We start from the raw sequence: 288,358 nt of genomic DNA on the forward strand, positions 1-288,358 counted from the left end.
GTCATTTCATTGTATAAAACCCAAATTTTGATAAACAATAATTACAAAGATGTTAGAATTATTGGAATTCCACTTTTCATAGAAGGCTCAATGCAGCAGAAACCTCACAGCGTTACGAAAACAGACGATGACCACAGTGTAAAAACTATCTTGAGAAAAATCCTGTTTGTTTTGAATATAGTTGCTAACAGAATGCTCCCATCTCTGTTAAATATATAAACAAGTATTTATTTGTTTTACTTTAGAAGGGTATTCTGTCTCCTGAGTAACTTTGCTTAATGTTTTCCCTTTAAAATAAGTTTAATATATTTTTTCTTAAACTTAAATGCTTCTTTAAATACATGGGCCTGTATTCTACTTCTGATATTATTAATTATTATTTGTCTGGCAGTAGTGCCTCAGAGTTCTAGTCAGGAACCCATTGTGTGAGGCGCTGTACAAACACAGAACAAAAAGATGGTCCCTGCCTCAAAACCCTGGGTTTTTAAAAAATAGGAGCTTAAAGATAGGCCCCTGGATCTAATATTTAGACAGTTGCCTGATTCTTAAATGTGCTATAATCAGTACATGGCAGCTACAGCTCTTTAGAAGGGAACTGTGCCTACTTTTTGTAGCATTTTTAAAAAACTTGTGCTATACTACCATGAAGTTTACATTCTCCAGTACAGTGTTGGATCATATTAAAGAAGTTCTGAATTAAAATCACAAATGAGTTTGATTCCCCATAGTTCAAATTCCAGGGTATTACTAATTAAGAGGTCTCTTGGTTTTTGGTACTCTTTCTCTCCCTCTATGTGTGAAACTTGCAAGCTGCTAATTGTGTTAGTACATTCTAAGACAGAGTCTGTTCTCAAAGCAATTCACAAGAGAGAGAGACTCAAAGCAATACTCTAACAACAGAAACAGCACCCAGAGACTCCCCGCCCTTTTGTTGTATTAACAATTGTGATTAAAATAGAGATAGAGGATGCTTGGTGTGGATAATAACTGAATGATCAGGGAGGTGCCAGCCTAAGAATCCAGTGTCCATCGGCTGAAGAAGGCGTCAAGTGGAAATAACCAGACGACCCCCCCCGGAAGGCAGACTGGAATCCACCCAACAGCCTCAAGAATGGGAGAACCAAAGAACAAGATAACATCTTGGAGCTGTCAGGAATGTGCTATGTGCTGATTGATTCAGCAACAGCATGATGAAGCAATTCCCATAGACTGGCATAGGAAGAAATTCCTATAAAAATAGACTCTAAAAAGTGAGAACTTTGGGGTCTGATTCTGCAAACCAACTTCCAGGAGCATCAGATGAGCATCTGACAAGGCCCTGCTCCCTCCTCATGTCCAGGCCACCTGGCCAGTGGCTTGGCATGAGCAACTCTAAGGCTGGTAACTATGATAACAACCTTGCAGAACCTGTGTGTATGTGTGTGTGTGTGTGTTTGTATGAATGAATGTGTGAATAAATATGAGATGGAATGGAATGTTATAGCTATAACTAACTGCTTACTATGATTCTTTCTGTATTCACAATAAATGTGGTATTTTGCCTTTTTCCCTTTAATAAGATCCTGCTGGTTTTTATTTTATTGGTACAACAACAGCTCAACAGGACCGAAAGACTTTGCCCTCTGTATTTTCCCTATCTCTACTAATAGCTTTTAAGTCATAGAACCTGGTACTCAAACTGAGATATACCTTACTCTGCATTGACTATAATGGGAATACTTATAGAATAAAATACTACACAGCTTGAGTAAGGTTGGCAGAATTTAACCCATAGGATCTAGGACTATAGCAGTGAGACTGTTGACATGCCGTGAGATGACAGCTACATACAATTCACCATTTACACTTTTCAAAATATTTTGAAGTGTATTTATGGCTCACAAGGGTGTTGAATAGCCGTATGTTACAGCTCTGTTCAGGATCACTGGCCATAATCCCTGATGTAGCTAATGATGAGAGTCTCTAATGCCAACCAGGGCACATGTAAGCCCAGCCACTTTTCAAAAAGTTTGGTATCCTCAGAGAGTTTAGCTTCCCTCTTCTTGGTGTATTATAACTGCCTAGGTTTGTGCTTATGCATGGCAGGCTGCTGAAGAAGTGGCGAGATCTCACATCAGGGACTCAGCATATTTATTCCTAGTGACTAACAGCATATAGAGGAGGAAGGTGCCATAGCGTGGGAATGAATGACACATGTAGTAAGGGAAGCAACAAAAGAAATGGAGCTGGGTCTCCAATGACCAGGAGTTGCAGACTATTGGTACAATGTAAACATGGTTTGAGTTGAGTATTTCTATCTTGTTGTGTAATGACACATCTACTGCAAATGCACATTTCCTCCACCACCCACACTAGTAAAAATGCTTAAATAGACCTTCCCTAGTGGTTTAATTGCATCATCATGAGGTGCAATTGAGTTGGAATCCAGAGCTTAGTATCTCACTTCCAGGTAGGGTGACCAGATGTCCCAGTTTTATAGGGGTGAAAACAACTGAGTGAAGCAGCAGCTAAGAGCTCAAAGCCAATAACTTCATTTCTCAAACTACTGGAAAACACACCTTACCCAACAAACAATGCTACAGATAGTGAAAACTCCTCAACTGCAACAGGTGATATTTCAATGCCAATACCTGAACATGAGAACATTAGTCAAGAAGGAGATGTGACAACAGTAACAGATGCAGCAGAAGATCCTGTGTACAATCAAGAAACTCAACAGCAACAGGAAGATGTAGCTCTTCCGCAGCAAGAGCAATTAATGAGTACTACAGGTTTGACTGTGACTGACATTGGAATTATGGACAAGAGCAACGCTGCACAAATGCAATCTTTTCTTCAACTTAGTTGTTTCAAAATTCCAAGTAACATTCCACAAGATGCTGATAATCATGCTTTCCCTACTTGTCTGCTGACAAAAACTCTTCCAAATGGTGAGACCTGCACAAAAGACTGGTTATGCTGGAGTCTGGAAAAACAATCTCTGTACTGTGCACCCTGCTTCATTTTGAACTAAAGTGCTGCAAATGCATCAGTTCTCTCTCATCAATCAGGATGAAGCATCAGCTATGGGACAAGAGCATTTGGATGGGCTCACTATGCTTAATATCAACTGTGACATTGCATGAAAGCTAGATTTTTCCTCAATAATTAGTGTATTTGCACAGAGAAAGGCTAGAAAAGCATTTGTTACATAAAAAAGGTATTCATATTATGTCTCACTCTTTTTTTTGGTGCCTTATTTTGTTTCCATGTGTCATCATTTTTTATTTTTATTATGTCTAGGGGCCTCAAAAGCTGGAAGTGGCCTGGGCCTCTCTGGACCTCTGAGAGGGCCTGAACACACTAAATGTAATCTATATGACAATTCCACATGGAATTCCCAGTGGTTTCTGCAGAAAACTAAAGCACAATGGGCCAAATTCATTCCTGTTATAATGCCACAGAAGTCAGAAGAGTTATGCCAGGGAAACATTTGTCCTACTGTATTCCCTGTGAGATCTCTCTTGTAGGAGAGGAGGAGGTGGAGATATTTCATGCTGTAGCACTGAGCCACTGGGGTCTCTATCGCTTATTCTCCAGAGCTCTGTGGTGGATTGGGGGCCTTTTGAAACCTCTGCTGACGGTGTCCTTTGGGGCAGACAGTAGTGCACACTGACACACACACAGTACAAATACTGAAGAGTTCTGTCTCCTGTGCTGGGTGCATGGAGGCATGAGTATAAACAGGCATACGCCAAATATGCTTTTTAATGTCATGATGCCCAGCCTGAATAGCTTCTAGTCTATGCATGATGACTGTTTTTCCTCCATGGGCAGTCATACGTACACTGTAGACTTGATTCTTGGTTGAGGTTTCTAGACATTGCTGTAATATAATACTAACACCACCACAGGAAAATAGAGACTACAAAATGCCTCAAAATCCAAGGATTTTTGACTGACTGGCAGGTACTGAGTATGAGACCTGAATACAATTCAGAATACAAAAGGAATACAATTCAGAAATAGTTTTAAAAAGAACCAGGGTAAATCTGGGGGCTCATTTGGGCACTGAAGTTCTTCTTTCAGACAGTCCAATATCTGTATGAGACACCGTGCCCTTATATGTTTTTAAAAGGCAACTGTAGGTTGCCTCCAGTATTCCTAGCAGATTCCCTGACAATTGTCTTGGTTCAGTTCTGAGTGATAGAGTTCTGCAGGCTGTTGGAGCAGAGAAGGAAATACAGACCCAGAGGAGGAGAGAGAATTTATTTTTGCTAGAGTTACCTCTAGCAAGGCAACACTGACAACAAAAAATTGCATTTCTGAAAACTGAATTTTGTTGACTTACTAGAGCGGTCACTGATTTATCCCACAAAAAGGAAGGATGAGCCATCAGAGGACTATATTTTTATTTCAAGTTTGTAATGGCACAAAGACTGGCCTGGATGCTGGGCTGTCTGTGGCGGCATTTCTTCATCAGGGTGCAGGTGTCCAATTTTCAAATATGCTAGTTGAAGTTATGGCTTTAGATACAGCTTACCTGGATTTATTGATATCCGAGGGCTTTTTATGCCTCCAATAATTTTGTCTAAATATATTATCTTGAGGGTTTACATTTATTATTATTTTATAGCACCTACCAGTGTGACTAGGCAGTGCACAAGAGACAAGTACGACTGGCCTCACTCAGCTCCCTTTGCACTACAGGAGATTAAAAGTTTCCATTTCTCCCCAGAGAGCAAAGATCTGGTGTAGCCACTAGGACATGGGGGTGGAGGGAATGCAGCGTAGCTGGAGCATAGTGGACTCCAGCAATTCCCTTGGTGGCCATTGCCAACTAATGTAGTTTAGGGCAGCAGCTCATGGTGGCTCTAATATATGGCTGGGATAGCACAGGTTAAAGTCATAATAGGTTCCCAAACTCTCAACCTGAGTGAATCTTGACACAGAAGAGAATCTGGGATTATAGCAAAATTTATGCATTCTAATGGCATGTTTGTTATTTATACCTCACACGCAAAGCCAATTTTTCACCCATAGTGGTTTATGTTTGCACATTGCTTTAACCATGTATATTTCCGGGACAGGGAGCAGGATTTGCTCCTATGTATATTTTCCTCCCTTTTTGCCTTATTTTACTATGGACCAAAGGAAAAATCTGGTGTTTGAATCTGGGTGTATTGGACCATTATTCTCTTTTATCTGCCTTTTGTATGGACTGAGAATATTAGAACAGGAGGGGGTGAAACTTGCATGGATTATGTTCACAGTCTCTCTGGAGACTGCATGATGCAGGAAACAGAAAAAGACTAGTAACATTTTAAAGGGTTACTATCTAAATTACAATTTCCCCAAGGTCTCCATTAGTAGCTACTGTAAGAGAGCCCATAAGTAAATTTCCATCTCTGATTTCACTTTAAAAAAAAAAGTTGATGGCTGACTATAACTCTCAAGTGAAGTAATGTCCAACAAACAAATTGCTTTTGCTTAAAATAATATTGAAACATACTAGAACATGAGCTGTAAGAGACATTAATGAGATTATCAGGAAGGCCTCCTGCAATTTAATTGGTAAGCAATGTTGTATTAGAAAAGTTGTTTTTGCATATTTCATATTTCCCATTTGATTCACTGGGCCAAGCCCAAATGAGATGCAATGAAGTGTGGCACATGAAATGACACACTTTGCCTGAAGATGTGCTAAATTACTGCCCGTCATGTGAAGACTCACTCCATAGGAATTCTGGAACCTGGAGATGGCCAATAACCCAGACACTGCAAGTGCAGAACAAATTTAAACTAATTAAATTTCAGTTCTTCGAAGCAGTTTAACTGAAGTTCACTGGCTTTTATCCAGAGTAACGACTGCCCTTTATAAAGTTCTTTGGCTGGAAGTATAGGGACAATGTCTCCGACTCTGATGTATCCCATTACCTTGTGTAATCAAGCGTGACTCGCTTTCCAAATACATTCACAAAGCATTGAACATTCAAAAAGATGTGAAGCACTGAAATAAATTGTTTTCAATCAGTTCCATGCATCTTTCTTTACTCTGCAACATAGAAACATGAGCCAAGGTATCAGTTATAGACAGTGGCCTATCCAACTATTTCTTTCAACAGTCAGGAATTATTGTCTCATGTGATTACACAAGGTAGTTTACAAGTACACAAGCAGGTTATCATCATTCCTGTTATTATGAAAAATTATATAGTGTCAGAAATTCACACAGGATTTAACAAATAAAGGGCTACATTGTGCCTGCTAAACACAGCCTGTTGTATGTACAGCCACCCTACAGACATTCTGCTGGTTAAGCTAAAGGTCTAGGGCATTATTTGGTGCACCCCTTCAAGAACTGCAGCAAACTTTCCTCCCTGGCATAGCTGACCAATACCTACTTGCTGCCTACTTTGTCCTCCTTTGCACTGAATAACTCCCAGAAGGGATAGCAGCTCAGTTACCGTCTTGCACAGCCTCAAGTGAAGTTAGCATTGTCATCTCCAAGATGCAGAAAAACTGGCCATTGAGTACTCCCCGCAACAAACATAAATGGTCCTAGTGCTGATTATAGTTAATTATTACTAAAATGTTTTAGAGAACACTCTTACAAAAACACACCACACACACCAAACACAACACAACATCCAATGTGTGTATTTTTATGTTATTTTATCATTTGACTTATATTAACCTAACACCTAACTCAAAGTTACAGTCTGGACTCTGGTATGATCACTCTGCTTAACTATTTCAAGTGAATAAAACACAACACAGCACCTTAAATCTTTTAACTGCCAAGACAGAAGAAAACTGGCCAGGCTGGTTAAAACCTGGCCAGATGGCAACCCTAAGTCCAGTTGCCGAGATTCTGGGCAACTCTGATATAGTTTGCACAGATGGCATGGGAGAGTCCGACTTCCCCTCTCCTTCCACCACATGGCCAAAATTTACAACATGGTAAGACATGTTCTCTGCCCCTGAATTGCTAGCTGCCAAGATCAGAGCGCATTCAGCCATCAGATAAGTATAGAAGGGAGGGTGTGGCATTTTTATCCCAATATGAAAGCATGGTTTTAGCAATTTCCATGTGTGTTTTTGAAGGGCAAACTAAATAGCAAATGGCCCTTTTCCTGTAATGGGTATTCATTTTTTATGACCTAAGTACACATGCAGGCATATTAAACACAAAAAACTGCATAAAAATAGCATTTAGGCTGAGAAACAAGCCAATAATAGCCAGCAAATTCCTTGTTAGAGATGACAGCAATCTTCACCCAGGTTATCCTTAGAAAATGAAGGAAATATTCTACTGTAATGGCCCATATCATTTTAGTGTTACTCTTTTGGTCCATTACTGTAGTGTAAAAGTTGCCACAGCTATGGTTGCTACAGCACAACAGATGTACAATAGAAATCAATAATTGATGTGAGGTCAAAAAGTCTAATGCCATACTGAAAGGTAAAGGAAGTGAGAATTAAACCAAAGAGTTAAAAAAACCCACAGATATCTTGGGGCAGATGTTCAGCTGATGTAAACTGGAGTTGCATCAGTGGAACAAAGCCTATTTCCAGTCTGCAAACTGGAAAGATGTTCGTATATAAAGCAGTTAAGATGGCTTATAGAATGTACCCATCCAAAAATTACCCATGTAGCTTGTACCCATCCAAAACCCACAAAAATTAGTATTGTGATTTAGGGAAAAACATTTTTAGATAACATTGTCTAGCTTGCTTTGTACTAACACTCGGTCTGCGTTGTGCAACCTCCCTGACCTCAATGCTACAGGGGAAGGGCCCAATCCTGCCAGGTGCTGAGCACCTGAACCAGTTGGAATCATGAGTTTTGATGGGGGTGAGCAGCTTACAGGACTGGTCCCTAATGGAGGATCAGCAGTCATTCTAAACTCTACCAAGCAATGGAGTCTGCATTATTTAATTCACTAACATAGACAATCACAAGCATTTCAGGAAATGCAGAAATAATCTTTTATCTAAGGAACAGTCAGGATGAAGTGTACAAGGAGGCCTTTCTTCAGTGTGGAGGACTCACATAGCTAAAGGGATGTTAAGGTTGCAGAGCTGAAAAGCTATTTATTTGTGTGTCTCTTAGATACTCATGATCTTTCTTTCTTAGACACTTAACTTCACATAAAATAGATGAATCATAGAACTTTCATGTAAAACATATGGATTATAGGCCTGTCTTACACAAGAAAGTTAGGCTGACATAAGTCGCCTGACATTGACCTAGTTGTGTATGTGTCTACATTCAAATTTGTCTCCGACTGAGGTAAGTGCCCAGTAATCCCGCCTTCTTAAATGGCATTGCGCCATGGTTGACTTACTGCAGTAGACGCAGTACAAGTGTAGATACAGTGTGACCTGTGTTGACCCTAACAGTCCTCCAGCATCTATCTCACAATGCTCAATACTGACTGCTCTGGTCACAGTTGTGAACTCCAGTGCCCAGGGGCCACAGAGAACAGAAGCCAGGGCCCCTTTAAAAACCCCATCTATTCTTGAAATGTCTTTTCCCGATTGCCCAGCTTGGTGAGCACACTTAGCAGCCCTCCCTCATCATGTGCAACTGCCCAGCTGACCACACTAGCTACATGCTCCAGACAGGCTTCTGCCTGCTGTAGACAGGAGAGATTGGATCTCCTGGGCCTCTGGGGAGGAGAGTCTGTGCATGCACAGCTATGGAGCACTCATAGAAATGTGGACATCTATGAGCAGATTTCATGGGGGATGCAGGTGAAGGGGTACACCAGGGATCAGCAGCAGTGTCGTGTTAAAGTGAAGAAACTGCGGCAGGCATACCAGCAGGTCAGGGAGGCCAACAGTTGATCTGGTGCCGAGCTGCAGAGCTTTCACTTTTACAACAAGCTGCTTGCCATTCTTGGTGGAGATCCCACCGGAACACTGAAGAGCACCATGGATACCTCTGAGGAGCCCAAGAAAGGGATCCCTGGTAATGAATAGTGAGGAGGAGGAAGAAGAGGAGGAGGACGAGAGACGTAACACCAGGGTTCCAGTTATGCCACAAGCCAGGATCTGTTTGAGACACCAAAGCAGTCTAGTCAGGCACAGCAGCTGAGCACAGGTGAGTCTGATGCAGGGGAGGGAACCTCAGGTAAGTGTGTGAATGCACCTCCCATTACTGTGTTTAAATGGGAAGATGGATCCTGACACCAATGTAGCAGGACATAGGTATCAACTTTCCATTAATGTACTCACACTAGAAGAGGTAGCAGTACAACAAACAGAGGAAGAGTTGTTATCTGCTTTTCATTCCCCTGTAAAGTTAGCCAGACATGGAAGAGGGGGCATGGGGAGCAATTCGTTTTTGTACACAGGGTACCCTTTGAATCCTCCTTAGATCTCTCAGTCAAACTTTCATGGAGGTACTCTGCAATCCTCTCCCAAAGGTTTCTAGGGATGGCTGCCTTATTTCTTCTGCTGCCGTAGGACACTTTCCCACACTATTCAATGATAGCTTCAGCAGGCACCATTGCATAAGCTGGCTGGTGGCATATGGGTCCTGCCGGCTTCAGGATGTCAGCAGCAGCTGTGCTTTCTGTGCCTTTGTTATCCTCAGGAGTGAGACATCAGTCAAAATCACCACTGTCTAAGGAAAATAGTGCCATTGCCCTGAACTCACACCTATGAACATAGGGACTGAAATTGTATTGTTTCATGCAACCAAACAATTCCCTCCTCATTCCCACCTTCCCCACACAACTGCTGGGCCATGCTCACCATGGCTGGGGCTGGAGAGCAGTGCTATGCACAGATGCTCCAAGGCTGAAGTGTTAACAAGCACATCTTGTTTAAAACGTTAGGGGAGCAAGGGAAGAGAGTTCTGAAACTTAACTTCCACTTTCTGTTGTGACTAGATACACAATGGTACAAATCTGTGTGGTTTAATTTGTAGATGCTGCTGTTGCAACCTTGAGAGGCCTCCCTCAACACCCAGCCATGATAAGGAGGAGAATGAAAAGGAGATGGGAGGATGTGTTCAGTGAGATCCTACAAGCCAGTGCTGCATTGGACTGTGGACAGAGGGCCTGGAGGGTTTACATCCCAGACACTATGGAGCAGGAAAGAGCAGACAGGAGAAAGGCCCAGAAGACTGAGGAGGAAAAGAGTGGGAGATGCACCAGCACATAATGAGGCTTCTCTGGCAGCAAACACAGTTGCTGCAGACTCTTGACCTACAGGTTCAACAAGCAGAAGTTGGCCTCCCTTTGCAATCAGTGTAGAGCTCCATTTCAGCACCCCCCCGATACACCTCCCATCATTCCACGTGACAACAGAGGCTGCATCCTTACCCCTGCCACTCCATGCTGGCGGACTGTAAGGACAACCACAGCTTCATGTACACTGATCCATGAGAGCCGTGGTTGCTGTATGTATAGCCAACTTGAACTGAAATGGACTTGAATACACTTTCCTCGTGTTGTGTTCTGTTAATTTATTTCAGAACTTGTCATTGTGTTTGTTTATTAAGTGCACATTGGGGGTTTTTTGTACTGGCTTTGGAACACAATAAAAATCTATTTTCTGGAAAATAATTCATCTTTATTACTTCATCACACATGCTTCAACATGCCTAGCACGACTAACAGCACCCATTACTTGTTATTGTACAGGGTGGAAGAACTCATAGGATCAGTGACATACACAGTGTAATAATTATAAATATACCGCATGCACCACAAAATTAACAGGTGCATTAACAGAGAGTGTAATATTCATAAATGTACCCTAAGCTGCACACAACTTCTAACACCCCCAGAACTTCGGGGCCACACAAAGCACAATCCATCACAACATATTACTGTGGCTGACTGTTAAGGTGCTCTTTTGAGGCCTCCCTCAGCTGCATAGCTCCTCATTTAACTCTTCTAAGGGCCCTGGTGTCTGGCTGTTCAAACTCAGTAGATGGCTGCTCCATCTCGGCCCTCTACCCTGATGGCAACTTTGCCTCACAACTATTATGCAGGACATAGCAGGCAGTTATAACCACTGGGATATTTTTCTCACTGAGATCCAAACTTGTGAGTATACATCACCAATGCCCCTTCAATCTACCAAAAGCACATTCAACTGTCATTCTGGTGATCTCGTAGTTGAATCTTTCCTTGGTGCTGTCAATGTGGCCAGTGTACAGCCTCGTAAGCCAGGGGAGTAAGGGATAGACTGGGTCCACAGGATCACTACTGGAATTTCAGCATAGCCAGTGGTAATCTACTGGTCAGGAAAAAATGTCCCTGCTTGCAGCTTTCTGAACAGTCCTGAGTTCTTAAAGATGCAAGCGTCATACACCATCCCTGACCAGACTGCATTGATGTAGGTGAAGTGACCCCACTGATCCACCAATGCTTGCATAGCCATAGAAAAGTCACTCTTTCTGTTGATGTACTCTGAGGCAAGGTGGGCTGGTGCCAAAACAGAGATAGGTGTGCTGTCTATCACCCTGCCACAGTTCAGGAACCCCATTCCTGCACATCCATCCACTATGTCCTGCTGTCAGGCTCCACAAGTCTTGGAGTGGGTTCGTGGGGGTCTGGGAGTCATCACACTCCAATCCTCCATCCTAAAGCTCAAAGCCAGTCGCTGGGACCAGGGTACATGAAGCACAACTGAGGCACAAACCCCATCCCCAACACCCTGATTGGGAGAGATCCAAGGCTCCTGACTGGGCTGCAGCCCCTATTTAAGCAAAGGAGGAAACAGGCAGTTGTCCATAAAATTAGACTTCATTCTACCATGGACTGCTAGCTCCTGCCTTCCGATCCTGACCTCCTGGTATCTTCACATAGCCTGACCCTTGTAACTGCCTCCTGGTTCCTGTCCTTCAGTTTCATCACCTGATCCTGACCTCCCGCTATCCTGACTCGGCCTGACTCTTGATAACTGACTATTGATCCCTGCTGTCTGGTTTGTCTCTTGATTCTGGTTTCTGGGCACTCCAACCTGGCCTGATTCCTGGCCCAGGCACCTCAACCCACACCTTACACTAACCCCTAGGCCAGATATAAGGAGATTGAACACGTCCACACCCATTTCCAAAAATGTCTTTTTTCTTCTGGTGTCTCCTCTCAGTATCAGGGTGCAGATATTCCTAGGAATGAGCAATCAGGTCCAGGAATCTTGGCCCAGATCTTCATCTGGTGTACCCTGACCTAGAATTTAACTCAAGCCACCCTACCCGATGCAAGTTAACATGTTCCCCAAGATAATCTTTGAGATCTCTTAAAATCCATGGCTGGCAGAGCAGCTCAGCGCCAGCTAATCAGCCTGAAGAGAGGATTAAACTAAATTTTTCCCATCTTCAGTGAAACCAGTTTTTCCAGATTATTGTTCTTGGACAGTAAAGTTCCCTTTTTCACTTGGCAACTGTGTTACCATAGCTTGAAATGTTGTTTCAACCTTTTTGGAAAGCACTCTTTAATTTATATTGTTCTACCTCAAATAAAATTTAAAAAGTGGAAATCAGAACAAAACTTTTAAATTCTAGCAAAACAAAACATTAAGAGCTTATTGAAACAAAATCTGTTGACTAACCCCAAATTAATTTATTTTTCAGAATTTCATTTTGTAGGAAATTTCTATTTTTTCCCTTCCATTTTAGAACAGAAAATAATTCAAAGTTGTTGAAATTCTTGAAAAAGAAAAAAATCCAGTTCCTGTCCAGCTCTACTCGTCCCCTCCGTCCCCAAGGGTGGTGCAGTTCATGCACCCCCATGTTTGTGGAGCTCAAGGAGAGGACCGGGTTTTCCTGAGGCACAAATGCTCCCTGAACTCCACATAGGACAATGTAGCTTTGCACACCCCTTTACTCAGGGCTGTATTTAGTCTAGCCCTAAATGCTCATGTTTTGTAAATATATTAGATTCTTTTGTTCAAAGATATCAGAGTGCTCTGAAACACAAAGTTGTATCTCCACTTTACAGACAGGAAACTAAAGAACAAAAAACCTGCTGAAAGTCACAATGAATCTGGGGCAGTAAGTAAGTGCAGGATTCCCATAATAGATTTCCAAGTTATTTCCAATACTGTCATGCCCATGGGCTTCTGCTCTTATTTTCAAGTGCAATTATAGGATGGGTGAATCTGGCACCAGCTTTCTCAATCCAGCATTCTCTGAAGGTCATTAATAGCATTAAGTAGAGAAACACCTACTGCAAAAAAGTGGTCACAGCAGCAAAAGTGTAAATGGCAACAAAACCGTTACTCTTTAAACCCCCAGAAGATTTGTTATTCAGTTCTAGAGTAGTTTGAAAAGATTCAGTAAAACTCAAAGGGAACATAGGAATGAGACCAGAAAATCTTTTTTTGGGGTAATTATTGCAGTCTTTTATTATTATTATTTCCAAGCCATTTGGCATTACTGTAGCAGAAACTATAACTGAACCATCAAAGATACTCCCGATAGACCAAGTATCTTGAGTTATATCAAGAACATTTTATTCCAGAATTTATCTGAATCCCAGGATGGCACATAGCTTTACACTTCTCTCACTATATAAGGGTCTGTATTCGAAAAAGCAAAACAAAGTGTGAAGTATCCTATTACTATTGCATTGACATTAAGGTCATCACAGAGAAAACTGAGGACAAAAAGGAAGAGAGACTGTAAAAAGCAAGCAACATTGAAGAGCTAGAAAAATCATCACATAGTCCATCCAGGTCCACCCTGTACAACAGAGCTTGGCAGGAAACAGTTTTCCTGACCTGCAATAATTTTTGCAATAATGACAAATTTTTCCCCTTCTGATTGGGACAAAATTTTTTAAAAAATGGATTGTGTCAATCAAAACATTGCATTTCAATGTCAACCTTTTATTTTTATATTTTTACTTTCTTCTTCTTTGTTCTTAGTAATTAACTTAAATTTTTAAACAAAGTTGTTTTAACCCAACAAACAGAAATTTTTCATTTTAAGAATGTCAGAATGTTTAATTGAAAGATTCCTGACCACCTCCACTATACAATACCATTTTAATTCTAACTGTTCACTTTGTACAGAAACAGCTAGCGGCTGTGCCCTGTAAGAAACCCAGGCAGCCTCAAAAATAATGTCCAGTTCCTCCTTGAAATGAGTATCAGAGACATAACAAATACTTAAAATGGACAATTCAGGCAAAGTCCACCTTACCTGATATTCTAGATACACATCAGCTTTTCTTAAGAAGCAATGTTGCAGAGGGAGCGGTCAAGGTGCAAGGACAGGCTAAAGAAATTTTCAAGAAAGGCAGTGAAATATTGGTCCCACGATGTACTGTGATCATGACTCCTATAATGCACTGCATAGGGTACACCATGGTGCACCATAGGAATTGTAGTCCAGCAAGGGAGTCTGGCCCAGAAAGGAGAATGAGAAAGGAGAGAGGTACCCAAAATATAATTTCCACAGACACTGCAGCAGCTCAGCTGCACATAGCCTAAAGTCAAATTGACATGAAATGAAATGTTTCAGTACAGTTAGACAGTCCAGAATGTTTCAATTCAGCTCCACTTTATCAAAAATGAAATATTACATTTTGATTTTCCTGATGGAAAATTTTAAAAAAAAAGAACACCAAAATTTTCAAGCAGAAAATAGATTTCACAGAAACAACATTTTGCGATGGAAAAAACATTTCAATAAATCATTCCCAACTAGCTCTGGTAAATGTCCAGACAAACAGTCTTCCAATATGACTTAAAACAATAGATCAAACCATGCAAAAAGGTACTTGGAAAAAATCACTTTGGTCAGAGTTGTTTAATTGTCCCAACAACCCACATTCATCTAAAGTGAAGTAGGTGGAGCTAAGCCTGTTAACACCAGCTAAAGATCTGGCACCAATTTTTTTAAACCTAGTAACCTGTCTTTTGAAACATACCCCAGTAGGAGGGAGGAGTGGTTGGACATTGCAAGGCAGATTAACCAACTCCTCACCATGTAGACATTATACATAGGCTTGCCAATTCCGGTTGGATATATTCCTGGATGTTTCATCACATGTCATGATATTAAATAGAGGTTAATCTTTAATTCCTGGAGACTCTGCAACCCTAGTTATACACCATATGTCATAAATATAAAGGGAAGGGGACACCTTTAAATCCCTCCTGGCCAGAGGAAAAACCCTTTCACCTGTAAAGGGTTAAGAAGCTAAGACAACCTTGCTGGCACCTGACCACAATGACCAATGAGGAGACAAGATACTTTCAAAGCTTGAGGGCAGGGGAAACAAAGGGTTCTCTCTGTCTGTGTGTCTTTTGCCGGGACCAGAGCAGGAATGCAGGTCAGAACTCCTGTAAAGGGTTAATAAGCAATCTAGTTAGATATGCATTAGATTCTGTTTTGTTTAATGGCTGATAAAATAAGTTGTGCTGAATGGAATGTATATTCCTGTTTTTGTATCTTTTTGTAACTTAAGGTTTTGCCTAGAGGGATTCTCTATGTTTTGAATCTGATTACCCTGTAAGATATTTACCATTCTGATTTTACAGAGGTGATCCTTTTACTTTTTCTTCAATTAAAATTCTTCTTTTAAGAACCTGATTGCTTTTTCCTTGTTCTTAAGATCCAAGGGTTTAAGTCTGTGTTCACCGATGCAAATTGGTGAGGATTTTTATCAAGCCTTCCCCAGGAAAGGGGATGCAGGATTTGGGGGGATTTTGCGGGGAAAGACATTTCCAAGGGGGCTCTTTCCCTGTTATATATTTGTTAGACACTTGGTGGTGGCAGCAATAAAGTACAAGGGGCAAAAGGTAAAATAGTTTGTACCTTGGGGAAGTTTTAACCTAAGCTGGTAAAAATAAGCTTAGGGGGGTTTTCATGCAGGTCCTCACATCTGTACCCTAGAGTTCAGAGTGGGGAAGGAAGCTTGACACCATACAATACACATCACAGGCCTATCCAGACTTCAGAGATTTCAAAAACTGTTCCCTCATACCTGACAGTAGAGTCTCGGCACACATTTTAACCCCTTACCATTCACACTCACCTCGCTACTGGAAATTGCTGGCAGAAGACAACATGAGTATTATATCATATATATCTTCCAAATTTGGCAATGTAAATAAAGGTGCAGACTTCTCATAGTCTTTAGTTAAATAGGTTAATTCAGAAGTATACATGAAAGTTTCCTAACTTTCCCAGCTGAACCTACAAGGTATGTTTTATTGATAGCAACTGAGGTGTAGGGTGTGTGTGTGTGTGTGTGTGTTTGTGCATGTGTACAAGCACATCAGAGCTTAGGATCAGTTCCCAAACTTTCATCAGTCTTGGTGGAACTTTGGTGCTGTTCCCAAATTCTAACAAATCACTCATGAATAGCTCCAAAGTGAAATGATCTATCCTGTCCAAACCCACACTTTGCACTAGATCTCACCAAGGCCTCTTGACTAAAACAAACTTGAAATCTAGGCCATGTCATTTTTTAAGCTCTGATGTGACAAAAAAGCATTAGATGAATTTGCAAAAAGCCAATCACACCTCTTTTTTCTAAGACACCTATCTCAGAAACAACATGTCTGAGTCCCCCCAAAAATTCCATAAAAATTCTCCTCTGACCAAAGACCAGTCAAAATTTCAAACAGAAAGGACATGTTGCAAGGAATTTAGAGAGGATGCCAAAACTGAGCTTAGAATGGAAAGCTGTTTGTAAGTTTAAGTGGTTTCTACCTCTACAATAAACAGCTCAGCCTCAAGCTTGGGGTGTATTCTGCTCAGGTTGCGGTTATCTCGCCAGACAGAGAGCACCCCAGGCAATCCTTATAACATGACACATTGGGGATTTGCATTTGAAGAAGATGCAACAATTCAGTATTTTGTGGCATGTCAGAAAAGAGGAGTAATTGGCAAAGCACAGTGTTGGAGCATGTGTGATGTCTAATCAGAGTAATCAGATCTCCTGTTCATGAGCACTATAAAATACTCAAAAAATGAAGTCAAGAAAGAGAAAATGATAAATGTTCAGGAAGTTATATGTGCACTTAAAACGACACTAACTCAAGTGATGTGGATAAGAATAATTCAATTGATGATACAAACCTCCCCTGCCCCACCTTTAGATCTGTAGAGTTCCTTTCAGTTAGCTCATTCTGTTCACAAACAGTGTAACACCCACATGGAAAGGCTGGCTTTCATCCCTGAATTCAGATATGTTCTCATTACAGGCATTCTTCTTCCACAATCTCTAGCCACTCCCATGCCTTCTTTGATGCTAAAAGCCCAAAACATCCCATAACCAGATGCCAAAACCTTCAGCTTCCCTCAGACAACTTGTATAGTATGGTTCTGCATTGTCACTGTATACCTGTGGCATGCTGAAAATGGTAGGGCAGAATAAACTAAATGGAATTTAATATCAACATAAGTAACACAAAGGAAAGTGTATTATTCATTTTCATATTTAAGTGAGCACAACACACCATTTTTTAACGTAAATGAAGCTGCTGCAGATTTTCCAACTTTTTGCATTACTAGCAGCCCAGCCACAGAAATTAGGCCCAGCATCCCATGGAGTACATAGGGCCTTGGTTAGGGTGGCTTATTCTATGTGGTTTACAAGGACAGAAAATGCGTGTGATTGCACAAAACCTGAGATTTTGAGGCAGAGGGTCCTCTCGCTGTTTAATTTGTGTAATTCTGCTTCACTAAGAAGGACAAGATTTGTTGAGTATGAACAGGGGGAGCACATCCCGTTCATGCCATATAGCCCAGCTCTACAAGTTTCGTGGCATAGAGGGTTCTTGGGGGAGAAGGAGCGGTATAAACTGTTGTGGGCCTGGGTAGAGTGAGGGCCAGTGAATGCAGAACTACACAGATTCGCTGGCAGTACCCCACCACCACCATCCACACACGGACACAAAGCTGCAGAGGGTACTCTAGCATTCCTTCCCTTCCTGCCTGGCAGTTGTCTTGATGCTCAAGCCATGTACTTGACCTGGGCATGCACAGAGAATATGTTCCCAACTGCTGCAGGGTGTAGATGGGTATAATAGCCCTTAAGAATTTGTTGACCTCTTGTTTAACTTTCGTGTACAAATCATTTGTTTTAATCAAAAGAATCATTATGGAAATGTATAGCTCATCAGGTCATGAAGGGTAGGAATAGTTAGAAACATTTCCATACTTCACTTCCTTCCCACTCTTCTGAAGGAGCTTCAACTATGTAAAAACACTGGAACCACCAGGACTCATGTTTATGAATATCCTTCTCTAGAATCGACCTTTGCTCTAAAAACCAAGATTTATTCCCTGAAACCCTCCCTTGAAGCTAAGCCATTCTGAAAACAAAATGAAAATATGTTGAAAGTATAAACTGGGCCAGATCCTTGGCAGGTGTAAATCCGCATAGCTTTATTAACTTTATTGATTTTTATCTGCTGAGGGTCTGGACCAGCAGGACCAATTTGCTTTTCTGCAGTGTCACAAAAACTTCCTGAAAAGAATATGTTTTGAATGATTATACCAACAGCCTTGCTGATGCAAGCCCTTTTTCAGAGAAATCTCCCACGATTGTTTGGCTCTCAGTTCAGCAACCTTATTATTATTATGGCAGTGCCTGATGGCTTCAACCAGAGTTGGGGCCTCACTGAGCTAAGCACAGCACAATCTCAAAAGCAAACAAAAGTACCTGCCCTGAAGAACTGACACACTACGACAAGCTGTAACAAACGAGTGTAACAATCATTGTGAAGAAATAAGAATATGAGTTAACTTTGTCCAGATTTGTTCCCAGCATAATGGCTTCAAGTTCCTTAATTCTTTTTAAGGAAGAGATATAAACAAATATAACATCTCTGTTGGCCATCTTCCTCTCCAGCATCAGTTGGCAGCTTCCCATAAGCTTCATAGAAGAAGTGGGACTTGAGGAGGGATTTGAAGGAGAACACAATAGCTTTGTGAACCAGTGTGTGGAGGGATGAAAGAAAGCAGATACAGATATCAGCAATATCTATCTATCTAAGATTTTCTATAGTGCTCATCACTGCAATACCAAAGCACTTATGCAGTAATGCAGACAAGCACCAGGTCCTGTTCCCACTGACAGCAATGGCAAAACACCTTTTAACTTAATGGTAAGAACAGGCCCACATTGTAGTCAATAAAAAACATGTCAAGTTTTGTTTTTGACAGGCTTCTACACTTTCATTAAAGAACAAAACAAAAAACAAAATAAAAAAGTACATATTTGCCTTCTCTGAAAAGGGATTTTAATCCTAGTTTCCTTTATTCTGAGAATGCAGTTTCTTTTCATTTCTCAATTGATGCTTCATGTTATATAGGAGCAGGATGTATAATTGCTTTTCAGATTAACCCAATAAAACTCATTTGAGCATGGTGAGTAAACTAGGACACAAACTAGAGGTGACAGAAGATGTTAATAAAGTTTCTGAATTGAAAAAGCATTATTTTTTAAAAATTACAGGAGACTGGGTTTATAAAAGAATGGCATTTACTGTTATCCCCACTCACAAAGATGCTCACATTAAAGCACGACATTAAAGGGTACTGATACCTATTTGTACTTCTCCACTGAGAATACTTCAAAGATGAATTTGAAAATTAATGTTGCAGTCTATGACATTCTGGGATGCAATCCAGACCAGTGAGGGTCTGTGTCACCCCTGCTCTGCAACTTTGGGTTCCTTATACCTGGGCTGCTCACAAGCAGCCTTTCAGCGTGCAAGTCACATCCTGAGTGTCTGTGTATAGCTGCAGCTTGCCAGTACACTCCAGTCATACTCTGACTTCCACCAACCTGGGTTACCACATGCAGGGTGACCCCAACACACAGAGAGTTCTGGATTCCCTCCCTCTCCCCAAAAAAGTGGGGAGTACTTTTCTTTTCAGTACTGTCCAGGCCTCTCCCATATAGTAAAAATGTATGTACTCTGGTAACACAAAGTACTTAGTCTTTACCACATTCTCAAATATCATTTATAAAAAAATTGACATTATTCCATTTGTTTCAATTTAAGTTCTTTGTGTCCAAACCAAAGTGAGAGAGATAGAATGTGTGAGAGTGGGTGTCAGGCTGAATGAGGGAGAGGGAGGTTGTTTAATTAAAAATTATTTGTACTCTGACATCTTTGGTTCTGAACCTCCTCCCATTAGAACCAATGGTAAAACTCAGTTTGATTTCAGCCTTATGGAAAGGAAGAGACCTATAGAATTTAGTAGTGAATCTCTTTTCTATAGGGTTTGTGAACCATAAGGATAGTTATAAAAAACTATAGAAAAGATATTGTCTATTAAATTCTGTAGATTTTCCACAATAATTTCAATAAAAACCTATATAAATCTTGATTAAAGTCAATGGAAAGATTCTTTTTGATATCTATAGGCTTTAGATCATGCCTAAATATCTCTGTGCCCTGGAAACATGACCGGGGTCTTTGTGAGAATAGCTGATATCAGAAACATTTAGCTTAATTTTTGGAAGCAAATTAATATCATATTTCATAACTCATTACTTTTGCTTTTTCCCATAGCAATTTTTATCAGAGTCAAGTCCATCGAGCCTTTCTTCAAGGCTTAGACATGGGAGTATCTGCAAACTCTTTAAAATCTTTTGAATAACAAAATGGAATTCATAACACAGCTGAATTGGTGATGTATAGACAAATTCAGGTTTTGTAGATCATCATTTTAAGAAGTTTAACAATTTCCAGTAACCTTAGGGGGTCATATTTGATCTATTTTGAAACTAGTGATAGGAGAATGTCAGTCTGAAGGTTTCATTAAGTTGGGGATACTCTTCAAAAAGCGCCGCTTCTTAACTTATTCAAGCCTTGTGAGGTCTTCCCTCTTCCATTTCTTCTCCCACTTCTTTCCCTTACTTTAATACATCCAGATCCTTCTCTACCATATACACATCACCGTTAACAGCTCAATATTTCCCACCACAGATTTACTACAGTTCTTTACAATTCTAAGTGTAGTTATCTTGGATATCACTGTGTGTGAACTGCTGGCCAATGCTGATACATTTTAGTGGAGATCATGGTAGATGAGAAAGAGATACTGTGAAAGGTATCCTTCAATTATTAATTATGTGAGTAACAGAAAAGAAAATTATTTATAGATGCATTCACTGGTCCTTTCAAGTTAGTATGAAGTAAACTTTCCTATTCACAGTGCATAAGGCATCAAAGGGCCACATTATCAGCGGTGACTATTAATACTGAGTGTTGCTATTTTTGGATGCTCTACCTGAGATACTTTGGCCTGCAATTCAGAGGTATTGAGCACCTTTAGCTTCTATGAACATCAGGTGGAGTTGTGGATGCTCAGTACTTCTATAAAGCAGGCTTTTGGTCACGTCAAAATGGAGGCACCTAACTTAGTTGAAAAACACCAAAGTGGTGTATGTATCCTTGTAAATCCTTCATCATGGATGAGTCATTCATTCATTTTGAACTGGCACAGCACATTAGCATGTCCTAGTATAGTGGTTTTCAAACTTTAGCAACCTGAGAAGCCCCATTTTGATTTAAAATTTTTCGTGAACCCCCAAGCTGGCTTCTAATTTTCCCCAGGGTGCTCAACCCCTGCTCAGCTCCAGGCCCCACCCCCACTCCACCCCTTCTCCCAAGGCCCCACCCCACCTCTTGCCACCCCTGCTCCATCCCTGCCCCTCCTCTTCTCTGCCTCTTTCCACCCCCTCCCCCAAGCACGCCCCGTCCCATCTCCCCCACCCAGTGCCTTCTGCACACCACTGAACAACTGTTCCACGACGTACAGGAGGCACTGGGAGGGAGGGGGAGGAGTTGATCAGCGGGGCCGGTGGCACCGGACATGACTCACTGACTCCCTGGAGTACCCAGTTTGAGAATCGCTGTCCTAGTATATAAAGCCGCTGAACGGACCACTCTTAGAATTCAATGCAAAGTTATTTTGTCTACTTCATTTTCCCTCAATTGTTTTTTGCAAGCATCCACACCACATGCACTGATTCACATAGACACACTAATGTAAACAAACTATTTCTCCTTTAGGCTGGGAAGGAAGAAAGGATATTTTTATTACTACACTGATGGGGGAGCCACATATATACATGGAGAAAGAATAACAGTATCAAATGTAAAGGATTGGGCTTTTCCAAATTTCTCAGCTCCCACTCAAGTCAATGATAGAACTTCCACTGACTTGGAGGCAAGCAGAATAAGACTAACGATGAATGTTTTTAACAGTCGCATCCAAAGACAATTTAAAATAATTCCAGTTGGGAGCTGAATGTAATGATATACAAACAATACTGCTACTGCATTTTTTCCTTCTGAAAAGGGGACACACTAAATTAGTCACAGGGTATTTAAATACTAGAGTAAAATGCTAAGGGACTGTTTTAGTGCTTCTTGAGAATCCCAAAGCAAACTGCTCAGGCTGGAGAATCTGGCTCATTATTTTAGTTGTTGTTTACCGAACGTGTGAAATACAATTGATTTATTTTTGTACAGAATAACCTTCAAACCAAGGCAGATAACAAGGGAAGGGCTTCAAGCTTGTTAAACAGATGCTTTGACTTTCAGGACATGAGATCATTTTCTTGCAGTGGTGAATGGAGCTACCTTAAGTTGGTGTAGAAAGGTGCCATCCCAGGGCACATCCTTTTGTCCTGGGGTGACCCAGCAGACACCCTGCCTCAAGTTTCCCTCTGAATTCCCAGAATAATCCAGTCACAGCCAACATCCTTGAAACAATCTCCCCTATCTCTTGGAATCTAATTTAGTAAATATAATTCATTTCCCAAAAAGGCTTTTTTCTGTTCACCTCTCAGATTCACCTCCTTCTTGGGACTGTATTTCCAGTCCTGTAGATTCTCCACCTCAGCTTCAGGGGTTTCATAGCCCTCATTCTTGGGGCAGTGAGCTTTTCTGAGGTCTTCCCACTTAGCAGCTTCTCTAGCATCTATCCACTTGTCTGGTCTTTGAGCCTCATTTTGAGTTACCTGCCCAGTCAATGAATCAGTCTCTTGACCTTTCCCAGGTGGGTTTAATAATTCCTAACAGCTGTCTGCACTGGCTGGGAGAGACGGCAGTCTTGCCCCACCTGTTCTACCAGGCTTCTGGGGCCAAGTCTTTAATGAAACAATGGTTGAGGATGTCTCTATACCATCTCTCTCACAAGGACCATCTTTTTTTCCTCCCAATGACTGGTTCATTTGCTTCCCTATTTTTTTCTGACAGTTCTCCCCTGTAGACTCCCATAGGACTCAGTCTTGTCTACTCTATATTCAATATATATGTCAGACCTTATGGAGGCACTCATGAACCCATGTTCTTCAAAACAAGCCATACGCCAGTGACATCCAACTCTATATTATGTCAGATGTGCACAATACAGCTACACCAATGTCTCTAATGGGCATGGAAGTGACTCTGCTCCATACAGGATGTACTTGTCACTTTGAAGGATTGGGGCCTTGGGGCCTAATCCTTCAAAGAGCTATGCACATGCTTAGCTCTAGGCACTCTGAGTAGCTACATTAATTTCAATGGGACTAATCACAGCATGCAAAATTATGAATGTGCTTTAGTCTTTGCAGGATCATGGACTAAATTAATACTCATGAATAGATGTTGAATTCAAACTAAGGAACTTAATTTACAGAACTGCAAAACAAACACTAAATATCCTCACACAAATGCTGTGAAAATGGACATAATGTGCAATTGCTTTTAAATTGAGATACCAAATGGAGACATTTAGATTATAAAAAGCACTAAGAAATTCACTCTTGTGTCAAGGACTAGCACAATGCATCACTTAAGCCTATTTTGAATTTCACTCTAGCTGAAGATGAAAGCATGAATAAAAATGAAACTAGTGGAGACACTCAGAGGAATACAGATCAACAAAGAGAGATAATACACCGTCCGGGGACCTTTGTAAAGGTTACAGTCTGTATCTGTTCACAGTTCATAACACCAGAGATTCATGTGTACGCTCTTTAGAAGTGTAGTGCCAAAGAAACAATAGACTCATAGACTATAAAGTCAGAAGGGACCATTGTGATCATCTAGTCTGACCTCCTGCACATTGCAGGCCACAGAATCTCACCTACTTCTGAAATAGACTCCTAACCGCTGGCTGAGTTACTGAAGTCCTCAAATCATGAGTTTTAAATTCCAGAGAATTCACCAGTTGTACACACTGTGCCCACTGCTTGAACAACACTCTGAATGACTGATATTCCCAACACTCAAAAAATTCCAGGGGGCTAAACTGAGGAAGACACAGAAGAAGAAGAAGAGAGAGAGAGAAGCTAGACTAAGATCTCTAAATGTACCAGAAAGGAAGAGGTCTACACATTTCAAATAGCCAAGAATAAACAAACTCTTGTAATACAGCACAAAAAGCATGATCAATGGCAAGACAGTTCTCTCTGGCAATTTGCCCACACTCAGATGAAAGCAAATATTGCATCAATCTCACCACTTATGGAAGGATGATATCATGGATAAGGCACAGGGCTGGGATTCAGGAGACATGAGTCCATTCGTTGGCTCTGCCACAGACTTTGTGTAACAATTACAATCTCTCTGTGGCTCAGTTCCTCATCTATAAAAAAAGGATAACACTTCCATTGTCTGTCTTGTGTATCTAGACAGTAAGGAATTTTGGTTCAGGGACTACCTATGTGTTTGAACAGCACCTGGAACCATGGGGATCCAACCTCAATTGTAGCCTATTGTTGATATCATATATGACCGTTGTCACAAGGGGGCCAGGCTGAGATTGTTCAATTAAGGAAAACTGCAAAGAATGGGGCAGACAATCCCCCAAACTGGTGGCTATTCTAATACTTAGATTCACCAAGCCAGCAGCAAAACAGCTTCTACAATACCTTACTGGTTATCCAGAAGCCAGAAATACAGTTCCCTTAAAACATCCCAGCCTTGAGCTCCCGCCCAGACAGCCAAGTCAAATATGATGAGGATTACTGAAAATCTTGTTCATTATATGAAAAGTTCTACCAATCCCAAAAGATCAGACACATTACTTACCAGGTTAATGAATCTCTCAGATCTTACCCAAAAACACGCTACAGCCAATTTTTATCAACTAAACTAAGATTTATTTAAAAAGAAAAGAGATAGAGAAAGTATTAGTTAAAAGATCATTATACATACAGATATGAATAAAGTTCTTAGGTCAATTTCATAGCAGAGATGGTGAGCTTTAGAGTTGCAAAGAGTCCTTTCCAGAATCAGTTCATAAGGTCATAGTCCAATGTCAGGGAGATCCAGAATGGAACTGGAGACCTAAGTCTTGCAACTCAAACTACTCCAATGAAGCTTAAGCAGATCTGAGATACAGAATCTGGGCCCCAAAATTCTTTTTATAGATTCATGACAGGCTATTGACAGTAGGTGTTCCTTGGGTGAAACACTGTGTCTTTGAAATAAAAACCTTCTTTTTCCTAAGCACCACTGGTAATTAGCTGCATGTATTAGCATAAGGCAACTGCCCATCTCCCACCATTTACAGGTAGTTTACTGTGAACTTCAAAGAGAAATCAAGACAGTGATATTACTATAATCACAGTTCATCTCAATGTTTTGATCTCTGAATTAACAGAATACAGCAACAGAATACAGGAACCGTTTGGTTACATCATCAACCTCTAGCAATATATGTGTAAACACACAAAAACACAATTATCTACTAATATGTCTCTAAAATCTGGGTCAATTAGCCTGCTAGTTGTGTAACCCTTTCTAGCCCTGTGTCAGACCAAAAACCAAATAATGAAATATATGGGAAATCTGCAGAATGCAATCCAATTTCCAACTAATGCACTGATCCTGAGGGGTACTGAGTTCCAGCAGCTCTGACTGAAAATCAGTAGACTAAATCCAGCTGTGCTCACTAAGCATCCTTAAGACCAGTTTGAGCTGTGCATCACAGGCTCAGGATTTGGCTCAATGGGAGTTGCACAGCACCTCTTAGGAACAAATCCAGTTGCATTATGTACTTGTGCTATGAAAAAATGAATGTTATGGGCTGGATCTCACTGGTTCTCACTCTGCTTCTACTACCTTGCCCCCAATTCTCCTGACACAGGATCTGAACACTGAGTACTGGCTTCGGTGTGTGAATGCTTATTTGGAACTTAGCACATAGGCTGAAAAGTCTAGTGTTTGCCTGTGAGCTCATAATGCACCTTGTGTTTTAACAACTGTCTGCAATCGTTTGATGCAGCACAGCAATCGAGTGACCCCTCAGGTAAGGCCAGATACACACCAGAAAGAAATGGATTTTGAAAAGCAGCTTTTGAGCCATAAGGGCATTTATATTGTCTGTTTAATCTCAGGGAAATGAGAACAACAGCTGTGGAAAAACAAAATATACAGCGAGTCTCTACTGGGATGGAGATGCTGCAGGACTGGTTGTAGCTACACTAACACCTTTGATGAAAAGGCTGAACTAATGAATGGTTTCCAGTGAAACACTGATTATTAGAGACAGTGATGAAGAAAACCCACATTTCCTTAATCCATTATAAATGAATGAGAACTGAGACCTAATCAATCAGTGGCTGAAGGTTATAGCACAATGAGCCAGATTCTAAGCCTGATGTGTATGTACTGCACATGCATCTGAAGGCTGAGTTTTTCTGGGTTTGTGGCAGATTTAATGACAAACTGGGGCTCTCTTTCCTGATTTATGTCAGTTCATTAAATCTGCAAGGGTAGCCGTGCCTGTACCAGAACATCAGTTGTCACAGTAAATAATAACCATAGCATTTAGAACAACTGACAGATATGATTTGTAGCTTAGTAGTAGTAGTAGTAAAGTATATTCTGCATACTATGTTTTTTCTCTAACATTCTCCCCTTTTTTGCTTTGTGAATAGTCTTGCATAAACTGATGGATTCTTCCTCCAGTTTTCCTCTCCAGATATGAAGTTATTATAACCTGAGCATTGTACATGTTATATTTAAGGCTGCATAAGCATTTCCATTCTAAGCCCCTTGTTTCAGACACTGATAACTTTCCAGACCATTTACCATATTCTAGGCCTGTTTTCTGTTCAAAGTTGAATCTTTGGGGATGTTTGAGTAAAAACACTTTTGAGTATTAGGAAAATATTTTCCCCTCTATAAAAAACATTTTGTCTCAGTCAGCAGTTCTAGAGCTGAAGTGGCTGGGGGCAGAAAGCTGATGTTAAGGAGAGAAGTCATTCTCTCTGAGAAGAAATGCCTTTGAGATTTCTGGTGAAAACTGGCCTTAATTTGGCCTAGTTTTACGTACTGAGAAATCAAATCTTGCACTTGTGCAATAATTATTTATACTGCAGTAGCACGTAGCAGGGGTGCCATTTCAGTTTAGGGTAGGGAGCGACTTCCAGCAGGGGTTCAGGAGCCATTTAGACCCCTGGAAGCTCTTGTAAAAATCAGTCTACTTCAGGGGCATTTGTATTGATTATTTCCTATATTTTTAATAACTATTCATATAGATTTACTACAGCAAAATTCCCAACAGAGGACAAACAGGCAACTTTTAAACCTAATCGATTGGCACCTGTGGCATGCAAACCCAGCACCAATTAAAACCTATTTTTCAAGTGTAAAAAGCAATAAAGTTCAGAACACTCAGGAGACAAATATAGCAAAATATTATTGATCCCATAGCCTTGATGTATCAGTCCTTTAGCCTTGACACAAGTAGCAGTGCAGTCACACAGTACGATATATTGCTACTATTTTTAGTAGAGAAAATTTAATAATTTACTTTAAAAAATAAAATCTACTTTTCCTCGTATACGTAAACTCCCATTATCAAGCCTGAATGATATTTACTGCAGTCTCTGGTGTGGTTCCTCATTGTTTCAAATTGAAAAATAAGTCTAAGTGGTTTCATGGCTTTCCTCTTTCTAATTTATAACATTAACTTTGTTCAATACGCTATTAACTCATCTTCTGATGTGGTCTCGTTATGTTTTTTTATAAATGAAAGTTTTAGTAGCCAGTTAATCGTGCAATGTTCAAGCAGTAGGCTGCAAATACAGTCCATATTAGATTTACACAGAATTTTCTCAAGAGGAAGTTTTGAACCAGTTGTATTTCTATTTTCTAAAACAAAAAGCAAAAAATATCACTTTCAACTGACCAACACAATTCTCCATCCAATATCTCACCTTTGATCAACCTTACAGTCTGGGAATCCTTACCTTGCCAGAGCCTGTTGGAAATCTGCAGCTTGCCTAAGCCTAACTACACGACCCTTACCGTGGCAATACGTGCTTGGGCAGACATGGTGCTTTTATTTGAATGCACTGAATTTTTCCTACTGCAGAAATATTAACCAGCAATTTAAACATTCAAAGCAATTAATTAATGCTTTATTACACTCTTAGAACACATTATGAATAACACAATGAAAAACAGAGCTGGGTAAGGTGTTTTAATTAGGGAAGTCTGACTTGGAAATTCTAGATGAATGAAGAGGACCCCCTTGGTTCACCTGCAAAGCTGCCACTAACATAATCAGTACAACAGTTATTTTTTCCTTTGCCAAGCAGGTAAGTCAATCTTATTTCTGTCTCCTACTATCAAATACCAAAGATAAACATTTTTATTCAATACGGGACATTAGGAATCATAACTAGATATAAACACTGATAATAAACTTTGAGATCCTCATCTATGAAGCCTTTATCACTCTATTAGCTAAACTTCTGTAGTTGATTTTGTCACCAATGAGTTGAGTAAAATAATTTGCCAGTGATACATATAGTTTTAAAAGTTCTATTTTTGACTTATGAGGAGGGCGGTGATGGAAAATCCCATGCCAGCAACTCTCAGTTATACATCATGGGCACTATCTGGAGGAAGTGCTTGGTAAACTAGAGGTCACAATCCTTTTCCTGCTGCTAATAGGCAGAAGCTTGATGTAGTAACTAAGGCTATTAGTATTTAAGAATTGCCCAGGCATGAAGGCCTTTTTAAGAGAGAGTGGAAGCTAAAAGAATAAAAATCCAAGGTCTAACTGCTAGATTTCTTCAATAGTCTGAGGAACCTCAGAGTTGCTGCAGCCTTCAGCAAGCGTATACATGAATGCACTGAATGCATCCAATGAACTGAGCTGTAGCTCACGAAAGCTTATGCTCAGTTAAATTGGTTAGTCTCTAAGGTGCCACAAGTACTCCTTTTCTTACCGCTGGTGCAGTTTCCCTTTCTTTCCCATTCTGTGAATTTAAAATCATATTGCATTAATATCAAACACTGATATTATATGCTGTGCAGATACGGTAATGAAATGGGGAACCTGATGTAATCTAACATTATCATTAAAATGTGTATTAAATGGAAGTCAGATGTGAGTGATAAGCTGTGGGAAAAATATTGTAATGTTTAATGACAGGGTTTACCTCATGAGGAATCCTGTTAGGCAAGAAAGGGGTTGTGTTCACACTGATTTAGTTTAAGTGAAGAAGCAAGTTAATGTTTGCAATCAAGCAGCTTATGCTATCAAGTTAGTGAAATACATCTGTGCTGGAAGAGGCAGTAAATACAGGGAACTAAAACCAAATAGTGTATGTATAAGGACACTTGAACACCATGTGGAATAATCAGAAATATAACTGTTTGATTAATAATCCATAGGCTCAGCTCAGCAATACCTACCAAGGTCCCACCATTGTTGTTAAAACATGGAGAAGAGAAATGGAAGATTTATACAGCTGTTCTGGCCTGCTGGAGAACAGTTCTTGAAGTGAACTGTTAAAACAACTTTAAAGAGCAACAAAGAATGTGGAGAGACTTTGTATAAATTATATGAACTTTAAACTGGACACAGCTTAGGACAGAAAGGACTGAGAAGGGACCTGATAACAGTCTTCAAATATGTTAAGGGTTGTTGCTAAAACAATGGTGATTAATTGTTCTCCATGTCAACCGAAGATAGGACAAGAAGTAATCATATTAATCTGCAGCCAGGGAAATTTATGTTAGATATTCGGAAAAACTTCTAACTACAAGGATCATTAAGCACTGAAAAAGGTTACCAAGGGAGGCTATGTGTGGACTAGATGACCTCTCACAGTCCCTTCCTACTTTTCTACGATTTTTTGATCATCTAGTTTGACCTCCTGCACAGCATACGCCATAGAATTTCACCTAGAAATTTGCAAAGGCAAATACCATTAGAACCAGTAATAAGCTTACCATTAAGAAAGGGGGAAAAGGGGAAAGCTGAAATATATCTATTGTAGACTTATTCTGCCTAGTTGGGTGTTTTAGGCCAAATTCTACTCACATCCAGTCAGTGGAGATAATTAGTATAATGACAGGCCCTTTCTGTTCGCTTGGATAACATTTTTTTCCTCCTTTCAACAAATTTTGTAAAGAAAGAAGAAATGTCAAATGTATAATTTTATTTGATGTTTGAATACTGGGGGTTTGAGGCTGAATTAAAATGTTACTTATCACAGAATGGCTCTAACAGTTCCAATTGCACAGTATTTCCATTTAATCTCCCCCCCTCCTCCAGCCCCAACCTCACTTCAACAGGGGGCCAAAAGAGCTTTCTCATCTCTCCTGAGCTTCTCTCTCTGGCCCTGGCAGCAGAACATGATAAGCACAAGCTACAGTGTGCCTCCATAATTTGTTTGCAAATGAAAGATAATCATAAAGAGATAAGCATAGATCATGCACATTAAAGAAAATTACACTGCGGTAATAAGAGGTTTATGTGAGAAATATTGAAGTAGCAAAGCTCAAACTCCTGTTTGCTGTGAACTGATGGGAATAGACTATTACAAATCCATTAGCACATTTTAATCTTGCACTAAGGCAGCAGGCACCTGATGCTGCTGAAGTCAATGGAAGCCTTTGCAGTGTGTGAAGGGGTGTTGGATCAGGTCCTAGTTTATCTTTCAAGTCTGTAACAGCTTCATTAGCATGAAGGGAGTAAGGGTTTAAGAAAAGACCACCCCTGAGTATTTTAACTTCTAGAAAGTTACTTTATCTGCATTATGTTCTGTTCCCAGGTTGGGATATGACATTCTAAAAGAGACATTGGACCAGATCTGGGAACTGTAAGAAAAATGATGGCTGGCCAATTAAGGGCCCTTTAAAATGCTACTTTCCTGACAGTATGCTATCTTTCAAGGTTTGAAGAGAACATGTTACAGCTCAGAAAAGCAAATAGCACAAAAAGAGTCTTGGCTATTTGAACACATGGCTGCTTGCCATGTCAGGGGAGCTCAGGAAGACTGTGTTCCTGAGTGAGCATAGTCACTGACTTCCAAATTCAAAAGCAGGAACAGGGCTACATATACAGAGGAGGGGGCCACCAACTACATGTTAAAAACATAGACAACAAAACCCCACCAGTGCCTGATTTAAGTAGGCTGACACAACAGATGTGCCAAACCTGCGGGAAAAAATGCAGAAATTGGGCTTGTTTTTGGCTTAATCAGCTTGTGAGTTGCTTGTTGGCTAGTTTTTGACTTGCAGCTTGTTGCTTGTTTGGCTTGAAGCTTATTGTAGCTTGTTGCTTCTTTTTTTTTTTTTTTTCAATCGGCTCCCAGCAAGCAGGGACAAGGGGGGGCAAGCAGGGGAGAGCAGGGCCTGCCCACAACATTTTGGTACCTGAGGTGGGGAGCTCAAATGACGCCCCCATGCTCCCTCACTTGGGCCAAAACTTTGAAAGGTCTCAGTTATGCCTTCTTCCTGTTCTAATCCTCTCATGGTACTGCTCTGCTACCTACCCCACTATAGGAGAATTAACAACTTAAAATGCCTTGTTCAAAAATTTTAAGTAACACTTAACTTTCAAACGCCTGGACAGCAAATGTAACTTTTCTTGTCTGCATAGTAAACACTGGCATTTTTATCTGTTTGAATAATCAAAGTGGTGCTCTCTGTGCCTTCTTGATTGCAAAGATTTGAACTGCTTCCTGAAGGTTCAGTCTGGGTCAGCTCATGCTCTATTGAGATGGTTGCAAGGCCGACCAGTCTCTCCTGTGTCATTGTGGAGCGTAGATATGTTTTTATTAAATTCAGCTTGGAGAAGCTGCATTCTGCACTGGCTACTGTTACAGGAAGTGTTAGAAGTATGCGCAGAGCAACAAAAACATTTGGAAAGACGGTGGTCATCTTGTTTGTGCACATATATTCCAGAACAGCCTTTGGAGTTGATCCTGCTGAAATGTAGATTGAAAAGGCTTTCAGTTCATCACCTAAATCACTCACATCAATATTGTGCATGTCATCATGTGTCAACACTGTCTCTAGTGCCCTGCATTGCTGGTGTTAGGTCTTCTTCAGGTATAGTGAGGAGTTTTGAAATATCCCAAATATACTGCTGTGTTCCTAGAGCTGCATAAAACGTTCTTCAACTGACTATATTGTACAATCTAGCACCTGGTTAAAGAATTCAACTTTGAATTGTTGTTTGGGGTCTCTTATGGGATTATCCCATGCCTCATAATCAAAATGCGTCTTCTTCGGTGACTCTTGTATTCTTGAATGGGTGGGAAAATAGCTTCAGTGTGAAGGTCCTCTGACAACTTCTGTGCACTCTTCAGAATGTTTTGAAATCCCTCATCTGACTGGTAAGACTGTAGGTATGACTTTGCTTTGTCCAGTTGTTCCATTGCTCCAGATATATCAAGGTCAACACGTTGGAGTCTCTTGCTTACAACATTTATTTCAAACAGTATGTCATGCCACAACACTAAGCCACACAGCAATGTGAAGTTATGTATGTTTCTGGTGATTCCAGTTCCCTCTGCCACTGTTCTCCCATGAACAGTTCCTGTCATAGCATTATCCTCCATAATGGCAACTGTGGCATCATCTATCTTCCCAATTTGGTGTTGGGTAGGCTTTATCGCCTCCACTTGACTTTCCCATCGTGTGGCACTCAGTGGTTTCAGTGTCAAAGAGGATGTTCCCAGATGTTGCTTCAAAATTTGCCATCGATGAGTTGATGCAGAGAAAAATACATAGATGCTTTGAATTACATTAAAAAATTCAGCAGCCTCACTAGAAGCTGTTGTTGCATCACTGACCACCAAGTTCAATGAATGAGAACTGCAGGGGACAAAAAAAGCTCAAGGGTTTATCTAAACTCATGAGCGGTGTGGAGAAAGTGAATAAGGAAAAGTTATTTACTTGTTCCCCTAATATAAGAACTAGGGGCCACCAAATGAACTTAATGGGTAGCAGGTTTAAAACAAATAAAAGGAAGTTCTTCTTTACTCAACGCATAGTCAACCTGTGGAACTCCTTGCCTGAGGAGGTTGTAAAGGCTAGGACTATAACAGGGTTTAAAAGAAAACTGGATAAATTCATGGAGGTTAAGTCCATTAATGGCTATTAGCCAGGATGGGTAAGGAATGGTGTTCCTAGCCTCTGTATGTCAGAGGGTGGAGATGGATGTCAGGAGAGAGATCACAAGATCATTACCTGTTAAGTTCACTCCCTCTGGGGCACCTGGCATTGGCCACTGTCGGTAGACAGGATACTGGGCTGGATGGACCTATGGTCTGACCCAGCATAGCCATTCTTATGTTCTTATGTTAACGCTCAGATCCGTGTCTGCACTCCTCTGTTCTTTCCTCTCATGTTGGCACCATTATTGTAGCCCTGACCTCTCATGTCAGCTATCGCAATTCCCGTATCTTCCAGCTTTTCAAGAGGCACATTTGTCATACCAGCTTCTGTAGTATCATCAATGTCAATACATTCTAGAAAACGCTCTCTGACAGTCACCATTGCAGGGACATTTTCACTAGGTTCTGTTGTTGTTACAAAATGCACCATTGAAGTCATTTGTTCAGTATGGCTGATGTCAGGTGTGCAGTCCAGAATAACAGAGTAATATCTTGCTGACTTCAGATCTGCCACAATCTTCTGTTTGACTTTTGTTGCCAGTAACTGTATGATCTCATTTTGAATTGTTTTTCCAAGGTAGCAGTGTGTGTACATTTCTTGGGTGGTGACTTTTCTTAGATGCTCCTGGAGTACAGCATTAAACTCAGCCATCGGCTCCACAATTTTAAGGAAGTTTCCAGTGCTTGGCACATACAGCTGATCTGAAGTGCTACGCAGTGCTAGGTTTTGGGTAGTAAGCATTCTCACAATGGCAATGAGCCTTTTCAGAACATTTTGCCAGTAAAGAGACTCTGATGCAATCTTCTCTTGATGCTGATCATCTATGGTGACCTTTAACTTTAGTCTCATCTCAAGCTCTTTCCACCTATGGAATGCTCTCTGGTGATTTGCTGCCTTCTCATGGCATGCCAGATTTTTCCAGTCCTTTGTTCCTGTAGAACCCAATGTGGCTGGAACATTAGACTGGAAGAGTTTGCAGCAAAAACAGGATGCAGCATTCTGGGTTTTTGAGTACATAAGCCATGGCCTCTCCACTTTGTCACCATTGGGGATTTCATGCCAGTAATGTGTTGGATGGAAACTTCTATTTTCATTGTCTTTGGGGAACATGAAGTTTTTCACTTGCTGGGGCCCATGCAGTACAAGGAAGTCCCTCAGGCTACTGCTCAAGTGGGTTCACAGTCCTGGATCATCTCGACTTAAGGAACTAAAATCAGCAGCAGCTGTTTCTTGCGCCTCCACCACACTCTTCTCTGAGCTACACTTTTCTTCAGGAATGTGCACGGTTACAGCCATTTGAGATGGAGATATGGATGCTGCAGTAGCTGCCAGGCCACCTGCACTCTGACTAACTGGAAAATCAGGCATCTCCTGACCACTCACATTCTCACTGGGGCCAGGAGGCTCAGTGTGAACATTTGTGTCTATGTATCTCAGGACAGCTCCTTCCTGCTTAGATAGAAAAGCTTCCTTTGCTTTCTTTCTTTTTCTGAATGCTGCCCCAGAGGGGTGTTTTCTTCCTTCACTCATGACTGCTGTTCTGTGACAGCTATAGTGGGTCTCAACACTCAGTTGAAGGGGACAAATAAGCAGGCTGGTAACGGGGCCTGAGTGAGGGAAGGTATCAGCGTCTTAAAAGCCTAAGTGGCTCCCACTACTTCAGTTGACTGCCTGTTCTCCTCAAGTGGGTCCAGGGAAGCAGCAGGAAACAGGAAGCTCCCTGAGAAGCTGATGTTAATCGTTAATCACTCCAGGCTCCTGGGGGTGCTAGAGAGGTACATAAGAGGCTCCTCCTCCTTTCTCTCCCTGCAGCTCCTGCTGCTTTCTGTTATTCCCTCTCACCTTTTCTCCTGCCTGCCTGTCTCTTGTGCCCTCCTTCCTCCAGCAGAGCACTCCATCATCTGTGTGCGTCTAGAGCAGAGAGAATACATATGCACCAGCAGCAGACACAATTTTCTACACTCTGGGTCCTAGTGGCACCTCCTGCCCCCCTCAGTCTGGCACCTGAGGCGGTTGCCTCAGTTTGCCTCATGGTAAGGCCAGCCCTGGGGCAGAGAGTCAGAGAGTTGGGGTTCTTAGGGATTGGCTTGCTTTGGCCTGGTTTTGAAATGGGATTAGCTTGATTTTTGGTTTTATTGTGAATGTCAGCAACTGTGCAACACAGGCAGCAAGCAGACTGCTACAACCTAGCTACTTTTTTAGAGCCATGCTTTCAGGCATGACAGCTCCTTGCTGACACTTTGGAGACGTGTGGATTACAGGCATTATCTGTATGGAAAAGTAGACGCACTGGTCAAGATTTTCATTAATGACTTGGATAACGGAGTGGAGAATATGCTTAAAAATTTGCAGAGGACACCAAACTGGGAGGGATTGCAAGTGTTTTGGAGAACAGGATTAGAATTCAAAATGACCTTAATAAAGTAGAGAATTGGTCTGAAATCAATAAGATATTTAAACAATGTGTGCATTGACTTGTACATTCTGGTAGTTTGTCTTATCCAAAGTCAATTTAGAGGAGGAAAACACACTATATCACAGTTTTTTCTTGTACCCTGTTCAATTTTCCTTGCTGAAACCACATTTCATCAATCGTGTGCTTGGAAATGTGCCTGGATTATATTTCTATAAAGTTAAACAGACATATCTGTTCTATACTCATTGAGCAGTATTTGTTTCCCTATAGTAGCACATCCTATTATAGCTACAGTACCAGTGTCTAATGCTTGAATTGGGAATGTAATACATTGAAAAACACATACGCACACTTTTACTATATATGTCTTTGGAATACTTTAAGAGTGGGATGTTAAAGAATTCTCATCTGGAAGGAAGCCTCATTTTTCAATTCTTATGTTGCAAGGAGGCATTATGCTTTTTTACATTCCTTAACATATTAAAAATATAACAGTATTTAAGAGAAACATTAGAATGGTTGTCACCATGACATGGCCTCTTCATCAAGAATGTAAAGGCATCATTAAGATTTTTAAAGCTATTGATTATCCTATTATGTTCCAGATTGCAGAATACAAGACAATTTTTTTTAAAACAGGAAAGTTGATGAATATACAATAAATTGCAGAAAGAGTTGTTACCTGATGAAAAATGAATTGGGGGGTGGGGCTGGGGAGGGGAGGGACGACACTTTATTTATGAATTCAGGGTGAATTTGGAAATAGCTTAGGCTAAAAACAGAAACTCTAAAAAATAATTGGAAATGTTAAAGTATTTTGAAGAGACACTTAGTTTTGAATAAACAATCAGAACATTTTATCTGACCCAAATAATAGTTTAAGTCTTCTGTTTCAGTGAAAACCTTCCTCCGCACCCAAACAATTCAGTTTTGGTTCAAAAAGAACTGAATTTTTGTTTTGTTTTGAAATCAATTATTTGCTCAGCTCTAGTTCCTATGAATCTTACACATAAAGCCTCAGAAAACATTTACATCATTATGGATGGGAGAATCAAACAAAATAAGAAGCTGAACAAATTATAGTCTGCACTATGAATGGATCTGAATTTTTACGAGGTGCATAAATAATGTATGAACATTAAAGTTATGTTTTATTTATATCTGCCTCTGAACTTCCTGGTTTTGGCTCAGACCAAAAGCACATGTAAACCTAGAATAGCACAAGAGGACTTAAAAAAATAAAAGTATTTTCTGGCCTAAACAGAAGCAAGAATTACCTAAACTCTGACAAGATAAATTGTTTTTCTGAAAGATTCCAGCCCTGTTTTTTAAATTGAGTATACTTTGGAAGAAGTTCAGATGAATGCCAAGAGGTGAAATTCTGTCCCCATTAAAGTCAATGGGAGTTTTGCCACTGATTTTAATGGAACCAGGATTTCACCTTAAAGGTCTGATCCAAAGACCACTGAAGTTAATGGAAAAATTCCCATTGACTTCAGTTGAGCTACACTAATTCACAACAACAGAAAATCTGTCTCCCAACATGTATACAGGCTCCCCAAAATCTACACTGACGCTAGTCCAAATGCCCTATGGATGCTGTAGGTGGCTTCAAAGCGTGGCGATGTCAGAGGCATGTGCTGAAGTTTCTAGTCAACATCTGAAACTGTGACTGTAAGTTGTTAAGATTTGCTCTGACACTGTGTCTACTGAGGTGGGCATTTTATTCATGCTCAGATATTTATGCTTTCTTGAAAATACCTTTAAGGTTTTTGTTTTTTAGAAAATCTATTCTATGTGAGATGATAACACTGTCACAAGGCTAACAGCACAATTTGCTGAGGACTTAATCCTGAGGGGTGCTAAGCACCCATTGTTCCATTTGGCTTCAATGGGGCTTGGGGTTAGTCACCATTCCTCAGAATCAAACTACAATTACAAACTATAATTTTCCTCCATGTGTAAATTACATTTAATTGCTATGATATTATTTATATTTGGTAGCATCTAGTACAGTGGTTTTCAAACGTTTTTCTGGGGACCCAGTTGAAAATTGTTGATGCCCGTGACCCAGTGGAGCTGGGGATGAGGGGTTTGGCATGTGGGAAGGGCTCAGGGCTAGGGCAGAGGGTTGGGATGTGGGGGTGAGTGCTTCGGGGTGGGGTCAGGAGGGGGTCAGGGCTTTCGGCTGGAGGTGCAGGCTCTGGAGGGGGGCCAGGGATGAGGTGTTTGGGGTACAGGAAGGGGTTCTAGGTTTGGGGCAGGCTCAGGGCTGGGGCAGGGGATTGGGGTATGGGGGTGGGGTGCGGACTTACCTCTGGCAGCTCCCAGTCAGTGGCACAGCCAGGGTGCAGAGGCAGAAGCAGTCAGCAGCAGGTCCGGCTCCTAGGTGGAGGCGCGCAAGTGACTGCATGCAATTCTCGCCCACAGGCAGCGGTGCCGCCCTCTGCCCCCTTGAGTGTGGAGCCGGTGCTCAGGGCAGGGGCAGCGCGCAAAGCCCCATGGCCCCCCTGCCTAGAAGCCGGACCTGCTGCTGGCCACTTCTGGGGCACAGTGCGGTGTCGAAACAGGTAGGCACTAGTCTGCCTTACCTGGGCAGCACCACCGAGGGGACTTCTAACATCCTGGTCGGCGGGGCTGACCAGAGCGACCCAGTCCCTGACTTGCTGCGACCCAGTACTGGGTCACGACCTGAAGTTTGAAAAACGCTGATCCCAGTTATGGATCAGGGCCCTATTGTGCAAACATAATGAAAACATAGCCCCTGTCACATGACCAGGATGTGGGAGGTCATGCCTAGTGGTTGGAGCCAGAGTCAGTAGTCAGGAATTGGAGCCCAAGGTCAGAGATGGAGTCCAAGGCCAAATGCCAGAGCTGAGAGTCAGAACTGGGTTACCTGGAGTGAGAAAAGGCAGGAGCATGGCTGGGAACAAGCAGGCACAGAAATGATTGTAGCTGTGGGCAAATGCTTGGAGTTTAAGAGCTGGTCTGTTGACTTTTCAAACCAATCAGGCAGTGTACCCGATCACACAGTCTACTACAGCCCAGCTGCATTCCTTAGGTTGTCCGGAGACTGACTGTGCTGCATGCCTTGATTTCTGACAGGACCTACCTATTGAGGGATCCCCGCCATGGATGTCGGGGCCTGGTTTCTCGTAGTACTTCCAGTGGAAGTCTCACATTAGGTCTGAAGCTTGAATGTTCTCTCTCTGTTCCCAAGACTGCTTGTCTGAATCATGGCCTTCCCAGTTCACCAGATACCAGAGCATTCCCCAACTCACTGAGAGTCTAGTATTTGGTAGACAAAGTACTCCTCATGTCTGCTGAATGTTATATGTGCGGTGGTGCGTTACAGTGGTGTGGGTATGGGTTCTTGGTGTAGGGCTTTAAAGGAAAGATGTAAAAGATGGGGTGGCTCTTCAAGGAGTCTAGCAGCTGTAATTGGAAAGCCACTGGGTTTATCTGTTCTATAATCTTGAAGGGGCCACATGCCATTGTAGCTTGAATGGAATGATCGTTGAACACCACATCATTGATTGTATTTGATCAGGACCTAATCACCATCATTTCAGTGTGATTAGTAACCTATTGAAATTTGTCCTGTGCAAGACCTTAGAGAAGCTTTCTATGGGAAATTAATTCTCAATTCCAGAAGCAATGGAATTCTCCAACCCAATGCAGAAATCGACTGTACAGCAGTGAAATATATTCATAAATCCCAAGGCCAAAAGAGACCATTGAGATCATCCAATCTGATCTCCTGTATAACACCAGCCATAGAACTTCCTCAAAGTAATTTCTAGAGCAAATCTTTTAGAAAAAACTTCCAACCTTGACTTAAAAATTTCCAGTGATGGAAAATCCAGCACAAATCTTGGAAAATTGTTCCAATGGTTAATTATTCTCATTGTTAAAAATTTACACTTTATTTCTGGTCTGAATTTGTCTATATAGAAATCTTAGAAAACATTGCTGATGTTAATGCAGCTTTGTCATATGTGTGTGTACTCTAGAGCAGTGGTTCTCAAAGCTGGTCTGTCGCTTGTTCAGGGAAAGCCCCTGGCGCACTGGACCGGTTTGTTTACCTGCCGTGTCTGCAGGTTCAGCTGATCGCGGCTCCCACTGGCCACGGTTCACCGCTCCAGGCCAATGGGGGCTGCGGGAAGGGTGGCCAGCATGTCCCTTGGCCTGCGCCGCTTCCCGCAGCCCCCATGGGCCTGGAGCAGCAAACCACGGCCAGTGGGAGCTGCAATCGGCCGAACGTGTGGAAGCGGCAGACAAACAAACCGGTCCAGCTTGCCAGGGGCTTTCCCTGAACAAGCGGTGGACCGGCTTTGAGAATCACCGCTCTAGAGGGAGAGAATCTTAGATATAATCATGAAAAATAAGAAATAGGACAACAAAATAGATATCAGAATCTCTTAATAATCCAGGATTGCTGACTATCTTAACAACAAAGAAACATAGGTGAAATAATGTCCTATAGTAGAACTGTGGCTTCACATATGTAAATCAAAAATGAATTGCTAATTAACAAAAATATTTTCTAATTTTTCTGGCACTCTGCTAATTGGAGGGGACCAGCAAAGAAGTATGAGTGATGAGTGTTCAGATAATATATTTGATTCTGTTTTGGATAGCTGTATTATTCTGAGTATGCCTCAAAAATGTGTTTTGATCCATTATTTACTATATGGATGACTAAACTGAGAGAAATACAAGCTTGTATAAAACATGTCTGACTAGTCTGATAGTCTAAGGCAGTGGTTCCCAAACTTATTCCACCGCTTGTGCAGGGAAAGCCCCTGGCAGGCCGGACTGGTTTGTTTACCTGCTGTGTCCACAGGTTCGGCCGATCACAGCTCCCAGGGGCCACGGTTTGCTGCTCCAGGCCAATGGGAGCTGCTGGAAGTGGCGACCAGTACGTCCCTCAGCCCGCGCCGCTTCCAGCAGCTCCCATTGGCCTGAAGCCGCGATTGGCCGAACCTGCGGACGCGGCAGGTAAACAAACCGGCCCGGCCCACCAGGGGCTTTCCCTGCACAAGCGGCAGAACAAGTTTGGGAACCACTGGTCTAAGGGCTTGATCAAAACCCCATTGAACTCAGTAGACAGAGTTCCTTGACTTTAATGGGGTTTGGATCAGGAATTAAATGCAACAGTCTTAATCAACAGACATCTCCTGCTCAACCATCCATTGGGAACAGTTCATTTGTTATTAAAAGTCACTTTCATTGTATAATCACTTTGGGAAATAAACAATGCAATATTATTTTATTTGAATTCCAGGGTCAAAACTTAATTTGTTTTCAATTTACATTCAACTGTCCAGGGAAAACTGATTTAATCTTATTTCATTTTCTTTTCCACACTTGACAAGGTCAGAAAGTCATTCTTTAGCTGCCAGCTATTAGTTGACAATAAAATGGCCTTCTGCCTTTTTATGTATCTGGTTTTATCTTGAATAATATGAATAGTATCAGTTTCTCTTTTAGAGAAATCATGGCCAAATATTTAGGCAGCTTCAACTGGGAATCTATCTTTGGGCTTGACTATCCCTCTAGATATCTCTTTGTCCTATGATATGAGCATCCAGGGGACAGACTCAATTGGTCTTTACCATGAAGTGCCCTACAAATGTCATACCATATGACAAACACCCATTAATTCAAAAAATGTTAGAAAATGGGTGTGTTAGTTTCAGGATAATCACACCTGTATCCCTTTCCTCTATGGTCCACTCCAGGAGTGTCCAATCAGGTCTCAGGTCTCCAGCCATCACCTGTCTCCGGGCAGCAACCCTTGTTCCACTCCCTTCTCACTTGAAGGCTGCACTGCTCCCTGTCATACACCGTGATATCCCCAGCAAGTCAGTCTATCTAAAGGCCAGTGCCTGTGCATTGCTTTCTCGCTGGGGGTGATGAACAATATATTTCCAGCAGTTACAAGTTACCACACAGCTGTTCCTAAGCACATTTATTCTTAAGGTAAAAGCATCACAGAGGAAACATTTAAAAACAAACAAACAGAAGTCCTATAGACATGCTAAAGATTATCAGAGGTCACCCATCAGTCTTCTGGGGCTGTAAAAGGCCAAAGTCTTCCAACCCTTGCACAAGGGTTCCCCCTTTCCCCTTTGAACAGAAGGTCCTGTTCCATCTATTGGATCAGAAAGAAGGCTCTGAGTTAGTTTAAACCCAGCAATTTTTTGTATAAAAAAAGCCCTATCTTTGTCTGTTGGTCTCTGGAAATCCCAGTTTGAACTAGTATATGCAAGCATCTCTCTGTGGAGATGTTTACAACCTAACAGATTCACTTTCATCTCTCCCCTCCCCTCCACACACACAGTTTTTGATTCTTGAATGCACTGTGGTATCTCCCCACTGGAGTTGCAGGAAATCCCAGGCCCACAGTAATACATAAACCATTCATAATCTTAATACAATATGGTCCCCAAAGATATTGCATGCAGTTGATCCAACACCAACACCAACAAAAAAAGTGATCTGGAATGGAGGATTATGAGACGTGGGGTAACAAGAATAATAAGACCTGGTATAGGTAGGAAACCTTTCTAAAGCAAAGCATAGATTCTGGCTGCAACACCAGTTTTGGGCTAAAGAACAATTTGCAAGATTTCCCTGATATAAACCAGATGTCTTTTCATGAATTAATCTGAATACACATTCTGTGAGTTCTCCTATTGCCTGAAAGAGCAAAGGATTTCTGCTTAGCTCTCCCCTCCAAATCTATACACTATAGAGTAGCTATCCACAGCACACCACTATCTTTAAAGTGGTAGGCTGAGAAAAATGGAAGAATACCAATTATCTGCTTTGAGTATACCAAGAAAACATTTTTTTGTACATACAGTTTAAGAAACATTATTTGGGAAAAAAGCCCTAATGTAATGAAAGAAAAGCCTACTTAAAACTGACTTTCTTAGGTCTTGCTGCTTTCTTTCTCCTGTTCTTATTCATTCCACACACAGTCTATGTAGATAAATTAGATGAGATCTGATCTTTTATGAATGCTGCAAGAAGGGGATATGCAATTTTTAACAGCTTGTTTGCTATATTAGGAAACCTACTACCTTTATTATGTAGTGTTGCAAGATTTTCTGTCAGTCACAGTCCATAGTCTAATAGTCTTTTAACCCTTTATTTCTACCTCATTTGACTAACTACAAAGTGTAACCCTTAATACTTGTACACCCCCAAAGCAGGGTTTCTAAAAGGGACAGTAGAAATGAGCTGTTCAGGATTTGGTTTGGATATGCACCTAAAAATGTAGATACTTTGCTGAGGGTTACCTGAGTATATCAAACTGCATTGGATGAGAAACTGGGCAGGAATTCTTGCAGTTGTGAGATACTTTAATACTTGCAACCCCAGGCTGTTCTGCTGGTCCAGGATTGTCAGATTCCAAGGTGTTCTGGCCATGCCCTTTGGGCTCCCATCATGTTCCATATGCTTTGGGGGTATTCAAGGGAAATCCCCCAGATCTCTGGATAGGATACTGTGGTGCTTCCCAGGTGTACACAGAGCTGTGGGAACCTCGCTACCACCTGCTTTTTGCATAAGGAAACCTTGTCTGTGCCTGCCGTGGGTCAGCTCCCCAACTCCACCTCTGATGGGCAACGCAAGCATTCCCCTCTAGGCCTTACAGGCCCGGGGTCCTCCTACAGGTTAGTGACTTCAAGCCTCTGAGCATCTCCCTGGTGTGTCCAGCTCGTTCCACTGATTTGCTGCTTCCAAAGAAACAGTACAGCCCAGCTTACCTGGATATTAGGAAAAACTTTTTCACTAAGAGGGTGGTGAAACACTGGAATGCGTTACCTAGGGAGGTGGTAGAATCTCCTTCCTTAGAGGTTTTTAAGATCAGGCTTGACAAAGCCCTGGCTGGGATGATTTAACTGGGAATTGGTCCTGCTTCGAGCAGGGGGTTGGACTAGATGACCTTCTGGGGTCCCTTCCAACCCTGATATTCTATGATTCTATGACCAGTTCCACACCTCAGATCACCACTCCACCCAACTCACAGCGCTTAGATCTGATTTCACTATAAACAAATCTACATTTATTTAACACAGGAAAGAGATTCAGAGTAGTAGCAGATAGAAACATTGAAAACAAATGGCTACATAGCAATTAAAATCATAACACACATTTTAGAAAAAAGACTTAATTCACAAGATACTCTCATGTCTAGTAGAGGACTGCTAACCCCCAAACCTTGCAGTGCTTTCCAGCCATGCTAACTATGACCTTCCTTTCATGAGACATGCATGCTGTCAGTTTGCTTCCTAGGTGAAGGATTCAGTCTCTCTCTTTGCACTTGGAGATGTATGACCAATCCTTTGTCTTTAGTCATTAGCATGGCACCCCCTGGTGGTTTGTTTCTTCCTGTGGATTTCATGAACTCTCAGTTTGCACCTGGTTTAGTATGCAAATAGGCATATAGGGTGAGGCATACGATACACAATTCCCAGAGGGCCAGACAGGGAGATAGGTGTCAGTTACATCCTGCCTGAAAGGAATATCTCTGACATATTGCTCATCTGACTATCTGCAAATCTCCTGGTGACTTGCCTTAACTCTAAGACCTTACAAGATCACAATTTTCAGTATAGATACATAACTCCTTAAATATTATCTGTAGAGACATTTTTGCAAAATGACCAATGGGTGACTGGGTCTTCATAAAAACCTCAGATGCCACCCTTTGGTGAACCATTATGCAGATAGCTGGCCAAGGGTATCCCTGTACAGACCTATGTGCTCCCTGCGCTCTCTGTCAGTTTGAACCAAGAGGTCCCTGGGTCACACACATTTTTTGTGATGCAGAACTGAGCAAGAAGGGGCTGAAGACGTGGGCCAGAAGATATAGCAACTGCACAGTCATAAACGTCACATTGTCACCTCCCTAGGAAGATACATGGTCCTGTTAGGTTACTAGATCTATTTTTATTTTTTTAATATAAAAATAAGCAAAAAACCCTATTACATTTCAGAAAAAATAACCAAATAAAAATAAAACTTCAATTAAAAATAGAGAGGCCTGCACATAATTACACCAAATATAATACTGACCACTTAGATTTATAAGTGTAATCAAGGAAGATTGATTATTGCATTGACAAAATACAACAGATAGTGAAGATGAAATCCTGGTCCTGTTGAAGTCAATGGGAGTTTTTACCCTGAGTTTTTGTAAATATTTATTTGTAAAAAATGAGAGTTTTTGAAAGTCCTTTTTAATTAATAGGGAGAAAGATCAAACATAAACCTGCTAGGTGTTACATCAGAGTACAGTGAATGTTACTTTTTCATCATTTATTTCAGGTCTTAAAGATATTAAGGGCGATTAGTTCTTCCATCTCAAACAAGACAGGTATGTAAGCACCTGTTTTATGATTCATCATGGGACATTATTGCACTCAGCTGGGTCCTAAAACTTTCTGTTCAGTTGTTGGACCACTATAGCCTGGCGGAATACTAGAGCCATCTTCTCTCTGCAGCCATCAGCATGAGGGGAGGAAGCGGTCTGGGGATCCAGAGCATCATTCTCACAGACCACTCTGGTTTACAAACGAAATGGCAGGAAAGGAGACTAGGGTTCTGGCGGAGCAAGAGCTGTGACATTTTGTGGAGGTGGGTATATAAAGGTGGGGAAGGTGTAAGAAGCCTCCACCTTGCATCCCCATTTGAGCCCAAGAGTTGTGCAAGATTACCTGTACTAATGCTGCTAGTCAACCCAAAACCAGAAGGGAGGAGGCCAGGCCCTTTTCTCTGCACTGGCAAGTAGTCAGTTGGTGGCAGAGGAAAATGCAAGCTGTATCCCTTTAAGCAGTGGTGCAATGGCCATGCAGCCCTTTGTTCCCTGGAGAGCTCTGGGAGATGATGTGTTCCCCGGTACATAAGGTAGGCTCCAGCCACAATTAATAATGCTTCAGCAGTTGTGATCCCATCCCCTGAAACATGCTATAGCTCAAGCACAAAGCTAAGAATCAATCAATAACACATTACCAGAAAATTTAAAAAAACAGAAGAGGAAAATACAAAGAATGCAGAAAAATAGCTTTCCCTATCAAGAGTTGCTACGCCTCCATGATTTCAGAGATTGTTGAGACATGTATCCTTTGGATACACAACGGAATTTTTATATTATAAGGAAACATTTTATGTTTAGAGATAGGGAAATATTTTAGTGAAATAGTGTGAACTTTAAAAAAGTATAAATGACTGTTTCTTTTTTTTTAAATAAATGACTACTTTTAGTTATTTTTCTGAAAAAAATTATTAGGATAAAAGCCAAAATGAAATAAAATAGAAACAAGCCAGTGACTAAACTAGAACAACATTTCAAAATCAATTAATTTAATTTCTTGACTGTACTGGAATTTCCCAAGAGATTTGTTTTAATCAAATAAGAAATCACTGAGGAAGTAACTAGGGAACAAATGAATATTAGATACCAAGATAAGTACTTTAGAACTATGATAGAGAGAACAGTGGCTTGGTAAAGGCTGACGTAAGCACTGATCTAGCAAAACATTAAAGCAAGTGCTTAATTTTAAGCATGCAAATAGTCCCATTCACGTCTCACCTAAGTGCTTTGCTGAATCAGGACCCGTGTGTCACTTGTGCATACACAAGAGTGTGCCTCTTACAGGAGGGAACTTATTTTTGAAGGAAAATCTGGAAAACAGGAAAAGGAATCTGGAGAACAGGAAAAGTTGGTCAGGGCTATTATTATAGTATCTTGAACACTGGAAAAAAATTGTGTTCACAAGTATTTGCCTTTTGAATGATTGTTTTGTTTGACCATGTTCAAACTCATTATTTGTTGTAGATGAGTACACATGCAAATGGGTTTTGTTCATATAAATGCTTGGGAAACAGATGTGCTTGGTACACATATCTGTAATCATATACCTACAAAGGTATTCATTGTTAAAAAAAAAATAAGAACATAAGAACGGCCATACTGGATCAGACCAAAGGTCCATCTTTCCCAGTATCCTGTCTTCCGACAGTGGCCAATGCCAGGTGCCCCAGAGGGAATGGACAGAACAGGTAATCATCAAGTGATCCATCCCCTGTCGCCCATTCCCAGCTTCTGGCAAACAGAGGCTAGGGACACCATCCCTGTCCATCCTGGCTAATAGCCACTAATGGACCTTATCCTCCATGAATGTATCTAGTTCCTTTTTGAACCCTGTTATAGTCTTGGCCTTCACAACATCCTCTGGCAAAGAGTTCCACAGGTTGACTGTGCGTTGTGTGAAGAAATACTTCGTTTTGTTTATTTTAAACCTGCTGTTTATTAATTTTATTTGGTGACCCCTAGTTCATGTGTTATGAGAAGGAGTAAATAACACTTCCTTATTTACTTTCTTCATACCAGTCATGATTTTATAGACCTCTATCATATCCTGCCCCGTCGTCTCTTTTCCAAGCTGAAAAGTCCCAGTCTTATTAATCTCTCCTCATACAGAAGCCATTCCATACCCCGAGTAATTTTTGTTGCCCTTTTCTGAATCTTTTCCAATTCCAGTATATCTTTTTTGAGATGGGGTGACCACATCTGCATGTAGTATTCAAGATGTGGTTGTACCACTGATTTATATAGAGGCAATAAAGAGAATGCACTACTTGTTACATACTAATCACTATTAGGCAATCATTATTTATTTTAAGAGTTTCAGCCATCTACTCAGGAAGTAGAAGAACACCACGTGGTTAGAGTGACCAATAACCCATCATGTGAAACAAAAAGTGAATTTTCAAACTGAACACTTCATGAACAACACACAGGGTTATCATTACGTGTCTGAAACTAGTTAGCAAACACTGATGTATAAAGAACATTTGCAGAAACCAAGACTGATTTGTGAACAGAAAATAAAAAAGGATTAAACTCACTGGATTATCCATGTCAAATTAATAATTCAACCAGGCCTCAATTTTCCTGTATTTAGAGATTTTAAATATAAGTTATATTATCGCAACCCTAAACAGTTTCTTGGGAGCCAATCATGGAGAACTCCTGATTTGTGTTTTTAACTTGCAGTGCTGAAGTCTGGATAGTTTGTCTGGGACCCGAGGAGCAAGAGAAACTGGCTATTCCCTGAACTGGGAGATAGCATGGCTTCTACCTGAAAGCATAATAAAGAGAAAAAGGGAAATAGGTTACAAGTGAGATGAGGAAAGCAAGTTTGACAACGGGGAAGAATTATAAGTGGGGAACAAATACTGGGACAGATTCTCAACTGGTGTAAATAGAGCTCCATTGAGGATCTGACCTATTAACATTAAGGATTTGACTGTGCATTGATTTTATTTATATTGATATTATAATTAATTCAATATTAATATTGACTGTTGTGGTTTTGAAGATGAAGATAGAGAAGGCAATTAAATGTATATCTAACAGTGCTCCAGGGGGAGCATCTAATCTTGGGGGGGGGGGGGCGGTGTGTGCAGGGAACTGATAACAGAACACCCAAGCATAGCTTTTATTCAGGACCTTACTGGTAGAAAGTAGTCCTTACAAGCTTCATGCACTAGTTATTTTTTGCAAGTGTAGAAAAAAGGAACTTCAGGTATACAGAAAAGAAATTGGTCTGCTGGATAGATCTGTTTAAGTTAGTTACAAATGCGGCGATAAATACAGGTGATCTTTTACTTTTCAGTTGATAACTCATTTACATGTGCCCTCTTCACTGACTTTGGACCTTCTCCTGCATACGCTTATGCACAAGGATATTTACTTGCACCATTGAAACCAACGAAACTACGTTCATGAGTAATATTATTGACATGCACAGGAGGTTGTAAGATACATCCATGAAGTACTGAAAGGAGGCTCTGAGTTGGTAGGTTGGTCAGTGCACCAGGAAGCAGAACTCACCAAAAAGGGGCAAACTTCATTAGTAACTAGGGTCAGTCTCCCACTGTAGTAGCACTTTAACAGCACTCCTACTCTGTGAGAATTGTGACTGGCCATGGAGCCATAACAGCACAGAGGAGGACATAGGAAGCAAAGGCCAGATTTTTCAAGAACTCAGAGGCAGACGAGCACCTGGTGGGATTTACAAACCCACGTCAGAGGGCTAAGTTCCTAACTCCCATAGAAATTAGGTACCTAGCCCTCTTTAGCCACTTGTATAAATCCCACAATGAGCCCGTCTGAATCTTTAGGCCCTTAAATATCTTTGAAAATCTGCCCATTAGCCCCTACTTTCTAGCTGTAACACTCTGGAATCTATTCCCACCTCATAATTAGAATAGGAGATGTCTGTGGTAACAGTTGGTAAGCTGCTGTCTTACTGTGTTAAGTCAATACAATAAGCGAAACACTATCAGCCAAATCCTCAGCTTGTGTAAATTGCATATCGACTTAAATTAAACTGTTGATTTACACCTGCTGAGGGTCTAGCCCTAGCTCTGCAAACAGCAGTCAAAACAAAACTCCTTTCTTCGTCTTTGGTGGTCATGCCCCTGAACCACTCTGTTTTAGTACTGGATGCATGATATTATCATGAGAATTATGGGCATTTCCTTTCAATTTACTTCAAAATTTCTTCTGGGCTCCTTTCTAAACTTTCTGGTGCTGAATTACTACAAATTAGTCTGTAGACATATTATCCAGCACCCTAAAATGTAATTGTCAAGGCATGAAAACAAAAGCAGAGAATCAGAGTGGATGAATATTCCCATGATGAAAAAATTTCTCACAATTAAATGATGAATACTGATGCCAGGAGTCCTATCACCTTTCCCATCAGCAGAGGACCAAAGCAGGTGCTATCTCTGCAGCAGCATCCTCTCTGGGACACCGTGGTGTGTGGAGCCTAAAATGTTGAGGCTCTTGGGTACCACAAAGATGGATGTGAGAGTGGGATGGAGGCAAGGAGCAGCTGATCTCTCTCCTAAGGCACTTAAATTGATGGCACTTAAATTGGCACTTGGCACTTAAATTGATGCTTCTAGAAGCATCAGTTTGGGCTCCAGATAGCCCTGAGATGCTGCAGGAGTGGTAGGGTCTATAAGAACAGTGCAGAGGAGCTGGCCTTCTGTGGGACAGTATCTGCAGCGCTGGGAAATCACTCTTTCCTCCTTCCACCACCCGCAGAACCCTTCTCTTGGAGGGGGATATATGAGCAAGTTTCCTGGACCCTCTGTGTCTCTCCTGCCCAGAGTTCTGAAGAAGGGTACAATATGGCCCCCAGACTGCACTGCTACCTACTCACCTTTACAGCATATTTATGTCTATGAAATCCAAAGATTAGATCTCCCAACAAACTATGCTAAATCAGCCTTTGCTTAGTCAAATTTGTTGATTTCTTCACTATATGCAGCGTATTTATTCTTTCCTACCTTGTCTGTTTCAGAGTAACAGCCGTGTTAGTCTGTCTTCGCAAAAAGAAAATGAGTACTAGTGGCACCTTAGAGAGTAACCAATTTATTTGAGCATAAGCTTTTGTGAGCTACAGCTCACTTCATCGGATGCATTCAGTGGAAAATACAGTGGGGAGATTTTATAGATTTTACAGAGAACATGAAACACAATGAAAAATTAATTCAAACCAGAGAGTTGCATTTCTGAAGTCTGAGTGCATTTAAAGAACGCTACATAAAATATAAACAAAACTAAACAGAGAACATTTTTAAACATGCATTTTGGAGATCCCATTTCAACTTATTTCTAGTACTTTATAGATTTTTAAGGCAGTACCAATTTTTACATTCAGCTGATTGGCAGCATAATCTCTGTTTATGACATGACTTCAAGTCACAAATGAACTAAAATATAGTTTGAAACACTTAAGTTATTAATAGCCAGAGAGTGGCAGAGCTTCTGGTTTAGACTTAACAAGAATGATGACAAAGGGAACTAAAAAGTTTTTAAGAACACTTTACAGGGCAAAAGGACATCCAGATTCATCAATTTTTCAAATTCAATATTTGAGTTTCTGCAGTTAAGTGTGTGAAATTGCTTCCCTTGTGCAGCTCCAACCAGACATTATCCCTCTAAGTAAAATATGTAACACTATACAAAGCAGCATGATCTGATGATCTCAAATCCATTACAGCATACATATTTTCAGAAAAACAAATTAGGAAGAGGATGGGCATAGACTGAATTGTGCTTCATAAAAATGTTTTCAGAAAAATTTCCCCTCTGTTCATCCTGACCTACTTATGATCCTCTGCAACAAAGTTCCGGAACTCCAATATCCAGGGATAGAACATGGCATCTTGGCAAAACATACCCACTGAAATGAACAGCTGCAAACAGCTTCACATAGATATTTCTTATCTGTGAAGATGAAAGCCTGAAGAATATGTAGGGATAGAGAGGTTATCAGAGGATAGTTCCAGCACTGTCAGCAATGCTTGTTTTGGCTATATGCTAAATTTTCACTCTGAACAACTATTTTGAACAAACCTGTTTTGTGCTACAGGACCCAGTGTTAACTTAGGCAGGAGCCTTTCTGGATGTTAGTTGTACACTGTTTAGGCCTCAGTTAGGTTGGAAATCTGCAATAAATGACATATGACCAATCGAGTGTACTCTCTTCTCAGATGCCAAGTGGTAAGATTTTCCCTGTCCCTTCTGTGTGTACGCAGACAGGCTGGGAAGGTGTAAGGAGGTTGTCCCACAGAGGGTAACAAGGAGGCAGAGTCATAGCCAACCTGCCCACCCCCAGCTCCAGTTCTACCTGCATCCCAGATGACGGTGCATGCATAAAGGAACTCAGGGAAAAGACTGTGCCTCACTCCTTTCCTAAGCTCCCCCTGGGCAATACAACCCAGGGCAGGTGCTAAATGCTGCTATCAGGCAAGGAAGAAAGCACTGATTGAATTAATGATGGTCACTTAACAAAACTGCCCTTTTGGTTGTCACAGGATCATCATCCAGAGCCACATACTGCCCTAGATTTGCAAGTAGAACTTCCATGCAGAGTCCTTTGAGAGGAGAGGTGGCAGATAGGAGTGCTTGCCTTTTGCTTTATTTTCAACATGTCAAGGCAGTTCCTGGGGTTGGGTAGCTTTCTGGGAACCGTGTATTGGTGTGGGGGCTGAGATTTGGGAAAGAGAGGATTTCCTACATGTTGTTTGTGACAGCCTCTGTTCCAGGACTGGTGTATTCATGTTACATTTAGCACATATCCAGACGCCACATTCCTGATTTCTCTTTCTCTGGGAAGCTGACCTGCATGGCCACAGAAATCTGCTATTGCTTGGCAGAAGAAGGGGCAATAGTATTCCAGTAAAAGGGCAGAAGTTGCAGGTCATGCAAAGCTACCAACACAGCTTTGGCGGTGGGAACTTTCACAGTATCTGCCCACGCTGTCCTTTTTGCTAAGCAAACAATCAAAAATAAGGATACCAATGAATAACAGCTCTGACATAAGTGGGGTGGGGAAATCAGTTACATATTCACTTGATCTTATTCTCTTGATGTGAAATTTGTCAACAAAAAACTTGACACTGATGCTAATATGATCACTTTATTCATTCTATTTTTCATAAACCCTGGCCCATTTGAAGGAGAAGGAAAAATGTCCCATCATTTAATATCTAGTAGCAGTCTGAAAAAAATCAGATAAATTAGATTCAAAGTAATTTTACATTATCCAAGAAGATGATACATACAAAATAAAAGTTAATTATTCTGTAGGAGGAGATTTGTGAGCAGATATTTTATCTGACAACTGAAATTATCCTAAATGAAAGATGAAGAAGATTGTAGGAATAAATCATTTGACCTCAACATTTTCTGAAGACCCAATGAGGTAACTGAATCTACTGAAAGAGAGGTTAACAGAACTGAGATCACTCATTACTATCCAAGGATATATTAATTTAGTCTCTTCATCAGCACTGTGTGTATATACACATGCAGAAGTTTTCATTATACAGATGTACCATATGTGTGGAGGTGATAAACTGCAGAGCCACATGGAACACTGTGGAATGACATTCACCACTCTTAGTACAGCCTTCCCAAACTTGTGCTGATAAAGCTTGCATATTACATAACATGCATTTTATCTGTAGGTAGAAATTATACATAAACGTTACTCATATACCCTTTATGTACATCCCTTTCTCATAGATTTCAGTGCAAGTTAAATAGAAGTTGGGTGTGAAAATCTTTGTACCGTCTGGATGTCAGTGATCAATTTAGTGCTTTTATGACTCTACAGCTAGGTTGTGGAAGTTGTCATATGACTACAGTCACTTTTATTTTTTAGGTCCCCTAACAGTTGGAGTTTGCCCCATATGTTCAGGATAGCCAGAAGACAACACAGACTGGTTTTAATATCAGAACAGAAAATCCCAGTTTGGCTATACATGTTACATAAATGACATTTGGAGCAAAGTAGTTCTAGTTTTATATTATTTGATGCAAAATGTGGGGAAAAACACACAAAATTGTCCTCAAATTTCATAAAGAAGCAGTGTCCTAAAGTAACAAGATTTTTCTAAACATAATTTAGACATTTTTCCTCAGGAAATTTCAAAATCAAAAATAAAAAAATCAATTCATTTTTCTCACAGCTCTGCAGCATCTAGAGATCTTTGAACATAAGAATCCAAAAAATTGTGTACAGCTGTTGTAAGCATAGATCTTCCCATACCAATTTCTGCCAGAGAAGTAGCTCATGTGCACGTAGTTTTGTGCAAGGAAATTTCATATCGCATCGGCAGAGGCAACCCCATAGAGCTTTCATTTCCCTGCTGGGAGTGCTCAGATGCACCCCAGTCATATACACCACAGTCCTAAGAAGCTATGACCAACAGTATCAACACACAGAATACTCCAGGTGTTTGGGGATTGTTTCATATTCTCTGTGTGTATATAAAGTCTGCTGCAGTTTCCACGGTATGCATCCGATGAAGTGAGCTGTAGCTCACGAAAGCTCATGCTCAAATAAATTGGTTAGTCTCTAAGTACTCCTTTTCTTTTTGCGAATACAGACTAACACGGCTGTTACTCTGAAACCTGTCATTTTGAAATTGGTTGCTGCTTCTGCCAAGCCAGCAAGTGCTTTTAACTCTTAGTAAATTTTATCTAGAGCTGGTTGAAAAACAGGAACCTATTTTCATAAAAAAAATGTACAGCTTTTTTGTTCTGAAGCATTTGAAACAGACATTTTTCTTCTCCTCCAAGAATTAATAAAAAAACATTTTTAATCAGAATTTTTAATTTTACCAAAGAGACCTATGGATAAATGAATAGTTTCAATTTTCAATAGCATTTAAGAAGAGTTATTGGGGTGGGGGAGGGGAGTAGATGCCTCGTCCTTATTGACTTTCAATGGGATGAACACATCTGACTGCCATTGTGCCTTTGAAAATCTTCCCCAAACCCCTATCTTGCAAATAGCTCTCTTAGGAAGGCCCAGCACTGAAGTCAATGGGGCTCAATTTAAGTGGAGGGACCTGCCCATGTGGATTCCACTGCAATATCAGGCCCAAGGTCATGCAAAATATCTGTAGCAGAATGAAAATTGAATCCAGTTCTCAAGACTCAGTCCAGTGCTACAAGACCATCCTTCCTTCTAATATAGTAGTGTACTAAGTTCGTAGTATACAAGGGGCTTTAGATAGGGGTTCTATAGAAAAGGTCTCTTTATAATAAGGCTGTAGAGGAATAAGCATTTTTTCAAATTTCACAAAGAAATGAGAGATCTTCTGTCCTTTGGCTAGAGAAAAATATTTTAAAGCAGGCAAGGCTGAGAGCTTCTTAACAAGGCTTTGATGCCTAATCCCTTTAGCACCCATTAACCCTTAACCAGGAGGTGGGGCTATCCAGGGAGAACAGGGGTTTCAAAAGTCCTTGGTGACAAGAGGAGCTAGCAAACAGGAGCTTTGTGAGGGAGTTGAAACAGGGAGTCTGAGAGATGGATATCTGATTAACATTCTCTAAACTTAGGCCAATAAACACATCCCACCCCCAAAAAAACAAAACAAAAACCTGTCATAAATATAAAGGAAAGGGTAAACCCCTTTAAAATCCCTCCTGGCCAGAGGAAAAATCCTCTCACCTGTAAAGGGTTAAGAAGCTAAAGGTAACCTCCCTGGCACCTGACCAAAATGACCAATGAGGAGACAAGATACTTTCAAAAGCTGGGAGGAGGGAGAGAAACAAAGGGTCTGTGTCTGTCTGTATGCTGCTTTTGCCAGGGATAGAACAGGAATGGAGTCTTAGAACTTTAGTAAGTAATCTAGCTAGGTACGTGTTAGATTATGATTTCTTTAAATGGCTGAGAAAAGAACTGTGCTGAATAGAATGACTATTCCTGCCTGTGTACCTTTTTTGTAACTTAAGGTTTTGCCTAGAGGGATTCTCTATGTTTTGAATCTAATTACCCTGTAAGGTATCTACCATCCTGATTTTACAGAGGTGATTCCTTTACTTCTATTAAAAGTTTTCTTGTAAGAAAACTGAATGCTTTTTCATTGTTCTCAGATCTAAGGGTTTGGGTCTGTGGTCACCTATGCAAATTGGTGAGGATTTTTACCAAACCTTCCCCATGAAGTGGGGTGCAAGGGTTGGGAAGATTTTGGAGAGAAAGACGTGTCCAAACTACGTTTCCCAGTAAACCCAGTTAAAGTTTGGTGGTGGCAGTGGATCCAGGGGCAAAGGATAAAATTAATTTGTACTTTGTGGAAGTTTTAACCTAAGCTGGTGAAAGTAAGCTTAGGAGGTTTTCATGCAGGTCCCCACATCTGTACCCTAGAGTTCAGAGTGGGGAGGAACCTTGACAAAACCAAAAAAAGCTTCAGAAGTAAAAAGAATGCAGGCAGAAGGCCAGCAGCAGAATGGGGTCTATCCGATTTATTGCACTGAATGCAGGGGCAGATGGTGTATGTAGGGTGACCAGATAGCAAGGGTGAAAAATCGGGATGGGGGTTGATGGTAATAGGCACCATACAAGACAAAGCCCCAAATATTGGGACGGTCTCTATCAAAATCAGGACATCTGGTCAACCTAGGTATGTGTGCATTTGGTGCAAGAAGCTCATGGCCCTCAGAGACTGAGGATGGGCTCTGGAGACCAGAGTGGATGAGATGGAGTAGGGAGGAGGGGTTTAGGTTTATTAGGAACTGGGGAACCTTTTGGGAAAGGAGGAACCTATACAGGAAGGATGGGCTTCACCTAAACCAAAACAGAACCAGATTGCTGGCATGAAAAATTAAAAAGATTGTAGAGGAGTTTTTAAACTAAGAGCTGGGGGAAAGCCGACAGGTATGGAAGAGCACAGGGTTTGGACACAGACATCCCATATGGGAGGATCTATTAATGGAGATTCTCTATATTCTAGTAAAGAGGAGATGATTGAAGTTGATAAAATACAGGTAGGAACTGAAGAGAAACAGTCAAATGAAAAAGAGACCCATTCAAGTACATCACAATGGCAGGCAGCTAAAAAGTGTCAAATTTTATAAATGCTTGTACACAAATGCTGAAAGTCTAAAAACTAAGATGGTTGAACTGGAGTGCCTGGTATTAAATGACAATATTGATATAACAGACATCAGAGAAACTTGGTGGAACGATGCAAATCAATAGGACACAGTAATAGCAGGGTACAAAATATATAGGAAAGACAGGGTAGGTCGTGCTGGTGGGGAAATGACACTATATGTGAAAGAAAACAGAGTTAAATATAGTGAAAATCTTAAATGAACCAAACTGTACCATAGAATCTCTATGCATAGAAATTCCATGCTTGAATAATAAGAATACAGCAGTAGGAATATACTACCGACACCTGACCAGGATGGTGAAGGTGAAATGCTCCTGAGATTACAGAGACTATAAAAATAGACAACACAATAAATAATGGGGGATTTCAACTATCCCCATATTGTCTGGGTACCTGTCACATCCGGTTTAGATGCAGAGATAAAGTTTTTAGACACCATAAATGACTGTTTCTTGAAGCAGCTAGTTCTTGAACCCACCAGGAAAGAGGCAATTCTTGATTTAGTCCTAAGTGGAGCACAGGATCTGGTCCAGAAGGTGAATACAGCCAAACCACTCGGTAACGGTGATCATAATAATAATTAAATTTAACACAATTGGGGGGCAGAAGAGAACACCAAAGCAGCCTGCCAAAGTAACATTTAACTTCAGAAAGGAGAACTACACAAAAATAAGGAAGCAGGTTATACAGAAATTAAATGGTACAATCACAAGGGTGAAATGCCTGAAAGCTGTATGGAAACTTTTAAAAAATCATCATAAGAGAGACTTAAATTAACTGAATACCACAAATTAAAAAACATAGTAAGAAGACCAAAAAAGTACCATCATGGCTAAACAACAAAGTTAAAGAAGCGGTTAAAGGCAAACAGGCATCATTTAAAAATTGAAAGTCAAATCGTACTGAGGAAAATAGAAAGGAGCACAAACTCTTGCAAAGCAGGTGTAAAAGTATACTTAGGCAGGACAAAAAAGAATTTGAAGAGCAACTAGCAAAAGACTCAAAAACAGCAACAGTTTTTTAAATACCTGAGAAGCAAGAAGCCTGCCAAAAATCAGTGAGGCCACTGGATGATCAAGGTGCGAAAGGAAAACTCAAGGACAATAAGGCCATTGCAGAGAAGCTAAATGAATTATTTGCATCAGTCTTCACTGCAGAGGACTTGAGAGAGATTCTCACACCTAAATCATTCTTTTTAGGTGACAAATCTGAGGAAATATCCCAGGCTGAAGTGTGAATAAAGTTGGTTTTGGAACAAACTAATAAATTAAACAGAAATAAGTCACCAGGACCAGATGGTATTCACCCAAGAGTTATGAAGGAACTAAAAAATGAAATTGCAGAACTCCTAACCCATAACTTAACCTATCACTTAAATCAGCTTCTGTACCGGATGACTGGAAAATAGCCAATGTGATGCCAATTTTTAAAAACGGCTCCAGAGGCAATCCTGGCAATTACAGGCCATTAACTCTAACTTTGGCACCAGGCAAACTGATCGAACCTATAGAAAAGAATTATCAGACACATAGATGAACATGATTTGTTGGGGGAAAGAGTCAACAAGGCTTTTGTAAAGTTAAATCATGGCTTACTAATTTCTTAGACTTCTTTGAGGGGGTCAAACATACATGTGGACAAGGGTGATCCAGCGGATAAAATGTACTTGGACTTTCAGAAAGCCTTGACAGGGTCTCTCACTTGTCCTTTCTGAATGCCCCATGGTTTTTCCATGACGAGGGGAGGTAATTTGCATAAACAGAATGTCAAGGAAACTGAGCCCCCAAGACAGATGATGGAATCTCCAGTGAAGGGTGAATCTGGGCTATAAATACCCTCGCTGGGCACAGGAGCTACAAGAATGTCAGTTAGGAGGTTAGGGAGTAACAGCAGTGACTCAGGGGCCAGCGGGAGGCTGCAGTGCCCAAGGGCTGACAAATGAAGGAAGCAGGGAACCAGGGAACAGCCAAATGTGGTCCTTGCAGGAGCCAGGTCTCTAGGGGCTTAGGAGGCATAAATAATTAAGGGATGAGACATTTGTTAATAGCTGCAGAGGTGGAAATAAAGTGATGTGACTGAGTAATAAACATTCTGAGCTGTGACCACAGAACAGCACAATTCCTGGCTCAGAAGAATCTTTTCACTTAAGAGCAGTGAGCCAGATTCTCTTCTGGAATAAATTCATTTACTTCAATGGAGCTGTGCTAACTGAAACCTTCTGAGGCTTGGTCCCAGTGACTGTAACCAGCACTAGCAAATCAAGTCACAAATTTGCTGTGTAACATCTATATTGGCCATATTCAGCCAGGGAAATATTTCCAGATATCAGTGGGACAATATTTAGCTGCCTGGTGTTATTTTATTCATGCACCTTAGTTTCTGGCTGACAACATCTATTTGGTACTGTCAGCAGTGCCAAGTTAGAGGCACTGTGCAACACTCCACCTGCTCCAGCAGCCTTACAGCCCAAACCTGTTACCAGCATTGTTTGAGGCACTTAACCACCAATCCCCTGCCTGCTGGGGAGGTAGGAACAGATGAGTCTCCTGACCCTCCTCTATGGGATAGCAGAGAACATCTTTATCAGTGCTGGTCTTCACTGACTTGCAGGAAGTAGACTCCCACCAGTTCTGACCTCGTTAAATTTATTAATCTGCAGTATTCCAAATTAGGACTATATACTATATGCATTTTAATGATTTTTTAAACCAAACTTGCTACTTTTGGATAATTTAAGCATTATACCCAGATGAATAGAAACTTTTTCATTAATCCATGTCTTAGATAATTTTCACATAAGCCGTAATAAAAAAATTTCTTATCACTATAATGTCTGATTTGTCCATGAGAACACAATACAACTCTCCTCTTACACAGGGATGGTATCTATGATCTAACAGGTCTTCTCATCTCTGAAGTAGGAGGTCAGAGAGTAGCAAATCTATTCTAATGTTTCCAGGGAAGAATGTTGCGGCCAGTACAGATGTGATAATTATTTTGCATCTTAACCAACATAAAGCAAAACATTTTAACTCATTGGAGTCTATTATTTTTAAGAGAAACAGCAACAGTATTTCATCTCATTAAATGTGAAATAAACAGCATTATCAAGAAATAATCAGTGTTACCGAGACTTCAGGGTATTAAAATGGCTAAACCTGGATAATAGTTAAAATGAATGTCACTGGAGTTAAGAAGTTATGCACATCTTGTGAGTGATTCTCCACCGTGGAGTGGCACTACACAATGGTCTACCATACAGGTAAAGCTTGTTTGGCAGGAGATGGGGGTCAGTCCAGGAGTGCAGACTGCACTCCTTCAGAATCCAAGAATCACCACAGATCTTGTAAATTTCTGTTCCAAGTGCAAGATGCTTCTTTGATTTTGCCTTCGCTAAAGCATACATAAAACTTTAATATAAGAACTTATTTAAAAAAATAAGTCCACACAATTTTTCCTTCTGGGGAGAGGAAGAGAGATAGAATGAACCACAAGTGACAGATGCCAGGCACATTGTGTAGACCCCCAGGTTCAGCACAGCACTTAAGATTGTGCATAAGTGCATTGCTGAAACGGAATGGTTTGCTGAATCAGAGCCACAAGATGCTACTGGAAAGTGCTCAGATACACAGTGATGGGCATAGTATAAGAACCTCAACAGACCAGAATGGAATAGCTGTCAGCACCATGGAGTTCACCTGAAGACCTTTCATTCAAGATTGCAATCCTTAGAACGTGACTAACTATTTCTACAGTAGAAAAAGGCAAGGTCAACCCTGATGATAGACACTTCATAACACAGCTGTATGGCTTTGAAGAAGTTTGAAATGAAAACCATGTACTGATGATAAAGAAAGGGATTTAAGACTAAACAACCCAGCACTACAGCGACCTTAAGCTGCACAGACAGCACTGAGTCAGCACATTACCATAGGCCTCCATGATCTTGACAGGCCTGCAGGGGTCATATTTTCACATGGATGATCCGATAATGAACACTTTTCTTCTGAGTACTAAGCACAAACAAGCTTTCCTTTAACATTAGTCATGCAACGATGCAGAGTTATGAGCAATCCCATCACCAAGCACCATGCATGGTCATAAAAGCAGAGGACCTAATGGCAGCAGTAATCTGAAGGGGCAGTGTCAGAGGCATCTACACGAGCATGCTGTGTACTGTCCAAGAATCCAAGCAGCTCCAGTGCACAACACGGGTAGGATCTGCCCCTGTATGATGGCACACAGTGTAAATTGCCTATACATTCACCCCTTGCAGAGTCAGGACAGGGAATCTCTCATGATCATACAGGAAATTCACACTTAGGGAACGCCTATACTGCGAAAAAATATGTGTTCTTAATTCAGGTCAAACTACTCCCTTTAGCCTGCAATTGCTGTTTATATTGAAAATTGAATTGCACCTTGGCTAAGAATCAACACTAAGGGCCAAATCTTCAACTGATGTAAATCTGGCAGCTCCATTAAAGTCAAGTGAGCTATGCTAATTTACCCAGCTGAGGATCAGGCTCTAGAACTAGAGCCGACTGAAATCATCACAGACATCACTGGTTACAAACTTAGTCACTTTTTTGTTGTTTTCATGAACCAACCCTGATTTCAAGGAGTTGGCTATTCATAAATGCATATAAAAATAGCTTGGATGAATAGTTTCTAGGCTCTTGTTTACTCTGGCTATTTGCTATTTGGTGGTGTTTCCACTTCTGAGTGGATGACATTGTAAAAATAAGAGGAGACTAACAAATGGTAAGTAGAAAGTAATACACAGAGACACAGACATGCTCACTCTCCTGGGGTTAATTATTTCATGAATAATAATTCACGTCACAATTCATGAGATATATGAATATGTAGTAATTGTCCAATATTCAAGTACAACAAATAAGCCCAGATGGTAGACCCTGCATTTGTATTCATGAAAATACTTAAAGCTCTAGTGAATGTCAGTTCATTCTGGTTTACTTGAGGACTGGTTTTCTTGTGACTTTTGGTGAAATTTTGGTGAAACAGTGAGCTACACAGAGCTGAGCCAGAATTTGGGCCATATTCACATCTCATATACAGCATTATAAGTCCAGGGTAATGCTTTTGAATGCAGCTGGATTTACACTGCAGTAACATAGATCGAAATATGGGCCACTTTTAAAAAAAGAGTATCTTTTTTTAGCTTGTAAGTAATATTGTGCCAGCAAGTGAAATTGAGACTTCTTATACTTTCCTTTCAAACCTATTAAGATGTTTATTTCATGATTTACTAAAAATCAATCCAATGAGCCTTTGTTTGTTCCCAGTCTCTCTCTCCTCCTTTCCTCCTGCCCCAGAAGGCATGGTTGATTTGGTTGGACTGATTCCCTATAATTGAATACAATGGTTTGTTCTCCATAAACTGTGACTGCACTTTAGCACCCTGATTTTACCCAAGACAGTCTGTTTGCATTGGCTTTGAGTGAGCTCTATTGTTAATTATTCCTTTGGACCACCCAAAACTTCAAGAGGAAGCACTATTTAGAGGAACATCATCCAGATCAGAATCAGATCTTTAAAATTAATGTTGAAAACTTAGTATTTTGTACTAGCACCACCTTAAATGCTCTCAAACAGGTTTAACAACTTGCAAAGTGAGCTGATTTTACAGCAGTTTTGAAGAAAGGTTTAGTATGAATGTGAGAGGAGAATATTTTTTTAAAAAAATAAAACCTTAATATTTGAACCCTGACTGGTTCATGTGCACTAAAGCCCCAGTTCAAGAAAAGAACTTGTTCATTGTTAAGTTCTTCTCTGTCTGACAAAGGGCTTAAGATCCAATTCAAAGCCCACTAAACTCAGTTGAAGGACACATATTGATGTCAACCAGGCTTTGGATCAGGCTCTCAAATATGTTCTTAAGTCCCATTAATTTTTTCCATTAGTATTGTTCTGTTCACTGACCTCTGAGCATATTAAAATTACAGCTGAAAAATATTAATGTCATATAATGGTACTGTTAGTATTTCTGATATTTATATTACAAGACCACCTAGAACACTATCAGGTCAGGGCCCTACTGTGCCTGCATTGGACATATAGTAAAATATATCCCCTTCCAGAGAATGTATAGTCTAAAACCCCAAGCCTAAAACCATTTATCTTTGTCTAACCTTACTCATGCAGGGCCAGATTAAGGCATAAGCAGTATAGGCCTGTGGATAGGTCCCCAGCTCTCGGAGTATGAGATTACATCAGAATCTGAGTTTTCATAAAAATAAGATCATCAGTTCTTTAGTGAAATATTTGAAAAACATTTCTCATTCTGTTCAGAGTGTCAGGAATTTTGTTCCCCCCAACCTCCAACCCATTGGGGGAGGGGGGGAGAAATCAAAATTTTAAACTATTTTTTGGGTTCCCCTCTCCCTCACTTTTTTACTTTGCAAATTCCCCACTGGAAAGAAGGGAGAGAAAGTGGATTTCCATCCCACACACTTATTTACTTCTTGCCACTGAAAAAAGTTACAAAAGTAAGTGTTACTTTTTCTCACATACATACATTGCCAATAGAATGGAGGCCAAAAAAAGTTCCCCCCCATTTGGATATATGGAGCAGGAAAAGCACTATTTTCCCACCATTCCAAACTGAAAATCTCTAGAGATTTGCTAGAATTGTTTTTTGTATTTTACATTTTGTCAAAACCCAAATTTTTATGGAAGTGATGTTTCTGTGAGAAGTGGCATTATCACTAAAGTCCCATTTTTTTAACAGATCTACAGATTTTTAGCACTCTGGGAAGCAAGGAAAACAATAACCTAAGTGTGATGCATGTCTGCCCAAGCCTGCAGACTGTTTGAAGCAATAGCTCCAAGACATACAAGCTGGCCCACTTATCTTAAATCAGGAATCTACTGCCACTATTGAGAAAGGTAAGGCAATAGCATGAGTGGGGGCTGTGGGACACCCATGTGGGGTTTGCCTAGGGCATTGGTTTGCATTAATGCAGCCCCATTTATTGTGTAAAGATAAATTACATGCCCATGTGATTGCAATATTGGGGCACAGTGATCTGTATTTTCATGCACAGTGGGTAAAGTTCACTTTAGCGCACAGGACTCGCCGTACCATTTCAGTGCACAAGTAAAGCAGGGCTGAATATTTTTTTATTGTTGAAAGTCAAAATCTGATGTATTAATTCTTTTATACAAGTCATGGCAAAGCTTCCTTAAGTGTCCCCATTTTAAAAAGGCATTTAAACCTATACATTAGCCCAGGTCAAAGTGTCATCAAATAACATTTCCCCAATATGGAGTCCGAAACTCAGATTTTTTTTTTTAAACCTGAGAAAATTGTTTTTATTATTGCAGAGTTTTCTTACATAACAGCTTCACCTGCTGTAGTGTCACTGTGACTCAGCTTGGATGGGAACGTGCATTATTAATAACCCTTTTGTCACAAACTGTGTCCATTAGCAAAGTGGGCTCTGGGAATCAAAAGCCATTTATTCTGAGCAGTGTGTGACAAGCTAATCAGTTCATACGTGCTGTCTAAAGAAACCTAGCACATAAATGAACGTCAGCTGCTTCTCCCCCTTACCTGTTCTTTTGATTGTAGCCTGTATAATTGCAACAAGATCTCTTTCAATCCTTTTCTAAAGTCTCATCTACATCAACCCGAATTAACTAAAGTTGTGAATGTAAATCAGATTAGTTAAATTGCATAAAACCCCTAAATTGACACATACATTCAGAATTAGAGTAGCCTGAATTTAGTTTAGCTTAATTCATTTTAGAAATGAATTCAGGCCACTTTAATTCTGAATAAGAATGTATGCACAGAGATTTCATGTTGTTTAACTACTCTGCTTTAAATTGGTAGCATTTGTTAATTCAGTGTCCCCATCCAGACAAGCCCTATGTTTTGGACAGAAGGCTGCAGGTGAAGCCATGAACCCAGCTCTAATGTCCTGTAGCATTTTTAATTGATTCCTAATATTGTCAGAATAAGAGGAAGTTTGAAGCCTTAAAACAACCCACACTCACTCTCAAATGCCTTCCATCTTGCCTAGACATGAAAGCTGTGAAGGACTCGGGGAAAGAATTCTGTTAAGTGAGTTTGAAGTTCTTTTCAGTCCAACTGCCAGTAAATTACTTGACCCTAACTTTTAAAACATTTGCATTTGTCTTGAAAGAGAATGCACATCGATTAGTGAAGAGTGGAAATACGCTATGAAGCACCTGATCCGGTTTATGATCTGGCATTCATGTATATATCCAGTGTTCCCAATCCCATCAGCTTTGCAGTGGGTCCAGAGAGAACCAGAAGGCAACATTCTTACATTTCCCATTTACTATCTATGCTTAATTATAAAAAAAGTCTGAAATTAAGCACTACCAAAAGCCCCACCATTTACTTGCAGCATAATTTTTTGATTTTGGAGGCTCTGAAAGTAAGTTTATTTCACTGCTGTCTATCTGGTCTGATCAAACCTTCAGTAGCAGAGAAACTTCTGGTAAGTCTCAAGATCAGTAAGAGCAACAACTCATCTGTACATCATGCACCTGCCACGCAGTCATAGCATGTGCAGAAAATAAGCGGGATTCCCAGAATGGAGAACAGTAATTAAGAGTCTCAGTAAGCAACAGAATGTATCTATCATGGGATCTTCCCTGATCTTTCCGCTTGTTTTATTGGACCTCAGTGACTCATTTGATTCTGTTGACCAAGGCATCAATTTTAATTACTGGGTTAGGGTGCTGAAGATTCAGGGCTGGTCTACAATACGGAGTTAGGTTGACATAACAGATGGTGAAAGCCCAAGCATGATAAGCAGCAGTCAGAGCATACCAGTGGCCTAATCATTGTCCATCTATTGTGGGTTTTTATTTTTTAAAACTAATTCTCACTATCCTCATGTTGAAGACCCCAGGGCATGGCCACTAGTTAAGTCAAGGGGATGGAAGGCCATAAGGGTTGAGAAGATCTCCCTGCTGAAGGCCTAAGGGCTTCTTCTTAACCCCCCTTAATAGAATTCAGGCCTGGCTGGTTTGAGTAAGCTCTTCTGCTCTTAAAACAATGTTGCAGCCGCAGATAATGCCTTATAGTGTAAGGTTTGCTGACGCCAAGTTAAAGATAATAGGAGATAGTTACAAGGCCAGACAGAATGTGTTGGTTGTTTAAGTTGCTAGGAATGCTTGTTAGAGGTTGCAGGAAATAAACATTGTAGTAACCCATATAAGGAAGGCAGAGTATTTGTGTAAAGTTTTGATTGGCTAATGTGTAGTGCAGTAGCATTAAGGAATATAAAAGTGTGTGTAATGACCTGCTCTGGTGTGCAGATTTGAGATTCTATTCTCCTTGTACCTTGTTTGCAGCTGCAAATAAACTTTTCTGCTTCTCTACCCCGTTGTGATTATTGAGTGAAGCACACCGGGTAACGAACCCCTGCTGCTGTTTTGCCTTTCGGCACTGGGTGCCGGCAACACTCAGATCCTATTTCACAAATCCATTTTTGCCCCAAGAATTCAGAGGTCTGTAAACTTATTTTGTATGATCACCTCTGAAGCACTGTTCACATTCTACAATGGCTTGATGTCTGCTGAAGTCTATTCCTACCCTTTATCTTCTATCTTGACTGGAACTGAAGAGACAGTTCATCACAATTAATGTGAGGAAATAATTAATTTTTTGGTTCAGTGGCCAAACCAAACACACACATCCCAAAAAGAAAAAGAAAAAAAATCTATAAAAGTATTTGGTTCATTTCGAACTGAAACGGAATGATTTTTCCTCACCAAAATGAAAAACTGAAGTTTCATTTGAATCAATTTGAAATGTCAATTCAGAATGAAATGTTATAACAAACCCATTTGACGTTTTTGAATTTTTTTCCTCTTGTTTTATTTGGCCAAAACTATTTGCTGAATTGGACCCAAATTTGCAAATAGTTTTCATTGCCTCAAAACTGATTTTTGGGCAAATTTACTATTCACAAAACAAAACCACACCTGCCCAGCTCTAATACCAATGAACTTATTCTACAAAATGAGATTTTTTTTCCCTATTCAAACATGCCCCCTCCATGTCTGGATTAGTCTTGGTGAGCCCTTTTGCATACCCCCTCTGTAGAGGGATTCATTCAGCTTCAGCCAACCCATTCCTGCCCAGTGGCCCATCACATCTCCTGAAAGCTGCTGAGACAGCATTCTCTCAGGGTGGTAAGCTCCCACACTTCCAGCTATCTCCACCCATTGGAGCCACAACAGTCCCAATCCCTGGGGAGCCTCTGCATCCATGGAGAGTGCTGAATTTTGGCCACGTTAGGTAGCTTTGCATTTTACAAGCCTAATTCAAGAGTGTTACAGCCGGTAACTCTTTGATTACCAATTCCTCCTTCACTGTAGTACATCGGTTTTATTTTTCCTTCCTACTGATGAAATTTGCTCTTGGTATAATTGGAGGCAAAATCCACAATCCCACACACAGGGTTCTTCTGCCAACCCACTCTGTTAGCAGGAGTTAGAATTTCTGAGAGCTTCGCTATGTTCTGCTGACCTGATTCTGGCAGTTGTGGCTTGTTAACCTTACAGGGCCTAAGAGAACACTGCATTTCCATTGTAATATGCTGAGCTGCAGGGTTTCCAAGGTTTCTTATCAGACAATCAGCTCCCTGCCTCCCACTGCATGAACTTAAACATCACCAGAGCAAGTTATCCGTCCATGTCTTTGAGGACTAGATACACCTTAGTTATTCAGCTAACTTTTTAACATTTTTCATTCCAAGGTTGGTAAAGCAACAGCTAATTCATATTTTGCAACATGTTTGCAGAGGAATTAATTGAAGTTCAAGAAATTCCTGACCCTCAAATCAGTTTCTTGGGACAGATTGTTCCTATCAAGGAAGACAGCTGCCCTGTGTGCTCAATAGGACCTCAATTCACTCAGAAGACTGAAAAATCAATTCATAGGTCAGCCATTGGTGCCATCACAGGATTTAAGACCCTATTTTTGTTGTAATATACTATTTATTTTATATATAAAATACAGTATCATGAGACAAGTATATAAACCAGACTGCAGAAATCAAAGGGTCAGAAGTTCACATGTTCTTGGTTCAGTACTTCTATCACTTTATATAAATGCCTTGGGAAAAATGCAAAGTACATTCTCTAGGTATATAAATTGTAAAATGGACCTACAATTACTTTTCAGATCTTTAGAGCAAACTACTGATATACTGATTGACTTCATCTTCATAGAAAGATTCTTCCCTCACCCCCAACCTGTGAGCAAAATAGATTTGAGTAAGATAGACCATACTTAACACAGAAAAATCCATTCACAAGTAACTTCTGCAGCGTGAGATTGTATATATCTTTCTTAGCCCTAACTTTTCTCTTCATCTTCTCTAACAAAAGTCTCTTAGCACATTCAGATGTTTCTGAAGTCCAGTAAAATGAATCAGTATTAAGCTAGATCCTGCTCACCAAGTATGAAAAAAAATAGCACCTTAATACTACAACTATTGATGCATTATAAATACCAGAGGAAGAGAAATAGAAAACTGGTTACACCCAAATAGTAGTTTTTAAATCAACAAACATTATTTGTTCTGTTTGTTACTTGCTATATATTGCAAGTTTTTTGGAGCACAGACTTCTATGGTCTATCAAATTCCATGCAACAATTCGGAGAGAAACAAATTCTGTAGTGTGTATATATATACACTGCATGCTGATTTCTAATCATACCGCTACTTCCCTTTATGAAAATAATGAGCAGCATACAGAACATATATGAAAAGGAAATACTTTGTATGCAAGATATAATTAGATGACAGCACTTGCTGTTACAAGGTTTATTCTTTCGAATCTGGCTAGCAGTCTTTTGAATAAGAGCAGGAGTTACAGTTACATTAGCTAGGGTAGATTTTACAACTACTGGCAACGCTAATGGATCTGAGCATTAGCTGCCTACTGGCTATGTTCAGGGAAGACGTTTTTTCCCAGTGATATAGCATTGCAGTGTTAAGTTTCAATTAAAGAGCAGCAGGTACCAGACCCTCTGAAAATCAAGCCAAATTAAGCACTTACAATCCATATTTTAACCCCAAATTCCTAAAGTAGGTAAATCAGTATATAAATGCCTAACAACAGATTTAGGTTCCTCAGCATTGGCAGCTGACTTTGAAAACTGGGTCATTAAATGACTGTTTGGTCACCAAGGCAAAAGGCATAATTTATTAGCTGGCAAATGGTTGAACACTTAGATTGGCCATTATATTGATAAAATAAGTGTTTGGGGCTTAGTGCCATATTTAGATAATCATTTATGTAAATATTCCATATTCACGTTAGCCAGTCTCTAATAGACATACTCTAGGAAAGTAATGAGACGACAGCTGTGAAAAATCCAGAGCCAAAGATTTGGAAAACTGTTCATGTTTTTTAAAAAGCTTTTAGATATTTGTGCTGAAATTGTTTTCCATGGTTGTGAAATAAACAAATCTACATATGACTCTTGCTGCTGCCTTCCCATAGCCTGCTATTGACAAGCGGCAGTGGAAGAAGAGTTAATGCAGCTCCTGCTGTTAAGCTAAAGGACTTTGGATTGGAGCCAAGTTAGTTCTCTTTGCACCAGTAATGGTCATTGGACTGGCCTTTCACCTCTGAATACCTCCGTGCTACACTAATAGGTGCACTATGTTTACCTAAGCTAGATAGAAAGAACTGGCTTCATGTTCTAGTTTCCATTTCCAGAGAAATGAAGACTGATCGTTGTAGTTTCTCAACCTTGTCCTCTTGTACTCACGAACACCGTACATTTAGACAACATATGTGACACTCTACATTGAGGTGCACTGGTAGGACCATTTATGGAGAAGCTAACCCAGCAACTACCCATGTTATGTCTGAATAAAGATAGTGCAACTAATAGTTCCTTGTTTTCAGGAGCACTACATCCCATTGCAAGTTTACCCCAAAATGTTTAAAGCAGAATACTCAGCAAATGTTCAACCAGCTGTAAGCTAAGCACTGTGATTCCAGATGGGTTTTTACAATATAAACTATTTAAACTACAATTTACTGGCGCACTCAGCAGATTACCATTCTTGCTATCCTGGTGGATGATGCACTCGTAGTCTCTGGGTGTAAGAGGCCATGATATTTCTAGCTCTATCAGTGAGCACAATTAAAAGGAATGTTCTTCAGTACGTTAAATCAACTCCAGCCTTTGATGACAACTCTTTCTAGTCTGATGGTGAATGCTGTAGAGCACTGAGATTCTTAATCTTAACATTTCCTTCTCTTTTGTTCATCAGGTACAAAAACAGTTAATGAAGTTTTGTTCTCTTCAAGACCTTTGTAGCCTACGTTTGATTTTAATCTTCATCAACTGAGTTACATGGTATTCACTGTAAATGAAGACTGATATCTGAGACTAGTGAAGGCTGGAATTCAAAACAAGTGTCAGTGAAGAACAGTGGTTAATTTTTTTCTGTAGAATGTAGCCCATAATTATGAATAGGGGAAAAAGTCTAACAATCTGTATTAGCTGAACTGTGTCATTGAAAAATTGTAGTGACTTATTTAGTACAGTAGGAGGAGAAACTAGAAAAACACACACAAATCTCATTAGTCTCTCTCCTGTCTCCAAATCATAACCTAGTCACTGTAGGCATTTTCTCTAGTTGATGAATGTCTCTTCAATTCTTTGTAAAATGCAGAAGATATTGTCATAACAACATTTTTATAGGAAAAACTCTAGAGTGCAGACTTCAGACTATGGCAGATGACTGTCTGACAAGTTTCTGAATCTTTGAAAACAAGATTTGCTCTTCTCTTCAGTCTCTTCTCAGCCTCTTGATTAATGGTTTTAGCACGAATTAAAAAAACGTGGGGGATTAACAGTACTGTCTTGAACCAGGCATCATTTGGGTTGGTACTGAGCAACATCCCTGGCGCTGTTCTGCCAGAGTAACTCAATCTTATTAATCTTCACCCCCCACCTACCGTCCCCATAAGTATTACCTCCTGGTTCTCTCATTGCACTGAATCTTGCTATTGAAGTCATCGGCAAACCTCCAGCGTGAGCTGGACTAGACCCTGAACAGAGTGCTAGAATGTCCAATATGCACAAATGGAGGCAACAAAGAAACCGCCTAAGTAATTTGCACTTGTGCCTCAAGTCTTCATTGGGGACAGAAATTAATGCATTGTAATCCCTTCCCAGATGACAAACCAGGAGGTAGAAAATCATTAGAGTCAGTAAAACCTGGAGGAATGAGCACAGGTGGGAGGGTTTGAGTTCTAATTCCAATTCTGACACTAGGAGTACTTGTGGCACCTTAGAGATTAACCAATTTATTTGAGCATAAGCTTTTGTGAGCTACAGCTCACTTCATCGGATGCATACTGTGGAAAATACAGAAGATGTTTTTATACACACAAATCATGAAAAAATGGATGTTAATCACTACAAAAGGTTTTCTTTCCCCCCACCCCACTCTCCTGCTGGTAATAGCTTATGTAAAGTGATCACTCTCCTTACAATGTGTATGATACTCAAGGTCGGCCATTTCCAGCTCAAATCCAGGGTTTAACAAGAATGTCTGAGGAACGGGGGTGGGCGGGGTGTTAGGTTACCTTGCATAATGACTTAGCCACTCCCAGTCTCTATTCAAGCCTAAGTTAATTGTATCTAATTTGCAAATGAATTCCAATTCAGCAGTCTCTCGCTGGAGTCTGGATTTGAAGTTTTACTGTTGTAATATCGCAACTTTCATGTCTGTAATCGCGTGACCAGAGAGATTGAAGTGTTTTCCAACTGGTTTATGAATGTTATAATTCTTGACATCTGATTTGTGTCCATTTATTCTTTTACGTAGAGACTGTCCAGTTTGACCAATGTACATGGCAGAGGGGCATTGCTGGCACATGATGGCATATATCACATTGGTAGATGTGCAGGTGAACAAGCCTCTGATAGTGTGGCTGATGTTATTAGGCCCTGTGATGGTGTCCCCTGGATAGATATGTGGGCACAGTTGGCAACGGGCTTTGTTCCTGGGTTAGTGGTTCTGTTGTGTGTACCCATAGCAGTGCCACTGATTTGAAGGTATACATTGTCCCCAAATGTAAAATAGTTATAGGAAAGGATAATGTCACGACTAACCTGGTGGCTGAACTTTGTGACTTTGTCCTTACCCATAACTATTTTACATTTGGGGACAATGTATACCTTCAAATAGCGGCACTGCTATGGGTACCCACATGGCCCCACAGTATGCCAACATTTTTATGGCTGACTTAGAACAACGCTTCCTCAGCTCTTGTCACCTAACGCCCCTACTCTACTTGCGCTATATTGATGACATCTTCATCATCTGGACCCATGGAAAAGAAGCTCTTGAGGAATTCCACCATGATTTCAACAATTTCCATCCTACCATCAACCTCAGCCTGGTCCAGTCCACACAAGAGATCCACTTCCTGGACACTACAGTGCTAATAAACGATGGTCACATAAACACCACCCTATACCGGAAACCTACTGACCGCTATTCCTACCTACATGCCTCCAGCTTTCACCCTGACCACACCACACGATCCATTGTCTACAGCCAAGCTCTGCGATACAACTGCATTTGCTCCAACCCCTCAGACAAAGACAAACACCTACAAGATCTCTATCAAGCATTCTTACAAGTACAATACCCACCTGCGGAAGTGAAGAAACAGATTGATAGAGCCAGAAGAATTCCCAGAAGTCACCTACTACAGGACAGGCCTAACAAAGAAAATAACAGAATGCCACTAGCCGTCACCTTCAGCCCCCAACTAAAACCCCTCCAACGCATTATCAAGGATCTACAACCTATCCTGAAGGATGACCCAACACTCTCACAAATCTTGGGAGACAGGCCAGTCCTTGCCTACAGACAGCCCCCCAACCTCTCTCTAAGTCTCTAAGGTGCCACAAGTACTCCTTTTCTTTTTGCGAATACAGACTAACATGGCTGTTACTCTGAATTCTGACACTGTCTCACTTAAACAAATCACTTCGCTTTCTGTATCCTTCCCCCCATATATAAATGGGATAAAATGACCGACTTTAAGTCAGTGATTTGGATTAATTATTCCTTCAAGGAAAGCAAAAGATAAAGAGAATGGGGCTTCTGTTACTACATTAAACCTTTGTCCGACCTCATTTTATAACATGACAGGCATAGTATTGGAAAGTGCAGAGTCCAGTCCATTTCTCCATTTAGGGTATGTCTCCATTGCAGCCACTGGTGTGAATGGCAGCTCATGTAGATGTACCCATGCTAGCTGTACTCTAGCTAGCTCACTAAATAGAAAATAGGATGTTGTATATATTAGTGGAAATAAGTTTCATACACACTAGCAAAAACATAGAATTTGCCCCTTTAGGCTGAGTATAGTGGGTGAAATCCACTTCCAGTTCAACTCCACTGAAGCCAGTGGAGTTCATAGAATCTCAGGGTTGGAAGGGACCTCAGGAGGTCATCTAGTCCAACCCCCTGCTCAAAGCAGGACCAATCCCCAATTTTTGCCCCTGATCCCTAAATGGCCCCCTCAAGGATTGAACTCACAACCCTGGGTTTAGCAGGCCAATGCTCAAACCACTGAGCTATCTCTCCTCCCCTTTCCCCGCAAAAAAAAAATTGCACCAGGGATTCTTTTGACTTTATTAGCTGGTGTTACACAGATGAAGATTGGTCCTGTGGTTAAAATTTGATAGGGACTCAGGTCTGGGTTCAATTCCCAACTGTCACAGAACTCCTTTTTCTCCTGACAGAAGTCATTGAATCTGCTACCCTATGTAACTCAGGTCCCTTCAAAATGGGGACAATACTTCCTTTCTCCTCACCTTTGTTTTGTCTGTTTGGACTGAAAGTTCCTACTTACAAGGATCATCTTATTATGTGTACGTACAGTACCTAGCACAACAGGGCCCTGATCTCAGTGGTTGCCTCTAGGCACAACTGTAATACATATAAAATAAATAAGTAAATAAAATGAATAGTCAGAAGACTATACAACACATGGAAATGAAACTGAATGATCCCCCAGTGCCTTGATACATATTATTATAGCATATAAATATAAATTCAAATAGATACCTACTTTTTTAAAGTGAAAATCGTATCAGAGACTCCATTAATACAGAAATACCAATACTCATTACCACAGGTCTGACCCTGCATCCCTTCACAGGTGACTCCCCTGACCTTGACAGGAGTTTTCCTTGCATCAGGAATGCACAACCAGCACAATCATACTTGAGATGAAAGATGGCAGGCAGATCAAGAACATATAGCAGTGCAGCTATTGTGAATTCTCCAGCGCCTATTTAATCCAACCAATAATGGTGAAAAACGTATATTGTTCGAGTGTCATCAGTATGTTTGGCGCTGAAAAAGATAAAGAAAAACTAGTCTTTTTATGGCTGTCTTTCTGCTGTGTCTCTGAGATGCGGTAACCAGAATTAGACATTCATTGTGAGATGTACCATTGATTATTTAAGGGAATTATAACATTTTCAGTACTAGACCACTGCCTCAAAGAAGTCCCTCTGAATTTCCACCAGTTAACTGAAAGCAGATTTCAGAGTAACGGCCGTGTTAGTCTGTATTCACAAAAAGAAAAGGAGTACTTGTGGCACCTTAGAGACTAACCAATTTATTTGAGCATGAGCTTTCGTGAGCTACAGCTCACTTCATTGGATGCATACTGTGGAAACTACAGAAGACATTATATACACAGAGACCATAAAACAATACCTCCTCCCACCCCACTCTTCTGCTGGTACTGCAAGATCAAGGTGTGAATAAAAACAGGTTCTAAAGAAATGGAGACCCTCTAGTTACACCTACTGGAAGCGGTAAGAACTGGCTAGTTTGAAATTAAAAGTCAGGCAAACCCTGTTAGTACTGAAAGCCATCATGGAGTGAGAGAACATTTCACACACAACAGAAACCAGCTGAGACAGAAACAAGACAACTATGAAAGAACAGCTCTCAACAATAAAGAGGTCCTAAGGTATTGAAGCTTATCTGTGTTTTGTTTTTGGAAAAAGAACACTGATCACTCCAGATATAGTGACCATCAAAAGAAAATGAGAGGTTCAGAAAGAAATGAGAATCACGTAGAAAAGAATCTCCACTAAGCCCATTAAAAATCAATGGGACTACTCAAGAAGTAAGTGAGTGTGACATTATCTAGCAATTAGAAAAGTGACTTTATGAAAAATGATGGTGGGAGAAAGAATTACACACAACTTTATAAATATATATATTTTCTTATGAGCCTATAGTACTTGCAACTGTATTACAACATTCTTGTGATGTGCTAGATATATATTTTTTGGTTATGGGACTTTAAATGTACCTTACATCTAAGAAAGAACAGACTGGCTTATAGTTCATAAAATGCACTTTGAACAGATAATTTTTGCAATAACTAAAATTTTCCTGCAGATTTGCATATGTGTCTGTGGTAAACAGTACCTGATATTGACAGTGGAAGAAATATTTTGCACGATTTACTCAAAAATATGTTCCCCACTTAGATCATTTGTCTAAAGATGTTTGAATCAAGTAAAACAGTGTATGAAATTATAAAAACCAATAGCTTGGCGCTACATAAAACCTATTCTAAAAATTGCAAGCAGAATCCATTGATAAGGCTTCTGACCATAAACTTATAAAAAAGACAGATACGCTTTCTCTTTTAAAAGAGAAAGCATAAGTACATTTTTAATACTAGAATAAAGTGGAGAGGACCCAGCAGTAAGGTCAAAAAGTACAACAAAGATGGCTTTTTGAATTAAGAACATTTTTTTCCCCAAGAAAGCTATAACATAATTTTATTTGGATTAAAACTGACATTTGTTTTGAGCTATTCCATCCAAAAACTGGAAGATTTCAAGAAAGTATATTTAGAAAATAAAACTTTGTTTTGTTCAAAGTTGTTACATGGAAAAGTATTCTCATTTTTCAATCAGTAGTACCCAGCAGTTCTTTTATATATTTATATCTAATATAAAATGTAACAGTGAGCAAAATCTCTTAAACACTCAGGGGAATAGAAAGCACCTTTTACATAAATTATCTGCATTTCCAGAGGGGAGACAGTGTGATATATCCTCTAAAGACAGGAGCACAAAAAGTTAGGAAAAAATTGGAAAGAAAATTGAAACAAACAGAAGATGCAGGCTTGTTTTGGAAGAGTCAATAAAAGATCTATAAAGGAGAAAAGTCTGGTTGGTATTATTTTTTTTTCTGACAAAATATTCAGTGTGGCTGCAAGTCTTGTATTATGACACTACAAATATACCAGGAGGGATCCTGATCAGGAAAAGGAGGCCCAGTCCAGATCCTGTTGGGGTCAATGGACAGAGTCCCATCAATTCCAATAGGAGCTGGATCAGGTACAGAGGACACCAGTGGTTCTCAAACTAGGGCCGCCGCTTGTTCAAGGAAAGCCCCTGGCGGGACAGACTGGTTTGTTTACCTGCTGCTTCCGCAGGTTCGGCAGATTGCGGCTCCCACAGGCCGCGGTTTGCCACTCCAGGCCAATGGGGGCTGCAGGAAGGGCGTCCAGCACATCCGTCGGCCCGTGCCGCTTCCCGCAGCCCCCATTGGCCTGGAGCAGCGAACCACATCCAGTGGGAGCCCGATCGGCCGAACCTGCTGACACGGCAGGTAAACAAACCTGCCCGACCCTGCAGGGGCTTTCCCTGAAGAAGCGGCAGCCCTAGTTTTAGAACCACTTATTTAGACCATATTTAAGCCATTGTATGTGTTGTGTGTCCCTCTCTGTGCCCAATCTAGAGAAGATACAAGTCTATTACAGATCTCAACTTGAGAGCCTGGCTCTTTAGCTCAACCTATGGAGGACTCATACTTTCAGCTCCAGAAATCCAAGCTTGAATCCCGTGTCAGCCATCTTGATTGTTTCACACACACACTCACTCAATCCCCCCCGCCACCCTGGTCCATGGACTTGCCAGAGTATGCAGGAGGGGAGCCAGACACACCAATTACTAGGGATTAATAAATTCTCATTTTCTATTTTAAGGACCAATTTCCAATATAGTCTAGCATCCAGCACTACAACATTATTCCCTTCAAAAATCCCATGTGTGTGTGATGCTACATAACAGAGTTAAAATACAAATTTATAAGCTTGGCATAGATTTACACAAACATTTCTGCAAACCACAGAACACTAAATAGTTCAATCTTTCCTACAATCAACCATTCTTCTACTCCACCAGCACGCTACCTTGAGAACTCAGCCTCAATGTAGTGCACCTGGGGACTTCATTCCTTTCAGAGTCTTCACTATACATTTCATAAACATATGAAATCAACAGTACACACCTAAGAGTACATTTCCCTTACAGAACAAAGGCAGGTAATTAAGCTTGGGTGGTCAGTAAAAATTGAGAGAAGTGAAGGATAATGACAACAGGGAGCTGCCTGAACCTCTTCATTGTTCATTTCCAGACATTCTAACTGGGCAATTTTTGAAGAGTTGTTGAATTTTTATATGGCAGATGTAATATTTTGGGGTATTAGCTAGACTTCAGTGACACACACTTTCACTATTATAGCTACCATTGCAGTAGCCCTACATAGGGCCCTATTGTGCTTTGTGCCCTTAAGAATTTATAATCTAAACAGAGAAAAGGTGGGATGAAAAGTGACTTAAAATCACCAGAAGAGCCAGGAATAGAACCCAGGTCTCTTGAAATCCCAAGCCAGTGCCTCTCATCACTGGACCACACTGCCTTTCAGCCTTAATCTTTGGTGGCTGCTCACAGTTCAGCTTTCTATGAAGCAAATGCCTCTGGCATTTCATCCATCTGATCATTAAGAAATCATGCAGCTTGCTTTCTCCCCTGCCCCTCAGGACTCCTCCATCCTTCTGCCACTTCTCCCAGGAGATTAAATGTCCTGTATTACCTTGACCTGTCAATATTACATATGAAAGTTGCTGCAGGGTGATCATGTGTCTTGGAACTGGCATCTGTTGTCCAATATCCAAGCAAATGCTGATCAAGACATCTATGCAACCCAGTTTGCAAAATACAAGAAAATCTATTTCAATTTCATGATATAAATATTTCTATGCAATTTCAAACTATTAAATCAAAGTGGGGCAGAGAAGGCAGTAATGCAGGAGCCAACGCTCTTCTTCAGACATATTCAATTCCTTTAAGCTTTGCAGACATACCCTTCCCAAGCACTGCACCATACCCAGTGCGGTTCCTAAGGGTATTAATTATAAATAGCTTGCAAGAAGAGGAACTGCCAATCATGTCAATTCTTTCTATCTTAGATATTTATATGGCCCCCGTTACTACTGTGTTTAAGTGACTCATTTATCTTCACACTACCCCTGTGAGATTGGGGATAAATAGCACTGCCCTTTTACAGAAGGAGAATGAGGTACAGAGAGGCTAAGTTACTTGCCTGAGGTTACACACAAAGTTTGTGACCGAGTAGAGAAGTGAACTTGAGTCCCAGGCTAGCACCCTAACTGCTGGACCACCCTTCCTCTCTAAAATGTGACCTCTCTGAATTTGCTTCGAAATTCTGATCTCCCACAGGACAGGACTGTTATACTGCTTCTGTGCTAGGAGGCTCAGTGCAGCAACCAGGATGCTTTGAACACAAGAATTGTTGTGATTCTGCAGACACAGGACCCAGCTAAACACTGAAGTGTTCCAACAGCCACATATACTAAGCCAACCTATATTGGAATCAATGGTGGCTTCTCTGCCACAAGTGCAGACCACCCCCTAAATAAACTTTTCAAGGTTCCACTTGTGAAATTATTAGAAATGACAGCAACACTTTTTGCAGTAGGAAAGAGGTGTGTTTTGGGAACCCCTGAATAGACTATGCATCCCAACTTCTGTCTATCTCACTCATATTTTTCGTCTCCTGTGAACGGAGGCTCTATCTGTATACATGCCATGGACATTTCTGAATCTGTATGAATCGGTGTGATTTGACCCCCAAAAGGCATTTAGCAAAAGGGTTAAATGCTTCACATGCCTATCTTAATTAACAGGCACTGAATGAATCAGTAGATTTGTGGAATTACTCTTACATATGCTGTTCTTTCAAACCAACCAACCAACCAAAAGGTTCTGGATGCTAAAAGTGAGGAAAGTTTCAGAATTGTAACTTGCAAAGTAGACAAGAACCCCTTTTCCCTTTCTTCTCTCACCTGACTATTGTGTCTGCTAATGTGGGTGTGATGCATTATCTCAGTTATGTTACCTGCTGAGTAGGAGATCTAGTAAACATTTAAAACAAGACTGTTCAGCATAATATCCAAGTTCATCACCTTTGCCACTTTCATAATACCCATGGAAGGGATCTGTTCTTCCACAAGAAATGTGCTCTATATCTCTCACAATGCCCTATGGCCAAGGATTTTGATGCACTGCAGCAGCTCTGCAAGAGGGGAGACCATGTGCAGCATGTGATCTGTACCAGGGAGCCCTGCCCCCAGAGAAAAAAGGGGGTGTAAGGCACCGTGGTGGCATTTCCAAATTGAAATTTTCAGTTTTCAGTCAAACCTTTTGGTTTTCTTCCTCCACCTTCCCCCCCAATCCCATGGGGAAAAAAGTGTTTCCAACCAGTTCTACACCTTGATTCCAGTTGTTCTTGTTTCTTGCCTCTCCCCAGTGAATTTTGATAGTGAGGTCACACATCAAGGGTGGCTATCAGCAGGAGGCAGCTCTAGAGCAACAGTAGTCACTGAGGACAGAGGGTGAGAGGGAAGGGAGAAGAAAAAAGGAGGGAGAGACCTTATTTTAATTCCTGATCTAAGAGCTCAAAAACCAGAAAAGAAATTAAAAATAATGAATGATGGGTTCTTTTAAAGTCTTGTTATTTTTAAGCCAATCTTGTGATTTTTTTAAAGTTTTTTTTAGCAGGTTGAGTGGGAATGTTTGAATGCTTTTGGCTGGCAATACTGAGAGTACCAAACACCTTCCTTCCCTTTTACACTTACACAGGGACAATTGCAGTCCTTATCCTGTCCTGGGGACAGAGCCTACTCACCGATGTTGCCCTTAAAATTTGGGCTTTAAGGGGAGATTTTCAAAGAGACAAAAAGGAGTCTGCTGCCCAAAGAGGGAAATCTCGCCCTTGATTCTGGATTTCCTGTATGTATAACAGAACTAAATTGCAAAATAACAAATCTTTGGCTGACACTGCAGGGTCCAAAGAGCTTAGCCAATCTCCATATATGAGATATGGAAATGTTCTACACTGTAATTATTCCCAGTGTGGTATTTGGGACTGCTAGAATCAGAAAATTTAAAAGCACTGCAGAAAAATACACCTGATGAATATAGATAGCAACGTATTTTGGCAAAGCAATTTCCACTATGGTGTGTTCTCCCATCTGTCACAGATGAAAAAACTACATACATGGCTTGTGTTAGTCAAAGGGTTGTGTCCCTAAACCAACACATAAAAGGGTCAGTTTCACATGATGTCCCCAAGTGCTAGTTATAAGATCTATTTATAACACCCTTGCAGCCAGAGGTGAGTCCCCGACAGGTTATCTGCCATGTGATGAGTACTACACATGCTTCAGGGCCCAACAGAAGGCCATTGTTGTAATAGTATCACGTCTCATCCCAGTTTCTCTGGTGAAGGAAGGGAACATCTACCAACTAAGTGGAAAGCTGGGACTCAGAAGAGTTCATTCAAGAACTCAAGGAGACAGTACAGCAAAGAAGGCAGGACGACTGTTGCTAGGAGAAAACTGCGTCCACTCTTTAAGGGATTATCTCCAGGTCTTTACTGTTTGCTTATTTTGCTCTATGACCCTGGTTTGAATAAGCAGCCTGAGGAGCTAAGGGTCTTTATGAAGAGACTTTTATGTTGGCTCTAGAATAATTAACCAGGTCACTTCCCCAGAAAGAGGGGGGTTTACTACTTCTGTGCTATAAAGGCTTTTCTGATGTTTTTGGGGAGGACTTTGGAGCTGGTCTCAGTCCTGTTCTAGAAGACAGACTCTTATGCAAATGTTATTCTAGCAAGCACTAGCAGGTTCTTGTACTCAATAGACTGCCTCCAAATCGCTATGTTTCATCTGACAGGCGCACCAAATAACCCCTTATGAAAAGATTAACTTCCTCCACTCCAGCTGCAGCCCTTTACTCATGCTACATTCACAATGACTTCTGTGGGAATTACACGCATGGCAGGATGGCAGTCAAAAATCACAACCTGTACCCACTTCTGCCTCCCGTGAATTTAGATGTTCTATCCCACATATTAGCTAAACATAGCCCTATACTCTATGCTACCATTCTGCCATTTCTCTGGGTGTGCAGTCTAAATAAAGTATTTCCAGGAACATTAATATTGGATTATGAAATCAAAGACAGCCAAGTTTCGGACAATTTTAAGTTATCGGGATGTGGGATGAATATCTAACCTACACCACTTAATCTTCCTATCTAAACATCAGAGACTGCAGGAATATTGGGAGATCCTCAATAAATCAGCATTGTAGTCCTCTTTGTAAACAAATGTGTGGAAGATTAAATGCCATCACTCACTCTGCATCTAGCTGGTACAGAAATATGTTACAATGGAAGGATCTCACCATTGTACTTTGCAACAAATGTGCAACAGACAGCGACAATGACAGTATAAATCACACATGCCTCAGCAAAGCCAGGAATAGAAAATTGACACTTTAGCTCCAAAACCACAAGCCTCATGCACTTGAGCTAAAGGTGAGCTCCCTCAACTAACAGTCTTGATTCATCTCTTATTCTTTCAGTTGGTCATGAGATAGCACACACAATATCTGAATGCTCAACATTCAGGATTATAAATATACAGACAGTTGTCAATAATACAACAGAGAAACCAAAGCTATCATAACAAACATATAAGGTCTCTTAGATGTTAAATATTTAAACATATTGCTTACAAACGGGAATAATACACAAAGAGAAATGGTTTAATTGCCTGTTATTTTTACTCAAGTCATCATCATTTTTTGCATTTATGTTGGCTTTTTAGTTTAGTTACCTATGCAAATACATGGTTATGTGGTGCACACCTAACTCTGTGGCAGACCGAAGGGAGAAGTGGTTGCAGGTTATGATTTAGAACTCTATACTAATGTAACCCTTCTGCCCGTCAGAGTTGGCAGCAACAAGGGCCGGGTTCAGTATCTAGGGGTTCCATTCCAATAACACAACGCAAAACCGGCTCGAGCCCCCACCCAGTGACCTGGGACAAATATATACCACCTCCGCTGGTTGCCTCCAAGAGGCAATACTTCCCCTCTCGCAAGCAAAAAGCCTTTTAATAACAGAGAGAAACAATGTGGCATTATGTTGGGGAAACACCACCTACAGGATTCATAACACAACCCACGAGCAAAACCCACCCCAAGCAAATTGGGGCATGTCCTTTCCCTTTGTTTCTTGAGTCCAGCAACCCAAAATCACCCAAAGTCCCAAAATCACCCAAAGTCCCAAAAGTCCAATGACCCAAAAGTCTCTGTCCTTGGTCAGGGCAGCCCCAGAGTTCAAAAGCTTATCTGCAGAGTTTTTACCTCCCAACCTGGGTGGAGATTGGGGGGGGTGTTAAGGGGCACCTTACGTGGTCCAACACTGATGGCCCCACCTCTCCATGGAGCTCCGCTCCGCTTGCCATCCTGCAAACTGCTCTGCTCCGCCAGCCACTCCGCTTGCTGTCCCGCAAACTGCTCCGCCAGCCACTCCGCTCACCGTGCTGCAAACGGCTCTACCATATAGCTTCAGGCTCCCCCACTACTTAACACAACACTCAGTGATTTCAGCTCTTTTGTGATTTCACCTTGTAGTAGGGGAGCCACAGTGCTGGTGCACCATTAGCCCAAAGTGAATTCAGCTCAGCAGCCTATAACTCGACTCCTAATAGAATCAAAATTAGCTCTGATATTCTACAGTGGAGAGAGGAGGAAGTGCAATTAGCATGTAAGGCCCTCACCAGGGAGCCCATACCACCAGATACTAATACCCATTCCCAGCCTCTCTCAATTCACAGAGTTTTGGAACCCATGTCCCTTGCCTAGCGAGTGCTACTTAGTTGATGGCGAGTCCCTCCATCATAACAAAAGGCCAAGTACAGTTCCACTGTCCTTGATTCCCATAATCAGGGTAATAACAATTTATTCTTCCTGCCCCAATAACAGAGACACTGGGGATCCCACAGCAGCCAAAGTGACCATTTGGGCAGCTATGGCCCCATTCTAGGCGGGGTGGGTGTGCCTATGCAAATGAGATCAGCCCCTGAAGTTCTTTTCCACAATTTGCCACACCTCACCACCAGGTGTCAGGGTGGAGCTCATCCTGACTCTGCTTACACTAGTTAGGCAAAAATCCCACTGGCTTCCAATGTTTCCTCGTTGTACATCAGAACATAGGCATTAAAGGAGTAATCTTACCTTTGCTGTCCAAGATTCAATTATGGAAGACACACAACTGCAGGCCAATCCATCTGCTCACCATTTGCTTTATCACCTCTACACCAAGCTCCTTTGTTAATCTTCTGTGGTTTTCAGGGGTTCCAAATGAACAAGCGTGGCAACAAGCTATTGCCTCCATGAAGTGGAAAAAAGTGATATTAAATCTCTGAAAATTTTATCAAGTGGTCCTTAATACTGGATTTGGCACAGAGCTCAGTCAAATGGCAGAACAACCATAATCTCATTTGACACAATCCACTGTGGTAATACACAGTATTAGCCTGGGAGATGGCCACCACACCAGAACTGATGCCACTGGTGCAAGAGTCTGGGAAATGTATTTGCAGTGGGCTGGGAGAAAAGGAGGTTTGGAGGGTGTTTCCTTTTAAAACTACTGTTCAATAGTCAATATACTTGCTCTGCTCTCCCATCCTTTAGTACAACTGCAAGGAGAAGCAGATGAGAGTGCCCATCTGCCGCCACCTGCCCATACACTTCTCTTTGGCAATCTGCAACCATTGGATCACATGTGGAAGGGGCATCCTATTACCAGAAGATCCCCTTTCCCTATGAGTCAAAAGGCTCTGGGTAAATTGAAATGAAGAGAGCTAGAGGATGTCCAGAAGGGTGGCTTGGATGGAATAAGAAAGGATTGGTGGGGCAAAGGAAGGAGAGAATGTGAAAGGGGATGAGAGAAGCAAAGAGACTGACGAAAAAGCTGGGACGGAAATGGCAGAAAAAAGTCATAACATTTCTTCACCTCAAAAAACCCCCAAACACTCCTCTCTCCCACACAATATAATTTACCTGTGATAGGACTCTATATAGAGTTGCTGAGCACACCTGCTGACTCACTTGGACAGCCAGACCAAGTTGGGATTAGTAACTCCAATACTGTAATAATGGGTCCTCTAATCTAGTAATATGATTCAATAGTATTTTAAAAAAAACTTAAAAAAAACCAAAGTCACTCCCCTCTGCAAAACACTCACTGGGACAAGGAACACCTGTAACTGTAAAAGATGTCCTGTGGATATTGCAGTGCTACAGTAGTGGTAAGCTGCTGAAGAGCTGAGCCCTGCTCCATGGTTGGAATAATTTTCTGGGTGTGTCTGCTTTTCCTGCCTCAGGGAAACTGCACAACAGCAGCACCTACAGTGGGAGGAAGGATCTGCCTTTGTAATTTTTGGTTTAATTTGTGTTCACAGCTGTCATTCTGGAAATGTTGTCTCAGCCCGCACATTAATAGACCATGAGATCACATAACAATGCCATGTGACTGCAATGACAAGTACCACACCATAACTCACAGATGGGAAATTGTTGGTCCATACTCTTCAGCAAATACTTATCAATAACATATAGACCTGGGTGATTTTTTTATCAGCAAATAATAAATTTGCCAAAAAAGCATTTTAGGGGGGCACCAAAACAATTAGAGTATTTGGGTCAAAATTTGGTGAATAGTTTTAGCTGAAAAAACAGAACATATTTTTGCAGGAAGTGTCAGAAGATTTTGAAGTGCTGAATGAAATTTTTGTTTTCATTTTCATTTTGATAAGAAAAACCACGAAAATTCTGTTTGGAACACTTCTTTTTCCACCTACCCCTGATTTGTTGCTTCAGCCAATGAAGCAGAAAAAAACAATTATTCACTCAGCTCTAATAATATATTCTGAAAAATCCAGATCAGGTCATGAATGATTTGCAAAGAGAAAAAAATTCACAAAGAACATGCTTCGCAGTGAAGAATGTAACCAGCTCTAATCCACAGCAAACTTTGATGTTACTGTGACAGGTTCAGACACAGAGACCCCCTTGGGACTGTCACTTGATGTGCTGAGACTACCTCTGAACCTGTCTTCCCTGCCAACTTGGGACTTCACAACCCTGCCTTGTTGAGCCAGATACGCTAATCTGCTGCAACACAGACCCAGGGTCTGAACCACGCACCCCAAAGCTGCAGACTTAACTGAAAACAGCTGAAGAAGTGCCCCTGTCTCCAGCACCCAGACATCCAACTCCCAGTGGGATCCAAACCCCAAATAAATCCGTTTGACTCTGTATAAAGCTTAAACAGGGTAAACTCATAAATTATCTGCCCTCTATAACACTGATAGAGAGATATGCACAGCTGTTTGCCCCCCCCCCAGGTATTAATGGCTTACTCTGGGTTAATTAATAAGCAAAAGTGATTTTATTAAGTATAAAAAGTAGTTATGTTTAAGTGGTTCCAAGTACTAATAGACAGAACAAAATAAGTTAAGCAAAATAAAACAAAACACGCAAGTCTAAGCCTAATACAGTAGGAAACTGATTACAGGTAAATCTCACCCTCAGAGATGTCCCAATAAGCTTCTTTCACAGACTAGACTCCTTCCTAGTCTGGGCCCAATCCTTTTCAGACTAATGTTGTGTCTTATAGCCTGGGTCCAGCAATCACTCCCCACTCCCCGTAGTTACAGACCTTCATTCCAGTTTCTTTCAGGCATCTCTTTGGGGTGGATAGGCCATCTCTTGAGCCAGCTGAAGACAAAATGGAGAGGCTTCCAGGGCCTTTTATATTCTCTCTCTTGTGGGTAGAAACCCCTTTGTTCTTCTGTGCAAAAATCACAGCAACAAGATGGAGTTTGTAGCCACCTGGGCAAGTCACATGTCCATGAATGATTCAGCTTTTTGCAGGCCAATGCCATTGTTTACATGTTAGTTTGAATATTCCCAGGAAAGCTCAGATGTGGATTGGCGTCTCCCAAAGTCCATTGTCAGTTAAGTGTTTCTTGATTGGGCACTTACTGAGAATAGTCCTTTTTCAAGAAGCTGACCAAATGCTTCACTGAGGCTACTTAGAATCAAACACATTGAGATACAAGTACATAGCCAATATTCATAACTTCAAATACAAAAATGATACACACATACAGACAGCATAATCAGAAGCAGCAAATTACAACCTTTCCATAAACACCTTACTCGACCTCCTTTGTACAAGATTTGGTGCAACTATAGGACCTTGGTTGCAACAATGATCTATACAGTCACAGTTCATGTCATTAACGTCACAGGTTTCAGAGTAACAGCCGTGCTAGTCTGTATTCGCAAAAAGAAAAGGAGTACTTGTGGCACCTTAGAGACTAACCAATTTATTTGAGCATGAGCTTTCGTGAGCTACAGAGCTGTACAAGTACTCCTTTTCTTTTTATTAACGTCACAGTTATCTCCCACTGTTTTCATTTGTTTTAGGAAGCTCCCTGAGACCTTAATCCTACATAATCTTGTGCACATGAATAACTTTATGAAAGTGAGTAAAACCATTGTCTTCAATGGGGTTACTCATATGGGTAAAGATACCTGTGTGGGTAAAAGTTTGCTGAATCAGGGCCAGTTCTAGGGACAACCAAGCAGCCATTTTGGCAACTCTTAGCTGTTGACAGGAGCCATTTTACCATCCAGAGTACCTTGCCGCCGCGAAAAAAAGCACAGAGGTACAGTGCCCCTTTGAAATTGGCTGCTTGGTTGTCCCTAGAACTGGCCCTGATTCAGCAAACATTTACCCACACAGGTATCTTTACCCATATGAGTAACCCCATTGAAGACAATTGTACCGCTGTGCTTTTTTTCGCTGTGGGAACGTACTCTGGCTGGTAAAATGGGTCCTGTCAACAGCTAAGAGTTGCCAAAATGATATAGAAACAGCAACAGAAATAGGTGATCCTACAACAGGGACAGAAGCCTGGGGGTGGGGGCAGCAGCTCCCTTGAGTCTCTTTCAGACCCTCTTTGAGCTGTTTGCAGTGTCCTTGCCCTCAGTTCATAGCATGGGGTGGGGGGTGTTCCCTAAGTAAAACAAACGGACAGAAAAAAGGTCCTCGCCCCTCTCTTTCCCTTACGAGAGAGGGAAATCCAAGTGAAAGCAAACAAAGGCAAAAGGTGGCCTGGGGCTCAGGCAGTCTTCCAGGATTCAGTTCTTTAGACCTGGCCTATCAGCAGGACTATTGTCTTTTACTGGGATCTACCTCCAGCCCCTCCTCTTGGGGCATCCTACTTTGCAGCTGGTCCATATAACTTAAGTACCCATCAGGCCTATAACTGTCTCCCTCTCAGCTAACCTGTCTCTGTTGTCAACCATCTCGGATATGTATTAGGGGGCTTATTCCTTCACCCGCTTACTTCCCTGGTCCTTCTCGCATGAACAGAGAGCAACAATACCCGAAGTCCAAAGGTGCAAACAATTCAATGTTTATTGGGGTGAACTTCCAGCAAGCATGATTCCAGTTTCCTTCCTTAGTGTCCCTCTTCCCAGCTCTGACACCACAGAGCCTTATCTGTGTTCCTGTTCCCATTTCCTCCCTTAGCAAAACATGATTCCAATTTTCCCACCCCCATTCCCTGTTCCCATTCCCCGCTTACTTCCTGATTGACTGCAGACTATATAGTAAACCTTGAGTTCTGCTTAGCTATACCTTAACCAATCATTTTACTGAAATTTAACAAATCAATCATAACATATTGTAACATGATTATTTAACCAATTATATCCCACCACCTTAATTAGTTTACACACAGCAAAATTAATTATACAGAAGACAGAAACAATCACAGAACCAGACAGAGATTATACAGACAAACAATAGGGAAATGGGGACTACAGTGATAGAACAACAAAGAAATGAGGATTTCACATCCCAGCTATTGATAAGTGAGTTCTTTCCAGACAGGATGCTATCAAACTAAGTTTCCTTTTACATCTGGCTCAGACCACAACTGAACCCCCCCCCAAAACATTACTGTGCACCCCTCTTGGAGGGATACCCCACAGTTTGGGGACCTCTGCTCTATGGCATCAAACAAAACTATGTCTTCATTTTCAAACCCTTTATGTCATTCCCCTCCCCCACCTATTATCTATAATTTATTATTACGTTAACTTTTGAAATGATGTTAAATGTCCATCGCCCACGTGTAAACTTTTCAAAGAAGCAGTTTCTTACTTTCTCTGCAAAAGATTGCACTCACCACTGGTGTGCCCCCTTGTGGCTAGGAAGAGCATAGGAGGATCTTTGTTGTCTGGTGCACTGTGTAAACAGCAAGTCTGGCCTTGTAGCCGTCTCTCTTCCCATAACTTGGCCCTGCAGCTAGGCCACGTTTAAGAGCACCCTTCTGGCATAACAAAAATCACACAAGCAGGCCATTGCCTGTACAACAGGCTTTTGGACCAAACTCTGGCCCCATGGTCTGTGTAGCCTCTTGGCTCAGTGCTTTGAATGTCTTTATCCCCTTTTATTGGGGCATCGGACTTCATAACACCTTTTCCAGTGGCTGGGATGGGAATCCAGGCTCTCCCAGTCCTCTGGGTCCCAGACTAGGAACCCTGTGGTGACCAGGCAAGCTCTGTCTATCTGACCTGCCCCTTCTACCTTACTGGGCTTCTTCCTACTGTGGCCTTTTCCCCACAACTTCTCTAGGTTTACTCAGTGCCAGGATTCTCAGGGTCCATTACCCCTCATTCCCTCAATAAATCCCAGAGCAAAAACACAATCTTAAAACCAAGTTCTGCCCTCCTCAGACATGATCTTTTGTTCCTCAACTGAATGCCTACCAGGGCTCTCTCCCTGGAAGTCTGAGTCCTGCCCTTATATCAGGACTCACTATTGGAGCCTGCTCCACCTTAGTGGCCACTTCTAGACTCTCTTGGCCCCTTGCCAGACTTCTCTACTTATGACAAAAAGAAAAGGAGTACTTGTGACACCTTAGAGACTAACCAATTTATTTGAGCATAAGCTTTCGTGAGCTACAGCTCACTTCATATCCGATGAAGTGAGCTGTAGCTCACGAAAGCTTATGCTCAAATAAATTGGTTAGTCTTTAAGGTGCCACAAGTACTCCTTTTCTTTTTGCAAATACAGACTAACACGGCTGTTACTCTGAAACCTACTTATGACAGGAACCCAGGGCCAACTCTCCCCCTAGGCTTCACCCCCAACCCTGGTCTCCCCATTCTTTTGTCCCATAGAAGTGACTGCAGAGTTCTTCACTCTCTCCCTGCAGCCCCCTTCTGCTCTAAACTTCTCCTGTATGTAGTCTTCTCCGAGTCCCTCCACAGCTGGGCTGCATCATCAGTTAAGCATGGCCCACCCTCTAAGTACAGCCCAGTATGTTAACTGGTCTCTCGGGCTCACATTAACTCATTTCTTGCCTGTGTGGGGTATGCACACCATCACACTCCCATGCTGGCCCTCATGTTTGGGAAGAGCAACCTGTAAACATCTGCAAAGGTACCTCATCAGCCTCCTTCAAATCCATGCTTAAAATTCTCCATTGCCATGATGCCTACAAAAAAACCCTTGGCAACAGTTGGGCCTCTGATGTCCTAACACCACTGCTGATCATGTTAACCAATACTGTTTCACTGTTTCCTTTGTCTGCTCCATTGGTCTTTCTGTATCCACCTCTTTTCTCTTGTCTAACACTTAGATTGAAAGCGCTTGAGGGCAGGAATGGTGTCCTGGGGTATAAAGGGAAGGGTAACCACCATATAAAGGGAAGGGTAACACCTTTCTGTATACAGAACTATAAAATCCCTCCTGGCCAGAGGCAAAACCCTTTCACCTGTAAAGGGTTAAGAAGCTAGGATAACCTCGCTGGCACCTGACCAAAATGACCAATGAGGAGACAAGTTACTTTCAAAGCTGGAGGTGTGGGGGAAACAAAGGGTCTGTCTGTCTGTGGGATGCTTTTGCCGGGAACAGATCAGGAATGCTCTTCAGAACTCCTGTAAAAAGTTAGTAAGCAATCTAGCTAGAAATGCGTTAGATTTCCTTTTGTTCAAATGGCTGGTAAATAAGCTGTGATGAATGGAATGTATATTCCTGTTTTTGTGTCTTTTTGTAACTTAAGGTTTTGCCTAAAGGGATTCTCTATGTTTTGAATCTGATTACCCTGTAAGGTATTTACCATCCTGATTTTACAGAGGTGATTCTTTTACTTTTTCTTCAATTCAAATTCTTCTTTTAAGAACCTGATTGCTTTTTCATTGTTCTTACGATCCAAGGGTTTGGGTCTGTGTTGACCTGTGCAAATTGGTGAGGATTTTTATGAAGCCTTCCCCAGGAAAGGGGGTGTAGGGCTTGGGGGGATATTTTGGGGGGAAGATGTCTCCAAGTGGGCTCTTTCTCTGTTCTTTGTTTAACACGCTTGGTGGTGGCAGCATAGGGTTCAAGGACAAGGCAAAGTTTGAACCTTGAGGAAATTTTTAACCTAAGCTGGTAAGAATAAACTTAGGGGGTCTTTCATGCAGGTCCCCACATCTGTACCTAGAGTTCAGAGTGGGGAAGGAACCTTGACAAATGATCTTTATGTTCTGCATTTATACAGTACCGAGCACACTGGGGTCCTGGTCCATGACTAGGGTTCCTAAGTGCTACAATAATACAAGTGTTTGATAATAATTCTCTTTGGGAATGTAACACAATATTATCAGAAATAACCAGACAACCACTTCCCAACAGCTATAAAATTAACCACAGCAAAACCAATAATAATTGATCAGCAAATGTCAATTTGCATAATTCTGATGAACTACTCACATCAGTACAGTTATTTATGGGTGTAAGCCTTTGAAAGGATTGGGCCCTTGGGTAAGAAAAGGAATAATATTGAAAAATATTATTCTATAATTGTCATGGCTTAACTTTGTCTACCTCTAGTACCTACCTCTTCCCACTGTAGTGATAACTGAGAGCAGTCCAAAGGGGTTTGCTACTCCTGTGCACATGTGTTTGCAGAAAAAACATTTAGAGGTTGTTTTTCTTTTCGGGTGAGACGTAAAATAGTCCTTCTTTTACCTTACTTTTCCTTTGAATTCAAGTTACTAGGTAATCCAGTTAACTAGACATTTTGCGGCATTCATATACTTTGAAGTATCACTTAGAAAGCAATTGTACAAAAGCTCTAGTACATTGTTAAACCTATTTAAAACCACACTCTTATTGATGTAACTGGGGGCAGGTTAATGTCTGTTCTCAAGTTAATTTAAGTCCAAAACTTAACATTTTGTAAAGAAAAAAAAAAGCTGTAAAAAAATTAAACCTAAGAGCAACAGAATTGTTTCCTCTCTATTAAAAACAAAATTAAATGTTAGAAACATAAAAAAATTACCTTTGACAGTGTCCTTTCAACACCAATTGCTTGTAGATAGGAAGCTGCATGAAGTTTGCCATATTTTCATACCTTTTTAATGGTTGGAGAATACCCACTCCTATTTAAAATAAAAACAATTTCCTCAAACTTGATATAAATCATTTAGGACTGCATGCTAAGCAATAAGCATGAGCCACATACTCTCCTTTTGGATGGATCTGGATATGATGATAACTTGGATACTCATTAGCAAGCTCCTCTCTGTACTTTCAGAGATCAAAACTCATCGTGAAAACATTTGTTGTATTTGTGTCAAACAGTTCATACTTTAACTCCTGCTGATTACTAATAAGGACTAGGTCACTGATCAATCAGTTTTCTTTAGGACTTTGATTTACATATTACAAACATTTTTCCAAAGGAAAAAAATGCCTTACAGTAGTCCATGTTACAGCTACGTGCATTTTGTATTATATAGCTCTGTGACAGTGGTACATTTCAGCTGGCACTTAAATGCTAAAGACTTTCCTGGGACTTATCATTCTAGCTTCTTTTTTATTCCCCAGTTGCAATTTATAGAACTCTTTGAAAACTGGTTTGATACTGTAACGATCCAGAGTACTGTCACCTCCCCATTAAGATTTAAAAAAATAAAAGACAGCAGGTACGTATACACATACACACAATGGAAGAAGAATAAAACAGGCACCTAATTCACTCCCTCATTTTTGCGTGGTAAGTAGTCTGTTGGCCTTCTGGGTTAGGATCAGCCCCTTTCTGTGTACGTTTTCCTGACCTACATTTTATTATCAGGTAGCTGCGGTTACATTTTTTTATTTCATACTCTACACCAGGCACAAATGAGGAAGACAGAAAGAGCCAGCTCCTAACAGCCACATGGTGGAGCATTAAAGAAAGAAACAAATGCTTGCTACATTTAACTCATTGATGTTGCAGTTTTACCTAAGTAGAAACTATTATATCTTTTATATATATATATACACACACATGTAAGAGAGTGAGGGCTTTTTAGTGGGTTGTGGGTGTGTGTTGGTATGTGCATAAGAGATTTTACTCTGCTGATATTGCAATGCTTAGCCAAGCAGCTGGAGCAGATCTGGAAAGAGACCTACTGAGATGACCGTGCCTAACATCAGCCACAGTTGCAGTGGCAAGCAGCTGGAGCAGATCTGGAAGGAGACCTACTGAGATGACCGTGCCTAACATCAGCCACAGTTGCAGTGGTGTTAACAGTGTTTGGTGCAGCAACAGCAGCAACCAGAGACATGGACAAGAGCAGAATTTGAGTCCCACTGGCCACCTGATCACTGCCATCTGCCTTGGCATCATCGGGACCCTGGGCTTCCTCAATAATCTCTTGGTCCTGATACTTTTCTGCAGGAATAAAGTGCTACAGTCTCCGATTAACCTGCTGCTGATGAACATCTCTGTGAGCGACATGATGGTGTGCATCATGGGCACCCCGTTCAGCTTTGCTGCCAGCACTCAGGGACGCTGGCTCATCGGGCCAGGTGGCTGCATCTGGTATGGCTTCATCAATACTCTCTTTGGTAAGTGGCATCCTCCTGCTCTGGTGTGTGCCCAGCATGCCACCTCCCCTCCTGCATGGTTTAGAGCCTCTCCCAGGCCTGTGCACACAGGGAGGCGCTAGGGTACCTCACCATACAATTCACCCCCCACAGCCTCCCCAGCTAGAGCTCCCAGCACTGAACATGGTTTGCATAGAAAGCCCTGCACTCCTTGCCCCCTTTCAAATAGAGGTGCTGAGCTGCTGCCCACATCTAACTCCACACACCAGGTAGCAGCGAGCCCATTCACTACCTGTGCCCTGGCTCACAGCTTTCCTGTCAGACTTTATGCCCCTCACTGCAGTGTGGAAAAGGAAGTGACAGAGAGCACCAGCACAGACCTCCCCACCCAGACATGACAGGCTCACATTAGGGTGATGTGTGGGGAAGGTGTGTGTGCGGGGGGGGGGGGGAGGTGAAGGGCTGTGGGGCTATATGTGTGTGTTGGGGGTGGGGTGGGGGGAAGAGTGAAGGGCTCCATATGTCTACCGCACACACTAAGCCTGGGCTCTGACTTAGTCCGAACCCAAGTCCCGCTTCCATCCACACACAAATCAGTCTGACTTGGGTCAGCAAGCACTCGGCACCCGGGTCCCAGAACCTTGCTAAGGAGCTGAGTCCTGCTGCAACTCGGGTCCAAGCCCTGTCATGTTGTAATTTGAACACACTTCAAGCCATAGATCTGAGTGCAGTATGGACACAGTAGCACAGCTGAGAGACCCAGGTCAAGCAATTGTAAACCCAGGTTACTATGCAGTATGAGTTCTCAAGCCTTGCTTGGAAACACTGAGTCTTCAGGACCAGGTCCCACAGACCCAAGCTTTTCAATGCAGCGAAGAGATATTCTTTGTGTCTGGGGGGAGGGGGAGGAGCTGAAGGATTGTGGGTCTGTATATGTCTCTGTAAAGGATATGTGAAAGGCTGTGGGACTGTGTGTATGTGTGGTGAAGAGCTATGGGACAATATGTGTGGGGGTGAAAAGCTGTGGAACTTTACATGTGTGGTGAGGGAACTGAAAGGCTATGGGACATTTGCATGGGGCAGAACAACAGTGTGACTGCATGTGTCTTTGGAGGAGACGTGAAAAGTTGTGGGACTGAGAAAGTGTGTGAAAGGATAAAGAGCTATAGCAATTGTATACATCTTGGGGGGTGATAAAAGGTTGTGACACTATGTTTGTGTGGAGCAGTTAAAGGCTGTGGTGCTGCATGTGTTTAAGAGGGGAGGCAGTTTTGCCCACTCACAATTTTGTCATGCTTGGCATTTTCCTTAAATTTCCAGCTCCTGGAGTCATGCAAGTAAGTAAAACCCCAACTTTCACTTTTTTTAAAAAAAAACCATTATAGCCCTCATGGTTGTAGTGAAAACTTGAAAACATGATTGTTAGAGGATCAAAAAGCAAATAAACTTAAAATGTATTATATTGTTTAAACCTCATAATTTTTAGGGACCGGAAACATAATTTTCTTTAATTTTTGGGATTAACAATACTGGGATGGGGAAGGAAGAAGCTCTGTGTGTGTGTGAGAGAGAGAGAGGACTAGGAGGGTGTAAAAGAGAGAAGGCAAGAAGGAAGCAGGGGTTGTGTGAGGGGGAGAGAGAGAGGAAGGAGTGTGAAGGCACCTGAGTGGAGACTGAAGAGTGTGTGTGCAGAAACCTGAGGAGAGCACAATGGGTTGTGTGTGTGTGTGAGGAAAGGCGGAAGGAGTGTGGGGCTCTCTGTGTTAGGGGGACACTAAAGAGCTGTGTACTTGAGGGTGACAAAATGCTGTGTGAGGAGAGTCTGGGGGATGTTGGTGAAGAGTGGACTGAAGAGTGCTTTGGGGGGTTGTAAGGCTGGGCTGTCTACATAAAGGGGTTTACTGAAATGCTGTGGGTGCTGTGAGGTGGAAGTAAGGACTCTACATGTGATTGTGGGGAGGGAGCTAAAGACAATGAGATCTGAAGGGGTTAGGGGACTGAGAAATAGGAGGGATGGAAGTGTAAGACCTACAAAGTAGGAAAGGAGATTCAGGAGAGCTACATCATCTCTTCCCACAGTACTGAGGGAAACTCTCAGAGAAATCGCAGTTCATCAAACCAGGGATAAGTCAGGGCGATTGTAGGGAGAGGAGAGGAAGAGAGAAGGGTGCAGACCTGCAAAAATTAGAGGGATGAGGGGAGAGAGAGAGACCCCAGGAAAGAGGTTCCCCAAAAGGGAGGTGGATGGTGTGATAAATATGGCAATTTCCTGCAATATCCTGGATAATCCTTATTGAATTAAGTTTAAGTATCCTTTCAGTTCATTGTATTAAAATGCAAATGTTTATATATTATTGTGGGATTGTATATAATGTCCCTAGGGAGGGGACCTGACTCATGTAAACCCTGGAAAGTGTAATGAGCTTCAAAAGGACTAATTGAAACAATGTGCTTAAAGTTAAATGGGTTTTCTGGGAAATCTCTTGGGGGAGGGGTATGTGAATATAACCTCTCCAGTTACGCAGGACATCAGCCCTATGAACCTTTGCCCTGAGGAGGAGGCGGCCCGTTGTCTATGAATTACCTATTCCCAGATCAAAGACCCAAAGTCTATCAAGGAGGGACTCACAGCTTTGGAGACAAGGTCGTTATGAACATATGACCACAAACAACCCCATGGTAGGGTATAAAGAGCCCTGGTTAAAACTGGGGTGATCTCTGGTAAGCTTATTAGCATGAATGGAGGTTCTTTCATTGTTTTTAATCTGTGTTCTCTGTAATGCTTTCACCTTATGAATAACCATACTTGCTTTGAAAGAGCTGTGTGGGAACTTTACTGTGAGCAATTACATTTTTTATAGCCTCTGAGAAAGAAGGGCAAACTGGCCTGATAAGACAGAATGTCTTGCTGGGGAATTCACAGTGTAGGCAGGGAACTGTGCAGTCTGGAATCACCCTGGCCAGGAGCGAGAGACACACATGTCTCCACCCAAGACAGGTGACACCTGGGAGCCAGCAGCCTAAGAGTGGGTGTGCCCCGCATGGCGGGGGAATGCAGGTGCAGTTGCCCTAAACTGAGACAGACTTGTGCTGGGTGTCCACATACAAGCCCATCTAACCCTGGCTCTGTACTGAGGTGGCTAGCCAGAGCTGCCACCTGCACGGCAACGTCCACACTGCTATTTTTAGCGCGCTAGCTCAAGCAGAGCTAGCGCATGTCTGTCTACCCAGGCTCTGAGGCTTGCTCCCAGCTGCAGTGTAGATATACTCAAAGTCATTCCAAGCAGTGAGGCATCTGTAACTTAGACGGGCGCTTAGGGCTGTCTGTGGTATGCCACGGCTGCTTGGGGCAGTCCAAGACTGGGAGGGTGGAAAGAAAGCTTCAAGCCACCTTAGCCTGCCCCTGGGATGTGAGTTCTGTGCCGGATCACTACGGGTATGTCTACACTGCAATCTCAGGATGGGATTGCAGATCATGTGGACATACCTAATCTAGCCTTACTGTAGCTATCTTCGATGTCAGAGCAGTGGGATATACAAGCCTACCTTGGACCCTGGCTAGTTACTTGCACACCACTGCAGCTTCACTACTCTGGTACCCAAGCAAGCTGGCTTAGGTATGTCTACACATGCTGCAATTACACCCCATGACAGCATTGTAAGCATATGCCTAGAGTCAAATTAGAGAATTCCTTTGCAATCAGTAATAATTTATCTGCAGACAACTGTTAATCGGGTGCACAATCCAACCATGTTGTTATTAGAATGATGTTTGGTAACACATAATAAAGGTACCATTCAAACAAATATTTGTTTTCATGGATTTGTAATTACTGCACAAAAATTCCTGCTACATAGAAACCTGCTATATTAAGTCCTAGCTCAAGTTAAATATTCATAGCATTTAAATAAATAAAAAAATACTTGGTGAGGTTTTTATGTTCCGAGCGGGGGGAATTTTGCAACCCAATAGCAAAAAAGAGGTTATATTTAAAAGATAAAAGTGATACTATCTAATGGTGCCACTATGCTATTCTAGGAAAGGGTCAGCAAACTAACCCACAGATCTTTACATGTCTCTATGACTGACATTTGGACTAGATTGTCCCTTCCCACAAAGCAGAGCAATGGTGGCAAACAGCTCCAGGAGAATGGAGTTTTCAGGATATCATCCCTTGAGGTTGGAGGGACTAATGGGGTGCAAAGTGGGAAGGGGGATGTGGCTTCCAATCCCAGAGAATCCTGGGACTCAGCATAGAAGGGAAGGTTGAGAACCAGGGAGACAGGGAAGTTTGTGGCTCCTCTCTGCTAGCACGACTTATTCAGGCATCATCCTCCTTTGACTAAATCTCACATGGCTGTTCAGAAGCAGCTGCCAAGAGTTAGTACTGCTTCAAGCAGTATTGACCCCGAGGGGATTTCTGAACAGAAATCCATTGGCTCAGCACATATGATGCCTTACAGGCGTCTGATCCTGTCTTCCACTGCCTTCCAGCCCAGTCAGCACCCTAAAACCCAATGGAGACAATGCTCCATAGAGTGCCAACAGAATAGTTCCTAAAAGGCGTGGGGGGAAAGGGGCCACAATACATCAGAGCCATAGCTCCCTCCTCCCTGCCTTTCATCCAGAATCTACTAGATCTCACATTTTACTGTGGAAAGAATGATGTGGAGCATTGGAATTAGCTGCATACTGATGTTGCTTCATATTCTTGGAGCATGAGGCAGGTGCAGTGCACAATCTGCACAAATGCCAAGATGCGTTGAAACAGGAATCAGTTTAAATTTCCAGCCAATATGTTAGCAGCAATCCTAGACAATATTAAAGAATGGGCAATTTACTTTCTAAACATGTTCCCATTCTGACAGAGCTAAGGTATTCAATTGTTATCGATTGAAAATATCAAAAACAATCAGGACTGCTTTCTAAAGTGTGTGTGTGTGTAGAGACAGGCAGGCAATTAGAAAAAGACAAAATTATTTGCTGGCTCTTGAGCCTCTGCAGTGAAGAAGGATCTCAAAGTGCTTTACAAGCTAGATATTTATAGCATCACTGAAATACAGCCAGCACTGGTGTGGAGGGTAGAAAACAACTGGTGTTCAATATACTGCACAAAAGTGCTAGGGAGAAGGAATTTTGACCCAGTATAACTAGTGCAAATCTATAACATTACAAGAGACCCAAGGGATTTTTAGTACCCACACAGAATAGGCAGGGCTTCAATTTTTAAGGTCTTACCTGAAAGATTCTCATAAAGTAAGATCAATTTATTTACCTATGAAAGAGGAATTGTCTCTGCTGGAGTATGAACTTGTTCTTCTAGTGGGTTTCAGTACCTGAAATATGGGGCCCAATCACATTCTCATTGAAGCTAATGGCAAAATTTCCATTTGGGGAGCGAAAGCTGACCCCTGAAGCCTAGATGTCTAAGCTATCCTCCCCAACAACAGCTTGGTTGTTGTAAAGGGTGAGCCAGGTGTTGCTTACTTTCTTCTCATGACAAATTGAACTGACCCATGGCACAAGTGAGGGAAGGCAGATTTGACCCATTATCTGTAAGCTTAGCAGTCATCTTTACGGAGAGACTAGAGTGCTACCACAGATAAGGCTGCAGCTGGAAGGATGGTTTTGTGATTAAAACATTGGCTTGTGACTCAGGGAGATCTTGGTTGAATTCCTTGCTTCTCCACAGATTTCCTGTGAAACCTTCAACAAGTCATTAAGTCTCTCTCTGGCTCAGTTTCCCCTCTGTACAATTGGGATAATAGTTCCTTTGTCTGTCTAGACAATTTAGATTGTAAACTCTTTGCACCAGGCATAGTTTCTCACTGTGTGTGACAATGGGGCTCTGATCGCAGTTGGCTGAAGAACATGCAACGCCACTTTTGAATGTAGTGCGCAACTGCAGGAAAGCCGGATCTCTGTGAGAGTATGGCATTTCGCACAAAAAGTTGAACCACTTTATGCTCAGGATTTGGCACTGACAACACATATGGAATCCCTCTAGTGGCTCCAAGTCTGCCTGTAGGAAGGTCCAAGTTCCTGCCCTGTATAACAATACAGGTAATACACAGGTCTGATAGATCCTGATCTTTGTTTCAGTGCAAAGAAATTTTTGTGCCATTAAGCAAGACATGAACTTCATGCCAGAGGCAGCAAGACCTATTCATCCAAGAATGTCTGGTTTTCGGTGATCATTTGAACTCTGCATGCAGCCTAGAGAGATGAACTCATCAATACCTTTCAGAGTGTTTGACTTCACCTGCACTGAGAGTTTTGGTGGCCCAGCTCAAAGGTTCTGGACCTTGGTCTTCTGTCATGAGACATTCAACCCCATAGCGTGGGTGGTGTCTTGAAGACCTTAAAGGGCAAGGCTGAAATTCTCTGACTTCTCCACAAGCAAAGCAGTGTCACCAGTGTAGTCTTGGTTGAGGAACACCTCTTGACCAACCTTGTTTTTAATGCAGCAAGTCCTAATATCCAGTCAATAGCTCAACAGAATAGCTCCGAGGTGAGAGTGCATCCCTGTCATGCACCTGAGGTTGTGTAGAAACACGGTGAAAACCATGAACCAATGCACGCTCCCACACCAATAATGGCATAAAGATCATGCACTAGATTTAGCAGAACATCTGCACTGCCAACTCTTTTCAGTGCAAACCAAAGTGCTTACCTGTCAACCAAATCAAAATCCACTTTGATGTCAATATAAGCCATGTGAAGCTGATGGTTACATTTTAAGTGCTGCTCAGCCAGAAGCTGAAAGAGAAGGACAAAGTCTATTGTTGATCACAAAACTGTGAAACCTGATTGCTGTGGACAATGATGCCATATGTAACTCAGATATCCGTTGGATAACATGGATGTTGCCTGGAGTTGTATACGTCATGCTATGTCACATACTGCTGCTAGAACAATTGGCTTCAGACCATTGTACAAGGAATCCTGTCTTTTTGAAGAGGACTTTGATATATTAGTAAAAAAGGCAGAAGTATGCAAGGAGGGATATGCCCAAGAATGTAAATGTCTGAAAGACATTTTCCAAGCTTTGGCAAAATGTGATCAGAAGATCTACCTCAACTCTCTGGTCAACAAGCAGAGAACAGCCTAAAGTACAACCATCTGTGTCCTGCCTACAAACCATCACATGCCTGGCTGGAGTCATAAACACGTACACCCAGCCCTGTCAAAACTGATATGCTTAAAATTTTGAAGATTTTGGCCACAGGAGAATATTTTGGAAGAGTCTAAGGTGAATAAGACATGCTACTGCTATGATACAGATAGAATAAAAAAAAAAAAGAAGTAATTTACTCTGAAAATTCTTCTAATACTTTTTTTTGTCAGGTCTTAAGTTCAAAAGCAGCTTGACCTAGAAACTTCAGATTTGCTTTATTTGCATCAACATAAGAGCCCGTGATGAGATCTAGTGCTTAGGATATTTTTATTAAGGTCAGAACTTTATTAACTTTATAATCCAAGTTAATTGCTATGGATTTTTGGATGTATGAATAGTGTCAGGCCCCAAAAAGCTATATCACCAAAGCTCTGCTGAAGACTTAAATGTTTCATTTTATAACAACAACTGTGGGGTCAGATCCTCAGCTAGTGTAAATTGGCATAGCTCTGGTCAAGTCAATGGAGCTGTGCTGGTTTGAAAAATAGGGGGAGGGAATTCCAATTTTCTCCCCCCACCGCCCAGAGTTTTCTTGCCTGAAGCTCTCTTAGCCACGGCAACCAAAGCTCCCAATTCTGGATCATGTTGTAATAGGTACTGTGCACCTGTTAAGAGGTGATTAAAGCCCCCAACATTTTATCACCAGGCAGCTAGTGGAGATCCAGTGCATAATAAAGATGATACATGAGTAACTTATTTTAAATTGTCTTCTCTGAGGAAACTACTCTGCGTTTGAGTGTGGTGAGACCTATCTACTCAAGTGAAATATGGAATTCTTAAATGCTTTCTGTGGTTAAAAAAAAGGGTGCCTGAAGAATCATGAGATACTGGTAAAGTTCAAAACAAAAACTAAGTATCCTAAGGATTTTTGTTTAAAATCTTCTGGTTTCAAAATTCTCTGGAACAATTTTCTCTGAAAATATTTTAACCACACACATTTTCAGACAATTCACTATTTCCAGTCATAAGGTTAGAGATGGGTAGAAAAAAATAAGACTTACAATAGAAGCTTGGACACAACCTTAACCATGGACTCACTACTGAGGCTCAGTAATAATGAGCTGGGATAACACTGAAACCAGCCCATCATCAGATCCAGACTGTGAATCCCCAATGTCAGGAATGCTCTGAACTAAGTTTTTGGTTGTGGCGGTTTTAAAGATAAAAAGTTCACATCTGCAGTTTGGATTCAGGGTAGTTGTTGTAGCCCCTCTCTCTAATAAAAGTATATATTGGTATGAGCTGTATCTCAAATGCATGTGGTTCGATTTTAAAAACAGAAAAAGGTTCAGTTTTATGCATGTCAGTACCAGTTATCTGTGTTCAGTCAAATTATGCTCTTAATTACAGTTGTGCCAGCATACTATGAAAATACCTTAGCACAATTTAATGATAACATTATAGTTTGTTTTCTCCTCACAGGAGCAATACACATGGCAAAAACCAAACAACAATCATATGCTCCATTTACCTCCTATTTGTTATTTTCTAATTCCAATTACATCTATATAACACTGCACTGCACTTACCAAGTAAGACCTCTGTATTACCTACATCTCAGAAGAGAGATTATTATACCTAGTAAAGATAAAATTGAAATTAGAGAGGAAAACAAAGATGTCTTAATGTTTCAAATGGTAAAATATTGCATTATTAGCTTCAATTTTCATTGCTAGATGTGACACTAGGTCCCAAAATTGGGAAATAAGGATGTTGCGTTCCATAGAGTCCACCTTTTTTTGTTTGTAGGGTCATTGCTAGAATATTTATCGTGTCTCTTAAATCTGAGATTCAAACAGTCACTCGACCAGGAATTGTTAATGTTCACTCTCCTCTCTCATGAGCAGACTCCATCTGTGAGCAGTGGATCTTCCTATGAATCTCGCTTTCTCATGGCTTTATCACAATTCTTGCGATATTTGGTGTTTTTCTTAAAGGACCAGCTCCTGGAATCCTGATGATTACTTCACATAAAATAATACCGAAATTATCATGTATCATGTAATGGTTCTGTAGAAAAGCTTGAAAACATGGTTCGAGTGCTCCCTAAAGACTCAGAAACCAGAAAGCAAATAAAAAACCTAAAATGTATTATTATTAAAAAAATAAAACCCTCATAATTTTTAAGGAAATTCTGTGATTTTTGGAGGGGAGGGGCTTGATTCTGGTTGGCAACTCTGTAAATACTACAACACTTGAGGAACCCAGCTTCTGTCCACTCAGGCCTATTGCCATGTCCCTGGGTTTAGGGACAGCTTAACATATCCTTCAGAAGTCCAAAAGGCCCTTCCACCCCCCTGAAAATGCTGCATTGGGGAGTTGGAGAGCTCCTCAAAAGAGGGGAAAGCCCATGCAAACCCAAATACTCAATATTACAGGTACTGCCAATGCTGAGTAAGTCCTTCCTTACTGTTCTGGAAGCACAGCTTTTTCTTCCTCATCCTGTAAGAGCTGTGTGACGATGAAGATAATCATGTCTTCACCTTGGTTAATGATCTGAAAAAGCTTTGAGGTGACCTGCAAGTAATGGCTGAGCTGATGAGTCATAGCAGACAATCACCCGTGAAACCGTGAAAAATAGTTATTACAGCCAGCAAGACATGATTATGTGTAAAATATCTTTGGGAAAAGTTTGAAAGAGGTATGGAGAGCATACAGCCTGTGAAAATTCTGCAGAGATTTTTCTATTTTCATCAGTCATTATTTGTATTCCATCATTCCATCCAAAATATGACCATGGAAAAGAGTTCTCCAGAGAGAGCAAAGAAGTGACCAGAAGGGGAAAGAGACAGGAAATGAATTTCCTGTCCAGCAAAAACAATGTAGTAGAAACACAAATCAGGACAATTTAGACTGTTCAGTAAATACCAGTGACACTCCTAAAGTTTGGAAGTTTGTGTAGGTCTCAAAGTTTCTATACATATCCAGAGTATATAGGAATAATGTTAATGTTTTAAGCCCTAAGCGTATTAGAAGGGCCAAAAACTTAATTTGAAATAAAGAAACCTCAAGCTTATTGGCAAAAGAAAAACAAACAAAATCTATTTCTGAAAGACTGGAATTGGTAGTGTAAATGGTGAGATTAAGGTATTTTTTAATCCATGTTTTCTGATGCCAATCTTGCGTATCTTGTCCTGTAAAACTAGATTGGATTTGAGAACAGACATGGTGGGTAGCCAAAGTCTTCAGTGAAAAGAGCAGCAAGTGGTAGCCATATGCTTTTCTTGGAATAACAGTTTAGCGAAATATTTTCTTTTGGGCCTGATTTCCAAATGGTGCCAACCTGGGCTCCACTTGTAGGTGTACCATTGTGCATACATACACATTTTCTGGGCACGCAGATGATGGGATTTATGGGCCAAGGTCTCCAAAGCACTCAGTGTTGGCCTAACTCTACTCCCATTGAAGACAACATGCAACCATAAACTACATTGTCCTTTCAGTGCTACCAAATCACATTACAGATAGTTTTCAACAAGATGTCCATTATTATCTTGTGTTTCTTTCAGCATTACTGCTTTCCAGGATCTCCCTCCTTCCATCTGTGTTTGTGTCCTCCCACATGTAGAACCTTGCATTTTTCCAAGTTCAATCTCATTCTGCTGTTTTCTGCATTTTTCTAACCCCTCTAGGTTCCTTTGAATTAAAATTACTTCACTGATGATTTCCAGAGTCATAATGTATTCTCACCCTGTTCACTCACCTGTCTGTGCTGCAAAAGATGTATTAAGAGACAAGATACTATTTCTCTGTTCTGTATGCTGAGATTGATTCTAGAGAGGCTGTTTGCTGCTTCTCTTATAGCATATACCAAGGAAGTCCAAGTGTCCACTCTGAGTGGGGTAGGGCTGTGAGCAAAGTCCTATGTCACATTTTGAGAGTACTCAGACAGAGATAGTTCTCTCCTTGTACATCTATCAGAGAGTTCAAGCAAGCAAAGCTCTAAACAGCTTTCAGCAACGTCCTGGGCAGAATATGTGTTACAGCTGCCAGGAGTATACCAAGGCTTTGGGAAATCCATATATATACTGGAATATATTTTATCTGCTTGTATCTTTTTTCTTCGAAGTCCATGTTTATTTTCTTGTTATTTAAGGGTCACATCATGTTTTTGTAAGATCTCCTTTATCCATGTTGGGGATATTGAAGTTATATATGTATTTATAAACTCTGTGTTGACCAAGAGCTTTAAGGTAAATTTGGACTGAGAAGCTGCAAAGATTACCCCCACCACAGGGGGAACTGTGCTGAGTATTACTACTTATTGTAGTTTTGGACCTATGCATCAACCATGTTGCAGTTACTTTCCAAACATCTGGACATCTTTGAACAGTGGAATATTTTTATCCATGTGCAGGCTAAGTGACAGCTGTGCTTCTATGGAGTAAGAGAGTACTCAGCTAGCATGTTCGGCAATAATGACCCCAGATACCACAGCTTGTAATAGTGTTAATTCAGCATTGGGAGAAACAAATCTAGAATGCTATATTTTTTACAATAAAGCACGAGGATTCCACCTATTGGAGGCAGGGAGGGTTTTAACATTGATTAGCTGGTTCTCTGCAGACAGTCCCAGAAAGTATGGACTTCTTGAGAAGTTATCTGGGGAATGATATCCCAGCTAGAAAGAGACTGAGTATGCAGGTAGTACTGTGCTCGTACATATCTGAGGTATTGTAGATAGTGGACTTAAATCATCACTGCTTGACATCTCGTGCAAAGTGGGGGGAATGGGGGAACGCTACCAACACAAAATTCTCTGCTCTGTTAAGTAGGTGGTAGTATCTGATGCTTACTTTTCCCAGGTGTAAATGACTATAGAGGGTGTAAGGCAGGGGAGCCTCAGGCCTGGAGAGAATTTCCAAACACACACATTTCTGTGTTTTCCTTTTTCATCTCAGAAGTTGGTGGAGTTGATGTTAGACACTTTCAAGCTGAGAGTGAGAGACTCAGTATGACGCATGTTATGCATCTCTTTAGGAGGTTTATGGATCAACAGAGTTAGCCTCTGTGCTTCATGGCTGCTTAAAAATGCCTACAAAAGTGTAAACTGAAGCATGGCATAAAACAGCTGAATAAAAACCAGTTGATCTTTTATACAAAGCAGAGGCTAGAAGACAAAATTTTCAGACTGGTATTTTACAAAATGAGAGGATAATTTTCTATTGCTGTTTGTGTGATCACAGTCATGCCGTTCATTTTATTTCCACTAAAAGATATATTTAAATCAAAGCCACATCTGCTCCATCTGCTTGCTTAATCTGATATCAAGGCATAGATATATAAAAATGTCCTAGTGCTTATTTCAATCAGAGCAGAGCTTTAAAGTGCATTAGCTTCAATCACCCATCTATTTCACGTTGTCTTTTGTTGACAGTCTAGGCTCTGATTGTGCAGCTATTCTACATGCAGAGTACCCACTGAAATCAAAAGGCATTGCAAAGTAGAAAAAGGTGGAGGTACTTATATGGGCCTTTCCCGTAAAATAGAATCTAAGAGATAAAGGGAAAAATGTTAATGATTTGGGATCTTAAACATTGTTTTTAAAGGCCTTATCCAAAGTCCATTGAAGTCAATAGAAAAAGATCTCTTCACCTCAATGGGTTTTAGATCAGGCCCTAACAGAATGGGTCACAGACCTGGCAAAGTCCCCCTAGTGGCAGATCGCTAGCCATCTGCATCTGGGCAGAGCCCAGTCACTGCTTCTGTCTGTGAGGCTCCTAAGGCACTTTCCCGAGGTCAGACCTCTTGATCTGGAACCCTTTGCGGGAAGAGGGACCCCCACAGTTTAACTGTCTTAAGCCCCAAATCCAGTGCTGAGACCTCCCAAGCCTCTGATTTACACTCTTTCAGAGACCCACTGTGATCACTCTGATTTAGAGTTGAACCCCTCAGGGACCACATACCATTTTAAAGCAAGAAAAACAGGCTTTTTTACAGGAACTTCTTAAACACACACTCTTTGATGTTTAGACTGCACAGTAGAGTCATCTATGCAGAATGACCAACTCCCCAGTGCAATTCCCCCTCAGAGCCCTCAGCACTCCTGAGAATATTTTTAATTTGGTCAATGTCCTTGGAGGGAGCCCCTCTGGCTCTACTCCTCCAGTGGGGATTCCTCTGGTGAGGGAACAGCTGCTCTTGGCTGAAGAACATCACATTTAAAAGCAATCTCTGCCACCTTTTCTGTTTCTCTTCTTCTGTTGGGAATTTTCCATGCTCCGACCCCCATTGGCTGCTATGCAAATGTCCTGAAGATCAGACACATAGTAGGGGAGTGGGGTTAGCATTTCAAATGTGGGTGCCCAGACAACACCCCATCATTAATCTATTTTCTTTTGCTCACTTTGAGCAAATGTCCTTGTCTCCAACAATGCCAGATAAATAGAGGACTTAATTTTCAAGTGCCATCCATCTGACACTCTCCATAACCACTAAGCTCTCTTTCCAAAGGAGAGAGACAGCTTCATGGGGTGTGTATATATTGAAACGTTAAACACACTAACATGACCAATCTGTCTGTTCTTCAGCTGTCAGTGCTATGACATTTTAGAGGCTTCCCCACTCTTAAGAGTGATTTATTAACTAGTTCAGAACTTCACCCATGAAGGAGAGATGTAGGATGCATCCTTTTTTCACTTCTGTTACCTCTGAAATGCCATCAAAAACAAAGGCAGACAATTCAAGGATTAAAAACTGTCTCTCTTCAAGGCTTTGTTCATACACTTTTGGGGATCATTATATGCTTCTGGGTTTTTTGAAAAGACTGATCTTATTAATACCTTGGGACTATAAACTTTTATGTAGACAGCCTGCAATGATGTGAACACAATTGGTTTTGCCCCTTTGAGGTCCATAAGTGCAAATCCTAGTACCTGCATATACATCATGATGTGTCTTGAGTAATATTTTAGGATTTACTCTGTAGGTAAAAAACTACACTTGAAAGTGCGGGCTTTATTATGTGCAGGCACAAATCATGGCCAAGAGCTGAAATTTCAGACCTTAGGGATCTGATCTTGCTTCCACTGCAGTTAATGACAAAATCTGTCTGTCTACATTTTTATGTCACCCATCATAATGGCTTCTGAGTTCTTATTGTCTTACACGGGACCAGGATTTAAATCCTAGTGACTGTACAAAAATTGAAACGTAGAAGTTTTATAGCCTTGATTCTTACACAGACTGAAAATTTTAGAATCCCTGCTCACTAAAAAAAAAAAAGTATATGTTTATATTAGTCAGGTACTTGTTTGAACATCTCAGACTATGTGGATCTGGATCCAAACTCCACTGCTGGCTCCTAATTACAATTGGCCAGATTAAATCAGAATACTCCCAGTTCTTGGAGAATGTTGATCCAGAAAACATTGGGGTTCAACCTCATCTTTAATTTAGTCCATGATTTCTGATTTAATACCTTTTGTAACAATATATACCAGCAAAAATTAAATGTTCATTCAGATGTTTTTGGTAATAAAAATACATATATTTTATTACAGGTACAGTTTCACTTATATCTTTGGCTGTGCTCTCTTATGAACGCTATTGTACAATGATGGGAACTACAGAAGCAGATGCCACAAACTATAGGAAAATATGGATGGGAATCTTCTTGTCATGGATGTACTCTTTATTCTGGACCTTACCACCCCTTTTTGGATGGAGTAGTTATGGACCGGAAGGACCAGGGACAACATGTTCAATAAACTGGCATTCAAGGGATGCTAACAATATATCGTACATCATATGTCTCTTCATCTTTTGCCTTGTAATTCCTTTTTTCATTATTGTTTACTCTTATGGGAAGCTGCTATGTGCTATAAAGCAGGTAAGTACATTTTTAAATATCCTTTTAATGTAAACATGAGCAGAAGCCAACATACATTGTCTAAAATTCATAGCTAATGTTCATTGGTAGGTATTACAGCGGTAGGCATCACAAACTTATGAAGGACACTGAACTGGACACCAAGTCCATTTTAACTTGATTTCTTTTTGACAGTGACGTAAGTGCTTTGCTGCACCAGGGCCTAAGCACATGGTTAAATGTCACCGCTTGACTAGTACCGTGGAAGTAGTTTCTTTGCAGCTGAGGAAGAGCAGGGAGGCAGCAGAATTAGCTCCCTCAGAAGCAACTACGTTTTACAAATAGAAATGGTATGTACAACACACTGAGATCAGAGGTAGAGTCAGATGTTTTTCAACAAAATGTGCTCTGTGCTGATGCTTAATGTTTTTCCTCTGTAATTGTGTCTGGGCTGAACGCATCCAGTAAATGCACTGTGGAGCTATCGGGTTTTTCAATTTAAAGTTTGTGTTTACATATATATTTACAATAGTAAATAAGTAATATGTATACATATTTTGAATACACAGAAAATATGGACACTGTGGATGCTGCTGCATCACAATTTACCCAATCTCCACCAAGGGATAAATTTTGCACTTGGATATGCATGGAAGACTGCTGCTTAGTAGTGTTCTTTGAATACTAGTCCTGTCCAAAAATGGGACCTTGCTAAACATTCCCTCTTCCTCATCTCCCTCTAACCTCTGTGCATAGCCACCACCATTGCCTTTCACACAATTTTGTCTTTCTTAGAAGGTGAGTCCTCAAGTCAACCTACAATTCACTGAGTTGCACCTCCTCCATTGTATCTCTGGAGACTAGCTTAGAATCATCAGTGAATGTTGGGTGTTTATTGATCTTCTAAAGAACATCAGTCTCTCTAAATCTGCTCTTTTTGACTGATAATAACTATGTGAGAGCACACATTATGTGGTGTCTTTGCTCCTCGGGCCAAACAGATTGAAAACATTTCCTGCTCCATTCATTGTTCCCTATCAAGTACACCATCAAGTTAGTCTGAAAAATGAGAAAGTGATTTAAAAAGAATAACACAGACTTACTTATTAAAAGACCTTTCACTTTTTCAAACTAATCTTTCTTCTTTTAGGTGGATTAGTGGAAGCCATGAGGATAGAAATTAGATTTTAAACCAGGGAATAAATCCAGCTTCTTGTCAGCAATTCCTTTTCTTTACGCTGTCTTGGAAAGGTGGTATGATATATTCCTCTCTTTACCATTCTCAGTGCACAGTCCTCTTAGTAAATTATTAACCTGGTTCTTTTTCTTTTTCTGCTGTCTATAAATGTAGCAGATGACCTGGACTTGATGCTGTTTTCAGAGCAGTGTTCTTTTGATGGACATTGTGGAGATAGTGGACAAATAGGGCAATAACTCACCTCAACAGAGGTTTGGTTGATAAACCAGAAAAGCCTACATAATATGAGAGGTTAGGAACAAAAGAAATCTCCTGAGAGATTTGTGTTATGCCCAGACTCAGGCTCAAAGAAAATAAAATTCCCTATTGGTAGAAAAGGGGAGATTAAAATGAGATGAATTTTACGTGGCATATACAAAAACATAAGAAAATGGTGGAAGGCCAGGGTGTTGTCGAGGCAGCAGTAGCTTCGCTGTTTACATTGCTAGAAAAGAACATACACCCTGTGGAACATTAAAAGCACACATTTCCCAGAGGTAATAATTATATTTCAGAGTACATGAGTTACTTATTTTCCTGATTTAAGGCAGATCCATTGCCAAGTATTTTACAGACTAAAATTTCAGGAGATCAGTCAATTCCCTAAGCAGCCAAGTGCAGTTCAGTGCATGCCATTTCTTGATTATAAGAATAAATCACTATTTCCCCTTCAGGGTCTATCTCCTTCATCCCATGAAGTGGGAGCAGGTGTGGGAGGAGGCAGAAGCTTATCCTCTCCTTAGTAACCCCCCCATATACAACCCCTAAAAGCAGGTAGGCAGAGAGGTTGGGACATCCAGGCCAACTGGGGTACAAGGGGAGGAGTTGGGAGATCTAGAGGAGGGGAGTGAATTGGACTGGGCAGCCTGAGGAGGATGGAGAATTCTTGGGGTGAACAAACCTCGGGGGAGGGACAGATTAGGACATCTGTCCAGCTGCTGCCTTTGTGCTCTTTCTGTCTCTTACAGTGTAGCCTTCATTCTCTGTGCCCCATCCAATCTCTGCAGAGTGCCCTAGCCATAAGGATATTGGCTATTCTGTGGTGGGTCATGGGCTCCTGCTGGGGATGTTCCACTTGTAATTAAATATTCATGCGGTCAGAGACACACAATTGACTGTAGGTCAGTGGTCAGGGCACTCACCTGGGATGCAGGAGACCCAGCTTCAAGTCCCTTCTCCCAACCAGGTAGAGCACAGTCTTGAGCTGAGATCTACCACATCCCTGTTAAGTGCCCCACTTGCTAGGGCCTCTCTCTCTCTCTCTCTCTCTCTCTCTCAGTTCTATTGTAGACCCAAGAAACTTTCCTGACAAAAAGTGTCCCTTTCCTGCAAAAAATTGTTGTTTCAGCAAATTGGCATTTTCCAACAAAAAGCTATGCAACAGCTCTAGTTAATGTATTCTTGCATGCTACCTTCCTCTTCCCACAGCAGGACTCCTGCTCCCCCACTTCCCTTTCGCCATGTAAGGACTCCATCAACCTCCTCAGCCCTTTCTAAGCTCCATAACATGGCAATGCCCCCAGTGAATGTTACCAGAGGTACCCAAATACATGCTAGAAGCTCAAGGGGTTCAGGTGAGTACGGAGGTATCTTCCTTCTGGCTGCTGTAAACCCTCCTTCATCCCTACACTGACAGTCTAGGAAAATATCCAGCCTCCATAATGACACACAGATTAACTAGAATCCTGAGGATTCAAATTACAGGTGGGCATGAACTCAAAATTCAGATCCAGAACTGAATTGCCCCCCCAAAAAACCTTTGAGCTTGGAACTTTTTCAGGGTTTTAGTTCAGGCCTGTCCAGCTAAATCATTGTGTAGAGCCTTGATGCTTATATGAAGTACTGCCAGCTAGGTAAATGTATTCACAATGATACTTTTTCCTGACCAATTCCATAACTAAAGTTTCTTTGACACCTTCACTAAGGAATCTTCTACCTTTTGTTGCAATATATATATAAAATCTAAGTAGCTTAGAGGCATTAAAATAACACCCTGTGAACCTGTGAAAATCCCATTAACTGGATTGTTCTTGCCCTTTGTATTTTTCCCTTCTTTATAAAATTATATAGGTCAGTCTGAAGGACTGCACTCAGCAAAGTACTGGAAAAATCTGTGTACATACCTGTGTATATACAGTTGCTATGTTGTACATTACTGTGGCTATAAAAAGCAAACTTGTTTTTTATTTCAGTTGTTGGCAAAATTTGGCATTTCCACGTTGTTTAACTAAAGTTATTTAAGAATCTTACTTGGTTATTTTATTGGCCTTTTATTCTGTATGACCAGGGCACCTTTCATACTTCGTGCTAGTTTAGCTTTCAGGTGTTTAGATGTGATTTTTGGAAAAGCGCTTAGTATCCAAAAAGGTTTGAATTGTACAACAGGATCCAACTTCAAATCAACTTGAGATGTTAGCAAGTCAGTTTTAAACCATAGAAATGAGAAACCTCTGCTTTAATTAATTGCAAACAGGATCCTGATTCCTGTTGTCTTTAAATAAACAAAACGTTACTGTAATAAGAATGATAAAAACTGCAGTAAGACTACTGTATTTTTAAAAGTAACAGGAAACGGGGTTGCTCTCAAGTAACCTCCCTAAGGGGGCAGCGAAAACATTTGCCGAGCAGGTGGAATCTTTAGCGAAAGGTCAAACAAAATAGTACAAGACACATTGGGAATACTTTAAAGTAAAGTGATGGTTTAAGATAAGGGGTTGCTTAGTGGAGAAAGGCAGATCACGCGGTTTTCACTGCACTGGAACTGGATCAGTGGCTTGTTAAGAAAAGATCTACTGCAATGCAAAGTGGAGAAGGAATGACCCTACATCCTTTCTATAAGCTCTCAAGTATATCTTGCTGATGGAAATATATCTGTGGGTTTGCCTGTATGTGGGGCAGGAGGGAAGGCGTTGGTGTTTTGAGGAGCAGGGGTAGAAGAGAGCGAAGAATGCTCATTTTGTGAGTATTATTTTTTCCCCAACTACTATGGCTTAACCCCTAAAAAATCTTTAACTTTAAAGTTCTCTATTAACTTGAAACAGTTTCACTTCACCTGGCAGTTATATTTTGGACAAGCCTCCCCTCACCGAGGTAGTTAATATGGTATGTACAGATAGATTATCTCATTTAATTTGTGGTTTAAATCTTTGGTGCAGTGAGGAGTAGGATGGAGAGGACGGTTAGTACAGGCAGTGCCATATGCTGCTGCCATGTTTTCATGTACTGGCTAATTTGAGTGATGATTAAAAAGGTGGATGGATGTTACCCAGAGAACCCTGAAACAGCCTTTGTCTGACAACAGAGCGAGACAAGATGCTATCCCTGGGGTTGCGAGAGGGTAAAAGGCGCTGTGCTCCTTCCTTTGAGAAAAATACTTAGTGATATGTGAAGACAAAGATTTGAAGGGAGAAAAGGTTGCTTGTGATGAAGAGGTACAGTAGAACCTCAGAGTTATGAACATCAGCGTCACAAACTGACGAGTCAGCCATACACCTCATTTGGAAATGAAAATATGCAATCAGGCAGCAGCAGAGACAAAAAAAGAAAAAGCAAATACAGTACAGAACTGTGTTACATGTAAACTATTTAAAAAATAAAGGGAAAGCAGCATTTTTCTTCTTCATTGTAAAGTTTCAAAGTTGTATTAAGTCAATATTCAGTTGTAAACGTTTGAAAGAACAGCCATAACATTTTGTTCAGAGTTACGAATATTTCAGTTATAAACAACCTCCATTCTGAGGTGTTTGTAACTCTGAAGTTCTACTGTAAAGTTAAAATTAGGGCTGTCAAGAGATTAAAAAATTTAATCGTGATTAATCATGCAATGAAAATAATTAATTGGAATTAATAATGCAATTAAAAATTAATCACAATTAATCGCACTGTTATATAATAGAATACCATTTATTTTAATATTTTTGGATTTTTCTACATTTTCAAATATATTGATTTCAATTACAATAATACAAAGTGCACAGTGCTCAATTTATATTTATTGTTGATTACAAATATTTGCACTGTAAAAAACAAAAGAAATAATATATTTCAATTTACCTTATCCAAGTACTGTAGTGCAATCTCTTTATCATGAAAGTTGAAATTACAAATGTAGAATTATGTACAAAAAAATAAGTGCATTCAAAAATAAAATAATGTAAAACTTTAGAGCTTACAAGTCCACTCATCCTACTTCAGCCAATCGCTCGGACAAACAAGTTTGGTTACGTTTACAGGAGATAATTCTGCCTGCTTCTTGTTTACAACATCACCTGAAAGTGAGAACAGGCGTTCGCATGGCACTGTTGTAACAGGTGTAGCAAGATATTTACGTGCCAGATGCGCTAAAGATTCATATGTCCCTTCATGCTTCAACCACCATTCTAGAGGACATGCGTCCATGCTGATGACAGATTCTGCTCGATAACGATCCAAAGCAGAGTGGACCAATGCATGCTCATTTTCATCATCTGAGTCAGATGCCACCAGCAGAAGGGTGATTTTCTTTTTTGGTGGTTTGGGTTCTGTAGCTTCTGTATCTGAGTGTTTCTCTTTTAAGACTTCTGAAAGCACGTTCCACACCTTGTCCCTCTCAGATTTTGGAAGGCACTTCAGATTCTTAAACCTGGGGTTGAGTGCTGTAGCTATTTTTAGAAATCTCACATTGGTACCTTCTTTGCATTTTGTCAAATATGCAGTGACAGTGTTTGTAAATCAAACAACATGTGCTGGGTCATCATCTGAGACTGCTGTAACATTACATATATGGCAGAATGTGGGTAAAATAGAGCAGGAGACATACAATTCTCCCCCTGAGGAGTTCAGTCACAAATTTAATTAATGCACTATTTTTTTAATGAACATCATAAGCATGGAAGCATGTCCTCTGGAATGGTGGCCAAAGCATGAAGGGGCATATGACTGTTTAGCATATCTGGCACACAAATACCTTGCAATGCCGGCTACAAAAGTGCCATGCGAACACCTGTTCTCACTTTCAGGTGACATTGTAAATGAGAAGCAGGCAGCATTATCCCCACAAATGTAAACAAATTTGTTTGTCTTAGCAATTGGCTGAACAAGAAATGGGATTGAGTGGACTTGTAGGCTCTAAAGTTTTACATTGTTTTGGTTTTGAGTGCAGTTATGTAAAAAAACAAATCTACATTTGTAAGTTACACTTTCACAATAGAGATTGCACTACAGTACTTGTATGAGGTGAACTGAAAAATATTTTCTTTTGTTTATCATTTTTACAGTGCAAATATTTGTAATAAAAACTAATATAAAGTGAGCACTGTACACTTTGTATCTTGTATTGTAATAGAAATCAATATATTTGAAAATGTAGAAAAACATCCAAAAATATTTAATACATTTCAATTATTATTCTATTGTTTAACACTGTGATTAATCGTAATTAATTTTTTTAATAAATTTTTTTTAGTTAATCGCGTGAGTTAACTGTGATTAATTGACAACCCTGGTTAAAAATCAATCAATATCGTACTCTTTGGGTGCTGGATCCTGGAAGATACTTGCTGTGGGAGCCAACCATAACTATTGGATAAAAGAGAGAAGTTGGGTTGGGAAAGAAAAGCAAAAGATCTAACAGACCAAAAATGTCACAGGTGAGCAGCTGCACACACAGTTTATGGAGCAGATCCCTTATCGCAATCCTGGCTAGCTTGTTGGTTCCTGACATACAGGCTGGCCATTACTATTTTAATTAAACAGTTTCCCCCCAGCCACAACCCACCTTTTCAAAGTACATTGATAGGTTTTTCATTTCATACTCCACTGCCCTCCCCAAAAAACAGGAAATTAAATCATTGATACTCTTGTGCGAGTGGCAGCTGTCCTTTGATTAACCTTCAAGCAGTTCAAACATTCACAAAACAAACCTAAGACATTTCACTGCCCAGCACACTCTGCCGTGTTCTTTACTGAAGTCCCACAGCCATACATTCAGAGCCTGAAGTGCACTGGCAGATGCTAGTAATGGGCACTGCAGTTTTGTTTTCCCTCCATAAGTGTGCAGTTAGTTTGGAGGAGGAGACCAGTTACTTTCATGGAGAGGCACCATTTTGATTGTCATCCAGTGCTGAGAACTCCTTAAGCCAGTCTCACACCCGCAGATTCATTTCTGTGTGCCCTACTATTGGTAGGCATTTGGCCAGATACAGAAGAGCTCTGTATGTTCTCAGAACACAACTCGCGAACAAAAGGTGTCAGAAACAGCCCCTCTCTCACACACTCCACAAGCTCCCTGCTCAACCAGGATTGAAAGTGTTTGGCTGCTAGTTTAAACACCCAAGGCCAGATGCTCAGCTGGTGTAAGGTGGCATAGCTCCATTAATTTCCTGAATTAGTTATTGCAAGTGGTTTATTTAGATATTATCAAGTATTCACAGCACGCATATCCTGGCAGCAACTTATGAAGCCTTCACCACCACCACTCATCTCAATGGGAAATTAACTGTTAAAGCCACCTGAGTTCAACTTCAATGTGAAAATTGTGGAGTTTCTCAGTACAGGAAATGGTGATCTGAGATGCAGCCTTTTTTTTTTTTTTTTTTTAACAGTTAATGGAGGTGGGGCAAAATGATTTTCAACACTCATTGGTCTGTGTTTGTACAGTGGCTCACACAATGGGGTTCCTGGTCCACCCCAACTGCTACTGCAATAGAAATAATGAGAGGCCAGATCGTTTATCCCACCTCCATTTATGGCCCAGAGGGCTAGACACCTCACTCTACCCGATGTCTGCATTAGTCACTGGTTGTACACAAGGGGCTAGATCCACAGTTGGTGTAAATCAGCATTGCTCCATTGACTTTGGTATTTAAAAAAGATCTGCAACCTATTAATCAATTAATTATTACTATATAACCCAGATCCCGAGCAAAGGAGGCCCAATACTGAGTATTTTTTGTCAGTGACAAAAATCTGAATTACTTCAGAGGAAAAACCCGGATAAAGCACACAAATAGCAATACAGTGAAGCTAGCACATTAGTGGCATTTGTACATTATCTCCTGAGCACATGCTATCCTATATGGTTGCTAGAACGTTAATTGTTGTTGAGTTGAATGTTGCCAGTTGTGAACTAGCGTGAAAGCTTGTGAATCTTCTTCAGAAATGAGATACAGCAATACATGTATCCCACTGCCACGTGCATTGAAAGGAAAGCCCTCACTCTGTGTACAACATACAAAATTAGAGACTTTATGAAGTATGTAGGCTCTGTGGGGTGTGGCTGGGGAAGTCAGATGGAGAACGGTCTTCTTCCCTGACACGTCAGTCCGCAGAAGCTGTAAATGTTGTGGCAATTCGGTAATAAGCCCCTAGGAAGCGCTTTCTCGCTCATGACTGACCCATTTAGCCTATGTTTCTAGCAGCACTGAGAGTTTCCAGAGGAGGCAATATTCTTAGCTAGAGGGAAACTTATTGCTGTACAGGGTCTGTGACTGGAGTGTGAAAAGGAGAACAGAAAAAGGAACAGAAAAGAGGAACAGAAAATGATCCCAGAGGACCCTACAAAGAGAATTCTCTAGCAGACTGTATTTGCAATAGCTTCCTAGCCACCTCAGAGCATGTCACATGCACTATTAACAGTTTGTTACTAACTGCTGATCTCTCGCAAAGTGATACAAGTCTGCATTAGAACAATAAATTAAACATATTGAAAGCACAAAGCCACTTCCCTCAGGCATCTCAGTATTGTGTCCCTTATCTGAGACCAACTGTGTTGTTAAGATTGCTTTTAGGCAATGAGGCAACTAAAAGGACATTATCCAAATGTGACACATACTCTAAGATTATTTTTTAAGGGATGAAGGAAGGGTAGCACCGGTGGAATCCAGGGACAAGAGAGTGAGATATATTTTATTGATGATGTAGATGTTGGATTTTATAATGGGGGTTCATCATGGATTTATTTGGAGTTATAAACTGCTTAAATTAAATAACTTGTTTGTTACCACAGCTTACCGTAATCTCAGTGACAGTAAATACCAACAAGCCTATAATTTGGGAGTAGAAGCAACTTCTACAGAAGAGATGTTTTTGCAACAGCACTGAAAGGTTTATTTTTTGTGCAAAATTCTCAAAAATGGACCAAAAATGTTTATATCATCACCCAGATGCCAGTTCTTCAGACATTCAACTAGACTCACTAGGACCTTACTGAAAGTGGGAATCATTATACAGTGGCAGTGTAACACAGAAACTTTAAGAATGAGAGGGTGGGAAAATTCATTTCAAAACTCACAGATCAGTTTGTAGGTATGTTTTTAATTGTCATTCTTTGCACAGAGGGAAGAGGTATGAAATCTGAAATTTGTTTCTTCTCCATCTATGGAGTTTACCAATTTGCCATTTGCTGTTACTCATATTCATGCAAATCCAACACTGAGAAGACAAATATAAATGCCCAAATATAAACACATAAAATAAGGTTAACACTTGCAGAAAGTCATTTTATGTATATCCCGGGTACTTTTGCCTTATCGTCCCTGCTTCTGAAGACCACCCCCACCTTCTCCATCCTATAGCCCAGCTCTGCCACTTCCTTCTATAGTACCAACACCTGCCCCATTCTCTTGTCCAGTTCCTTCACTCCATAGTGTCTCATGGTATTTGGATCCAGCATTTAAGGAATATTCATGGCCACTCCTCAGTATGGGTGGGATACAAAACAGTGTAGCTCAGATCCATGGCACAAAGAGCATTACAGGACAATAGAGGTAATAAACCTGTGAATATGCATTCGAGGCCAAATTTGGAAAAGTTGGTGCAGGAAGTTATGCCAGCCAAGCCTCCTGCACCAGGTGGAGAGATTTACCCCGGTGGAAAGCAGGTAGTGTTGCTACGGCTGCAGTCCTTACAATGGGTATCTTTGATTCCTGTCACAGGCACACCACCACTGGAAGCAGGTGAGGGGAAGCACTGACTCCCCTTAAGTGGCTGCCCTGACCATGCCCCCTTTCCAGACAGTCCCCACTGTTTGGTACCCACTCATTTCTCTATTTGTTCCGCCAGCCCAGAACAACAGAATCTGCAGGCTCTTTGTGCTGAAACTTCGTCTGCCAGCAGACTGTCTGCCAATAGATCTCTGCCAGGGTTTATGCTGACACACACTGATCTTAGACCTGGGTGAAGCTGGGGGCCCTCTGGCTTTGGTTATTGTTGGCATATTTATTATAAAATCATTAAAGAATTAATAAACATTACACTTAAGTCCTAAGTTCACAAGCAACTTAGATGAGGTGAAGGGGGAAAGGCTTTTATATGGGTTGGGTGTCAGGAGTGAAAGCACCAGGTTGGTATGGGAAATGTGTGATGGGAAAAAGGAGGGGATCAACAGATTGGGGAGTTCAGCTCGAATGCAGCTTTATTCACTAGTCAGAGCAGCTTGGAAGAGGAGGGCTAGAATCAGGAACGAGCAAATACAGAGGTGAAAAGCAGGTCTTTCTGCTGGGCCTCAGACCCAGATGTGATAAAAACCTTAATTGTCACAAAATACAGCTCCACTCGTGAGGACCAAGTCTGTGGTCTCAGTTAGGGCCAACACTTTTTGAAGGCAAATCATACTACTCTTGGATTCATTGAGAAACATTGTCACCCCCCTTCCCAAACATACACACTTACCCTCCTTGGCAGCAAGGAGGAGGTTACAGGGACATAAACCTGGTATCTCTGTCATGGTCCATATATTTTTCACTTTCACACCTCCTGTAACCACTAAGGATCATTCCTGCCTAATGAGTTGGCAAGTGGAAGAGATACAGCTGGCATCCGATCTGCTTATACTCTGTGCTCTTTCCCTTTCAGAGGGAAAGCTTTGGGGAACATGCTGGGGGCGTAGTCTGGTTATTACCTTACATTTAATTTGTCCAGTTTTCTTTTTAACTTCACCCCATACTGTGCTTCTTTTTATTTTCTGGGATTATACTTTTTCTTCTGATCCCTCCCGGCCCATCACATTTTTGCTATCTTCAAATTACCAAAAAACATGAAAAAAGTTAACTTTAACTTTATGATGGGTGTAGAAGGGAAATGGTGCGGCAGTAGCCTTGCTTTGTTGGAGTCAATGGTGGGGAATCTGACCTTACATTTTCATTTTCATTCATTCTTGTCTCCAGCAGCATGTCTCTCCCCCTCAACTCTACCCAGTTGTGACAATCAGCCGTGCTTAGATTTCAGTCACAGAGGACCAGATGCTGGATTTGATTTTGGACTTTTAGATTCCCCGTCTGCACACTGATTCACAGCTCTCAGACAAGTAATGAAACTCACAACATCATGCCAAGTGGGAAAGCCAAATTATGCTCTTCTCCTCCATGTAGGCCAGTTCTCTTATGCCTCAACTCACTGGTGACCGCCGCCTTGGCTGCAGGGGGACCTGACCAGCAGCTGAACTTTGACAGTTATGCAGGAGCATCAGGCTTTTAGAAGATACACTCATTACCCCACCTGCATGGGGGCAGAATGGGGGATGGGCTCATGACTCTACCGCTGCACAAATCCTTAAATCACCTGTTAATTGTGTTGCAAGAATACTCCCTCAGTGAGGCTAGAGTAACATCCTGTATGAAAGTGGGTGGGTTGCTTCCCCCTACATTAGCAGAAATTTGACTGTCACCTGATAAGCTAGAAAAGCTGCATATGTGGGTTTTCCACTGAGATTTTTCCTGTACACATGTGTATTCTCCATTCTGTCTCCTGCTCACATGACAAGTAAACTGCACAACATATAACAAACATTCAATCACAACACATCAGACGAATTCTCTTAATGCTTATAATTAATTATGAAGTTTAGATCATCTGCAAATAAAGACAGTTCCCCACCACCACAGGGAGTTTACAACAGATGCACAAAACGCCTTCTGGGAAGTGCGTAGTGCTCTCAATCCCTATCGCTCAGCATCGATCCTTAAATGACAGACACAGAAAAGACAAGTTAAACAGTCTCCAAGAGCTCAGTGCAACTTAAAAGGTTACTTCTTTATCATCAGTCATCGTCCTAAATGTAATGTTGGGATGGAGGAGGCATTTAATGGATGTGGTTTAGGGATTGTGGACCTTTTGTCTAGCCAGATCTCCTACAAGGCAGCTAGATATATGTTGAAGTGAGTCTTGAGGAAGGATCTGGCCAAGAAAAAAGGAGTTGTGGGGGAGGGGGTGGAAGGCTGATGCACTGGGATTAGGGACAGAAGAAGTCATGTCTATGATATGAATTTATATTTGACAAAATTGAGATCTGGCAATATGATAAACTAGTGTAGAGTTGCAGCATCCACTTTCCTCTGGTGGATTGAGGGGTATGGTCCCTGTCTGACGCTCTCTGTCCATTTTGGAAAATCTAGGACCAACAGCACTGCTAGACTTATCTATTTCTGGTGCTCCATTATATAAAAAGGATTTGGGGCCCAACAAGTACGGAGGCAACTCACCCTCTCTGAGCTCTGCTGTGCCCATACAATGTGCATCACAGCCCCACCTGGGCTCAAGCCTTGCTGTTAGTCCTCCCCATTCACACATGTTCAATTCTGATTTTAAAAGAAATCCTTAGAACAAAGTCAGTCAAGTTAAAAAGAATGATGTATTTGCTCTCAGGCAAATGCACATTAGTGAAACAGTTCAATAACTGCCAAAGCTGCATGCTCATGGAGATTTACCCAAGTGCAGTGGGGACTGCTGATTTCCCAGTCAATCCCACCAATATTCCCTCACACCCCTATTTCCATCCTCATATTGGAGGTTGTTATTATCATTGGAGATGAATGAATAATATAGTTTGATCTCTGAACCTGCACATCTGAAAAAAAAATCTATTTCAGTTCAAACTGAAACTTTTATTTAAAAAAAAAAATCAGACCAAAACATCTGAGAAAATTTGTTTTCAATAGACCTAAACATTTTGTGTTAATTTAATTTTTTTCCCATTTTTTCAATTAATTTCAAGATGATCAAAACATTTAGGTTGATTCAAAACCAAATATTTTAATTTTAATTTTTCATTTAGATTCAGCCATTTTCTAGCAATTTTCTCCCTGTGTGTGTGTGTGGCTTTATCATTTTTAAATTGGCCAAATCTGAATATGAAATTAAAAGTCAAAATGGTCAGTAAAAAACATTTACAATTTTTTCATGTTTTACTTTATTTTCTCAGATGAAACTATTAGTGAAATTTGATCTCAATTCACAAATCGTTTCAAAGTACTAAAAAAATGCATTTTTCGATGAAATATCTATTTGGTGAAAAAATTTCACCCCGATCTTTCTTGAGCCTGGTCCTCTGCTCGGCCTTTCTAATCTGATCTGGTATACATAAACTCATACAGAACACACTCCACATAGTCTCACTGTCTTGTACCCAGTAGTCTGCGTTGGGCATGATGCACAGCTCCACCATGTTCAAGGGACATTTTGCCCTTTTTGGAGTGACGTGCACACCCATGGCATACAAAGGGAGACAGCTGTCCTTTGCGTGGGGTGTGTAGGTGAGTTCCTTTCTGTTGACTTTGAAGCTTGTTTGACACAATGGTATGTTGTTGCTAGTTACACCAATCACAATCTCTCCTGCTTCTCTTGCAGTGGCTTCATTGCTGTTATGCACTCTATTGGTAATATGCTTTTATATGTTCTTGCTTGCTACTCATGCAGCACCAAAGAAAGAAAAACACTAAATAAGTGAGAGTTCGGTCAGTATCCAATTTGTCTCTGGTATATTACAGGTCTGAACCAGCTGTCTAATGTAAGATATAAGCTCAGTCGGGTAGGAAATAAGCCTTCTACTGTGTTTTTTACAAAACCAACTTGCAATAATGGGATTCAGGGAATTTATCATGTTTCAAAATAAGCTTTGTGACATTCACTGATGCTAAGCAAACACCAGCACATTATATTTGCAATGTGTTTTTGAAAATCCTACCCTAAGCGTCTACTTTATTTGTGATTTTTCCATACTAATAAAATACACTACAGATTTAAGGCCAGATCTTCAGCTGGTGTAGCCAGTGCAGCTGTGCCAATTTACACCATTATGAATTACATTTATTACAGCAGTGTTTAGAGGCCCCGGATGACATCTGGGACTCTGAGACATCCAGCTGAACAAGCAATGAGAGACAGTCCTTGCCCTGAAAACAAGCAATCTAATCCGATTCCCAGCACAATGCCCTATCCATGGTACAATTCTGGCTCTCACCAGCTGAGGATCTAGTCCCCATTATTTAAGGCTGTGACTAGACTTCAGAAGAGTAGTCTTGTTTTTGTTTTTAAGAAGCAGAGGTTGAAATCCTACCTTTCTGGCTATGCTACCTGTCCAGCACCATGCAGAAGAGCATCCCTTACAGGAATATCAGATTTTACACCTGATGCTGTGCAGAGTAAGACAATGCAATAACAAAGTCATGCTCCTGTATGGAAAATATATTGAAAGTATTTCCATTCAGAAGGGTCAGTCAGATTCTCTCTGTCTAAAACATACATTTGAAAATACCTCGTCTGCACCAATTTGTCAGCACTAGAGAGATCAAAGCAAGATGCAGTGGAGCAACCTGAAAAATCAAATGGTGCTAAATCACCAAGACTGTGGACCCCAAAAGTCCAGAAGGAAATAAAATTTAGAATAGTTCAGCTTCATAAGATCTGCAAAGATCTACGTAAGGAAAATCTTTAAAAATCAGCTACTATTCCAGATGACTGGATGGCAGCCAGTATTATATCTATCTTTTCAAAAGGAGATACTGGAAATTAGAATAGGTAGCCTTACACCTGGGACCGGAGGTGGAGGGACAGGGACAGTACAGTGGCACTGGAACATTTTTAGTAGTGGGGGTGCTGAAAGCCAGCCCCCTTACCCCTGTCCGTGCCCCTGCCCCCAGCCGAGGCTCGGGCCAGGGCTTTGTCTCCAGCAGGGGGGGACCTGGACAGGGGTAAGGGGGCAGAGGCCACAGCTGGGGACACACATGGGAGCAGGAGTGGAGACATGGGCAGGGGCTGGCAGCTGGGACCCCACGTGTGGGAACATGAGCAGAGCCCTGGCCATGGGGCTGGGTGCGGGGCCTGGGAAGTGGAGCCCTGGGAGTGGGGGCCTGGGCACATGACCCCAGGAGCAGAGGCCTGAGAGCGGGGGGTGGGGATGGGAAGGGGGCCCCGGGCACGGGGCCAGTGTCCAGGGAGTGAGGCTTGTGGCTGAGAGGTGTGGGTGCGGGGAGCTCTAGGTGCGGGGCCAGGAGTGTGGCCCTGGGCGTGGACACAGGGCCAGCGGCTGGGACCCGAGCCCCAGGGGAGAGGTTGGGGTGCGGAGTGTGGGCGGAGGGCTGGGAGCAGGGTATAGGCACCCCAAGTTTTATGTGTGGAGCCAGTGGCTGGGGAGCAGGGAGTGGGGCCGGCCCCTGGGACCTGAGTCGGGGAGTGAAGCCCCAGGCGCAGGGCCAGAGGCCCGCATAAAACCTGGGGGGTGCTGCAGCTTCCCCTGCACTGAGACTTCCTGCACCTATGGGACAGTATGAGAAAAGAGAAGAGAACTGTGTGGTGGGAGGGAAAGGCAGTACAGAGAAGGTGAAAGAGAAAGGAGAGGTGAGCATGGAAATGGAGAAACATGTTTTCAGAAGCTTTTTGAAAAGGTAAATCCATCCTATTAGTATTCTTTGAAAGATTTAATGAAAAACCAGGAAAAGAAAATCAGTGAATATGTTTTAATTAGCTGTTCACAAGTCCCTCATAGAGGGAATCAGAAATCTTAGTAACTATGAGTCGAGTAATAAAGTCCTGTCATAGATTAAAAAAGACTTGTCTGAAAACTTACCCCATGAAAGTCATTCGGCCAGATCCTCAGTGGAGGTAAGTCATCTTAGCTTCACTGAAGTCAATGGAGCCACACCGATTTACACCCAGCTACCTAGCAGATTTCAGTTGTACAGAAAAGAGCCTAATTTTGTAATTAAACTGCAGAAATCACTGTTACATGGAATAATATTAGGACATTAAACAGTTTAATAAGACTAGCCATACATTATTCAGAAGACATTAGCTAGGATGCACTTGTGAGGTTATTAGTCCTTAATATACCCTAGTATATAAGCATAACACCATCTGCAACCAGTAAGAAATGTTTCTTCTCTACAGCTGTATACTGTATTTCTTCTCTACAGCTGTAAATTGTTAGTTTTAGACTTTCCCCTGAGACATCCAGCATTAGCCATTACTAGAGGCAGGAAACTGTTCAGGAAGGACCTTTCATCTATTCTGTAATGGCAGGTCCTATTATCTTCAGAAGAACACATTCCCTTTCCAAACAAATTGCACTGTCCAAAACAAATAAATCTACATACATTATGATCATTCAAAATTGAATTAAAAAACCAGCCACTATTAAATTACTATAAATGTATTGTGGGCCTAACAGATTATAACTGACCGGTAATTCCATAGTCATTTGTTCCAGTATGTTGCTTTAAAGTAATTTAAAATACAATTTCCTTTTTTAACTTGCCATTGCAATATTGCTAAGTGACATTCAAAAGAGTGCATCCACCATGCTGTGCGTCTGACAGAATCTTTTATACGTGAGAGGACAGTCACTTTTTAAATGCATGTTCTTAAATGACTCACATTCTGTGAGAGCTAAGATATACAGCCCCTTTTATTCCATTATGGACCAAATCCTGCCTGATTTACACTCTGTCCAATCCCATTCAAGTCAGTAGGGCTGTGTAGGACATAAGTGGGGGTAGGATTTGATTAATTGGGTCTCATCGGTAAAGGTGGTGGTATAGTAGAGTGGGTGCCTACAGTTCCTATATTGTTTGTTTCTGGTATGTATCTGATCCGGTAAATTCTCTTATAAGGTCAACTTCAACTAATGGGCTTGTGTGACACCGGAAATGGTAAGACCCCCAGGAATGGGGGAGCAAAGGTATAAACAGTCTACAATCCGACATCACTAGCGGGCCTGAAGCTGGACTTCCCAGCACCAGAACTGGGCAGGGCTCTCCTTGGATGGGGAGGTTTCCACAGCAGGCCAGCTGTAAGAGAGGATGATTCAAAGCCAGTCCCCAGCAGCCTCTGCTGGCAAGGCCTCTAGGAGCCCTGGCTAGAGATGATTGCTGACCTCACCTGGCAAATAATCTGTCCACTGCAGCTGCTCCCAAGGAAGCCAAAGGGAGTAAATTGTATCCCCAGAAGCCGCACTATTGAATCTGGCCCAGGATGTTGGACTAGAAAATCTTCCAATGTTTATTCTTGCAAAAGCCATCCTCTGCTTAGTAATTTATAATTGCCAGAAGCTGGGAATGGGCAAAAGGAGATGGGTCACTTGGTGATTACCTGTTCTGTTCATTCCCTCTGAAGCACCTGGCACTGGCCACTGTTGGAAGACAGGATACTGGGCTAGATGGAACGTTGGTCTGACCCAGCATGGCCTTTCTTATGTTCTTACAATGAACTTGATTATGACACAATCCTCACTGTGAGACCATTATGCTTCATGATTTCAATTATAAATGGAGATACTGCTTAGACAAATGAGGAAGCTGAAGTGAGGAAGGACAGGCTAAAATTTCAGTCTAAATTCAAAGGAAAAGCCTCACAGCTGTAATTCACCACTCAGTTACATGAGTGGGGGCCCATTTGGACTTTTTTTTGCCCCTGTCAACTGCCACCTCAGCAACATAATTCATCTGACTTATTTTTTTTTTCCTTTGTGGACCATCTGACTTGGCAGGTAGAGTGGTGTAAGCACTGAAGGAAAAGAACGCCCAGAACAGCTGATTATGGGTACCACTTCAACCTGACTCCCATAACATGACTGAAGCCATAGAAAAATCCTGAAAACAACCCATGAGAATTACCGTATTACTCACTCAGTCATTTATTGATGTATCTGTTTGCTCCCACCTAACAAGTTTGGATATTCTACAAACAGGCAAAAATAATTAAGCAGCACCCCTGTATTAGCTGACTGTCCACGTGAGTGTACTAGTTTATCCTATAGTCACCGGTTTCCTTTGTTTATATTTTAGTTAACACACAGAACTTTTACACATCAATGGTTATTTAGCATGTTCACTAGTGTCTTCCATGTGAGGATTTCAAGGCATTTAAACAGTCTTCTGAATTAACTCTCACAGCATCCTTGTGAGGCCGATAAATATTTTTCTCCATCCTCAAATCCCTGCAAAAATGTTGCTTCGTGCTGACTTAGCACGTTGCCCAGCACAGAATCAGCTTCCAGCAGCGTCGAGCGCATAAGGTAGCTTGTTTCCACTGAATCATTAGTCAACTCATTCCTTGTAGCCCGTTCAGAGAATTTGAAGGGGGAGGGGGGACTAAAAAGAGGAGATTGGCTTATAGTGATGGAGTTTAACATCACATTGACCTAGTGACGTGCAGACTGCATGACACACATTTGGCAGCCCCAACTGCTCAGGGCACAGATGGAATCTCACCCCGTTAGGCTGAGCTGTGGGCAGAAGCTGCAGTTTCAGCCTCTGGTGGCTATAGGCCGCTGTGGTGCCTGCTGAATAGGCAGCTGGGTGCCTCCTCCCTTACTGGATCCCAGCTAGAAAGGAGCAGCGCAAGGGGTGGTGACTGCAGCACAAGGGGAGGGGTCAAGTATTGGGGCTGGGCTCCCTCACCTCCCCCAGACCTTCTGCAATATGTCCCCCCATTCTTACCACCACTGACCAGCCACTTCCTCCTAGCACCCAGCCATCCACCTCCACTGCCCTGAACAACCCCCAGCCACCCACTCACTTCCGAATGCCCAGCCATCTGTGCCCTCTTGCCCCCTCTGTGCACCCAGTCATCCACCCCCATTCCCCCCCAGTACCAACCCCAGGATCCAGCCACCTCTGCACCCTCTTAGCAGCCAGAAAACAAACCACAGGCATCCTGGAAGCCACAGTCACACAACACACATCCCCCAGCAGCTACAGTGACAGCGCTACTTCCAGCTACCCCCACACCCATCCACCTACCGACTGCCTCCGTTCCCTGCTGCCTCCCCAGCTACCACTGCCATGCTTTGAAGAGCTCCATGTACTACTGCTTGGGACAGGGCATATTGGCTGTAACCTGGAATTTGTCATATGCAAATTTATAAACATACAAATTATTTCAGTAGTTTTCATAAAATGTCACATACAGCTGCACAAAATTTGGCAGCTGGGGGTAAAACAAAACAAAACAGTTTGAAGTCATGGGAAACCTGACAGGTGATTGGTAACTGGAGGGAGGATGAGGTGTGGCTCAACTCTATAAGAGTATCTCAAGTGCTAGGTAAATGAAGAGGGTTGTGTGTGTACAGGTGGAGGAGGAGAAAACTTCCCAGTTCTGCACGACAGGCTGCAGAGCATTAATTACGATGCAGATATCTGCTGATTTGCTAGGTACCAGGGTTGTACAGGGCAACCTCTGCTAATCTGACACTTTTCCTGCCTCCAAAACTCCACAGTGCCTCAACTTGATCATGGCCATTTGCAACGTGGACATGTGTCCACTGGGAACTAGACAGAGGCCACCCGCTGCTTTCACACGGGCCACTGAGGATGCACTTTCCATGCACAAAATATTTATTTTTGTTGCAAAGAGCAAATAAGCTTGCACACCCTGAGAGAGGGCAGTAATGGTCACATGATGATTTCTGCGTGCTGAGGCTCTTTTGGGGGGAGTTTGTCCAGCTAATGAAGAATCAGTCGATAGTAGTGAGAATCGCTGTGAGTGGCATGGGCTTATTACAGTTTGAAATATTGCTGTAATATAAACCTAGTCCATTTCCTCTCAAAATCCTACAGACTTATTGTCCCTGCAGCTGCCAACACAATATTACCTTAGATGGGCGTTCCATCCATCAACATCCACTTATGTTTTCTCACATTGCTTGAGGTGGATGGGGGAAAATATTGTGTGTTTAGGTGGATTATCTTGCTATAGACTAGTACATCTTTGTGTTCAGTACAAACTTCATGGTCCTTTCCAGATGTTACCAGACAGCTACTGTGAAAATCCATGTGTACTGCAGTTATCACGAAAGACATTTCTTCCTATCTGCAAAAGATTGGCTTAATGTTGTTTATAGCAAATCAAACAATCCACGGTGACCTGTTCTGTAAATTCAGCTGTATCTTTACTGTTCCAAGTTTTAGGAGTTTGAACTGTGATTATAGCACAGCATGTTGTTTTGCAGCAGGCCTCAGGGATTTAACAATAGATATTGACTTTACATTTCTTAACATCCTGAAATAAATAGCCCCATAGAATTCAATAGGACTACTCATAGGAATAAAATTATGCTTATGTTTAAGTGTTTGAAAGATCAGGACCTTAATGTTGAGCCAGCCAGGGGAAACTGTATAATTTTGCTTAACTTTAGTATTTTCTTCCTCTGATTCATGACGTTTTTAATTGTTACAGTTGTTTTCCAGGGATGCTTAAAATAGTGTAGTTGAAGCCCAGTGTTTCAGACACTTTAAAGACTGATATAACTTGGTAGGAAATGTCATCTGGATGCTAACAATAGTACAGTATTCTTTAAACTGATCTCATACACTGAGAATGTTTTTAAAATAGTCCTTGTTACTAAAGGGCCAGTTTTAGTCCTAATATTTGCCCAGTGGAAGTGAGGCAATATCAGTAAGAGAAGAAATGTTAATTCTGAGCCTCTTAGAAAAGGATACAAAGGAGATTAAAAGCTCAAGTTGCAACTATTTCAAAGTAATTAACAATGTCTCTTAGATAGCGAAAGAATATTGAAAAATATTGAACATCATGAATCTTCAGATTTTTGTGAATATCTGAACACATTGTTCTTTCCTCTTAATTATGTCGTCTCTCGAGCACTTTTCAATAAACACTCATATCTTTTTCACCTGGTTTTATAACGTTCTAGAAGAAAGCAAGACATTCACTGTGCCTAACAGGAATTTCATTGTATGACATGGCAGACAAAATTAAGAGAGGATGTGAGTCTTTGATCAGGACAATTAAACATTTTGTAATTAGTAATTAACTCCTCCTCTCCAGTGCTTGTATTTATGAACAGAACTCACCCTTCTTAGTCACACGAGTAGTCACATTCTTTTCAGTGGAACTATTTGTGGCAATGGATGACCAGGATTTGGTACAAAGTTCAAAATACTCAATGGTTGCCTTAGTTTACTTAACAAAACCTTAAGACATTGATCATGGAACTTTACAGTATGAACTTGTCCTCTGTCATAAATATTACATGAACTTAAAATAAGAACAGGCCAGGAAAATTAGATCACTCTACAGCAGATAGAATTTAAGCTTCATGAAGAAAAGTGATAGAAGCCAAATGAAATCCTAATAAAAGAGTTCATTAGTAGTCTGATGGAGTTTTGATGAAGACAGAATCATAGAATCATAGAATATCAGGGTTGGAAGGGACCTCAGGAGGTCATCTAGTCCAACCCCCTGCTCAAAGCAGGACCAATCCCCAATTAAATCATCCCAGCCAGGGCTTTGTCAAGCCTGACCTTAAAAACTTCTAAGGAAGGAGATTCTACCACCTCCCTAGGTAACACATTCCAGTGTTTCACCACCCTCCTAGTGAAGAAGTTTTTCCTAATATCCAACCTAAACCTCCCCCACTGCAACTTGAGACCATTACTCCTTGTCCTGTCCTCTTCTACCACTGAGAATAGTCTAGAACCATCCTCTCTGGAACCACCTCTCAGGTAGTTGAAAGCAGCTATCAAATCCCCCCTCATTCTTCTCTTCTGCAGACTAAACAATCCCAGTTCCCTCAGCCTCTCCTCATAAGTCATATGTTCCAGACCCCTAATAATTTTTGTTGCCCTTCACTGAACTCTCTCCAATTTATCCACATCCTTCTTGTAGTGTGGGGCCCAAAACTGGACACAGTACTCCAGATGAGGCCTCACCAATGTCGAATAGAGGGGGAGGATCACGTCCCTCGATCTGCTGGCAATGCCCCTACTTATACATCCCAAAATGCCACTGGCCTTCTTGGCAACAAGGGCACACTGCTGACTCATATCCAGCTTCTCGTCCACTGTCACCCTTAGGTCCTTTTCCGCAGAACTGCTGCCTAGCCATTCAGTCCCTAGTCTGTAGCTGTGCATTGGGTTCTTCCGTCCTAAGTGCAGGACCCTGCGCTTATCCTTATTGAACCTCATCAGATTTCTTTTGGCCCAATCCTCCAATTTGTCTAGGTCCCTCTGTATCCTATCCCTGCCCTCCAGCGTATCTACCACTCCTCCCAGTTTAGTATCATCCGCAAATTTGCTGAGAGTGCAATCCACACCATCCTCCAGATCATTTATGAAGATATTGAACAAAACCGGCCCCAGGACCGACCCCTGGGGCACTCCACTTGACACCGGCTGCCAACTAGACATGGAGCCATTGATCACTACCTGTTGAGCCCGACAATCTAGCCAACTTTCTACCCACCTTATAGTGCATTCATCCAGCCCATACTTCTTTAACTTGCTGACAAGAATACTGTGGGAGACTGTGTCAAAAGCTTTGCTAAAGTCAAGAAACAATACATCCACTGCTTTCCCTTCATCCACAGAACCAGTAATCTCATCATAGAAGGCGATTAGATTAGTCAGGCATGACCTTCCCTTGGTGAATCCATGCTGACTGTTCCTGATCACTTTCCTCTCATGTAAGTGCTTCAGGATTGATTCTTTGAGGACCTGCTCCATGATTTTTCCGGGGACTGAGGTGAGGCTGACTGGCCTGTAGTTCCCAGGATCCTCCTTCTTTCCTTTTTTAAAGATTGGCACTACATTAGCCTTTTTCCAGTCATCCGGGGCTTCCCCCGTTCGCCACGAGTTTTCAAAGATAGAATCTCCTTATCACATCAGTATTCCAAGAAATTTAATTAAAATGTACAGTTTATCTAAACACACTGTCAGGAAATCAGCAGGACTCGTGTATCTTGCATGTATCAATTTACTGCAGATTTAAGTTTAAAAATTCTGCTGAGAGTATTAATTGTGAAATGAAAAGGAAAATAAGTAATTTTTTAACAAATTATTGGTTGCATGTACAACCTATTCATTATTAACTTTTTCACACAGCATTACAATCCTGCTTGAAAAACACAGAATTCTACTCTTGAGCTCAAGGAGAAATCTACAATAGCTAAACTAAAAGTGTATTAAGATATAGAGGCCAGATAATTATAGCTCCTTGACTTCAATGAAGATGCATTGATTTATATTTGTTAAGCATCTGGCCCTATATTCTATCTGTATGTAGGCCAGTGACCAAAAGGTAACAGGCACATTTACTTGATCTGGTCTAATATTTCATGCTGTAAAACGCCATAGTACATACTTGAGCCAATACTTTATTATATACAACTTTATATGATTATAGCTGTGTAAAAAGTCCACAACAAAACCCAAGGCAAGACTAAATTAAAACAAAAACCAAAAAAACCTGACCGGGTTCCTTGAAAGGTTTGAGAAGCTTTTGAATAAGCCAAAGCGCAGATTTGTGCAAATCTAGGAAAATGCATGACTTTCATATGAAGCTATTTTAAAATCAATTACTGTCAGCTGAGTTTCACTTTGAACCCATACCTACAAGACACAGAAGTGAAAACCCAGATCAATCTTAACTGAGGGAGAGATCTTACAGACCTAAACACCAACTTTAGCAAAATTATTTGGGGTTGAGATATTAAATTTTAATAGAGGCGGCATCTAAAATCCCTGGCCCGCTGTAAAAATCTCAAACTTATTCATTATTCTGTATCACTGTTGTAAAGTATTTCAATTATCCAATAAGGGACCTGAAGCAATACCATGTGATTTAGGCAGCCATCCACACAACACAACCAACTCAACTAAGCAAACAGTCCATGAGAAAAGAGTCTGAAATGTATCCAGGTTATCTGGCAAATACTTACAAATAAATTCACAGATTCAGAACTCAATTGCAAACAACTGACTAACCAAGATAGAAGCTTAATGTTCTTCACAATGAATAGTTTGAAACGGAATCTACAAGTCTTTTTTTAAACTTTGATAAAGAAATAAAAAAAGCAAGACACACAGTGCACTAAATGAACCAAGGGTAGAAACTTTTGCCCACTTAATGCATATTTCACACAGTACTTTATTTCATTTCTACATGTCTTCCCCGACCCAGAAAAATCTTACTAAAATTGCTGTCCCTGCAAATCTTTCCAGTATGAGCCTGAGTGCTGCTAAGAATAAAATTCAGCTTGCAATAATGTGTTGATGAAATTGACCCTTTCACCTTAGCCTTGTGGTTTGGCTGTGACACAGGATGCATTTTCTCAGAGGAGAACTCATTTAAAATTACACTGGCAAAAAACAGGACTTCTTGCCTTCTTGCTGAAAACAATTAAAAGCCAAAAGTTTCATTTCATGTGTAGAACTTTTCACACAGTTCCAGTAAAGCTGAGTCCCTTCTCTGCCATTGGTTGGGAAGTAGACAAGAGTAGCATGTGCTCTGTTTACACCACTCCCCAGGCAAGGAAAGTAGAAGCACAGTCAGGCATTTGGAGCCAGATCCAAAAACCCACTAAATGAGACTCAGATCATGCCTTGACAACTTTTATTAGTTATTTGTACTGTGGTGATGCCTAGATGCTCTAAACTGGGGATCAGGGCATCCATATGCCAGGCACTGCACACATATATTAATAGAGAGAAACCCTTTCCCAGAGACTGTAGGGATTGGGAGAGAATAGATGACAAGTTCTCATTTTTGTTATCTGGAGCCTTTTTATTTTTTCTCTGGTGAAGTAATGTGCCCATAAAGAACTGCCTCCATCTAAATACAGTGGTCACCATTTGACAACAGCTGCCACACAGTTGTAACTGAAATACCTTCCTAAGTTAAGTGTGTCCTATTCTAAGTTATTGCATGGTAACTGTTGGTAAGTATTGACTTTATAATAGTGTCCATTGTAAAAACACCTTTTGTTAATTTGACAGTAGACAGTTTTTTGACACAGTTAAGCAGAATCTAAAAAGAAAGTAATGGAATCCTACTCAGACATTCAGCACAGAGCGTCCAATACTAACAGAAGTTAGATAAATAGACTTGGAAGGATACGTTTATTAGATGATAAATATTGATTTCACAGCGCACAGACAAACAGATGAAAAAAATAATTCCATGGACGATAATTGAAATTTACAGAAAGGCAAAGTAAGAAAAATGCTGCTTGAGAACTTGGAGTTTGATTTAAGGATATTTACTTTATATATTTTGATATGCAATGTTGACAATTTGTGTTTCAGGAGTTATAAAACTTTAACTTTTTGAATCTCAATGTCTACTGCCATTGAATAGATTGTCTGACCCCCTCAGAATTTCCCACAACCGTGAAAATTTAAATAGATAAAAATAAAATGCATAGATGCAAACATTGACATTATCATCATATTTATAAAAAACAAAAGCCAAACACTGCCAAGCCTATAGATAATTATCTGTTGGGATGGCTGCATCTTCAGGATGAATTGCAGAGAACATGCTGAGAAATATGAGAGGAGAGAGAGAGAGAGCTATTTCTTTCTTGGGGCAGAATCTCTAATTAAATTGATCTTTAAATATTCATGGTAAATAGACCTAATGGCCTGTGATGGGATGTTAGATGTGGTGGGATCTGAGTTACCCAGGAAAGAATTTTCTGTTGTATCTGGCTGGTGAATCTTGCCCATATGCTCAGGGTTTAGCTGATCGCCATATTTGGGATCGGGAAGGAATTTTCCTCCAGGGTAGATTGGAAGAAGCCCTGGAGGTTTTTCGCCTTCCTCTGTAGCATGGGGCACAGGTCACTTGCTGGAGGATTCTCTGCTCCTTGAAGTCTTTAAACCACGATTTGAGGACTTCAATAGCTCAGACATAGTGAGGTTTTTCGCAGGAGTGGGTGGGTGAGATTATGTGGCCTGCGTTGTGCAGGAGGTCAGACTAGATGGTCCCTTCTGACCTTAGTACCTATGAATCTATGAAATTAGTACATTTACCTCTATGATGCTATTTGTGTACTTGGCAACATTCTAGCCTGGGCCTTGCATGAACAAAGAAAGAAAACAGAAGTAAGGAAACAGAGGCTAACAATGGACAAAGCATGAATTCACAAGCGGTCTTATAAATAACATGTAGTTAATAGATAAAGAAATAGTAAGAAGAGTGATGTGTGATAAGTATGCAACTGCAGCTTTGTTTACCTGCATATCTTATAGCTTGTAGACAGTTCAGGATTTGTTTATGCAATGCACATGCGTAAGTCTATCTGATTTATGGTGTGCTTTTTGGAGTTGTGATAAACCCCTATGCCCACCCCATTGTGTCTGAGCTGGATCACCTCAACAGGGTGTTGCTGTATGCCACGAATATAAAACACAACCCTCAGTGATTAATCTGAATTTGAGCTAAATTCTTGGTTTCAGAGTAACAGCCGTGTTAGTCTGTATTCGCAAAAAGAAAAGGAGTACTTGTGGCACCTTAGCGACTAACCAATTTATTTGAGCATAAGCTTTCGTGAGCTACAGCTCACTTCATCGGATGCATACTGTGGAAACTGCAGAAGATCTTTTTACACACACAAAGCATGAAAAAATATCTACCCCCACCCCACTCTCCTGCTGGTAATAGCTTATCTAAAGTGATCACTCTCCTTACAATGTGTATGATAATCGAGTTGGGCCATTTCCAGCACAGGGTTTAACAAGAATGTCTGGGCGGGGTGGGAGGTTAGGAAAAAACAAGGGGAAATAGGTTACCTTGCATAATGACTTAGCCACTCCCAGTCTCTATTCAAGCCTAAATTAATTGTATCCAATTTGCAAATGAATTCCAATTCAACAGTTTCTCGCTGGAGTCTGGTTTTGAAGTTTTTTTGTTGTAATATCGCAACTTTCATGTCTGTAATCGCGTGACCAGAGAGATTGAAGTGTTCTCCGACTGGTTTATGAATATTATAATTCTTGACATCTGATTTGTGTCCATTTATTCTTTTACGTAGAGACTGTCCAGTTTGACCAATGTACATGGCAGAGGGGCATTGCTGGCACATGATGGCATATATCACATTGGTGGATGTGCAGGTGAACGAGCCTCTGATAGTGTGGCTGATGTTATTAGGCCCTGTGATGGTGTCCCCTGAATAGATATGTGGGCACAGTTGGCAACGGGCTTTGTTGCAAGGATAGGTTCCTGGGTTAGTGGTTCTGTTGTGTGGTATGTGGTTGCTGGTATTTGCTTCAGGTTGGGGGGCTGTCTGTAGGCAAGGACTGGCCTGTCTCCCAAGATTTGTGAGAGTGTTGGGTCATCCTTCAGGATAGGTTGTAGATCCTTAATGCGTTGGAGGGGTTTTAGTTGGGGGCTGAAGGTGACGGCTAGTGGCGTTCTGTTATTTTCTTTGTTAGGTCTGTCCTGTAGTAGGTGACTTCTGGGAACTCTTCTGGCTCTATCAATCTGTTTCTTCACTTCCGCAGGTGGATATTGTAGTTGTGAGAATGCTTGATAGAGATCTTGTAGGTGTTCGTCTCTGTCTGAGGGATTGGAGCAAATGCGGTTGTATCGCGGAGCTTGACTATAGACAATGGATCGTGTGGTGGAAAGCTGAGGAAGCGTTGTTCTAAGTCAGCCATAAAAATGTTGGCCTACTGTGGGGCCATGCGGGTACCCATAGCAGTGCCTCTGATTTGAAGGTATACATTGTCCCCAAGTTATGGGTAAGGACAAAGTTACAAAGTTCAGCCACCAGGTTAGCCGTGACATTATCGGAGATAGTGTTCTTGAAGGCTTGTAGTCTATCTTGGTGTGGAATGTTGGTGTAGAGGGCTTCTACATCCATAGTGGCCAGGATGGTGTTATCAGGAAGATCACCGATGGATTGTAGTTTCCTCAGGTAGTCAGTGGTGTCTCGAAGGTAGCTGGGAGTGCTGGTAGCGTAGGGCCTGAGGCTACAATTGCACTGGCTGAAATTGTGGAAAAGCAGCATCACTTGCCCCACAACCTCAGCCGTGCGGAACACAATGCCATCCACAGCCTCAGAAACAACTCTGACATCATAATCAAAAAGGCTGACAAAGGAGGTGCTATTGTCATCATGAATAGGTCGGAATATGAACAAGAGGCTGCTCGGCAGCTCTCCAACACCACTTTCTACAAGCCATTACCCTCTGATCCCACTGAGAGTTACCAAAAGAAACTACAGCATTTGCTCAAGAAACTCCCTGAAAAAGCACAAGATCTAATCCGCACAGACACACGCCTGGAACCCCATACACATTGTAAGGAGAGTGATCACTTTAGATAAGCTATTACCAGCAGGAGAATGGGGTGGGGGAGATATTTTTTCATGCTTTGTGTGTATAAAAAGATCTTCTGCACTTTCCACAGTATGCATCCGATGAAGTGAGCTGTAGCTCACGAAAGCTTATGCTCAAATAAATTGGTTAGTCTCTAAGGTGCCACAAGTATTCCTTTTCTTTTAGCTAAATTCTTGAGAACCGAGTGGAAAAGGTCTTGGAGAAAAATCCCATCATCCAGGAGACCTAACTTCATTTTTCAGGTGAGGTGTTTGAACCGTCACTTCTGCGCTTACATTGACTATTTACTATAGAATACTTTGTTGGGGCCATCAAATGACTAGTCAAGTGATCAGGTTGGATAAACTTTACTGACTGGATTACTGAAAGCAGCAAAGATGAATAAGGCACATGAGTAATTATCCCATTAAAATCAGAGAAGAGTCCTGAAGCAGAAATATGTTGTTTTTACATAGTGCTTTTTTCTTCTTAACCAGCAAAGTATTGCAGGGTAAATGCCCAGCCACCAGTGCATAGGTAATTGATCACACTTCTATCTCCCCTTGGGAGCTGATGTGCAGCTAATTCCCTCCCCATCATATTATGAACAATTGCCCTTGCAAGGGTCAGACGTGATATTTCCAGATTCCAAAGCTGGTTTTAGTCAGCTCAACACACCATAAACTATTTTACTGAAAGTGACAGATGGTTTGCTGAGTGCAAACACTGCAAAGATGCTTATTTACGACCGTTGGATAGTTTCACAGGTTTTTCACATGAAAGATCAATAGACTAGAACATAATTTAGTTTAGTTTGATGGAAAGTACATTACTGTAATTTTAACTTCATGTTTACTTTGTTCATTGCTGCTTTTTAATAATCTTCTCCTCTATAAATTAGGCAGAAACGCCATGAGGTCCTGCACTCAAACTACTATTTTATTGTGGTTCATGCTGTAAAATTGGTGCTTAGCCACTACAATTAGTTCTCTATAAATGTCAGTTGACAGAGATAGCTACATTGGAGAAAGCCTACATTGGAGAAATCTGCGAATCAGAAATTCTCCAGTTCAGAGCAAAAGAAATTCACTAGCAAAACATTCATTTTATCTAACATCTGTATTTAGCTACACATTTCTTTATATGGTTTATTGCAAACAGAGACTGAATCAGTTTTGAACACCTCAGTATACAATTGTATTCACACTGCAATAGAGTCTTTCAACCTGCAGAAGTGTATTGTTGGCTTCCAGTATATGCTGCATGCAGTCCCATGGTGACCTTAATCCAGGACAATCTGCTTTTGTATTTTTTCCAGTCATTTAACCCTCCCCCATTCCCCCAGTAAAAAACAGAGATTTTATGTTTCCATCAAACTTCTGCAATCGGTAAACTCTCCCCAAGGCAAAACAAGGTTAGATTACATCAGAACAGGAACCCTTCTTTTCTCTCAATATATTTAAAACACAAACTTGCCACACAAAACTGACAACTGCAAGTGACCATGTTCAACACAATTCAATTAGTTCCTTTTGATGTATGCTACAGGATGGGCCACATTATCCCTTCAACTTGCATAACTAGCAGGCACTCAACTCAGATTGAACTCTCCTAGAATGTGGCAGTCCCCTCCAAACTCTGTCACCACAAGGAAGCCTCCCCATAAGTGTACGTTAGACAGCAGGCCCAATAAGGAATTGGGGAGGAACTGGAGAAAGGAGCAGAAGCTATGGACCAAACAGCATTGCTCCTGGATGGTTTAATGAGCATCTCAGGAGTTCGCACACACAAGTTAATGATTTAACTGGGAATTGGTCCTGCTTTGAGCAGGGGGTTGGACTAGATGACCTTCTGAGGTCCCTTCCAACCCTGATATTCTATGATTCTATGATTCTAAGTTCCTAGGAATGCCCGTCTGTGACTGCTACTGTACATTTTCAGGGGGACTCCACTAATTATGCCAATCTACTAGAGGGGAAGGGGGGAGGCAACCAAGGCCTCTGTGGCCATTTCCTCCCTACGCACAGCCGAAGGTTCCCGTCCCTCAGCTGCTGGGAACCGAGAGCCTGTGAGATTGTGCTCCTCATTGAGTCTGCATGCCTCTAAATCTCTCTCACACAAGGAAACAATTCCCTGGAAATGTCAAGAAGTCAACTTTGAGGGATACCACTCTGTCCTACCTGCTATAGGTTCCTTCACTGGAGGGGGGGTGGCTAACTTTGTGCAGGTAGCTTGTATCAGGTATGGATGGTGCATCTGGGAGTAGTTTTGCGTATGTGCATATATTTACAGTAGCTCTGTCTGTATTTATTATGACTATAGTCACTAGTCTTAGGACCATATACTGGCCTACATCTATGCCTAGAACTTATGTTGATATCAGACATTCCACAGGCAGGACAATATGTAGTTCTCTGTACATTGCAAACCACATTTCTCAGATACCATCACATTGCGTAAAAATGTGTGTTTGTGTTAATCATGCCACGAGTTAGCAGTTCAAAAGGTTTTGGAGTCACCGTGCTTCCCAAGTGTCTTGACATTACGCACATGATATATTTAAAGAAATTCTCCTTTAGCATTTTTATGCTAGTCTTGTTATGGTGGAAACCCTCATTTTAAGACTAGACAGGGTCTGTCACACACTGACCTGGGTATAGGTGGGTTGTGGGTTTCTGTGCACCTTCGCGCAGGAGGAATAGCTGGGGAGAGCTCCTAAGCATGCAGATGTAGCTCCTAAGCATGCAGGCACTCCAGCTTATGACATGCTGTCTCTTCTGACTGGGGAGGCACATTGCCTCTCTGCTTAGTGCCCCTCCCTGCCCTCTTTGGGTGATTTGGAAAAGTAAGACCATGAGCAGAGTCTGCAGTAAGATGGATCTAGGGACAACATTTGGGTATGGCCCTTGCACAGTGTCAGTACATTTTCCTCTACCATTGCATTCTCCCATGCTGCTTACATGCAAATATCCCCAAAGTGTCAATGTACAAAACATCTGAAAGTTGTGAATCTGAGGTCTCCCATGACAGCAGTAACCAAAGAGCATCCTTATATAATCTTTGCAATACTTTGAGAATTTGCTATTAGTCATGACTGGGCTGGAAAGATACAAACATCACATGATTCTTCCTGCTGTTTGGATGAACAAGCAAGCCCATCTAGCACAAATACTCAGGCCTGCTTAAAGTTTGGCTTCCACAAATAATCCCCTTTATGACTGAAACTGGCTCTTGAACCTTCATGCTGATAAAACTTGCTGGCATGACTGTTCCCAGAAAGCCAGCACTAAATGGGCATGAGCACAGCTAAGGAGAATTCACTGACAAATGGAGTCAAAAGTCTTGGAACATTATCTTTCTTCTCCATCTAGATGGATTTATATCAGTAAGAGACCCTGCTCAGAGCATGGGGGTGGGGGATTTTCCAACATGCTATATTGGACTAACTCTGCTCCCAGTTAAGTAATCTGGAACAGATTTAGGACAATGCTAAGTGCTTTTGAAAGTCCCATTATAGGCTGTATGGGCATCTGTTTTGTATGGCGTGGCTAACTCATTTGTAGCATGAGTGCTCGTGAGTAATGCAGAACTCATGCTAATAAACTTTGCAACACAGTACATCATGTATAAGGTGTGTGCATGCATTCACACACACACATATATATATATATATATACACCTAGGGTTAAGCTGATCCATAAGGGATATGTGCAACAGAGGAATCCCAGGAAGGGATGGACTGGGTCACAATTGGAGGAGAAAGGGGTGGGGGGGGGCAGAGAAGGAATTGGTAACTTACTTCAGTCCTCCAAAAGGTATATCTTACTACTCTCCCTTGTGCTGACCCATTTCTACTGACGGAGCTGGGGTGAGCCATGATTCCCCCTTCACTGGCTTGTAAGGGGGATACCTGATGTACAGCACTTGCTTTGCAATTTCCAACCTCTGGAAATATCCTACATAGTCGTACAGAGTGGGTCCTGACTTCTCTGCCTGGCCCTGTAGAGCCAGAATACAATCTAGCCCCTATTCCACACAGCCCCTATGTAGTGTGTAACCAGCAGTGGCATTCATCCTTCAAATCACTGAAGAGACACTTTGGCACTTAAGAACATAAGAACAGCCATACTGAGTCAGACCAAAGGTCCATCTAGCCCAGTATCCTGTCTTCCAACTCTGGCCAATGCCAGTTGCTTCAGAAGGAATGAACAGAACAGGTAATCAAGTGAGTTGAAGGCAGACTGTCACCCATGAAATAAACAGACGCAGAACAACAAGGCATATTTTATGTGTTTATTACAACGCCACAGCTAGTCTCCTCATTATACCAGCTAATTACAGATTTCTATTTGAGCCCTCTTGTTTAAGGTTTTATGACCAATCTGGCATTCAAATTGTGTCACCTATTTAGGTAAGTCTAGCTCCATGTCACAGCCACCCAAATCCTCTGTGACAGTCTGTTTTAAATTGTCATTTTGTAACCACAGCCACTGTCAGATGAGCGTCAGGACATTAAACAAGGTCTGTTCAAACCAGAGAAGAGCCTACAAAGGGCTATCAGAAGTCACATGTGGAGCAAGGAGCTGAGGTTTGACATCACTGTTGTAACTGTATGCCATAGAGCTTTTCTCTAAGGGGCAAATTCAGCTCCCTATCTCATGACTGCAGATGCTCCCCCAGGGAGCAGGACTTCTGATGTGCCATTGCACAAGGAGGGGACTGGATCTGGGTGAGAGGTTATGCAGGACAAGTGCACCTCTGCATGGTGAAGAACATCACTCAATGGGAGTAGGATAGAGGGGAGTCAGGACAAGATTGGAGGATCTGGCACCGGGCTGGAATAGCTGCTGTAGAGCAGATCACAATTGCTCTGTATTCTGAGACAAGGGGAGATTTCTTTTACCTGCAACCCCTGCACTGGCACATCCTGGCAACTCAGGAGAGACACAGGGCGTTGTAAACTAGCCCAGCAACCCACTGTGCAGTCACCAGTCTGCTGCAAATGGATTTAGCCACTGGGTCCCATGTGCTTCTAAGCCAACTGGGTCTGGGTCGAGTCTAGTCCCACGTCTAGGTCTGGGACTCACAAACTCAGACCTTTTGTCTGACGGTCTTCCTTGAGACTTTGGGGGTGGGGGGCGTGGGCCTGGGGTAGGGGAGCTGCACTAGACTCTGAAATCAAGGTCCAAGACCTCCCAAACCCTGCAGTTTCACACAGATAGTCCTAGGCTGTGGGCACTCTGGGTTTGCTCACTTAAACCCTTTGGAGACAGCATGGCAGGTGAGCCCAGAACACAGGCTTAGCAGAGGAATTTCGTAACCACATTGACTTTACTATTCGAGCACTTGAGAGTTACAAGGCTTTGCAAACAGCAGTCCTCAGATGTCCCCTCCACTAGTCTGTGCTCACCCCTTCTGAGAGCCCATGGCTCAGTGATACAGGTGGCACAGAATCCCTCCTGCAAGTCCTTCCCGATGGCAAAAGTTGGCCCCCACACCACAGAGCTGAATCCCGCTCTTAAACAGGGCCTTCATCTCTATGTTGCATGCTTGGACTGTGAGGTTCCATATCCACCACTGGTGTTTATCTTCCTTTACGCCCCCCCCCCCCCCCCCCCGCCACCTTGCAGGACTCTGTGTAGAAAGACCATTGTTCCAGGGGGATGGGCAAGGAATTGAGAGTCAAAGTAAATAGCCCAGACTGAGAGCCATCAAGGCTGCCATGATGGCCCTTCAATGAGGTTTCAAACACTTTCCCAGGCAGGGCAGTAGTCTGGAATGCAGCATAACAGGCAAGTCCGAACTCAATGCAGCCACAGTGCCAACATTTCAACGCAGGTACAAGCCAGACTTCAGTGTGACCGTCATAGCCAATTCCCTCACATAGGGCTCAAGTTCTGGCCCTAGATGCACTGTTGCACACAAGTGAATGTTCTCCCTTAGGAGCGTTAATATTTAGTAGGCATATCCTTTCCTAACCGCATTATCTTTTCTGTCACGTACTCCAAAAGTGCACATGCTTTCTTTATTAAATAAAGCTGTGCCAGAATTACATGATAGACCTCAGAATGGATGGGAATAAGGCAAACAGGCAGCAGGCTCAATCTGCCATTTTAATGAAAGTACATATGCATTATAGGTAGAGCCAATTAATTTGGGTTACACTGAATACTGAAGTGTCTACAAGAATTTTGAGTATGTTGCCTGGCTCACATCTGTTTCCATTTGTAATATTGCAGTTATGATCTACTTGAATAGGAGCCTCTTGAGTGCACCTTCAAAATACTTGCTTTCTGTGGATTGCTGTTTGACTTGCAAATCAGCCACATAAACATAGGGTGAGCATTTCTAATGCCTGAATTGCTACTAGTGACTGTATGGAAGAAAACAGCTTGACATGTTTTGTGACCTATTGACATGGTGCCAAGTTACATTAATTCAAACTTCTATGACTCAAAGCTGGGCTAGGTTTTTATTTATGTCAGGCACTGGCAGCATTTGGGTATCCTCACATCTTTGAGGAACAAATGCAGAATCCTCTTAAATAAATAAGCACAGCATTACAGGAGCACAAAGCAAAAAACAAAACAAACAAACAAACACCTCTCACACAGGTCAGACTTTGAAAGTCTCTGTAGAATACTTTACCATTTTCAGTGAAGAGAGAATATGGACTTGACCCTGGAGTTCTTATACACAAGATTTCCATTGAAATATAAAGACATTTTTGCCAGGTATGTAGGAAACAAAAGTGGATTTATTTATAGGGGCTAAAGCAAAGTTTTATATAAAAATAAGAAAGGTGAAATTGAGTTGAACCAGGTTCAAAGTAAACTACTAAAAGCCCTATGTATAAGATATCCAAACCTAAAGTTATGTTGAATTAGGGTTCATTACCATGGGCCTGATTCGGATTTCTTCCGAGGGTAGGAATCAGAAGAAACTTCACAGAAGGCAGTTAAGTGAAATCAGTGCAAGAAAAAAGGCATCAGGCTCCATATTCTTATCTAAGAGTATGAAAGAGGACAGAGAATGGGGATAAGAGAACCTAAGTTTTCAAAAATGACTAGTGATATTGCCCTACTTGAAACATGATAAAGGGCTCTGATTTTCAGAAAGTGCCGAGCATTACCCTATGGAAAAAAAATCAGGCTTCTTAAAATGCATCTGGCATAGCTCGGTAATTTTAGCAGCCACACTCACCGTTCGACTTCCTATCTACCCACCATATTTACCATCACCAAGAGGACAGGAACCCAAAGATAGCAGTCATGACTGCAGCATTGAAGCAAGTTGGATGCATGTCAGTGAAATGACAAGAATGCGACCCATCTTCCAGCCAGGCTATGACACAGTGAAGGTAAAAGTTAGCTTCCATGGGACAGCCACAAATGAAGCATTCCTTTTTTTGCTCTTCACTAAATATGCCTGCCACATGTACCAAAATTGTGACAGAAATGCACTCTACACAAGTGGTTCTCAAACTAGGGCTGCCGCTTGTTCAGGGAAAGCCCCTGGTGGGCCAGGCCGGTTTGTTTACCTGCCGCGTCTGCAGGTTCGGCCAGTCGCAGCTCCCACTGGCCGCAGTTCGCCACTGTAGGCCAATGAGGGCTGCAGGAAGGGCGGCCAGCACAACCCTTGGCCTGCACCACTTCCCACAGCCCCCATTGGCCTGGAGCAGCGAACCGCGGCCAGTGGGAGCCACATCAGCCAATCCTGAGGACGTGGCAGGTAAACAAACCTACTTGGCCCACCAGGGGCTTTCCCTGAACAAGCGGCGGCCCTAGTTTGAGAACCACTGCTCTACACAGAATATGGAATTCTCTAGTTTGGATTTATTGAAAGCATCCATCCCAAGCGCTAACCATCATTGCTGAACACCTCCTTGTTGGTCCAGCTTCTGATCTTTGTTCCTTATACTGAGTAGTACCTTACTCAGTGAATAGCCTCATGGAAGTCAGTGGGACCACTTGTGGAAGAAGGTGCTTCTCCCCATGAGGAAAGGGCACAAAGTCTGGCCCATGATGTCAGACAGTGGCTCAGAGCACTGCCTCCTCTTGGGACCTCAGAAGTCTACATCCTTAAGGAAAGACAAATTTGTTTGATAGCAGACATCTTAATTTCATCATGCTGATAAGTGAACGCACAGCAAGGTTCTAATGCTGGTGGAGTGAAGGTAAGTATAGTTACTATGTTTTTTGCATAAGACATAAGACAGATATTTGTAGCTATACAAGCTAAGATTAGTGTGATTATCTTTCATGTTTTACATTGAGGGCTGATCAGTTGCAGGAGTCAGAAGGAAGTTTCCCACTAGGTACAGCACTATAGAAATGGCTAGTTGCATTATGAATTCTTTCCTTCTTCAGTGAGGCAGGGCTTCATTCTGGAGATACATCAAGGCTCAAAATGTTTCAATGGTGCTAACACCCAAAATTTCAGATATCTTTGGGCTAAAGGGTGGGTTAGAAATCTCATAACAGATTTTTTCCATTAAGTGTCTGGCACATGCTGGTTCTCTAGAGCCACCATAGGATCAGAGTAGCTTTTCACAATATTTGGGAGCTTTGTTTTTCTCCTCCCCTAAACTAATGAAATTCCACTGTTGGGCTGAAAAAGCTAGGCAATCAGTCAGGGAAACCATGCATTACAAACAAAAGATATAAGCAATCAGCTCCGGTTTTTAAGATAAGGTTTCTCATTTTAAAGCATGGGAGAGTTTACACAATAGACTACAATAACCCTTCACCTAGTTAAGCTTATTGTGAATTCAGACAAGTATTGGTCCTCAAGTCTTTATGCTGCCTGAATCAGTCAAACGATCCTTCATTAACATTCAATACTGTTTCCATGACTCTAGACCCAACTATTTTCATAGGTTTTATGGCATATCACCTCTGGCTTTAGTTCGCATGCCAATCTTTCCCAAAATCATTCTTTAATAACTGCGTAAGTAGCTGCAAACGTGAACCCAAATCCTTTCAAGAACCTCTCATCTAGAGAAGGCATTTGACATACATTTTCATAAAGAGATTGATCTGTCAGTGCAGCTTTTTATGAAGTCAGTGGACCTTAGCATGTCACTTTCAGCCTCAGGTAGAAACCACTTGCTTTTTAAAATGCAAATATTTCCCGCAGATGAGAGTGTCTGGGAGGGAGTTATATTTGTCCGACACTGTCAGAACCTTCAGTGTTCAGAATTTTCTGCCCTTATGGAGTTGAGTGCCAGTTTCAGTAAGAACCTACCAAAATAAGTTACAACATAAATAACTAAATTGTAATTGAGGCATTCAGTCCAAGTGCTGGATGTGCCACACTTTAAGAACTAGTCTCTTGCAATTGTTTGCAATGCATTGGAAGTACCCCCTATATATTTTTATATTCTTACTAGTACTCTTCCCCTACCCTATACCCTTCCAGTTAATCACAGGGTAGGCATCTTTCACCGAGCTTTGTCCTCACCAAGCTCCAGGGAACTCCATACAGACAGATCCCCGTACCTGTACAGAGCCCCTTTGAAGCCACTGACAGAGTTAATTTTTGGACAGGGTACAAGAGACAAGTTGATATTCTGCTTTAAGCTTTCATCATCCCTTTATTGTGTGGAGTACCATTGGGTTGAATGGTACTTTTCATCTCTTTCTTCCAGACATTTGCACTCATCATGCCTCCCCAAACAGGAGGGCCGGGAAGTAACATGCAAAAATGTCAACACTGCATTGACTTTGCATCAAGTTATACTAGTAAAGTTTACAGCAGTTGGGCACACAAGTACATCAGCCTCTAAGAAGCAGTGTCACCAGCCTGGAAAGTAGTATGCCATTGGTCCACCATACTGTGTCACCACAAAGCTGTCTACTGCACTGTTAATTCAATTTTTTGTCCATACTCCAACGTAGTCCCATAAGAGAAGAATTTGTTTTCCCACTCCAGGGGTTAGGGATATTAATGAACTACTCCCACCAACAGTAGATTGCATGGAGTCAAGTCACAGCTTCACTCATGGACCTCTGAAGAAATTGCTCCTTCAGTTATGGTGACGAAGGTCTCTGGCAAAATTCAGATCCTTTTCTGTGTCAGTTTGGAATAGTAGAAAAGCTCTGTCTCCCTCTCCAGGACACTGTTTCTACAATTAAAGGTTTTTATTTTGTACCCTTTTTCCAGGGGGTGGGTGGGATGTTTGTTTTATCTCAGAGCTAATACTCTAATTCATACAAGCAGACATTGTAACAATTATTCTGTAATTGGGAAATTACTATGGAATGATGTGATTTGTAGGCCAGTATGCCTTGGGTTAGACTTACAACTCCAGTGCTAGAGGTCAGTTATAGCTGCTCCTGTGCCAGACCCTTCCAGCCTCTCGTGCAGGGGAAAATGGCCATGATGTGGCTGCATCCAGCAGGTCACTGGCACAGCCACTTGGGGCCTTGAGCAAGCTGGGATCAATAAGACGGTCCCAGCCAATCGTAGTCTCAGAATCAGGAGGGCATGAAGATGACGTAAAGCTACCTGTGCCGCCCACCTCATGCATCCTGTGCCAGATCTGGCCCCTTTTAACGAATTTCGTTCTTCATTTCTTGCTTTCCTCTGTTTTAGCAGCTTGTGAGTAGATCGGTTTTGTGCTGGGTTTGCATTTTTTTTTTTGGCTGTTTCAGGAAGTAGTTGTGGGCACAGATACCACACCAGCTGCCAGAAGAATGGCTCTATTATACCCTCTCAATACAGAGAAGATCTTTCAGAGAACAGTGAGTTCCTAGAGCTTGACACTACTAATTTCCTAGATTTGCCTGTTCTGGTCTTCACTAACCAAGCCAGTTCTCTGATACAAGAGAGCTAATTTAAAAATCAGTGCAAGAACAGTTACAATGGAACAATTAAAAAAGGTGACAGTCTGACAGCACTAAGCACTCTGTATGCAAATTACATGCTTGTCGCAGTGTTCAGGCAGCATCTTCCTCCCTAACTAATAACTCAAGTGACAGATTCTGCCTGGCCCTTACTATAGTACATAATGTCTGAGGGCCAGGCAGATCTACAGCTCCTATGTAGTGTCTACTCCTGCTCTGGGAGCACATAGTTCACCCTCTGTACCTCCCATATGGGTACATGCCAGTACATCCCTTCCTCAACACCAGCCCATGGAGCAGGGCCAGCACAGCAGGGCAGTCTGCTGTGCTCAGTAAAAGGCATTGCAGAAGACCTACCCCCTTTGCATGCTGGGAAGCAGAATACTTCTGTGGAATGAAGTTAATCTATGGCTATATAAAAATCCCATACACTAACCCAACACCATTTGGATTTCGGCTTGGCACATCCATGAGACTGTTCAAGTGAGTGAGGTGCTCCTCACCATGGGCGCGGGGGGCGGGCGGGGGCAGAATCAGGCTTTTATGAATATTGGATCCACTAGCTGGTAGAGATGACGCTTGTGCTTCTTCCACTGTTTGCAGATTGAAAAGCAATTGAAGCCTTTACCATACTGAGGCATGGACCTGTGCCAATATCAGTGGAGGCAACACAAGATCTGGGATGTTAAATTCTTGATCCTATGTCAGCACCTCTCTCCCCTTCTACGACACCACCACAGTTTCATCTCTGGAGGCACATGGGCTGGAACACCTGTAAATTTATGAAAAGTAATTGTAGTAGCAGGGATTCTCTTTTAGGACCTCTTGATTTAGGAATTCACTCTCCCTGTTGGTCTGAAATAGCCTGAATTTGCTGAGCACCAGGACACACTGAAAAGCTCCTCTTTTTGGGTAGGCATTTGGGGAAGGCTGAAGTGTGAGGTCTCTTTTGGGAATCTCACGGGTAGGGAGATCTTGTTATGTTATATTTTTTGGTGCCTGGATCATTTCTGTTAGTCACTATTTGCTGCTGTTTTGTTATTGCTTTTATTGTTAAGGACTGTATTTTAACTAGACGTCAGGGCTCCTAAGACGTGGGATTGACTCCTTTTACAAAGTTTAAATCAAAATGAACATAAAAACACCAAGGCATAAAACCCGTGGACCAAGAGTTCTGATTATGTTGTACAGCAGTGGTAGACAAACTACGGCCCGCAGGCCACATCGGGCCTGCCAGTCATTTTAATATGCCCTTCGAGCTCCCGCTGGGGAGCACAGTCTGGGGCTTGCCCCGCTCTGGCACTCCAGTCAGGGAGCAGGGTCGGGGACTGCTCCGGCCAGCTCCCAGAAGCAGCGGCATGTCTCCCCCGGCTCCTACGTGTAGGGGCAGCCAGGAGGCTCTGCTCCGCACACTGCCCCCACCCCAAGTGCTGCCCCCACCGCTCCCATTGGCTGGGAACCGCGGCCAATGGCAGCTGGAGGGGCAGCGCCTGCGGACATGGCAGCACACAGCAGAGCCACTGGCTTGAGGTAAGTGCCGCCCAGAGCCTGCACCCCTGACCCCCACCCCGAACCTCCTGCTCCAGCCCTGATCCCCCTTCTGCCCCCTGAACCCCTTGGTCCCAGCCCGGAGCACCCTCCTGCACCCCAAACCCCTCAGCCCCACCCCAGAGCCTACTCCCTCAGCCAGAGCCCTCACCACCCCCATGCCCCAACTCCCTGCTCTAGCCCTGATCCCCTTCCTGCCATCCTACACCCCAAGCCCCTCATCCCCAGAGCCCACACCCCAAGGCTGGGGCCTTCACCCCCCCACTCCGTGCCCCAGCCCGGAGCCCCCTCCCACTCCCCAACCCCAATTTTGTGACCATTCATGGCCCACGCTACAATTTCCATACCCCAGTGTGGCCCTTAGGCCAAAAAGTTTGCCCACCCCATTGTACAGTATAACATGAAAAATAAACTCTTCAGCAGCAACTGCATTTCTGTTTCATCTGCACGCTCGTTTATAAAAAGTTGAAGTCATATATTTGAGTTGTACGCAGCAAAAGCCTAGTTGTCTTTTCCTTTGCAAGTCATATGTAATGTCAGACGTCCCCAGCAGCGATGACCAAGAGACCAGACCCTGTGCTTTGCCTTCTCTAGTGCTTTGCCTTCTCTTCTTCTTCTTCAAGTTATATTAAGCGTACATAGGGTATCGTAAGTGGAACCAGAGTCATAGTGCCCATGTTCCCTGGAAGGACTGTTATTGGTTACCAGGAAAACGGAATGGGTGGAGCTGGGCTGGAAGGAAATCAGCCACGTGGACAGAACAGTGCACAGCATTTAATAGAATTCCATTTGTTCAACTTATCTGCATTTACTTCACTCTTTGCTAATTAAGCAGAACATATAAATAGGTTCACTTAATATTTTTGGATTTGTATTAAACCTAGTCTTAAAATTTATTCTTTACAAGAACTTTTCTGCCAATAAGTTGACCCACTAGAAGATTTGAGGAAAGCAACCATGGCAGGGGCATAAACACAGCTGAAGTATATTACTTTTATTATTTCACTGAATAATGATTATATTACAGAACTATTTAAGGCAGTGGTTCTCAAACTAGGGCTGCCGCTTGTTCAGGGAATGCCCCTGGTGGGCCGGGCCGGTTTGTTTGCCTGCTGTGCCCACAGGTTCGGCCGATCGTGGTTCCCACTGGCTGCGGTTCGGCGCTCCAGGCCAATGTGGGCTGCGGGAAGCGGCCCGGGCCAAGGGATGTGCTGGCTGCCACTTCCCGCAGACCCCATTGGCCAGGCACAGTGAACTGCAGCCAGTGGGAGCCGCGATCGGCCAAACCTGCGGACATGGCAGGCAAACAAACCGGCCCGGCCCGCCAGGGGCTTTCCCTGAACAAGCGGCCGACCGGCTTTGAGAACCACTGATTTAGGGTATACATTAGTTAGGAGCTATCATACCATCTGCTCTGATCTTTGGTGAAGGGATTTTCCCTTTTCTCTAAATAGTACAAGACACACACCCATTAAAATAACATCAGTATCATGACAAGCGAACAAAAGGCATGTGAAATTTGATATGCCATTCTTTAGTTATCCTCTTGTCATTTTATATTTGCCGGGTCCCAGACCAAGAAGTGGTGCTTGTCCTACCCACAGCAGTATGAGAGACACATTCAAAGTAAAAAGTGCCAGCCTTCATTTTGAATTTTATTGTCTCCACTGGTTACTGTCACAGCTTGAAAAGACACAGTCAGTCTAAGTAGTTAAGCTCATATGTATATAAAAAAAATGTTATTGACAGTGGGCCCACCTAGAACGTGTTATTCTTCAACTCCAGAAAGTAGGTTTATTTTCCAACCAAACCATGCCCCAGTTTTAAGTGACAAGGTTGCACAGTGTGTCAGCATAAGGGGCGGATGCTCACGGACGCTCTGATCATGCAATACACTCCATGCAGGTTGACCCCTGAGCTCACATGGAGTCCTGTTGACCGCAGCGTGCTGTGCAAATGCAGGGTCATCCTGCATAGAGCTCATTGTAGAACCAGGGCCTTAGAAAGGTAACATTAAAGAAAATTATTTTTGCCTTTTTTCACATTTGTTTGAGGGTTTTCTCTCTTAAGTTTCAAAACTTTTTTGATATGGAAGAAAAAGCAGCTTGCGTTCAAAACCAAACAACTTCCTTCAGCATTGCCTGAGCTGCCTGGCCTCTCCATCAGCCTTTAGACACAGTGCTGAGAGATATGGCACTAATTTAGTTTCAAACCCTTGGCTGTCAAACCTCTGCAGTGGAAAGAGCTGGCATACAAGAGAATAAACTAAGCCAAATGTAATGAACTGAACAGCTCCCTACTGTGAACCTTCTTATGCCTGGTATCATGCATACAAGACATAGCAGATTAAAAATACTCTTGTTAGAGTTTGGATTTAAAGTGTGGTTATTGTGGGGGGATGTGATAGCATAAAAGTGTCATTCCACAAAATGACAGGCACAGATACCAGAAGCAAATGCCACGTCAGCTCGTTTTACTTTTCAAAATTTCATCAATATAAAATTTATGTAAAAGCTTCTCTAGAACAGAACAAACCCTGGACAGCAAAACTTTTCTGTATCAGGAATCTGACTCTAGGGAGAGTTAAATCTGTGGGTCTTTCCCCTCTTGAAGATTTTAATTTTCTTAAGTTATAGAAAAGGAGAGAAGGAAACCCTGATCATCTAGTCCAATAGTTCCCAAACTTTAACAACACACAAACCCCTTTCACTTAAATGTCAAGTCTCGTGAACCCCCTCCTAAAAATGAATATTTCCAGGGATTTTCTCCCTTACCTGAGCATAAATTATAAAAGCAGTGATCTTGGAAATATAAATATAAATATATAAAATTAGTTTTTATGACATGCTTATTACACACTATTTATTAATAATTATTTATCATTACAGTATTTTTATTACATTATGAAAACAGCAACACTCTTCTACGATCTCACTTTTGTAGCTTGTATCACTTTTGATTAAGCCTGTTATAAGACAAGGCTCCTATCAGAGGCACCAGTAGAAAAAAAGGGGTGTAAAACGAGTTTTCCTCAGTGTTTAGGACAGTCTGAGGGAGTAGGTGAAGAAGAAATAAAAAGTTAAGTTAAGTGCTCACCCTCCAGGTCTGGTGGAACCTCCAGCAGTTGCACATTTTTGCAGGCTGTATTTTCTGAAGCATCAGTCTCAAAGGTGACAACAGTTTTCTTTAAATTGTTGCTCACACCAATATATTCTGAGGAGCTGTTTTTCCATCTTTCTGCAGCTTACGCTCAGTTGTAACCTGCATGAATGCTTGTTCCAAAGCTTCCATGTGGTTTCTGCAGTACTAGTCTCAGTTTTGTATCCGTGGCTCCATAGCACCTTGCGACCAACCAGTTCAATTCTAAATTCCTCCAGCTTATGCTATATTTTACTCCCAGACTTTGTTCCAATCAAGGGAAAACTGGGGGTACCAGCCTCTGAATTGGAGCTGCAGGATGGTAGCTTCCCTTGAGTTAGTGAGTGCTAACCAAGTCTTGTACCACTGGTATTTTAGTTTTTAGCATTGTCAGGGGTAGTCTATATAAATAGTTTGTGGCAATCTGGGGTATAAATCTGCCCTGCACTGCCCTCCCACACACTAGGTGTCCATGTGGACCCTGCTGCTGCGCACTAAAAGTTCTGTAGCACAACTTGATCCGTACCCCACTTTGAAACAGGAATAGATCAAATTGCACTATGGAAACTTTTAGGGCACTGGAGCAAGGTCGAATTGGCAAGCTGGATGCGTGTGTGTATATATATATATATATATATATATATATATAGCACTAGCCTGCTGCACACTAAATGTTCACTACACTACAGTGTATTTACACTGCAGGGTTCACATCAGACACTGTTGATAGGGTCTGAAGAGGGAGTTTCTTTGAGACAGTGTGGCCTAGTGGATGGAGAACTAGATGATATGTCATGAAACCTATTCCAGCCGTGCCTCTGGCCAGCTGGGTGACCTTGGACAAGTCACTGCTGTTCTCAGCTTTCTTCTGATCACTCTTTGGCAAGTCACACAGCTTCTGCTGTGTATGGGCTAGCTTGAATCCAGCTAGCCTGGATAACAATAGCAATGAAGACAGTGCAGTGCAAGCTTCAGTGTGGCTAGCATGACCCCGCACCAACCATGGATACATACGCAGCTTGCTGTTTTCACTGCTATTACCCATGCTAGCTGGATTCATGCTAGCATGGGTAGGCTAGCCCGTGCAAAGCTTCTGCTGTGTAGACATACCCTTTGTCTCATCCTTTTAGTCTAAGCTCTTCAGGGTGGAGAATGAGTTTTCACAGGGCCTCAATACAGTGGGGCTTTGATCTCTTGGGAGTCAAGTGCTACTATAATGAAAACAATAAATAAGTAATTGAAGACTGAGATAGGAGGGGTTTCTCATCCACACTTCTTTTCTGGTGCTTGTCTAGTGTCATTCCCTCCCCCGCCCCGCCCCAGAATTATAACATTAAATGTCAAAGAACTAAATACATTCTGAACTAAGACATTCAGACTTCTTTCCCACCTAGGTATGTAACTGGGATTCTAATGCCATAATTTAGAATAAGGCCAATTTCTGAGAAACTGAAGCAAAAACAGCACAGGCTATTTTGTCCAATCAACCACATGAGAATCTGAACAGCCTGGTAACGGAAGAGACAGGTTGTTGTATATTAATGTAGTTTTTAGAAAATCAAATCACGTAACACTGAATTACAATAAACCTCTTTCAGAGAAACAGTACATTTTTTTTATCAAAACAAGAGGGCCATAAAACAGGTGGGGAAGGTAAATGCTGCATCATGAGCTCAGAAATATGGTATAATGATAATCTAGAAAATAACTTCATATACAGCACTTTAAACAGCTGTGATGTCAGGTGTACAGTTGCCACAGTCAGTCTGGTCAGTCCCCCTTTCATGCTGTATTTCAGGGGATTTACTGTAATCTGAAATGTTTACCCCGTACTCCCGATACAGGACAGTACAGTGTTAATCCTATCACATACGATATCTGGGTCATTGAGATCACTGCAGAGGTTGAAAAATATCAGAGAAAAACAACAGAAGGATAAAGAAAGCTCTGCTAGAAAATGAGTGGTTTGCAAAGCAAACACGAACTGCCTTGGAAACTGAAGCCCTCCACTTTATCCACAGAACATGTATTAGCAATAAAAAGCACATGATGACATTCAAGGCTGATTTGCCCACGTACAAGTTTTATCTTTTGCTAACATCCCTTTAAATTGCATACTACAAAACCAGAGATTGTATCATAACTAAAATATCAGTTTTGGTAACTATCTATCCCATGTAACAGCTTCCTGCAATGAGAATCTGTCCATGTCTCACCACTACTTGGGGTTTTGTTGGTTGATTCTCCCCTCCCTTCTTTCCTCCCCCAGAATTCTCCTGTGCCTGTTAATAATGAAATAAAAGGTAACACTGGCTTTAAAAAAATCTGCTTTTTGTCCCTACAGGGAATAAGAAAGAAATTGGTCAGTAGAAACTCTTTAAGGAGAGCTAATGATTTATTTACCAATAGCTCAAATCAGAGCTACGTTGTAATAGTGTATGAAGGACTTTATAGTAGCTGAAGCTCTATAGAGAGTCTGATCCTGCGAGGTGCTGAGTACCTTAAACTCCCATTAACTACAATGGGACTTCAGGGTGCTCAGCACATTGCAGAATCAGAGCAGCAGTAAACAGGATTCTTGCATTGTAGAATCCCATTCAGAAAAGCAAGAGTCCCAGTAATGCCTTTCCTATATGAGCAGTCCAGTACAGGTCAACTGTGTGTTATCTAGGATATACTGCTTTCAATGGACCACTCATTCTAACTCTATACATGAATTTCTCTCTTGCTTCCTGTGGCTGAATATCTTCAAGACACTATCTGAACAGTCTAATAGACTAAGTTCTGCACTATCCTTTTAACCAGTTTTGCAGAATCATGAAAATGTACTGCCGCAACTCAAAAAATCATCTGGTCAGTCCCCCTTTACCATGGTAAGTGTTAACCATGAAAGAAAAGAAAGAGAAAGAACGAACATTGCTCTATGCAAAGTGGGCAAGTAGAACTTTGCAAGGTTGATTCTAGGCTGCAGATTATTTAAATTCAACCAAAGATTAAAGATTCGGTTTCATCAGATACCTCTATTAGAAGCCCTTTCTCCTGAGGTCCCCCCCCCCACAAAAAGCCTCACCCAATGAGAAGCTTGCACAGCCCAATTTTCCCAACTATTCTAGTATCGGATGGTAATATCAGGAAATATCCAATCACTCCAGTGTCCTATCAGACAATTACAGTTTTAGCCTGAAGCTAGTAAGAAAATTAAGGATATAAAATGCATATCAGGTTATGGAAGAAATCTTTTCCTCTGATCCTTCATGCTTCGCAGACGATCTTGCATTCAGCCACACAGCACAGAAATCAATGGGAGTTTTGGATGCATGAAGAATGAAGGATTGGGCTCCTCATCCTAAACACAAGTTTCTCTCAGGATTCTAAATGTTATCCCCTCCAATCTGATAACAGTTTTATAGCCACAAATTACTGTGGTTCTACGTTTCGTTATCCTCGAAGGAATCTTAAGTACAAGCCTCTCTTGCTCATGCCAGTTCAAGCCAACATAAGTCAGACAATAGATTAATACACCAAACAAACAAATTTGCCCCAAAATTGTACGTTAAATATAAAGATGCAATTACGCATTCACTTTCCACAAGCAACTCATCAAAAATAGGTTTAAGTAATTTATTGCACACTTCTAACATTTTAATTCATGGAGAATGATTACTGTGATCAAAAGGTCTGATTCACCACTCATTTGCATGTTATTTAGTCATTCATACCAGTGCAAAGTGGATGCAAAATGCTACTAAGACAGAACTCTCCACCCATTCACATTGGCGGATGGTAGCTTTCTAAACCTTTCTGGCACAGGTGTAAATGACCAGATCTTTTGGTCTTCAGCACTTTGGGCCTTTTGCCAACTTCAGACTGTGTCCAAAATCTCTTGATATTTATTTGACAAGGGTGACCAGAGGAAGCAGGTGACAATTAGCATGGCCAGTGATTGCAGAGGTGGAGCCATGCACTTCCATTCCCCACACATATGCTCCAGGGAAGGAGTAAGCAGGGCTACTTGGTACCCAGACTTTGGGATCAGGTTCACAGACCAGCCCCAGGGGAATTCTTACTCCCTTGCACAAACACATAGGTGCATTTCACATAAATACAAAACACTCAGCTGCAAAAAAGGTTGAGCATGTAGTGGGGTGGTTACCTGCTCCTCCCCTGTGGGGCTTAAAAGCCAGCCCTAGGAGAGAGCCAGGGCTGAGAGCAAGGGAAGCTAGGCTGATTGGGGAAATGGCTGCAGCTGGGCCATGCCCCAATCAGGCCACAGCTGGGCCTATAAAGGGGCTGCTAGGCTGAAGCATAGGCAGTCTCTCTCTGCATTCAGAGAGGGAAGGGCCTGACTGCAGGGACCTGAGAGAATACCTAGATTGGAGCAGGGGAGCTCTGGCCTGGAAACCCCAGGCTGCAAGGCCTAGATTAGGGCCTATTAGATACTGCAGTTGCAAGGGGGCAGCCCGCAGGTAGACATCCCTTCGCCTGTGATGAGTGGTTGATACACTGCAGTCTGCCCAGGGAGCAGGGCTAAGTGAGGACTGGCAGTAGCCAAGACTGAGGCGAGGTGGGGGTTCCCTGGGGAGGGGAGACCCTCAGGGATCGTTGGGGTTTACTGCCAGGGGGCAGCACCCCAGTGGGAGGAGGCACTGGGTCCTGGGAGGGATTGTGGCCGGTGGTAAGGTGCATCACCAGACGGCAGAGGGTGCCCCAGAGGCTGATGAGCTGATTCCCAAGGACAACCAGCAGGAGGAGCTGCTGGGTGAGTCTGGCTCTATTATAAGCACCTAAAGCTAATTTTACAGAGTGAAAGGAACAGCAGTAGGAGGGGATAGAAACACAGGAAAAAAAATAGACTAATGCAAAAGACATATCTGCATCTCTCCACGTGATGTACACAGTTATAATTCCCTGCAAGTTCTGTTAACTTGCTCCCAGTTGTCTGCTTCACTGTTCTGTCCACGAACATGTTTAATGTTTTCAAGTGTTTGTTGGGTATCAGAAATTTAAATTTAAACATCTTCCAGTGAAGAGTATGTGTTCCCTAATGCATACTCCAAAAAAGGAAAGAACACACTGCTATTGTGTGATTTGGAACCCATGTTCAGTTATGCATTTCTTGAACAAAAGTCTATTATTCAAATGAGTTTCCCTTTAGCAATAATCATCCAAGTGGAACACAAGTTAGTTTAAATGCTCTGTGAAAATAGACAATAAAATTAAGTAGAAAGCTCTTATTAGGAAGTATGGAATAGGACAGCTGCCTACAAGAGAGAGAGTCATATATATTATCCCCTCCTGAGTGGCACGGAGAGTTGAAAATTAACACAACCAGTAACCATGTGTGGCTGGCAAGCTTGAGCAGTGAAGCACAAATTGTATTCTCTATACCCATGAGAGTGGAAGACCCTTTATGTGAATACCCATCATGCTGCTGAGACTGCATGGGAAGTGGCGAAGCACAGTGAGGCAGAACTGTTTGATGTGGTGCTGTTCTCTGGCTACCTAGTGGATTTGCTAATGAACGAGTACCTCAGGAGTTATAAGAACGTCAATTTTTTCAGACTGTATCAGACCCCTCTAGTCCAGCAAACAGTGCCAGATGCCTCAAGAGAATACGAGCAAAACCCCACTGTAGGCAGATGTGGGGTAGTCTGTCCCCCTGAAGACTGAATCCTTATTCCTAAAAGTTATGGCAGCATCAGCCTTGAAGCATGAGCCTTTATATCCCTTCCAACCCTCTTTTCAGCATTAGCTGTAAGTCATATACTGCTATAGGACTCTGGATATTCTTGTTCTCCACATATACATTCAAGCCTGCTTCGAATCCTGCCACAGTCATGCTCACAAAGCAGAGTTCACTCCCATTCAGCAAACTATGCACTTCCATTACCTGTCATTCCACCTCCAGGCCTTGGTAATGCACAGCTGTAGTTGCCATTTTACTGGAAGCTACTCTCCTGAGTAAGCCATACTGCCAGGCAGCAAAGGGACATGGGGGAGGGGTAGAAACCAGGACAGGTTCTCTCAGTAAGTGTTCCAAGACCACATCAGATGTTCTGGATCTTGATGCCCCAATGGGAACAAGCCTAAGTAAGGACTGAGGTCCTGTCTACACTGGCAAGTTTCTGCGCAGTGAAGCGGCTTTCTGCGTTGTAACTCCCGAGGTGCACACAGTGCCAGGCCACTTAGTGCTCAGAAACTGCACAGTTGCAGTGCTGTAAAAATACCACCCTCATGAGAGGCATGCAGCTTTCTGTGCCAGGGCTACAGCACCACAGTGCCAGTGTAGACACCCTGGTTGATTACAGTGCGGTGATTGGCCTCCGGGAGGTGTCCCATGATGCCTGTTCTTGCCTCTCTGGTCACTGGTTTGAACTCCACTGCCCTGCCCTCAGGTGACCAACCGTCATCCCCACCCTGTAAATTCCTTGGGAATTTTGAAAGTCCCCTTCCTATTTGCTCGGTGACGCATGCAGTGGTCTCAGTGCATCTTTCCAGGTGGCCACGCCTGCTCCACACCCAGGCGATCCCCCGCTTGGAGCAATGCCGAGCTGCTGGACCCCATCAGCATTTGCGGAGAGGAGGCTGTCCAGTCCCAGCTGCGCTCCAGCCATCGGAATTATGATGCCTATGGACAGATTTCACGATGCATGACAGAAAGGGGCCATGACCGGGACACGCTGCAGTGTAGGATCAAAGTGAAGGAGCTGCAGAACGCCTACCACAAGGCGCAGGAGACAAACCACCGCTCCAGTGCTATGCCCAATAGCTGCTGGTTCTGCAAAGAGCTGGATGTGATACTTGGAGGCGACCCCACCTCCACTGTGAAAGTCCTTGTGGATACTTCGGTGGCTCACCTACCAGTCGAGAGTGGACCGAGCCAGGAGGAGGAAATTTTGGATGAGGATGTGGAGGGGGAGAGGGACAGAGAGGCAGAGGATGACTCAGAGATACATGCCATCAGGAGCTCATTTCTACCCCGGAGAAGGCTGGCCAGTCACAGTGGTCGGAGCTTGGCAAAGTGAAAACAGGAGAGGAGGCCCCTGGTAAGTGGGTTTGATTTTGTGAATCGCTGAAGTGACTTGTTGGGGGCAGAAGGGTTGCAAACAGCAGGCTTGTGTCCCACCGCATGCCGAGTCTGAATGGTGGAACAGGCTGTTGATTGACTCCCTCATCTGCCTCAGAGATTTCCAGGAAACTCTCATGGAGATACTGGGCAATCCACTACCACAGGTTCTTTGGCAGAGCTGCTTTGTTTCTTGCCCCATTAACGGTAACTTTCCTGTGCCACTGTGCTGTCATGGGGGGCAGGAATGGGGGGGACCATTGCTGCACACAGGCAAGCTGCATAAGGGCCAGGGCAGAAGCCAGTCTTGGAGAAGACCCTCCCTTGATTCCCTGCTCACCCTCAGCAGCGAGATATCTTCCATAATGATCACAGCCTGTGGAAAGTGTGGGGACAGGAATGATTATCAGGCCCCCCCCTACAGTCCTGGCTCTCTCCCCAAGTGCCCAGTGTACAGTAGGGTCTGAGAACACTGATTTACCCTGCCCCTGTAGCTACTCACCATTTTGGGGGTCTTGTGGCTCATGTGTGCTTGCCTGGGGTCAGCCAGTTAGTGACAGGTATGTGAATACTGGCTGTGTTTTAAATCACTGAATCAGTGTTGTGTGTGTTGCAAACAATACTGCTGCTGTAAAATGTTGTGTTTTGGCTTCACAGAGATGACCTTGGGAGCCCAGCTTCCCTCTTTGTTATCACTGGCTGAACGGCTGCGCAGAATTAGAAAATGGCCATGAACAACTAAGGAGGACTTTCTGTATGACATCATGATGCACTCCGCACCCGAAAAACAGGAATTGAAGGAGTGGCAGGACAGCAAGAAGAGGGACAGAAAGGAGAATGCGGCACGCCAGAATGAAGCCACGGAGCGGCTCTTAAATGTTAGAGAGCGCCAAGCGGGGACACTCCAGGGGCTCCTAGCACTGCAAACCAAGCAGTTCCACACCCGCCCTCTCCAGCAGCCACTGTCGCAAAACTCCTTCCTATGCACCCCCCAGACACTGCCAACACACTCTTATCAACCTCCTAGCTACACTCTTTACCAGTGGCATTCCGCTCTTCCCCTGTCGCAGGACAGCCCTGCAGACTCCCAGTACCCACTGCACTCAACACCCATCCCTCTGCAGTTTGGCCCTGCTGAAGTACAGCACCCACTGCACTGTACTTCAAAGGGAAAGGTTGCATATGATCCCTGGCCATATACAAACCTTTAGACATCCTGGGACCCCACCTCCTCCTGGAATCTTCCTTCCCGCCCCCATCTCCCTCAATGTTGATGTATTTTTTTGTTTGACTCTCATCTGTTTGTTGCTTTTTAATAAAAGAATTCTGTTAGTTTGAAAGCAATCTTTATTCTATTAATTGAAAGCAAACAGAGCCCTGCAAAGCAACAGACAATTATCTTAAACCTTAATATTGCATCGTCTGCACCAATCACAATCACCTCCTAGCATTACAAGCACGACACTCCAAGCATACAAAAAATATTAGTGGCTTTCAGCTTCAAATTGCTGCCTCAAGGCATCCTTGATCCTTATGGCCCCACGCTGCATCCCTCTAATAGCCCTGGTCTCTGGCTGTTCAAACTCAGCCTCCAGACGCTGAGCCTCAGCGGTCCAGCCCTGAGTGAAGCTTTCACCCTTCCCCTCACAAATATTATGGAGTATACAGTATGCAGCTATAAGCATAGGAATATTGTCATCGACCAGGTCCAGCTTTCCATATAGCAGCACCAGCAGGCCTTTAAATGGCCAAAAGCACACTCTGTCATTCTGCACTTGCTCAGCCTGTTGTTGAACCGCTCCTTGCTGCTGTCAAGGTGCCCCGTGTATGGCTTCATAAGTCACAGCATTAAGGGGTAGGCAGGGTCTCCCAGGATCACAATGGGCATTTTGACTTCCCCTACGGTGATCTTCTGGTCCAGGAAGAAAGTCCCTGCTTGCAGCTTCCTGAACAGGCCAGTGCTCCAAAAGATGCGTGTGTCATGCACCTTTCTGGACTAGCCTGCATTAATGTCTGTGAAACGCCCGCGGTGATCCACAAGCACCTGGAGAACCACTGAGAAATATCCCTTCCGATTAATGTACTTGGTGGCTAGGTGGTCTGGTGCCAGAATTGGAATATGCGTCCCACCTATCGCCCCTCCGCAGTTAGGGAAGCCCATTTGTGCAAAGCCAGCCACAATGTCATGCACGTTGCCCAGAGTCACGGTCTTTCAGAACAGGATGCAATTAATGGCCCTGCACACTTCCATCAACACAAGTCCAACAGTCAACCGAACTGGTTAGCGACTGATAGGAGCCTGGAGTAGCCAGCTTCCCCAGTGCAGTTGCCACATGCTTCTCCAATGGCAGGGCAGCTCTCATTCCCATATCTTTGCACCGCAGGCTTGGGCGAGCTCATCACACAGTCCCACAAATGTGGCTTTCCTCATCCAAAAGTTCTTCAGCCATTGCTCGTCATCCCAAACTTGCAAGATGATGTGATCCCACCACTCAGTTCTTGTTTCCCAAGCCCAGAAGCGGCATTCCATTGTGGTCAGCACCTCAGTGAATGTCACGAGCAACTTTGTGTCGTAGGTAGTATGTGTGGTGAGATCAATGTCGCACTCGTCTTGCCTTTGTACTTTAAGGAATAACTCCACTGCCACTTGTGATGTGTTAGTCAGAGCGAGCAGCGTATTGGTCAGCAGTTCAGGATCCATTCCTGCAGCCTGAAGAGGCAGAGCGTGCACTACACAAACTGTTGAAAGATGGCATCAAATGTGGATGGAAGCACAGAGATGCTGGGATGCGAAGCAATGCATCACGGGGTATTGGGACAGGACCCAGGATGCCCCGCAACCCCCTCTGTCTTCCCACAACTCTTAGCAGCAGAAGAGGACGAGATGCTCTGTGGGGTAGCTGCCCAGAGTGCACCGCTCCGAATACCGCTGCCAGTGTGAACACGCTATTGTGCAGGCAGCTGACAGTGTGAAAACACAACAGCAGTTTTCCGTCAGTGCTCTGAGCAGCGCTGTAACTGCCGGCACTGCTGGCAGCGTAGACATACCCTAAGTAAAAACTCTGATGCCCTCAGGTTTATACTCATAGTGAAGTAGTCTCCATGCACAGACACAGTAGTTTACTCTAAGCATAACTATAACTGGAACTGCAAGTTGCACATCACCCCTTCTCCTCCAGCATACCAGGGCCAGTTCAGAAGATGCAGGGACCCTTGCATCATCAAGTCCTCACCAAAGGTGGGATGATACTTACTGCTCAGACTGTGGCAGCACCTGGTGTAAAGTGCAAGCTGCTTCACATTGCTAGTGAGCTTCCAATCAACAGCTTATTGAAAGCAGGAAATCTGCATGTGGACAAGTGACTTCTTTCTGTCAGGTGGAGCTTCTGCCTCAGTTTCCCCTCTGGTTTAGCACTGGTTTTCTCTAACAAGCAGATGGTTGGCCCCCCAGTCAAACTGGAAAAAGTCCTTCTGTTCCAGAGTACATAAGAGTTCTGCAAAGTAAGAAGTACTTTAGACATTTCTGTAGCCCAGGCCAAAGGGGAAAAAAAGAGGGGGTGGCTCATTCTAACCAGCCCACAAAAATAAATTGCCTGTAAATGAGACACATCTTCTGAGCTCCTTCAGATCCAGGGGCTACTACTAGTCAGATCCTGCATCATAATCACCTTGAACCCTCTCAATAAGCCCTTAAGAGGAACTTCCTTCCCTCCTCAAAGAAAACACTCATGATTTTTCACAGCTGATGCAATTCCTTTCTCCACCTGCCCTGAATTAACCCTCCAGTACTGTCCATCTGCATGGGATTTCTATACCCCTCATCATACTTCATACATCATACCACTCTGGGACACATCAGATTCTTCCCATCTTCCTGTTTAAGAGGAAATCTCCATGCATCATACCCTAATAGAACTGGGTGAAATGTTTTGGACAAATAGTTTATACATCAAAAATGCAGTTTTGGTCAACCAAAAACCATTCACGAATCTGACTCAATAGTTTTGGCTGGGGAAGAGATTTTCAGGGCCACCAAACTCTGGGCATGTGTGTGTCCCCCCTCCTTTATCCACATCTCTAACCTCTCAGGTAAGTGCTTTAAAGGTCAGGCTACAGAGCTGTTCTTTCTTTGGCACAATGAATATTTAAGTATTGATAGAAAGTGGAACAGCTTCAACAGGAGAGATGGAGAGCAACCCACCCAAAGATAGCATAGACACTATTGTTTAGGGTGCTCATGTAGAAGAGGAAAGATTAGAGTTCAAATCCCTGCTCCAGAATGGGTCTCCCACATGCCAGGAAAATGCCCTAACCACTGGACTAGAGGTTATAAAGGGGAAAGTGCACACACTTTGCTGGCCCAAAATGTATTTTTCCCAATTTGCCAGCAAAAGCCAAACAAATATCTTCCCTGATTTTTTGGATTGTTTGCTGAACAAACAAACAAGAAATTATTCATCCAGCTCTACATCCTAATTCCCTCGAGAAAAAATAAAACACACAGCAGATCAGTTATCATCCCCTTTCTCATCCACCATAGGACTCAAGCAACTTCTATGGCGTAGGAATCTGAGGGTCACACACTGAATCAGGGGTTTTTAGATGTGAAGTCTCAGTAAATGACTTCACTGGGACTTTAGATTTATGTCAGCCATCCCTGCAGCACATTCATCCAGTTGTGAACGTGTTTAATTTTGCTGTTAGTTTCTTGTGGAATGTATATATACTACATAAATTGGTTAACATGAAATTTGCAGACAAGTGTGAAAGGAGCAGGGATATTGCTGAACAAAACAAGCAGGCAAAAACCAGAGGGACCTGAAATTGCAAACAAACATTAAACATTCATTGTATGGATTTTTAATTTAGCATCAGCAGCAAACTTTATTTGTATTGATGGGAGGAGGGTTTAGTGACAGTATATGGTAATACCATATGGAACTGATCCCACCAAGTTCTATTCTCACTTACTCAGGTATCAATTTACTGTAAATTCCACTAAAGCAATGAGGTTCCTCCACACTGACACCAGCGTAAATGATAGCAGAATTCAGCCCACTCTGCTTATCCCCAAACCCTTCCCTAGCTCACTGTGAAATCAGAACTCAAAGAGCAGGAAACCAAGACAATACTGATAGAGAAGAAAAGAATCTTCCTGTTCTTTGTTCCACTGGAACTACTGCTGGGAAGTTCTGCCTTCCTCACTCCTATAAAACATAGTCTTTCCTAACCATTGAGTTTACGATTATCTATGTTTTTAATATCAAGCTCATCACCCTGGTACTTGAGCATTAGCTTTGTCCTTTTACACTAAAGAAGGTGTTCTTTAAAAATTATTACTGCTTCTAAAGTTCTAATTTCAATAACTGAACACCATTGCTCTTGAAATAGTGTATCCACAGCTCAGTAATAGTCCAAGAAAGGCTGAGAGAGCTGACCATGGTGCTGGAATCAAGGATATGAATTGTTCAGAACCAGGGATGCTGGAAGGACTGCAAAGCAAAGTGTGAGGAGGGCGGATGGTGGCAAGCAAACACAGCAAGCCAAATTTGAGTGGCATTACAACCCTGTGCAACAGATTACATTACGACTCGCTCAAATTTGGCTCAGGCACCCCTCCATCATGCCAGCAGGGAAGGAGATTGGCCACTACACTGCCCAGGGCTGGTCAGGGGTCAAGGGGCATCTCAGGCCCCTGGATTCCCCCCATGTTATGCTCCTACCAAGTTCAAGTTCTCAAAAGTGAGGGTGCATGCTCCCCTATTTAAAAAGTGAGGGAACAATAGCCATTTACCCCCTCCTCCATCTCCAGTGCCTGTGATCTGAGAACAACTACAGTCAGTCACACCTCCTTCACACAGCATATAACTCCAGCACCTTGGGGTATCTCTATAGGGAAGAAGCCACTCCAGTAATAATGGCTGATTTCAACGGAGAGTTCTGTTTAAAGTTATGGTGCAATATAGCTCTTAAATGGATTTTCTATTGTGTTCTATTGCCTGTATGCTTACCTGAAAGATTTTTGCCATCTAATTCTAAGTATATAAGTAAAACTGGAACATTACAAATCAAAGTGCTTTAAGCTTTTGGAAAAAGCTTTTTCAGTCTATACTTCTAACCCTGAATTCTTTTCTGCGAACTTATAGTTGAATATTTTTTCTTAATATCAGCTGAGATATTTAGGCTAAATCAATTAAGTCCCCCTAGGGCCCAATCCTGCAAACTATTACTCATGTGTGTATAGCCAGTTACTCCTGCACTGAGTTCCCTGGCGTCCTGTGGGTTTTCCACCTGGGAATCAATACAGGTCCTGAATCAACATTGTCTAAGTCAATGGATTCTTTCCATTGACTTTAATGGACATTGGAGCCAGTAATTATATATGCATGTTTGCAGAATCAATCCCGCTGTCTACAATGGAAAGCAGAGACTACAGGCTTCCTCAGACAAGTTACATTTCCTCTTGATTATTTAAAATACAACAAAATGAGATTCTGGCACAACCTGAAAATGGACCTTGCAGACACAATGTTGTTTTAAGAGTTATGCAAAACCCCACTAGTTTGAATTGTGGAGTTAGTACAAACTGTTTTGCTTTCATTTCACATTTCTTGATTGCTGCTTTTCCCTTTGGGTTACAATGAATCCAATAATCCAAAGGGGGGGGGGGGATCATACAAGTGCTGAATTTCAACTGCTGTCAAAACAATAAATTGGCCCATATTGACTCGAAACTTGGCCCAGGATTGCTGGTAATATTAGCAAATCTCTCAGTGGATCAGAGCTGAGGTTAGTTTGTAACACCACCAAAATAGGCAGATTGTGCATGCTTTGGGATTTCATGACAGACTTTTTGCACAGTGCTAGATTAACCCTGTGACAGGTTGGATCCCCCTTCTGGGATGCCACCTGATGTATTAGGATTTCACTGAGCCTCCCCTGCTCAATCAGCCTGGGTTCCCTCTCCCTGCTTTGCTGAATTAGGCTCTCTGGCCTCTTGCAGCACACACACACACACAGGTAGGGCCACACCCCACTGCAGATACAGACTGAAGTCAGCTCTGTGTGAAAGGACTCCCCCAGCACTCACACGCACACCCCTTTTGGGGAGATAAACCCAAAATAATACTGTCTTGTGCTGTATAGAAAAATCTGTACAGCGCAAGCTCATAAAAATCTACCCTCTGCCTCAATGTGAAAAGAAATGTGTACATATCTTGCCCTCCCCCATTAGAAATTGCATAAACTGGGTTTATTATGAACAAGAAACAAGTTTATTACCTACCAAAGGTGGATTTTAAGTGAATATAAGAGATAACAGACAGAACAAAGCAGATTATTAAGTAAATGAAACCAAACAGACAAATTAAGCTACTTTTACTAAAGAAATTGGCTACAAATAGTATTTCTCACCCTAGATATTGTTTCAGGCCAATTACAGAAAGTCTTGAAAGGCAGCTGCACTGGTCTCCCTCTTGAGACCTGAGGTATTATTACTCACAAGCTAGACACCCTTCCAGCTTGGGTTCAACCCTTCTCCCATCAATTCAGTTTTTGCTTCCAGGTGTTTTTTCAGTGTTTCTCTGGGTGGGGAGGCAGAGGAGAATCACGATGTCATCACTCCCCTGCCTCATATAGATTTTGTGTAGTGTGGGAACCCTTTGTTTTCTAGTGGAAAGCCACTGGCATTGCAAAAGGGGAGGAGGAGTATCCAGTACCAGGTGACTCAGACCCATGTCTCTGCAGTGTCCATGGGAAGACTAAGCTCTTTCACAGTCCATTGTCTCTGCTAATGGCTCATTAGCCCTGTCTGGCTTTTCCATTGTTGTACCTGAAGCGCTGGTTGGGATGGGGGAGCAGGGGTGGAGAGACACACACCCAAAGTAACACATTTGAAATACAGATACACATTCAGTAAATCATATCATTGGAAAGGTTATCTCACATGAGCCATCTTGCATAAAGTAGATCTGTTATATTATTCATATCATAAGCATATTTTCATAAAGAATATGGAGTGAAACATACAAACCCAACAAGATGTATTACCTTTTTCAGCTCTCCCATGATATGCATCATTGTTTTCAGAAGTTTTTGTCACAGCAACTTGGACATAACTTAGATTGTGAGGATACGCATATCCTCAACTTGTGCAAGATGGCATAGTTCTATTTACTTTCATTCTCCTCTCATTTACACTGGTCTAACTGCATTGACTTCAATGGAGTTAATCCCAATTTAGACCAGTCTAAGACTGACCAGAATCAGGCTCATCATCTTCAGTTTTTAGCATCTAAATGCATCAGTCAAAAGTCTTGCCAGCACCCAGTAGAATAAAGCCTTAGGGACCTTATCTAGCCTTATGTACTTGCACATTCATATTTCTCTTTGCAGTTCTAAATGAGTGCCTTCATTGCCTACTCTGTATTTTGATCTAACTGCATGCCTGATGTGATATGCCTACCTGGATGCATGATATCCCCTATTACATATATACAGCCTTGAGAAAACATTGCCATTGTATCTCTTTATGATGTAGAAAGACAGGACACAGTGAGAATCGAGGCTCTGTTAGCAGAGTTATTTGCACCTTTGATTATGAAACCCAAAACTTCACAAAAGTCAGATGGTTGTGGATTTTTGTCCTGAATCAAAATTAGCTGGGTTTTAGTCACTGAAGCTGACGATGGCACAAGCACAGACGAGGTGAGAGAGGGCAATGCTAATAAGGACAAATTAGAGTCTATGGAGGGAGCTATAAAACATTATTTCCCAGGAAGAACAACTTATACCTTGGCCCTGCAGAAGCTGGACTTCTCATGCTGTGTCCTGTTTCAAAGGAAGCATCACTAATTAGACCTAGTCAAGTTACTGGAAATGGCAGGGAATTACGTAGGTATTGGGAACACAGAGCATGTAGGATGAGAAAGGAGAATAGGGACAATACAGATCCTGTTCCCTTTCATGCTTTCTCAAGGTATTTTCTGACAATGTCGCGTGCTGACGGAGCCAAATTCTACATTACCATTAAGAAGCCCCTCAGCTGTTCAAGTCCAAAAGACATCAGTGTGTGGACTCAAATGAGGACTCAAGTCATCCAACAATATAGACTGTTGCTTAAGACGGCAGAGGATTATCGAGAGTCTCACTCACAAACCAAAAGAGCTCTGTGTAAGCTCGAATGCTTGTCTCTCTCACCATCAGAAGTGGGTCCAATAAAAGGTAGTACCTCACCCACCTTGTCTCACAAACATGTTGGCATTCTGATTTAGCTGCACATGCGGAGAGCAGACACAGGGCTGGAGGCAGACAACACATCAGAGAAATCAGGGCTCTGGGAACCATAAGGTTGACTGTGAAAAGCAGCAGCGTTTCCCTCTCTTGTTATACAAATTATGGGAGCAGGATAAGCCATTTCTGGTCTCTGTCTTTGACCCAGGTGTTTTGTGGCTGTCTGTCAAGGGAAGACTATTAAGAAAGCAGAGCAAAGCAGCAGCAAGTCTTCTGTCCCTAGGAAAGGTCAGGAAGGGTCTGGGATCAAGCACAGGACCCAATGGCAAAATCCTATAAGGTGATGGTTACCCCAGGGCTCTCTATAAATGCCAAAGCTTCTCAACAGGAGCATTCTCATAGATGTCATAAGAACAGCCATACTGGGTCAGACCAAAGATCCATCTAGCCCAGTATCCTGTCTTCCAACAGTGGCCAATGCCAGGTGCCCCAAAGGGAATGACCAGAACAGGTAATCATCAAGTGATCCATCCCATCGCCCATTCCCAGCTTCTGGCAAACAGAGGCTGGGGACACCATCCCGGCCCATCTTGGCTAAGAGCCGTCGATGGACCTGTCCTCTGTGAACTTATCTAGTTCTTTTTTGAACCCTATTATAGTCTTGGCCTTCACAACATCCTCTGGCAAAGAGTTCCACAGGTCCTGGGAAAATGGAAGGTTCAACTGTGGGAGACGAATTCTTCTGTGGACCTGAGGTGACATGCATATATGAACGTAAGGACCACAGGAGATGCTTTGGGCAGGCAAGCTGGCTAGGCAGAAGAACAACGCACTTGCCATTAGCAGCATGCCACACTGTAGAGGTATAGCTTTGAGAAATCACCTTCTGTTCACCTGAATCTCTTGCACAATTTGGAAGTGATGCATCCAGCTCCCCTCTATATCCTGAGTTTATGACATCTGACAATGTCATGGCACTGGGTTTATCCCTGTCTCCTGGTTTGTACAATGTGACTATGCTTTTGCTGGTGTTCTTGAAGAAGGCCAGGAAATTAGAGAAGATGTTTACAATAGCTTGTAAAAATCAGTAGCCATTTAAGCTACTTTTTCTCCAAGCTGGACACCAACCTGCACCTGTTTCCTGCAGAGTGGGCTCTAGTGAAGACTCTCAGGTCATGGCCTGAGCCCCACTGGAGAAAGCCACTCAGTGGTAACTGTGAGGCCATTAGTCAAGTGATCCCTTTCATCAGCCCACTGAAGAAGACTTCTCTTTGGCTTCAGATACAAGCAGCACCAACACAGGTGGCGTGAGGAAGAAGAGTCTCTTCCACATCCTCCTTTCCAAACTAGCACAACGCAGAGCACTGGGCAAGCTGTGCCATTCAGGGGACTGGAGCAGCATTCGCAATATCCCGCATGGTGGGCGGTTCTGAAAGGGAATGACGCTCCTGAGACACAATCCCTTTTAGTGCTTTCCATTGGCCGGTGCAGAGCCACACCACCCTGCAATGTAGGACTCCATATAAATAACACTCTGCCAAGCTGCTGGGTGCGCCTATTCATCGTTACCACCTGTCATATATCTTATGATAGAGCCTAGGGACCCCAATCAAGAACCAGGGCCTCAGTTACTTTATTGTAAAACGCTTGGTGCAAAAAAGGAAGCCCCTGCCTCAGACAGTGCACAACCTGAAATGGTGGGGGCAGGAGGTACCAAAATGAACAGAGAAACAGCTCTGCATTGGCCTCCCTAATGCCAGATGGGCGTGATTTGTAGGCATCATGGCAGAGGTCAGTTTTAAGGAGAGATTTAAAAGAGGATAAGGTAGCAGCTGTACAAATACTGACAGGGAGTTTCTCCTGTGCATGAAGGCTAGCACGGGCAGAAAGCCTGGAGGTAGTTGAGGGGAAGTGGACAGGGAGTTAATCAGTCATTGGCCAGGCAGGATTTACAGCTTGATAACCTAATAGCCCTGATAGACGGAGCAAGATACATGCTGAAGAGCCTTTAGTGTAAAGACAGGAGTGTGTGTGTGTGTGTGTGTGTGTGATGTGGTGTAGCAAGGGGAATGAGTGGAGGGCTATACACAGGTGAAGGCTATATACAGGTGAAGAATTGAAACTCACCTAGGGCCTGATCCAATGGAAAAACTCGAACTGCCTTGAGCGAGCATTGGATTGACCCTTAGTATACGGACAACACAACTTAATTGCAGAATTATTGGATTACAGCCTGCTACTCTCACATTTAAGCAACTGAGCTATTGCTTTACAATGGCTAGGTGAATCCTGGGGAGTCTGGAGTTTCACACACTATTTCCAGATGACAAAACTAGTTTGAATGTGTATACATTCCCCCACATGATTCAAGCATCCGTCTGGGTCAAAAGGTTGTTGTTGTTTTTTTTAAATATAGGTGAAGGGATGCTTGTGCTGCCTGTTATGGAGAGAAATCTACTGACCCCAAAAGTGAGACTGATACAACAAGGTGGCCTATATCTGGGATGTGTATGTCAGTGTATATATAATTTGCTGAATTTCTCTACACTTGATTTTTCAGTCTTTCCTCAGTGGAACACAATCCCAGTGACATTAGAGTTCACATCAAATGTTCAAACTCACAGTACTTGAGCAGATTCAAAGCAAGCCAGAAAAATACAGCCAGCCAGCCAAACATCTCTTTGAAGGAGATTTTCAAAACTAAATAGCGGGATTCATTAGTTAAATTTTAATGAGATTTGGGGGCTAGCGTCACAAATGAATGTAAACACCTACATCCAAAATTTAGATCTTCAAAACCCCTACTAAACTGCTGCCTAGCCCTGTAGGTGCCCACTTTCCCTTGGCACCTATGTTTCTCCCCATAAAGTCCCCAAGATGCCTAAAAATCTGCGATTGGGTGTGTGAACAAGCACCTACATCCAGACGCTCATGCCTAGGCCCCATCAGGGTTCCCAAACTAGACATTCCCTGCCTATCTTGCCTGTGGGGCCTGATCTGGTGGATGTGCTCTGAGGCCACCTAACAGAGGGATGCGTCAAGGATATGGGGTTGCATCTATCACTAACCCGTACTGAGAGCAGGGCCTGCGGAGGCCTGGAGGGCAGGTTGTGGTACCGGAGGCTGGTGGATTCAGGGAGCTGATTTACAGCAGGCATATACAAGACTCTATCATGCTGAGGGCAGGTGCCTCATGACCCTGGGTACCCTTGGGAAGTGTCACAAGGGGCGGGGATTAGGCCACACCCTGCTCCTCAATATTTCCTGCTGGCTGTCTCAGGTGGCTCCCCTCTCAGCAACCTGGCTTTTGTGGATCCCATTAGGTATCTCTCTCCTCTCATGCTTCTGGGCACCTCCACTAGGTAGCAGGGTGCTTAAACTTTAGGTGGTGCAGCGCTCAGTCTAAATCCCCTTTGTCAATGTAGCCTGCATGGCTAAAACGCTAGGCAACTATGACAATCTCAACCATTGCATCCAGTGGATTACTCATTAATTACCATGAAATATATACTTTGGTATTGTATAGTAGCAATGTGGTAATTAGGGACGTCTTATATATATTATATACACAGACATACAGGAGATAAACAATATCAAAATAGGACCTACCTAGCTGCATATACAACTGGCCTCTGTTAACACCCATTTTTATTGCCTGTTACCTTGTCCTCTTTCCCCCAACCTTCCGACTGATTGTTATACCAACTGTTACATCTCATATTGAATGAGACCGTAAGCTCTCCAGGGCTAAGACTATCCTTCTACTCTGTGTTTGTATGGTACCAAGCACCACAGCCCCCAATCCAGATCCTACGTCGTGCCTAGTGACCCAACTGTAGTAGAAATCATCATTAACACATCACTGTAGCAATTCCCCAAGCGCCGCCGTGGTTGGATTTTATGAAACCAGGGACCGTGCTTGCACTAGAATGTGCAGCACCTGCTTTTCTGACTTGATGTGCCTGGTGCAGCTTAGATTGAGTCGTGACTAATTACAATTATCTTAATGCCACATTTTGTGCCATCACATACTGTAGAGCACATCTGTATACAGCATTCCGAGAAATGTGGGAAACAGGACCTATATTTTCAAATAGTTGAGGGGTGGGGTTCAACATGAGACCCCTTAAGGGGACCCAATTTTCAGAAAGTACAGTCTACTTTTCCTCTGAAAAATCAGGCCCCTTTAAGATGCCTCAAGTTGGGTACCCAAAAAATTACAGCAGCCTGGATCACGAGTATCTTTCCCCATACCTGGATAAAGCCATTCTATTGATTTACTTCCTCTTTTTGTTAAAAATTCCCATTTAAGCGAGCTACCTCATTGTAACCTTACAGGAATTAGTACCAAGTGGAATTAGAGCACAATCAATCAATCAGTTAGCTGCTGCCTAATGTTTCTCTTTGCAGCTGACAAAGGAGCTACTCCACTACATTATTCGTTGAATTCCAAACAAGAGAGAAAACATAGCCTACAGAAGAACCACCTGATATTGCTTTTAAACCCTTGGTCCTCTGTACCTCACTTGTGCTCCCAGGAATGCCTAGTACTACTGTATTAAAAAGGACAGAGGTTAGACGAGCTGGACATTGTCTTACTTGGAGGAAGTTGTTTATTCTCCAAATGCAATACTTAAGGACAAGCTGGATTTAGAACATTGCTTGAAAGCTCATTTTGTCTGCTCTAGCTGTCTCTAGATACTTGCCTCCATAAGATGGATTTGGTTGATAAAGTAGCAGTTGCCAGTAGCCAAAGACTGTATATTGAAGATAAATCAGTCATTTGGAGGCTTAAACTAAATTTTAAGTATCTTTACTTTGTGAGGGAGAGAGAGGGAATGCCAAGGGTGTGTGTGTTTGAAGGGCGGGGGGAGAACTTGTTGTGAGAATATGCAATAAGGATCATACAGCCTAAGGCCTGACCCTACAAGCTGCTGAATTCAGGCATAGCCCTGTACCAGCAAGGAGTCTGTGAACAGGTCAACTTACCACTGATGTCTCTGCATGGCACAGTAACTCTCTCTCCACTGGGGGGGTCTCCTGACAGTTGCTGCTCAACCTCTGCGGTAGCCTGCCTCTTCCTGTGACTTGGCCCTCAAGCCAGGTCACTCCAAAGTCTCTCCCCGTCCAGGGTAATCCATTAACAACAAGCCAGGGAAATTAACGCAGATAAACTGAGTTAGTGAGAGATAGAGGGAAGACACTCTCTGGGAAGGGCTGTATGGGAAGCTCCTAGCTTCAGCCAGACCTTTTCTCAGGGACTGAAGAAGTATTCCCTTCCCTGGTCTGCCCACAAGTGAACTTCTCTGCTTCCCTTTTAACTCCTCCTCCATCCTGTCCATGTCTTGCAGGTATAGTGGGTCAGAGCTGGCTGAGTCCAGAGCAGCTCCTTAACCCCCTGTTATCCAGTGCAGTGTTTGTACACCCTGTCAAAGTCCCATTGACATAAACAGAGTTCCACACCAACACAAGGATCTTTCTCCCTTGAGCAGCTTGGAGGATGAAGGCCTAAGGCGATGATTCAGCAAGGTCCTTAAGCATATGCCTAACTTTAAGCAAGGGAGTAGTCCCACTAACTTCAATGAGATTGCACACATCATTAAAGCTGGGCACATGCTTAAGTTCTTTGCTGGACTGGGGCTGAAAAGAGGGAAATAAAATAGTGGATTATTTAATTTCACAGTGGATATTGTGATATTTTGTCATATCATATTTTCAAAATATTGCTCTTTGACGATTTGGGTTTCCTCAAAGAAACTATTTTTTAAGACTGTTGAGCATTTTTTGAGACCACATACAAGATTAAACGTTTGTAGGTGTTAATTTTTGTTTTGATTTGATTTCCATTAACCTATAAAGTGAACACTTAGAAAAGGTACTGGAAAGAAAGACTGAAAGAGCTTTACACAAAGGAGGTGAGTGACATTACCCCCATTTTATAGATGGGGAAACTGAGGCACTGGGCAGGGAAGTGACTTGGTCAAGGTCACCCAGCAGGACAACAGCAGAACCAAGAATTGAACCCACATCCCCTGAGTCCCAGTCCATGCCCTATCCACCAGGCCACACTGCCTAGATATCTAGCTCAATTTCTTCTTGATAAGAACAAGCACATATGGGACAATACACATTTCTTAGTGCTGTTTAAAAAAATGAATAGGAAAAAAAACAGCACAGCCATCAGAATCAAAACACTAAGTCCTCTGGCTGAATCAAGATCACTCACACTGAAGGGCCATAGGTAAAGCCATGACCCTGCAATGTGTGGAACTCCTGCTGTACTCAGTGGGATTTCCACCCATGCATAACCAGACCCTAATTAGGAACAACATGCCACTGAGCCTGATCCAAAGCCCAGAGAAGTCAAAGGGAGTCTTTCCCTTGACCTCAAGGGGTTTTGGATCAGACCCATTGTCGATCTTTCAGCCCATATCTAATCAGCCCTGAGAAAGGTCTCATACTAGGTAGCTAAAGCAGACAATGGTTTGATACGGTGTAGGCTAAACAGTGAGTAAATATTGATTAGTCTGGCACATTTAAGCTGAGTTTCTATGACGTACTGGTAAACTATTTGTTCTGTTGTCTCTACTTGCAAAATTTCTTTAATCAAACTGTTCCTTGTTTCAAAGTTTGAAGAAGCTTTTTTAACTCACTCACCGGGGCTATCTAACACTTACATCATAGATAACAGGAATCCTTTTAGACACATGAACCACTCTCACACAACAGAAGAGCGACATGGACTGTGGATGCGTGAAGATGAGCATCAGTAGCTCACTGTCATTAGAAAATGCAAGATTGCTCAGTAACAGAATGAGCCCAGCTTCTTCTGAGGGACCCATCTTTAGACCTCAAGCGAATTCATGAAATATGGGAGCCATCTTTAAACCATCTAGGCCACACGTGCTGCCTCCTGCTGCTCTCCCTTCCCACCTCATTCTCTCATCCCTGCTTGTCTGTAATGTCTTGTTTCCCTCTTTTCATCTCCTAATATAATATTGTAATTAACTGACAAAGATGGTAACCCATGATTCAGCTGCTCCGTGTGTGTGTGGGCAGATAGATATTCTGTGACTGCATCCAGTCTAATGGCTTGCTTTCATAAATAATTTAGCTATTTCCTTTGAAGTCTACTTTAAAAAAATGCGGTTAGAGTGAAAGATGAGACAATATCCTTGCTTTCATCTAAACACGTAGGGGCATTATACTGCCCTGCTCTGCCCACAGAACTCCCGTTATTGTCAGGGGGACTCAACAGCTCCCAGGGGAGTTTAACCCTGTGAGCAGTGGCCTGAGCCAGCAAGCGCTTAAATACATGGGTAACTTTAAGCAAGTGAACATTCCATTGACTTCAACAGGATGAATCCTGTGCTTAAATTGAAGCATGTGCTTGAGTGGTTTATTGGTCTGGGTGAGAATGGCCAGCAGCTTGTAGAATCAAACCCCAGACATATCTTGATATGCAAACAATGCTATGTGGACTGCACTATAAGTGCTCAGAAATCAGACATCACATAACCAAGTCATAAACTTCTAATACATTATGTGAGTAGAAAGAAGGCTAAATTGCTTTGCGATGTGACTTCAGTCCATTATTAAAGTATCTTCTCATTAGTGAGCAGTGGTTCCCATGACAATCTCTTTCTCGCTTTAAGAATCGTACGCGGCATAGGTTCAGAATTAAAAATAAAGTAGCAAAGGAATCTAGTCAAAACCCCAGCGGGAGACAACTGATGGTTTTCATTCTGAGTGTTTGCAGAGATTCCTGAACTTTTTTTTCATCTAAAAACTAACTTCACTGAGACACATCTGAACATCACTGTAAGTTTACATCACTGTCCAATAGATAGGGTCCTACCAATTCACAGCCATGAAAAACACATCACGGACTGTGAAATCTGGTCTCCCCCCCATGAAATCTGGTCTTTTGTGTGCTTTTGCCCTATACTATACTGATTTAATGGTGGAGACCAGAGTTTCGTCAATTGGGGGACCTGACCCAAAAGGAAGGTCAGGGCGGGGGGAGGGTCACAAGGTTATTTGGGGGTGGGGGGTCACAGTATTACCACCCTTACTTCTGCGCTGCCTTCAGAGCTAGGTGTCCGGAGAGTGGTGGCTATTGGCCGGGCGCCCAGCTCTGAAGGTGGCGCCCTGCCAGCAGCAGCGCAGAAGTAAGAATGGCAATACCATACCATGCCACTCTTATTTCTGTGCTGCCTTCAGAGCTGGGCGACCAGAGAGTGGCAGCTGCAGACTGAGAGCCCAGCTCTGCAGACAACAGTGCAGAAGTAAGGGTGGTAATATCATACCATGACAGCCTTACTTCTGCGCTGCTACTGGTGGTGGCTCTGCCTTCAGAGCTGGGCTCCCAGCCAGCAGCCGCCGCTCTCCAGCTGCCCAGCTCTGAAGGCAGCGCCGCCGCCAGCAGAAGTAAGGGTAGCAGTACTGCAAACCCTCCCGCCCACCTACAATAATCTTACGATTCCCTCACACAGGTGTGAAAGTAACTGAGGACACTTACCGGTACGGGGCCGTGGCGGCTCCAGCCCCCGGAAGGAGCGGGGCCTCGGGTGGAAGGGCAGGGCTGGGGGGGTCAGGATCCCCCAGCAAGCCCTTCCAGGCTGCCTGGCCCATGCCACCCGGGGCTCCTGTGTTGATTTAAAGGGCCCGGGGCTCCGGCCGCCAGTGTTAGGAGTTTTGAGCTTACAGTATATGGACCATCAGAAATACTGTCCTCATTTTATGTCAGTGTTTATTCCACTGTGAAAAAGCAGCTATTTTTCCTTTTAGCAGTGTGTCACAGTGCATCAGTGTAGTGCGGGGAGAGATGTGGAGGCAGACTGCCACGTGACCTAAATGTTACCTGGTAACAAACCCACACAAAATCTTCATATGCTCATAAGCTTCTCAACCGATTTCTCATGCTTAGTCTCAACACAGAATGAATTTGGTTTGGAAAGGAACCAAGAACACATTTTGTCGTTTCTTGAGTTGCTTGAATGAAGGGGGGGAGAAAGATATATGTTTCCTTTATTAAAATTTATTTGGAAATTTTTCCAGTGGTTGGTTCACTTGAAAAAAGTTTGGGTTTTTAAACTTCAGATGTGAACCATTCAGAATGGAGCTGGAGTTTTTGCCTCATCTGAATAAATCTGGGTTTGAAATAAAGTTTGAAAAAAAAGGGTGTAGGGGCTTTTCAAGGGCCCAGCGCCCACAATCAGAGGCAGATTTCAGAAGAGCCGCTCACATGTAGGGCCTGAAATAAAGGCCAGATTTTCAAGAGTGCTTAGCATGCAGCCTTTGTTTACTAGTACAAACACACCCTGGATCATGCTTCTGAGCATTCAGGTTTGTTTCTTTGAATCTGTACTGAAGACGACATCAAAATCTTACACCTGTACTAGGGATCATCATACAGACTGGTATTTTCAAAGGTGACTGAAGAAGTTAGGTACCCATCTCTCATTGACTTTCAAGGTAATATGAGTGCCTAACTCTCTTAGGAGCCTTTGAAAATTCCAGCCACAATGCATAACCTTATATAAAGTGTTTTTGTTTTGTTTTTCCAAAAAAATTTCCTGGCCCAGTTTGTCCCCATTCCTCTCCCTTATACAGACTGATCATTTTTAAAGGTTGCCAGACTATGGCAGAGACATTTTACAGAGCATGAACTCAAGAGAACTTTAATGAAATGCGTAAACATTAAACAAGACACATGAGACATAATTTTGAAAGGAGTTCTCCCCATAGATAAACAAATGGGCATACTCTTAAACCATTTAAAATACTGCTGTATATAAACAAATTATTGATACTGTTGGGTGTGCTTCACGAATATTTCCCTACTACAAATGGAAATATTTTGATTCACATTTTTATTGGCATCAGAGCTATGATCCACTGCAATCATTTTTTAATCCTGGGTGATCATCAAAAAAAGAAAAAACATTTCTAAATTCCATTTAGGAATCAAGATTTTATGAAATACTTTGTTTTAGTGACGTTTCCACCTTTAAGTACAGGTATGCATCACCTTTCTGAAGCAAGGTTTTATAAAATAACCTCAAGGTAACATCTAGAATGCAAAGATGGACTAAAACATCAATTCCAATATTACCCACACAGCACTTGCACATTGGTGAGTTTCAAACTCTCATCAATGCAATTAACAGTGAGGCGCTATAGGAGTCTATACTATGATGAGTGTTGAATATATATTTATTAGAGACCTGGAAAAGTGTCGTGAGCAGTGAGATGGCAAAATCCATATACAACACACTTATTTAGGTTATTTAGGAGACGAGCATGAGCAACTTCAGAGGGACTTAACCCTGCTAAGTGAATGAACACTATGATGACCGATTGAATGCAACATTGGCAATCCTGCAATCAGTCCAGGTACTGAACTCAGTGAAATCCATGTCACAGTTCATAGCATCTTACCTATTGCTTCTTCCTCCAACTTTTCTCTTTTTCTTTGCATTTCCATCTCTGTTGAGCCTGGGAAGGGTAAATATGACACACTTGAAGGATAAATATAGTTCTTAAACCAGAAATAACTCTATGACAGGTGCCTTTCATCCTGATTGACCAGCAGAGCTATTGCCACATGCTGGCCCCTAATACTCTTTAATTTTCATGTGTAGATATGACAGCTCTTTAAATCAGATTACAGTTGCTGCTGATCAGGGCTGATGTTTGGTTAATGTGAAATGCCCTTGTGTTAGGTCAAGCAGGAGCCCAACTAATAATTTGTCTTTTAAGAAAGCTTTGGTTGCATATTGCAGAGAAGCAGGGCTTCCACATGAAGGCCTTGATTCTGCTACAATTGAAGTAGTGACAAAATACCCACTGACTTTAAGGGTGCAGGATCAGGATCAATTCCCCATCATTGAGAAAAGTTATTCTTTAGCCTCTTCTTTCCCTTCAGCTCAGGTGGTGGTTTTGAGAACCACTGCTCTGCAATATGTGCAGTAATCACACTCTAACTGTCCCATCAAACTAAAGTGGAACAAAATTCAGAGTTTCCATCCTTCAGACATGTCAACATTCGTTTGTGTCCTGAAGTGGGACTAGGAGTTTAAATGCCGACAGTTTATGTGGAAAGGAAATTCTGAATTTTTTTTTTATTTGGAAACATCAAAATGTTTCATTTCAACAAACAAAACTTTGACATTCCCCAAATAGGACTGTTTTGATTCACTTTTTGAACTGTATTTCCCTATTGCCTTATGAGAGTTGTAGTTCCAGTCCCCATTCTCTCCTTTGGCCCAGGCTCTCTGGAGGACTACCTATCCCATAATGCATTTTGTCCAAGTGGTGGATCATGCAGAGTCACATGACTATTTATTATGAAAGAGGTAGTCCAGTCAGGGAGCCTGGGCCAAAGGAGAGAATAGGGACTGGAATGAGATCTTCCATAATAAACAGAATCATGTGACTCTGCATGATCCACCACTTGGACAAAATGCATTATGGGAGAAGTAGTCCTCCAGAGAGCCTGGTCCATAAGAGAGAATGGGAGCTGGAACACAACTCCCATAAGCCAATATTACATAAGTAAATGAAGGATTAAAGATTTTTTTAACCGATTCCAAATTAAATATTTTGGATCAAATGAAATATTCTGATTTGGGTCAAACCAACCCCAAATGAAATATTTCAGTTATATTTTCCTGACAGAAAATTGAACATGTTTGGCAAATCAAAATTTTTCATAGGAAATTTTGAGTTTGCAGAAACTGCATTTTTGGTCAGAAAATCATTCAGATGGGAAATTCCCGATCAGCTCAATATGAAACATTAAGCACCTGATTTTTCTACCCTTAGGGCTCTGACCTGCAAGGTACCAAGCAGAGTAACTCTGAACGTTCCCTTGTGTGGGGGGTGATATTCCTGCTCCCCTCATTCTGGGTTGTGGTTACAAAACACAAACAAGCCTTGTGAGAGGCTGGCATAGTGGTTCACAAACCTACATGACATACCACAGATTCACACACATCGTAGTATACTGGTACTTCAGGTCTTGAAGGGGCACTGTTTCAAGTTATGCCTTTTGTTCTGAGACAAGAAGCTCTGGGATTATTTACATGTAGACAAACTAAGCCAAAATAGGCAACAATATTTCTATTTACAGGGAGCTAAGAGTAGTAGATAGTTGGGAGAGCTCGTTGAAATTTGTCATCATGAAATAGCTTTTTTTTCAAAAATGGAAATTTTTACCAAAAAAGTATTTTTTCCTCAGCTAAACCCCAACACCAAAACGAAATCAGTATTTGTTTTTTCCCTTTTCCCCCTCATCTTTTCTCTCCATTTTTCATTGGCAAAACAGAAGAAGGTAATGGAAGTGCGGGAGGAAGGATGACCAAAAACAAGTTTTTATCCAAATTTCAAAACCCGCAGATTGAAAATTATTTAGAAATGTATCAATATTTCAGTGACTCCTCCTTCCCATTCTTCCACTGTCTCTAGTAATTAGGGGCAAATATTCTTCTTCTCCAATACAATTAAATCTGTGCACTAACACAGTTCATTCACATAGTCCTAGAAGACATAAAACATAATTTAGGCAAGATGAGGTGCCTGGTTGTTTTCTGCTCCTTTCCTCCCCCCAGTTTCAAGAATTTACACCCTGGTTTTAAAGCATGCATAAGCATTATGCTATTTTCTTGTGCACACAATAAAAAGCTGTATTTTTAATTCTGCCTTACTTCTCTTTTGCTTTTAAATTTACCTTTCCATCATTTCTTCCTCTTTTTCTTCCTCCAACCACAATTTAACATCCTTCCTCCTACCAGGAGTCAGACCCAACGGTCTTTTACGGTATTATTATCAACATTTTCCTGTTGCATATATTAGCTGTGAGCAAAGGGCTTAACTGATGGAGAGGTATATTAGCACTTATAATTATGGGAATCCACCTTTAGGGGACAACAATCTGGAAAAAGGGGTAAACAGTGAGGTGGCAAAATTTGCAGATGATACAAAACTATTCAAGATAGTTAAATCCCAGGCAGACTGCAAAGAGCTACAAAATGATCTCACAAAACTGGGTGACTGGGCAACAAAATGGCAGATGAAATTTAATGTTGATAAATGCAAAGTAATGCACACTGGAAAACATAATCCTAATTATACGTATACAATGATGGGGGCTAAATTAGCTGTTACCACTCAAGAAAGAAATCTTGGAGTCATTGTGGATAGTTCTCTGAAAACATCCACTCAGTGTGCAGCGGCAGTCAAAAAAGCGAAGAGAATGTTGGGAATCAGTAAGACAGGGATGGATAATAAGACAGAAAATATCATATTGCCTCTATATAAATCCATGGTACACCCAAACCTTGAATACTGCGTGCAGATGTGGTCGCCGCATCTCAAAAGAGATATTTTGAAATTGGAAAAGGTTCAGAAAAGGGCAACAAAAATGATTAGGGGTATAGAATGGCTTCCATAGGAGGCGAGATTAAAAGGCTGGGATTTTTCAGCTTGGAAAAGAGGTGACTAAGGGGGGATATGACAGAGGTCTATAAAATCATGAGTGATGTAGAGAAAGTAAATAAGGAAGTGTTATTTACTCCTTCTCATTATACAAGAACAAGGGGCCACCAAATGGAATTAATAGGTAGCAGGTTTAAAACAAACACAAGAAAGTATTTTTTCCACACAAATGCACTGTCAACCTCTGAAACTCTTTGCCAGAGGGTGTTGTGAAGGCCAATACTATAACGGGGTTCAAAAGGGAGCTAGATAGATTCCTGGAAGATAGCCATTGATGGACCTATTAGCCAGGATGGGCAGGAATGGTGTCCCTAGCCTCTGTTAGCCAGAAGCTGGGACTGGGTGACAGGGCATGGATCTCTTGATGATAACCTGTCTGTTCATTCCCTCTGAGGCACCTGCCATTGGCCCCTGTCAGAGGACAGGATACTGAGCTTGATGGACATTTGGCGTGACCCAGTATGGCTGTTCTTATGACAACCTGCCTAGTTGTTCTCCTAGCAGAAACACAAAGCGTTAGGGAGATAAAGTATCTTGACAAAAGAGATAGAGTTTACAAATCTGAACTGTCAACATGTCATGACTCGTGACATTTACATGACCATCGATGCCAATTTCCCTGAAGCCAAACAAACAAGACAGGCAGCCATTTGGATAGGAGCTGGAATTATGTACAGTCTTTGTGTACTGCCTCATTTACCAAGGCAGGTTGGAGACCCAGCTGTCTATCTCACTGTTGAACCTGCTCTGAGCATTCAGAGTTTCAAAAGCTCTCAGCGTTGATCTAACTTTGCCACCATTGCGGTAAATGGGAGCAGAGTTAGACCTTTTAGCACATTTGAAATGCAGAACCAGGAAACCCCTTACAAATTTAAAGTGAAAGCTTGTAATTTTAAGCACATTTTTCAATACACCACAGGTTCCTGGCACCTTTGCTTCTCCCCCTCACTACTGGGGCTAGTTCAGCTCCTGAGCCCTGAGGGCTGCTCTAACTCATGTCTGCCTGCCTGTGGCCCCAACAACAGATTGTTCTGGGACATGAAGATTATTGTTCTGGGCCCAGATAGGAGCTAGATTAGGAGCCACTCAGCTGGTTCTCCACCACCCAGGGATTCCCTCTACACAGGGCAAGGTTCTGGCCACGTCACATCTTACAGAAATACCACATTGGGCTAAATCATAAGTTTGTAAGTCAGCCCAAAACAAAGGGCTGCCCTTGGAGCAGCCAGGAGGAAGTTCAAGGAGTCAGTACCTCCCTCCTACAGCTTCAGAGAGAGAATAAACTTCACCACATCTAGCATCACAGCATATACCCCCCAGTGCACCAGTGTGACAGGCACTGGGCATATTGCAGGGACTGAGTCAAGACTCCTCCCACTCCCAACCCTGCCTCTTCTCATCCACTTGTCCAAAGTGGGGGAGGGGGGGGAATATAGTGGCTCTGCAGAGCCTTCCCCCTCCCAGGGCAGAAAAAGCAAGGTGTGCCATACTAGTGCAAAGGTATAACCTTATACCCTCTTCTGCTCCTTTGTCACCAGTGCACAGGACAGGCCATGACTACCCCCTTATCCAGAAACATGATTAAAGAATGGAAAGTATGTGGAATACAATCAAGTTATGCTTCTTAAACCTTTTGCATGATCTTACTACTTGCAATTTTAATTGTGCATCCATCACATGGCATTAACAGAGCCTTTTACATTTAATTTCCTCCATGTTTTGAAAGTTAGGTGTGATGCGGAGGGGAGAGAGAACTTTCTTGTGCTTACTAGCTTTTAAGTGATCCCATTTAAGCTTTAAAGCTCACAGCTTATTGATGGGAACAGAGAAATGGAGGGATGATCTCTCATCTGTGCTACTCTTAAATGTTGCCTCCAGAGACAGTTTCCTGCAAGACTGGGTTACCAACTCAGCAGCATATCACAATATGGAGACAGTGTGGTTAACTTCCTCGTTAATGAAAGCTTCCAGTTTGCGGAATGCCACAAAAAATGCCGATTAACCCTTGAATTCATAAGATTGTAATATGGTGTTTGTATCTGGAATTTACTCCTGTCCCTGCTGTTAAGACAGTTTGCTGATGGAACATTTCAGTGAGACAGATCTCCATGCAAAGGATGCCAGTAGTAACCCTGGACCTGCCAAGTCCCTGGGCTTTTCTCAGCTGAGAAGTAAAAGGCCTCTAACGCACCCTGAAAAGCAATCCACCTGCGGGGATGGGTGTGCATGTAAGGATCTTCAGAAGCAGCTCCCTTTGTGAGTGTGAGGCCTTAAGCCTTGAAGCCCTAATCCTGCAATGAGATGCTCACAGTCACCCGTGTGGAGTCCCACTGAAGATAAAGGGATGCTGTGGGATCCATTCAAGTGGATATCATTGAAGGAAGGGGCCTTGCTAAACTAAGAGGGGGCTCCTGCTCCAGTGACACTGAATGCAAAATTCATTGACTACAATGGGACTAGGCTCTGGCCCCAAAGCAAAAATGTATTACGCTGGTGAACATGTTGATGTGCAGGACCCTACATTACTCTGAGGGGTCTCTTCTTTCCTCTCTGACTTCCAGATCTGATTTTTACCTTTCACTCTCTTACAAAACATTGCAGTTGCTTCTCTCAGCACTGCAGGGCCGAGCTGACCTGCTTCACACTTGACTTATAATAGCTAGTTCATGAAGCAGTTCAGATTAGTCTTGGCAAGCAGAATGGGGTTCAGTCAGTATACTTGGCAAACCTATTCAAGCATTTCCTTGTCTTCTGTCCTGAGGTAGCAAAGTTCTGAATGATTTTGTAGGATCAAAATACCTGATATACATTAGCATTTTTTTTTATTTGATCATTTTTGCACCAGAGAAGGTAAGGAGTAAATCAGGGTAAAATGAATGTGTTTTCAGTCTTGAATACAGTAAACCAAGTTGTAAGGCTTGGCTTGTTCCTTGAGAAGGGCTGTATGTCTATCAGGCTTTGCTTCTGTCAAGCTTAGCAGGTCCCTTACCATGTTCTAATGCATTCAGTAAGCCTGGCACTAAAGTACAATACATTGTGAATATTGGCATCTACAAATTACAGCCTGAACTTGTAACCAGTGTGAGCCACTCTAACTTGAGTTAGAGTACTAAATAGCCTTCAAGCCACTGCAATGACTTGATCCTTGCCTTTAGAGTGCAAATGAAGTTTTAGATTGCTAACAACATATATCAATCTAATTGTCAGTTCAAAAACCTACTGCACTCTGAGGTAAATTCTGATGGAATGTGTGTCCTGAAACTATATTACATTTTTAAGAAAAAAAGACTAGAATCATCCATTTCTTGCATGTCTTAGAATGGTTGTTAGCATAGACTAATCATAGTTGCACACTACAATTATAGTATTTAAGCATGCCTAACAGTGATTCCTTTTTTAGAAACAATGTCACTAGGCAACAGATTAGGTTTCAAAAAAGAAATGAAAAAAATCCCAAAGTGGGATCAGACCTTTAGCTGGTGTAAATTTATCTGGTTCCATAGATTTCATGGCACACCTGAGGATCTGGCCAAGTGCCTTCATTTGGTTTAATATCAGTAGAACCCCTATTGTAACAAACTGATTGAGGACTAAGGAGTTCTATTTTAAGAACTTTTCTAATTTAAGGCTCTCTTAAAATCACCATAGGTATGTCACACAAGTTGTGGTATGGGGCACTGCATCACTTTCTTCTTGTCCTTCACACCACTACAAAGCAATTTCTAATGCACTGGAGACATCAACATATGAAGGGATATTAACTTGTTCTTCATTGACATCACTTTCACACCCACCCACGCCCCTTCCTGTCAGGAAAAATGGTCCATATAACTAGTTGTTCATAAGGTTGGTGTTCCAAAATAAATAAATAAATAAAAATGGAGGGTCCACTGTAGTTACAGGGTACATTTCATGGAGAGATGCATTACTCATGTTTGTGGCTCCCATCATCAGTGGAAGTTACATGGCTAAATGTCTGTGCCTCATCTGGAAAATATACACCAATAAGTAACAAAATATTTTTTTCCCCTCGAGGTGGTGAAGATTTATTGTTGACAGAGGAAGAAACTGATTTATTGTGTAAAAAAGTTTGAGAGGTCCATGGGATGGGCTTGATTTTAGTCTGTAGCTATGAGCTAGGGCAGTTTCAGGGGATGTTTGTACTCGACACAACTAAGCAGCACCTCTGCTGCTACCATGACTATGCTAATATTTATACTAAAGCTAGCTGAATGAGAGCTAGAGCAAGTATGTGTATGCGAGCTAGGAAACACCACCCTGACTCCTAGTGTAGATGTAGCCTATGTCTCATTAACCTTACCTAATCTGATCAAGGCAGCAGCTGTGTGAAGGTTGAACAGTGTCTGCTCATTCACATAGGGATGAGAGACTAATGAGGGATGGAATTTGTCGCCAGTGGATTCAGAGGGGCAGGGCTGTCCGATGTGGAGGTGTGAGATCCAAAGGATTAGAGGAAAATCTAGAACAGGAATTTGTTATGATTTTTTTTGGGCGGGTGTACAACAGGACAGTTATCAATAGGGAACTAAGCAGTACAGGGAACCGGTGGCTTTTTGAATGGGTGTTGGGAGTCTACGGGAAGGGTTATTAGATGTACAAAAAATGGGGAGGTTTATCATCTGGTCCCAAGTGACAGAAGAGAATTTCAATCATGCTAAGGTGAGACACCCCTGGAGTTCCTGTTTATCAGGTTTAAGTTAATCATCTTTCAATTTTGATAGACTGAGTAGAAGCATCTGATCTACTTTGCCAGAGCTATAGGCTTAAAATATAAACCAAAGTAAATAAATAAAAATAAATAAAATAAAAAAATGCTTTGGGGGGATTTAAATCTCATTTTACTATAAGCAGGAAAACTGGCTTAATCACTTGAGATTTCTCATTAAAAAGTACTTAAGCAACAATGGTGTGGTTAACTGCATCATTCAAATCTTGTCGGGTCTCATCCAGAGCTTATCGCAGTCTATAATTTTTATATCCTCTTTTAACTCAGTTGCCTGTGATCAAATACACTTTAGAGCAGTCATAGTCTTCAGCTCAAAAACTGCACTGTCAAGATATGCAGTCCAGTAGCAAAGAAAAATGGATCTTGAGTACAGCATATCCAGAATGAACTGTCTCATTTCTTACAAGTTTGTACATCATTCCAGCAATGGCAATAGAAAATGATACAACGTCCCCTGGCCTGGAAGCAATGATGGGAAAGTAGTAGGGATCCCTTTTCAATCAGTACTACACTATTAGTACAAGATTGATTCTATGCTGGTGGGACTGCAAAGCTTTAGAACTGACCACTTGTGATCCTTTTCAAAGGCCTTCTACTCGCCACAGATGGAAATGGCCTCAAGCCCCTAAAAATGTAAGCCAGTGTAATTCTGTTGAATTAGTGAAGTCAATGGAGCTTTGCAGACTTACACCAACCGATGACTGAGCCCATTGGAGTGCTAGCTGGGGTACCCCAGTCAAATTCCAAGTAGGAAAATTGCATTGCGCCTCTCTAAAATTACCCCTGTACATCCATCCACTCCAGATGAAAGTATTTTCCAGGTCCTAGCAGTTTAGCATTGTTCTATGCTGCCAACATTTGCCCAGTTCTGCCCTGAGAAGGCTGCATTTCAGTAGTTAGTTGTGTTCCCCATCTCCATGCACTTACAGATGAGCAGTTTGCATCTTTTCCTATCCCCTGAAGCATGTTACTAACAAACAGCACCACACATTCAACACACAAATGTAGCTTGCAGGTGGCTTTTGGTTTCCTCAGGATGAAAGGGGCCATCATTAATTCTAATGAACCCAAGACAGACAGGGGGAGGGAAGGGGAGCTGACTAGAGTTTAGGGGAGTACCACTGTTAACCAGAGGACCAGGGGAAGGGAAACCCTGCTCAAGCAGAGCAGAGGGACTCCCTGGCACAGAAGACTGAGGGAAACCCTACCAAAGGGGAAAGAGGGTAAGAAGCCCGTGAAGCTGAAGGAGCTATGACCTGGAGTAAGGGGGTGGACCTGGGTCCCTTCCCTGCTCCCCACCTCTCCTCTACCAGGGCACCAGCAGAGCCCTCAACGCCCAAGAATATGGGCAAGGGGTGGCACCCTGACCCACCACACCAAGGAAAAGCACAGGACCCACTACAGTAGCATTAGCCACTTGTCACAACTGCTAATGCAGTAGTTCAAGTAACTCAGACATATTTTCCCCTATTTTCAGCATTAATAATTATACATGCTGTTAATGTTTCTTTCACAATCCTGTTTTCTTTATTTCAGGTGAGTGGTGTTACTAAAGGAATAGGCCGGACAAGAGAGCAACGTGTACTGATCATGGTGGTTGTGATGGTAATTTGTTTTCTCCTGTGCTGGCTGCCATATGGGATCATGGCCCTGATAGCTACTTTTGGAAAACCTGGTCTAATTACGCCGTCCGCCAGCATCATTCCGTCAGTCCTTGCAAAAAGTAGTACAGTCTACAATCCAGTCATCTACATATTTTTGAACAAACAAGTAAGTAAAGTTATATCCCTAAAGTTTGTTCTGATGCAGTATGTGTCAGGACATTGTAGAAACAAATCTCTTTGTAACAGGGACATTTTTAGAATAACCATGTAATGAAAACAGCTACGGAGCAGATCTTCAGTAGGTGTAGCTCCACTGAAGTCTGCATAGCAACATTATTTTACACCCACTGAGGATCTGGTTCAACAATGCAAAATATGCCAAATGTAAAAGTAATGGAGCTCTAATCCTCCAAAAGCAAATGGTGAAACTCACCAAGGGAATAAGGAGGATGCCAAGGACATAGATTAAAAATGTGTGTGACAGAAGGTAGTGAGCATGGAGACCAGCTTCCTAAATAAAGAAGCTGGCAAGTCTGGAGCATTAAACTACCTGGACAACCAACTAAAGTTTCCTTTCTCTTAGTCAATTATAATTTGCCATCCAAACAAAGAGAGGTAAGAGTTAGAGACTGAACAGAGGAAATCATTGTGTCAGCAAGCTTGGCACCAGATTCCTCAGAAACCTACCTCAGTCTGAAGTTTTCTCAGGTATATGAGATCTCAACGAACCTACGCTTTTCCATTCTACCTACTCTCCACTACTGTTCCCTCTGAGCTCTGTGTGTGTGCACAGAGATCCTAACCCCCGCGCACACAGCAAAACACCGTGTGCACAAAAATTTGCACAGAAGAAATATTTTGTTCACACGGCTTGTCAAAAATTAGAGGGAACATTGCTCTCCACCACATTATGACGAGCACACCGATATGGTTACTCTCTTCTTCCACAGCCTTTTCCTTCCCGTTTCACTTTTCTTGTCATCCTCTCAAATCCTTCAGTCATACTTCTGTCATATGCTCCTCGTCAAAAGCAACTGTAAACAGGAAATCATCATCCAGTGGGGTGTTTGTAAGGGGGCCCTGCAGAGATCTGCTCTTGGCCCAATGCCGTTTGATTTCTTTCACAACAGTGAAAGGGAATATAAAATCATTGCTAAAATCCTAGTAACATTTACAAAGGACACAAATTGATGGAATGGTAAAAAATGGAGACAGGAGGTCAGACTCAAATGATCATAATGGTTGCTTCTGCCTTAAAAAACAAAACAATGAATATTCCTATCCTCCCTCCACCACGCCACATCCACTACTCCCATCCACTGCCTCTCCCCTCCTTCTACTCTATCTTGAAGTCATTCTCCCTCACCCACACACTTAACTCTGCCCAATCCCTGCTCATAAGCCATTTACTCGTCTGATGTCACTCAAACTTAGTTGTTTCCACTGCATTTTTCTTTCAACACTGCTCTCATGTATTTGTCTTTTGGCTGCTTCACAATCTCCAAAACTCCTGGCCCTGCAAGCCAATGAGAACTTCAGTTGTGCAACTTCATCACAAAATATGCTCAAAAAACACTCTGAGGAGAAATACACACGGCATAACCAAGTTGGCAATGTCTTTCTTTACATAGTCTGAATTTCAAGCACTGTTAAATAGATGCGAAAACAGGTTGATTTTTTTCCCCCAACAATCATAATAGTCACATTTCTTAACTAATGTTTCAACACTAGAAACTCAGTTTATTTTTATTTATAGAAGTAATTTCTGGCTGGAATGAAGGGGAGCGGAATGAGGATTTTAACAGATGGATGGAAGTAGCATTATATACAAATGTTATAGTCTACGCAGTCATCTCGAATATTAACAGGACTGAGTCTGTGCATTTTTTGGTAGTAAAATATAGGCCATTCAGCATGTAGGTAAATAGTGTTTAACAAATTTCACTCATTAACTAATGTCCAAAATTACTAGCGACATACAATTCTCTGTGATATGGGTACAGGAATTTATCAGCATGGAAGAGAAGAACGAACACAATGTGTGACTATTAACAGTTGAAAGCAGAAATGCCTGATCTAGAATGTTGTATTCAGCTTTTTGCCACCTTCTTGGAACAATATTCCTGCTGTGAAGGGGATGCAGCACAGAGCTGAATGATTTTGCATTTTAATTATATCTGTAAAGAGGGAAGGCCAAAGCAGCTGACAGCTTTTCCCACTGGGGAAGAAGAGGCATCATAGTGACCTAAAATGTATTGAAAGTTAGGAATGCGTTTGTTGATTTTGAGAGAGAAAGTGTTCTGCATAGATGCAGGGCGGTGTGTACAACCTACCATTATTTAATGAAGAGCAAACAGGACCCTGAGGAATTACTACTGACCTGGATTAGCAAGTGCATGGAACAACTTGACAAGAGCATCAAAGGCTAGATACTACGGGTCTGATTTACCTCTCCATTATTCCGGCGTTATACAATGGTGTCAAGGCTGATTCCCTACTCTAGCACTTGGAGTGCAGAAGGTGGGGACCCTCAAGGATTTTTACAAATTAATACTTGCCACTCCAGGCTTGTATTAAAACTCCCAAGGTTACAGCTTTCTTCTGACCTTGGCTTGGAAATGCTGCTACTACCCAAATGCAAAATCCCTTTTTTTGGGAACCCAGAAAGGCGCACTTAGGAATTCCTTCCTGTGGGGTACCCTCAAGCCCTTTCACCGCCCTCTCTGGAGAATTGCTGAGAAAGAAAATAAAGGAGTTAGCTGGTGGCACCAGCTAATTAAACAACATATGCACAAACCTCTTAGTACAGCAAAAATCCAATCTTGTTCCTAAAAAAGGTAAATTTTAACAAAAACAAGAAAGAAAATGCATCTGGAACTTAGGCTTTTGCTAGATTATAAAAGATCAATAACAAAAATCAAGCACCCAAAATAGCTTTCCTGGGGGGTTCAGCTTAAAAGGTTACAAGCAAACAAAAGCATCTGGGGTTAGCACAGAGGAGTCCACTAGCCATAAGAAATAAACATAAATAAACCTAATTGCATCTTTGTAAACATTCCTGATCTACTTACACATTTGGGGGTTCCAAGTAAGTAGTTCTGGGTGGGATCTATGATCATACCTGTCTTAAAGCTTCTCAAGCATAACTCCTCCCTGTTCCCCTCTTTCCCAGAGGGCACAGACACAAAGGGGAAGTTCTCCCCCCCCCCATTTTAAAAAAAGTTCTAGCCTTCCCAATGGCTCTTTTGGTCAGGTGCCCACTACCTTTCCTTTGCCTGGGGGACTTTAACACTTTACAGGTAAAGCAAGCAGAGAACAGCCACCAATAGAGACTTAGAGCTAACTGGCTGGCTGTCCATAAAAGGGAGCCAACCCTCCTCCCACCCCCTTCATCTATCACAGATGGTAACAACTGATATAATTCTGTTCTTCTGATGCGGTATGAGATACTGGCCAGCCAATAAGTTGGACTTACCCCTTTTATCAGAGGGGAAAAATTAAACTGTAAAATTGTTTAGGTACAAATAGTTATAAGTATCTAAGTTCCAACCGAATGTGCATTTTACCACAAATATTTTCTATCTATATGGCTGTCATTTTTTTCAAATAAAAGTGGAAAAATGAAATGTAAGAAAAGCTCACAGAACAGATTGAGGCAACTAGACAGCTGCAGCGGCACAGGAGCTAGCAAACAGAGCTGTAAACAGGGGAGTTTGAGTGGGAATTTGTAAGGGGAGTTTGTCTTGTGGTGCTTGATTTTTGCTGTGGGTGGTGGTGTTTTGGTGTGGTTTGTTTCAGAGTAACAGCCGTGTTAGTCTGTATTCGCAAAAAGAAAAGGAGTACTAGTGGCACCTTAGAGACTAACCAATTTATTTGAGCATGAGCTTTCGTGAGCTACAGCTCACTTCATCGGATGCATACCGTGGAAACTGCAGCAGACTTTATATACACAGAGAATATGAAACAATACCTCCTCCCACCCCACTGTCCTGCTGGTAATAGCTTATCTAAAGTGATCATCAGGTTGGGCCATTTCCAGCAGAAATCCAGGTTCTCTCACGCTCCACCCCCCCACACACAAATTCACTCTCCTGCTGGTGATAGCCCATCCAAGATTATCATGCACATTGTGTAAAGAGTTGTCACTTTGGATGGGCTATCACCAGCAGGAGAGTGAATGTGTGTGGGGGGGGGTGGAGGGTGAGAAAACCTGGATTTGTGCTGGAAATGGCCCAACCTGATGATCACTTTAGATAAGCTATTACCAGCAGGACAGTGGGGTGGGAGGAGGTATTGTTTCATATTCTCTGTGTGTATATAAAGTCTGCTGCAGTTTCCACGGTATGCATCCGATGAAGTGAGCTGTAGCTCACGAAAGCTCATGCTCAAATAAATTGGTTAGTCTCTAAGGTGCCACAAGTACTCCTTTTCTTGGTGTGGTTTGTGTTTCCCAGATTAACAGGATTTAGGTAGGAAGGCAATGACAGATACAGAGGTAGCAGTGGGAGTGACCCATGTAGCGGAAGACACAATGAAGATGACTGGATGTGGAAGCTGTGGTATGTACATGATCCTGGAGGGGGCACCTGGTAAGAGTTTTGTCTGTATGAAGTGCCGTCTGATAGAGCTGATGGAGGAAAAGATCAGAGGTTTGGAGATGCAGGTGGAAAGTCTGGTAGAGTTTAGGAAGGGGTTTGAGCAGATTATGGAGCAAAGACATGAGGTATCTGAAGGGAAAAGCTCAGACTTGCAGATGGAAGCAGGACTGAGGAATTCTGAGGGGAGACTGGGTGAGGAAAGTGGTCAGTGGAAGCATGTGACTAAAAGAACCAGGCAGAAGAAAAGATGGGCTAGTGAAGGAGAAAGAGCTCAAGAATAGGTATGCAGAGTTGGAAAATGAAGAAGGGGCTCAGCAGGTAGTCACTGAAGGGGGAAGGGCAAGGAAGAAGAGAAGAGCGGCTAGTCCTATAGGAAAAGGGGAAGAGTTAATGGAGATTACACCAAATATGAGCCCCAGGAGGATACAGGATGGGTTAAAGAGGATTACAAGGGAGAATAGGAATGGAAAGAACTTGCAGCCAGAGGGAACAGGGGAGAATAGCACCGTCACTAGGAAAAGACAGGTCTATGTGACTGGGGACTCTTTACTGAGAAGAACAGATAGGCCTGTAATCAGAGAATAGGAGGGTGTGCTGTCTTCCAGGTGCTAAGACACGGGATGTAGACCTGAGGTTGAAAAGGATTCTAAAGGGAGCGGGAAAGAATCCAATTATCCTTCATGGGGGAACAAATGATACGGCTAGATTCTCGCTGAAAAGTATTAAGGGAGACTATGCTAGGCTGGGGAAGACGCTTGAGGAAATTGAGGCTCAGGTGATCTTTAGTGGGATTCTGCCTGTTCCTAGAGAAGGGCAACGGTGTGACAAGATTATGACTATCAACAGATGGCTTAGGCAGTGGTGCTATAAGGAGGGCTTTGGGATGTATGGCCACTGGGAGGCATTCATGGATAGAGGACAGTTCTCTTGGGATGGACTTCATCTGAGTAGGGAAGGAAATAGACTTCTAGGATGGAGGCTGGCACAACTGATTAAGAGAGCTTTAAACTAGGAATTAGGGGGAGATGTCCAGGTAATCTCCACGCCAGAATTTAGCATTGAGAGGAAAGAAAATGAAGTAAGAGTGGATACAGCCGTGGGTAGGAGGAAGGGCAGTGTAGATACAAGTCTAATAGGTTATACTGGTAGTAAAATGACCGTGCCTAATAGGGTACAGAATGTGAGTGAGGCCAAACAGCAAAAATTAAGATGTTTGTACACTAATGCGAGGAGCCTCGGTAACAAAATGGAGGAACTAGAGCTACTGGTGCAGGAAGTGAAACCAGATATTATAGGGGTAACAGAGACATGGTGGAATAGTCGTCATGACTGGGCTACAGGTATTGAAGGGTATGTGCTGTTTAGGAAAGACCGAAATAAAGGTAAAGGTGGTGGAGTAGCACTGTATATCAATGATGAGATAGAATGTAAAGAAATAAGAAGCGATGAAATGGATATGACTGAGTCCATCTGGGCAAAAATTAAATTGGGGAAGAAAACTATTTAGAGCCTCCCCTAGGATAGTGCTTGGGATGTGCTATAGGCCGCCGGGATCTAATCTGGATATGGATAGAGCCCTTTTTAATGTTTTTAATAAAGTAAATACTAATGGAAACTGTGTGATCATGGGAGACTAACTTCCCAGATATAGACTGGAGGACGAGTGCTAGTAATAATAATAGGGCTCAGATTTTCCTAGGTGCGATAGCTGATGGATTCCTTCAGCAAGTAGTTGCTGAACCGACCAGAGGGGATGCCATTTTAGATTTGGTTTTGGTGAGTAGTGAGGTCCTCATAGAAGAAATGGTTGTAAGGGATAATCTTGGCTCAAGTGATCATGAGCTAATTCAGTTCAACCTGAACAGAAGGATTAATAAAAATAAATCTGCATCTAGGGTTTTTGATGTCAAAAGGGCTGACTTTCAAAAATTAAGGAAATTAGTTAGGGAAGTGGATTGGACTGAAGAATTTATGGATCTAAAGGTAGAGGAGGCCTGGGATTGTTTTAAATCAAAGCTGCAGAAGCTATCAGAAGCCTGCATCCCAAGTAAGTAGACCAAGCTGGATGAGAAAGCATCTCAGAGAGGTGATTAAGAAAAAGCAGAAAGCATATAGGGAGTGGAAGAAGGGAGGGATCAGCAAGGAAAGCTACCTTATTGAGGTCAGAACATGTAGGGATAAAGTGAGACAGGCTAAAAGTCAAGTAGAGTTGGACCTTGCAAAGGGAATTAAAACCAATAGTAAAAGGTTCTATAGTCATATAAATAAGAAGAAAACAAAGAAAGAAGTGGGACCGCTAAACACTGAGGATGGAGTGGAGGTGAAGGATAATCTAGGCATGGCCAAGTATCTAAACAAATACTTTGCCTCAGTCTTTAATAAGACTAAAGAGGATCTTAGGGATAATGGTAGCATGACAAATGGGAATGAGGATATGGAGGTAGACATCACCATATTTGAGGTAGAAGCGAAACTCAAACAGCTTAATGGGACTAAATCGGGGGGCCCGGATAATCTTCATCCAAGAATATTAAAGGAATTGGCACAAGAAATTGCAAGCCCATTAGCAAGAATTTTTAATGAATCTGTAAACTCAGGGGTTGTACCGTATGATTGGAGAATTGCTAACAGTTCCTATTTTTAAGAAAGGGAAAAAAAGTGATCCGGGTAATTATAGGCCTATTAGTTTGACATCTGTAGTATGCAAGGTCTTGGAAAAAATTTTGAAGGAGAAGGTAGTTAAGGACATTGAAGTCAATGGTAAATGGGACAAAATACAATATGGTTTTACAAAAGGTAGATCATGCCAAACCAACCCGATCTCCTTCTTTGAGAAAGTAACAGATTTTTTAGACAAAGGAAATGCAGTGGATCTAATTTACCTGGATTTTAGTAAGGCATTTGATACCATGCCACATGGGGAATTATTAAATTGGATAAGATGGGGATCAATAGGAAAATTGAAAGGTAGATAAGGAATTGGTTAAAGGGGAGACAACAACGGGTCCTATTGAAAGGTGAACTGTCAGGCTGGAGGGAGGTTACCAGTGGAGTTCCTCAAGGATCGCTTTTGGGACCAATCTTTTTATTACTGACCTTGGCACAAGAAGTGGGAGTGTGCTAATAAAGGTTGCGGATGATACAAAGCTGGGAGGTATTGCCAATTTAGAGAAGGACAGGGATACCCTACAGGAGGATCTGGATGACCTTGTAAAATGGAGTAATAATAATAGGATGAAATTTAATAGTGAGAAGTGTAAGATCATGCATTTAGGGATTAATAAGAAGAATTTTAGTTATAAGCTAGGGACGCATCAATTAGAAGTAACGGAGAAGGAAAAGGACCTTGGAGTATTGGTTGATCATAGGATGACTATGAGCCGCCAATGTGATATGGCTGTGAAAAAAGCTAATGTGGTCTTGGGATGCATCAGGAGAGGTATTTCCAGTAGGGATAAGGAGGTTTTAGTACCGTTATACAAGGCACTGGTGAGACCTCACCTGGAATACTGTGTGCAGTTCTGGTCTCCCATGTTTAAGGAGGATGAATTCAAACTGGAACAGGTACAGAGAAGGGCTACTAGGATGATCCGAGGAATGGAAAACTTGTCTTATGAAAGGAGACTCAGGGAGCTTGGCTTGTTTAGCCTAACTAAAAGAAGGTTGAGGAGAGATATGATTGCTCTCTATAAATATATCAGAGGGATAAATACCAGAGGGGGAGAGGAATTATTTAAGCTCAGTACCAATGTGGACACAAGAACAAATGGATATAAACTGGCCACTAGGAAATTTAGACTAGAAATTAGACAAAGGTTTTTTAACCATCAGAGGAGTGAAGTTTTGGAATAGCCTTCCAAGGGAAGCAGTGGGGGCAAAAGATCTATCTAGCTTTAAGATTAAACTCGATAAGTTTATGGAGGAGATGGTATGATGGGATAACATGGTTTTGGTAATTAAATATTCATAAATAGGCCCAATGGCCTGTGATGGGCTATTAGATGAGGCGAGATCCAAGTTACCCAGGAAAGAATTTTCTGTAGTATCTGGCTGATGAATCTTGCCCATATGCTCAGGGTTTAGCTGATCACCATATTTGGGGTCAAGAAGGAATTTTCCTCCAGGGCAGATTGGAAGAGGCCCTGGAGGTTTTTTGCCTTCCTCTGTAGCATGGGACACGGATCACTTGCTGGAGGATTCTCTGCTCCTTGAAGTCTTTAAACTACGATTTGAGGACTTCAATAGCACAGATATAGGTATGAGGGGTTTTTTTTTGTAGGAGTGGTTGGTGAAATTCTGTGGCCTGCATTGTGCAGGAGGTCAGACTAGATGATCATAATGGTCTCTTCTGACCTAAATATCTATGAATCTAGACAATGTAAAAGGGCATTGGTGTGGGAGTTAAAAGACAGCAACAAAGTACTAAGATTTGGATTGCATTAGGACGAATAAAAGAGGAAAGATGTGCTTTGCTGAGAAACTTTTCCCTGGCAAGGAGTCACATGCACACTTCCCAAGTTTATGCTCACCTCACACCCCCTCACACTAAATTGCTCCCTGAGATTCCTTTTAGCAAGTGAATTGAACATGATGAAAATCATAGAAGACAATATTCAGGTATTTAGAAGCCAAAGTCTGTAGGGTATTTTGTTCACTTGACTCACTCTTACATTACAGACAGAAGATAGGTAACTCACCTTTCCCAGACATGAAGAAGAGCTCTGCGGAAGCTCAAAAGCTTGTCTCTTTCACCAATAAAAGTATGGCCCATAAAAGATATTACCTCACACACCCGGTCTCATTAATATCCTGGGACCAAGATGGTTACAACAACAACGGAAGACATGTTAAACTGTTACCTTTATCTGTCAGAGTTCTGGGAAGTGTTAGAATTCCTGTCCCATCCAATAAGTGCTTAAAGGGAAACAATGCTGCTTGGAAGACACTGTAGCTTCAGAACCAAAATAGCACCTTCATTCTAAAATTCTGGAGCCTGATTCTCACTCACACCACTCGGGCAGTGTAAAAAGGGACTTAAACTGAGTGCAAGTTACATTTACTTTGCGGTCCCTTTGGATGCTGGAGGGATGTAAAAGGGCCTTAGTATAAATGAAAATCAAGCTCTTTGATTTCACCGTGAACTTTTGTGACTGCAGTGGTGTTATGTCTTCTGCATCACATGCTTGGGGGAGAGGGGGATCATTAAGGATCAGCCAGTTGGGTCAGATATTTTAATTATGACTCATAGCCCCACTGTAGTAAAATCTGTGAGTCATTTCCTGAAGAATAGGGGCTTGTTTTTGAATAATAGGATATCTTGCTTTGGGAGGGTGGTATACCTTGTGTGTAGAATTGTGTCTGGAGTTTTACATGTCACATGTAGCCTGCCTCTCTCAATTGCAATTTTTTTAAAAAAACTTTGTTGAAACCATAACAAGAGAGCTGTCCTCTTCAGAGAGCAGCCAGATGTGTGCTGATGAGCATTCAAGGGAAATGCATCACCAGGTTAAATAATTTAAAGATGCAAGTCCTAGGAGGCAGCCTATTAGAGCAATCCCTCCATTTTATCTAGAGTATTTTCCAGCTACCCCATGTGTACACAGATGTGGTTGGTTTCAGAGCAGCAGCCATGTTAGTCTGTATTCGGAAAAAGAAAAGGAGTACTTGTGGCACCTTAGAGACTTATAATAAATTTGTTAGTCTCTAAGGTGCCACAACAAATTTATTATAAGTCTCTAAGGTGCCACAAGTACTCCTTTTCTTTTTATAGATGTGGTTGTTACCCCTGAGGAGCTAACATTTTCCTTTGTCCTTGAGTTCCACGAAAGGGTTGGGCTGTGCTCTGTATATTCTCTTCCTAGAAACAAATCAAGTAGGTATTAGAGAAGCAAAGCACCTGTTGGTAATCTCTCCTATCTCTATGGCAATAAAAGATTGTTTCTTACAGTACATTTTCTGGTGTCTTGATCAGTCTAGGTTTTATGTTTCCCAAGTGATGGAACTTCCACCACTTACCTTAGCAAAGTATTCCACAGCCAGCTAGGTCTCATTGACAGGAGACTTATTGATAATCATCTTAATTTTTCCCTTAATGTCATCCATTATATCGTGTCACCCTCTCATAGGCCATCTTAAATAGTTCCTCACTCTCTTTGGCAGAGCTGATAGGAACTTTTTCACCACAAGCAAAACATTTCACAGAAACAAATCTGTTTCCATAAAATTTTTATCAGAAAGATTTTTGGGTAATAAGAGACTTTGTCTATAGCTGGGTGGTTAGGGTCCTGGCCTAAAATGTGGGAAACTCAGGATTAAGTCCCCATACGGCCTGATTTGGAGTAATGGAGGATGAAAAACTCTGCTCCAAATCTGGCAGAATGGGGGCTTGAACTGGGTACTCTTCATCGCAGGACCGCATCGACCCACTCCTGCAAAAATATTCAAATGGTTTTATTTTCATGCCCATGCAGAACAAAAACTAATTCTGAAACCTCAAAAGTTGTCACGAAACAGAATTGTCATCCTCTGGCCAGCCATACTCACTGGTGTTTACAGTCCTCAACTATGGCCAGAACACTATGAGGTCTCCATGCACACTTTCATAGTTGCTTGAGCATATATATTTGGGCACTCTGTGACATCTGCAGTGTCTTGATCAACAGACCTGTAATGGGCAGCTGATAGTTTAGCTAATCTGGACTGCTGCCATTCAATAAAAAAAAGAGTCAAGTTTTCTCCCTATGAAGCATTTCCTTGTCATTTAGGAGAATATTATTTAGTTTGGATCAGAGCAGTCTAGGACCGTAGAGACAGTGGTATCTTGAGGTGGACAGACGTTGAGGCCACTCTGCTTGAGTTTAAGCCAAACTTACATACCACCTCCAGTCTATGCCACATCCTCCTAGCAAAAGTTCTTCCCTTCCTCCTCTGGGGATTCACGTGAGCGGCATTAAATTGCTGTGTCAGTTTGGGGAAAAGAATGGTCCCATTCAATCTTTATCGGTCCTGGCAGGTGCATGAGATGGAGGTAGGAGTCCTGAGCAAGGAGGCCTCAAAATGCCTAAAGCCATTCTGTTGAGAATGGCTTAAAACTAAAGATTAGAAATGGAGTAAAGCTGTCTTGTTATTCTTGCGGCTCCAGGACTGGTGAGCGGTACTGTGTCTAGGCCAAATAATCCATGTCAGTGGTTAAACAGCACTTAAGATACTGTTGCACAGCAGTCACACAGTGCTGCCGCTCTGCCCAGTGCTCCAGAGTCATTTTTATCTCTTTTGCTCATTCTTCTTTTGTATTAGGATGATGTGACCCAACAGTGGGCAGTGCAATATGGTAATAAAGTTAAACTGGTGTCCATTGTGCCTGGACCAATCCTACAGAAACTACTAACAAATCTCTGTTTCTTCCCCGCTGTTTAGCATTTCACTGGAGAGTTTATATGTACGTCGTCAGTGCACTTTGTGAGGTTACTGTGAAATGAAAGACACTTTGTACAAGGTATCTAACATATGAAAATAACCAGCCAAATATATATAGCCAGTCGTAGGGATACTGTACATACTGACCCAGGGTAGAATGACCAGATAGCAAGTGTGAAAAATCAGGACAGGAGATGAGGGGGTAATGGCACCTATATAAGAAAAAGCCCCAAATATCAGGACTGTCCCTATAAAATCGGGACATCTGGTCACCCTACCCCAGGGAGAGCATTTCAGCAGGTTTTCCATTATAAGTAGAAATCCCTGAGGCTAGATGCTCAGATGTAAATCAGCATACCTGAAGATCTGGGCCCTGGGCTTTTCCTCCCATTCTGGTCCTGTTAATCATATCTCCCCTTCTTGCTTTAAGAAAATCGCCCTGTATTATTATAACAAGCACATTCAGCGCAATATTTTAGTTTGTGTTAGTCTTACAGGAGGAATAATTTATGATTGCCCAAAATTGTTTAATTACTGCCAATTTTTAGAATATGGAATAAATCCGAAGATTTAAATGAACCTAATACCCAGGCATGAATCTTTCTTAAGATGGAGATATGGTTGTAAGTAGTATCAGAGTTGACTTCCCCTCCTCTGGCACACAAGCAGCACACAGCTAGAGCAGAGCAGAGCCTTGCACTTATAATGGTTTGCATTAGCATATCAGGCTGGGAGCATGGTATATTCCTTCTGCCCATGTGGTAAGTGATTAAATAAGGGAGAAGGAAGTGGATAGTCAAACCCATAAACTCTAACACCCCCTCCCCCTCCCTTTTTCAGAGTACAGAGAAGACCCAGAGGAAAATTATCCTTCTGCTTTCCTAAATGTAATCCGATCTCTCCCCGCCCAGACTGGCGACTCCTTTGTTCTGTTCACTTTATAGGATTGCCAAAGAAAGGAACAGCTCTCCCTACATCTGCTCCCCAGATATTTAACTCTTCCCTGCCTGATTCACATCCCCCAGACTTGGCAGGAAAGGCTTAGGGAGTGACTGTTATCTTCTACTAGGGATCTGACAACAGACCCTTTATCAAGTCTGATAGGGACCCTTCAAATTCATTTGTTAATGGTCTCTCTTTGCAGGACGGGATAGTTATAAAACAAAATCTCAATTGCACTGAAATTGATAATGGAGCAGCTGTACAGTATGTCTGTTCCTGTTCATGACTTGCATGCGCTCCTCAAGTTTTACTTCAATTTGCTTCTTTCAGAGGTAATTGCTCCACCACTGCTCCATTTATCCTGAACAAGTTATTAAACTTAACTACAGCAGGAAGGCATATCTTATCCATGCATTTCGCAATCATGTGAGCATGGGAAGATGACAGAGGTGCTTGTTTCTCAGCTATAGCAACAAGTATTTGGGATTTAGGATTAATGCATTTGAGGATTTAATTTGAAAGACATACATAACATCTTTTTAAACAATCTTATCAAATGAGGTTAGAAACAATTCCTGACCTGAACTCCCATGTTTAATGAGATCAGATATTCATCTCTGGTTTCCTTTTACAGCATGGGAGCAGAATTTCAAAATTCATGTGTTACTGTTATACCATAATTTTCCCCCGGTAGTGATTCAGTGGGAGGAAAATTCCTCTGACCTTTTTTGCATTCAGTACTTACTGACTTTAACAAAAGCATTTAACAAATGGAGTTAAAATTGATGCTTGGGTGAAATAATAGCAACAATCAGGAAGAAACAAGTCTTCACATTACAGCAAGTCACTAACCTAGAGATTTTATTGTGGGAAGCAGCAAAACTTCCTGAAGTTGTAAAGCATAAATTTTATTTTCAGATTTTAGAGTGTAAACAGGGGACATAATTCATCTCATAGCATAACAAGGCAATGATGTAAGTACATGTACTTACCTCAGAGCATAGATCAATCACGTGTTGTTCAGATACTGAGGTTTGGGCAGAGGGTTCTTGGCTGAGGCAGGAAGTTAGAGGTTTCCACAGGTATCTGTGCGCATTCATCACAAAGAGCTAGATGTCCACAGCTAGGAGCTAGTTCTCTTTGGCTGTTGGGTTTAGGTAACTGGTAGGAAGGAAAAACGTGATACATCTGGTGGTATCATTGGCTGGAAGTGGAACAAGATGCGTTTCTGGAATCTGGGACATATGGAATAACTTGGAAATTAACTTGCTCAGATATTAGAGGTCCTAAACACAATGATTAGTTACCATGTACTACAGCCCCCTAAATTGTGCGAGGCTCTTCACCTACATAGGAGAACACAGGCTTGCAATCCAAGGCCCTGACCTGCAAACACAGGCTCGGTCAGCTTTCAGCACAGACCAAAAAAAAAAAAGCAAAAAGGCATGGTTTGAAAATGAATGCCAAATATCTATGTTCAAAAAGAACCCTGGAGGATTTACTATTTTGACTTGGCTGATTGTTCTGATGGGATGCAGATCCCAGAGAGCTCTATAGACTGCAGTAATAGCAGGCAGGATGGTCATTATTTCTATACATTACAGCACACAGGTACTAAACTGATGGGGGCTACAGAAAAGTTCAGTTAGACTACAGGGTTCAGTTAGATGAGTTTTCTTTCTTAGCATGCAGATTTTAGTGAAGTGGAGAAAGGCCATGTTTAAGAAAAATCCGCCAGAATCATTGCAAACTCATGTTTCAATCTCCTTGCTTTCCTTTACATTTCCCAAGACATCACAAACCAAACAAATCCAGTTCTCATGTAGCATCAGGAATTCCTTCCCCAGTAAGTCACTCTGCATGGGCTCTTCAGATTACTTGGGGCTGCATCCTCAAAGGTAGATTTCAGTGGGATTTTGGTGCCTAAATATCTTTGAGTATCTAGGCCTCGATTCCTTATATGTTTAAGGTATTTCTTCCACATAACATGCATTATATTAGGAACATTTCAAATGGCTAAAAGTGAAAATAGATATATCCCCCACTCCCTTTGGCCCTCCTGCCTTTTCTGAAAGCAAAATTAGGGTTTAGTTCTTGGGTTTTCCTTCCATTCTGGGAAGTCTCCGACCTGTGGATCCCCCACAGATGAGACCTTGGAAACCAACCAGAGTCCCGCAGGAAGAATGCCTCACACCTAAGTCACTTACCACCTCTTGAGTGGAAGATCATCAAGGGCAAGGATATCGCATTACTCTTGGAGGGTAAGGGGCCTGCTATAGTACTGAAGAAGGTTGTTCAGGATCCTGTGCTGAGAAGAATTTGGTAAAGCTGGAAAGAGTGAGGGGAATTTTGAACTATTTTGTAAAATTTTGGAGCTGAAGCTCAGTGTGTAAGCTGTAGTTGCATTTCTGCTTGCCCTTTTCACCAGCCCAGAATATAAGAGTTACTCTGACTATGGTTAAATTGCCCATGCCATATTCTTCTCAATTGGTTCATCTCACCAGGAAAAGAGAGGGGAAGACAAAAGTTCCCAACACATAAAACATGTCCAAGATAGAGACTGCAAGAGAGCCTTTAGCTCAACTATATTTCGATTACAACGTTCCTACAGCTTTATGACTTATAAGGGAAAGATCATCTTTGGCAGTCCCATTGACTTCAGCGGAATGATGCCAACTTACAGCCGCTGAGAATCTGGCCCCAAATATAATAATATTTTCTCACTGAGGTCCAAATCCAGGAAGGGACAAATAAGGGAAACTTGGAAGATTGTTCCACCCCAAATCCTTCTTTGAAAATACATATCAGATTTACAAAAAGAAGTCAGTTAAAAATGTTCTGCATGCTACAAAGATCAAGTTCCAGATCTCTGCTTCTACCGGCACCCCACTCTTCTCTCCACCGACAAACCAATCACCATGAGATATTTGTGATAAGCATTAGAATTGCCAACACTTGGTGCTTAGGTAGGCACCATAGAGACTTTAACTAAACAAAGCTTATTAACACTTTCTAGTAATGTGTAAGGCAGCTATTTTGACACCTTTGCCTGCCCTTGGGAGAGAGAGTCCTCCTTTCTCAGTCAGTCCCATACAGTGCTTCAGGGCAAGGCATGTTGTAATGAACAAAAGGACATTAATACAACAGTAAGGGCTAGACAGTGGCTTGCATTCCCTGCCAGGAGTCTACATGCATGGTGACGATCACAAGTCTCGAATCCTCATGTAATTCACCATCATCTGGGAGCAGGACATTATGCCTCCAGACTTCAAGAAGGTCTCAGTTGTCCATGTATACAAATACAAAAAGCGACCAAGCAGTCTGTGACAACCACCATTGTACCTTGCTTCTTTCCATTGCTGAGCAGGACACATGTCCAGTTCTTCTCAAAAGACTGTCCACCATCACCGATATCATCTCAGACTCAGCGTAGCTTTTGCGCATAACGTGGATTAGTGGATGTGCTATGTTGCTGCTCTCCAAATACAGGAAAAAAAGTGCTGTGAACAAAACTGTGACCTCTATATGGTATTTATAGACCTGACAAAGGACTTGGACACTGTTAGTTGAAAGGATCTCTCGAGGATCTAGCACTAAGTCAGGCACCTGCACAAATTCATCACCATTGTGAGCTCTGTCCAGGATGACATGCTGGCTAGAGTGCTGGAAAATGGTGCTTCATCAGACCCTCTGTCCAAATGGCATTAAGCTGGGTTGTGTGCTCGCACCTATGCTATTTAGCATTCTCTTTGGTGCTATGCTGCTCGATTCCTTCAAAGACTGTAACCAGGGTATTCACATGCAATTCTGCACATATGTTAACACCTTCAATCTCCAGCATCTTTGTGCTTGCACTAAGATGATCAACTTACTGAACAGGTATCAGAGGGGTTGCCGTGTTAGTCTGGATCTGTAAAAGCGGCAGAGTCCTGTGGCACGTTATAGACTAACAGACATATTGGAGCATAAGCTTTCGTGGTGAATACCCTCTTCATTGGATGCAAAGGACGATTCGTTGGATTCTTCGTTGCTCATCAGGGAGTTGATTTTTCCTGTTGAGTGTGTACTCTTAGCACATGCCATTGAAGACATGCAGCATCTAATTGACTGTTTTTCTAGATCAGCAAAGCTATTTGTCAGCCTCAAGAAAACTGAAGTGCTTTATCAGCCTGTTTGGAAATCGCAGCTGATGACACACTGCTTAATGTGGTAGAAAAATAAGCCACAGCTTGTTTACGAATGCCGGGATCAACGATGAAATGACAGCACATTTCTAAAGCCAGGTCTATCTATGGTTGACTTTGTCACTGTCTGTGGAAGGTGAGAGGCATTTGACTTCACACCAAGATTAATGTCTAGTATACAATGGAGTTAAGCAATCCTCTCTGTGGACATGAAACATGGACACGCTACAGCAGGCAACTAAAGCAACTAAGGCATTTTCATATGTGCTGTCTGAGTCTTATCTGCAACTTCAAGTGGTTGGACAGACTAGCAAACACTGTAGTCTTGGCACAGCGCTACATGACTAGGGTTGAATCCCTAATCATACAGGACCAACTTTGCTGGACTTGTCACCTTGCACATATGGATGACATGCAACTTCCCATATTTTAAAGACTGCTGAAAATGGTAGCACATACACTGGGAGGCCAACAAAGATGACACAAGGACACTCATCAAGGCTCATCTAAAGGCCGGCCATGTGCATGGGAAGCTGCTGCTGCTGACAGATCAGGCTGGTAGTGATCTTGTTGGTCTGCATCTGAAGCCACTGAGAACAGACCAACAGAACAAGCCAAAAAGTGTGAGCAAAGAAAGCAGGATGTGGCAAAAACATATGGCCATGTCCACCCAACATGCAGACATATCTGTGGATCCCTCATTTACATTCACAAAAGATGACACACAAAAAAAAAAATTACCCTGATACATTGACCGCAACAGGAGACTCCAGCAACAGCAGCATTTCCAGCCTGCACTGGATGGAGGCAAGCAGGACCCATGCTGCTGTCGGATCCCCAAAGAGGAATATTTGAGGACTCATCCAGAATTGAACATGCTCTCTGTCTCAAATAGGGCCCGAAGAGCAACCCCTTCTTTAGTCTGCTGGCTTGCCCCGCATGCTGTTTCTCTCTCTCGGAAGGAGAGAGTTACTGCCAGCATTATCCATTGTCAGACACGGAACTCCCACCCATATTGTGGTTGACCCCTGTGCCCAGCCCAAAGTGGGGGAAGAGTCTTTGTATACTCCCTTCTCTCACATTGATAAGGACTATAGGGCCTCATCAGTACCCATTACATTCAACGTGAAGATTCCCACTGATTTCCATCAGGCCCTTGCTTCATTTAAAGTGCCAGGCTTCAGCCATTTTTACTGGAGTCCTGTTTTAAAAACAAGTTACTAGAATGTCTGTTTTTTACTCTGAGAAAAGTGCCTTCATTTTCAAATAACTCAAATCTGACTGGTAGGATTTTGACCAAATTCCATCATCTCCTACCACCGGCTCCCTCCCCCTCAAATTATTTTAGGGAGACAAAGCATGGGACATTTCAACTCCAAAAGATCAGAGGTTTCAGAAAGTGATGAGCATGCTTGCACAGTGCATTATGACAAGAACTGTTTTGGAACCTTAAGTCTAGTAGGCACAACCAGCAGCCACTGAATTATTAGATTAGCTGGGTAGTAGCCTATCCAACACGCATTTTTGAACACGTCCATTCATGTTAGGGGCTATATATTTTTGGTGCTTTCCCATGGGTTGATTTGTCCTGCCCATCCCCCAACACTGATAACATAGCTCCCACCAAGGCCAAATTCAAGACTGAGGCACACAAACATCAGTGGGCCCTTTTTGAAAATGTGTGCCCTGATGTCACGCTTCATTCCCCTCTCTTGGGGTCATGTAGTAATTTTTGTTGTCAGAAGAGGGTTGCGGTGCAATGAAGTTTGAGAACCCCTGATCTAGTTCTAATACAAATGTAACAAGCGGGTTTGACAAACTGGAGGGACTACTATGGTAACAAACACCAACAGCTTTGATTTTTGCATTAATTATGTGTATTTTCCTACTGATCATTCATCTGGAACCTCTATCCTGATGTTCTTATTCAGGCAAAACTTCAGTGGGAGTTCTCCTGCTGAAGTCTAATCAGTGTGTGGGGCTGCATGCTCAGGTCCTTTGCTACCTAAGTAATAAAAGGGAGTTCATTCTTCGCAGATATTTGGTTTCTACAAGGACATCCAGTGCATAGACAAGGCACTTAGGGGGGAAAGAAACAGGTGTACATTCAAGCTGAAATACAATAGCATTTTACTGAGTGATTAGAGGCCTGATCGAAACCCCAGAGAAGTGAATGCAAAGATGCTCTGTAAATGCATCAGTGCCACCAGTGACAAGTTTGCCCCCACCCTCTTGAAGAATTTATTGCTATTTCTAAACTTTTGTTCAGAAAAAACTTTGCTTAGTGCCTGGATGGTAGGATGATGAACACCTGTTAAAAAAAACAATAGATGACACTCTCCAATTAAAAACATAAGTGACAGAGATTATTAATTCTAGGCTCAGTTCTTTTTTCTCCCCAACTGGTATCCCACTGGCCTCATGCAATGAATCTTTGAATGGAAATCTATCCATTTTAGCTCACACCAGGCATTCAATCCTGAGTCTTATGGAGGGGAGATCACTGGCTTTTCAAGCTTTCCCAAGTTCTCTTGGGCTTGCTTACCACACTTCGACACTATCTTAAAATTGCGTTGCAGCTGTAGCATATTGCAAAATAAGCAGATAAAATACACAGCATCTGCTTTCTCAGTCAGTAATATGAGTTGCTAGAATTCATATTAGAGACTTTCACTGCAGATGAAATTCACTCCTAGCACATAGCCAGAACAAGGCTTTAGCCCTATGTTGAGGGCGTAAGTGGGACATGAGTGGTGCCTGGGATGCATGCTGGCTCTCCACACAGTGGTGTATTTCATCCTGCCCGTATAATACAGACGTGGGCTTGTGGCACTGCTGCTCTGCATGACACAGGTACAGGACAATGGCCTTGGTGAACTGTGTTAACAAGTCATTATTCAAATCTCTAACAAACGAACAAATACAGATTCATGGTCAAAGAATTTAGGTGCTGTTTGGAGTATATAAAAAACTTGGTTATGCAAAATGAAAACTTTGAGAAAATGAATGTTAATTGGCAATAGATGGATTAGTACCATAGCCATTTCCTGACTGCCTCTCTTGTGCCACACAACTACAGCTCACACAGTAGGTTGAGAGAGAGAAAAAAAAAGTCAGTTGGGAGAAGAAGATTTGGACTTCAAAAGAGATCATGTAAATATTACCATTCATCTGGCAAATCTTTAAATTTGTTACTTCCTGAAAACTCATCTTCTACATTCACCTTCTGATGCAATTTTTTGAAGACTTAAATCATGCAAACATGCTGCAATTCCTAATTACTGTCACAGACCAAGTTATATATAGCACCCGAAAATATTTTCTTCAGTATAAACAAATCTCTCTTCTGCGGTCTTCACCATTATTTTCTTCCCATAAAAATTCCAGGTAGAGCCATACACAGCAGACACCAGTGTCAGGACTATGTCATCTCAGAAAAGCGGAATTTGATTGCCCTGTATGTCATTTTCAGTCTTCAATTCCTCCCAGCCCGTTAAATGGAAACTGAGAGTTGAGGCGAGTTGAAGACTCAAAATGCTGTGCAGAATCAAGGTAATGTTTCCTCTGCTGAAGAACATCTGCTCTGGAGGAAGCCCATGGAACACTCATGAATAGAAGGCAAGGTAAGTAAGAATATGTTCAGTTTTGTCCTTTGCAATTGTTCTGGTAAGAGTTCAGAATCCACGTGAAACAGTAAAATATTCTGGCACTTCTGACACAACAAATAAATCTGATGAAAGGAGGAGAGAGGCCTAGTAAGCCTCGTTTCTTTTGGGGGGCTTTATGGCTTGAAAGGAGGAGAGAGTTTACGTTTGTACGGGTTGTCAGAGCCAAGCTGGAAAGATGCAGAAATTACCTTAGTATCAACTATCCACAGTGTTTTCCTCAAAAAGAAAAGGAGTACTTGTGGCACCTTAGAGACTAACCAATTTATTAGAGCATAAGCTTTCGTGAGCTACAGCTCACTTCATCAGATGCATATCGTGGAAACTGCAGCAGACTTTATATATACACAGAGAATATGAAACAATACCTCCTCCCACCCCACTGTCCTGCTGGTAATAGCTTATCTAAAGTGATCATCAGGTGGGCCATTTCCAGCACAAATCCAGGTTTTCTCACCCTCCACCCCCCCACACAAATTCACTCTCCTGCTGGTGATAGCCCATCCAAAGTGACAACTCTTTACACAATGTGCATGACAATCAAGTTGGGCTATTTCCTGCACAAATCCAGGTTTTCTCACATCCCCCCCCACCCCCATACACACACAAACTCACTCTCCTGCTGGTAATAGCTCATCCAAACTGACCACTCTTCAAGTTTAAATCCAAGTTAAACTAGAACATCTGGGGGGGGGGGGGGTAGGAAAAAACAAGAGGAAACAGGCTACCTTGCATAATGACTTAGCCACTCCAAGTCTCTATTTAAGCCTAAATTAATAGTATCCAATTTGCAAATGAATTCCAATTCATGGTTATGAATTATCCTAAATCCCTTGCAGGACTTCCTGTAACTCCAACCTTCTGGGAATGTCTTTGCTTTCAGGCCTTAAAAAAAGATCATGACTAGAATTATATGTTAAGATTTAGGCCCTGAGTTAGCTGCCCATGTTTTGAAGGATCCAGTTATCTCTCTTCTTATTCAGGGAAGTATTGGTGGGCTGAAGTCATTATTATACTGAGCAGTTAATATGTCATGCAATACCCTCAGGTAGATATTTAAGAAGCACAAGTAAATCTAAGCATAAGGGACCTGCTCCCAAGACCACTGAAATCAAAGGAAAGACTCCATTGACTTAATGAGCTCCGAGTCAGGTTTTCAGAGGTGCCTCAATTTGTGCACCACCTTCTTGTACATTCAATTTGAGCCTGAAAGGTGCTGAACACTTGAAGACAATGGAAGCTTTAAGCTCTAAAGCCCCTGTAGACACTCAGGACCCAATTTTCACAATGCTCACTAAAGTCAATAGGCGCTGAGGACACCACACAGGACTAGAAACCAAGCAGCCTGCAGTCATCAATTCAAGTCAACATGTATGCAGTCAGTTACAAATTGTATAATTTGTACACAGCAGCATGATCAAGAACAGGTACACAAGATTAGTGCACAACTGAAGATGCGTGACGGGATCCCCAGGGTACAGCCTGGAAACGGGGGGCTTGTGCCCCCTTAACCCTCCAGTCTGGGCTGGCTCTCACAATGCTTTGCCAGTGAGAACAGTGCCTGGAGGGGTTTGCTGCTTATCATTCAGCCACCAGCATGCAGAGGTACACCCAGCTAAGTTGCATGAATGCTCTCCAAACCATTCATGAATGATTTGCTGGTGTTTCCCTGTGTGTCTCCCATGCCCCCAGTCTTGCAACCCAGAAATATACCATCTTGCACTGCTTAAGACCTTCTTTTGAATAGTGCAAACTTAGTTTGCCACTTCGTCAAAGGAGAGGGACATGCACCAGCATTTGTAACCTGAATAGATTTCCCAAGCACTTCAGACAAACTCACTGGTAAGGATAAAACATTAAAATAAGTTTGACTACAGAAATATAGATTAAGTGATTATAAGTGGTAGGCATAAAGGTCAGAGATAGATACCAAAGAAAATAAAATGTAAGCACGCAGTCTAAATGCTAAACCTTATTAGACTAAGCAGTATTGGGATCAAGCAGTTTCTCTCATCCCACTGGATGTTGCAGGTAGCTTACAGTTCTTAATACACAGGCTGATTTTCCTTCTTAGCCTCGGACCAATCTCCTCAGTTCAAAGTCTTTGCCTTAACAGCATTCTTGTTGCCTTCAACGGAGGTGGGGGAGGAGAGAGGTAATTGCATGATGCCACTGTCCCTTATTTTATACCCTCAGTCCATGTCTGGGCTAGTATTTTCCAGGCACATGTCCTGGTGGACCTTGATGAGTCACAGAGTTGAGCAATCCCCATTGTGTGATGCTTGTGCAACGCTTACAGAATTGTAAATCCCTGGTTTACAACTCCCCGCTGATGAATAGTTGTTTAACGCCCACAAAAGGTGTGGGTCACCTCTTTGGTCGTCTCTGGAGAACTAGCAGTGGCCAACTCCCAAACTCACAATGTATTTCAATAACCATACAACAAAATCTCAACTTCATACAACTAACGATATACATATATTGACAGAACAATGGGTTTCAGCAGATCATGACCTTTCATGAGATATTTTACATGGCTTGCTTTGTATGAAATATCACAACTGTATAGGAGTGATGAATATTGGGGTTACAGTGTGCTGCTCTGAGGTACAGTGAGTCACAGGATGATCCTCAGAAAATCTGTCTCTAAATTCCCAACATCAGCGAAAACATGGTCATTGGCTAACAGACACTAGAGTGGAGTTCAGTGGGAATTGGAAGTCTTGCCATTGTTTCAGTGAGAGATGGATAAAGCCCCAAGTATCTTAGCAATTTAGTTATTCCAAGCAATTCAGCACAAAAAATTAGCTACTTTGCAGTTTTATGGTTGCAGAGGTTTAGATATCACTTATGGATTCTCATGACTCAGCATCTATTGACCCAAATATTACCAATTTGGACCCATCTGTGACCCAAATCTGCAGCCAGTCTTCCTTTCTCCATTTCTTATATTTTCTCTCCCTCCCCCAACAAGTTTTTTTTTCTCCTTACTGTCTTGTTTTTGCCAGAAAGAATTTTTGTGGAAGCCATTCTACAATTCCTGCCATCTTCTGCTAACTGACCATCCTTTGACACAGCACTTTCCAAGCACTCCCTGCCAAATAATTTGACAGATGTCTGCTTAAAAACCATCTGTTCTTGGCAGATGCTAACATCAAATGCTTATCAGATCCTGAAAGTTTTTGATTTCTCTTATGACTGAAACCAGAACCTGTTTCCCTCTGGATTTAGATGTACACTTGAATCCCATGAAGTTGACAGTTCTTGGGATTGACAGACAGTTAATATAATGCCAAGTCTGAAAAGTCAACATGCTGAGACAGTATGTGGTTCAGAAACGAACCACCAATACCCTGACTATTCAACTGCTCTTCCTCCTTGAAGGGCTAAAAAGTTTTGATCTTGCAAACCTAAAATTCATTTGCAAATCAGAGATATTTCTTTAACATCTTGCTATTAACAACTGAGGAAAGTCAAATCTTTCAGGAATTTTCCTCACACCAATTTTAAACTACAGTCTTCATTTACGGATCATGAACAACTTTCCTCTTATTGGAGACAACCTAGATTCAACAAACAGCATCCAATGTAATGAGCTACCATTTCTCTTTTAAACCTCATTATCTGGTTGATTGATGTGTAACCTTCTAATTGATAAGGCTGACACCTAAATCTTATGGTACACTTTAAAATGGCAGATCCGTAACTCATAAGATTTTATTGAATTTTTTTACATCGAAGAATAAGCATCAGAGACAATATGCAAGGTGTATATTTTGCTGACTGGATAGTTGGATAAAAAACCAAAAATGGCAAGAATCTGTTGATAATTTAAAATACCACATATACGTGATAATTTATATTGCCTAGAGTTGAGGTTGAAGGATTAAAAGTATTGCCTAATGAAGGAAAAAGGAAGTGACCATGGACCTGCCTTCACTGCAACAGTTAGCTCAATTTTACACAGGCCAGGCTAGCTCAAGTGAGAGCAACCACAGTGCAAAACACTGGAGTTAAACGGAGTGATTGGATTAGCAGCACAGAATTATTGGTCTGGCTGATGATGCTGCATCCCCACCGCATTACTAGCTCCAGCATCAGCACCCCTTGAGCTTCAGCCCCATTCTCCCAACAGGCTAGCTAGCACCGCTTAACACAAGCCAGAGATCTGTGTGTGGAGAGGAGTCAAATTGGGCGTGGGGGGCGGGTAACACTCAAGTTATAACTCAGACTAACTGTGCTGTGAAGACATACCCTATGGGGGATATGTTTCAGGATTAACCAGTTTATACATTAGTTGGGAGCAATAGCATAAAGCTATTAGAGCATAGTACTCAATTTGAATGTTTGGCAAGGGTATTATATTTATATACAGTGTGAATGTAAATATGTACACCATGTGTGCTTATAATATATCCATACACATCAGACGCATATCAGATCCATCTATGGCAAGTTGAAGGAGGTGTGTGATGGGTTCGGTTAGAGACCCCCCCCCCCCTTGGGACTGTCACCTGATGTGCTGAAATTACCTCCGAGCCCATTTTCCCTGCCAGCTTGGGACTTCCAGAACCCTGGCTTGTTGAGCCAGACACATTAGCCTGCTGCAACTAGACCCAGGGTCTGGTCCATGCCCCCCAAAGCTGCAGACAGCTTAGCAGGTTACTGGTCTGCAGTTCCCAATGGGATCCAAACCCCAAATAAATCCATTTTACACTGTATAAAGCTTATAGAGGGTAAACTCAAACTGTCCATCTTCTATAACACTAGATAGAGAGAGATGCACAGCTGTTTGCTCCCCCAGGTATCAATCACTTACTCTGGGTTTATTAATAAAGAAAAGTGATTTTATTAAGCATAAAGATGGTATTTAAGTGGTTTCAAGTAGTGACAGAACAAAGTAAATCACCAAGCAAAATAAAGCAAAACCGTTCAAGTCTAAGCTTAATACATTAAGAAACTGATTACAGGTAATCTCACCCCCAGAAATGTTCAGGATAGGTTGTAGATCCTTGATGATGCTAATAAGCAATGGTTACATAACCACCACCCTGGAGCAGATACCTACATGTCTCCAGCTTTCATCCAGACCACACCACACAATCCATTGTCTACAGCCAAGCTCTACAATACAACCGCATTTGCTCCAACCCCTCAGACAGAGGCAAACACCTACAAGATCTCTATCAAGTATTCTTACAACTACAATACCCACCTGCGGAAGTGAAGAAACAGATTGACAGAGCCAGAAGAGTACCCAGAAGTCACCTACTACAGGACAGGCCCAACAAAGAAAATAACAGAACGCCACTAGCCGTCACCTTCCGCCCCCAACTAAAACCTCTCCAGCACATCGTCAAGGATCTACAACCTATCCTGAAGGACGACCCATCATGCTCACAGATCTTGGGAGACAGGCCAGTCCTTGCTTACAGACAGCCCCCCAACCTGAAGCAAATACTCACCAGCAACCACACACCACGCAACAGAACCACTAACCCAGGAACCTATCCTTGCAACAAAGCCCGTTGCCAACCGTGTCCACATATCTATTCAGAGGACACCATCATAGGGCCTAATCACATCAGCCACACTATCAGAGGCTCATTCACCTGCACATCTACCAATGTGATATATGCCATCGTGTGCCAGCAATGCCCTCTGCCATGTACACTGGCCAAATCGGACAGTCTGCGTAAAAGAATAAATGGACAGAAATCAGACGTCAAGAATTATAACATTCTAAAACCAGTTGGAGAACACTTCAATCTCTCTGGTCACTCGATTACAGACCTAAAAGTGGAAATTCTTCAACAACAGAAACTTCAAAACCAGACTCCAATGAGAGACTGCTGAATTGGAATTAATTTGCAAACTGGATACAGTTAACTTAGGCTTGAAAAGACTGGGAGTGGATGGGTCATTACACAAAGTAAAACTATTTCCCCATGTTTATTCCCACCCCCACCATTCCTCACACGTTCTTGTCAACTGCTGAAAATGGCCCACCTTGATTAACACTGCAAAAAGGTTCTCCCCCCCTCCTGCTGGTAATAGCTCACCTTACCTGATCACTCGTTAGTGTGTGTATGGTAACACCCATTGTTTCATGTTCTCTGTAAAATCTATAAAATCTCCCCACTGTATTTTCCACTGCATGAATCCGATGAAGTGAGCTGTAGCTCACGAAAGCTTATGCTCAAATAAATTTGTTAGTCTTTAAGGTGCCACAAGTACTCCTTTTCTTTTCACAGTAATTAAATCACTTTTGCATGCCCCCACTCTGCTCCTTGTATTGGAGGTGTGCATCCCCACTGGGTGCACTTGCACTGATTTAACTGAAAGGCAGCAACAGTTGATGCAAGCAATGTGGTGTTTACAATGACATTGCGTCGACCTAAGCACTATGCCTCTCGTGGAGGTGATGTTATTAAATCGGTGTAGTTGACGGTTACATTTTAGCGTAGACACTTAGAGGTTGATGTAAGCTGCCTTATGTCACCCTAACTCTGTAGTGTAGACCAGGTCTCAGAGTGAAAGTAGAATGTATCTGTCTTTCCAGAGTGCACAGACATTTGTATGATTGCTTCAACCACATCCACAACCATTCACCTCTGCTGGGATAATGTGGGGCTTCCACAGTGCAAACGGGTACATGTCACCCACTGTGGATCATCCCTAGTCTAAGCATACAATAAATGGGGCCTTCAGTTCTAGGGGAACTTGAACTTTCATTGCACTTTTCTACCTGGTCTCTTTTGAGCCACAGTATAAGCCAGCTTTCTACTTGCGAAGATCTTTCTGCTATTATTTTACAATGTTGCCAATTCTTGCATATTTTTCATGCTGCATAATAAGATTTTGACCCCTGCTGGAGCCAGTTTGGGGATTGTGAGAAGCACCAGCCCTCACCCCATTTCTAGCCCTGCCCAAGGGAAAATCCCCTCTGATTGGCTCTCTTACCCACTTTCCCACCACCTGGGGAAGGGCAGCCTGTCAGGGTGGCAACAGGATGCAGTCGGAACTGTCCCTCCCCCTCCCGCCTCACAGAGGAATTTCTGGATCAGGGGGAGAAAGAAGGAGCAGTTGCCACCATTCTCACAGGAGGGAAGGAAGGAGCAGAAAGAGCCTTGCAGCTCAAAGTAACTCCGCTTCTTCCCCCATGTTCCTTCTCCCCCTCCCCCCACAAGAGGGGTCAGTGTGCTCGCTGCTTCTCTCCCCATCTCTGTGCTCCAGAACTGGGAGAAAGGGGTGAAGAATCCCTGGACCTACAGAAGGAGCAGGTGTGTGCATGGAGGTCACCCGGCCCATGTGGAGCATAATTAATTGCTGGGATACACGATGGGCAGATGTGGGACGGAGTGGGAGGATACAGAATTAAGGCATTACTCTAAAATTTGGGAGAGCTGACAATACTAATGGATACATGCATTGGGGATGCTCAGGGGGAGTTTTGTTTTGTTTTTTTTTAAAAAAAAAAACAAAATTAAAAGATAGACCAAAACCAATATAACCTTAAACAACTTCAGGACTTTTGGGCCAATCTCAGGATTTTTTGGAGTCTGACTTGAGATATTTTACCTTTTGGGGGTTGGCAGTACTATGTTAATCTGCATGCATTTGCTGTAGGAGGAGTTCGCGGAATGCTTGGATTACTGCTTTTGTTTCAGTGTGGTCCTTGGTGCTCACTTCATTAGTGATTGGATGACTGACATGTTCATTTGCTTCTTGTAGAGTTATCACTTAGAGAGGAAACGGATAGTGCTTATTTTCTGGTTCTGTATCGGTTGGTAGTGGAGTCTGATTAATAGTTTTACTAACTTTTTTTCCTTCTTCTCCTCTACTTTCTCTGTTATCTCACAAATGATTTTGCCCTGTTTGGAATTAGTTTGCTTATGCTAATTGCAGATTTGCAGACTATGAACAAGATCCGAGAACACTTCATCTTTCAAATTGTATTGAATATGTGGCATTTCTCGTTGTTAAATTACCTGTTTTTGAAATGCAATAAATAGTTTGAATTGATAGCAAGTGTTACTTCGAGAAACATTGTTCTCACAAAAAAAATGACATCTTCCTTGATGTTTGTCAAGGTTCCTCCCCCACTCTGAACTCTAGGGTACAGATGTGGGGACCTGCATGAAAACCTCCTAAGCTTACTTTTACCAGCTTAGGTTAAAACTTCCCCAAGGTACAAATTAATTTTATCCTTTGTTCTTGGAATATCCACTGGCACCACCAAACTCTAACTGGGTTTACTGGGAAATGTAGTTTGGACACATCTTTCCCCCCCCAAAATCCTCCCAACCCTTGCACCCCACTTCCTGGGAAAGGTTTGGTAAAAATCCTCACCAATTTGCATAGGTGACCACAGACCCAAACCCTTGGATCTGAGAACAATGAAAAAGCATTCAGTTTTCTTACAAGAAGACTTTTAATAGAAATAGAAGTAAATAGAAGGAAAGGAATCACCTCTGTAAAATCAGGATGGTAGATACCTTACAGGGTAATTAGATTCAAAACATAGAGAACCCCTCTAGGCAAAACCTTAAGTTACAAAAAAGACACACAGACCGGAATAGTCATTCTATTCAGCACAATTCTTTTCTCAGCCATTTAAAGAAATCATAATCTAACACATACCTAGCTAGATTACTTACTAAAAGTTCTAAGACTCCATTCCTGGTCTATCCCCGGCAAAAGCAACATATAGACAGACACAGACCCTTTGTTTCTCTCCCTCCTCCCAGCTTTTGAAAGTATCTTGTCTCCTCATTGGTCATTTTGGTCAGGTGCCAGAGAGGTTACCTTTAGCTTCTTAAACCTTTACAGGTGAGAGGATTTTTCCTCTGGCCAGGAGGGATTTTAAAGGGGTTTACCCTTCCGTTTATATTTATGACAATGTTGGTTCTTGAAGGAAAAATTTTTGGCAGTTATTTCCAAAACTGTTCATTACATTGAAAAATTAGATAATGCTATATAGGCATTCCATTTATTTAATACAAAGCTATAGCAAGCAGATATTGAGTTTTTCTACTATGTAACAATGGTAAGAGTCACTTTCTTCTGACAGCGAACTAAGAACTATATTACAATAAGGAATTCTCCCTACATTTACTCACTGTGTGCTTCCTTGTAGAACTTTTCCCAAAATTTTCTAGCCCTATCCTGTCTGGCTTCCTGCCAAGTAGAGATTTTAAAATTGTATTAAAGTGAATGTTTAAAAAATTATATAATACATACATTGGGAAAAGAGTGTCTGTACATCTGAGTATAGTGTTTATATTTGTGGATAATCTAAAGTTTGTTTTTAAAAAAAACAATCAGCAATAACCCAAATTTAGGTGAATAGATTTAACAATACAGTTTAGATATTAGAATCTGAATACTTGGGTACATCACTCATGAAAAGTTGTACAGGGATTTGGTTGTGGAAAGCAAAATATATCAATGAGTGGAGATTGTCCCTCAATAATTGAGAATTAGGTTGGTTGTCTATTTAGACAATACTATCCATGCGGAAAGTATTTGTTACTTTCCTGACTGTGCTTCTCACTGGCACTCCAGCTCATCCCTCCTGGTATTGCCAATGTCCAGATTGCATCAAACACACATCAGACTTCTCTCTCATACGGAACCAGCTCACAGGTCATTGTGGGCCAAGTTGATGTCACTAAAGTTGTGTGCAGTACTGCCTAAAGCCTGCTGCGAACAGAGTACCTAAGTGAGAGAGATTTACAAATGTTGGGCTTCTTGCAGGGAGCATGAAGCTCTTTTAAACATGCTGGGGCCTTTTTAAATAGCAGTTGTGGGCTCCTGGCATTAGGGCCTGATCCTGAAAGATGCGGAGTGCTTTCAAGTCCTATCGACTTCATTAGGACTCGGGGATGTTTAACACTTCAGGAGGCAGTCACTATCATGCAGGATTATGCCTACACTAGGCCAGTTTGGGCAGAAGTGAATTCCTTCCTGGTGACCATACCTAGCATCTATTCTAGGTCCTGCTCCCTCCACACAGTTGTATATGGAGTTTGTTTGTCCAATTCTTTTAACAAATACTATTTGAGGACGACTTACCTGAAACTTCTGTTAACATATGAAGTCATGGCAAGAGTCAAATTGGTAGCTGTTAATCCACACTTCTCAGTACACAGTTTGAAAAACCTTGTTGAGTTATTTGATGCTATTATTTAGTCCCAAATGCTGATGTTCACTTCACCACTCCAATTCTTTAAAGATGATAAATAGATTTCAAAATACTTGAACTGATTTTGTCCCATAATGTTCAAATACAAGTGCCAGATTTTAGGAACTTTAACCTAATCAAAGACTCCTAAAAAAGTGATCTGGTTTTCAGAGTTATGAGCATTCATAGCTCCCATTGAATTAAATTGGATAATAGTTTGAAAATTGTCAAGGTGTCTCAGGACATGCATTTCCATCAGATATTCCAAAGGGCTAGAAGAACCTTGACGTGCACTTTACTGAAGAGAGATCCACTAAGGAATGGAAAGGAGATAAAATAGCATAATTGTGGAAAATGCTTCCTGTGCAAGGTTCCCACACCCCCTACTACAAAGGAAATGTTTCATTTCAGATGACGTAAAATAAGGCGGCACAATGCATTCCATATATTGTTCTTCCCTGGCATGCATGGAAACAAGGTATTTACTGAAGAGAAGGGTTGGATGAAAACTGTGTCCAAACTGTTCTGACAAAAAGTCTATTTTTAAACCCAGTACATTTTTTCCATTTTCTCTGACCCCTCTCCACCCTCCAATCTAGTTCTACTGGAGCAGCAGCATTGAATCATTCACAGAAAGGCAGTTACAACTTTCTATACATAGTTGATGGCTGAGCTGAAGTTTTTCAAAGCTCTCTAAGGGAGCTGGAGGCCTAATCAAGCCTCCAAATCCTTTAGGCGGTTTTGAAAATCTCAACCCAAGCAGATTATACATATCTATTTACTCCCTGAGCAGATGGAGTACTCACCGGCACGGCGCCTCCTGCTGGTTAGCTCAGGAATTAGCTCTTTTCCAGCTTCGGAGCACCCTCTGCTGGCTGGTGTCTCGCCTGCCTCAGGCCCCCATGTCCCTCCTAGACCCTGGTGCTCCTTTCTTTTGGGGTTCTGCCCCAGCATACCCCCACAATTTGTCTCCCCTTCCAGGGGAACCCCCAACCCTCTAAGCCCACCTTGCCTCAGTGGCTACTACCAGTCATCTACCCCCTTTCACTGGGGCAAACTGCAGTCTGTAATGGCCACTCATCACTGGCAAGGGGGTAGGACCTGCGGCCTTTGCCTATCCCCAGGCTACTTTGCAGGCCCAGTACCTTTCGTAGGCCTTCAACAAGGCCTGCAGCCTGGGGGATTACTAGGCTGGAGCTCCCCAGCTCCCTTTGCCTTTCCCCAACACTGCTCTGCTTCAGGTACCTTACTCCCAGGCAGTTAGCCCTTCCCACTCCAGGGCTAGAGTGAGACTCTGTTTGCCCTCTGGCCTGGCAGCTCTTTTATAGGGGCCACCCTGGCCCTGATTGGCTGCCTTCCAGCCTTTTCTTATTGGCTCTGAGCTCCAGCCCTCTCCCAGGGCTGGCCTTTAATCCCCTCAGAGCTGGAGCAGGGTGACCACCCCACTACACTCCCTCATAAGTAATAAACTGCATGCTAAGATTACAGATTGAATTTTTCAAAGCAACCAAAGTGCTTTGGAAACATCTTCCATTAAAATTGATGAATGATGCATCTAAATCACCAGAAATGCAAATCTGAAAGTCTCAACCATCATATGCACATAAGGAGAGGCCAACATTCAGCTTTAAGGTCAACTGAGCTTTTATACAAAATTGATTCCAGATTAGAGAGTCAAATTTCATTCTCATGAATAGTACAGCATAGTTGATTTGCAAGTCAGAGCTTGTTTAATTCACTCAAGAATTCAGTAACTGGACAAGAAATGGAAGGATGGAAAATAATTAATGACCAGCCATCGAAGTTAACATTTCTTTTCTAGGAGTATAAATTAGATTTTTGCACACTTGTTTATCACTCTTGTCTGTGGACGATGGAATGCATTGGTAGGGAGGATTTGACCATTTTCGGAGTCCATGATGCTGCTTATTAATGACAGAGGTGCAAATGTTCATAAACCAAGAGCTATCCTTATAACAATGAATCAGTTGTGTAAAACTGATGGCAAAAATTGAGCCCACAGAAGCAGAACACTAAACACTGGAAGTGGATGATGGTGTACACATAGTGGAATGTGTTGAGGAAGTGACAAAGAGTACATAAAATGGGAGAAGGGATGCTAGAGTATTTAAAACAAAAACAAAAAAACCACTATTCCTTATCAGAGCTAGGAGGAATTTCAGCCAAATTCTCCCTCGTGCCCCCCCCAAAGCAGATTCCAGTCAACCATAAGATTTTGAAAGTGTGTGTTAAATGCACCAATTTTTTTATAAACCAGAAAAAAGATTCTGAAAAAAAATTAGTGTTTCATTTTGATGTTTTCAAAATGAAATGTTTTGATTCTCAGTGATTCTTTTTTTTAAAAAAAAGGCAAATTTTAAAACAAAGTTTTTAAAACTCAAAACAAAACCATTTTGTTTTGTGTTCACCCCAAAATTTTCCCCCAAATTTGCCCAGGAAAAAACGAAAAAAACCCAAAACCTCAATTATTCTTACAGCTCTATTCCTTAGAAAATCATTCCCCTCCACCTTATCCCCTATTCCTCTAGTTTCTGAACCATTCTAATCTATACCCAAGACAGACTGATACAGCCAAATAAGATAAGATGACAGACTGCATACGTAAAAATAAGTCAGGACTCCAGCCCATTGAATCATAGCTCAAGTAGGAAGCTTTGCTATCTTGTACCATATGGCTGGAGCAGGAAGTTGAGAATGTTGCTCAGATGCAGATATATCAAGTCTGATTTCACCTGGCTTTACCAAGGTACCAGTACTAAGGACTGAACATACCAGTTTAGCGGAGATGATTTCACTTGAGCTACAGTAAATCCTCACTTAAAGTTGTCCCGGTTAACATTGTTTTGTTATTAGGTTGATGATCTATTAGAGAACAGACAGACATGTTTAAAGTCATGCAATGTTCCGTTATAAGGCTGTTTATCCCATTCCGCCCGCCCGGCACTCCTGCCAGGGAGCAGAGTAAGCCCCCATACCCCAAACCCTCTACACCGCTGCCTCAACCAAGCTTTACAATCATCATTGGTAAGTACAGTATTAAATTGTTTGTTTTAAATTTAAAACACTTATACTGTATATGTATATAATGTCTTTTCTCTGGCAAAAAAAAGTTTCTCTGGAACCTATCCCCCCATATTTACATTAATTCTTATGGGGAAATTGGATTTGCTTAACATTTGTTCCTGAAAACTAACTACGTTAAGCGAGGAGTTACTCAACTTCCTGAGAGGTATCAAGCACTTACTAAACATTTTGGGAGCTTTAATAAATGAACTGAATATCTGATAGTTTAAAGCTAACACAAACAATACACAATAGTGAACGACACTTCATTTCTTAAAAGGAATACGAACAGCTGTTTCTAGACTGGACACCACATGCAACCCTACTAACTTTTGCAAACTGCAGCAAGGTGGCATGAGATGCAGATGTTGTCCTTGGGACAGTTAGTAAAATAGCCTATTTATGTTCAACCAAGTACCAAAGCTCTCCTAGTACTTCCAGAACTTCAGCGGTTGATGGTAGCTGAAACTCAGAAAAACTTCATCGCACCCAGATATGGTTCTGCCACCACAGGAAGCAGACAAATCCATTCAAAGCCAAACAATCATAGCCACAAAGAAGACTGAAAAGTCTACCTTAGTAGAGGTATACTGGGTGGACCAAGCTGTCCACCTTTTGGAACAGCAAGGGTGATTGATGGAGGTGAAGAAAATCTTGTCTCCTGCACAACCATGGCTTACTAGTTCATAAATTTTTTACACTGCAATCATTTGGTCTCAGACCAAAATACACCCCGTCCCCCTTACTTCAGCTATATTACACCTTGCCTCATCGGTCACAAGTCACTTGTAGAACTGTGACCTGCAAAGATAGAAGAGGAGATTTGAAAGGATTTCTCCCCATTGCAGCTGGACGTCAGATCCATGTCACTTTGGAGTGTCATCTCTGGCCGTGAGGAGTCTCACCCGGACATTGGGCAGGGTCAGAGACTGGGATCCTCTCCTGGGATCCAAGTTGACCAAACGCCATCTGTATCAGACTCTGCTGCAGGGCACCAGCATAGATGCCCATCTGCTGTTTGCATGCCCACAACAGGCAAGTCCATTTGTAATGCTGTACTTGATGCTGTGTATTTGTAAGAGGTTTTTGGTTTTTTCCTCTGTTTAAAAAAAAAAAAAGAAAACACCCCAGAAAACACCTCTTGGGGCGGAAACGGCCACTGCTACTTGGCAACACCCAGCCAGAGCAGCCTGTACAACTAACAGTGTGTAGAAGCTTGGGCTACCGAGGGTTCACATTTGCTTTTCTTCAAAGAGCAACATGGCTGCAGCCATAGTAGTTTCCTGCACACTTATTTAACCTACCCAGTCTCTCCCTGCAACACTACAGCTATACTGGGGACAGGAGGGCATTACAGCAATACAAAAACAAATATCACTGTTTAAGGCATTAATTTCCAACTTATCCACTGCTCAATCCTTTTTCTACCAAACTCAAGGTAAGATATTTGGCTGCCAGTAAGGAGAATGCAGCACTGGGGAGCGAGGGGGAGAGGTGCCATATTGCTCACCTTGTGCTCCCGCAGTTCTGAAGTGTCATGTAACAGACAAAACCCAGGTATAAGACAGAACAACCTGAAGGCTGTTCTACCCTGCAGCAGATACCAGTGACCACTAGGCACCAGTATAGTAACCTAGAGATCAACTGGTTATAGGACCAAGCCTCATTCCCTTTGTTCTGGCCACACCCCTATGCCAGCAGGAAGTGGTATGGCTGCACTGGCTCTAAACCACTGGAAGATTCCAAATACTAGGGTGATCCTGCTTCAAAGCTATTTTGCTCAAATGCTAGAGCATAAATGCAACCCCAGTGCAGTGGCAAATCAAGGCTGACGTTTGTGGCCTAAGCCAATCCCTTCCTTTCCTGTTTTCATTGGCAGGATGGAGGTGTTAGTACACAGTGCATCAGTGTCACGAACAAAACTACAGAGAAATGCCCTAAGGAGGTACTTTTGAGGGCCAAATTGATGCATAGGAACACGGTCCAAAATCCAGAAAATGTTATAAAGGGCACATTTGGACTCAGAATGAAGTAGTGAATGGCACTAAACCCATGACATTCACTGTTTGGGCATTGTGTGTAGATGAAACAGAAAACTGATACTGTACCAAAACTGCACAAGTTTGTTATTGCAAAGATAACTGGGAAAGTAAAAAAATACATTCTCTGTTTTTGGAAACAAACAAGGGATATGAATCCTGGAATAATTCCACATGCACCCCTCCCCTTGACTTTGTAATAGAGGAAAGAAACTACTGCAAAAGTTCACTACTTTAAGACCCTTTGTATTATAGGGTACAGCTGGCTGAAAGTTTTTCTATCAAAACTGACAGAAAATGCCATTTTCATCTCAATCAAAGCATATTTTGAAAAACTGTATTTTGTCCAACATTCCCACAGAAAACAAATATATTTTGGAATAGAAAAGTTTTCAGTTTCAGGAAATTTTTGTTTTGGAAAATTTCAGAGTTGTGTTTTGGATCTAAATTGTTAGTTTCCTGACGTGTCGGTAGTAGTGCATAACATGCACTACTAGGATGTGCTACTGCCAGTGACATGTCCTATTATTGCACAATATAATAGCTGAAATATACCATTATATTTATTTTCCTTTTAAAAATCCATTAAAGGCAGCTGCTAATGAGTGTGAATCAAACATTACTCTTTTTAGATCAATGGTCTCCTGTTTGCGTTGTAATGAAACAGTTTGGTGTTCCAAGGTTTGCCAGATCTATTGTAAAGCAGGGCACTTTGAAAGTTTAGCCAGCTCCAGGTAGCCCTTCACCAGCAGGCCTGGATACAGTCAGTAAGCCTCCTCGCTTTTCTTTACTGCTACACGACCAATTTTCACTCTGGAGCTCCTAAGTGAGGCACACACATTGTGTGTGTAAACACTCAATTGGGCCTTTAGATGATACTAAACTGGGAGGAGTGGTAGATACGCTGGAGGGGAGGGATAGGATACAGAAGGACCTAGACAAATTGGAGGATTGGGCCAAAAGAAATCTGATGAGGTTCAATAAGGATAAGTGCAGGGTCCTCCACTTAGGACGGAAGAACCCAATGCACAACTACAGACTAGGGACTGAATGGCTAGGCAGCAGTTCTGCGGAAAAGGACCTAGGGGTGACAGTGGACGAGAAGCTGGATATGAGTCAGCAGTGTGCCCTTGTTGCCAAGAAGGCCAATGGCATTTTGGGATGTATAAGTAGGGGCATAGCGAGCAGATCGAGGGACGTGATCGTTCCCCTCTATTCGACATTGGTGAGGCCTCATCTGGAGTACTGTGTCCAGTTTTGGGCCCCACACTTCAAGAAGGATGTGGATAAATTGGAGAGAGTCCAGCGAAGGGCAACAAAAATGGTTAGGGGACTGGAACACATGAGTTATGAGGAGAGGCTGAGGGAGCTGGGATTGTTTAGTCTGCAGAAGAGAAGAATGAGGGGGGATTTGATAGCTGCTTTCAACTTCCTGAAAGGGGGTTTCAAAGAGGATGGCTCTAGACTGTTCTCAATGGTAGCAGATGACAGAACGAGGAGTAATGGTCTCAAGTTGCAGTGGGGGAGGTTTAGATTGGATATTAGGAAAAACTTTTTCACTAAGAGGGTGGTGAAACACTGGAATGCGTTACCTAGGGAGGTGGTAGAATCTCCTTCCTTAGAGGTTTTTAAGGTCAGGCTTGACAAAGCCCTGGCTGGGATGATTTAACTGGGAATTGGTCCTGCTTTGAGCAGGGGGTTGGACTAGATGACCTTCTGGGGTCCCTTCCAACCCTGATATTCTATGATTCTATGATTCTATGTCCAAATGTCAGATTTGGGTAAATTAATTTAGGTGGCCAAATTTGAAATTCAAACCCAGAGATTTCAGCCAAGATATTCAAACTTGATTGCCTTATATTAGGAACCTAAAGAAGTGGCCTAATTTTAGAGTGGCTCAGCACCAGCAGCTCCTACTTCAGTATTTAAACAAACAATTTCAGTAACCTGGAACATTCCTCCAACAACTTTTCTTCAGTGTATTCCTGGCAGAACAGTACAAATGACTGATTTGTACTCACATGGCAGATGCAATCTCTGAAAAACCTGAAGTAAAGCCACCCTTTAGACAAAGGCATCCAACAGCTGACAGTTGAAGTCAGCAAGGATCAAACTTGAGATAATGTGAAAATTGCTAACAGCACTGGTACTCAACCATGAGAATGGATTGCTAAGGGATGTGATAAATTGTCCATCACCTGGAGTCTTTAAATCAGTGGTGTGAAACTCACAGCCTGTGGGCATAATTATGTGACTTGCATTATATACTTGTGTTCTACAGAATCTTAGCTTTCATTTAAAAAAAAAATTTCTAGCCTTCACAGCTGCAGAGATAACCTTCCAACAGTGAACTGAGTGTAAACAGATGTCATAATGTTTGTTCAAATCTGCACACAGCCTGAAACGGTGACTCTGGGGTGCCGAGTCCATGTCCCCTCCAAATCTCCTTGGAGCCAGACCTCTAAAGCTCAATGACACTTCAGTTTCAACATTAACTATCCCACTGTGGATTTTTTTGGTGCCACATGGAACAGAAAAGGGAGGGGCCTTAAGGGGGAGGAAACTGGGAGTTGCTATAGAGAAGGACAGAAAAGACTCAGTGTCTACACTTACACGCTTACAGCGGCATAGCTGTACCAATACAGCAGTGCCACTGTAAGAGAGCTCGTGTAGCCACGTTATGCTGATGGAAGAGAGCTCTCCTGTCGACATAATAAAACCAGCTCAACGAGCGGCAGAAGCTATGGTGGCAGGAGAGCATCTCCTGCTGACGTAACACTGTGCACATGAGCGCTTATGCCAGCAAAACTTGTGTCGCTCAGGGGAGTGTTTTTTCACACCCCTGAGCAACAAAAGTTTTGCTAACATAAGTGCTTGTGAGACATGGCCAAAGACTGAGAAAAAGGAGAGAGGACGGAAGGAAGGGAGAGAAAGACAAATGTGCTAGGTGTGGGGGGGAAACAAAAACCAAAACCCAAGTTTTTAATGACAAAAAGCACACGCTGGTGCGCACCGTGCTTCGTCGGTGGGAGTGGTGCTCCCAGTGGTGAAGGTACCGCCCCTCATTGGGCACTATCACCCAGGGCTTTCTCCCTGGAGGCACCACCACGCCCTTGCAGTACTCTAACTCACTAGATCTCCCTTCCCTATGGGTCCAGGTGCCCTCTTTTAAACCTAATTTGGGTCAGCTGACCAGTCAAAGGTGCATTGGCCCTGACCCCTCTTAAAGGGCCCAGTCACCATAGTATTCTTTTGACTCAGCCTCTTAAGGGCTAGAAATCTGGTTTCCCTTTCCCTTTCCTGGGGCTTTCCAGTAACAATGAGTAAACCGCTCTGTATCTCCCATTCCAGTTACATTATTTAAAAGCAAAGTTTATTTGGCAAGGGGTAGAAACCAAAGTCATAAAAGTTGGTTAATCAAATTGATACTTACGTAGCACTTCTCTACAAAAAAAAGTGCCACTAAGCCAGCCCCAGAATTTAGATGATTTGATCTAACCTAATATGAACACCACTTACTTTGTATAGTAGAAATTCATTTGTCTTTGTGCATAGTGGATTGCATCCTTCATCCCAGCTTATATCAGGTAAGAGACAACAAACAGTTTCCTCACCGATTACCTCCTTCCAGTCTTGCATGACTAGTCATTAGTCTTAAAAAACTCCAAACCACATTTGAGATAGGCCTCAGTTTCCCCTAATGACTTCCAATACTTGGATAGACATTTAGCTAGGCAAATCCACATATGTGAACAGTTCAGCCCCAGAATTTCCCAAGGCAATTATTCATATTGAAGTTACATAAAGTTTCAATGAAGTTTAATACAAAATTAAAAGTCAGATATCCACACCTATCCATGCAGCTCAAACACAGTTAGAAACGATTAGGCTGAGGAATAGTACCATATCTCCACAAAGTGGTCTGGCAGAAAGATTTTTCTCCATCATTGGAGTTAATACACCACATATTTCAAAGGGTTCTACACCTAGATGGCCGTAGCTTCAAAAGCTCTCAGCAAGAGCACACAGAAAAATAAGACAAAGCATGTTCTCTCACACACTGGAAGAAGGTGACAGCCACTATACAGAAGCAAGTGAAAATGAGAAATAATGGAGATGTGTCAGGAACTGGGGGTCCACAGAGCTCTTAGGAGCTAGCAAGTTCCAACCTGGTACCCAGGGCCCTGCTAACAGTTGCCAAAATAGAAGCTGAACCCTGACAGAGCATTCCAGTCCTGGAATCCCACTGGCAGAAGAGTCAGGGTCCTGATTAGTTCACCACTTCCATATAAACCCAGCACAGGACCAGGAAGTTGTCCATGCAACTGGGATTTCCCTGCTTAGGACTGCTTCCTCTGCAATACCTGATCCTTGCTACCGCTCTCCTGGTCACCTGACCCTACCTGCCTCCTGACACCCGACTCTCAGTTTTGCCCTCTGACTTGCGTTGGACTCTGGCTTTCTGGCTTGCCTGGTATCTGACCCGGCCTGACTACAGACTCCTGCTCTGACCACTAGATCAGACTGCTCTGGCCCCATCATGACAAAATGAGAGCTATCAAGGGGAAATCCAGGGGAATAGCATCAAATGGACAATGAATATTAGAGTGACACAAATGATATAAAAATGATTATCTAAGGAAACTAGTTCTGTTTCCACTGGAGTCAATGGGTAAACTCCTAATGATATTGTTTGCAGACACAGGTCCATAGCAATCATGACATACTAAACATTATAAAGGAAAGAACGTAGTCCCATATGCTCATATTGCCAAAAAGTAAAATCCTCCACCGTGGCAGCACATGCTGAAGCCAGCATCTCAAGATACTAGTATATAATGCAAGGTAATGTCCATGTAAATGTGATTGCTTCTTCATGGTGAACTATGTCACTTTCAAAATATGCCCTTTGATACTGCCCCCTTGGTTTCACTTCCATCCCTGAATAAGGGCTGGTGGCATGGCACAAGAGAGGCCCGGGGCAGATTGTGCTTTGAAGACTCTAGCTTGACCTGGAGGAGCTATCAGAAGAATTGTGCTACCTGGAGACATTCTCATATGGAGGTCCAGGGAGCACAGAGGAAGTGTGCCTCCAGCATCATCCTGTACATTGGAGTGGCATGTTCCATCTAGCATATCTGGCCAGCTCTTCCATCACTGCTTCAGTCAGAGATGGGGCAACATCCCTGCCTCTCTGCAGGTGGCTTGTGCCGCAAGGAAGACTGAGTGTACACAGGGACCATAACCGTGCCTGACTCTTGTGGATCATATATGGCTGTAGCCCTTTGTCTCCCAACCTTTCAATGCACCTGCACAAAGGTGAGATAAATCTGGTCCTGAAGATGGTATGTTTCTGTAGCACAGAATACTCTGGGACCACGTGAGGTGTCTAAGAAGTTATATTAAGATATATATCAGGTGCTCATTAACTCACAGATGAGAGCCCTATCAATGTATGCTATCCAGATGCCTGTACTGCACTCATTACCTTAGCATCTGAGCATCTTCTGAGGCAGGCTAAGCCAGCATGTAGGGATATACTCAGAAATTTTAATCAGAAATTGAAAAAACAGTTCATACTGTGTCAGATTCAAACCAGCACAGGCAAATCTCAGTTTGCTGAGCCCCAGTCAAGACTGCTGCTAGAAACTCCGTGCTGAATTCTTGGCTTATTTCAGGGGGGAAAAAATCATAAATTGAAGCTCCATCACTGTAGAGAGACCAGTCTGTTGAAATGTTATTGCTGTTCACTTGTGAAACTGGGCCAGGCGACTGAAAAAAAGAAAACTCATTAGTTTGCTTCATAATTGAATAACCTCAAGCAATTGCTGGAGTAACACTTCCATGATCTGTTTCCCTTTATGAAATATTGGGCAAAGAAAAGGCACTGGCTCAAGGACACAAGAATCAATAAATAAGTTTTTAGTTTCTCAAGGCTGTTTACACTAAGTAACAGTTTATATGGGAAATACAATTATTCCTACCTACATAAGCATGATGAGAATATTGGAATCTATCAATGTACAAACATTCTTAATACCAACTCTAAGCGAGTCCAGCATCTCCATAAAAGTGCTCATTCGTTGTTCCCTTAGCATCTCATTTGGCATTGTACATTGGCTTGTTTCGCACCAAACTGCATTATGGAGCATTATTTAGTGCCCAATCCTGTGAGCCCTTATTTGCGTGGGAAAGGATTGATTGCATGTACAAATAAGGGTTGTCAATTAACTCAGACAGTGACTTTCAGTCAAATACATTATTCACAAATACAAGTTTTTATCGTTCAGATGCATTCATTATGCCCTTGTACATGCATCTGAAAAACGTGTGATCTGGCTGTGCATATCTGAATTAAGAGTTGAATACAAAAGTTGGAACTGAAGTTCCAAACATTTCTGTCAGTGAGTAGTTCCATTGATACCCATGAAGCTATTCCAGTTTACACCAGCTCAGGGTTAACCATTCATTACAGCTTCTACTGATCATTTATTAACCTCTTATAAACTATTTATAAATATACCCTTAATTTCAAGTGTGTACCAGATTTTAAAAGATCCACAAGTGCAATGACAATAGATGTAAAGGTTTCTGGTTTGTAAGTGCAAAAGGTGCACCTGAGTTGCACTCTGGAATGCTCATTTGCAAATTAAATTAGGGCTTTTTTTTTCCCTGAAGTACTTACATGAGAGGAAAGTGATCAGGAACAGTCAGCATGGATTCACCAAGGGAAGGTCATGCCTGACTAATCTAATCGCCTTCTATGATGAGATTACTGGTTCTGTGGATGAAGGGAAAGCAGTGGATGTATTGTTTCTTGACTTTAGCAAAGCTTTTGACATGGTCTCCCACAGTATTCTCGTCAGCAAGTTAAAGAAGTACGAGCTGGATGAATGCACTATAAGGTGGGTAGAAAGTTGGCTAGATTGTCGGGCTCAACGGGTAGTGATCAATGGCTCCATGTCAAGTGGAGTGCCCCAGGGGTCGGTCCTGGGGCCGGTTTTGTTCAATATCTTCATAAATGATCTGGAGGATGGTGTGGATTGCACTCTCAGCAAATTTGCGGATGATACTAAACTGGGAGGAGCGGTTGATACGCCGGAGGGCAGGGATAGGATACAGAGGGACCTAGACAAATTGGAGGATTGGGCGAAAAGAAATCTGATGAGGTTCACTAAGGATAAGTGCAGGGTCCTGCACTTAGGACGGAAGAACCCAATGCACAGCTAGAGACTAGGGACCGAATGGCTAGGCAGCAGTTCGGCTGAAAAGGACCTAGGGGTGACAGTGGACGAGAAGCTGGATATGTGTCAGCAGTGTGCCCTTGTTGCCAAGAAGGCCAATGGCATTTTGGGATGTATAAGTAGGGGCATAGCCAGCAGATCGAGGGACGTGATCGTTCCCCTCTATTGGACATTGGTGAGGCCTCATCTGGAGTACTGTGTCCAGTTTTGGGCCCCACACTACAAGAAGGATGTGGATAAATTGGAGAGAGTCCAGCGAAGGGCAACAAAAATGATTAGGGGTCTGGAACACATGACTTATGAGGAGAGGCTGAGGGAACTGGGATTGTTTAGTCTGCAGAAGAGAAGAATGAGAGGGGATTTGATAGCTGCTTTCAACTACCTGAGAGGTGGTTCCAGAGAGGATGGTTCTAGACTATTCTCAGTGGTAGAAGAGGACAGGACAAGGAGTAATGGTCTCAAGTTGCAGTGGGGGAGGTTTAGGTTGGATATTAGGAAAAACTTCTTCACTAGGAGGGTGGTGAAACACTGGAACGCATTACCTAGGGAGGTGGTAGAATCTCCTTCCTTAGAAGTTTTTAAGGTCAGGCTTGACAAAGCCCTGGCTGGGATGATTTAATTGGGGATTGGTCCTGCTTTGAGCAGGGGGTTGGACTAGATGACCTCCTGAGGTCCCTTCCAACCCTGATATTCTATGATTCTATGATTTTTCCCTATGGAAACAGTTACACTTATAAACAGTACAGCAGTTAAGATGTCTTTTGAAAGTGTCTTTCTGATCCTGCTTCTATCTAAATCAATGGCCAAACACCCAGTCATAAAAGGGAGCAGGATTGGGCTCAACTTCAAACACAAGTCTCTTTCTGCTGATTGTGTGCCATTCTCTGGGGGAATGGGAAAGCAGGGCACAGAAAGGAGTTGTTTAGTGTTAGGTTTCATTGTATACAATGTACTTTGTTCCCTGTTTGAGGATTAATTGTACTTTTTCCTGAGAGTGAGAAGAGACTGGCCTAGTCCTTCACCTTAAGTGGGTTGAGCCCAAGCAGCCACACTGTATTCAAAAATACATTTTGGTAATGACCTTGAAGTGCTTGTGTTGTGAAAACTCTTCAAAAGGAGCATTTAACGACCGCATATTATTCAACAACATTAGTGAGCCTCCCTTTTGCCTCTGGAGATTAGAGCGATCTACATTTCATGTATTTGTAATAATTAGGTAATAAACAATGGGAGACAATTTAGGACACTATAAAACAAATGTTTTCTAAGTGGCTTCAGTTATTACGCTCTGTCACAATTCCTGCAAGACCAACACACTACAATGGAGGATTCAGTTCCCTTTGCCATGACTATCATGGCAAAGATTTAGAATTCGTTTTCTCACCTCACCACACAGTAAATTGCATGTGGTGTGGGCAACTGTCAAGGGGAAGTAGATCCTTGTCTGAGTCACTGAATCGACTATTTGTCAGGGCTCCAGCTAGTCCTAATTATGAAAAGTGTAGCTACATATTGCCTGTCTTGTGAAATTTGCTTCCTTCCCAGAGCTTTTGCCAAGATTGTAGGGAAAAACCTTACATTTACACTTAAGTTTCACTAGCATAACTATGTCAGTAAGGGGTGTTATTTTCTGACAACAGAGCTATGCCAGTCAAAGCCACAGTGAGGATGCAGTTGTACCCGTATAAGGCACTTCATGACACTATAGCTTTTTTTGCTGAACTGGAATAAGCTAAACTGCCTGTACTAGGGGGTTGATGCTTTTGCCTACAAAGCCTTAGATTTGGGTCACATTTTTGAGCCTATTTTTGCATACTTACAGGCCTGGGTTTGTTAGTTATTAAAGAAAGCAGAGACACTGCTCTTCTGTGACTCGAGCAGCTGGGATCCTAAGCAAGGCCTTGGTTTGAGCTTGGCTCAGATCCTGGGACTCACTTCTAGCCAGGGTTTTTGCACATCTGCCCCTCTACAGGAATAAGAATGGCCTTGGACATTTCCATGAAGCTGTATTTATTAGTCTAATTTCTTTCCCCTAGTCACGGATCTTAATTTTGCACACCTGTATGTGCATGGACCGGTTTCTGAAGAGTGTGCTGACATGCCCTAAACTGCCCCTTGTATACACCTGTTAAAGAGAAGCTTCCCTTAAACAGTTGTACAAATATAAGTGAGGCTTATATGCCTCTTTCCAGAAAGACAGAGGGGCTGCAAGCTTATTCAAATCCACTTGATTAGGAATTCAGTAGAATGTACAAAGATAGTATTTCACTATTCACCAAGCTGTCATCTTGCCCTGTTGTCATCTACTTTCCATTATTCTTTGAGAAATTCAAAGATAAAAGGCTGCAGAGGTGTCACTCTGATGTAACTGGTCTTTTCTGCAGAAAAGGAATTGGAGTGTTCCTGGCATTGACAAAAATCTTAGATTGAAAATACCATCCTTATTCAAGAGAAATCCACCAGGGGTAGCTTTTCAGGGACACTCAGATTCACGAAGTGTGATGGTTACATAGGAACACATGGTAGGAATGGCAATGCCAGAACACCTGTTCATCTAGTCCCATGTCCTGTCTCTGACAGTGGCCAGAACCAGCTGCTTCAGGAGAAGATCCAAGAAACCCCCAACATGGACAACTATGGAATAACTTGCCCATAAGGAAAGTTTCTTCCAACCCACCCCATCAGTTAGTGATTGGCTCATGCTCTGAAGCATGAGGGTTTCCTCTCTTAAACCCCATTATCCCATCCAATCTAACTGGAGATGTGGATTATAAAAACATAAGTCTCTAATCCTTTTCTGAACCCTGCTAAACTCTGAGCCTCAATAGCAGTTTGAGGCACTAAGCTCCACTGGTCAATGCCTAGAATAATACAATTTACCTCTTTTAAATTGTGTTGCTTTTTAAGGCCATTTAATGTCTCTGAACCCTTTCTAGTTCTGTTGTAACTTTAAGAGAATGTCCTGAACTGTATAAATTATTCCCAATGAGGGTATGCCATCAGTTCCAAGAATGGCATTAAATATTTTCAGTACTAAGTTCTGTCCCATGACCTACACACCCACAACTCAATTTATCATCTGCATTGAACAGGCTGTCATTGACCTGTCCACAGTGACAGCCATGCCTCCATCCCTTCTCCCCGCAGTGGTCATAGTTATTTAGAATCCAGCAGTGTGCATGAGTAGTTCAAAGAATTCCATTCTATGTGCATTTGTCAGAGATGACTTGTTCAGCACTAGCATAATACCCACTCACCCAGCTTTGACAACTCCCCCTGAAGTTTCTCAAGGCCAGCTCTAGCTGCAGTAAGAAGTGACTGCATCTTCTGCAAGTTTTGCCACCTCGTTATTCATCCCCCTTTTCGGATTAAATAATGCTGGTACAAGTGCAGAGCCTTTGTGGCACCCTACTATTAACTTTAGTCCTGCTGAAAGTTGACCATTTATTTCTACTCTGATTTCTCTGAGCTAATTTCTAATCCATTACAGTATTTTACCTCTCACCCCATGACTACTTCGTTTCTTGAAGAGCCCCGTCGGGGACTTATAGCAGGAGATTTTCAAAGGCCACTGAAGGCAGCTAAGCACCCAATTTCCATTGACTTTCAATGAAAGTTTGGGGCCTAAATTGCTTGGAAGAATCTCCCTCATTAATTATATTCATTGGTTCTCCTTTAAATATGACAACAAAATCATAGATAAAAAAGTATAGTAGGTTAGAAGGCATGATTGTCTTTTACTTAAGGGAAAAAAAATAATCTCTATGTGATCATTTCAATCAAGTTATCCGATACTGAGGTAGACTTACTGCTCTGTAATTTCTAGAATCACTTCTAAGAGTTTCAAAACGCATAACTATGGCATTTTCTCCTTACCAGTGTTCTGGTACAGTAGTTGATTTTTAAATGATGGATTGTACAGTCTCTTAGATGCTCAGCCATTTCATTCTTAAAATTACTTTGGAACTCTTAGATGTACAGTGGAAATACGAAGAGATTCAGTCCAGTTTTAGAAGGTTTTTTATTTGTATCCCCATAGCACCTGGGAGTCCTCATCCATGACTCCTTAGTACTAGGCACTGTACAAACAGAACAAAATGTGGTCCCTATCCTATAGGGCTTACAGTACAAGTAGAAGACAAGAACCATACTCCCTATACTTGATGGGGAATGCTGCAGGAACCAGTAATACCTCTAAAAAAGTAGAAGGAATTGTCCCACTATATACTGGTCCTGGTGACTTGTTGTTCTTTATTCATCAATTTGTTTCACCACCTCCTCTTTTGACACCTTAATCTCCGACAGTGCTTCATCTACTATCTGAAAAAAGAAAGCATCTCCCCATTATCCTCTGCAGTGGAGACTAATACAAAGAAGTCATTTAGCTTCTCTAACATCCTTAAACTCTTCAGTTATTCCCTTTATTCACCACAGATTCTTGCACTAACTTCAAGGTGGATGACCTGTAGTCATAACAGCTGAAAATACATAATTTAATCTGAATAAGTTACAAGTCTTAAAAACCAGAGTGGAGAGGTTAATTGTGAAAAATCTAGAGATGACAGTTATTTCTGTCACAGGGTCCATCCCCACCAAGACACCCTCAAATGGCTGACCTGGTGCAACATGTGCATCCAGCCTCAGTTTCCCCTTCTTCAGTCCCAAGGGACAACTGAGTTGCCCCTCCTTTCCTCACAGACAAGACCAACAGCCATCTCACCCACCCAGGAAAGGAAAGCAGTTCTTCTCACAGTCTAACAGGACCTCTGTTTTGGCACATCGTTTATTAATGTGTGCCTCAACTCCCAGGACCCTCAAACTGAAACAGTTCACAAACCCTAAAGTTAAAGAGGCAGCAGTTCACCAAGTCTGTTGTCCCTGTGCCTGTCCTAACACACACGCACACGCCTCCAAATCATCTAGTTACCTGAAACAACAATCCCTCTCCATGACTCCTGCACCCCCACTGACCAGTCTCCAAATTTCTTACAACTCTTCCATGGCAACTCTGACCTCAGGGCTCCTGCAGTGTTCTGTTCCCCAGGCCTCCTTCACCCCTACTAAGCTCCTCCAGAATCATCCTCTGCCCCTGGCTGAAACAGATATTCCCCTTTACCTAAGGGATGCCTCATAAGACTTCCAGTTGGTGGAGTTCCCCAGCTCCGGTCAGTCCTGAACTATCAACTCTGCCCAATTCTTCCTCTGGGCCAGATCTTCTTCCCCTCCAAGAAACTTCCAACTTGTACTCTCTTAGGTGAAATCAAGAGAAGCTCATACAGCTTGCTCCAGAGAACTCTCACCTCCAGCTTCCTGCCTCTTCTTCCTCCTTGTCCTAACACAGTTTAGGTTTTCAGACACCAGGTACCTTCTTTCAGGCAGCTAATTAGCCACAGGTGAGCTGGATCAACTCTCTTAAATGGGCCAATCACCCTGTGACAGTTGCAATACACCATTCCACCTTGTCGGGGGAGGAGAAGAAGACAACAACAGGAAATATTCCACAGTGAAGCAACTGAGAGTTTTTCAGTGCACGTAAGGGTAATTTACTATTTCAGAATTCACTCATCTCTAGTTTATAGGGAGCAGACTTTGGAGTGATATTTGTAGGGATTACTATAGAAACTGCGGAGAAGGCCAGCATTTGGAGCTGACCTCTGTAATGCAGCATGAAAACACTCTGATGAAAAATGGCTCTTTTGACCAAATGAAAATTCTCCAACAAAATTTTCCTGTTGGTTGAAACTGATTTTTTTTTAAATGAAAACCAGAATTTCATAGAGAACTACAGACTTTAAAAAATCCCATTAAAATGATCATTTTCCAACAATCTGGTGCTATGTTTTGAGTAATTGTTTGTTTAATTAATGGGTACAAACTGCCTCAGCTCTCACTTCATAGACACATTCTAATATCCCATGCACTCCATTTTTTGCCGAACATCTGAAAAATCCATTCCATAACAGATGCTTGATTAACAAAAAGTCTGTCTGGAAGGCTTAACTCCAGCAACCTACCTAATTTCCTTTTTATTCCCCCAATAGATTCAGTTAGACAGACAATCTTGCTCTGATGTTCAGTTAACTGAAGCCCCACCATATTTTCAATAAACCAGCCACAGGCTAGTACGATTGATTTGCCAATATCATTAGCAGATTCTGGCAGCCTTTTAGACCATGGTTGAATTAATGCATTTTGCTTATGATTACACAGTCATTATAATAAAGCCTACTAAGCTAGTAGCCATGAGTTCTCCCATCTGAGGAATACAGCTCTTTAGTCAGGAGTGGATGAAATGAATTAGGTTGTAATAGGCAGATAGACAGTACAGACATTCCTACATGCCTTTAGATTATTACACTGCACAAGCCTACTGGAGTGGACTGTCTCACTCAACATGATCGCTCTTCCTCAGACTTGTAATTAAATAGATGATGAGCATTTCTGGAAAAAAAAATGAAGGCTTTTACAACTAACAAAACCTTAATGGGACAACGGGACATTGTAATGTAAAGGTCTTTGTGAGGTAAAACAATGGAATAGTCTGTATAGTCAGCAAAGGAATGAGTTGTAATAATCTCCTTCCGTACTTCAACCCCTCAACTGCAGCAACTCCAGTTTTGATGCCCCTTTCCACATCCTCCCCTGCATATGTGTGGAGCATGTATGACCTGATGACCTCAAGGCCCCTTGCAGCCCTTCATTTCTATGATTCTATGTTGGCCAAGCCACTTCCCTCTCCTTATTTAAACTCCTCCTTGTAAATCACTTCTGCTGTTTGTCAACAAGAAAATAGTGAACCATGCAAAATATCAGTTATATTTAATAGAAACCCATTATGTGCAAATTCCCTATCAAAGTCATGGCATGATCTTGGTCTTATCTTTGTTCCTCCCTTGCCTTCTGCCATGTTTCTCACCCTCCTGTTACATTACTTCTGAAACTAAATTGGAAGCTCTTTGAGTAAGGACTCTATCTTTCTATAAATAACTAAGAGCCTAGAACACTACAGAGCTCTGGAAGAGAGGATACTCCGAACAATCTAGCTGTGCACATAGATGGCCTACGTTAAGCATTTTCTTTACTTGCTTCCCTTATCCACCCTCTTCTGATCCTTCGTATTGCTTATACTCACTACTGCATCATGGCTTAGTTGATCCTACAACATCTTGCACACAACCGACGGTTGCACTTGTGCAGAACCCATGGTGTCTAGGGGTTTTGTATAGGCACAGCAGTCCACCTACATGCTGGGATGGGTGCCCTAGATTGTAAACTGTTCAAGGCAATAAATGGTTTTGTACAATCCCTAGCATAATAGGGTCCTGATCTCAGCTGGGGCCTCTGATGGCTACTGTAAAAAAAAAAAAGAAGAAGAAGAAAGAAAAACCACCAAGTTGAATCACACCCACCCAATGTGTTTTGCATTATTGTTCTAGGAAATTAAGTGCTGTACCCAAAGGAGGGCCCGGGAGTACCATTGGGTGAAACGTTTTGCACAGAATAGGATGGTGTGAGTAAATAATATTCTCATTCATTGTTTATGTTTTGTGTCTTAGTTTTACAGGTGCTTTTGTGCACTTCTGAAATGCGATAAGACGACATCTTCTACCACCAGCAACAAGTTTTCTTCAAAGTCCACCCGAGTGTGCCGCACTACACCAAGGGTACAGGACAACAACTTCACATTTGTTGCTGCATCTGCAGGACCACCATCCTCAGAACGGCAGGAGGCCACTGTTAGCTTGCAGAAACCAGAGCCAACCATGGACAATGGCCCAAGGGCAAAACGAGAAGTGCTACTTGTAGCTGACTATAGCGCTTAATCAAGGCAAACACAGACTTATACTACATGATCTGGAGGGTGTTGGTGGACAGGAGAAACAACTGTCAACTGGTTTTGTTAGTTTAAATCTGCAGGTAAGGATGGACACAAAGCTTAGTGTAATAAGCTGAGGTCATAGTGTTGCATCTGCTGAAAGTTTGCCTATCGCTTAAAGTGATGTATGTTCAATCCACCAACAAGCTGTTGCTGTCATTCCTGAAGACCCTGGTAAATGGAATTTCAGAATCTTGGGTGGTGGGTTAATTAAACAAGGGTCTCCTCTTAAAATGTGTGTGTGTTGAGGGGTAAATTAAAAAACCCACAACACTTAAACACATTCTAAAGATTTTTGTTATGCTAGAAAGAGGTCTGATGCCTCTTATTGTACCCATTATAAGTGTCAGGTGTTCCATCCTGGAATTTGTCAGAATATTTCAGCACTGAATAGAAGCCCAGCAAATGAGTAACTTATTTTACACTGGCATGCAACATCAGCAGTATTACAGAGCCTGTCCTTTTCTCAAATTATGTAAATACGTGCTTTGGATTATACTGTATCTTAAACTCATTTAACTCTTCAGTACAAGCCTGCATACATTATAATAAATTTTTAATATCTTGAGCCACTCAGAAATTAAGCTATACATATTGGACATTTGCCAAAGGTTAATTCTTGCTAGATAAACTATTAAAAATAATACACATTTGTAGGATTCATGAAGGATTCTGATTTTGGGAGAAGAGGGAAAGTTAAGCTACAGTTATTGTGGGGATAGCTGGTAGAGATCTATTCACTTGCTTAAGCAAACGCGGCAGCAAAGAGATCTATCTTGCCTCTTTCCAGAGCCATGGATCTATAAATAAATTCAAACTAGTGTAACTGAGCACGAGTTCAGAAGAGCATCCTTATTCAGAGCATGAAGATGATTGATCCAGCAGATCATTGCACTGATGCCTGGATCTGTAAAAATTAAGCTCTTTTTTGGAGAGCATATTCTTGGCTTTTCAGGATGGGAGAAGGATGCACACTGACCATGTCTTCAACCATTCAGTGTAATTCGATCTACAAAGAGGCACAAGTGTTGACATATTCCAGTGGAAGAAGTTAGTCATCCCAGTCCACAGTCACAAATACGTTGAAGAGTTTCCTTGTTAGTCATCAATATATAAGTCGGCATATGCCTCTATTTTACCTGGAGGTTTCTGGTTTTTCATAAACTGTCCAATGAACTTCTTTCAGGACACTTAAGTGTCCCATTTTGGCAGTTTCAAAACGCTTAGATTTTTATAAGTCGAAAGTGTTCAAAACATATTGCCATACAAAGAAGAGTTTGCTCAGTATTTATCAGGAACAAACAGTCCAGCGTTCACTGTAATGTGAAGATTTGAAAGTGCAGACACTCAAAAATGCTCTTTTTCTCAAAGTGAAAATGAATGGCACTTAACATTTTGAATGAGTTTCAGGAAACTTATGCTACTGGAAAAAAATCCTCAACTTTGTCACTGTTAAGTTAGAGAGTGGGAGTCACCAGTACACTTTTAAAAAGATATATATTTGTATGAATATTTCAGGACCCACAAGAGGCTAGAGCATCAGCTGGTGTAAAATGATACTTGTAGACTCGGTATTTCCAAACCCATGCTTGAGCATCCACACTGCATTATAAACCTGGGTTTACAATTGCTGGAGCCAGGTCTTACAGCTGTGCTAACACATCTATGCTGCACTATGCAAACCTTCTGACTTGGGGTCTGTGGCTTGAGCTGCATCCACACTGCAAAGTGACAGGGCTTGGATCAGAGTCACAGCAGGACTCAGGCGCTGACCCACCCACTCACCTTCGCAGGTTCCTAGGACCCAGATCCCAAGTGCTTGCTGACCCAAGTCAGACTAATTGGTGTGTGGACAGAAGAGGGATTTGGGCTTAAACCTGTATCAAACCTTGGGCTTAGTATGCAGTGTAGACATACCCTATAGGAAAGCAGGAAATACCATGTTGTGGATCTTCCTCCTAATCCGTTTTCTGTAATGTAACTGACCTCTGGCATACTCTACAGGCAGATGAAAGCGGCATTCAGAAGCTGGTGTAAGCCATATCAACTTCAGTGCATCAATGCCAGTTTCCACGTGCATTGCCCAGACTACATCTCCCAGGATGCACAATGGCAATTCAGCCAGAGGGGAGACAATGCATCATGGAAGTAATAATATAGCCAGGGAACCCAGCCCATAGAGAGTGGGGGAAAATGAAACACCTAAACCACAACTCCCATGAGACACTATCACAGCTCAGGCAGTTCAATGCTGAAGTGTCCCAAACCAAAGTGTTTAGATTTGTGTCAACCCAAAAACAAACATTTTGTTTCTATTTTCCTATAAAAAGTTTGAAAAAATTCACAGCCAATGAAGTTTTCTTGTGGAAAGTTTTGATTTTGGAAGCTATTTTCCGTTGAAAAAACATGAGTGGAAAATTCCTGTCCAGCTCTACTCAAAAAGGTTCAGGGATTCATTTTGGAAAGGCAACTATCTAATGGGCCTGATCATCCCATTAGTTGCACGCTTTGAAGTCAATGGGAGATGCATCACTGGCCTTCGGATACTCATCTGAACTTTATCCAGACAATCCCAAGCTTCTTGATCCTGCAAAACTTGGCAGAAACTTTCAAGAGAAGTATCTCTCATAGTACTTCAGAAATTCCATGTATTATCCCAGACAGAATCAGGAAGTACCAAGAAACACAGAAATAAGTAATGTTAGGAAAGAATTACACGCATTTTTGATCTTTAAAAGTGGTTAAGATGGGTTCATTTCAAGTTGTCCATTTTAAATGTTTCTTTATCCAGAACAGTATACCCATCCCTAGCTGGGCTAGAAACCCAAGAGGTCCTCTACCATCAAATTTCAATTATTTCTTAGAAGAAAGAAACTAAATATGCACTTCATGTCTGCCCTGGAAGTATAGACATTGAGCACCAGAATATTATAACAATCAAGTACTATTTTTTCAGATAATTTTAAATATTAAATGTACTACTTGGGAAAAGTACAAACAATGAAAATGAATTTCATTTAAAATACATGGCATGGAGATCAGTGCCAACTTCCCCAAACCACCTCCAGCCTTGACACAGAGGGAACAACTCCAGGGAGGAAAAGTTGTTTGTTCTCTAAGTCCATTTAATCGTTGGCCTCTTTGCTGAGCCTGCCAACAAGTGAGTCAACCAGCACCAACTGCGAGTGTAATTTTTTTGTGATGTGCTCACTTGCCTCCTAGGAAATTGAGTGAAACTGTCAACTCAATTCAAATACGGCAGGCCAGCAAACAGCCAGCAGAGAGCAACGACTTACAGCCCCTATCAGCCTCAGCTGCGGGGAGTGGCTTCATCCCTTGTTAACTTTGCCATGAGCCCACCATTCTCCCAGGCAGAAATAACGTTTTTTCAGTTCAGTTGTTTTTTGCCCAAAGTTCATCATAGAAGCCTGCATTTTTCTTATGCTTGGTGCATTATTAAGAGGCATGAGAGTTAAAAAATCAGCTTCAAATTTCTCCTTCTCCCGCTACCCTTTAGGCTGACATAATTCTCAATGTATTTTCAAATTTTTCAAGCTATCGGATAAGCGTCACAATTGATTTCCTCAGTCTCCCGCTCTACACAATGCAACAGACTGTTACTTGTAATGAGGTTTTAGGCTCCTGATGGAAGTCAGAAATACAGCAAACATGTTGAACTGCATAAGATCGTGAAACCCTGATGGTGTAATGTTGATGGCAGGGTAAGCAAGCTTCTGACAGAAAATGAATATCGCACAGAAGCAGGTTTGTTCCATTGCTCATGCTGTCACAGGTGATACAGCATGGATGTGTGGAGTAGCATGTCAGTACAGTTCTGAGAATATTAGCAAACAGCTGATTATTTGGGGAGCTTTAAACATGGACAAAATACAGTACAATGTTACTTTATAGTTCAGATGGTTTAATCTGTATTCCTCCATTTTTTATTCACCAATTTAAATATATAGGCCTGTACAAAAGTCACCCTTTCAAGTTAGATCACATTTTTCCTGATCTTGAGGGTAGAACGTAAACTAAAGTTTCATTGTAACTATTTAAGTGTATTCTTGTTACCCTTGTTATTGCGAGCCTTCTTGTTATGTGTATAACGACACAAACTGCAATTACATTTCTTTTATAATTTATTGTTCTTGGATCAGAATATCAGTAAGTATTTGAATGATGCCTGGTATTTTTAAACAGAATTGGAGCCAACAAAATAAGGCAGCTTAAAGTGGAAGAAGTCTAAGTGGGGAAAACGTCAAAAGCAAACTGTTAGTTAATACGTGTGCACACTGATAATGAATACTGTACGTTAATTGCCAATACTGCTCATGTTTTAAATGGTATTTTGTCCTTTTTAAATTGCAATTCTCTTCATTAAGTTTTCCATGCACCTCTTTCCTTTGCGTGAACTTTTGTCTATAAATGGTTTTTATTAAGTGTCAAATGTGTTTCTACTTAGCTATTGACTTTGTTATTCCATACTCGTGATGGCTTTTGCATACATATGACTATGAGCTCTGTACTTCCTGTGACTCCGTCATTTCTTCTCGCATTCTGACAGTTCAGCTTCAGTGTATGTTCTCGAGCTGTTAAAAATGTTAACTTGTGTTTTAATTTTTAACAGAAATTGCTAATTAAGCAGGAAATTTGTTCATCCTATGTCAAATTCACGCAATTGTTAAGACTCAAAGTGACAGCTGAGATTTTCAGAACCATGTAATGCGTTTGGACATATGGGATAGGATTTTAATAAAACAACGAAAGGGTTCAACTCCCATTGAAAACTGGGCTAACTCTCTTAGGATGCCATTTTCAGAAGTGACTTAGTTCCCATTAAAGTTAAGATGTTCCAAAGCCCTGGAACATCTCAGCTGATGTTTCTATTTAGACAAACTTTACTGTACGTACACCGGGAATTCCATATGCCATTTCAAAAGGTTGCATATCTAAAGATTCTACAGCAAGTGGCTGATGGAAGTGATGTCTTTTGGGGATCCAGTACTCTGAAACTACAAGTAAACCTTTTTTTTTTTTTTTTTATGATCAGCCTCATTTATGTACGAAGCTCCCTCCCCAGTATAACTTGTCCATAGGTTATACACTGCTCATAGGTGAGAATTTCTGCAAACTGGTGGGGGGAAGGGGAAATTGCAGCTGTTGTTGAGTATAGGATGACCAAAAATACACTCTCCATTCTAAACAAAAACAAAACAAAACCTTTGACCATTTTTGAATAGCTCTAGCAGAAAGTAGGTTTAGGAATAGGAAGGTGACATTTGTCCCCACTATCATCTTTATGGAGGAGATACACCTCCAAGTTTTCTAGCAAAGACTGGTTTTGATCTGGTGGGATATGACCCCTTGAAAGTCACACTGCACATGCCCAGGTCAGTTTAATATGAACCATGCTCTTGTACAGAATTTTTGCATTACACTCATTAAGCATGTAGCTATGGAAGGCCACACTGGGTGCCCATACATAAGGTCTCAATTCAGGAAAGCATGAGTTTGATTTTAAGCATATGTTCAAGTCCAATTTAAGTCAATTTTTAATGTGTAACCACATCTGATCTATAAAAGTCAAAATACATTGGATTAACAGAGTGTGGGTCTACTTGGCAAACTGGGCAGTGGTTAGACAGTTGGAGAAATGCCTGTTCTGCACATTTTTGTGGTTGATAAACAAGAGCTACACAGTTAGGGCAAAATCCCACCCCAGGATAGCCCAATTACTCAGGGTATATGGTCCGGGGATCTTTTCAGATAGCCCTTCTGCCACACACATGCACTCCAAGGCAGCTGCTGACAGCCCCAGTGGACTCTGAGCTGCTGTTTCCTTGTTCCTATGTCAGTCAATGTGTCCAGTGGAAAACCCACCAGTCTACAACTGTTATCATCCCTAAATACTTCCGCAGTCTGCCTGCTTCATCTATGTGGATATCAGACTCCTGGGGCCACAGCAGCTGGAATGCTGAATTTGCTCATCTGTGTTGCTCTATTCCTGCTTATGGGTGTTAGAAAGATAGCCCAGCAGCCTTTCAAAGTTTTATAACTGGTGTTTCTTACAAGATAAGAGATGCATTGAACGTCACGTATTCAGCTAAAGTGATGACTAGATCCTACTCCCTTTGAAAGCACATGCAGTAGAACAGAGCCCATTTTTTGTCAGTGGGAATAGAATTTTGTCCAATATGCAAGATCTCCAAAGTATGCTTTCTTTGTCACTATTTATCTGGTATTAACCTCCTCTTCTTATTTAATAGCTAGCATCAGTGCAGAAACAAAGGGCCACATCACCGTTAGATTCATGTAGACACATGCTAGTGATAAACAGCTGAAGTTCTGCTCACCCAAATGAAGGTAATATATAGCCTAAATGGGAGTTGCTGGACCGGAAAGTAGACAATATGTCCTCCTGTACATATAAGCTATTTAAAATATTGGATAGACTGTACATACAGACTGTATGTTGAATAAAATATTTTGTACACAGTATGTGTTTTGTCACTTGCAGTAGTTGCTGTTTAAAAAAGGGTTTGTATTTATAGTAATCTACCTGGAAGAATGTCAAAGTGCTTTACAAATTATACATGATTATCACATCAGCCACCGCCTGGATGAAATTTGGACAAGTTTAACCGCACACAGCAACATCACAGAATAGGATGTAATTAATACCTTATCTGAACATGCAGGAGGGGTTACATGTGGGCAGATTGAATTACCCAAATAATCTGGCAGGGACATAAAGGCTAACGATCCTAGTGCCACAGGATTTGTAACAACCACAAGCAGTCAGGACCTCAGCTTTCTCTCTCATCTGAAAAATGGCACCTTCAGCAGCAGAGTGCTTTCACACACAATGCTGGGACCTTCCATCATCATACCTGCAGGGCATGTGGCCAGTATGAAGCTTTATAGGTTCTGAGAGCAAGTCTTCCAAGGCATACAGAACCCATCTCTAGAGCACAAGAAGAAGAAACAGGAACAAGCTGCCAGCAAGAAGAGCCTCAAACCCTGCTTTGTTCATTCCCTCTGAAGTATCTGGCACTGACCACCATCAGAGACAGAATACTGAGCTACGTGGACCCTTGGGGTGACCCAATATGGCTATTTGTACAGTCAAGCTGAACTCTTTCATTCTTATGCAGAACCATTACTGCTGGTGATGCAGGCCAAGTTATGACCTTATTTATACTTGTGCAAGACAGTGTTCTCAGTGTGCTTGCACAGATATAACTGATTGAAAAGTTATTAATTTCATTGCAGATGCTCAAGAAGGACCAGAATCCAGCTCACTTTCCCATAGTTGTGCTGGCTCAGCGGGGCTAATAGGAGAAGAAAGCACTACAATTTATGTCTGTAATCTGGTGAGCCTCTCCACAGGCTTAGGGACAAACAGTCAGCCACACCCAACTCTGTTTTAGCCTTCAGCACAGGCTCTTTTAGTCCTCTACCACACAAAACCCCAAGAAATATTGAAAAGTAACAAACCATAGCCCTGACCTGAGGGGCACCACAGGTCCTCCATTCCCCCCCACCCCTCATTATCTCAAGGTTCATAGCCCTCCCCTCGCAGCTAAGAGATCAACAGCCTGCCTGTCTCAGTGAAAGTGGCTGAGTTATCCCTACTCTGACTAATACAGCACTACCCCCCACCAGCTGGGTCCTTACTTATATCTTCCAGCTGGGAATCAGAACCAATCATTAGCTGTTGCTCAGCTGGATCAGCTGGTGTCAACAACTCTCTGTTGGGCTTCTCCTTAGGCCTGGGCTTGCTGTTTCCTGGCTCTGCAGGCCCTGAAAGGGGTAGACTGCCCTGGTCCAATGTCTCTACAGTAAGCAGACAGAAAGCTATACACACAGAGCTAATAGGACCCATGCACAAGAGGCTTTTATTACATCATTCCTTTCCAGAGCAGAACTGTATTTTTAGTGTCACTGATGCTTACTTAAGATTTCTAATTTTAGGCCTGGGAGCACAAAGAAGTTAGGTGCTGTCACTTACCTTTCAGGCACCTCACTAATCACCAGAACACACTGCAATTCACAAAGCCTGAGTTAGGTGCCTAGGCTCCCTGTACAGTGACTGGGGAAAGATAGTGCCTCAGACTGCCATTCACACAAGCCAGTGATTAGGGCATTCACCTGGGTGGGGGAGGCCCCACCACCACCGCCTGTGGGGAGACAGGATTTGAATAGGGATCTACCCAGCACTCAGGGGAAGGCTCCAACTATTGGGCTATAGGATATTCTCGATCTCCCCTGCTGAAGTGGGTTCCACTCTGGTTCACTAATTACAGTCACTTGGGTCAGAGAGAGAGAATGACAGAGCTTGAGTGCGCACATATGAAAATTGCTTTATAGACTGGTGGTTTACGCCAGTGGTGTAGGCAGCATGGGACATTTGGGTGGGCCCTGACTTTGGGCGGGTGGGCAATGACAGGGGCAGGAGGGTTCAGGGGCCTGCTTCCCCCCATCTCCTCCAGCCAATCCACCTGCTCCAATGATGGTCAATTATTTTGTCACAATGGAACAGCTTCTACTGGAGAGACTAAGGGAGCTGCACCTCAGGATATCCTCTAGCCCAATGGTTAGTGCATGCACCTGAGAGCTAGAAGATCCTAGTCCAAAACCCTTATTACCTATGGATGGAGGGGGACTTTGAACTACGGGTCTCTCCATCCCAGGTGAGCACTCTAGATTAAAGTTAAGAGGAAAGTCGTCTTCTTGCTGTTTTGTGTGAACTCACCTGAGAGGCCTGCTCCAGTAGGGGACCTTTGAGCACATCTACAGGAGCTGGCTGCACTTATGGCGTAAGTGAACACCTATCATCCCCTGGTTTGTGAATCATTCTGGGGTATTGACCTCTCTTCCAACATAAACTGGGACATAAAGTTTTGTATGCCAATGCTAATGGTTTTTTTCCAGAATTTTATAGGCATTCTCTGGAATAAAGGGAGATGAGCAGGGAGAATTGCAACCATAAATATAATAGGACCATTAGCTTTTTGCAGCAGTTAGGTACAATTAATACTGTACACTCTTTCCATATTGGCTGTGATCTACATGCCAAATATTGGGAGCCCTTTGTCCATTTGTAGATTATATAGATATGTAAAACCCATTGTCCTTTACCTATATAAAAATAGAGAGAGAAAGAGAGAGAGAGAGAGAGAATATAAATATAATTTGCTGTGGGCAATGTCACGGCTATCATCACTGATTTATCATAATCAGGAATCCTGGATTTAAGGTGGATTACTTCCTCCTTATTCTTGCTAACATTGATTTGCTGGGGTCTGCCAAATATAAGATGACAGCATCCCATAGAAGGTTGATTTGTGGGAAACCTCCTCCCACCTTTTACCCTTTAACTTGCAGGCTGTGCATGATCTTCTGCTTGACCAGCTCCATCCTTGCTCTGTAGTTTGAAATACCTGTGATGGAATCCATTTGCTCCCCTGCTCGTTCCTCCTCAGCTAGCCATGGGCTGCATTGCTATAATCCATCAACATCCTGTCGAAATCAGTGGCGTGTGAGGATGGAGCTAGTACATTGTGCAGCACAGCAGGAGACTCTACCTGGGTGCATTTGGAAATGTCAGCAGCAGTCAACTGGTTAATGTAGTCCATGTTGCTTTGGCAGAGTCAGTAATCCAAGCGTTTTAGTCTGTTTATTAAGAAAAGAATTCCACAAATCTCTCCCCTCTCCTCCATCCAGTAGAGCTAACCAGCCTATCTGTGTTTTGAAAGCTGTGCAGTTTAGCAAAATAAAAGGCCAAGATATATATATATAAAAAAGTGCCCACAGTGCCTAAATCTATGTCTATGCACCTAAACAAGCTGTCTGAGTGTTAAGCATGCAGCATTCATTGACTTCAGTGTGATCCACTCTGTCCTGAAGTCTGTGGCCTTTGCTGGGTGTCCTGCACTTTCGAAAAACCCCACTGCTGATTTTTCAGGAGTGCTCAGTGGTGGCTGAGGTCCATTCCTATTGAAGGTGAAGGGAGTTTTACCACCAATGTAATGGCAGTGGAGTTGTGCTCAGTGTTGGCCTTTCTTGCGAGACTCCTATCCAAGGTGCTTAGCTATAGCCAATGCCTAGTTTTAGGCACTAATTTTTTAAAGTCTTGAGCAGAGTGTGTCAAAACTTTGGGTAATCCTAGATAGTAATGAGCTGGTAGGAAGGAAGTGAATAACCCTGGCTGAGTTACACATTCCCCATAGTCTAATTATAATACTTTGGCCTTTGGCAAGCCTCTACAGAAGGGTTGAGCTCACCTAGGAGAAACAAGCCAGCACTGAAGTAGAAGACATGAGTGGAGGGTACCCTTGTAGGAAGGAAGCATTGATTTCTTTGTATTACTGTTGCCTATTAAGAGTCTCTCCCTGTGCGTCAATTAACAGAGGCTAATTGTATCAGTTCCAGTAAGACAGAAACTCTCTCATTAAGAATCTACCTAAATTTCCCATATGGGTACAATACACAAGTGAATACACAAGTAGAAGGTAAGATTGTCAGTGATGTGCGATGGCACAGATATGACAGGGATACAAAGAAAGACCCCTAGGGAAGTTTCAGCTGATGGGCACAGATTTTGCCCAAGTAGAATCTCCATAGAATATTTAGATCACTGGGGCTAGTCTCTTTCTGAAAAAAAAACCTTATTGTAAAATGTACTCTTGACAGTCAGGCCACTTTGTCAGGTGCTTGAACATAAATGTATTTTGGCCAGTGTGCTTGCGACATAGAACAGGTTTTTCACCTTCTCTTTATCTCAGAGAGGAAACAAGGCAATTTTTAGCTAATAATTGATTGAAAGGATTTGTGCTAGAAATGGCCCAACCTGATGATCACTTTAGATAAGCTATTACCAGCAGGACAGTGGGGTGGGAGGAGGTATTGTTTCATATTCTCTGTGTATATATAAAGTCTGCTGCAGTTTCCACGGTATGCATCCGATGAAGTGAGCTGTAGCTCACGAAAGCTCATGCTCAAATAAATTGGTTAGTCTCTAAGGTGCCACAAGTACTCCTTTTCATAGTGCACACTGAGCTTCATGTGCTCTACCAGCAGTTGGCACCACATGCAGAAATTGCTGGATGAGTACAAAGCTCAGATGGAAGATCAATGGCATATTTTACAGGAAAAGGAAAAAAAATAAGGGTGGGAAGGAAGCATTAGAACAGGGTGAACTCCAAATGCAGCTGTATCATTTGCCGTTATACCTTGTGAGCAAGGCTGCTAGAAGTATTCCTTACACTCTCCACTGTGCGTTACTTTTAGATTAAATTTATGGTATCTTTTGTATTCTTTTTATTAAGATCCTCTTCTATGCATAGTGCTTTTCATCCAGAAAAATCACAAAGGACTTTACAAGCTCTATACACTTGGAGGTGCCAAATCCTATTAGCCTTATGCACAGTACTCATCCATAGTGAACAGATATAATTGCAGCTATTAAGATATCCAACCATTTAAGCTCAAACTGGTGCCTACTGAGATGGTCAGAGTTTGGGACCCAACTTTGTCCCTCACTCCCCAGCCTGGGGTCATACTGCAACCCTCCAAAAACACTTAACCCCAACCCCCCAAAAAAGAGAAAAGGAGTACTTGTGGCACCTTAGAGACTAACCAATTTATTAGAGCATAAGCTTTCGTGAGCTACAGCTCACTTCATCAGATGCATATCGTGGAAACTGCAGCAGACTTTATATATACACAGAGAATATGAAACAATACCTCCTCCCACCCCACTGTCCTGCTGGTAATAGCTTATCTAAAGTGATCATCAGGTGGGCCATTTCCAGCACAAATCCAGGTTTTCTCACCCTCCACCCCCCCACACAAATTCACTCTCCTGCTGGTGATAGCCCATCCAAAGTGACACCTCTTTACACAATGTGCATGACAATCAAGTTGGGCTATTTCCTGCACAAATCCAGGTTTTCTCACATCCCCCCCACCCCCATACACACACAAACTCACTCTCCTGCTGGTAATAGCTCATCCAAACTGACCACTCTTCAAGTTTAAATCCAAGTTAAACCAGAACATCTGGGGGCGGGGGTAGGAAAAAACAAGAGGAAACAGGCTACGTTGCATAATGACTTAGCCACTCCCAGTCTCTATTTAAGCCTAAATTAATAGTATCCAATTTGCAAATGAATTCCAATTCAGCAGTTTCTCGCTGGAGTCTGGATTTGAAGTTTTTTTGTTTTAAGATAGCGACCTTCATGTCTGTGATTGCGTGACCAGAGAGATTGAAGTGTTCTCCGACTGGTTTATGAATGTTATAATTCTTGACATCTGATTTGTGTCCATTTATTCTTTTACGTAGAGACTGTCCAGTTTGACCAATGTACATGGCAGAGGGGCATTGCTGGCACATGATGGCATATATCACATTGGTGGATGTGCAGGTGAACGAGCCTCTGATAGTGTGGCTGATGTTATTAGGCCCTGTGATGGTGTCCCCTGAATAGATATGTGGGCACAATTGGCAACGGGCTTTGTTGCAAGGATAAGTTCCTGGGTTAGTGGTTCTGTTGTGTGGTATGTGGTTGTTGGTGAGTATTTGCTTCAGGTTGCGGGGCTGTCTGTAGGCAAGGACTGGCCTGTCTCCCAAGATTTGTGAGAGTGTTGGGTCATCCTTTAGGATAGGTTGTAGATCCTTAATAATAATGCGTTGGAGGGGTTTTAGTTGGGGGCTGAAGGTGCCTGTCCTGCAGCTTTCACCCTGACCACACCACACGATCCATCGTCTACAGCCAAGCTCTGCGATACAACCGCATTTGCTCCAACCCCTCAGACAGAGACAAACACCTACAAGATCTCTGTCAAGCTTTCTTACAACTACAATACCCACCTGCAGAAGTAAAGAAACAGATTGATAGAGCCAGAAGAGTTCCCAGAAGTTACCTACTACAGGACAGGCCTAACAAAGAAAATAACAGAACGCCACTAGCCGTCACCTTCAGCCCCCAACTAAAACCCCTCCAACGCATTATTAAGGATCTACAACCTATCCTAAAGGATGACCCAACACTCTCACAAATCTTGGGAGACAGGCCAGTCCTTGCCTACAGACAGCCCCGCAACCTGAAGCAAATACTCACCAACAACCACATACCACACAACAGAACCACTAACCCAGGAACTTATCCTTGCAACAAAGCCCGTTGCCAATTGTGCCCACATATCTATTCAGGGGACACCATCACAGGGCCTAATAACATCAGCCACACTATCAGAGGCTCGTTCACCTGCACATCCACCAATGTGATATATGCCATCATGTGCCAGCAATGCCCCTCTGCCATGTACATTGGTCAAACTGGACAGTCTCTACGTAAAAGAATAAATGGACACAAATCAGATGTCAAGAATTATAACATTCATAAACCAGTCGGAGAACACTTCAATCTCTCTGGTCACGCAATCACAGACATGAAGGTCGCTATCTTAAAACAAAAAAACTTCAAATCCAGACTCCAGCGAGAAACTGCTGAATTGGAATTCATTTGCAAATTGGATACTATTAATTTAGGCTTAAATAGAGACTGGGAGTGGCTAAGTCATTATGCAAGGTAGCCTGTTTCCTCTTGTTTTTTCCTACCCCCGCCCCCAGATGTTCTGGTTTAACTTGGATTTAAACTTGAAGAGTGGTCAGTTTGGATGAGCTATTACCAGCAGGAGAGTGAGTTTGTGTGCGTATGGGGGTGGGGGGAATGTGAGAAAACCTGGATTTGTGCAGGAAATAGCCCAACTTGATTGTCATGCACATTGTGTAAAGAGGTGTCACTTTGGATGGGCTATCACCAGCAGGAGAGTGAATTTGTGTGGGGGGGTGGAGGGTGAGAAAACCTGGATTTGTGCTGGAAATGGCCCACCTGATGATCACTTTAGATAAGCTATTACCAGCAGGACAGTGGGGTGGGAGGAGGTATTGTTTCATATTCTCTGTGTATATATAAAGTCTGCTGCAGTTTCCACGATATGCATCTGATGAAGTGAGCTGTAGCTCACGAAAGCTTATGCTCTAATAAATTGGTTAGTCTCTAAGGTGCCACAAGTACTCCTTTTCTTTTTGCGAATACAGACTAACACGGCTGTTTCTCTGAAACCAAAAAAGAGAAGCACTTTACTTTTCTTTACAAGCAGCCTCCTTTGCCAGCCTTTCAGAGTGGCTTTGATAAACTGTGGTTGTCCAGCTCTTCTCTTCCAAAGAGTGTCACTGTGCTATGAGGCCTGATATTAGAGGGGGCAGGGAATGGCAAGATGATCCCATAGGGTTTCTCCCGCAGAAGGAAAAATTCTAGCTTGGTGATGCATCAACAACCTCTTCCAGTTCAAAGACAGCAGAAGAGCAGAAAAGTAGGAAAGGTGTCTGAAGTATTCAGTCCCTATTGACTCTCCAGCTTCATCTGCTGCTAGTTCTCGCAGTGAAGTGGAAAGTCCTAATCCTGTACTGGTGGCATGGCTGTCTGTTACCATGGGAATGACTGAGATGTCACAAGTTCAATGTGATTTCATTGCTGGTAAACATGAGGGAAGACAACTTGCTGGAAGGGGCACTGCATTTCCCTGCTCACATACCACTTCAAAAGTTCCCGGGGCTTTTCCTGTGTACCTGGCTAGTGCATCTGAGTTGAAAGTGCTGTCCAGAGCAGTCACAATGGAGCACTCTGGGATAGCTCCCAGAGGCCAATATCGTCTAATTGCATCCACACTACCCCGAATTTGACCCAGCAATGTCAATTTCAGTGCTAATCCCCTCTTCGGGGAGGAGTACAGAAATCGATTTTAAGATCCCTTTAAGTCAATAAAAATGGCTTCATCGTGTGGACAGGTGCAGGGTTAAATCGATCTAATGTTGCTGAATTCGACCTAAACTCGTAGTGTAGACCAGGGCTGATATTTACCAGAATAGTCAAGGAAAACTGCAGAGGAAAAACAGAAGCTGGAATGAAACCCATTTTGCCAGCTTGCAATGCAGAGAAAACTCTATATTCTAGCAGTCACTCTTGAAGGGTCTCTCTGAAAGTAAGAAAGGAATTCAGAGTTAAGAAATTTGAAATGGAAGCTTCAGAATCCATTTCTCTTTTGGATTGAAATTTTAGAAGTTCCCCCTCTCCCACAAAATCCAAACACATCATCAGGTTTTCAGTAAGCAAGTGTTGATACTCATTCAGGATCATATTCTGTTAAAAACACTGGAAAGAGGTATTAAGTTTTTTGTTTTTGTTTTTTTTTTTTTAAGTAGAAGAGAGATACTATTGAGGAAAAAAATAACCAATTTTAGAAAAGTGGGGTTTTTTGGCCATGAGCTTCCCATTCAATAGATTTTGAGCAGCTCTACTTCAGTGGGAGCAGAAGCAATCCCCAAAAGAACCACGGATTACTGGGCTATTTGACACAAGCCTTTTATCACATGGGAGGGATAAAGCAACAGAATGTTTCCACTACAATACAACTTCATGCCACTTGCAACTGGAGATATCCAGTATCACATTCTTTAGTTCCATCCCAGGCAGTGACCTTTTGCCAGAAGAGGGCAGGATTATCCATGGCCTGAAAGCAGCCAGAGAAGGCCAGTACAAAGTTCCCCTTGCACTGGGGAATTTTTTACTGGTGAAGGTGGCTCTGCCAACATCTATACCAGGTACCACCTGTGGCATGTAAGAGAAAGGAGGCATTTTAGTGGGAGGGCAATAGCAGCATCGGGAGAGGTGGGGGGTACAGCACAGGAAGGCGGAGATCTGCTACACCTCATCTTCCACTAGCAATAAGGTCCTATAAATTGTGAATGTCTTAAATTGTGAATGTGCTATGACCTGATGACCCTGACTCAAGGAGCCACCCAGACCACCCCTCTCTACACCATCTGAGCGCAGTATCCATTGGAGAGATTTTAGGCACAGCCCTGAGTTCAGGGTGATGTATGAATGACACCACTCCAAAAGTAGCTCTGGGAGGAATTCCATTAGCCCTTGAAATCAGAGGTCCTCCCGTTTCCTCCTTGCTGGTAGTAATTAGCTACTGGCCTATATAATGTTGTCAGCTCTTGTGATATTTGGGTTTTTTCTTAAAGCCCCAGATTCTGGAATCAAGTTATTGTATGAGAATCTCAACTAAAAAACAAAAGAAGAATGTTTTAGCCTCTGTGGTTGGAGAAACACTTGAAAATCTGACCCAAGTGCACTCTAAATGCTCAAACAGGAGGGCAGAGAAAAAGAACCCAATATTACTGGATTTTTAAATAACTAATTGTAACAGGAAGGCTTGCCTCATGGGCTGGAGATCCTGGGCCTAAGTCAAACTGATTACAGGAGGAGCCCCACATGAAAGGAATCAGGTGATTCCAATATAGAAGGAACAGGACCTTGTAATGAAGGGAGAAAGCCCTTAGGAAGCTATATGTGTAGACAGTAGTAAGAAGAGCTGTAGAGAAGAAACATCTCCAGGCAGAAGGGGCTGAGATGCAGACAGTCAGATGCACCCACCATCCATCCAGGAGGAGGGGCTGTTCCCTGCTGAAACTGGGATAAAGACTGATAATTTGTGTTCTAGTTTCAAAGACTGTTATTTTGAACCAGTTGGGGAGAGAGAGAGAGAGAAACTGAACTGGGGTTGGGGCCTAGAGAGTCAGAATGCACCTGAGGATTCAAACTGGACCCCAGGAGGGGATTGTTTAATCCGAGTGAGTTCTTAAAGGTCCCTGAAGAGGTGGGGGGAAACAGAGGTAAGTACTGTAGAATGACCTCTGCCCAGGAGGGGATGCTTGGGAGGTGGCTGCCTTGTATTACATTTAAGCCAGTCACATGATGTTAATAAGCCTGGATTTGTGACTTTTCAGTGCTTGGGGTTGCCAATATCCCATGTACCAGTAGCAATTTATAACTCCCGTGCTAGCTTAGCTGTGCTGTTTGGCAAGCAGGAGACGTAGAACCAAGTTTCTGTCAATTCCTTGCCCATTGCCCACCCACCTGCTGCAGGGAGGGACCACCTGGATACACCACACCCATTTATTCTATGTTTCCGTCCCAGTGCTCTGTATAGGCCAGATAAGGGCATAAAGGAAGATTCTTTTACTCCCACATGGGTATCTACCCCTAAATTAGCCTGGAGATGGCCTCTGCAGGACAGGGCAGTGCGGGAAGCTTACATTTACTGATTTTCCCTGTACTGACTGTTCTGAGTCTAGCTCAGGAACTTCCCTTGAGGCTTTTAGTTCAAATACATTTCACAAGAACCAGAACACATGCCAGAGTGTTTGAATTCTTTCGGATAGTGAGCACCCTAGCTCATTCTACCAATACGTTGAATAGGTCACTGAGAAGCACACTCCCCAGTTTACAAAGCTGCTCAAGCGGCTATATGAATGTTTTTAAACTGCAGTTCTGTAGGAACAGCACATCCTACCTTGCATTCACCTTAACAGCATGAGTACAGTTTCATGTGTTATAAAGTTACTTCTAAAGGAAACCCATCCCTGTAGCATAACACATCATCCAAAAATCATAACACATCATCCAATCCACAATTCCCCAAGGAAAGAGATATAGATAAAACACATAAGTCTTCAAGTTGGTATACATTCAGCACAATTGACTGGAGGGCAGCAGCTTAGATGCGTCATCAGAGCAAGAGGAGAAATAGGGCCAGATTTTGTTTAGTTTGTTTAGGTTGCTGTAAACCTACGTATATATCCCAGCCCTAATTTCTACGTGTACTTGAACTACCTTAACTGTAACAGGGAAGGAAAAAGGCAAGCAGAGATCAGAAATAGTGACTAGCTGGATTTTAAGTTACTTTACTTGAGTGTGGCCAAGTGAACCGGACAGGGACTCAGAAGACCAGACTTCTTTTCCCAGGTCTGCTGTGAAGTGGCAGGGTGACTTGAGGCAAGTCATTTATCTGTTATGCCTCAGCTCCCCAACTCCATCTATAACATAATAACAATCATCTACCCAGCCTGGTGAAGCACTGAGATCTGTGGATGAAGCGCATGATGCAATATTTGTTATTCTAAAAATCTAAGGTGGTATTGGTAACATAGGAAAAAGAAAATAAGTTTGAAAGGAGTGCATCTGTGCCCTGCCCCAGCATAAGGTATGCAGTGAGAAGAAAGGATATTCATTGCATCCTCTCCTTGCTTTGAAAATGTGCATTAACTTAGGCATTGCCTGGCCCCTATGTACCTCAGATTAAAAAGGAAGATAGTCGGTGCGCACACTTCCAACTTAGTGTAGACACTGAGATGTAGTCAGCCAGCAGTTCACAGGTGTGCTCTTGACTGAGTCTGTTTCTTTTGCTATCAACCACTGTTAAAGTTAATAGATGTGTTGTTGGTGGTGAAATCAATGCATAAATCTAGAAGAATCATATTAATCATCTGCGCTTGGCCCACTGACTTCAGTAGGGCCAAATTTCACCCCTTTATTTCCCATTGCAGGGATGAGATAATAAGCACCAAAACCAATAGAGCAAACTGAGGAGCAAGAGAGACCTGAAGAGTTCAGCTAATTGCTAGAGTTGTTTTGTTAACATTATTATTGTATTAACTTTATTAATCTTACCCAAAATGGGAATTTGAAATGGGCAATAATTTGGAGGGGTTCTACGTAAGAAGAGATGGCCTTTTGAGTCTAATGAAGCCATGATAGTCTCCTCTGAGAGACATCAGCAGGCAGCTTCAATGGTTGCCTCCCCATGGATTTTATGAGCCAGACCCCCTTCAGCACCAGCAGTGCCACTTGATTCAAGCAGACCTTGCACTCAGTCCTGCCCCAGGCCTTAAAGAAGGGACTATGAGAGTTGGAAAAAGCGAGGGAAGGATGACATCAGAAATCCACTCCCCAATTGACAGTCTGAAGTTTTCAGTCTTAGATTTATAAGCAACAAAAAGGAAAGAGTCATGCAATCTCCTGTAACCGGTCTGTTGTAGAAGAGAAACAAAAAAAATTTCATTTCTATTGTTTCAGGGATCCACCAAGCCACCCCACATAGCTTACCGAAATATAATATTGTTCAGGGATGTGCCTCTGTGGAGTAAGTTCCATTTTACCCCAGAGAAATCCAGCAGGAGCTGAGACCCAGATGGATAAAGCTGTCTCCAGTTTCGAAAGACTGAGGCAGCAGATAACAAAACATCAAGGAACCTATTTCATTTCAAAGGCAGAAATCACACAGCTGGTCAGAGAGCAGGGCTGCAATCACATAGGAGGCTGCCTGTCCTCCTCAGTGCCAGCTCTTTGCTGAGTGTCCCCTGATAATGATGTGCAGGGAGGAAGAGAAGATTATATAATGGAGAGAAAGGAAATACAGTCTAGCTAGAATGAAACAGTGGGGAGGTGGATCAAAGCCCATTCAGGCTGGCTGATTTCACAAGTCATTGCCAACGGAAGATGAAAACTTCCCGAATATTGGCCTGACCCAAAGCCTATTGAGCTCAATGGAACTCTTTAGCACTGACTTTGGCAGGCTTTGAGTGTGGAACGGGGTCCAACAGAGCTGAAGAAAGAAACCTTGGGATCTTTGTGGTCCCTTTGCTGTTCCGTCAAGGAGGCCATGTTCTAATGATTTCCCACATTCTTGGGTTCTCTTTCCTTAAGAGGCAAATTTGTAGCGCAAAGTGGAAATTCTAATGTCCTCATCTGCTTGTGAAGAGAAATCAAACATAGAAACTGGTAAATCTAACTGTGCCTAAGTGAAAATTAGTGAGGAGGAATCAAGTTATCTTCCCCAGCAATTCAGTTAAACAAAAGTTGCTGGGATAGGTTTATACTGCCCCTAAAGCATGTCCGCTAATACAAAGTTTGTCAGCCAGCTCTTACGTGCCCTCACAAGACCATAGTCCTACACAGCTCAGAGATATGCAAAATCAATATATGGTAAGAGACCTTAACATGATCATGAGGACCTAACACACACATTACATTGGCTATGGGGAAAACAGTGATCAAACCAAATATTATATTGTATATATAGGAAAAAAGTAAGTTACTGAGACTTTAAAATCTATTGGCACTGTTATTGAAGCCTAACTGTGTGCAGATCCAAATACAAACCTATTTTCAAGAAATAAGTTGTGTATCATGGGGAAGCTAACTATGCTTTTATTACTCCCTGCTGGGAAGGAAAACGAGATTTGTTGGCACATTTGTTAAACATTATTTATAGCCTTTCACCAGTTCATCTGAACAGTTCCAATGAACTTTAACCTGGATAGAGAGAAAAACAGCTTTACAACACCTTGAAGTGTGTTCTCTTGTATGTTTCTATGCACAAGTGACCAGTTACAAATCTAAATGTCCATTTGCATGCACACACTTCTGAAAAGTCTATTGGCATCAAAGAAACAAACAAATAGATCTTTTCCAGTCCAAAAAGAAATATTGTTATGAAATGTAGCTACCACTCAGACTATCACTAACCAAATGCTGATTGAATGGAAGGAGAGAGAAATGTTGAAGGGAAGAGAACAAGTAGAAGAGAAAGCTAAAAATAAGGAAGAGAAACAAGCAGTCACAAAAAATTAGGAGTGAAGTAAAAGAAAACCAAAAACCAAGATGTGGCAAGACAAAAATGGTTTAAGAAAAACTGATGATAAAATGTTATGATGTAGTGCAGTTGAATGTTTGATTTTATATATCTGGAGACAAGACTCCACATGTCACCTTGGGCAAGTCACTTAGGATATGTCTACACAGCAACTAGATACCCGTGCCAGCTGACTTGGGCTCGTGGTGCTTGGGCTGTGTGTCTGTTTCATTGCTGTGTAAATTCCTTGGCTCGGGCTGAAGCCCAGGCTCTAGCACTCTGTGAGGTGGAAGGGTCCCAGTGGGTTTTTCTTTGCTGTGTATACATACCCAGTGTCCGTATGCCTCAGTGTCCCCATCTGTAAAATGGGGATAACAGCACTTCCCTACCTCTCAGGGGAGTTGTGAGGATAAATATGTTAAAGATAGTGAGGTGCTCACATACTCTGATGAGGCCAGCCTAAAACAGAGGATTATTTAGTATTATAACATGAAGGAATATCTTAGTCTTCTCGAGTGCATGAAGCTACACTTGGTATTTCAAATACCTCCACACCTCCTTACATGTTTTTCTAAGTTATCCCAGTGTTCAAGTTTATGTTGGCATTTGTATAGATAGCCATAAGGAAAAGGAACACTCTGGGAAGATTTTGCTTGAATAATTACAGGCACAATTGGGGCAATAAGGAAGATGTTTACTCAGTTTGACAAAAAAGCCAAAAATTATAACTAATAATTCAGCCAGATCTGGTTACAGGCTTTGATAGTTATATAACTCTACAGATAAGCGTATTTCTTGTCTCTTGCCTGTTCTCCATGCCCCATCCTTGGCATGAGAGATGGCACATTGTACCATGTAACATCTCAATGCGAGTTAACACTGGCTTTCAAGTTTGGGCAACATTTGCGCACATTGGTGAGCAATGATGACACCAGTGGAACTACTCATGAAAGCAAGTGCTCACCATTATGATTAACGGTTGACTAGGCCAGCCCTTTATGAACTTACACTCCTCTTTTAACATATTTTAACCTTTATTTCAGTGGAAACTGCACATGTATATAAGAGGGCAGAGTTTGGCCTTTGATTCTCAAGTTCTTTCAGTTCAGGCTGCCTGTTATATCTGATTTGCATTGAGGCTTTGAGACCTATATACTTCTGCTTTGCTTACCATAGGAGCTCAAATATATATTCCAAGTCAAATGAAGTGAGGAGTTGTCACCTCTACTTATTCCTGAAGTGTGTTTCTCAGCTTAGATCTAGTTCCTTCTTCCCACTCCACTCTGCAATTCCTATCACAAACCCAGTTTCCTAAAGGACTAAAAATAAAATAGGTACTGGACTGAAAGTAATTCTGCTGAACAGGTGATGAAACCTGCACTTCTTACACAAGCGGAATGTCAGCCCAAAAACCCAGGCATCATTTCTAAGAGAATATCAACATTGCCAATTCTTAAATCCTGCACCATTCTAGAGGCCCAACAGATGTTGGGTTGAGTCCTTTTTGCAAGGCTCTGCAGAAGCCAATAGATCTGCTCTTAAACAATTTATATTCTGACTTCTCTCAGAGCAGTCTGTGATTGCATGGGGGAACTGCTTCTCCAACAGAAATCTCTAGCATGGCTTTTATAATCCAAGTCCTTGCAAAGTGCATAGCAGGAAGAGCAAGACGGCACTGGAGCCCAACAAGGAGGCTCTTCATTGACACAAGGAAGGTGAAGCATTGGGCATGTTCTATCACACTGAGCCGAGTGTTTTCTGTGTTTTTGCACTGGATGTCTACTTTGCTTTCGGGTTATTGATTACAACGTATAGCTGATTAACTGACTACACTTGCAATTCAATATTAAAAATGTTCAAGAGACCAAATAACCAAGCTTAGCCAATTTATTGCCCAGGACAAAACAGTGCGATATGAAAAGAAGACATACTCCTCCTTTTGAGAAGCAATTCTTATCTCACAGCATATTCACCATATACAGTAGGTGTCCTTCAAAGATACAGCCTCAAAAGTTCCTCTATCTAGGAGAGGGTCATTTATAAGCTAGAAAGCACTGTATATGTCACACAGAGTTAAAATTCACCAGTCAGCTTTATTACCTTGTTTTTCTGGTACCATAGCATACCTTTTCTTATCTGCGTTTTGGATACCAAACCATTCAGGCATAGAGGGACCTGTGCTAGGACCCACCATTCCTGTATCTTGTTTTAGGTAGGCTTCCTATTTTCTCATGCCAAAGTTGACTTCAGCTTTGCAAAGTGTTGTGAGATGGGTAAATAGAATTGTGGGAAGAGCATAATATATTCAGTTAACATATCTTTCCAATATCTTTCTCGACATATATTAATACCATGTGCATAATACCTATTGATGTGATGTATACTGCACCCAACACAAATATACTAGCTAATGGGGAGTGTTTTGTGTACAATCCACAGAAGTTTGTAATGGACACTGTGTAGCATACACAGACTAGGAAGTACTATGAAGTGCTATAATACTTAAGGTTGTGGAGGGAAGAGTTTTGTGAGATGAGATTGTTTGAGAAATTGCCAGAGCTTGGAAACAACCAATACGCACCCAACTGCCAGGCTGGCACCTCTCACAAGTAATTCTCTTGTTCTCCAGGTTGCACTAAAAAAAGTCTCTAGCTGTTACGTGAAATACTCAGCTCACCTCTGAAGTTAAGCAATGTTGCAGTGTCTACAGGAGTCTGCCAGCAGCCTGGAACAATAGCTGTCAGAGGTGTGACCAGCCCATCCATTTCAATAAGAAGTGTTGACTCAGGTGCCCCAGTGATATCGGCATGGACATTTAAATGAGCTATTTCCTTCCTCATCTAATCAAGGAGCGTGAGGATCATAGACCTCCCCAGTGTACTGTGAGGGGTGTCCCGTTTTGGTGCCACAAGCGGGTGGTATTTGGGAGATCCCACTGCTCACTCCTCCCCCTCCCCCAGCCCAAATCAAGAAGGAGCCAAGCCCAAGGAGCCTAGGAGACCCCGTGGGCACACTGAAGCCCCAGTGAGGCGGAGCCAGAGGATCTCAGTGAGTACACATGATCATATTTTGGACATTTACATAATCTATGGTGAGTTGCATCTCAGTTTAGTGATGTGTGCCTGGGGCTTATTTTGTGGTTAGAGCATAGAAGTCACCACCTTTCCAGCTCCTGATTCAACTCCTAGCAATAGCCTGTGATCTGACGTCAAAGATGTAGAACAGCAAAGGTCACAGTAAGACGCTCGAGGCAAGAAGTCACAGTTATCACTGCCCCCGCCCCCCCTTTGTGTGTGTAACAACAACTTTACCAATTCGTGACCTCAGTGCCTTACTATCAGCCTTGATATTCTGTTTCTTTTTCATGGAATTCAACAACCAGAGGAGACGCTAATCTGCAGGCAACTGTAATTATAACCTTTGTAGAAGCCTAGTTCTCCTTTCACACCCTCTTTCCAGTACATCTCTAAGGACTGAGTTACTCTGACGAGAGGAGCATTCAGTCCTAATCCCCCCACCCCCACCCTTTCCCCTGCCCGTTAGGACAGTCATCCTTTACCACTACTCGGTGATGCTTCCTGCTCGAAGCCGTATTACCAGTGAACAGCAGATGTTTAGCATAATTCCAGTTTCCTACTTTAAGACAGTGTCAATATAGGTGACAGTTTTGCAGCACAGCTCTAGCTAATTGTTCGATATTTCACTTTCTGTGTTCAAAAAGGAATCAAGGCACAGCCTTTCCCTCAAGGCTCTATGCCAGGCAACAACGACTGTAAGCAGGTAAAATGAGTCAGAGTGGGTAACATCCCAAACCAGACACTTTCAGGCTGTCAAAGTTCTCCCCTGGAAGGTTTCCATTGCTCAGGGGATTTACAGAAAAGCCCCAGATTGGGTAATCACCTCAGCCCATACTAACTGGGTGCAGAGTCCTCTATCACCAGGGCATTTCTCTTTTTTGCCCATATGACCTTTCCTGCCTTTCTCCTGTGGGGTCTGATTGGCCTTGAGTTCTTGAGCAAAATGTGGGCCAAACTCTCAGCTGGTGTAAATTGGAATAAATCTTTGTGTCACACTATTGTGAGCTCCCTATATCTATTTTATGTATTGAGAGACACTGATATGTACAGGGGGTTTGCCTCTGTAAGTGTACATCGGTAAACATAGAGATATCTAATACAATATGTTATTCAGGGCTAAAAATAATTTATCTGTTAACTTAGTAATAGTGCGCAGAGGCTCCAACTGAGATCACGTGCCCCCATTGTGCTAGGCACTATACAGATACATACTATTGTAAGAAAAGTCCCAAGTACTGTTATCCCATTTTCACATGATGTGAGGAACTAAGGCAGAGACAAGGGGCAAGTCTACACTACAAAATTAAGTAATTAAACTGCTTTAGCATGTCCATACTACACTCCTTGTGTCGGCGGTATGTGTCCTCACCAGGAGCGCTTGCACCAATTTAACTGTCAGTGTGGGGTATTGTGGGACAGCTTCTGTTCTGAGAGGCAGTAGGGGCTCTCTACACTATGGGGGGATCCATCTAGGTTACGCAACTTCAGCAATGTGAATAACATTGCTGAAGTCGACATACTTAGATCTACTTATCGCGGTGTCTTCACTGCGGTGTGTTGACAGGAGACGCTCTCCCGTCGATTCCCCTTGAGCTTCTCGTTGAGGAGGAGTACCAGAGTCTATGCTAGAGTGATCAGAGGCTGATTTATTGCGCCTATACTAGACACGATAAATCGACCCCCGCTGGATCAATTGCTGCCTTTTACACTGATTTCATTAGGCTTTGAATTAAGCCCTAGAGTGGCTTACCCAAGATCCCAGAGGAAGCCTATGGTAGAGCTGGAAACTCAACTCTGATCTCCAGTGCCTTAATCGTTTATTTTAGGAGATCACTCATTTTAAGTGAAAGTTCCTTGATAATCTGCATGAATCTCTGAAGATTCAGGCAGTGGGCGACATTGGAAAAACAGGGACAGGAGTCAGCATGGGGAGAATGTTATCCATCCAGCTATCAAACTTTGGATGGCACAGATTCAGTGAAAGAAACAGATGCTCTAAAGAAACAAACAAAGGGAAACATATGGTAATTCTATTCCGTTTCAATTCTAAGTTCATTTAGTAGTAGAAATTTTCTCTTTATTAATACTAGCCTCAACTTGTCAATGTATTATTGTAAAACATATGTATCAATATAACAAAGCAAGTTGAAATACACATCTGTAAAGACCCAGATAGCCATGTCAGATCTATAACTTTTCCTTTTGGATTTTAGATACACTATTTTTGCATCATTTCTTTTTTTCCCCCCACATTACATAATAAGCGACAGATGAAGTTTGAAATCCGTCAGTTGGAATAGAGCCCTAATACAATTGTGTCACTAAGAAGCAAGCTCAACTCAGAAATCAAAATGCATCACTTCCTGATTCTGCTGAAGTAACAAAAATCCCTTTGTTACAGTGGACTTATTATTTACCTTAGTGAAACAGAAGGGAAGAAGGATACCTGCAGATATCTCTGCAGTACAACATTTCCATTCTAATGCATATGCTGGAATGTTTTGCTGCTATTCTTATGTGTCTTTTTATTTCCGTATTAATGAAAGAAAAAAAATTGTGCTGGCTCCTCAATATTGCATTCCCGTTCGTGTAACATTTCATTGCCATGATTCCCAGATGAGCATTTATCAAGAAGGCGTGTTGGTCACTGTCTACATTATTACAAACTTTGGTCACTGTCTACAGTATTCCCACAGTGGGAAACAGCAGGTGGAATATAGTTTGCTATGGAAAAAGAGGTCTAAGAATAATACAAAGAGCCTGACTCTCATGGTTAGTTCAAATTGTAAGGCAGCTTGTAGAACTTGTTTGATAGGATAGAGGAGTTCAGTGTCTAGGACATTAGCACCATCTGCAGGCTTGTTCTCCTCAAGGAGAGACACTCTGCCAACATAACCTTATTTAGACATCCCTTGGCTACATCATTTCTCGTTTTAAACTAGTACTTGGAGCAGAGGTTATTAAGAGCAAATGGCTAGAACAGATGCTGCACTTTAATTAGAACTGAGTGAATAATTTTCAGCCAGTACCTTCCTCAGTGAGTTTAGCTTATTTTCTGCTATGCACCACCCCTGACTAGGCCCCAATTCAGCAAGGTACTTAAGCACATGCATAACTCAGCACTCAAGTACTTCACTGAATCAGGGGTCAAGGGCAGCGTTTATATCAAGCCCATGATCATTTCAATAAAGAAATATTTATAAAATTGCCATCATCCAATCATGGAGCAGCAACAATACTATGCAAGTTAGGCAACCAATCACACGTCACAAATAATGCACATCCGGATTGAGCGGTTCATGAAAAAAACAACTCATGGTTTTCCATGAACCCCCCCACACTGAAGTTAACAACAATACATTCCTAGAAATCAGGGTGACTTAGAGAACAGGAAAGCACTAAGTTCATGGGATAATTTATTCACAGTGAATAAGTTCACCCAGTTCTGCTAATTTTTATTGCCAGCCTACAAGTACTGCTACTTCTCTTTCAAATGGGCCAATATTAACACTTCGGGCTTGTCTACACTGCCCCACGGTTAGTACCACGAACGAGCGAATAGCAGTGTGCTATGGAACTGAAAACTTCCTAGTTCATATTAATGTAGTCCTGTTTGATGTGAACTAGGAACCTTTTAATTTGTGCCTGCAGTATCCACCTGAGGGAGTTACATCACAGCACTTTGGCAGGCGCACTGCTATTTGCACCCCCATAGTCTAAACTGCGGGGCAGTGAAGAGATAGCCTTAAACCAGGGTGTGAAGAGGGAATTTTCTATATGAGAATGTGCCTCATCCATGCTTCAATGCCGCTCTCTAATTCTGGATAACTTCTTTCCAACTCCCACTGCAAATTTGCTGACAGTCTCTACCACAGATAGCTTGACTCAGACGGTATTCCAATATACCTTAAACCAGTGGTTCTCAAAGCCGGTCCACCGCTTGTTCAGGGAAAGCCCCTGGCAGGTCAGGCCAGTTTGTTTACCAGCCGCATCCGCAGGTTCGGCCAATCGGGCTCCCACTGGCTGCGGTTCGCTGCTCCAGGCCAATGGGGGCTGCAGAAAGCGGCGCAGGCCGAGGGACGTGCTGGCTGCCCTTCCCGTTGCCCCCATTGGCTTGGAGCAGCGAACCGTGGCCAGTGGGAGCCGCGATCGGCCGAACCTGTGGACACGGCAGATAAACAAAACAGCCCGGCCCGCCAGGGGGCTTTCCCTGAACAAGCAGCGGACCGGCTTTGAGAACCACTGCCTTAAACTACAGTAATAACTAGACAAAATAAAAGCACAGGCAAAAACTAAAGAATCTTGGAAGCTGTCTGTTGATGGGTCATAATGGCAGACCAAGTGACATCCCACACTTGGTGCTGCTGAGAAGACAACGTCAGAAGTGCTTTCTGTCAAATAGCTGCTGGTGTTAGACACATTATTGCTGTATTTTCACTAAATAAATCAAAGTTAGCTAATCACATATAAATCCTTCCTAAAGGACTCCCAAATGCAGAATAAAAGGCCCGCAATGCTTTGGAAGATATAAGACACTTGCCAAAGAAATTGATAAAAGATCTGCAGATTAGTATGTATTCACATGTCTTATTTACTATCTAACTGATGTGCAATGAAATACAAACACAAGATCTTGCAATATTTACCCTGATGCTAATGGGCAAATAATAATCTCAAAAGAAATGTGTGTAAGGGAGGGTGTAAAATGAATATAGCAGGATCTGATTTCAAACAATCATGTGAAGTTTTCCAGCTACAACTCTGTAAGGTGAAATGGACAATGAAGAAAAATGTTTACTAACTGTAACCAGGGAGGTAAAATAGGATTAGAACAGTCTGCATATAGGCGTGTTTTATGAAAATACAAAAGATTCATATGGGTAAGGGAAATTGGTTCTCTGTATTGCTAAAATGATTAGCAAGCTAATATTTATATAAAGGTAGGACTTGAGGGTTATGATACCTTGACTGTTTTTCAAGTTACTGGATATTACGTGCCCAATTCTCATTTACACCAAAGGCTAGATTCACAAAGGGGACTAAAGTGCCTACAGGAACAAGTCCAACATTTAAACACCACTGGGCGTTCACAAAAGCACTGCTCAGCTGCTGCCTAGCTCGGAGGGCACCTAACGTCCACTAGGTGCCCACATTTCTGCCGGTGAGCAAAGCCACCTAATCCTGACACTGCTGAGCTACTCAGTGCCTAACTCACGCCTAAGCTCCAGCAGGATTGACAAGGTAGGTGTTCCCTGCCTATCCCAGCTGCGGGGCCTGATCTGATAGCTGTGCTCTGAGCATGTTTAACGCACACAAAAGACAGCTGCTGAGCAGGAGTTGGTGGCGATGCCTGTCCCCCACACAAACACACACTTACATCCAGAAGCCCAGTGATTAGAGCACTCATCTGGAGTGTGGGAGAGCTAGGTTTAAATCCCCACTCTGTCTGACTTGGGGCAGGGATTTCAACTTGTGTCTCTCCCCTCCCAAGCGAATCCCCTATGCACTTTCCTGGTCTTTCCTGTTAAACCTGCTACACTTACTCATTCGGCTAGAGAAAGAGGGAAAATGACTCTATAGGCCAGTGGGTGGGACACTCACATGGGGGACCTGGGTTCAAGTCCTTGCTCCAAGCAGGCAGAGTGGCGATTTGAACCTGGCCCTTCCACATGCCATGTTAATAGTCTGGCCACGGGGGGTGAAGGGGCAGCAGCACGACCACTATTTTTCATGGTAAAGGACTGACCGGTCCTGGCGCCTAACTTCAGGAAGGGGTTCACAGCTGTGAATCCCAAGGGGAGGGAGGAGTCTCCCTGCAGCCCACTGTTGAGGGGTGGGGCTTAGATCACACCCTTCTCAGCATTTCCAACTGGTTATTTTAGATGACTCTCACTCAGGGCGCTGGTTTCCTTTTTTGGCGGGGGAGGGGCACCGAATTCTCACCACGCATTAAATGGGGAGTCCGGGTGCCTAACTTGGGGTTATGAATTCCAATAGGCAACAGAGCACCTACAAGTTAGACACTGAAACGCCTAATTGCCCCTTGTGAATCTAGCTCTAAGACCTCTCTACACCACTCCAACAGTTTAAAGGAGACTCATAGTGGATGTAACTAATCTGTGGCCATTTAAGGCCCTTTATATTGCCAGAGTGGTGTCAAGGGGCTTTAGTGTAGATGAGAATTAGGCATATAATATCTATTAATTGAGAACCACAGGGTTAGAAGGGACTGCAAGGGTCATCTAGTCTAACCACCTGCCAAGCTGCAGGATTTGTTGTGCCTAAATCATCCAAGACAAATGGCTATCTGGCCTCCTTTTGAAAATCTCCAGTGAAGGAGCTTCCACAACCTCCCTAGGTTGTTCCATTGTTCTGCTGTTCTTACTGTTAGGAAGTTTTTCCTGAGATTTAATCTAAATCTGCTATGCTGTAGTTTGAACCCATTGCCTCTTGTCCTGCCCTCTGTGGCAAGAGAAAATATTTCTCCATCTTTTTTATGACAGCCTTTCAAGAATTTGAAGACCGCTATCATGTCCCCTCTTAATATCTTCTTTTCTAAACTAAACATATCCAATGCCTTCAGCCTTTGCTCATATGGCTTCTATTCCATCCCTTTGATCATCTTTGTCGCTCGCTTCTGGATTCTTTCCAGTTTCTCCACATCCTTTCATACTGGTGACCAAAATTGGATTCAGTACTCCAGCTGAGGCCTAATCAGCACCAAGTAGAGTGGTACTATCACCTCCCGTGACTTGCATGCTATGCCTTTGTTATTGCAAACGAAAACAGCATTTGGGGGGGTTTGCAACAGCACCACATAGCTGCTCATGTTGAGATTGTGATCCACAACTCCCAGATCTTTCTTAGCAATGACGCTGCCAAGCCAGTTATCCTCCATTCTGTATTTGTGCATTTGGTTTTTCCTCCTTAAGTGTAGCACCTTACATTTGTCTTTGTTACTTTTTATGTTGTTGATTATAGACCAGTTCTCCAATTTATCAAGATCCCTCTGAATTTTAGCTCTATCTTACAAAGGGCTGGCAATCCCCTCTAGCTTTGTGTCATCTGCAAATTTTATCAATATCGTCTCTATACCTACAACCTGGTCATTAATAAAGATGTTAAACAGCACTGGGCCCCGAATGGATCCCTGGGGAACCCCACTTGAGACCTCCCTCCAATCTGACATTGTTCAGTTAATAGCTACTCTTTGTTTGCAGTTGTTTAACCAATTATATATCCATGGATTACATACCATATCATTAATGGTAGTTCAACCAACATCACATTTCTCCAGCTTACCTATCTAGAAAAATAGATGAAGTGACATATATTTGCTATTACTCTAGCTCTAGTCCCTAAACAACATCCATTTTACCATCCCTGAACCCAAGGTCTCCCACCTCCCAGAGGGTGTCCTAACCCCTGAACTGCAGAGTCATTCTATTCTCTCTCTCTTCATGGATCTGTAAACTGGCATAGGTGCCTCCCTGCAGCCTAGATTTAAGTGCCTATCTCCAAGAGCAGAGCAGAGATTGGCACAAGCCCCTCTAATCAGCATCTCTCATTGGCTAGTTTAGGCAGCTCCCTGCCTAGCATGCTGGATTTTATGGATCACAATCCTAGGTTCCTCTCCTGAAGGCATCTAACTTGGTTTGGTGGATCACAGTGTGTTCCTGTGATTTTCCAGGTGCATAATAGTATGGGGCCATGATGCTCAGTGTTGCAATTCTTTATTCCCTTATGGATCCCACCCTTAAGTAAAGCTTTCATAGAATCATAGAATCACAGGGTTGGAAGGGATCTCAGAAGGTCAGCTAGTCCAACCCCCTGCTCAAAGCAGGACCAATCCCCAACTAAATCATCCCAGCCAGGGCTTTGTCAAGCCTGACCTTAAAAACCTCAAAGGAAGGAGATTCCACCACCTCCCTAGGTAACGCATTCCAGTGCTTCACTACCGTCCTACTGAAAAAGTTTTTCCTAATATCCAACCTAGACCTCCCCCACTGCAACTTGAGACCATTACTCCTTGTTCTGTCATCTGCTACCACTGAGAAATGTCTAAAGCCATCCTCTTTGGAAGCCCCTTTCAGGTAGTTGAAAGAAGCTATCACCAGATGGCTCAGCAAAGCTCACTGGAGTGGCAAACAGTTAGTTGTCTGTAGCTCTGAAAATTACTTGATTTTTGTAATTTATTCACATTAGGTAAGAGCAAGTCATTCATGTAAAAAAAAAAAAAAGACTCATCTTGCATCTCCAAGTGAAAAACACAATCAGCAATTCATGGTATTGCTGAAATAGCTTTCTAGTAATAAAGGGACCATCTGTGTCTTGATGTCATCTCTGCTTAATTTCACCTTGTGTGACTTTCACCATTTAGCCCATTAGCAATAGCCCCTTTTACTGTGTTTTAAAAATAAATTAATTAGTGGACTAAATATTGTCTTTCCTGGTGTTAATTATGCAGCAGGCCACTTACTGGATTAGGTTTTGAGTGACCACTGGTGTGCTTCTGAATGAACAGCTAATCAAAGTACTACTTAAGGGAGACTCTTGCATATTATATCACTGGAGACCATCTGCTGAAGGCTCATGATGGGAATATAGGAAGGAGAAGGCCAAAACCTTTTGGAAGGCAATGCTGTGATTTTGAAAGCCAGAGCAGCATCATAGAGAGGAACCTTGCCATTTGGGTAAATTTAAAGGCCCTTATCTTTATGCAACATGTTGACTTCAATCAAAGGTGAGCCCCCATCCTGATTTATAAGCCTTGTGTCATGATTCAGGTTACATGCCTGCACAGGGAAGTCAGAGGGAGTAAGGCCACCATTTGTGTCCCTTTGTGGGCTAGCCAGACCTTGGTTCCATGGCATCTGCAACCTGTGGCCAGGTCATAGGGCTGCAGTGCAAACAGATGCCACTAGTCCCAACTGTGTGCTAGAGTTCTGGCTGCAGCCTATCCATGTCACTTGCAAAATGTGTCCAGGCCATTGGATTCTGACCCCAGTACATTGCTCTGTGCCAGCCTATGATGAGCAAACACCTCTGCCCAGCAGCATGCAACTGGGAGAACTAAGTCTCCCTTTGCACAGCTACTCTACTATCACCCCCTTTCCTAGCCTCTAACTGGAACTTCACTGAGCTAAAGAACCTTGCTCTGGACACTTCTGAAGGCATTCACCTTGGTGCAGACTGTGACCCATTTAGCTTTGACCAAAGTGACTGGGTTTGTCAAATGAGGGTAAGGAAGTTCAATGATCTGAGCACTTAACTTCCTTAGCTTCTTTTAAGAGTCCCAGACAGAGTTATCAAATCCAGACATTCTTCATTAAAGCTCCTATGTTCTAAGACTCTGGCCAATTTAGGGACACCTCCCCAGACAAAGGCTTTGTCAACATCTAACTGGCCTTCTTCTGAAAGTGTTTTATTTCCCTTTTATAGTTACCTGAGCCCCATTTGTTCTTGATCAGCACCTTTTTTTTTTGGGCTGGCCCAAGTATGCCGGAGAAATCACAAGCTACTTTTCTCCTAACCTGTCAGTCGGTGTCTAGAAGAGAAAGAATAAATATTTAGCTTTGCTCTCTTTGGGTCAAATCAAAATAAGGTCTCACACAGATGTGGTAAACATATCTATGTTAAACACAAAAATGGCTGCAGAAGCTGGTATCCATTTTCAGGAGAAAATGATTTTTAAGAATCAGCCTCAAACCCATTGGGGCCTAGTGACATATTTGATTTTAATAATTGACTTCTTCCTCTTGTTCTCCTTTTGTGAGGTTTCTTTCAATGTTTCAGCCTTTCAATTAGTGGCCCAGCTCCTACTGGGAGTCAAGATGTGTGATACCTCACAGGATCAGGGCCCTATGACTTCATTACTGGGGACATATTCCAATACCTTGACTTGGCTTGACTAGAACTTTGCTTCATGAGTGATCCCACTGACTTCAGAAGCTCAGAAACCAGCCCGGTAATTTTACCTAGCATGTTGTAGTTAGAGCTTTGGTGGAATAGTTTTCCCATCTCATGAAAATTAAGATTAAGAATGTTCCTATTCTGCAACAGGACGACATAAAGATCTTTTGACTTTTTTTTCCACAGGAGGGGTGAGGAGAAAAAAAAAAGAGAGAGAGCTCCATCAAGGATAGCCAGTAAACCACTGGTTAGAACATTCCTTGGGGAGTGGGAAACCCTGGTTCAAGTCGCTGTTCTGCCTGGTTTGGCTCAGTCTTTGTCTCGTATCCCAGAGATTCCATCCTGCTCCTAAGAAATCTTCCCAACCAAAGTTCTGTCAAAGCTGATATTTTCCATTGAAAAACTCCTTTGGCAAAAGATTGCTGACCTGTTCTCTTTGTAATGTATGTCTACGCTTGGCAGAATTCAATTTTCTTTTTTATAATATAATTTCAATGGACAATGTTGATATTTATTTTAAGCATTTTTTCTATTTTTATTGTTTAAATTTACACACTTGTGAGAAATTATGAGGAGGTCACACAATTATTTAATGACGGTAGATGATAAGATTCAAAAAGTTAAATCTTTATAACCATTAAAACACAACTTGTCAACAATTACATGTCAAAACATACAAAGCAAACATCCTTAAATCTAGCACTAGGGATTTTTCAAGCAGTACTTTTCTTACTATGCCTACCTGTAAATTTCAGTTGTTATTGATGGAAATATTTTGTTGGTTTGCGTGTGTATGGTGAAATCAACATTTACCGACACTGACCAATAAAAAACTAATCCTTCCAACACAATGTCCCACATTGCATGTAACTTCTGTTCCACTACAGAATGTTTGGCAATAGTGTATAAGAACTTCAGTGCTCACTTCAGCTTTATTCATTAGCCTATTAGGTCATGCAAAGGATTGTTGTTTCTTAATTGAAAAGCACTCTACTGGCTGTGTTTCATAGTAAGCTCTGTTTGATAAGCAGTATTGCTTGCCTCCTTATTTTCCTTTAAAGAGAGTATTCAAGTCTTTCTGCTATTTTAACTCTTGGCATTTCACTTGACCAAGTTTGTTTATTCTTGGATTCTAACTCCTTAACTGAGAGCTTTCGCTGAATGTACTCAACTGCCCACTGTTACTCCTTATCTGAGGCAAGGTCTATTAATACACCCTCTCAAATACTTTTCAGGCATCTAACACTGTTACAGAAGTTCTTTTCCATAATGCTCAAAGGGCACAGAAAGCAATAACACTCCCTGTGCAATGACCTCAGCTCTCTCCATCCACTGAGCACATAACACAGATTCATAGAGCTTTCCATTAAAGAATAAGATAATTTAAGTTTGTTACTACCAAACTGATCCTTTTTTAATGTGTTTTAAGTTCTCCAAGGCTAACAACATCTTTTACATGAGTCCTTCTGGATTCTGCCAGGTTAGCAGGCTTTAAAGATCATTGTAACTCTCACCATCCCTTCCCTCTCTGGGTGCACTGCTGCCTCCTTTTCTCCTTCTAGCAATCACACAAGTCAGGTTGCAAATCAAGATCTCCTTTTCTGGGGTCTGGATTCATTGATGTGAATTTACAGTCCAACTCAAAGGCAGAGTATTCCAGGACTCAATAACTCTTTTGGTTCTTCTCCAGGACTTCACATTAACTTTTCCCTTCACGTAAGTGGTCAGGCCTCAGTATCTACCTCATGACTCTGTTGACCTCTGCCCAGAATAAGTACCTACTTTTGCCAAGTACTTACTTCCTGAGTTATTATAAAGTCTCTCTGTCTCTGTCTCTCACCTTTGTATTTCTCTGATAGCATCAAGAGCTTTGCCTTGCATCCCCAGAAGGTAGTCGAATGATCCTCACTCACATGACCCTTCTCCAGCATGTGTTCCATCTGGAGTTTGCTGTCCTAAAATCCCTTCAAGGGTCCACCTGTTTGTAACAGCTGTGTTGAGCTGCACTTACAGGACCCTGCTACAATGGTAATGTTAGAATCTATGTTCTCCTTTATTGCTCGCAAAGAAAAAAAGGTGGAGTTATGGCTGAGAGTGTATATCAGTATTTTAGGGTAAAATACCTTTGTTATAATAACGCTGTAATAATCCCAGAAACAAGCATGATAAATAAACCCAGGGTATTCTGAGTCAATGTTAAACAAATGAAATCCATACATGTTAAGGTACAGAAGTCCAAAATTAGGACAGCTAAACAACCTTACATCCTAATAGGCTAACCTTACATTCAACTACTATGAATGTAGTATCCCCACGCAATAGTTTATGATTAAAGCATGTTAGTGATTGTAATCTCAGAGTAGATTAAACTGATTTTTATGACTGATTCTCTATTGTATTTTTCCTTGTAGTGTCACAAGATGTCACATACCACCTGCTCGTTCATCGTCAGTCACAATGATCACACATACAGAGGTTATGGTATGTCTTCCTGCACAACCTTTCTCCAATCAACCACAATGAGAAGTGGGGGGCTACAGCACAGCTATCTTAGCCCTATCTGCAATTCAGGAACTCATTATGAAACAAATACCCTTCTCTTTCCATTGCTGCAAACTGTTTCACAGGAATGAATTACTGAAACATCATGTTTAGTTTTTTAACATCAGGCAAGATCTAAATAACAAGTAAGAGAGAATTTTCCTATCACTAGACACTATAGGCAAGAATGGGCCACATAAGACACTGCTCATGACAAAGCAGTGTTGCCCATGTGAGTCCCGCAATATTTGGCGTTTTTCTTAAAGCCCCATCTCTTGGAGTCAGAAGATAACATGAGAATCTCAGCTTTCAGTTTTTAAAAAGAAAGTTCCTAGTGCTCACAGTCATAGAGAAAAGCCCTAAAGACACAGAAACCAGAAGGCAAAGAAAAGCAACTGCACTTTTTGTTATCAGTGTTTTTAAACTCATGATTTTGAAGGCAATCTCATGATTTTTGAACATTTGGGCTTGGCAATCCAGATAGAACGCATGGTACGTGGGGATGCACATCCCAGTGGGAGCTTCGGTGGCTCCCTGTGCAGGCCAAAGTAAACAACATACAGACAAGGAGGCTGGTAAAAGATACAGCCGAAGAGTATTTTAAAATACAGTGCTCTTAGTTGTTAACCCTTTGCCATATTCATTTCCATTTGAAATGGCAAGCTTAGAACCATATGATTTCCTTTGTGGAGGATCTTTCAGAGATCAACAGTTTGCTGAGAATATATTCAACCAGGCTCCCTCGTCATTTGTGGAAGATCTCTTTGGGCCCTTTCCTTGTTTAAAATAATGTTTTATCAAGTCCAGAGATTCGTTCACTAATTTAAATATATATAAATCTATCCAGGGTTTTTTCCCCCTCTGTATTTCCACGCCTGCTCAATATCCTTATGTTGATTTTTCCACACACTTTTCTTTTAAGGCATCATAGCTAACCCTTTGTTTGATTTTTCTTTTCTAAGAGATAAATTAGGGTCCCTGGTTATTCCCCTATCCTCTCTCACCAATCTCTCTTCTGCCTACTCAGCCTTCTCAGCCAGTTTTGCCAGTGTCATCTGTGAAGTATGAGATTGGCCTCTCTGGTCTTTATGAAAGAGGCTGCTGATTCCTGTTGATAGTCTCTAACTTATTTCCTGAAGTTCTTAGTTTCCCTGCAAATGCTGCTCACACCTTTAGGAGCTGTGTTATTCATAGTGGAACTTAGGACTTGTCTACATGGCAAGTTGCTGCATAGCAAGTGAGGGTATAACTCTGCCATGCTGTAGCTTGCCATGTGGTAACTCAATCAGGTCCATGCTGCTACCTGCAATGAATGTATCTGTGTGCCACACGCCAGGATGTTCAGTGAGCTGCAGCAGTGTCCACACGATGAGTTACTCTGTATCAAGCTAGTCAAACCCTGGCTTGCTATGCAGTAATCCCTCATGTAGACATACCCTCAGTGGGAAAGGCCTCTGGGGTGAACCTTCCACTTCCACTGAGACTGGGACCCATGGAGACAGTAGTTCTGATGGGATGCAGAAAATCCTCTTCTCCAACTGCTTAATTTGTGCCAAGGTTTGCCAGGGATGAGCCCTGGCACCTCTAGGCTTGGCAGTTCATAGCCCCAGCACATCTGGGCTTGCTGCATCAGCTATGAATGTAAAAAACTTGCTTGAGCCCCAGCACCTAATTGCTTGAGCCCCGGCACCTCTGTCATTATAAATTAAGTGCTGTTCTTCTTCCACTGGAAGTAATAATCACCCCAAGGTTGCATTCCAAATTCTGTGCCTATTTTAAAGTGGCAGATGGATTTAGATTCCATCCAGAGGCTTCAAGAGCTCAAACATCAGGCAGTCCCCAGGTGGGTGACCCATATGTTTTGTTTGAAATTTTTGCAATGCTGCAGGATGTTTTTTAGCTTAGCCACTTGAGTGAAAAAATGGCAATTGAGAAGGAAATAACTGAGCACAGACTAACTCAGGCTTGAAAATTAATCTCTCCAAAATAAGCATTACATGATCTGGGCTTCTGATGTATGTGCGTCTTCTCACTCTCTAGAACATGCTGACAGAAAGGGCCAATCCCTAGAGGAAAATTGCACAACAGCTAAGTTTTGAAAAAAGTGGGGTCCTCTGAGTGCTGGAGTTTCCTAGTAACATATACCACAATCGTAGGCCCCTGTCCTGCAAAGACATACACATGCTTAATTTTATGCAGCAGGAGCAGTAGTTCCATGGAAATCAAGAGGACCACACATAGTGCATAATGCGGAGTAGGTACATAAATCTTTGCGAGATCTGGCTTTTAGTATTTAGCTGTACTTTTCAGTATTAAATGTACTTAAATAGAGAAAAATGGATGAGATTCTATGGCCTGTGCCATAGAATCATGGAATCGTAGGACTGGAAAGGACCTCAAGAGGTCATTTAGTCTAGTCCCCTGCGCTCATGGCAGGACTAAGTATTAGCTAGATGTTTGTGTAACCTGCTCTTCAAAATCTCCAATGATTCCACAACCTCCATAGGCAATTTATTTCAGTTCTTAACCACCCGGACAGTTAGGAATTTTTTCCTAATGTCCAACCTAAACCATCCATTGCTGCAATTTAAGCCCCTTACTTCTTGTCCTATCCTCAGAGGTTAAGAAGAACAATTCTTCTCTCTCCTCCTTGTAACAACCTTTTATGTTTTTATGTTTTTGCATGGTTTTCTGCAGAAGGCCAGCCTAGAGAATCACAATAGTCCTGATAGTCCATAAGATCTATCAAACTATAAATAGCCCATTTATAAGTCAGTAGAAAGTCCAGTGATCTCAGCATTTCAAAGGCAACTTCATCCTGCTCTAATTTGTTCTGAAAGATTCCTGCTGCAGGGTCTCGCTCAGAGATGTGTGATATCCTTTCCTATGTTCAAAAACATCACAGGAAAAAGTAATCAAAATGTGTTTCTTCTTCTCTGTTCCCAAAATGCTCACTGATCAGTACAAATGAGGGTAAACAACTCAGCCCCAATAAGAATTGGATTTTGTTATTTGATATTGATGGTGATAGCTATGTGGTGACAATAAGCTGTGATTGCTAAAACCAAATTCCACTGATACCGTTAAAGTTCACTCTCATTTATCTGGAATCTAGGAATAATACAGAACTGCCTGCTTAAAGTCACCTTCAGCTCACCCTTACCTAAAAAAAACAATCTCTAAGTGTATTAAAATATGGTGGTTTGTAAAAGGGTGAGTTGCCTCTCTGAGTAGGGATCTGGTGACTCCCTTATAAAAGCAGCAGGAAGCTGCAGAGAGGGAGGGATCCTGAGGAACAGACAACCAAAGGAAGCTGCAGCAGAGATTTTAGAAGTGCTGGGGTGAGCGGGAGTTATACATCTCTTGGAAGATCCTTTGACCATGGGGAAGGGTTTGGTCCAGAAAGCCAGAGCCAGAGGACTGAAGAAGGCTGAGAGCCAGGGACAGCAGATTCAGCAGGGAAAAGAGAAGGCCCAGGACTGAGCATTGTTTTGTGTTTTATGCCAATAAATTAGACCCCGGGAGAAAGGGCATTAGTGGACAAAAAAAGCCGGTGTGGACTTTATTTAAGGAGCCTCTAGAAGGGGGAAATGGAGGCAGGGCCACTACAGAGCCATGCTGTCCAGTACGGGGTGCCACAGGGCAGAAGTGCCCTTTGACTGGGCTCCCTGAGGACTAGAAAAACTCACTGGATTATATAAGCCTCTGGACTAGCCCACATATCAGACCCCGTTCTCTCTGTGTGGGTGCATGAGTCCACAGTGCACTATTTAAAAAAAATAGAGAAATAATTCCATGTCAGCTACAGTATAAAGTCAATCTACTTATTCTGGCAGAGTTAATACAAATATGCCCGTCAAAAAAAATCCTATTTGCTTAGTATGGCTAAGCCAAATATGGAAAAAATATATTTGAAAATCAGTATTTACAGATACATTATCAATCCTTTGTAGCTGGAATATACTTTATTACCTATGTCTGATAGACATGTCTTAGGAGACATGCATAAAGTACAAGCCATGCAATATTTGAGTCACACATTATACTTAGCCGACAAGTCTTTCCTTAATTGTAACGAAGGCTGTTCAAAGCTAACATGAGGGTTCATTCTACCATGTTAATAACAGAACATCTAATTAAGGGAGAATGTCTCCCCCGAGTGGCAGATCTGACTCCCTCCTACCGTGAGAGATTCTTTCGCTTAGCTGTCTTTCTTAGGCTATGTCCACACTGCAACCGGGGGTGTAATTTTCAGCTTGTGTAGATGTACCCATGTTAGGCTTAATCTAGTTAGCATGCTAAAATAGCAGTAAGGACAGGGCAGCAGGGAATTCAGCATAAGCTGTTCAAGCCTGCCTGTTCCCCCACCTCCCTCCCCTCAGGTTTGTACTTGCATTGCTAGCCCACACTATCACATCCTCATTGCTATTTTTAGCAGGCTAGCTAGATTAAAGCTATCACGGGTACACCTCCAGCTCCAGTGTAGACATAGCCTTAGGGTTTCCTGCTGCCACCCATCACTGCAATATCCAATTGCCTTCACATAAAAATCAATAGCAATACTGAAATTCCTAGTGGACTTCAGGCGGTTTCTGACATTTGTCCTCTTTAGGGGTCAAAATCCTGGGGAAGCAGGTCTTTTTTTATTAGTTTGGTTGTTTGAGGGGACAGTGTTGGGGGCTGGTACTAGAAGGAGGTGTTCATGTGAGCATGATTTATGGTAGAGAAACTCTTTCAAAAAGATGATCAGACTCTGGATTTGCCTGATCTCCTCTGGAAGATTGTTCCCTAGCCAGGTCCCCTCCGCTGAGAATGCTTTTTCCTCTGCTCTCACATGGTTTTCCCCTAAATCAGGAATGGGGGAAGAGAGTGGGCATTGATCAAATTCATAGCCGTCCTCCCAGTCCCAAGGCACCCAAATCAGAGTAGAAAGCATCAGGAAAACAGAAGTGCTCACTGAAGTCTGATCCAATTTTATAAACAGAGGTTTTGAAGGCATCAAGGGAAGTCCACGCTACAAGCAGGGAAATGGAACTCTAGACTAGTGAAAGCTCACCCGACAACTGACCACAATCATCAAGGTCTCCCTCAGACAAGGAATTCTGTCACCCATCCTGAAACTTGCTGCTCTGAGCTCAGGAAGCCTTCTCTTGAAGCTAATCACACCAGCTACCAGCTCCAGAAACAGCAGCCAAAATCTGGCTGCACCCACACTATTCTCAGGGGCCAGTGGCTATCAAAGCCATCTGGCCAAACTGTAGGGATTTCAAAAGGTTTCCATACAGACCAGAGACTCATCCAGACCAGAACCTGTTAAAGCTCACATAATGGAGCAGCTACTGATAGAGCAGGGAAACTTAAACAGTAGAGTGATTTTTTTTAACTCTGATTCCATTGCTTTATGAGCAAATCAATCTGTGTCAGATACACACATCAAATAAAAAGCACATGTCCACTGGTCTGATATATTCCTAATATGGAAAAACTAGTAGATGATCATGAATAAATGGTCCTTTGCATATTCTTAGGACTCCATCTTTTTAGCTCCCACAACTTTCTCTATTTTTGAGAGGGACATTTCTATTTTGAGGTTGCTTGACTCATATTTCAATGATGAATGTACTGGGGAATTGCAGACTCTACTCAAAGGCTCCTAACAACGCTAGGCAATATTTGTACAAAAGATCAGCAGTGTTCCATCTATTTTTTATTGCTATGGACAGAACCACTAAGTGAGTGAGCAGAAAAAATACCATGTGGACAATTTTCAGAGTAGCAGCTGTGTTAGTCTGTATCCGCAAAAAGAAAAGGAGTACTTGTGGCACCTTAGAGACTAACAAATTTATTAGAGTATGAGCTTTCGTGGACAATGTATGTCTCTCAATTCCCTACCTTCTCCACCAGAACAACAGTGCAGATTCCTCTGTTCCCATTCTGGTCCTTCAGCTCCCAGTCTCTCCTTTTCCCTGGGACTCCATTTGGGTTACATCAAAACCAAAGTGTATGATAAATATCAGGTGGAATTAAACAGAGCACCAAATCTTGACCCTGGGTTCTGAGGAGTAAAGGGCATGTAGGCCCTTTAATCTCTCCTAGGGGATGCAACATCAGCTCGATTACATCTCAGGATGCTCAGATCAGCATAGAAGGAATGGAAAATGTTCTGCAGGAGACAGGGAGTTCATGCAAATACAGAGTCTGTGTGTGTATCTCCTCTACGACAGAGGGCAATTTCCTGCATAAATCTAAATTCAATAAGGTTTAACTCAATTCAGTAAGTTGAATATCTTTGGAGCCCATTGTATGAAAAATGCAATTGTTTCAGTTATTGTAGGATTGTATGTAACTTTTCTTGGCGACTGACTAATGTAAACCTGGGAGAAATGTTAGGAACTTCAAAGAACTCTTTGGGACAATACGTGGGAAGAGGGCTCCCGAGGTCCTTGGAACGCCTTTTGAAGCTGTGCCCTGTGAGAAAAACCCATTGTATTGACTACCTTCCATGGAAACTCCAAATCAAAGACTCCTACACTGTATAAAGGGTAGATTAAACTCTTAATGAGTGTGTTAGTTCTGAACGGAGGCTGTTATGAACTTGTGTCCATAGGAGAGACTCCTTTGTGGGGTTTTAAGGACTAATCATCTGCCAGAACCCCTGTCAGAGTTGGCGTGATCTCTGGTAAACTTATTGGCATGTGTGTGAGTTCTTCTATTGTTTTTAATGTATTTTCTCTGTAACACTTTTCTCCTAAGAATAAATAAGGTTGCACAGAAAGAGCTGTGTGGTAGCTTAAATATAGGCAGTTACACGGTTATTACTCTCTGAAGAGAAAAACAAACAGGTCTGCTGGGAATAACACAACAAAGGCGGGGAACTGTTCAGCCTGGAGATATACACCAGTCAGAAGGGAGAAAGACATGTGTCTCCACCCAAGAGAGGCAGATGGCCAGGGGAGCCAAAAGTCTGACCAGGGTGGGGGCTATGCTGGACCATTGAGAGGAAATATGGGTGCAATTTCCCTGAGCTGTGACACAGCTATATGTCTCCCTCATGAAGGCTATTGAAACCTCCATGGTGCTTCTGTGGGGAGAGATGAGGGATCAGAGGGACAGAATAAGGTGTTCTCATTTGGATTAGAGGCTTGGAAAGATTGTCCCCAACCACAGATTTCTGCATTGGGAAGAGATCTTCAGCCCAGCTGACAACTCTTTGTCAGTTGTTAGCTGGGCCTGTGTGGCCCCTTTAAGAATCTACATATTTTGAAGCAGGTGGCATGGAGCAGCTGCACAGTGTCCAGAAAGCAGGGCTCTGGGCACAGTGAAAGCTTAGTGGCCACAGTGCAGAAATTAATTACAGCTGCTTATTTAGGCTCATTGTCAGAATCACAAAGCCATACACGTCCAAACTTTTAAAGTATTGTCTCCATCCAGCGCCTGTTGGAATATTGGATTGTGGTGCTGCTAAATGACTTAGCAGTGCTGTCATGAGGAATCACAGACACGTGAAGTTAACCTCATTTACTTTCAGCCATTACTGGTTGTGCTTCAATATTGTGATTCCATAAAATGTATCACGGTGAAACAGACTGAAGCAGCCCTGATTTTTAGAGATTTTATACATTAATTATTATTTTCCTTCTATGCAACCATTTTCTGACCACTGGCTCATTATTAAAACCACAGACTGTTGGGGATTTAAAAATTCTGTGAAACAAGAAAAAATCCTGTTAAACCAATCTCATATCCTTCCTTGACCAGGTAACAAGCCTTGTGGGTGGGTGGGAAGCAGTAGGTGTGATAGATCTTGACTTTAGTAAGGCTTTTGATATTATCTCACATGACCTTCTCACAAGCAAGGTAGGGAAATATACCCTAGATAAAACTACTATAAGGTGGGTGCACAACTTGTTGAAAAACTGTTCTCAGCGAGTAGGTATCATTGGTTTACCGTCAAGTGGGGTCCCGCAGGGATCTGTGCTGCGTCTGGTTCTATTCAATATCTTCATAAATTATTTGGATAATGCATAGAGTACATGTGTAAAGTTTTCAGATGACAGCAAGTTGGGAAGGTTGCAAGCGCTTTGGAGAACAGATTAGAATTAAAAATGATCTTGACAAACTGGAGAAATGGTCTGAAATAAATAGGATGAAATTCAATAAGGACTAATGCAAAGTACTCCACTTAGGAAGGAACAATCAGTTGCACAAATACAAAATAGGAAATGACTTCCTAGGAAGGAGTGCTACAGAAAATGATCTTGGGGTTATAGTGGATCACAACTAAATACAAGTCCACAGTGCAATGCTGCTGCTGTAACAGCAAACATCACTCTGAGATGTATTAGCAGGAGTTGTAAACAAGACACGAGAAGTAATTCTTCCACTCTACTCAGAACTTATAAGGCCTCAACTGGAGTATTGTGTCCAATTCTGGGTGCCACACTTTGGGAAAGATGTGGTCAAACTGGAAAAAGTCCAGAGGAGAGCAACAAAAATGTTTAAAGGTCTAGAAAACATGACATATATGGGAAGATTGAAAAAAACTGTGTTTGTTTTGTCTGGCGAATAGAATAGCCTTCAACTGCGTAAAAGGTTGTTATAAAGAGGAGGATGATAAATTGTTCTCCTTATTCACATAGGACAAGACAAGAAGTAAGTGGATTAAATTGTAAGGGGCTTAATTTGTTGCAAGGGAGGTGTATGTTGGACATTAGGAAACACTTCCTAACTGTCAGGGTGGTTAAGCATTGGAACAAATTACCTAGGGAGGTTGTAGAATCTCCGTCATTGGAGATTTTTAAGAGCAGGTTAGGCAAACCCTGTCAGATAATACTTAGTGCAGGGGACTGGACTAGAGGACCTCTCAAGGTCCCTTCCAGTCCTACATTTCTATGATTCCACAAAGGTAGGGAACACCAGAGGGTGACATTTGCTTCGTGACAATGAGGCTTTATATGTTCCAGTTATAGCACCTGCTCAGTTGTTACAAATTTCAACATGATCTTTTCCAAAGCTGCTTTTATTGCTTAGCTGGTAAGATTAACATTGTGTAAGCTACTTATTCTGTAAAGTATAGAAATATCAAAATCAGATCTGCAGAAACCATCTGCTCGCAATGGAGGATGGATAATGACTTGTGATGGAATTACAGTTTCATGCCCAGCCTCTGGAAAATTGCTGATTTACTGCACATTACAAAATACATGGGGCTATCCACATGGTATAAAATTCTCACCATCATGTGTAAGTGGTGTTCCTCTAGACTGAGCCAAATTCAGACCTGGTACAAGTGGATGCCACACATCAGGCCAAGCTTTGCCTTCATTGCAACCAATGGAAAGCAGGAATAACTCACTGTACCTCCAGGGGAATTACTCTCTGGTTTTACACCATCATAAATAGGGCATAATTTGGCCCAGTGGAGCAGATCCTCTCTCCCTGTCCAGTTTTAGACTGCTGAGGTAGTGGAAAGTTGCCCTGTATGGGAATTCTGAGGTATTCTGTTAAGAGCTCCATATAGTGAGCTACATATTCTTGAGCAGCACAGACTGGCAATTTGTGCAACTACTTCCTTAGCTAGACATCTAATTTACAGAGCATCCCTGTCACACACCCTGCCACCTACTCCCAACCTCCACAGACAGGTGCCAGGCACTGACTGTCAGCTGGCACAGTGGTGTCTGTGGGGCTGGTGTAACTTAGTGCAGCCTTTAGGCCCCTGACTAGCCCGGGAGGAGGAGAGCCATTTTCACCCGTCACTCCTCTGGAGTACCAAGCACAAACCTGGTTCTGCTGAGAACTGAGACTTGAGTTACGCTGCAGGCCAAATGCAGACCTGCTGTCAGCAGGTACTCTGGGGTCTATAAACCTGAAGCTAACATGTTACGTGATTGTAGAGTGGGGAAAACACTGGACTGTTCATATCATCTTAGCCCATCACTTACTCTCTCCTCAATGAGCACCTGAAGTAAAATAAGCCGAAGGGATACTGTAAATGAGTAAGAGTGTACAAAAACCTTTCATTACCAAACCCTGGTTCATGGCTGTGTATAGGAACCATGTAAAATCCATGGTTATGACAATACACCACAAGGTTTGGGAAGTACTCTTACTGCTGGTTACCTCTGCCTGCACCGAACAACGAAGTGCTACAGGTATTCTGTGACGTTAGGTTCCACTGAACTCCACAATAAATAAATAAATACTCATAGAAGTGCACATGCCCATTCGTTTTCATGGATAATTATTTATTGCTGCACCCAACAATTACTTCCTTAGATTTAACAAAAGCTTTCCTTATGTTCCCAAAGAGCTTGGTTCACTGCTTTCAAGGGCAAATCACTCTCCCTGACCCACCATCCAGGTCAGTTACAACAATAGCCGCAGCGAGGCGAGCATTACATTTCCCAAGAGCATTCACTCTGATTTAAAAGTGAATCCACACAGGCCCTGATCCTGCAAACACTTTTGCACTTGTTTAGTTTTAGGCACGTGAGTATAATCCCATACCCCTCAATGGGAGAAAAGATTCAAGTGTAAAATTAAGCACATGAATAAATGTTTGCAGGCTTCCGGCCTAAGACTGTTCTTGTGCGCTTTTGTGTTCACTTGCTGCAAACATTTGCAATCTAGCTTTATTTATCTAGCAAGTAGTATAATTTATCTAGCTTTATTTATCTAGCTTTATTTATCTAGTAAGTAGTATAATTCAGCAGGGCTGGACCTTGCTTCTCGTAACAGGGCTTCAAAACTAATTGAGCCAGACACAGCCTTTAAACAAGGACTGCACACGCACACAAAATTGCTTTGGGTAACCGTGATGAAAAGACTGAAATGAAGCTGTACACCCAGCCAATGAATTCTACAGCAGCCTGGATTTTAAATGGGCTAGATGCTGCAAGAAAGAGCCATGGTCTAGAGAAGGAAAGATTTAAGATTGCTTAAGCTTGTTTATTTCCTGCTGCCCCCTGTGAGAATGAAACCTCAAGTGTCCTCCTCCTAAAAATGACATCCTAGGGTTTCATGTTTGTTTTTTTCCACTGACTCCAGATCAAAATGTGCTCAGTTTTGAAAAAATAATTTTTCTATCTACCAGCCTGACAAATTCAACCTGAGCTCTCTGTTTCTCATGCATCACCAGCAATAAGTCCTGCAAGTAAACTTATGTTCACAATTATACCGTACAATATCACTGGTGCTCAAAGGCCCCATGCAAGATCGGGCTGCCATTGTTCTGAGGACTACACGTAGTAGATAACACACTTCCTAACTTGAAATGTTCAGAACGTACTTTTAAGACAAGACACAAGTGAATTGAACAGTAATAAAAAACAAATCACACTGTTACACAGGCTTTGTCTTGCTTTACATATGCTTGTCTTGTAAATTTTTAATACTGCCAATCTCCTTTGAAAAGATATAGTACCTCTTTCTGTTTGTGATAATACCTCTCTATTTTCTTTATTTGAATCTCTGCCTATTTCTACTTAATTAGTTAATTCTTCTTCCTCTTGCTGAATGAAAGAGACACATAGCAAGGGAGAACAGACAGAACAATTGGTAGCATTAACACCAAAGAATACAAAGGCCTGATCCTGCAAATGCTTCCACCCAGGAGTAATTTAACTGTGTTTCAGGGACGAGGCTCCAAGGGCAACAAACTAGTGATGCTTGGAGGAGTCTGGGGATAGGATTGAATTGAGTCAGTTGTACGTGCAATGGTCAGATGTCCTGAAGGTGTGTGCTGGCTGCGACACAAACAAATCAGCCACAGCCCTCAACTTGGATAAGCAGCTATATCGTGCCAAATGCATCCTAGCACAATAACTTTATTTCATTGTCAGCATAGCTCTGTGCAGAGGGTTTTAGTTAAATGCTGATGCAAAGTGAGAAGGATAGCACAGTATGCAGTTCGGTAGGTTCAGCAACTCATTTAGACTTCCCAGATCTGATTTACGCCAGCTGAAGATCTCACCCTTTGACAATTTCAGTGGTTGGGTGACTTTAATACATCACTTCAGATAGTTAGAATCTCCAACAAATAGGAACTGAGAGATTTTATGAAATTTGGGAAATACCAAACTATTTCACATAAGAAAATCATTAAAAAAAACCCTACCTTTACCCTGGCTTGTCTTTCACAAAACAATCTATTGTACTTTCAGTAAGCAAGATGCATATTACATTAGAAGGTAAAATATATTTGCATGCAATGATGTTTGCTCACAAGAAAACCATCTAAATTCTACCATGGTATAGCAATTCCTAGCTTAATTACCAATTTTGTTTGTACAAGAAACATATCTATCTTACTCTACCTTCTACATTTTACTGAAAGATCAGAGAATTTTTTAAAGACCATACATCAGCATTTATCTTTAAAAGCTGAATCAAAGCACAACCTATCTCCTGATAAGTAATGAGACAGATTTTGATTCCTGGACACAAGCATAAAATTGCCGCTTTAAAGGAATGAAATCATCTAGCAACCTTCAATCAAGGGTGGACTTTTATCCATTTCTACAGTATCAGCCAATTTTTTTACTGGTGTAAACTGGCCCAGTTCAAGATGAGCTCAGCTGAGAACTCTTCTTATATTTTAATAGTTTCTCTGTCTTACTCTCTGTGTTTGGGGGCGGGGGGATCTAGCTTGTTTCAGCTTTTTTAGCAGCGCTGGACCGGATACATTTTGAATGATCTTACTTTGGGGGTGGGAGGGGAAACACCAGTTGTTGGACATCCAGTTCTAAATCATATATACCACAAGAAATAAATCCACAGAGATAACAAGGTTAGACTTAACACTGAGTAAAGATCAAAGACACGCCACACCAATACAATGTTATATTTTAAAATGAAAGTCTGCTGTCAGCAGCAGTTAACATTCTAACTCTTCACAAGCCAACATTTGCCGCATAAGTATCTTATTGACATGGAGCCAAATCTTGAAGTCTCCTGGCAGAACTCCCAGTGAAGGCAATGGAGTGTGGCCTGATCCAGAACTTTGTAAAAAAAAAATATATATATATATATATATATGAAGACTCAAGATGTGGCCCATCTTGTAGAAAACAGGGCTTCAAACCCCACTGCAGTCCAGAAAGGTCTTCCCACTAACTCCAAAGTGCATGACCAATTATTCTAAAAGTTGGTATTAAAGGGAACACTACACTAGCTTTGCTTTGCCACTAAAAAACACACATCTGACTGCTGCCCTCAAGTCAAACTTATCTCCTGCTCTGCAATGTTTTTGTGGCCAATAGTGGAGAAAATAAGGAAGTGGGTTTTTTGTTACATGGTCCTTTCTAGACCATATGACATCATCCTGCACCGCTGTTGGACTGTGATGTT

General features: G+C 42.1%; 1 protein-coding gene across 1 annotated transcript; it reads left to right on the forward strand.

Moving 5' to 3' along the window:
- Positions 1 to 92,134: 92,134 nt before the first annotated feature.
- On the forward strand, positions 92,135 to 238,872 carry LOC140917004 (pinopsin-like). Its single transcript, XM_073358900.1, has 4 exons — positions 92,135 to 92,495; positions 107,155 to 107,483; positions 187,624 to 187,857; positions 238,606 to 238,872. Exons 1-4 carry the CDS (start codon positions 92,135 to 92,137, stop codon positions 238,870 to 238,872), a joined length of 1,191 nt encoding a protein of 396 aa, XP_073215001.1.
- Positions 238,873 to 288,358: the final 49,486 nt, after the last annotated feature.

The sequence above is a fragment of the Lepidochelys kempii genome, chromosome 9 (genome assembly GCF_965140265.1).
Source record: "Lepidochelys kempii isolate rLepKem1 chromosome 9, rLepKem1.hap2, whole genome shotgun sequence".
Classification (NCBI taxonomy): Eukaryota; Metazoa; Chordata; order Testudines; family Cheloniidae; genus Lepidochelys; species Lepidochelys kempii.

Coding starts and splice junctions, on each gene's coding strand:
- LOC140917004 (XM_073358900.1), top strand. CDS start 92,135: ATGACCGTGCCTAACATCAGCCACAGTTGCAGTGGTGTTAACAGTGTT. Junction 107,484..187,623: donor TGCTATGTGCTATAAAGCAG/GTAAGTACATTT, acceptor TCTTTATTTCAG/GTGAGTGGTGTTACTAAAGG. Junction 187,858..238,605: donor ACATATTTTTGAACAAACAA/GTAAGTAAAGTT, acceptor TTTGTGTCTTAG/TTTTACAGGTGCTTTTGTGC.